This window comes from Populus trichocarpa, chromosome 2 (assembly GCF_000002775.5).
Source record: "Populus trichocarpa isolate Nisqually-1 chromosome 2, P.trichocarpa_v4.1, whole genome shotgun sequence".
Taxonomy (NCBI): Eukaryota; Viridiplantae; Streptophyta; class Magnoliopsida; order Malpighiales; family Salicaceae; genus Populus; species Populus trichocarpa.
In genome coordinates this window covers 5796479-6078169 of record NC_037286.2, presented here as the reverse complement: position 1 = coordinate 6078169, position 281691 = coordinate 5796479, and the positions used below count along the sequence as shown (strand labels likewise).

The 281691-nt window shown below is 33.6% G+C and overlaps 28 protein-coding genes, 3 long non-coding RNA genes and 1 other non-coding gene across 71 annotated transcripts; 14 read left to right on the top strand and 18 right to left on the bottom strand.

Moving 5' to 3' along the window:
* The first annotated feature begins 5944 nt into the window (after positions 1-5944).
* Positions 5945-8471, top strand: LOC7483957 (WAT1-related protein At1g21890). The gene is made up of 7 exons (XM_024594519.2): positions 5945-6286; positions 6378-6440; positions 6551-6667; positions 7195-7435; positions 7547-7705; positions 7798-7949; positions 8106-8471. The coding sequence occupies exons 1-7, from the start codon at positions 6075-6077 to the stop codon at positions 8311-8313; spliced, it is 1152 nt and encodes a 383-aa protein (XP_024450287.1). The 5' UTR covers positions 5945-6074; the 3' UTR covers positions 8314-8471.
* Positions 8472-10606: 2135 nt separating this feature from the next.
* On the bottom strand, positions 10607-14704 carry LOC7463163 (uncharacterized). Its single transcript, XM_024594173.2, has 9 exons — positions 14485-14704; positions 14194-14299; positions 12982-13292; positions 12702-12807; positions 12265-12618; positions 12090-12166; positions 11882-12006; positions 11399-11674; positions 10607-11106 (listed from the first exon to the last, which is right to left on the bottom strand). Exons 1-9 carry the CDS (start codon positions 14613-14615, stop codon positions 11084-11086), a joined length of 1509 nt encoding a protein of 502 aa, XP_024449941.2. The 5' UTR covers positions 14616-14704; the 3' UTR covers positions 10607-11083.
* A 3496-nt stretch (positions 14705-18200) lies between these two features.
* LOC7466475 (uncharacterized) lies at positions 18201-20751 on the top strand. The gene is made up of 6 exons (XM_002302206.4): positions 18201-18740; positions 18904-19021; positions 19110-19321; positions 19413-19440; positions 19881-19989; positions 20461-20751. Exons 1-6 carry the CDS (start codon positions 18471-18473, stop codon positions 20540-20542), a joined length of 819 nt encoding a protein of 272 aa, XP_002302242.4. The 5' UTR covers positions 18201-18470; the 3' UTR covers positions 20543-20751.
* Positions 20752-23652: 2901 nt separating this feature from the next.
* LOC7463162 (lysM domain-containing GPI-anchored protein 1) lies at positions 23653-26837 on the bottom strand. The gene is made up of 5 exons (XM_002300958.4): positions 25633-26837; positions 25152-25269; positions 24863-25024; positions 24714-24745; positions 23653-24201 (listed from the first exon to the last, which is right to left on the bottom strand). Exons 1-5 carry the CDS (start codon positions 26282-26284, stop codon positions 23927-23929), a joined length of 1239 nt encoding a protein of 412 aa, XP_002300994.1. The 5' UTR covers positions 26285-26837; the 3' UTR covers positions 23653-23926.
* Positions 26838-43631: 16794 nt separating this feature from the next.
* LOC7463160 (uncharacterized) lies at positions 43632-51766 on the top strand. 7 transcript variants are annotated; one of them, XM_024595862.2, is made up of 16 exons: positions 43632-43996; positions 44159-44335; positions 44469-44609; positions 44852-45019; positions 45390-45719; positions 45846-45931; positions 46649-46733; positions 46832-47044; positions 47605-47664; positions 47859-47938; positions 48060-48385; positions 48487-48578; positions 48658-49968; positions 50063-50364; positions 50960-51127; positions 51226-51766. In XM_024595862.2, exons 1-16 carry the CDS (start codon positions 43742-43744, stop codon positions 51359-51361), a joined length of 3930 nt encoding a protein of 1309 aa, XP_024451630.2. In that variant the 5' UTR covers positions 43632-43741; the 3' UTR covers positions 51362-51766. The 7 variants fall into 7 exon arrangements, with proteins under 7 accessions (XP_024451630.2, XP_024451632.2, XP_024451629.2 ...); XM_024595861.2 differs by having other exon boundaries at positions 43633-43996; positions 44174-44335; positions 50945-51127; XM_024595863.2 differs by having other exon boundaries at positions 43633-43996; positions 45390-45689; positions 50945-51127.
* A 6279-nt stretch (positions 51767-58045) lies between these two features.
* Positions 58046-60069, top strand: LOC7466474 (uncharacterized). 4 transcript variants are annotated; one of them, XM_024595839.2, is made up of 3 exons: positions 58046-58925; positions 59469-59641; positions 59731-60069. In XM_024595839.2, the coding sequence occupies exons 1-3, from the start codon at positions 58527-58529 to the stop codon at positions 59879-59881; spliced, it is 723 nt and encodes a 240-aa protein (XP_024451607.1). In that variant the 5' UTR covers positions 58046-58526; the 3' UTR covers positions 59882-60069. The 4 variants fall into 4 exon arrangements, with proteins under 4 accessions (XP_024451607.1, XP_024451609.1, XP_024451608.1 ...); XM_024595841.2 differs by having other exon boundaries at positions 58050-58925; positions 59496-59641; XM_024595840.2 differs by having other exon boundaries at positions 58073-58925; positions 59469-59617.
* Positions 60070-60490: 421 nt separating this feature from the next.
* LOC7466473 (UDP-galactose transporter 1) lies at positions 60491-64727 on the bottom strand. Its single transcript, XM_002300957.4, has 5 exons — positions 64228-64727; positions 62619-62868; positions 62303-62510; positions 61136-61367; positions 60491-60909 (listed from the first exon to the last, which is right to left on the bottom strand). Exons 1-5 carry the CDS (start codon positions 64336-64338, stop codon positions 60682-60684), a joined length of 1029 nt encoding a protein of 342 aa, XP_002300993.1. The 5' UTR covers positions 64339-64727; the 3' UTR covers positions 60491-60681.
* Positions 64728-69269: 4542 nt separating this feature from the next.
* Positions 69270-70771, bottom strand: LOC7463159 (uncharacterized). Of its 2 annotated transcripts, none has more exons than XM_024594642.2 (2): positions 70304-70771; positions 69270-69816 (listed from the first exon to the last, which is right to left on the bottom strand). In XM_024594642.2, the coding sequence occupies exons 1-2, from the start codon at positions 70599-70601 to the stop codon at positions 69800-69802; spliced, it is 315 nt and encodes a 104-aa protein (XP_024450410.1). In that variant the 5' UTR covers positions 70602-70771; the 3' UTR covers positions 69270-69799. The 2 variants fall into 2 exon arrangements, with proteins under 2 accessions (XP_024450410.1, XP_002300992.1); XM_002300956.4 differs by having other exon boundaries at positions 69270-69658; positions 70304-70763.
* Positions 70772-72231: 1460 nt separating this feature from the next.
* On the top strand, positions 72232-91265 carry LOC7463158 (sister chromatid cohesion protein PDS5 homolog B). Of its 5 annotated transcripts, XR_002980433.2 has the most exons (30): positions 72232-72545; positions 73082-73309; positions 73507-73688; positions 74341-74461; positions 75000-75221; positions 75476-75692; positions 75772-75917; positions 76009-76166; positions 76251-76400; positions 76471-76519; positions 76847-77035; positions 77825-77998; positions 78676-78815; positions 79956-80082; positions 81205-81345; positions 81493-81561; positions 82530-82666; positions 83379-83496; positions 84126-84260; positions 84366-84562; positions 84646-84793; positions 84884-85024; positions 85102-85188; positions 85277-85744; positions 86687-86767; positions 87565-87614; positions 87932-88041; positions 88356-88434; positions 89817-89890; positions 90737-90879. XR_002980433.2 is itself a non-coding variant. In XM_052450592.1 (29 exons), exons 1-29 carry the CDS (start codon positions 72450-72452, stop codon positions 90767-90769), a joined length of 4182 nt encoding a protein of 1393 aa, XP_052306552.1. In that variant the 5' UTR covers positions 72234-72449; the 3' UTR covers positions 90770-91265. The 5 variants fall into 5 exon arrangements, 4 of the variants coding, with proteins under 4 accessions (XP_052306552.1, XP_052306551.1, XP_024451185.2 ...); XM_052450592.1 differs by lacking the exon at positions 88356-88434 and having other exon boundaries at positions 72234-72545; positions 87568-87614; positions 87935-88041; positions 90737-91265; XM_052450591.1 differs by lacking the exon at positions 88356-88434 and having other exon boundaries at positions 72234-72545; positions 87935-88041; positions 90737-91265.
* A 7445-nt stretch (positions 91266-98710) lies between these two features.
* Positions 98711-105293, top strand: LOC7463156 (long chain acyl-CoA synthetase 9, chloroplastic). Its single transcript, XM_002302200.4, has 12 exons — positions 98711-98980; positions 99342-99813; positions 100064-100144; positions 100349-100618; positions 101231-101362; positions 101485-101658; positions 101813-102042; positions 102650-102767; positions 103291-103422; positions 103531-103665; positions 103735-103941; positions 104941-105293. The coding sequence occupies exons 2-12, from the start codon at positions 99367-99369 to the stop codon at positions 105103-105105; spliced, it is 2091 nt and encodes a 696-aa protein (XP_002302236.2). The 5' UTR covers positions 98711-98980; positions 99342-99366; the 3' UTR covers positions 105106-105293.
* A 5681-nt stretch (positions 105294-110974) lies between these two features.
* LOC7466471 (uncharacterized) lies at positions 110975-113242 on the top strand. 2 transcript variants are annotated; one of them, XM_024594815.2, is made up of 2 exons: positions 110975-111514; positions 112430-113242. In XM_024594815.2, exons 1-2 carry the CDS (start codon positions 111226-111228, stop codon positions 112780-112782), a joined length of 642 nt encoding a protein of 213 aa, XP_024450583.2. In that variant the 5' UTR covers positions 110975-111225; the 3' UTR covers positions 112783-113242. The 2 variants fall into 2 exon arrangements, with proteins under 2 accessions (XP_024450583.2, XP_002302235.3); XM_002302199.4 differs by having other exon boundaries at positions 110991-111514; positions 112439-113242.
* Positions 113243-116555: 3313 nt separating this feature from the next.
* On the bottom strand, positions 116556-126394 carry LOC7466469 (esterase). Of its 3 annotated transcripts, none has more exons than XM_052450286.1 (5): positions 125990-126363; positions 118479-118691; positions 118199-118368; positions 117822-118086; positions 116556-117025 (listed from the first exon to the last, which is right to left on the bottom strand). In XM_052450286.1, the coding sequence occupies exons 1-5, from the start codon at positions 126249-126251 to the stop codon at positions 116766-116768; spliced, it is 1170 nt and encodes a 389-aa protein (XP_052306246.1). In that variant the 5' UTR covers positions 126252-126363; the 3' UTR covers positions 116556-116765. The 3 variants fall into 3 exon arrangements, with proteins under 3 accessions (XP_052306246.1, XP_002300989.3, XP_052306247.1); XM_002300953.4 differs by lacking the exon at positions 125990-126363 and adding an exon at positions 118936-119246; XM_052450287.1 differs by lacking the exons at positions 116556-117025; positions 117822-118086; positions 118199-118368; positions 118479-118691 and adding exons at positions 123557-124077; positions 124877-125141; positions 125254-125423; positions 125534-125746 and having other exon boundaries at positions 125990-126394.
* A 4677-nt stretch (positions 126395-131071) lies between these two features.
* LOC7466468 (uncharacterized protein At4g08330, chloroplastic) lies at positions 131072-133192 on the bottom strand. Its single transcript, XM_002300952.4, has 2 exons — positions 132795-133192; positions 131072-131891 (listed from the first exon to the last, which is right to left on the bottom strand). The coding sequence occupies exons 1-2, from the start codon at positions 132890-132892 to the stop codon at positions 131495-131497; spliced, it is 495 nt and encodes a 164-aa protein (XP_002300988.2). The 5' UTR covers positions 132893-133192; the 3' UTR covers positions 131072-131494.
* A 2487-nt stretch (positions 133193-135679) lies between these two features.
* On the bottom strand, positions 135680-137675 carry LOC7463155 (photosystem II 22 kDa protein, chloroplastic). Its single transcript, XM_002300951.2, has 4 exons — positions 137330-137675; positions 137114-137230; positions 136260-136503; positions 135680-136073 (listed from the first exon to the last, which is right to left on the bottom strand). Exons 1-4 carry the CDS (start codon positions 137540-137542, stop codon positions 135829-135831), a joined length of 819 nt encoding a protein of 272 aa, XP_002300987.1. The 5' UTR covers positions 137543-137675; the 3' UTR covers positions 135680-135828.
* Positions 137676-146083: 8408 nt separating this feature from the next.
* Positions 146084-150508, top strand: LOC7466467 (filament-like plant protein). 12 transcript variants are annotated; one of them, XM_052450780.1, is made up of 6 exons: positions 146087-146502; positions 147191-147368; positions 147920-148115; positions 148417-149765; positions 149919-150075; positions 150175-150508. In XM_052450780.1, the coding sequence occupies exons 2-6, from the start codon at positions 147258-147260 to the stop codon at positions 150321-150323; spliced, it is 1962 nt and encodes a 653-aa protein (XP_052306740.1). In that variant the 5' UTR covers positions 146087-146502; positions 147191-147257; the 3' UTR covers positions 150324-150508. The 12 variants fall into 12 exon arrangements, with proteins under 12 accessions (XP_024452044.1, XP_024452043.1, XP_024452038.1 ...); XM_024596277.2 differs by having other exon boundaries at positions 146088-146502; positions 148417-149798; positions 149916-150075; XM_052450778.1 differs by having other exon boundaries at positions 146091-146502; positions 147923-148115; positions 148417-149798; positions 149916-150075.
* Positions 150509-151878: 1370 nt separating this feature from the next.
* TRNAQ-UUG (transfer RNA glutamine (anticodon UUG)) lies at positions 151879-151950 on the top strand. The gene has a single exon. It is a non-coding gene; the product is annotated as a tRNA-Gln (tRNA).
* Positions 151951-152307: 357 nt separating this feature from the next.
* Positions 152308-154070, bottom strand: LOC7463154 (uncharacterized). The gene is made up of 3 exons (XM_002300950.4): positions 153624-154070; positions 152916-153193; positions 152308-152831 (listed from the first exon to the last, which is right to left on the bottom strand). The coding sequence occupies exons 1-3, from the start codon at positions 153931-153933 to the stop codon at positions 152517-152519; spliced, it is 903 nt and encodes a 300-aa protein (XP_002300986.2). The 5' UTR covers positions 153934-154070; the 3' UTR covers positions 152308-152516.
* A 5932-nt stretch (positions 154071-160002) lies between these two features.
* LOC7466466 (chlorophyllide a oxygenase, chloroplastic) lies at positions 160003-164141 on the top strand. Of its 4 annotated transcripts, none has more exons than XR_002980539.2 (9): positions 160003-160165; positions 160734-160970; positions 161061-161165; positions 161405-161680; positions 161898-162045; positions 162178-162362; positions 162478-162590; positions 162828-163219; positions 163499-163680. XR_002980539.2 is itself a non-coding variant. In XM_002302197.4 (9 exons), the coding sequence occupies exons 1-9, from the start codon at positions 160088-160090 to the stop codon at positions 163667-163669; spliced, it is 1608 nt and encodes a 535-aa protein (XP_002302233.2). In that variant the 5' UTR covers positions 160003-160087; the 3' UTR covers positions 163670-164141. The 4 variants fall into 4 exon arrangements, 2 of the variants coding, with proteins under 2 accessions (XP_002302233.2, XP_024451699.1); XR_002980540.2 differs by having other exon boundaries at positions 162474-162590; positions 162925-163219; XM_002302197.4 differs by having other exon boundaries at positions 162925-163219; positions 163499-164141.
* Positions 164142-164231: 90 nt separating this feature from the next.
* LOC7466465 (uncharacterized) lies at positions 164232-164905 on the bottom strand. Its single transcript, XM_002300949.4, has one exon. It carries the CDS (start codon positions 164680-164682, stop codon positions 164341-164343), a length of 342 nt encoding a protein of 113 aa, XP_002300985.1. The 5' UTR covers positions 164683-164905; the 3' UTR covers positions 164232-164340.
* Positions 164906-165273: 368 nt separating this feature from the next.
* Positions 165274-166213, top strand: LOC127905025 (uncharacterized). The gene is made up of 2 exons (XR_008058634.1): positions 165274-165535; positions 165645-166213. It is a non-coding gene; the product is annotated as an uncharacterized LOC127905025 (long non-coding RNA).
* Positions 166214-168245: 2032 nt separating this feature from the next.
* Positions 168246-169227, bottom strand: LOC112326496 (uncharacterized). Its single transcript, XR_002980100.2, has 2 exons — positions 168969-169227; positions 168246-168844 (listed from the first exon to the last, which is right to left on the bottom strand). It is a non-coding gene; the product is annotated as an uncharacterized LOC112326496 (long non-coding RNA).
* Positions 169228-170366: 1139 nt separating this feature from the next.
* LOC127904947 (uncharacterized) lies at positions 170367-170957 on the bottom strand. The gene is made up of 2 exons (XR_008058380.1): positions 170666-170957; positions 170367-170522 (listed from the first exon to the last, which is right to left on the bottom strand). It is a non-coding gene; the product is annotated as an uncharacterized LOC127904947 (long non-coding RNA).
* Positions 170958-171326: 369 nt separating this feature from the next.
* Positions 171327-178333, bottom strand: LOC18096215 (leucine-rich repeat extensin-like protein 5). 7 transcript variants are annotated; one of them, XR_002980098.2, is made up of 7 exons: positions 177356-178333; positions 176859-176901; positions 175299-175429; positions 174674-174778; positions 174501-174569; positions 174119-174196; positions 171419-171488 (listed from the first exon to the last, which is right to left on the bottom strand). XR_002980098.2 is itself a non-coding variant. In XM_024594516.2 (6 exons), the coding sequence occupies exons 1-6, from the start codon at positions 178010-178012 to the stop codon at positions 171471-171473; spliced, it is 981 nt and encodes a 326-aa protein (XP_024450284.2). In that variant the 5' UTR covers positions 178013-178333; the 3' UTR covers positions 171327-171470. The 7 variants fall into 7 exon arrangements, 3 of the variants coding, with proteins under 3 accessions (XP_024450284.2, XP_052306133.1, XP_052306134.1); XR_008058379.1 differs by lacking the exon at positions 171419-171488 and adding an exon at positions 173123-173176; XR_002980097.2 differs by lacking the exon at positions 171419-171488 and adding an exon at positions 173820-173969.
* Positions 178334-178623: 290 nt separating this feature from the next.
* On the bottom strand, positions 178624-181464 carry LOC7463153 (BTB/POZ domain-containing protein At1g21780). Its single transcript, XM_024594331.2, has 4 exons — positions 181209-181464; positions 180983-181131; positions 179886-180001; positions 178624-179553 (listed from the first exon to the last, which is right to left on the bottom strand). Exons 1-4 carry the CDS (start codon positions 181394-181396, stop codon positions 178948-178950), a joined length of 1059 nt encoding a protein of 352 aa, XP_024450099.1. The 5' UTR covers positions 181397-181464; the 3' UTR covers positions 178624-178947.
* Positions 181465-186980: 5516 nt separating this feature from the next.
* Positions 186981-189244, top strand: LOC7463152 (V-type proton ATPase 16 kDa proteolipid subunit). The gene is made up of 3 exons (XM_002302196.4): positions 186981-187451; positions 187594-187879; positions 188854-189244. Exons 1-3 carry the CDS (start codon positions 187373-187375, stop codon positions 188984-188986), a joined length of 498 nt encoding a protein of 165 aa, XP_002302232.1. The 5' UTR covers positions 186981-187372; the 3' UTR covers positions 188987-189244.
* Positions 189245-191130: 1886 nt separating this feature from the next.
* LOC7463151 (F-box protein 7) lies at positions 191131-194601 on the bottom strand. Its single transcript, XM_024595486.2, has 11 exons — positions 194430-194601; positions 194023-194109; positions 193825-193937; positions 193272-193388; positions 193086-193182; positions 192737-192810; positions 192454-192507; positions 192239-192340; positions 192041-192099; positions 191466-191658; positions 191131-191361 (listed from the first exon to the last, which is right to left on the bottom strand). The coding sequence occupies exons 1-11, from the start codon at positions 194437-194439 to the stop codon at positions 191302-191304; spliced, it is 966 nt and encodes a 321-aa protein (XP_024451254.1). The 5' UTR covers positions 194440-194601; the 3' UTR covers positions 191131-191301.
* Positions 194602-209969: 15368 nt separating this feature from the next.
* LOC7466461 (IAA-amino acid hydrolase ILR1-like 6) lies at positions 209970-215213 on the top strand. 2 transcript variants are annotated; one of them, XM_002302195.4, is made up of 5 exons: positions 209971-210551; positions 211451-211576; positions 213678-213992; positions 214082-214210; positions 214585-215213. In XM_002302195.4, the coding sequence occupies exons 1-5, from the start codon at positions 210054-210056 to the stop codon at positions 214948-214950; spliced, it is 1434 nt and encodes a 477-aa protein (XP_002302231.2). In that variant the 5' UTR covers positions 209971-210053; the 3' UTR covers positions 214951-215213. The 2 variants fall into 2 exon arrangements, with proteins under 2 accessions (XP_024450074.1, XP_002302231.2); XM_024594306.2 differs by lacking the exon at positions 211451-211576 and having other exon boundaries at positions 209970-210551.
* Positions 215214-216345: 1132 nt separating this feature from the next.
* LOC7463150 (delta-aminolevulinic acid dehydratase, chloroplastic) lies at positions 216346-221061 on the bottom strand. Its single transcript, XM_024594307.2, has 13 exons — positions 220894-221061; positions 220373-220680; positions 220033-220144; positions 219839-219912; positions 219393-219461; positions 219209-219292; positions 219026-219095; positions 218363-218418; positions 217948-218069; positions 217419-217490; positions 217240-217321; positions 217073-217150; positions 216346-216727 (listed from the first exon to the last, which is right to left on the bottom strand). Exons 2-13 carry the CDS (start codon positions 220676-220678, stop codon positions 216560-216562), a joined length of 1293 nt encoding a protein of 430 aa, XP_024450075.1. The 5' UTR covers positions 220679-220680; positions 220894-221061; the 3' UTR covers positions 216346-216559.
* A 19789-nt stretch (positions 221062-240850) lies between these two features.
* On the top strand, positions 240851-243572 carry LOC7466460 (two-component response regulator ORR9). Its single transcript, XM_002302194.4, has 5 exons — positions 240851-241318; positions 241512-241624; positions 242637-242714; positions 243014-243081; positions 243175-243572. The coding sequence occupies exons 1-5, from the start codon at positions 241105-241107 to the stop codon at positions 243431-243433; spliced, it is 732 nt and encodes a 243-aa protein (XP_002302230.2). The 5' UTR covers positions 240851-241104; the 3' UTR covers positions 243434-243572.
* A 2006-nt stretch (positions 243573-245578) lies between these two features.
* LOC7466459 (protein disulfide-isomerase) lies at positions 245579-249979 on the bottom strand. Its single transcript, XM_002300944.4, has 10 exons — positions 249716-249979; positions 249315-249345; positions 248935-249222; positions 248660-248848; positions 248426-248551; positions 247754-247891; positions 247546-247665; positions 247239-247356; positions 246201-246313; positions 245579-245932 (listed from the first exon to the last, which is right to left on the bottom strand). The coding sequence occupies exons 1-10, from the start codon at positions 249883-249885 to the stop codon at positions 245708-245710; spliced, it is 1518 nt and encodes a 505-aa protein (XP_002300980.3). The 5' UTR covers positions 249886-249979; the 3' UTR covers positions 245579-245707.
* A 4332-nt stretch (positions 249980-254311) lies between these two features.
* LOC7466458 (nitrate regulatory gene2 protein) lies at positions 254312-260012 on the bottom strand. Of its 2 annotated transcripts, none has more exons than XM_024596243.2 (4): positions 258062-260012; positions 257409-257626; positions 256759-256982; positions 254312-256031 (listed from the first exon to the last, which is right to left on the bottom strand). In XM_024596243.2, exons 1-4 carry the CDS (start codon positions 259512-259514, stop codon positions 255263-255265), a joined length of 2664 nt encoding a protein of 887 aa, XP_024452011.2. In that variant the 5' UTR covers positions 259515-260012; the 3' UTR covers positions 254312-255262. The 2 variants fall into 2 exon arrangements, with proteins under 2 accessions (XP_024452011.2, XP_002300979.3); XM_002300943.4 differs by having other exon boundaries at positions 257427-257626; positions 258062-260010.
* A 14121-nt stretch (positions 260013-274133) lies between these two features.
* LOC7463149 (probable L-ascorbate peroxidase 6, chloroplastic/mitochondrial) lies at positions 274134-278082 on the bottom strand. Its single transcript, XM_002300942.4, has 12 exons — positions 277708-278082; positions 277479-277589; positions 277191-277311; positions 277004-277104; positions 276830-276917; positions 276613-276680; positions 276439-276525; positions 275548-275622; positions 275368-275445; positions 275180-275284; positions 274640-274702; positions 274134-274490 (listed from the first exon to the last, which is right to left on the bottom strand). Exons 1-12 carry the CDS (start codon positions 278017-278019, stop codon positions 274485-274487), a joined length of 1215 nt encoding a protein of 404 aa, XP_002300978.4. The 5' UTR covers positions 278020-278082; the 3' UTR covers positions 274134-274484.
* Positions 278083-281691: the final 3609 nt, after the last annotated feature.

The following is a 281691-nucleotide window of genomic DNA, read 5'->3' as shown; positions in this document are numbered from 1 at the left end:
CTGTATGAATACTCTAATTCATATATATAGTCCTGTAATTGGGTGAACAGTGTAAACAATGTGTTTTTTTTGTTGTATTCTTAATCTCGATTTTAGTTCTTCTTTGGATTTTACACACCTCAGCTAGCAACAAACTAGCATTCGATGATATTTTTCCAGTTTTTTTTTTTTTTGGGGCCCGGTCCTTGCCAGCCTTTTCTCCGACTATCAGCAAGGCAGAATATACATACTTCATTTCCTAATTCGGATCCTGTATATTTTTGTAATCTGTGATCGAGTTCATAATTTGTGAACCATACCATGGCATGCAGGAAGCCACAGCAGACACCAAAAAATGTGGCCATGGTGGGGCTTTTTAACTGTTGTTTCAATAGAAAGCCAATTTCTTGGTGCGTTAGTGACAGCAGGAAGTGTTGCGCGCTCAACTGTAGACCAAGCACTCCAAAAACTATCAATGGTGTTTTGCAATTTCAGCATCATCATTATACAAGTGTCGCACGTTATGATTGGTCTTCTGAAGGGAACTGGACTCGGGCCATAAATAATTAATGGAGAAATTGTTATTTATATATTTTTAATTTCTAAATAATGGTTTTACATTTTTTGTTCTGGAAGGATTTGTTTGTAAAGTGCCCACTATGATTGATCATGTCACATGATGATACATGCATTTCACATGATTTCGTTTGTGTATATATTCTGCGTTTATTATTAACATAGTCTATGAGTGAGGTACTTTACATAAAGTATCCATTATGAGTGATCATGTCACATGATGAGGTAAACCTAATTTTATGTAATAATTTTTTAAAATATTAATCTATTCCTTGCAACATTAATTAGTTGGTTATTATTTCTCTTTCGGATTAATTGTTCATTTCTCCGATTGAAACTGCCTTCAGAAGTTCAGATTAATGACAGTTCGATGGTTTTAATTAAGCCCTTTCGTGATTTTATGCTATCATTCGAAGCCATTTTATTTTGTTTACTTTAATTCGACTTCAATGTAATAAACGCGTGTTTTCGCATTGTGTCACTGCTGGAGTTTCTTTTCTCTCGAATTACAGTGATATGGCCATGCATGTGCAGAGACAATTCGAAGACATATACCAGCTCGATCCGAGCTGAACAGAATATTTCTCAGACTGAAGGAATTATGTTCTTTATTTTTTATAGCATTGCCTAATTATATTCCCTAGAAAATGCAGCTTTCGATGTAATATATATATCACTTGCTGGACATTTACGAGTTTGGCGGGGGGGGAAAAGAAGGGTTTCCGGTTCGACGAAGTCGAATAAAAATGCCATCTCAAATACTATACTTTGTGGACCCGAAGGACATCTAGCGGAGATCAGAATCAAAATGCCAGCCCTGATTGGAAATGAGTGGAAACATGTATGCCAGCATTTCCCTTCATGGGTTTCTGTCAGTTGCAAGAATATGAATATAAATTGGGAGGTGAATATTCGAAGATAATATTTAAGTCTATGATATTATTTTATATGATTTTCAATACATAAACATCTTCCTTTTTTATTTTGAATCCACTGATTAGGCTGAAAGTGATTACTTCATGTTCTTAGTAATCCATTCGAATAGAGTGTGTGTGTGTATTGCATTATCGGTTTTTTTAAATATCACCGAATCAAGTCTTATTAACAATAAAACATCACCGAATAATCTTATGAAGCAAACTAATTAATTGACACCCACATGATTAAATTTTTTTTAAGATCAGATCAACACTTAATTGATTTTTTCTTTTGGTTCACAAAAAATCCCATTAAATATTTTATAAAAAAAGGTCCATTGATTTTACCCAGTTTTAATGAGTCCTTTTATGTCATGCAATGTTTACAGGCCATGATATGATTTGTCTCTCAATTAGTAAAAAATATTTAATTAAGCCCCTCTAGCAATAATATATTATCGCATTGTGTAATAAATTTGTGTTCAATAAAACTCGTCATCCGCTAACGCTTTAGAAATTACCAGTTTTTTTTTTTTTTGATTTACGTGGGTGTCCGGACCAGCTTGCGCGCACCACGACTAATCCCACGGCCCACTGAACACCCTGCAAACCCAGTGGGCATGTAAGGCACCGCGGGGATGACAGGCGTGCACATGAGGGCTCGAAACCAGGAGCAGTGGAAGGAGACAAGCCCCTCCCACCGCCAGGCCAAGACCCTCAGTGCAGAAATTACCAGTTTGATTCGCTGAGATGAAGTATTTTTTTTTTCTCAATATCAAAAAAGAGTGTGGGTGTTGTTAATATTTTTTTTTACCTCAGGTGATGGTAGCATTTTTAAGGAAATAAAAAAAAATTCTAGACTCGGTTCATTAATTAGAATGAGTTTAGTAAACTAAGTTAGTTTAATAATATGATAAAAAAATACACACAACAGTAGATAAACCAAATAAAAAGAATTAGCAACAATTAATTATTAAAGTGAACTGCCTATATATCATGGAAAGGTATTATCCCAATATTCTTTAAAGGGTTTCATGATTTTATTTGATAATAATAATAAAAAATTATATGAGAATTGGATATCTTGGTAAAAAGAAAAACAAAAAAATAATCTTAAGCTCAATTCCAATAAAATCAAATGCTAAATGACAAAAGAAAAATAAATAAAAAAGGATAAAAAATTGACCCGAGTCGACCCCTATTAACCTACCAAATATCTTATTTAGTTATGAAGCTAAAATAACCTTGTACAAAGCGAATTGAATAAAATTCAAAGCGAAAATATCAAACTAACTAATATTAAAAAGCGAAACTTTTTAAAAAATTATTTTTAATAAAAAAACAACTAAAAAAAATAATTCAACTCGGGCTTCAGATTTTTTTACAATTCAACTCGTATCTTGAAACATGATATAGAGATAACTTTATAGAAAAAAAATAAAAAAACTATAAAGCTTAATTGTAAAAACTCAGTTAAAACCTATCCCGAGCAAAAAAAAAAATAGATTTTTTTTAATCTAAAGATAAAATGTGGGTTAGATTAAATAAAACAACTTTAAATATAAGAGAGGGATGAAACTAAAGGAAGGAAAAGGTGTTATGGCATAATAACATAAGAAGGAAAGGTAGTGGTAAAAAGGAAAATGTGACATTACAAGGGGTCAATATGTAATTAATAGACAATAGTTCAAAAGAGAAATTGAGAGCTTTGGTGAATGATTTTGAAGAAAATCTAAAGGTTAGGGTTTTGGAAAGGAAAGGAGAGGGGAATTGAAGGGATTCATGGATTTCCCACAGTGTTTTTATGTTGATTAATGTTTGTATGTATGAAATAAGGTTGGGCAATGACTCAATTCCAAGAATGGAAGGAATAAAAATCCCTCCCTCACTACCCATGGGCTTCGGCCAAGAGGAAAGAAATTTGGAAATTGGGAGTTTTAATGCAATTGAATAGAATTGCAAAGGATTAATGTTATATGAATATAAATAGATGGAAAAAGAGAAGAAAATTACAAAAGAGAGGAGAAAAACCCTCACTTTCTTCTTTTGAAGGGTTTCGGCCAATGCATGTGATAAGAGGGAAGGTTTTAATTTTTGAACTTGTTAATGTGGGAAAGCATGTATGATCGAATTCAAATATTGAGATTGAAATAGTTAAAAATGAATTAGTTGTGAAGAAACAAAAAAAAAAATGAATTGTTTCTCGGCCAAGCATAGGTAAAAATATTGGACCGAGTTAAATTAAATAATACATAAGATGTATTAATTCGAGTTGATTAAAAGTGGAAAGGGATGAAAACGAAATTGTTTCCTTTAATTTTCATTCATTGCAGATCTCCTTGTTGTAATTTTGTTTCTCATCTTGAATATCTTCTATTATGCATATGTATTTATATCTTGAATTAGGTGGTGACTAATAAGTTGTACTATTAATTGTTATAATTATGAAAAAAAATTACAATAATCATTTTATTGAAGGAAAAAATAAAAACAGGAGTTTGAGCTTATGTCAAGTTAGGAAAATCATGATGGGATAAATATTGAGATTGTTGATTGAAGGTTATGAAAAATTATGAAATCGATAACTTGGGATAAAAAAATATAAAAAACATTCTGCTGAACTTTTGATGGAATATATAAAAGTTTAAGTGAGTCGATCTGGAACATGATCAACATGGAAAAACTCAGATAACTCAGTTAAAAATCTGAGTTGATCTAGATTGATTATCTGACTTAATCAAAATCTAACCATTAATTCATTGATTTTTTTTTCAATAAAGAATTCAGGATCAATAATTTTAATCTATAACTATGATCTTGTCTCGAGTCAACTAGGGACTGAGTTTTAAGTTTCAAAACTCTATATATATAACTATGTGTAAATTTCTTTTCTTAAAAAGAATACCAGCACCATTGTGCAATCACCATAAAAGCTACCATCACTTGATATCCACCGATCAAAAAATCATCTATCAATTTCACACCTCTCTATCAGTCAATTTGCTTCCACTTTTCATCTTCCTTTCCATCCTTTTCCGCAAACTGTGTCTGTACGAATTCGACAATGGAAAAACCAATTGCAAGGATCGATAGAAGGTCGGGCCCCCCTCCCAAAAAAAAACATTATAGGAGTGGAGGGACCAATTAATAATGGAAAAAACCAATCTTCAACTATGCAATGCAGTTATTGTAATATTAATCCTCCTCCTTTAAAGAAATTGGCCCCAAGTGGTTTGGATTTGTATCGCATAACCTGACTATGCACCTTCTCATTTGGTCCTTTTCACCCAAGATAAGGTAAGACGTATTCTATATATTATGCCTTTATAGCCATGGATATAAAAAAATAATAAAACGAAATTCACCGTTCATGTACTAGCAGGAGAGATAAGAGAAGAAACTACCCCATCAAAAGAAACTACCCCATCAAAAGAATAAGAAAGGAAACATATTGACCCTTGTTTGTCTTTACATTTTTCCTTGCGGTGGGGGAATCTATAGCCACATATCTTCGGATAGTGCCACAGTAGTCTACAGGAAGAAAATGTTTTCGAAAATGCGCTCCTAACTAATGCCATCGTTTCAGATATGCTCAGATGCACAAATGCTTGACATTTTTCTTCGGTGGGATTTCACCAACCTGTTTTCTTTCTCGTTGGAATCCGAACACGATAGCACCACCATTTATTGATTTCTTTTCTAATGAATTTTCCTAAACCGCAAACTACTCGAGAAGGAAGGAGCCGGAATTAATTATATAATTAGAAAGACATTTTATTATTATTTTTTAAAAAAAGGGGACCCTAATCAACGTGGATATACAGGCCTTGTCAAAACTCAAAGGCGATTTTTGCACGCAGCATCTAAAACTCTCATCGATTGATTTTATTAGTTGAAGTCCGGGGTCCAAATATATGCCTCCAAAACAATAAAGGAATAAGAATAGTTATGGAATCGACCGTCCAGATAACTCATATCATGAAAAAACATGGATATTGTACGTAATATTGCGGGATCATATTATTTGGCACCTCTCCCTACCCCCATTTTCTAACCCCTATACACGTACGTACCTCATACTAGTTAAGCGATTTAATTTCTAGCAGCATAATTAATTAATTTCCACATGCCTTTGGTAAAATTAATCACAAGTGAATCACCCGATGATGGATGATTGATCAATTCAGATCAGACATCTCTTAGAAATGGTGTCCACTCTTCAAAGCACCCATTTTTAACACGGACCACAAACTCTACACACATCATCCTCGAGCACTAAACCTTGATTTCATTCGATGGTCAATGTCGAAAACCCGCACTGCTAATAAATTAACAAATTTGTAAGGCCAATGCGAGGATTAATCTAGTTAATTGCTTGGGATATATGTAATGTTTTTTGCTAATGGATAAAAGAATCTTATAAAAAATGGAGTGAGAGTAAGTGCCCTAGGCGTAGAGTACAAATATTGGCATCGCGTTGCTTTAGCTTTTCTTGTCTATAAGAAGGCCACTTATCATCCCAATCTTTGCATACAAGGAGAGAGTTATATATTGAGGGAGTGAGCTACGTGTGTAGAGAGAGTAAGGAAGTTGCATAGAAAGATGGGAAACCAAACCCCATGTGAGAAGTTGTACCTAGGGCTCAAGAAAGTTAAACCTTACTTGGCTATGGTCTCCCTTCAATTTGGATATGCTGGAATGTACATCATCACCATGGTTTCTTTGAAGCATGGCATGAGTCATTACATACTAGCTGTGTACCGTCATGTAGTTGCTACGATTGTTATCGCACCTTTTGCCTTGGTCCTTGAAAGGTCTATATCTCCCACAAGCCTCCACGACCGACTCACATTTGCAACCTTGCTTAACTCTAATCGTTATTTATTTCCTCTTTTTTTTTGGCAGGAAAATAAGGCCAAAGTTGACGCTCCCAATTTTCCTTAGGATAATGGCGCTTGGTTTTCTTGAGTAAATGCACCTGAAAACTCGATACCTACATCTTTGTGTATATATATACTTCATAAATGTAAATTAAATTGTGTGTATCTAACTATATATATTTAATTGGAAACTACCAGGCCAGTGCTTGATCAGAATTTGTATTATCTGGGAATGAAGTACACCTCAGCTACATTTGCATCTGCTACAGTAAATGCCCTCCCGGCCATAACCTTTATAATGGCACTTATTTTCAGGTGACTGGAACTTTCAAATTGCCTCACCACACATCATTTTGTAGGGAAATCTTGCAAATGAAAAGAATGTATGCGTGGTTACGCTTTATTGGGCATAATCAGGCCACTAATTGTATGCTAGTGCCTGTCACATCATGCCACGTCACGGATTTACTTGTGATCAATATATTTTACAAAGAAATTAATGTCGTAATTATCACATGGTTCATATATATATGTGTGTGTGTGTGTGTGTGTGTCTCGTTAGCCATATAAATTGCATAATTTGAAGTACAGTTCCTTTTGATTTCATATATTTCTAAAAAAAGTCATGTAACTTAAACAACATTCTTTTTTTTTTTTTTTCAACATTCTTGATATTATTAGCGTCATACATGTTTAAACATGACCACAAAAGGACAGTACTATAGCGCACTGAAAAAGATGGCCAGACATAATTCAAGAAAATTCGTGAGAAGCAAACTAATGGATCGAAGAGTTAGCTAAACGACTGTACGTTTTGTTTAAATATGGTATATTATAAACAGGTTGGAGACAGTCAACTTTAAGAAGCTACACAGCGCAGCCAAGGTGGTGGGGACGGTTATCACGGTCACAGGAGCAATGGTTATGACCTTATACAAAGGTCCAATCATCGATTTTATAAGATCGCAAGGAGCAGCTCACCGTGGAACCACAAGCAATGCGTCCGGTAATCAGCATTGGCTTACTGGAACACTAATGCTCCTAGCCAGTTGTTGTGGCTGGGCAAGTTTCTTCATATTGCAAGTGAGTAGTCACTTCTTTTTTTCTCAACATTTGTACAGTTCATAGGTAAAAAGCTTTGAATATTTAAGTTGTTAATAAAACTTGCTGAATAATGCATCAATTTTGGTCCAGTCCTTTACTTTGAAGAAATACCCAGCAGAGCTTTCTCTCACAGCATTGATATGCATGACGGGCATGGTGGAAGGTGCAGCAGTGTCACTTGTTATGGAACGTGACATGAGTGCCTGGAAAATAGGCTTTGACTCTAGGCTTCTAGCTGCTGCTTACTCCGTGAGTATCCTTTTCTTTTTTAATTTATAGTTTCAGATGAATAATAATAATAATGGATAGTACTTTCTTAACACTTTCAATCATGTAATTAGGGAGTGGTTTGTTCTGGAATTGCATATTATGTGCAAGGTGTGGTAATAAGGAAAAAAGGCCCTGTCTTTGTAACTTCTTTTAGCCCTCTTTGCATGATCATCACGGCAGCTCTTGGATCCGTTGTTCTATCGGAGCAAATCCGCCTTGGAAGGTATATAATATCTTCGATTCCTTTCAACACTGTTTACTCTAGGCTTAGACAAGCACATTACAAGATCTCTTTTTATTATCAATTGTAATTGAAGGATGTCCAGGTGAGGATATATTTCAATTAGTAACATTATTTGTTCTTCGTCTTGCGTTGCAGTATAATTGGAGCAGTTCTAATAGTTTTTGGCCTGTACACTGTGGTGTGGGGTAAGAGCAAGGATAGTATAAGCTCATCAACAATGGAGTTGACAAATGAGAAAGGTGGACCCCAAGATCAGCTGCCAATCCAAGATAGTAGCAGGCTATCGTCGTCGACCAGTTTTGCAAATAGCACGCAAGGACCTGACGATGGAATGTCCAAGTAAATTCCACCAAAGATTTACAATCACTAGAAGGACCACCATAGGATTTCTCACTCTCCCCCCCACCTGATCTGTATCCATCTCCTCCGAATAAAGTAGCTAGCACTCTTTACTCGATGTATGCTGAGATGGGGATAAATTAATCGCTTTTCGATCTTTAATTCTGCTTATTGGTTACTCTTTTCTGTTTGATTAAACTTTGTAACAGTGCTTAATTTCCAAGATATCTGGGGAAGAAAATGATGAAGAATCCATGTCTAGCCAGTTTGCTTTAATTGCGTAAACTTAGGAAACAGGTACAAGAAAGAATCAAGTTCCAGGAGGTGTGGATAGAATGTATTGGTGTTTGAAGGTCAGAATCCAAAGGGTAAGATTGCATTTGAAGATAAAGATGGCAAGAGATTCATCTTATTCGAGTTTTCTCTGGCACTTTTTTTATTTTAGTACCTTTATATATCTCGGACACCTGCTTGCCGACCCTACTTGTTAAGAAATGGCCTCTCAGAGTATTCTTCGAGAATCTGAATCTTATACCGTCTTTCTTTTATTATGGGTATCACCCATGGGGTCAGGTGTGAGCAAGTGCCTCGAGGCGAATTTTATTGGCTGTTGAGAATAACAGCATCAGAATCACAGAGCGAACCTCGCCCTAGCAACAAGGTGCCAAGGAAATGAAAGTTTTTTTTTTTTGTTTTTAGCATGGTAAAAAAAATCAAATAATATAGTGTAAAAAATATTTAACTCTCTGTAAAATTATTGGAAATAAAATTCAATAAAAAAAAGAGAGAGGAGAGGAGAGAGAAAAAAAAAAGATAAAGATTATGGAGATACTCTGAAACTCTGATGACGACATCACCAGTATTACTAAAAAGATCTCGACGAGATAAATCCAACAACATAAAAAAAAATCATTAACAGTAATACGAGTGGGTCACATGTGTAACTCAAAGACAAGTGAGCCCCGATATTTTTGGATTACTTATGTAGCCCACTCTGTTTACTGTTTATAATTTTTATTAATATCATTGAATTTATTTTGTCAAGATTTTTTTTTATGATTCCAATAGTGTTATCATCAAAACTTTAATGTAACTTCTAAATATATTTTTTTCTCTCCTATCTATTCAGATGTCACAAGAAGTGAGGATATTTTTTACACTTTATTATTTTATCAAATTCTTTTTTACTAAGCTAGAATCCAAAAAAACTCAATGACTTTCATATTGATTCCTCTACTCCCACAAACGTTCCTTACTTAATTATTGTTAATAGCAAAGGTGTTTGCCCGCGTCATCACGCGAGCGAGGCTGTTTGTTTAGAATTTTTAATAAAACACATTATATTATATTGATAATTATCGAATTGTAAAATGATAGCCTGATGGAAGCAAAGGCATCTCTACCCCATAAATAGCCGAAATATTATTTTTTAGCTATTCTTTATTTGTTTTTATTTCAATACGAGCACAATATAAAATTAAGGGATGGAAGAAATAAGATCAAGAAGGGATAAATTATTTTTATATATTATAAAAATATATAATATAAAATTAAGTGTGTGAAATCAAAAGAAACAAATAATTTAAAGATGTGTTTTCACCACACACACAAAAAAATACAATATTAACTTATTTTAAAGGGAAAAAATTATGCTGGAATAAAAAAAAACAAATACTATTAGAAAAGTAATAAAATAAAATAAAATCTTAATAGAGCCAGCCCCGTTCTATTGGGCTGGGTTTCGCGGGCTCAAATCTGTTAATAATTGAAAACAAAAATAAAGAGAGGATGAGAGCGGGCTGTTTTGGGCATAAAATCCGATTTATTTATTTATTTTGCAGAAACACCTAAATTAAATCAAATGTCACCCATAAACTTATTTAAAGCCTTAAAATCCATTTTTATTCGATTATAAACGACAAAAAAAAAAAAAGTTTCAAAACATGTACTTACAACCGAATCTACTTTATTTGACCGTCTTCGAGCAGGCATGAAGGTTACTTACTAAATGACTCAGAGCAGTTATTTGTAGCTCACTTTCTCAGATAAAAGTTGGTGATGACGTAAGAAGTCATGAACAAGAAGCATAAAAACACACATCTCAAATAAGTGTCGTTAACAATCTGCATAAGATCCATGTATTCCTCAATTAGGAGCAATCATTGTTTGTGGCTCAAGAACATTTCTAATGAAGTGAATTTTAGAGCCTTCTGTCGTGAGTAGAGTTTTGAATTTTTCATCCCTTCGTCATGAACCATCAAGTTGTTGCCAATTTCATATCTTAGGAGGGACTAGCCTGGTCTAAAGGTATAAATTGCCTTGATATGTAAATCATTCAAATCATCCAAAACAATTGCTGCCAATATCACATCGCCTAAACAACGATCATTTTGGATAAACTAGACAAATTATTTACCCATCTAGTTACTATAATCAGAAACTGCATGTCAACAGAGTTGATTCATGGAAGCATGGAGCCTTGATACGGGGGGGGGGATGTACTCGACTTAGAGCTTACAAAAATCCTAGCTTAGAATTTGAGCCCTGTACAAGTCACTAGAGCAGCTGCAATAAACATATCCTAATAGGCAAAGCTGCAAACAAATTTTCCATCAAAGCTATCTATTGCTACAACCAGAAGTAAAAAAATAGAACTAAATATGGTACACATAATACACCCAAGTAATCCAATGGCTGAGCCTTCGAATACACCCACTTACTCTTTATTGTTGAAGCTTCTTTCATCCATGTCAAGTCAGCTTGTACAGGACGACTCAGTGGCTGCCATCATCTTGATCTGCATAGACAATGAGAGAATTATAAAAAGGAAATGATGGTGAAGCTCATAGCATGCGACCAATATAATTCCAGCAACTATGTAGTTGTCTTTCATTTGTGCTCATTTACTTTCCCCGGTACACTATCCACAACAGAAGGTATTGAGGCACCTCAGTTTTTGTGACATTTTTCTGGTTTCAGAGAGATTCCAGTCCACTAGTCACAGGCCTGCATTTCCCTGAACCTCAATGAAATGTATCCAAGTGTCACCCACTAACAAAGGACCCAATCTTGTCTATTTAGTCACTTACCCTCATCAGCCTCTTCAGTTGGGCTATCACCACCCTTGTTGTCATCTCCATCATTATCTCCATCATCTCCATCATTGCCATCCTCCTCCTCGCCATCCTCATCATCCTCTTCTGTATCACCAGTGTCATCACTCTCACTTTCATCTGGCACTTTTGGTTTTGGTGGAGCTACAAAACTGGTGGCAGACCTTCTACGTGAAGTTGTCACAATGTTGCTCAAGTCAATGCCCTCAAGTTCTTTTGCCCTTTCCTTTCTCTTTCTGACTTCCTTGATCTCTGAGAATGCAGTGATTAAAAGGTTGTCAACTTTAATACATATACACATGCTTGTGGGTATAAAGTTGCATTTACATCAAGTATTGTGCCATATGATTAATAACATTAGAATTTGATAATTTTTCTGTGAACAATATTAAGGTCCAGAAAGCAGCATATTTGTTTATTCACAGTTCATATAGCTAGATTTTCAACAGTAAAAACCACCTTTTTCAGAAGGATTTGACGACAATCCTTCTCTAGAAAGAATTTCTTCAAGTTCCTTTATTAGCCGAGCCTCACGTTTGTTCTCAGGCGCTTGCTTCACCTTCTTATAAATCGAAGGAGGCACACTGCAAAAGAAACAACAAATGTTTGGGTGTCAAGCCAAACAAAGCCCTGTTTTGGGTCTATAAATGGCAGGTAAAAGAAATACCTCATCCCACAGGATTTAATGACTGATTTCAGATGCTCCACGCGTTTCCCATATGCTGGAGTAGAAGCTTCCTTTTTCTACAAGAAGATCAAAACATATTTTACCAAACCATAGTTTATAATTTAAACAACCACTTTTTTTTTCGTGCAGGAATGGGTGAGTGTGGGGGCAGCACCTTGACTGGTTTTTCCGCTGATGATGGAGAATTGTTGTCTTCTGAAGCATTTCCACTGACTTCTGAATCGCTGTTGTCCTCTGCTGCTGTTTCCAAAGGCTTGATTCGCTTGTTGGCAGATACTTTGGTTTCCTTTTCAGTTCTCCTCCGCTTTTTAGACCCTTCGGAGTTCTGCATCTTTCGTTCAACACCAATTTTCTTTTTCTTTGGTTTTACCTCTTCATCTTCCTCCTCGCTCTCTTTATCTGAAGAATCTGCGCTCTCTCTACTGCTAACCTTTTTAGATGCTTTACCATGAGAATTGTTCTTAAGAGTTTTCTTCTTAGGTTCAGAAACTTGAGAAGATTTTAATACCTGATAAAGATGATGGTGACTAAATCAGATAGTATATGATATGAACACAGGCTAAAAGGCAACGCTTAAACAAGAATATGCACCTCATCTAATTGCTTGCTAATGAACTTCTTGTAGGGATCGAGCGAAAATTTATCGAGTTTAAGATCTTCCTCTAAGAGTCGACGAAGTCCAGCCATTGTAATTTCCCTGAGATGACAAAAGGTGACATTAACTTTCAAAATCACATGAACCACCAAGAAACAGTGGGTAAGGATTGATTCAACCAAAGCCCACCAGCACGAGAAAAAGAAACACATGAAGCTTAGAAAAGGAGCAGGCTGGCTATCAGAATTGACAGCCAATCCAAAGGAATTGACATACTCGGAATTAGCTTTGATATAAGAAGCCCGTCTCATCATGGCTTTCTTTATGCTGCCTTCACTTGGAACTTCTTTAACCTCATTTGCTTGAGTATCCTTGGCCTTTGATTTTGTTGTTTTTTGTCCTGACAAAAGGCCCATTACAGGAGAGTCTTCCATTTTTTCCTCGTCTTCAGAGCAAGGTTCCTTTATATTGTTTTTCAAATCTCGTCTTTCAGGTGATTCTGTAACTTCTTTTGGAGAATCAACGTGTTTTTCCACTGTATCCCCAGAGTCCTTGGAGGCATTGTCAGTAACAGCACCATCTAAGCACTGGCATAGACAGACACAAGCATAAAATCAGAAGCAAAGGGAGTTCGGAAACCAATTATGACTAGTAATGAGAATCGGACAGCATTAAACTTGTAAGAGGACCCCAACTCCAGAGAGTAGTTTTTCAGATTAACGCACAAAATTCCCAAAAACAATCAAAAGCTAAATTTACATCATGATTCCAATGCATCCTCTACATCTTTAACTTCTTAAGATTTGAAGAGTTAATACAACAGTCCACGACATCATCAAGATCAGTATTAACAAGTGAAAGAGTGAAAACTTAATTCCCACGATAGACATCAATCAACAGTTAAACATTCTGCTAGAATCATTCACAAGCAAATTAGTAAGTAAATCAACCAAAATTAGTACAATTTAATTTAAGCACTTTAGTAAGCTCTAAATGCAAACCAGTGCATCAAATACATGCTCATTGCTTTTGTTTAAGAGCTTCCCTCATTAGCTTGATCACCTTTGTACAACAGTTAGGTCACATTTATGGAAACTTCAAATCCAACTTATTGAAATCGGCACATGCCGTTCTCTAATCCAAAACAACCAATATCATGAACAATTTTAAAATACATCACTACACTAAACCATTTTACTAAAACTGTCAGATTCCAAGATTTCCGAAAACGGTTTTTATCTTTTTGCACAGGCGTTTAACTTAGCCGACTAACCTAAGCAATGCAGACATACAACGATACATAACTAAGTTATCTTTAATAGGAATTATCATTCTAAACCGACATAAAATAGCAACAGAACAAAAGGAATCAGAGGTAATAATTACATTTCAACTGAAGTTAAAACTCAGACGAGTATGGCATATACCGGCATGACCACAAGCAAAATTACAAATGGCAGAGTCTGAAGATTTAAAAATAAACATTACCTCAAATAAACACTGCTTGACAAATCTCTTATGCACATCCAACGCTAATTTTTCCAATCCCAAGTCCTTCTCTAACAGTCTCCGCACCCCCTCAAACGTCAGAGAGCTGCAATTTTATGTTTATTTACAACAAAATCATTCAATTTTCATCAATCCCTTAATCACTAAAACTGCATAAATCATTTCCTTTCTTAATCAACTCCCAGAAAAAATTAAATCACACCAACTTCAACAAAAAAAAAACCTAGAATTGCATAAAATTCTCAGGTGAGAAAGAAAGGGCGTGCTCACTCGGCTTGTTTTTTGAAGTGGCTAACGCGAGAGAGCATTGCTTCCTTGACTTGGGACTCGATATCGAGCGACTCGTCGGGCGTTTCTTTTTTCACCGTCTCGGTGGCTTGCTCTTGCATCTCCTCTGCCATTCTCGGCGCTAGAGAGAGAGAGAATGGAAAAACGAAACGGAGAGGTTTACTTTTTTTCCTTTTCTTTTGTTTTTTAATTTTTCTTCGCGAGCTGTGATTTGGAAAGTTACGCACTATACTAAAAAAAAAAAACAAGGTAACAGTAAAACACTATAATCCTGGACTGATTAGAATCTGGATTAGAATCGACATTATTAATTTCATTGGGGATAAATTTGTATTTGCACATTTTTAATACAATAAAATGATTCAATTATTCTTAAAATCAAAAAATTTTAAACTAGGTTTAGGTTTAAGGGTATTTTAATCTTTTTACGTTTTGCTAACATGATGAAATGATTATATACATGTTTAGAATGTGTTTTAAAAGTGTATTTACCTTGAAAAAACATTAAATTAAAGTTTTTTTTTATTTTTTCTGATTATTTTAATATATTAATATCAAAAATAAAAAATAAAAAAATTAATATATTTTCAAACGAGAAATATTTTTAAGAAATATTATGCACTATAATTCCAAACACACATTATATTACCGTAAAAAAAAAAACAGACATCCAATAACTTTTTCTTAATTTCATCTAGGATTTTAGTTATAAAAAATGTGAATGTGGAACAAATTAGTTTTTTTAAAAAAATATAAAATAATTAATAAAAAGTGGTTGGCGCATATGTTTTTTGAGAGACGCCTCCTGACAGTCGAACATTGCCTTCCACAAAAGGACGTTGAAAGCATCGTATTGTTCTCTTCATGGTGGTCAGGCGCATGTGCATGGTCGGGAAACGATTTGGCTCTAGTAGGTTTTTTTTCTTTCCCTCCTCTGTTTATCTTTCCTCGTCTTGAATTTCATACCAGTCATTTCAGAAATTATATGTGTCCTCTAGTTTGTATTTGTATCAATTTTAATTTTAATTTTTTTTATTGCTATTTGTTTTGATTTTTTAAGTTGATATTTTTTCAATTTCATCCCTAAACATTTTATTTCATTTAATTAATGTATCCAATTTGATCCTCATTCTTTTGATTTCTATTTTTTGTTTTTTATCCTTTTCTTGGTTTATTTTTTTCAGTTTCATCCCTCAACATATTATTTCATCTAATGTTTTTATCTAATTTGGTCCTTATTCTCTTAATTGCTATTTTTTTTTATCATTTTCTTGATTTTTTTATTTTAATCTCTCATTGTTTTCTTTCATTTAGTATTTTATACCATTTTTTGTCTTCGTTGTTTTAATTGTTATTTATTGTGTTTTTAATTTTTTTTATTGTTAGGGGTTTTGTTTCGTGATTTTTTCATGTTTGTCTTCTATAAGATAATTATGTTCTCATGGCTCAAGTCCCTAGTTCTAAAGATTAATCTAATTTACCTTTGATCTTTTTTATATCTTTTTTTTAAATTGTTTTTTTTATCATTGGACATTAGATTACTAGGCCTTGAACTTCATATTTTTTTTTCTGCTTTCCTTTTTTTGGGATTATCTTGATTTTATATCCCAGATCGAGAGTTAGTCGAATTAACTTGAGTTGACTTTGGTTTTTTATGTTTTTTTTTTAATTTATTTTTTTTCAACTTCATCCTTAGTCATTTGTGGCTCGGATTATGAGATCGCGAGAACCTAATAGGAAAAAAATAAAGAAAATCACAAAACTATTTTTTTAAAAAAAAATTATTGTTGGACAGTGAAATCGAAAAAGAAAAAACTCCAGAAAAATAAATAGGACGTTGACATGCATTAACTTTTTATACTCGTGACTTAGATCATTAGACCAGAAGCACCATACATGGAAAAATCACAAAGTCCAATCCCTGACAAATCAAATATCAGGGAATGAAATCAAGAAAAAAAATTCAATTACATAAAAGAATCTAAAATAAAAAAAAAATAGCAATTAAAATTATTGCACATATGCGTCATTGCGACAATCATCCTTTTGGATTAGGTTTTGGGTGGGGAAAGAACAAGTAATTCTTATCTTTATATATTTTAAAAGGTTTGGGGTCGTCATCTAGTAATTTGATCAATAGAAACGCTAACTGATCTTTAAAGTTTAGGTAAGGTGACTGATTGTATATAAGAAAAACAAAATCACCCCTAATACACCATGTTGAGGTTAAAGTATTAAACTACATTGTCTATTTATCTGATTGTTTTTTAAGGTCTCATTGTGTTTTACTATCCATTGGGTTGTCTATTGATTAAAGTGAATCCACCTTAATAAGATGAATCACTGCTTTATAGGTTAAACTTGCAATTATAAAGTCAAATAATATTTTATTATGTTTTTGTTTCTTTTGATACTGAGAACATATGTTATATATAAGTTTATATTTTTAAATATTAAAACAATTATTTTTTTAGTGTTTTTAAAATTCATGCCAAATTCTAATAGATTTTTACAAACTAGTTATAAAATCCATTAATTGATTTTTTAAAAGAAAATGAAGAAAATATTTTTTTATTTTACAAAAATATACATAATTAGACTTTGTCCATATGCAATTTACAACATAAATCTATTTTTTGTTATTTTTATATTTTTAAAAATTGATTTATATAATACCAGGAAAATATCTTACGTATAAGTTCACAATTCTGAATATTAAATATAAAAGGGTAAAAAAGATATAAAAAAAAAGAAGTCCAAAATTAATTACAAAATAGTCATTAAAAATATAAAAATTAATTAAAATTAAATTAAAGTTGTGTTTGGCAAAACACAAAGAAAAACATAAAATAAGGCTATAAGAAAGGTATTAGAGCATGTTTGTCAAACATGCCCTTAGCTAAAAAAAACACAGGCTTAAAAATCACTTTAAGGAAGTGTTTGCAAAAAATACCTTAACAACTCAAAAATGCATTTTTTCTTTAATAAATTTTGATTTTGCCAAACATGGTTTTAAGCATTGAAAGGCTTAACCTGGTCACGTAGGCTGAACTTCCTAGCCTAACTCAAAACCTATAAGTACAACCCACAATCAACATAGAATTTGTAAAAATCAAATAATAGTTCAAGTTTGAATATCCTCAGGAACACGAAGAACACCACATGAACATAATAAACAAATGAAAGTTAGAGATGTGCTTCCAACAACACAATAACACAATGAAAGGACAATTTTGATTACCAGGAAACATCGCACATATAAAAAAAAATCAAATTACCTTTTATTGTTTAGCTTTTTGAATTCAATATTAATTAATCATCCAAAAAAAATCAAATTACCTTTTATTGTTATGGAATCAACAAAAAAATCCTTATGAAAAGACCAAAAGACTCTTGAACAAATAACTTATTTTTTCTTGATTCTAAGAGTAAAGATGATTTTTTACTGTTTTTTCAAAAATAAAAAACAAAAACACTCTTAATCAACAATTTTTAATTTTTTAAGTGTAATTTTGTTATTTTATTGTTTTGAAAACTTTGAAAAAATACGTGTACCTGATAAATTTTTTTTTTCTTTGAAGGTAAAAAAAATATTTTCACTATAATAAAGATTAGTTTTATCGTGTCTGGAATTTTGCGATGCCTTTTAGAGTTTTTGTTAAACTTGAAAAAATATCCTTTTTTAAAAATTTAAAGTCAAACACATAACCAAGACAAACATAGCGTGAAAGTTTGGATCGGCAGAGGGTCCGGAAGAGAATTGAGAAATAGAGGCGCAAATCTGAAAATAACAACATTTACCCACAGCGGTTGAGAAAGAAAAGAAAAGAAAAAATCCCTATCATCCCTCCCCAGGTTAGGACCATCAAAACCAAGCTTGATTCTGGGACACGCAAATCATACAGAAAAACAAGTTTAGCCCTGTCTTTCAACATCAGAAAGAAATCTTTGTCCAACAAAAAGTTCCCATGGGAGGCCACGGCGCTGTAGAGGTAGCGAAGACGGTCATCGAGGTGGCTGACGTGGCATGGAAAGCGATGGAATTCACCCAGCACCACCACCTCCACGAAAATCACCAGCATGAACCGGGCAACGACACCAAAAATAAACCAGTGGATGAAAAACTGGAGTCTTTAAGATCGGAGAATAAGCGTTTGAGGAATTTGCTTGAGCAAAATTTGAAACTACTCCAAAATCTAGCTGAATCGCCTTGCTTATTACACGAGTGCCCTACTCACGTATGTAGTTTCCCTTCTATGCGAGAATCTGGTGCCATTTATCTGGCATCCATTACAAGCATTATTTATAAAAAAAAATTCTTTTTTTTCTTAAATTTAATAACTTTATCATGGAATCTGTGCTAAATTTTATGGGTCTTTGTTGTTTTTCGAAAAATTGCAGCTGTACAGCCATCTAGTAGCTACTGTGGATTCTGAGAATTTCTTGACTAAACTTAAATCCCTCCAGCAGGCTTCAGTTAACGAAACTGGCATTCAGTTCCCTTTTAAAGAGGCCACAGGTTTGTTAATTTCTTACATGGTTGTCGATTTTAGCTTTATAGTATGGTAGTTTCTTTGGTGTTCATTTGGGTTTGATTTTTTTATTAGGGGATGATATGCAATTAGTTGAGGTTCTAATCAGTGTTGATAACCAAGAACCTAGTCGGTGGGTTTGGGTAACAGAAGACATGGTTCCTAGCAATACTGAAGAGCGGAGTGGTATTGATGATGAGAACTATGTGGTTGTTACTGAGGAGAATGTGGTGGACGGGGTTGCTTACTTCATGGCTAAATGCCTTGTAGCAAACCCGAAGGCACAGGTGATTTTTAACTGTGTTTGTTAAGATGGATTGATAATGGTTGATGCTTGATATAATTTATGTAACATGATTTCCTATGTTGTAACTGCAGAAATTGACGCCAGAGGAGCTGCAGAAAAGTAAGTTGTAATGGAACTCGATTGTTTTTGTGCTTCTGATTTTGAAGCCAAAAACCTGATTTTGTGCGTATAGCTATTTTGAGATAACTACTAACCCAGTGTTGCGAAAACTTGACTTCTACTTTTATTTCTCAACAATTCATTCTTTTCCTCGCCTATTGAATAGCTATTTGTGCAAGGACTTCAGTAGAGCCACCTACTTTCTTAATTTATGCTTCAATGAAGTATACTAGTGCTGTGAATCTATGATGTTTCGTGTTTTGTTCTTTGTTATGGTGAAATTCAAATGTGTTTGAAATAGCAAACCATGTTCTGAATCTGATGACTAGCATATCAAATTTTCTTGGATATGTTCCCTTTTCTGCGTAATATATAGTGAAGGAATGTGAGTTTCTTATGAATTAAGTGTTACTCAATTTCACGAGGTTGGCAACTTGCAGTTCTGGCAAAAGCTTTGGGTGGTGTGAGCAAATTGGAAAAGGTGTTTGATATCTGGCATGCTGGGACCATGTTTTATACCCTGGGAACCTGGGGGCTTGCTTTGGCAGGGTGAGTATTTCACAATCTAGTAGTATCATAGTTTGCAATTCTAGGAATACAGATTCCAGGTTGAAGAGAAAAATGTGCTACGTTGTTTGATAGAAGTAGGTCTCAACTTCATTTTTACTTCTAAATAATGAATTTTCAATCTTTTTTTCCTGCTATCATTTCTGGGTTAAGTAAAATATATTCCTTATTCGATTAGTTGAGAAAAATTAGTTTGGGAATTGAAGTGGATGAACCTTTATTATGCCCCTTGGATAGGCTTGAAATGCCTCAGACTGACTGGGGTCTGCATTATAGATGCTAATCCACCTAAATACATGTTGTTTTAACCTAATTAGGAAGAGATTAAAATACTAAGATCTACCAGAAGCTTTGTGGATGGCCTCCCAAATCACATTTGTTTAGAATTAGCAGGGGATTCGAGCTGCTTCTTGTCAAATTTTGTTTTGCTTCTGACACATGTTCTGGATGCAGGTTGTATCGTAGTCGATCTGTATTGAGGCTTGCTGCAAAGGGCATTCACGCCACCAGCAAAGTTGTTCTAAAGGCTCTCTAAAGATGGCCGTTCCAATCTGAATGAACAAAGTGAATTGTAATTGATGTGGATTTTTTGGGACCTTCGAGTGTCTCAGCTGTGTGCAAATTGAAAAACACCATGATTCTTTACTTTTTATCTTCCTTGCTTCTATAACTGTAAATATTTGTAAATAACATTAGCTTTCTGTTCAGTTACAGTGATTGAAGGATCAATTTCTTTTCCTTGCACATACGAGTTCCAATTGTGTGTGTAGGCAATTTGCGGGAAAATAGAACTTTAATTTAGTAGGGGAATAGGATTGTATTGCGGTTTTCATGTGATTTAACTTCGCAGAATTTGCTAGTTGAATTGAATTCATTCGAAAGACTTAGGTTTTGTGATGAGTGGTTTATTCTTTTAACTTTTTATATGGAATTGATGGTTCTAACTATGATATTGTATAAAATTTAATAGTTGAGTTTATATTTTATTTATAATTTTTTAATTTGTAATGAGTGGTTTATTCTTAATTTTACACGCATGTATAAACCATTCTTTCATTTTTTATTTATTTCATGGAAGATTGTTGGTATAAAACCCCGCTAAATTTTTAATTTATTGAGATGGTTTTGGTGGTTGTAATAAAATCTTGGCCAAAATCTTATATGGCGAGAGTAGATTATGTGAGGGGTGAAATTGAATAGGATTAAAAGTTGGAAAAATTTAAGTTAAATGAAGAAAAAAAGGTAAGTGGGGGTTTCTAGAGAGAGAAGTTAGAGACAAGCTAGAGAAAAAACGAAAAGGAGCGTTTTAACATGTAATTATGCTAGCATTAACATGTAATTTTAGAAAGGAATATAATTGTAAATTTTATTTCATTCTTTTTGTTATGCGGTATTTTATTTGAATTGTTAAATTCATGAAATGAAAGAATTAGGATGGATTTAATTTAGTCATTAACATGTTGAATTTAATCTAGTTACATGTATTTTATTTGAGATAATATTAAATTTCTATTATGTCATTTTAATTATTTGGACTAGAAATGAGTTTTATATATGACTGCGTTTTAAAAAAAATTAACTAAATTTTCACATGTATAATTATGGAAAATTCCATAATCTTATAGTTAGTTCTAACAAACTTGGGATATTTGGAAATGGAGTTAAGATCTAGATAGTGTTTGGTATTATAATAACGATTATTTTTTAAAGTAATTTTTACTCGAAAATATATTAAAATAATATTTTATTATTTTTTTAAATTTATTTTTAATATTAACATGTCAAAACGATTAAAAAATATATAAAATGAATTAATTTAAAAAAAAACTTAGAATTTTTTAAAACACACAGTAAACCACGGAAATAAACACATCATTAATAGGTGATGCCATTTCTCAACCAACGTCAATTTAACCAAAAAGAAGAAGAAGAAGTAGACAATATTTTAAATCAATGTATTCTCATTTAACTAGATGGAAACTGAACTGTTTACTCACATATATATATATATATAGTCTAGAATCCAAAATATGCATCAGCTGAAATCCGAAAATTATAGAGGTAGTAGCGAGCAAAACTGGACCTGTGTATGATGCTCAGACTACAGCATGTTAACCGTCTCTTTTTTTGGTGGAATAGGTCTCCTCTATTCTCTAGGCCCCCTTTTTGTACGGTTGGAATTATTTATTTTTATATGATTGAAAAATATTTAGGTGTTTTTAATATTTTTTTTAGTAAAAAAAATTAAATTATGTCAGAATTAATTTGATATAATTTATTTGACTTGATAAGGTCAAAAATAATTTGGATTACCAATAAAAAGATAGCTTGATTTAATATAAATATTCAAGATGTTATTTTTTATATATAAATATCAAGACAAAAATATATTGGATTAATTTGGATTAACCTGTCAATCTGCATATAAGTTAATAACATCATAATAACACATAGAAAGTAAATCAAAATAGATTGTAAATTTTAATTTTCAATAACTTCAATGTTGAATGATGAAATAAAAAAAAAAATATCATGGGTCAACCTGTCAAACCCGCAACTTGATTATGAGACTGAGATAACCTTATAGAAAACAAATTAAAACAAATAATGAAGTTTAATTCTCAATCATCCATGTACTGAAAGGTGAAATTAAAAAAAATATTCAATTAAAAAAAAGATATAAAAAACAATTTGAGTTAATCTGGGTTAACCAGCCAAACTCGTAACTCAATTCATGGAACGAGAATAACCTCATAGAAAAAAACCGAAATAAATCACAAAGCCTAATTTTCAATAAACTCAATATTGAAGGATAAATTTAAGAAAAAAAAAATTAGTAAGAAAAAGAAAAAATTTGATTCAAGTCGTCAAATCAATGGTCCAGATCATGAGACTAGGATAACCGTGAATTGAAAAAAATTATGAAATTTAATCCCTAGTAAATATAATATTGAAGGATATAATTGAAAAAAAAATATAAATTAAAAAAATACAATTATGGTGAATAATATTTTTGTTAATAGAGGTACATTAAAATCCCTTTTTCTTTTAGTTTTTCTACTAACTAGTTTACAAGCCCGGGCTACCCTGTTCCATAATTTTTTTTTAATTGGTTTAATGATTTTTCTTAGTATTGAGGGTGGTAAATCAATATATTCAACAATATTTTGATGCATGAAACAAAGTTGACAATGTCTTCTCTGGAAGTCATTCTGGATTTTTAACTGGTTTCCCTGCCAGCTAGATTTTTAAGTTCTGAAGAGTTTTCAGCAATGTTTTATAATAGATTTATTTATGAATAATGATAATCATCAATAAAATATAATAAATTTTTTTAAAAAAATACACAAATTATTAGACCATTATCTTAAAATAGAATCAATCAGCTTTATAGATCCTGCTAATCCAAAAACTCATGTGCACTTAAAGTTTTTTTTTTTTTTATCATATTTTCTTAATGTTTAACATTATTTTAAATTTATCTATATACTATATGTTTTTTATGAAAAATAAACGTGAACTTTTAGGAGGCTAAAAATACTAAACTTGCTAACCATAAATTTTACAGCAACCAAGCTTGAGAACTCTAAATAAATTTTAAGGGTTTCATTAACAAGATCGAACAGAACTGTGATGTAAAGTGAATAACGAGGGAAATACCATAGAGCTCTGGATAATTTAAGCAAAGAATGAGTCGCAAAAGAACTGCCCATGCCTCGACTTGCAGTACATAATACAGCGAATGAGTAGAAGAAAAATACCAGCCAGGCACAGAGACAGCCCACATTTTCCCGCATCCATAAATCAGTTCATGTGGTAGAAATAAAAATTAACAAGGTTACATACAACATAGAATTGCGATCCTAGACAGGCGAACCACACCAACCGAAGCCATCTAGACAGGCAGTTCATGGCAAAACTACAATGGAATGGAGGTCATGGCAAACAAGAGTAGCACAGCTGCGATCATGAGAGTGGCTGATGGATTGACTGAGAAAGAAAGAGAAATACTTCCAACTGGGCCACTTGCTGGAGGTAATCCAGGAAGCGATCCAGTTGCTGGCACAACTTCGGTCTTGGGTGTGGGTGTTGGTGTACTAGAACCATCTGACTGAGGTGCAGGTGCTGGAGCAAAAGTTGAATCCCTGATCACTGTGGTGGGTGGTACTACCAGGGGAGGAAATTGTTGTGATCCTACAATATTTTTTAACATAAAGCCAAACCAGGTTAAGAGTACCAAAAATGAATAGCAGAATAAAACTTAGTGGATTGATTCAGTTGACAACACAACACAATACAATAGCAAATTTGTTGAATTCCGACTTTTTACATTTCAAGTTTCAAAGTTGTGCTCATCATGTTGGTGGATTAGCGCATCTGGCCAGTAAGCGGAACTGTGCTAAGAGAATTCATCTAGAATTGCTAAGATGTTTTTCCAGGCAAAAAACTAATGATACCTGTATGAAGATCTACTTTTTGACTCGTTAAGATGTATGCTCAATATCAAATCATCAAACACACAGCAATCCCATTTGGATGAAAGGAAAAATAGAGCAGCCAGTTACTTAACACCCAACCAGTCACTTAAAAGAAAAATAACATTTTACCAAAAATATTGAACTTTCCATATTCCAAAAGAATCTCATGCCCCCAAGAGTGAACAATTTCAATTTCCCATAAATGAATATCATTTATCAAACTTTTACCTGGACATCGAGGTTGGAGATATGTTGACAGCCTGCATGGAGATAAAATAGACAACCAAGGGTTCAGCCATCAGGAAGCAATGACACTACGCAAGGAATATGCTTAAGAAACTACTAAAGAATTAGCACGAGTAAGAAGAGTAGCATACGTGGTCATAATAGTGCCATTGACATATCCACCATAGTTGCAAGAAGTTACATTACACCCAGCACTACTCTGCTGCACCGTAACATTCCCAAGCATGAGATTGCTATTCCTACATTGCATGCTCGAACAAGAAACTGCCAAGGAAGCAGGCATGCAGTACAAACTACACCGACACCCACCACAAAGCAAATTAGCACCATACCGTATAAGGTGAAAAGGCCAGTTGCAGTTCAAGAATATCAACAGTAAAGTCAATGAAACGGAAGGCAGTAAGCAAAGTGTTCAATTACTTGAGGTTTCCAGGTCCACAACTGCATTGGACACAGTGACTTGCAGAGATAGCGTAGCTCCCATTTGGCACAATCAAACCAAAATCAGAAGCATATCTTGGAAACTTGGAAGCACAAGCTGCAATGCAAGAAATAAAGTAACACTCCTTATCCATGTCATTGACATGAACAATACTATCACTTATAAAAGAAACTATTATTGAAAACAAATGCAGCTGTGAATTTGGACACAAATTGAAGAGAAAAAAAAAAGCAGTGTCATTATGACATCGCGCATTTTCTTTTACCACAGTAACCAAATGGATTCAAAATATGCTGATGTAACTACATTTTAGAAAATTGAATGAAATCCAACAGAAATATCTACAAGATCACTAGATTAGCTAACACATACAAACAAAATAATCACCTCCGAATAAAACCCACAAAGGAAAGTGACAATAACACATAACTCTATTTACTACGCCCCGGTATATGTTACCTGGCAATGGCACAGCAAGAATATCACCAGCCTTAATTGCAGCACTCCCCATAGCATTAACATTCATCAAATCAGTAAGTGTAGTTTCATACCGCGCAGCAATGGCAGCCAGAGTATCCACCTCCTTGACAACATAAGACAAATAAATAGCAGGCAACGAATTGTCCGTCCCATTAAAACAAGTACAAGGCAAAGGAACAACAAGGCTCTGCCCAACATCAAGCACTGAAGGATCATCAATGGAATTCGCCTCCTTTATCTGGTCCGCAGAAACCAAACCTGCATAGATTGAGTCTGCAATGGAAGATAATGTATCTGAAGGCCTTGTTTTGTAGTGGGTCGAGACGGATTTGCGGATTCCATCAACACATGAGCAAGTGATGGGGATTTTGAGGAAGAGTTGTGAAGGGAGGATGTGGTTTTCGACATCTGGGTAAGAGATGTCGATGGCGTTGGTTGTGAGGAGAGCTATGGGGTCAATTTGGAAGAGGGAGGCCACTTCCGAGACTTTGAGGTCTGTGTAGAGTGTGTAGGCAAGAAGAGCATTGCAGGAATCTGAGTTGGTGCAAGGCTCAATGGTGGATTTGGAGGTCACTAAAGCTACTGCATTGATGAAAATCAAGATAAAGGTTACGGATTTTGAGCTTGGCATCTTGGGGTTCTAGGTGTTTGCTCTGTTTTTCAAAATTTTCACCAAAAGAAGAGGATTGTAGAGCGGAAATGATGAAACGGGCAACAGCAAAGTTTTCTTTTTTAAAGAGAAAAAATCGTATGGTTTATGAAAAAAAGGTTCAGGTGACAAGTTTTTCAGGGTTTTGGGGTTAGAGGTGAAGGGGAGTCTCGAATCACAAAAGGAAGAAGTTTTCTAGCTCTGGATTGGTACCGGAAGAGAATGTGATTTGGTTTGAGGTGACTGGATTGCTCTGCTTACGCTGCTACTCTCTAAAATCTAAGCCCGAAAGGAATTTATGTACATTGAGAGTTGGAGTTAGGATTTGATGCAAAAGACTGAATTTTGGCTCCGTACTGGGAGAATTAGTCGTTGGTTGCAGGGTTTTAGGGTTTGTGTTTCTACTCTACTTTTCTCCGATATCCAAGAACAGAAAATATGCGTGAGAGAGAGAGAGAGTAGAAAAGGAGTGTTTTCTTTTTGAAACAGCAGAGAGAGAACAAAGAGAGGAAGGCATGTGTGTTGGATAGAGGAGCATACAGAAGCAAGATTTCTCGATCCTCGAGTCGCATACGAAGCTCTCATTGGACTAATTTGTCCTTCTCATGACGCTCCATTTCATAATTATATGACCTTTGTCTGATTCGAATTGTGGTTTGATCAGGTAAGGTGAACTTATATATTAGAAAATCAATCTATTTTTTTTATTAAAATAATATTATTTTTATTTAAAAAAAATTCGAGTTAGATCAAGTTTTTATAGGTTATGAATTGACTTACGATGTCTAGATTTTATAAGTATGTTCCATTCTTCTTTGATTATTCTTTTTTTACTGGGTCTGATTGAGAAGGGTTTTTTCATTTTGATAAAAAAAAATTATCAATGTTCTTGTATGATTTAAAATTATTCCCACGTCAAATATTTATTTAATTAATATTTGTTATCAGTTTTTCCCATTTTCCCAATTTCACTCGATTAATAATTTTAATTAGATTTTTTTATATCAAATTATCTATTTGTTTTTAATCCATGTCGTTATTATGGGGAGATAACTGTTGAATGGAAAACTAATTAACTCAAACAGATGGGTAATTTTTTTTCTTTTGTAGCCTGTACTTTTAGCTCCTTTTGGACTGGAGTTGAATGGGGGCTAATCGGTAATTCTGCAGTTTGCTTTTTAGATTTGGAGGCATCCGAGTGAACCCCACTTAAAAAACTATAATTCGGTTTCTTTTCAGACATGTAGGTAAGGAATTTCTGTTAATTTTCTTGCTGGTTTGTACAAGGTATTTTCTTTATGGTTCGCACGCGACCCACCTGCGCGTGTGATTATTATTTCTGGTTGGTTTGGTAAGTAGAAAGGGGGTCAAGGCCCGTTGAACCAACCCGCAGTTTAACGCCATCTATCAAACCAATTCTCAAGTCCTCAGCGATGGATTTAATTAAAAGCCCGTTTAGTATTCCATTCTAGATGAAAGTTAGCAAAATTTGAATTTTTAAAAAATTATTATTATTATTATTATTTTATTTTGATAGCTGATATAAAAAAAATATAAAAAATATAATATTTTAATATTTTTTCAAGTAAAAATATTTTAAAAAATAATTGTTAAACATTTCACTTATTTGCATTTACCAAGTATTATTAGCTACATTTCTAAAATAAAATAAAAAATATTAGCTAAGTTTGGTTCACGATCTAGAGAGTGAAGGGACCTTCGAACTATAATACTATGTAAACTAAGAATATTGAGAAATAGAAAACGTTGTTTCCGATGTTGTAATATTTGGAAACTTGGCATGCAAAATAATGAATAATTATTTAAATTAAAAATCCCAGTTATGTCAAATGCTAAGTATTGCATTTCATGTTTTTTCAAACACTGTCTTTGGACAGTCGTTAACCAAACCTTTTTGGATACATAAACATCCTTGGTTTTTTCTAAGAATTATTTTTAAGTTTATCTCTTAGATTTAGTCAAAAAAGAAAATCATCCATATCAGGCTCGAGGATTTTGTGAGATTTTTTTTTTTAGCTAACTTTGTTCCACTTAAAGGGTTTGTTTGGCAGTGTGGTTGCGGTTGCTTTTCAAATAGCTTTTCATGCTAAAATGCATGCCAATAATGTTTTTTTATTTTTTAAAAATCATTTTTGACATCAGCACATCAAAATGATTTGAAAATACTAAAAACATATTAATTTTAAGTTAATAAAAAAATAAAAAAATTTTAAATAAAATATTTTTCCTCATTGGTTTACTTAGGAAGACTTGACACTTATAAAATATTTTGCAATAAAAAAAATATAAGATGGAAATATGAAAAAACAACTTAGGATTCCCAAAAGATGAAAATGTTTTATAATATTAATCTTATTAATCAATATTGTGATAATGATTATTTTTTAAAATATTTTTTTGTCTATAAATATATTAAAAAAATATTTTTTTAAAAAATATTTTTAAAATTAACACATCAAAACAATCAAAATATATATAAAAAAAACATAAAAAATCATTTTTTTCCAAACAACATTTGGAACTCATTTCTAAACACTACCTTAATGGATTATATACTACACTATTAATGACATTTTTTTTTTCAACATTTATTTTTAACAAGTATACCGAAAATTAATTCCCAAGTGATTTTCATTCAGATAACTAGAAAATAATAAAATAAAATATATATTTTATTAAATCTTTCTTATGCAAACTATTTTTTTCAAAACAAGTTATTTTATACAAAACAAACGACCTAATGATGATTTTAATATATTCTCTCCGGTGGTAGTTGGACGAGCCCAAATGCCCAGAGCAGAAGAGAAACTAAAGATTTACATAAAAGAGTCCCAGCCTATACTACCAAGCCCAGGTCGCTTGAAGGATCCCACAACCCCAGGAGATGTACACGTGTGTGTTTAACTGTGATTGTGATTTAAAAAAAAAGATTTAGAAATAATATTTAACTGTGGTTTAAAAAAGTACGTATTTAATTAAAACACCTGCGAGATTAATTTCTTCATGTAAAAATAAATAAAATGCATTTTATTTTAATTTTTATAAAATTAATATTTAAAATACAATTATAATTATGCACAATATAAAATATAAAAACTATTGGTACAAAGCAAAGCTATTACAACATATTCTAAATGATGTGGGGAATCACTGTTTCTTCACCCACAAAACACTGTGGATTACAACAGTAATCCATAGTGCTTTCCTTTTTTTTTTCAAAATTACTTTTTTTTTCCAACTTCTCTATTTTTTTTTCTTTTGTTTTTTCCAAAATTATTTTTTTATTTTACTTTTTAAATATTGACCTGGTTAAAATTTTTGCTTTGTAATTTTTTTCTTTAAAATACTGTGGATTGCTGCGATGTTTTTCCACATAATTTTTGTATTTTATTTTTTTATTTTTCAAAATTATATTTGTCAATTTTTTACAACATGTTCTAAATGGTGCGGGGGAATCACTGTTCCCCCACACACAAAACACTTAGTGCTTTCCTTTTTTTTTCTTTTTTTTCTAACTTTTCCCTTTTTTCTTTTTATTTTCGTTTTTTTTTCAAAATTATTTTTTTTTCAACTTTCCTATTTTTTATTTTTTTTCTTTTGTTTTTTCCAAAATTATTTTTTTTATTTTAATTTTTAAATATTGACCTGATTAAAATTTTTGCTTTGTAATTTTTTTCTTTAAAATACTGTGGATTGCTGCGATGTTTTTCCACATAATTTTTGTATTTTATTTTTTTATTTTTTAAAATTATATTTATCGATTTTTTTTAATATGAAGCTGATTGAGAATTTAGTTTTGTAATTTTTTTTCTTTTAAACATCGTTGATTGCTACAATGTTTCTCCGCGTGGTTTTTTTTTATAATTTTCTCCAAAATTATCTTTTTTTATTTTATTTTTTAATATTGAGCTGGTTAAAAATTACAGTTACAATATGTGAGGAAAGCACTGTAACTTTCCTTGAAAATTACTGTTGATTGCTACAGTGTTTTTTCCCACGTGGTTTTTTCCAGTTTTTGTTATGTTTTTCCCTAAAATTATCTTTGTCAATTTTATTTTTTTAATATTAAGATGGTTAAGAATTGCAATTACAAGTAAATACAAGTTTTTCCTCACAAAACACTATGGATTGATACAGTTTTTCCTCACATGGTTTTTTTCTAGTTTCTTTTGTGTTTTTTTTTGTAATATTTTTTTTTCAAAATTATCTTTGTCGATTTGATTTTTTTTAATATTGAGTTGGTTAAAATTTTACTTTGTAATAAAGTTTAATCATGTCGGGAAAGCATTGTAGCTTTGCTCATAGAACATTGTGGACTGCTACAGTGTCTCTCCGCATAGTTTTCTTTTATTATAATTTTTTTTAAATTATCTTTTTCAATTTTATTTTTTTAATATTGAGTTATTTGTGAATTACAATTACAAGTCATTACAAATAAGGCTAAATCATGTGGGGAAGCACTGTAGCTTCCATCACAAAACACTATGAATTGTTACAGTGTTTCCAACATGATTTTTTTTTCTTTTTTTGGTGTTTGTTTTGTTATTTTTTTTTCTGAAATTGTCTCTGTTGTTTTTTTTTTTTAATATTGAGCTGATTAAGAATTTAGCTTTGTAATTTTTTTTCTTTAAAACACTGTGAATTGTTGCAGTGTTTTTCCTGTGAATTGTTGCAGTGTTTTTCCATGTGATTTTTTTATGATTTTTTCTAAAATTATATTTGTTGATTTTTTTTAATATTGAGTTGGTTAAGAATTATAATTACAATAAAGCTAAATCATATGAGGAAAACGTTGTAGTTTTTCTCACAAAACACTGTGGATTGCTACAATATTTCTCTAAATTGTTTTTTATTTTATTTTATTGGGAAAAGTGCTATAATTTTCCTCACAAAACATTGTCAATTGCTGCAACGTTTTTTCTCATGGGTTTTTTTCCTTCCAAAATTATCTTTGTTGGTTTTTTTTTTAATATTAAGTTGGTAGATAATTTAGCTTTGTAATTTTTTTTGCTTTTTATTAACTGAAAAGCTAAATCATGTGGTGAAATCACTGTATTTTTCCTCACAAAACACTGTAGATTGCTACAAATCATTTTGTTCATTCTTTAAATTTTTTATCACCAACACAATTTTTTTTCCGTCATGAAATATTTGCTCCATCATATCTTTAATTTTTATTACTTATTTAGTATTGGTTTATAATTATAACACTATCAAGTATATTTATTTTATAAACCCGTGATAGCGCGTGATGATATAATATCGTCAGCGTTAAAAATTTACGAGTGACAATTAGGATTTCGTTGGCAAATAAAAATCTTTTTCCCCACGCAACGAAGGAATATAGGAACGCCTCTCTCTTGGATTGTGGTTTAGTGGAGCAGTTGGGCCCCACAAACACGAGAAATTTCCTCTCCAAACACGCGCACACACGCTCCAAACAATTTCCAAGTTCCTCCTGCAGCCACACGCAGTATGTATACAAGTACCTAAAATCTCGCGCCAAATACGATTGACAAAAACTACTCGTATCCAAGGTCACTAATGGATTGACGTAAACACACCCTGAGTTAAATGGACATGGGTAAATTTTTAGAAATGTTCGTTCAGTTTCTGAATTTTTTGAAAAAATTATTTTAATATCTAAATTTTATTTTCTTTACAAATTATTCTTTATTGTAATTTTTTTTGATTTTCATATATTTATTAATTACAATCCAATCTCTTATTAAAAATATTTTTCAATTATATTTTTTATTTTAAATTATGAAAATGACTAAGATTAATTAAATAATCTAAATATGTTTGAGGACAAGGCAAGTGTTAAACGAGTATAAGTGGATATTTATTTAAAAAATAAATAAATCAATAATAGATAAAATAAGACTTATATCTCTTGTGAAAGTAATTGTTTGGTATTGTATTTTCACTTGTGTTTAAGAGTATTTTAAAAGAGTATATTTAAAAAAAAAATATCAAAATTGATATTTTTAAAGTATTTTTTAATGATTTTAATGTACTTATATATAAAAAATAATTATATATATATATATATATATATATATATATATATATATATATATATATATACACATATATGATTTTAATGTACTTTTTATAAATCACCTTCCATCACAATAACAAATACCATGTGAATTCATACCCACCTATTGGCCACAGGTTTATTTGATTTAAGAACGGCTATTTTCATATAATTTTAGGCGGGAGAGTTTAAATTCCTGAACCTGGAAAAGAAAAGAGAAAGAAAAAACTAATGTAACAGTCTCCAATTGCAGATGGAATCGCTAAATAAGGCAGTAAACAAAGACTCCATACTGGTGGCATACTTGCGCGGCGGCGTCGGATCTCCAATGAAATCACCAGGCGGCGACAGATTCTCTCGCAATTACCAGCGCAGAAGCAGCGGGAGTTCCAGATCGCCGTTATCGCCGCTTGAGAATATGAAGACACCGATGGTGGAGGAAGACGAAGTTTTAGTGATGGATGGAGTTCCGGTTTCGCCGCTAGTCGGAAGTGGATCATCATCCAATTCTTCCTCTTCTTCTTCGGGAAAGAGCGTGTATAAGAAGCAACTTCGCAGAGCTTGGGAGGATCTTGGACACTGCCGCTATGCGGCTATGCCTCCAACCGTCAGGTCTCTTTCTCACGCACTCTCTTTATCAGTTTAATTAGGAAGGACCGCTTGATTTTCAGCGATGGAAGTTTGAAATGAAATAGTCAAGTTTATACTAAAACTCATCTAGCTACTTCTTATAGCATTCTAAATCTGGCTCATGGAAACTTGTACCTGAAAATACACCTCTTCTTTTGGTAAGGAGACGAATTTGCTCATGAACAACGGTATGAAAACAAGAGAAACTAGAGGTTTAAATTATTTTCGGTTGGATCCTGAGAGAGTTTTGCGGAAAAGCTGCTGATTCTAGGTAACTAGGAGATCATTTTTCTTGAGCTTGCATTGTTTCAAGCCCCTGATGGTACTGGTTCTGTTGGAATTCCATTTTGGACTATGTATGCCTCTAGACTTATATATTGGCATTGCGCCACCACTACAGAAGTTCATTTTATTTTCATGCACTACTGAAGAGCTTTTTTATATGATGATTTTCAACTGAGTGAGGTGCATGCAAGCACTCATGATTTGTTTTACACAGTGGCTCTTCATTTATGTTTGGCCTAACTTTACAATTTTTCAACCCTGGTTGGCTAGATTAGTAGAGATTGTACAACTCAAACTGACAGAGAGAAACAAACAATTTGGTGTTGAGTGAATCAGTTACATTGACCTTGTGCCTATAAACATGTGTTTTAAGCCACTTTGGTCACTTGTGTCCCCCTCTTAATCGTTTCTCAAACATTCGATAATTCTTCTCATGTATTGCATTTTCTTATATCAAACTTTTCTTTTTGACACCGATGTCCCAGTCGGAGTGAAAATTCTATACAGCAGTTCAGTCAGTGTTATGTTTGCTTTTGTACAATATTGAGATTCTTAATTATCTAAAAATATGCGGCCTTTGTGTTTGTTCATTCATCTTCTTTGTAAATCTCCAGTATATGCATGCCATCAACAGAAGAGATTCCTCTTCTTTATGCTACTTGGATGAAACTAATGCATGACTTCTAATGTTTATACTCACTTGCAAATGATACTATTTCTGCAGATCATTCTCTGCCATGATAACTTTTAAGAATCAAATTTATTATGTGTGGGTTTCAAAATGTTTAGGTCTTGAGTTGCTAGCTGCTGCTTAGTACCCTTTCAATTGCTAGCTGCTGCTTAGGGAGTCTTAAAATGCCTTCACCTTAAACTGGAATTGCCCGGCTATGACCGGAAAGATTTTTTATTCGGTTTGCCATACCAGTGACTATTTTTTGGCCATGCACTATTAGTCATACGGGAACCCTACACTAGCACTCCCGCGAGATTCTAGATTATTGCTGCTCTCTGTTTGAAATCTAATATGTTGATTGTGTACAATTGTCATTCGCTGTGATGCAAGCACTGCTCTTCTAGTTCTCTGGTCAATTGATAAGAATATTTGTTAAATGCAGTTCGCACATGGAAAAGATGAGTTTCATCCATCTGGTTTCTCAATCAAGAACAAAGAATTGGTAATTATAATGCCTTGAATTTCAGTTATAGATTACCTTCGTACTGAATTTGGAAGAAATCAACGGCTAATACAGCCACTGTGCTTGTTTATTTGGTATTGCACAGGTACAAACTTGCAAGTCACATGCTACTAGTCCTAGATCAAGCCCTTATGTCCCAAAGTGCGGCATTCTTCCTCCTGCTATGACAAATGCAGCAGTTGCAGCAAAACAAACAGCCTTCTCTACCATACCAGAATATACCAGCATCGGCCCCACCATCATCACATCTGAAAAATCCAGCAAGAATAGTACCACCCCATTCTCCACACCTGATGAATTTGGCAGAACCTATATCTCTATCAGGCCAGACCATAGCAACAAAATCCCAAACTGCGAGCATTAAATCTGAAGACTCTAGAATGGATATCACTACCACCGTCAGCTCTGACTACTGGTCACCACAGGATGATGGCATTGATATTGCTTTGCCACATCAGACTAACAAACGCATATCAAGGGAAGAAGTAAATGCCTGTGGTCCAGCTACAAAGAAGAGGTTGCCTGTGTTCAGTGAATTTTGCCCTGGATAGCAGATCTCATTTGCAGAATTGCAGTACAAACGGCTTCCCTTTTCTCATGACACGTCTACGTGTAGGCAAAGAAAATTGCTATCCATACTCTGCAGGTTGTCCAGGATCTACACTTCTATCTTTTGTGGTTTGGCTCTAATTCTTTACTCTTTACTTGATCATGGCTGGTTATTTGGATTAGATTGATACCATCAACTTGCATTGATATTACATTAACTACGTAGGTACAAATACAATACCGTATATATAGATTGTCTGTGCAGCTGGAATTATCATAGATGCTTTATATCACTATATGTCTGCAATGAAAAACATTCCTGGAATTGTATTTTTTCTTGCGATTTCTCTCTTTTTGTGGCTATTTGTGTGACATCTGTGGTTAATTGGTTATTTTGAAGTGACAATCCAGCAGGTTGCAGTTTCATGTTTATAGTGGAAAATTGAGATATAAATTACAATTTATGGAGAAATATATTGGAAGATGATACCCGTGCTGCAAGTGTCCTGATATTCTGACTAGAATGGCCATGGCCAGTGCTGCAGTACATCAAGAGTAATGTTGGCAGATTGATTGAAGATAAACACAAAAGGCATTTAGAACACACTTCTCCTGGTTTATTTGTTGTGTCCGTTGTCTTAATGAATGGCCCCGGGTCCATGGTCGTGGAAGAGTAGAGTTCGATTAATCTTAGAAGCAGCAATACCACCCCTGCTTGTGCACTCCTTTTCTTGTTCTGTTCATCAAGACCATTAACATAGATTTAGACGTCCATGACTCCTATTGTGAAGTATTTTCCACCGTGAATCAAAACTTCAACAATTTTTCTTACCGCAGTCAAGGTTTGTGAAGGTGGCATGGGAGGATTAATCCGGGATGAAGAGGATGTTGGGTATACGACCAAAGTCCCACATTGGCTAGAAATGGGGAGGATCATGGGTATATAAGGATGGACAAATATCTCCATTGGTATAAGGCCTTTTGGGTATAGCCCAAGAGCAAATCCATGAGGGCTTAGGCAATATCAAGCCCTTAGGGAAGCTTAAACACAGAAAAAACACGTTTTTCAGCTCTCTGTTCAAAGTTGCAGAATTTTCAAAGTTCTCAGATCTTGATTTTGACCAGCTGCGGAGATTCCTCTCGACGATACGAGTTCGGAGATATAAAGATCATCGAAATCGGAGTTGAAACGAGCCCTGTAGAGCTCGCCGAAGTTTTGCCGGAAAAACCAGACAGTGCCGGAATTCTCGCCTGAGAAGACAGCCACGTCATCCGACACGTAGGCGCTGAGTCATCATCCACGTCATCAACAGAGGGTCCACATCGCCCTGTCATCAGACACGTCATCAGCCATGTCATCTGACAGTGACAGAATATTCTCTTGACAGAATAAGAATATTCCGTTACCAGTAAGAGAATATTCCCGTGACAGAATATTCTTTATCAGAGACAGAATATTCCTTCCCTGAGTCAACTCGGTCAGATTGGTTTTTTTGGCCAACTCAGTGATTTTTTGACCCGTTTTTGGCCGAGTCAAGTTGGTTCCTAGCATTTTCAACCATTCCGGATGCAACCGTGGTGTCCGTTTTGTTAAACAGCATACCGAAGTTACTGTTTTGGCACTTTTGAGCATAAAAGTGTGGGTTTTTAACAATTTCGGGATTCCATTTGTAATCCAAAGACGTCCTAATGGCTGATATTCCAGAAGAAAAATCAGCGGGGAATGCTAGTATACCTCCACAATACATCCCGGTATCGAATACCAAATTTGAGGTGGAGAAGTTTGATGGGAAAGGTAATTTTGGCATGTGGAAATGTGAAGTCATGGATATGCTTGTCCAAATGAATTTGGATTTCACTTTAGAAGATAAACCGGAGGATTTGGATGATAAAAGCTGGGAAAGGATAAATCGGTTGGCTTGCAGTTCCATCCGACTTTGTCTTGTAAAGGATCAGAAGTACGCCTTTTCAGAACAAAACTCTGCAAAGGAATTATGGCAAGCACTGGAGGACAAGTTTATGAAGAAGAGTATAGAGAATCGTCTCTACTTGAAGAAAAGGATCTTCCGGTTTCAGCACAAGAAAGGTACTTCTATGAATGAGCATCTAAATGATTTCAATAAAATGATAGCTGATTTGAAGAATTTAGATGTGGAAATTGATGATGAAGATAAAGCTCTATTGTTATTGAATTCACTGCCTGACACATATGAACATCTCGTCACCACTTTACTGTATGGTAAAGAAAAGATTAAATTCATTGATGTGTCCAATGCTTTGGTGAATAATGAGTACCGAAAGAAGGACCAGATTGTTCACAAGGAGTCAACGTCAGAAGCATTGACAGTTAGAGGCAGAACAAACCCCAGAAGATTTCGAGGGCGAGGGAGATCTCGCTCAAAATCCAGAGGAGAATCATCAAACAGACGATATCTTGCAAAAGATGAGTGTGCCTTTTGTCACAAAAAAGGGCACTGGAAGAAAGATTGTCCAATCAAGGGCAACAAGGAAAAAGATGAACCAATTGTGAACGTTGCACGAGATGAGGATGAACAAGACTCTGCATTCATGGTCTCATCACCAGAAAACCATTCTGGTGAATGGGTTCTTGATTCTGCATGTTCCTATCACATGTGCCCTAACAAGCACTTATTCTCGAGACTCGAGGAGTTCGATGGAGGAGGTGTGTTGATGGGTAATGATGATGTGAGTGAGATCAAAGGGATTGAGACTATCCATCTGAAGATGCATAATGGGGTTGTCAAGACACTAACAGATGTACGGTATGTACCTGACTTGAAGAAAAATCTCTTCTCACTTGGAGTTCTAGAATCCAGTGGTTATAAGATTATCATGCATGGTGGAGTCCTGAAAGCAATCCGTGGTGCATTAGTTGTCTTAAGAGGCACGAGGATAAGAAACTTATATTTCTTGGATGGATTTACAGTTACTGGTACAGCAGCTGTTTCCAAAAGTATAGAAGATGATGAAGCAGATAATTCCAGACTTTGGCACATGCGCTTAGGGCATGCTGGTGAAAAGGCTTTGCAAGGATTAGTCAAGCAAGGTCTATTAAAAGGCGCCAAGACTGGGAAGCATGGGTTCTGTGAGCATTGTGTTCTTGGAAAACAGACAAGGGTCAAGTTTGGCACTGCGGTACACAACACAAAAGGGATCCTAGATTATGTTCACACAGATGTATGGGGACCTTCAAAGAATGAATCTCTTGGAGGTAATCGTTGGTTTGTTACTTTTATTGATGATTTCTCAAGACGAGTATGGGTGTACATGATGAAACACAAGGATGAGGTCCTTGATATCTTTCTGAAATGGAAGAAAATGGTGGAGACTCAAACTGGAAGGAGGGTTAAGACTCTTCGGTCAGATAATGGTGGTGAGTACACTTCAGATCCTTTCTTTGAAGTTTGTCAGGATGAAGGGATCAAGCGACATTTTACTGTTCGCAAAACACCACAACAGAATGGAGTAGCAGAACGCATGAACCGCACATTGGTGGAGAAAATCCGATGTATGCTATCACATTCAGGACTAAGCAAAGTGTTCTGGGGCGAGGCATTAAGCTATGCTCGTCATATTGTTAACCGGTTACCTTCAGCAGCATTAAATGGAAGAACCCCCTTAGAGGTATGGTCAGGCTCTCCTGCAAATGATTATGACTCTATGCGTATATTTGGTTGCTCAGCATATTATCATGTTACTGAGTCCAAGCTAGATCCTAGAGCCAAGAAAGCTATATTTTTGGGCTTTAGTGGAGGAGTAAAAGGCTACAGACTCTGGTGTTCTGAATCAAAGAAAGTGATCTTGAGTAGAGATGTCACTTTTGATGAGTCTGGCATGTTACAGCAAGAGAAATCACAGGAGAAGGAAAAACAGTCTGGTGATGCACAACAGGTGGAGTTGGAGACTTCAGTCATTCCTATAAAGACTGTTCAGACAATCCCTACTGAAGGAGATTCAGATGAAAGTTCAGATGAAGAGGATGCAACAACTCCAGCAACCACACAACAAGAATCCATTGCAACGAGTAAACCAAAAAGGGCCATCAAGAAACCTGCTCGGTATTGTAACATGGTGGCTTACGCACTTCCGGTGATTGATGATGGAATCCCCTACACCTACAAAGAAGCAGTACAGAGTGTAGAAAGTGCAAAATGGAAAGAGGCAATGGATGAAGAGATGAAATCTCTTCACAAGAATCAGACTTGGGATTTGGTACAACTCCCTAAAGGAAAGAAGACAATTGGTTGCAAGTGGGTATATGCCAAGAAGGAAGGTAATCCTGGAAAAGACAACATCCGTTTCAAAGCAAGATTGGTAGCAAAAGGCTATGCTCAGAAGGAGGGGATAGATTATAATGAGGTATTCTCTCCAGTTGTTAAGCATTCATCAATCCGTATTCTGTTAGCCTTGGTTGCACAGTTTGATTTGGAGTTAGCCCAACTTGATGTGAAAACTGCCTTCCTACATGGAGATTTGGAAGAGGAAATTTACATGTCTCAGCCAGATGGTTTCAAAGTCACTGGGAAAGAGAATTGGGCTTGTAAACTGAAGAAGTCATTGTATGGATTGAAACAATCTCCTCGCCAGTGGTATAAGCGATTTGATAAGTTCATGGCAGAACATGGATACACACGGAGTCAGTTTGATCACTGTGTATATTTTCGCAAACTTCTTGATGGTTCTTTCATCTATTTGCTCTTATATGTGGATGATATGTTGATCGCATCGAAGAGCAAGGTGGAGATTGATAGACTGAAAGCTCAACTGAGAACTGAGTTTGAAATGAAGGACCTTGGAGAAGCTAAGAAGATTCTTGGCATGGAGATTCAGAGAGATAGAAGAAAAGGCACAGTCTGTTTGACACAGACCCAATACTTGAAGAAAATTCTACAGAGATTTGGGGTAGATGGTAAGACCAAGCCTGTAAGCACACCATTAGCTCCTCATTTTAAGCTAAGTGCTTCAATGTCTCCACGCACAGAGGAAGAGCGCAAGCATATGGCTCAAATTCCTTATGCAAATGCAGTTGGTGCATTAATGTATGCAATGGTTTGTACGAGACCAGATATTTCACATGCTGTCAGTATGGTAAGCAGGTATATGCATGATCCGGGAAAGGGTAACTGGCAGGCGGTTAAGTGGATTCTACGGTACATTCATGGCACAACTGATATTGGTTTGAAGTTTGAGAGGGATGATAGACTCGGGCAAAATTTAATTGGTTATGTGGACTCGGACTATGCTGGTGACTTAGACAAGCGTCGTTCAACAACAGGCTATGTGTTTACACTTGCTAAAGGGCCTGTAAGTTGGAGGTCAACGTTACAATCAACAGTAGCTTTGTCAACAACTGAGGCAGAGTACATGGCAGTAACGGAAGCTTTCAAGGAAGCTATTTGGTTACATGGGTTGATTGAAGATTTGGGAATTGATCAAGAGCACATGGATGTCCATTGTGATAGTCAAAGTGTTATTTGTCTTGCAAAGAATCAGGTTCATCATTCCCGCACCAAGGACATCGATGTTCGATTTCATTTTGTTCGAGAAATTATGGATGAAGGGGATATTCTGCTACAGAAGATTGGTACTGCAGATAATCCAGCTGACATGCTCACAAAATGTGTCTCAGGGATCAAGTTCCAACATTGTTTGGACTTGGTCAACATCTCTCGGTGTTGAGCACCTTCAGGGTGCAGCGCCATACGGCGCGTTAGAGGCAGCATTGATTGATCACGAGGATTGCATGGAAAAATCTTGCCAAGGTGGAGATTTGTAGCAAATTGTCAACATTTGCAATTGTCAACATTTTTCTCAACCACTCTCAACCACCTTCAACTACCCTCTCCACCATCAACCACCCTCTCCTTTACAACCACTATATTTATGCTTCCCTTTCTCATGTAAACAGATTCAAGACTGAAGACAAGAACGAGAGAGGAAGAGTGTAGTGTGTGTGCAAGAAGTAAGTGTGCAGAGAAGTGTGGTGAGTGCAACTGTGAGAGTGAGTGCAAATGAAGATTTGAGAGAAAAGAGTGTAAGAGTGAAACACTGGTTTTTTGTGGGTTGTATTGGGTTGAGTTGAGTGTTTGTATCATTCCTCCATTAATATACAATCTGTTACCTCCGTGGACGTACCCGGTTTTGGGGAACCACGTAAATCTGCTTGTTTGTGTTTTATTTGTGTTTGCTTTCGGTCCAGTATGCACAACAAATTGGTATCAGAGCCAGGCCCCAGAGTTAGCCATGATGGATGAATCCTCGGAATGCCGAACAAAAGGTGGTGGGCCCCCAATCACGATGTAATCCATGGATCAGCTCTATTGGATAGGCGGTGTGCTCCAGATGCTTCATGGACATGTCCTGATCCCAACACAGTGAAGAGGAGTTGACCTAGAAAGAGCAAAAACTCTCAAGTCAGGTAGTGCTCTCCGGATGCTTCATGGACGTGTTCTGACCCCAACACGGTGAAGTAGAGAATGAAGAATCCTGGTTGGTAGAGAGTGGACGGATGAATGATCGGTTTGAGGGGAGGCTCGGTGGTCCTTTGTTCGAGGGGAGGATTGTTGGGTATACGACCAAAGTCCCACATTGGCTAGAAATGGGGAGGATCATGGGTATATAAGGATGGACAAATATCTCCATTGGTATGAGGCCTTTTGGATATAGCCCAAGAGCAAATCCATGAGGGCCTAGGCCCAAAGTGGACAATATCATGGTTTGATCGGTCGGAAAACTAATATGGAAGCTGAGCTACAAGCCATTCGTCTTGGTTTGGAATTGACTTGGTCCTTGGATCGCGATCAAGTGACAGTGACGACTGACTCTTTTGAAGCACTTATCTGATTATGGATGTTGACAGTTCTCCTCATTTTTATCATGCTCTTGTCGAGAATTTCATAGTTGCTATTAACTGCAGCTGGAGCTGCAGCCTGACGCGTATGTCAAGAGAAGGAAATCAATGCATCGACTTCCTTGCTGAATGAAAAGCAAATGATTAGGTTCCTTCTCGAGTTTGGTCTAATCTGCCTGATGGTTTAAGTTCTACCACGTTAAGTTAGGTTCCGTCTAGAGTTGCCAGGTCCTAGTGTTTTCTTTTCTTTTCTTTTTCAATCCGTTGCACCAGTTAAAAAAAAAATCCGCGAGGAAAATTTATCTTGAACCAATAAAGTCAACATTTTTCAATCGAAAGAGGTGGCTTGTCCATTATGGGCGAATAACTATGTCTTCCCTTTTCTTCTCTGAATCTAACATCGAGTGTGCGGGGAGAAAGCTTTCGGAAAAAGAGAACGGGCAAAGTTCAAGAGATAAGAAATAATAATAATAATAAATAAAATTAAAATTAATAACAGAACCCAAAGAGTTTTTTTTAAAAAAAAAATTAACGCATGTTAAATAAAATTAACGGTTCAAAAGTAGTTACGTTGTTGTGACAATGCAACCACGTAGAGATTTAATAGGTTACGTATAAAAAAAATATTCTCAATATTTATGTTTTTCCAACCAGTTCTTTTATTCAAAATTCTTAATTTTCAAAATCCTTGTTCTGCATATTTTTTTTTATAATTATTAATTAGCCTATTAAATTAAAAATCTTAATAAAATTTAAGTCGACTACATCTAATTTGCTACTACTGAATTGAAATTTGAATTGACTATCATTAATATAGTTATAATAATTATTAATTAACCAACTAAATTAGAAAATCCAATTAAAATTTAAATTGACTGCAAGTAATTTACAATAAAATCCTATAAAAATTTAAATTTACTATAACTAGTCATTTTTATTAATGAATATCACAAATTATATTAAAATTTAATTTTACTGTAACTAATCAATTTTACTGATAATTGTTATAATTATTGGGGGGAAATCTCAATAAACTAGCTGTTTTAATTTGTAAAGGTAAAAAATTTTAAATTTAAAAAAAATAAAAAAAATAAAATAGTAAATTATATTGTTAACAACTTTTCAACATGACAACTTGAACCCAGCCCACGTGATAGATTAGATTAAGTTGCTAGGTTATTAACCCGGCTTAAAATTAATTATAAAATAATAATTTTTTTAACTTAATTAATTTATTAAATTTATAATTCGATTCATGAAATTAAAATAATTTTATAAAAAATTAATAAAAAAAATATGAGATACCTAGATTAACTTATCAAACTCATAACCAATATCATAAAATTATAATAATCTTTTAAAAAATAAATCAAAATAAATTATGAAATTCAAATTTCAATAACCTCATTATTAAAGATTGAAATTAAAAAAAATATAAAAACTTGATACAATAAAACAACATGAATAAAACACTTGACTCGAGTTATAAAATTAGAATAATCTCACAAAAAAATTCAAATAAATTATAAAGTTTAATTTATAATTAATTTAATATTAAATAATAAAATTTTAAAAAAATATTAATTAAAATAAATTAATTAATTGAGTTAATTTATTAAATTTACAACTCGTCAATTTTATAAAAAATAAATTATAAAATTTAATTTTTAATTAATTCAATAATAAAAAATAAAATTAAGTAAAATTTTAATCAAAAACCCAACCCTCCCTTCTGTTTTTCCTTTCTTTTCCTCTCTGTTAACAAAATCCCCAAATCCTGAAAACCCCCCCCCCTAAATTTGTCGAAATCCTAAAATCGACTCACTAAATCAACATAATTTAACATGGATATATCAGCCGATGACGAAGGACCAGTGGCGGTGGCGCCCGCAGCTGAAGAGATTCCGCAGCCGGAACAGAGTGTTCGCCGGAGACTGGTACAGTCCACGCTGTTCCCTCACAAATCGCCGGAAATCGAATTGAACAGTGAAAAAAATATCGATGAAAACTGCAATGGCGAGGAGTATCGTGGGAGTCAAAATAAGAAGAAGAGAATGCAAAAGGGAAAGACAACTCCACTAACCAGAACTGCTAAAAAGGTAAGATTAAAATCGGCTGTAATTTAGGTACGGCAGACATTGCTTAAAATTCTTGTTAATTCGGCTGGTTAGTGTGAGAATTATTCTAATTTGTGAATTTAGCTTAGTTTTTTTCTATAATTTTGTTACTTGTTTTTTATACCGAGTGCTTTTACCAAACAGTCTATGTTGTTACAGCACAAATTACCGGGAACAGAATCCAACTGTTATCAGAAACGCGAGAAAGAATGTAATGTCGAGGATGGGAAAGGCGAAGGTGAATGTGAGGAGTGCTGTGGGAGTCAGAAGAAACGAACACGGATAGGAAAGGCAACACCACAAAGTAGAACTCCTAAAAAGGTAAAAGTAAAATTATCAATGTGCAAGCATGAATTGGTTCATTTTTTGGCGATTTGACTGGTTTAGTGTGGTTAAGATTTCAGCTTAGTTTGCTGCCAATTTATGTGCTTTATTTATTTGTTTTATTCAACAGTCAAAGGAGAAGTCACCTATGAATGGTACGCCTAAGAAGAATGGCACAGATAATGGGAAAGGCATCTCTAATCTGGTAGAGAACCAGGGTGTATCATCACCAATCCCTAATTTGAGGTTAGAGGCCAAGATGGCAGCTGAGGTTAGTTATTTTGATACCATGAGTTCTAGAAATTTTTTTTGCTCTTTGTGCTTGTTCTCTTTGTGGGCTTAGAAACTGTTAACTGGTGAAACTCCATGCTGCTTATGGAATTTTAATTGAAATCAGACTTTGGTGTGGAAGTTGGAAATTCTTAAACTAAAAGCAATAAGTTAGCTCTTTCCAATACCTTCTGAAGTGAATTGGTGCATAACACAATCAATTTCTATTTTGTGTTTTATCAGGAAAATTCACGAATGTTTGCTGGAAGGCAAATTCATCCCTTTTTCTCATCATGGAAAGTGAGTAAGAGATGTGACGAGACAAATGCAGTGGAAAGTAATCATCACTTGGCCCGGAGAAAAGCTAAAGGCATCAATATTGGTCCTATTCATGTCTTTGAAAGGGGTCAGGTACAAATCATCTTTTGGCTATGCAGCCTTGCAGTTGCAGGGTAGAACCATGGCTTGAATTTTAATTCCAGGGGACAAGTATGAAAACGAAAGATGCATTGGGAGCTATAGCATGCGTGTATCAAAGTTTGGCAGGGTTTGCAATAGTTTATATTTGTCCATGGACATCTATAAATCACCAAAAAGAAAAACATAAAATTGTAATTTTTTCAAAATCACCTCATGCAACGTACCTAGTTCTGACCTTGTGTGAATGACTGGACATTGAAATCAGTTTTCAAATCACTCTTGTTCCATCAATGGTGTTAAAAGCTAGCATTTGCTTTTACTTTAAACTCACATCAACTGAAACTTGAAGATTATTGTGTAGGATGATGCAAGGCCTCTTGATTGGAGTGATTGGATAGTTTGTGAGAAACCATTTATCGATAGCAGTTTTAGCCTAGAAAGCTCCTTCTCATCAAACTTTGAAGGCTTCATTGGATTATTAGACATAAATGATTTCCCCAGCTCATCACATCCTCCTGGTACATCACTTCCTCGAGATAATGCATCTTTGGATCAATGCCTTTGTCAACAAGAATTTGTGTGTGAAGCACCAGCAATAGTCTCTTCCAGATCATCTGATGTGCAGTTGGGATGCTGTCAGCTTGCAGAGGATGCAGAAACTGTATGCATAGCAACACCAGTTAACAATCTTGTATCTTCACCCCCACCCATTTTTTAGTTTCATTTGGGAAGAAATTGTTCTCACCGTAATTCAGATTGTTAAGCAACTCCGCATCTCACATTCCCATTTTTTAGATTATAAATGTGTTACTTGCAGGACTGTGAGGCTGTTGAAGTTCATATCATTTCTGCTTCTGCTAGAAAATCAGATGCTAAACAGCTAAGTGATCTTCTTCAAGAAAGGTTTGGATCATCATTGGAAATCCTACTTGTTTTACTCCCTTAGCCATATGTTGTTTGCATGTGAATTGATGACTTCTGTAACTGTTGCCACAGTTTGTTTAGTGCACACTACTTTTATAAATGCAGTCCTTGAATTGTAGAGTAACGTCTTGTTGATGCTGATGCATGTGGTTGTAGCTTCAAGGGATCAGTTCTCTCATCTGCATCATATGTATAATCACTCCTGTTGCTCATTGATTCAGATTTTGATGGCTGAAAGGAGCAGTGGAAAGGTCCTTAATGAATGGAAAGAATTATACAAATGCTAGCTAGAAATGGAAGTCTGATTGTTTGAATTGCAATAGCCATAAGCAAACTATATTATATGCAAAATACCAACTACCAAGTACCTGAACCTATTTAGCATTCTCTAACAGTGAATATGAAAGCAAATATTCCACTTCTGCCTTCTTATATGATATAATTTCCCATTATCATCAGTGTTCAGGGTTTAAACTGCATGACATGGTGGTCAAGCTGGTTTTTGAATCTAGCAACGATAATCTAATAGCTTCAACTTGCTGCTGACATGGCTTAGCCCAAATGTATTGGTTGTCTTATCATATAGTTTGGAACTTGGTATATGAATGATAGTTTTGCTGCTGCTTTTACCTGACCAATCTCAGATTGTTAGTGTGTGTAGGTAACGTTCTTTTTATTGCTTTGCTGATACTGCAGGACTGTCCCATTGTACATTAGTCGCACTAAACAGATTGAGAATAGATTATGGACAGATAAGTACCAGCCAAAGAATGCCACTGAGGTCAGACTTTGGAATCTACTTCTTTTATCATATTAACAGTCTTTGTTATGTGTAAACTTTTTTCTTACTGTAATAGTTTCTCCCAAAAATTCCTACAGGTTTGTGGAAATGATGAATCAGTGAAACTTTTGAGCAACTGGCTTCATTCTTGGCAACAAAGGGGCCATCAAGTCTGTACGGATACCTACAGCGGTGATGTATGTGATAGACAAGATGCTGATTATTACCGTGTCCAAAGTGAATCTGATTCAGAAAACAATAATGAAGGGGCCAGCCTTAAGAATGTTCTTTTGATCACTGGACCAACTGGGGTATGAATCAATTCCATCTAAATGCTTCATGCACTCCTAATGCTTGTTCTTTTGGGTTGCCTGTGGAAAGAAATTAGCTGTGGAATTCCAAATGAAAGTTCCTCTTGTTTGCAATTCATAAAGGATGAGATTAAATTTTTTTCTGTTTTATTTTGTCTGTTCTCCAAAAAATTGAAGGTTTCTAGGACACTTCTGGCAACTGCTTTTGTCAGCATGCTATACAATTAATAGTTAGCCCCTTATGTTCTTCTCTGAATCATTTTTCTTAGTTTGCTTCAGGTCAGGGAAAGATTTCAGCATGTTCTGTGAAATCATTCTGATAATTCTGTTCATGTTATGAAATCTTTTGTTTTATATTTTACAATTTGGATATGGACTATTCTTGTTCATACTTTAGTTTAGAGGACTGTTTAGAATATTTGATGTAGAGAGTTTCTTTCCAATACTAAATAATGAACTCTGTTGTCAAAAACTGTCCATAAATGCAGTGTGTTTCAGTGTTAATTTAGTGCAAATTTTACTTCCATCCCAGTAGTTAGACATATTCTCTTTTGTTGCAGAGCGGGAAGTCTGCTGCTATCTATGCTTGTGCAAAAGAAGAAGGATTCAAAGTTCTGGAGGTGCTGCTGCTTAAATACTAATTTTCAAACTTGTATTACAGTTTTGGGGGCTTTCTTAGATGTCACGCATAACATTGCATCCTTTTTTTTTCATGGCAACATATAGGTTATTAATCCTTAGAGTGAATAGCATAACATTATTGCAGTAGTCTGTAAAGAGAAAACTAAATGTTTTGCCATATCATCATCCTCAGGTCAATGCATCAGATTATCGAAATGGAGCTTTGGTGAAACAAAGATATGGAGAGGCATTAGAATCCCATTTCCTTCATTGGTTTGTCGATACTTAGCAGCAATGCACAGAGTTCCTTTAATTTGTTTTCCAACGTTATGTGACAGTTAAAAACCTTTGGGAATATAATCCTCTATTCTACAATAAAGTGTATTACTTCCAGGTCACAGAAAACTCATGTGGAACCACAGAGCAACAACATTACAAAATTTTCCTCAGCCCTTCCTGACAGTAAATTGACACAAGATTTCTACAGAAAAATGGTTGAGGTGGTACCAATATCAGATGAGGATAATTCTCTTGGAGCCACTGAGGCCACTGTTAAGTTTGATTCCAATGACAGTACAATTGCCTGTGGTCAAGGGAAACTTAAACACTTGATTCTTTTTGAAGATGTGGATCTTGCTTTTACTGAAGACCGTGGCTTTGTCGCTGCAATACAACAAATAGCTGAAAAGGCAAAAGGGCCTGTGATACTGACCAGCAATTGTAAGAGGCTTGCTAGTTAAAATTGTTTCCTGTTGCTTGACATGTTTGTTCTGGTAGTTTCTTTTTTATCATCGCTAATCTGTGATTGTGGTGGTTACCAGGTGAAAACCCTGATCTTCCTGCCAATTTGGACAGGCTAGAAGTTTGTTTTGTGTTGCCATCAGAGAAGGAGCTTCTTCGGCTTGCAGATATGGTATGTGCTTCTTGTTATGTGCTTTCTCATGGTTTTGATTTTGTATCTAGCTTAAATTGATGTTTTTATTTACTCGTAGGTTTGTTCTGCTGAGAAGGTCAACATTCAAGCTCATCTACTAAAGCAAGTGGTTGAATATTGTCAAGGAGATATCCGAAAAACCATTATGCATCTTCAATTCTGGTTTCAGGGCAGACAAATTAGAAAACTGTCTCCAAGTAGAGAAGCACAAAGACTGTTTGGTCCTCTGATGTTTGATCCTGAGGCTGGGCATCAAGTTTTGCCAAAGATGATGCCATGGGATTTCCCTTGTCAGTTATCTGAGCTAGTTGAAAAGGAGATTGCAACTTCATTGTCTATGATGGTAGAAAATTCTGTCTCATTGGAGGTCATAAAAGAAGATTTTGAAGATAAAGAATTGCAGAATAACATAAAGATTCATAATTATGGCAAAGACAGTGGTACAAAGACCAAGAAGGAAGCAATGTTAAGCCAAAATTGCTTTGATAACGATTGCAATCACTTCAAAATCCCATATGATTCAGTATGTGATGTTTTCAATTCCCCTGGAACCCCGGTGTCATTGACTCCAAGAAAAAATAGAAGGAAGCTCGGTGTAGTAATGCCTTCTGATTCTGAAGATGAGATGGTCAATGATAGAGTTACCTTAACTACAGACAGGGATACTAACTATGAATTAATCCTTGAAGCTGATGGTGGATTTCCCTCTCATTGTTTAAGCATGCAACCATCAACTGACATGCAACTTTGTCCTGGAGCGGAGAAACTAGATGAAAATCATAGTAAATATCCAGATATAGGAATTAATTTACATGTAAAAGAGACATGCATGTCTGTTGATGCATCATGCGTGCCAGAATCAACATTTGTTCCTGAAACTGAAATTAATAATGGAACAGAGGTGTCATTCAGCATGGTGTCCTGCACTCGAGTGGGTGATGCTTTGGAAGAAGTTTCAATGATCATTGAGTCCAAGCAAAACCTGTTGCCTGTTGAAACTGAAAATATTGACAGATATGTGCCTGATATGTTGGGAAGTACTTGTGATGTAATTGCAGAATTATCTCCTGACGTGGTAGAAGATTCTCTAAATGAACATGTGGAAGCTTTAACAAAAGAATATCAAGTGATGGATAAGTATAGCTGCATGGATTTCAATAAGAAATCCAAGCCAGTGGAGAAATTTCGATCCTGTATGATGACTGATTTAGTGCGTGAATCATGGAGAAAACTTTGCAATCGTCACCCAGATCTAAGACATTTTGTCACCTCAGAAGTCATAGATGCTACTGGGATGATGGACCTTGCATATGGAATGAGCAATCTGATTTCAGAAGCTGAACTGTTGCTTTCGAATCACCAGACTTTGGTAAGTATGCATTAACAATTAAAACCCTTTCCTTGTGTGTTATCCTCAGCTAGTTAGTTCATGATGGTGCTTTTTTATTTTTATTTTGTTGCAGGATTCCTTGGAATCATCAGTGGTCCATTCTGAGGTAATGGATGTATCCAGCTGGTCTGATGAGAATTTGAAAATGTCATCAGCAATAACGCAGCAAGGTTTTTGCTTTTATGCCAAAGAAATTGCTAATTTAGGGTTAAAAATGGGTTTGGATTCCAAGGTAGATTTCACCAGGGAGATGCTGTCTACCGCTAGTATGATGGAAGTTGATAACTTGGTTAGACAGAATTTGAGTAGCAAGAGTTCACACTCTAGGTTGAGTACTGAGATGAACCAGCCAGAAAGGGGGACGTCATCAAATAGGTACGGAGCTCAAATCTGTTCTACTCATGCTCATACTGTCACACACATAATTTGTAGACTGACTTGAATATTTCCACGTAGTTGAATTACAGATCAAACCTCACAATTTAATAATAAGTCACGGCCGTGCAATGAATCTTAAAATTCTCTTGGTACTGCATGCATGTTGCAAAGAATTCGTGCTATTGCCATATCCTTTTTAATTTCTGAATTAAAACGGTATTTGTGAAGAGACGAAGCAAAGCTAGGGGGGACTAGATGCCTGTATAACATGCGAAATAATGGCATATAGGCTACTATCAAATGTCTAGTCAAGCAGTGCATATTTATGTCTGTTTATGTATTGATTTTATGAGGATCATTCCTTTATTTTATTTTTCACTTCCGTCGTCTGAGAGCATATCTTATCAGCTCGTTTACAAATTCCCCGTCCCTCGATATTAAATTATTCCTTTGTACAAAAAAATTCCTCAGGGAATTTCATGCCTTGTAACTGCCAATTGCATGCATTTTGCTCTTGCTTTGTGAACTAAATCTCTATATTAACTGCAACGCTCTCTCTCTTAACTCATTAACTTAGGTATTCTGCAAACAGTGAAATGAAGTCTTGTCTTTTTTATATAATCCAGTCACTAGTCCCTTCGCGATCGTACATGACAGTGAAAGGTGAAGCGTTCTATGAATATCTATCTTCTCTGGGCCACATTGCCAGATCAGAAGCTTCTCGATTATCGGCAAGCATTGACAAGATAAAAGGACGGAGGTACATAATTGTGATGCTAGAAGTACCCAACCTTTTTAATGCTAGTAATCTTTATTCCACATTACCTCGAGTTAAATTAATTACAACTTATCATATAGGACACGAGCTTCTCGAAACTACTTGAGCGGTGGTTCACTAATGTTGTCTCCAGAAGAAATTTCATTGCTGGGTCGGTCTAACATCTACCCGAAGATGTTGTCACAATCAATGGACAGCACAGATAAAACTATATAACCTTGTTGCCAAGGACTAACACAGTGTACAGTTTACCTCTTCACTAACTCTGGTATAGCTATTAACTCATTGCAGCTGCTACGAGAATTGAGGACATCATGTAAAGGAGGCGAAGCTTCTTATGACATTCGGGAATCACAGGAGAACAAATAGAGTGGCTGCTAATTTTATTTGTATCGAAGGCATGGCCCAAGATTTGTCAGGCGTCATGCCAATGAGACCTGGGGGCGAGATCTAATTTGTCACCTTGATATGGTTGCACGATTCCATCTTGATTTAAAGCTAGTACTGATTTCTTGTTTATCTCGTATTTGAACAAGGGGACTTCATTTTCGAAAACATTTTGGCTGGATTAGTGGTCTGTAAAAAATAAAATAAGACAATTTATTTTTAAGACGACGAAAATGACTCTCGTGCGGTATGGTTATGTTTTTTCATTAAAATAGTATTTACGTTTATATTATAATTATAAATTATATTAAAAAAAGGGTGTAATTACAGCTTGTACACGTATTTCATGTTATTTATATGTCATTTTTCTACCTAGGTTTTTGCGTATATGAAGATGTCTGAGAATATTTTGATATTAAATGAAAGATTGATTTTATAAAATAAAACTTTAGATCATTGTTAAAAAAATTAAAAAAAGCAAGGATTAAAATTAATATAAATAAAAAACATTGTTTTTATTTTTATTTTTCATTTGCACGTTGAAATTCTCGATTTAGTTTTCAAGTTTTTTTCATATTTGATCTTTATTTTTTAGTATTTTTATTTGAATTCCCAGCTTCATTTTTTATGATTAGAAGATAAATATCCGAGTTTTTAATCAAAAACTTAATTTAAAATTTATCTTCATCTTGAAATACTTAAAAATATCATAACTTTTAATAAATTTATTTTTAATTTCAAACACTCGTTAATCATAACACTAGAAAACCTTTACTTATCCCAGTGTACTTTTTCCACGTGTTCAGATAACATCTCTTTCATTGATTTTTTTCTTTCCGAGATAAGTCTTTTTGTGGCCAAGAAATAGTCGAATATACCCTCTCTTTTTTTATAGTTTTTATTTTATTTTTTATGAGATTTATCTTTATTTCTAAAATAAGAATTGCCTCAAGTTTTTTTTTTCTCATCTTTATTAAATTTAGTTTTTTAAAAATAAATCTTGTTTTTTATTTAAATTAAATTTTTATATTTTATACTCCGATATTTACTTTGGGGGGTGTTGAGTTTTTTAGTTTAACCCAGGTCTACAATTTAATAAGTTGCAAATTTAAGATATTAATATGGGTTTATAAAGTTCAACTGAACTTGCTTATTTTTTTTTCAAGTTTTTTTTTTGTTTTATCCATCAATATTTTATTATTAATTATGGTCGATCCAAGTTTTATTTTGTTTTTTAATTAATTTTTTTTAATTTTTTTATTAAAAATTGAACATTATAATTTGTTTTAATTTGTTTTATATAGGGTTATCACGGTATCATAACCTGAGTCATGAATTTAACAAGTTAATTTGGGTTAACCCAAATCGATCTAATATATTGATGTATCAATATTTAAAAAAAAACATTATTTTAAATTTTTACCAGTTAAGTTATATTTTTAATAATCATCCGGATTGCATTTAAACTCGTTAAGTCAATCGATTTATATCAATCAATCTCTATATAATTATTATTTTTCTACTAACAAAATATACCAACTATCTAGTGTGTATATATATACACACACCAGGATGTAATTGGGGTGAAAATACAATACCCGTTATTATTGCTTGTATTTTTATTTATTTTCTTGTTTGGGCTTCGGCCCCTTTTGGCTTTTATTACCAGAATATTTATAAAGTATATAAAATTGGAAAACTAGTACTAAATCAATTAGAAAAGGGGTGTAGAAAGGGCGATAGAAGTTACTGTACTGGTGTCCCGCATGACACCGTGGTTTAGGTTCCGAAGGAAAGAGAGGAGCAGAAGGACTTTCTTTCCCAAGACCATTTATTGAGGAGCAGGCTTAACCCTGCGGAGGAGAAAGACCAGTGAGGAGCACCTTTAGAACCGTTATATGCCCGGCAAGTCCCAGACTAAACTTTTTTTTAACCTTAAAAAATTTCGAGAGATAGTTATATTTTTAAAGAATTAAAAGAAATTTGATGATGAAGTTAAATCTTAATTAGTTTATAATATAATAAGAAATAAAGCAATATAAACAATAAATAATTTTTTAAAAAAATATTGCATTAGACAAAACTTGGTTAATACTTGAAATCTATGACCTATCACGTAAAATTAAGATATTTCTATAGAAAAATAGTATCATCAAAATTAATTGTTAAAAAGAACTTGAAAAAAAAAATCTAAGCTAACCCGGTTTAATTATTCAAATTCGTGATACAAAAAGCTAACAAAATTCTTATCGATAAAATGATAAAGGATGAAATAAAAAAAAGTTTAAGTGGAAAATAATTAAAAATAAAGTAAATAGTAATCAAATGAATAAAAATTAAATCTGACATAAAATAAAATGAACAAGAATATTAAGGGATGCAAATAAATAAATAATTCAATTAAGAGAATAGTGTAAAATATCAAAAGATGCAATTAAAAAAATATAAATCAATCAAGAGAATATTTTAAAAAATCAAACCAAATATGAAAGTTGAAAAAAACCAAAGAATGATTAAATTGAAAGAAAATCTCAACTATATAGATAATTCAAAATAAAATAAATAGCAATAAAAAACATGAATCAAATCTGAAAGAAAAAATAAATAAAAGGGTTACTTTGAAAATGTGCAGGGGTTGGCTTTGAAACCAGAGGAAGAGAGACGAAAGAAGAAAGGAAAAAAGAAACTCCCACCGGAAAAAAAAAACCGTCATATTTTTGCGACACGTGCTGCCCAATAATGGAAACAATGCCGTGGGGATTAAAAAGTCATCTTGGAAACCAGAGTTTGGTTGTCGAACGGTGTCGTTTGTGCCATCCAAAAACCACGGTAGAACCCATGCGCAATCGCTTAGTCATACTTGATAATTACTAAAAAATAATCAAAATAAAAAGACAAAAACACTTTTTATCCAAGGCAAAGGCAATTCGCATTTAAATGCTTTGTGGTAATTTTACTAAAATAAAATGAAGAAATCAAAGCTAACCCTACCCACCAGTGCATATTTTTTTTTTATTTCGATAATATAATAATTATTTTAATGTTCACCACACAATATTGTTGTAACTCCAAAAGCCATTTGTGTAACCGTGAATGACAAAATTATCATTTAATTGTTACAATCAACAATGCAAATATGTTTCTTTTAATATTTTTAAAATATAAAAACAAACTTGCTATTAGTGTTTTTTTAATTTCATAAAAGGAAGAAAAAATCAGCGAGTTGCCCGGGAGCAATAGTTTGGAGGTCAGATCTCAGTCTCACTGCCACAGCTAACCAGAAAAGGCCCAGTTCACGGGGACCCCAAACTCTGACACTATCCTTTAATTCTTGGCGTTTGCAAAATTTATTCACTGATAATTCATTTTATTTTTTATTGAGAGAGAGAGAGAGAGAGAGAGGAATACATCTCATTATAGGCTGTCTTCTGGTCTGGATTAATTGATCAATGGCTTCTCTGACCACACTGACGTTCTAGCGAGAACGAAAGGAAAGCAACCATCACTTTATGGTCGCTAGTGGCAACCATGAAATTTGACAGTGGGTTTATTTACCATGCTGCCCTTCCCACTCTCAACTTGGATCGAACTGCCGGTTCACTGCCATAAATTGCATTTGAAATGTTGTTAGAGCATCTCCAGTAGGCAAAATTCAGCTAGAAGAAACAAATTATTGATATATCTTTTTTAACAGTATAAATATAATTTTTTTATAGGCATTTCAATGAAAAAAATTATTTTAGCAACTTATTTATATTTTAACACGTTTAATATTAATACTTTTAAAAATATTAAAAAAGATTTAATTGATGAGAAAATTAATCTTTAAATAATCTATTTTAACTTTTAGTTTTTTATATATACATGGGAATGACTTTTATTTGATATAAAATTCATTTTAGTTCTTTATTTAGTTATCATTTTATTGAGGAATAAAAACAAATAAATAGTGTTTTTTTTTCTTTTGATTCTACTATTACAATACTTAATGTTAAAGAATGAAATTAAAACAAAAATTTAATTTTAATAAAAAACTTAAAATAAAAAATAAAAAAATAATATAAAAGTAAAATAACAAGATATTTTTTTAATTTTTAATAGATTAGTGCAAATTCAAATTAAAAAAAAAAAAGAGAAGAGAGTGGATAAGGAAAAAATATTGTTAGTGTCTCATCATTATTTCTCGATCGACACTTGATGCCCCACTTGACAGAACACGATGAATGAGTTCAAATGCAATCATGATTGTTTTTGGTCACTAGAGAAAGTCACTTAATTGTTTTATATTAATATAATCTTATTTTATTTTTATTAATTGAGTACTAAATTTTTTTTTACATTGCAAAAACCTCATATTTACATAAATAAAATAAATTATAAAATCAAATTCTAAATACAAATTAATCTAATGAGTTCCTAATATTAGCAAAAACAAACTTGATATTTATATAGGATTCAAATACCTTAAATTTTTTAAATTAATAAAATTAAATTTTATTTTGTCAAACTGAACATTAACCAAACGACAGAATAATCATCCGACATAATGAGATCCCCACAAGTAGGTATAAAAATTAATTATTAAGACCAGTTATAAATTAATGCAATGAAAGGGCCAAATAAAAAAAAATCAAGGAATCAAAATGAAAAATAAAAAAACAGAGGGACCAAAAAAAAGAAATTATCGTGTGAATAAACAGCACAAGCTACATGGATATGCTATCTCCATTAGATTTTGTTAATAGTTAGAATATGAATATTCAATTTCAAATTTCTCCAACCGTTTATTAAATAATTTTCATCTACCAAAATTATTTTGAAATATAAAAATAAACAAAATGTGAACTTTAGGTCAAATTAAACTTAACTTTAATTTAGATTTTTCATATTTAAGTGATAAAAACTATTTTTTTAAAAAAATAGACTATTCAATCCAATTTTTCATCATTTTTTTTATTTCACATTATATATTTTCACGACAAATATTGCATTTTTAAATAATTATTTGCAATCAAGATTAATGAAGGAATCTGTGTTTCTATTCAAAATACTTAAATAAAAAATTCAAAAAATAAAATTCAAAAACTAATTTGAATTTGATATAAAGTTCAGACTAATTTTGATCATTTAGCCACTGTTTTATCAAACGATTTTGAGACTGGCACTAAAAGTAGTCTTCAAAAACCATCCCTTATCTGGAATCTGCCTGGGAATGCAACCGACTGCGTGGTTGGCTGTATTTCCAATCGAAACCTAAGCATTTGTTTAGCATTGCATAACTCGTTAAAAACTATAATATATTAATTAATCAAGCATTTTTAAAAATAATTAATATAAGTTAATACAATTGTGTTTAAAAATATATTATTTTTAAAAATACAATTGATATTCTTATGTACAAAACTAGCATTTAAAAATACAATTGTGTCTAAACTATATTATTTTTTAAATATTTTTTCAATCTAAGTTATTCTCTTAAATTTTTTAACAAACTGTTTCATTTTTCAAAAAAGAAATTCAGACTTATGTTACAAAATCCTGAAAAACATATAGCTGTGCTTCTCAGATTTCTCTCACGATCATTGCGCTGATAAGGTTTGAGAGCGCTGCTCGTCATCTATCCACGAGTCTGTCAATCAGAGATCTAATCATCGATCATTGATCTCGACATGGTGATGCGAAAGATCACACCTCCTCTGTATTCACAATTCTCGGAACATGCCAGAAGAAATCTGCTGTTTGTAGCCGAGGCTCGTTACTAGAAAATTGGTAGCAGACAATTTGAAAGGCTTGGACTATTTAGGTCGTTCACGTGTGGATAAAGTTAGAAATTTGCATTATGGGTGTCAGCCGAAATAGATGGTGTGCACAGATGGCTCTACAACTTGGAGAAACTACAAGACCAGTCTAGGCGATCCTCTACATCATGTGCTCCTCATGGGGTGAAAAATTTGAATCATCATATGATATGGGTTTCATATTATCATAATAAATGGGTCATGTGAAGGCGATATGAAAAAAAAAAATATTACAAGAGAATCTGATATAGATACATAAGATATTGAAGAAATTCTTTCGAAAATTAGCATTTTCTTTTAAATGGGAAGCATTTTGGTAATAACCGCAATTATCAAGTGCGGCCCTTTAAATTTGAAGAGAAAAAAAAAAAATAAAAAATAATGAATGATATTTTAAAAATATATCAGAATTATGATGATAATAATATCTAGTAAATTAATATTATTAAAAAGATCTCAATAAAACAAATTCAACAACACCACAAAAAATCTTAGATTTTCAGAGAGGCCACATGTGTTGTCCAAAGTGAGTTACTTTTATCATTTTTGATAATTTTTTATCATATCATTGAATTTATTCTATTAAAATCTTTTTAATATTACCATCTTTTTAATATTACCAAGGTGGTACCACCAGAACTTCGGTGTTACTTCGTAATCTCATTCATTATTTTTTCTCTTTTTTTCCGTCTCTTTTAGAATTAGAAAAAAAATGTGGTTTTCACTAAAATGTGATATTTCAAAAAAAAAAATTTCTACTTATACTAGATTCAACAAAGAATCCTCTGGCATCATCAAAATCCTGGCAAACAATTCTTTACTATCTCTCTGATTCACAGGTGTTGTCAGTGATTCTCATGACTTTAACCTGTAAAAAGATAAAACCATGGTTTTACATCATCACCATCGCACGAGAGCTTCCTAGCTTCAACTCCCATCCGTCACTCCTTTTCTTCTTTTTTTTGTACCCTTCTTACCACCATTTTTTGTGTTCTTTTGCTTTTATTAATCCAACTCCACAGTCTCTAACTGCGTTTGCACTCCATTCAATTTTCTCCCTTGCCTGTCTCTTTCTTGTTTCCCTTCTTGAGCCTATGCTACTATAATAGCATTGCTATTCCTGCTGATTTCTACTACTGTACCACTACTATTTGTTTAAGTTTATTTCTCTTTATAAGGTTGCAGAAAAACAAAAAATGCCAAGTTCAGGTTCGTTCCTAAGGCAGATAAGGGGGAGGTCAACATCTTGGAGGTGGAGCACTAGCAACAGTAAGTGTAGCACTGTTGAAGGTGCCTATTACTGCGAGAGAAGTTTGAAGCAAATGGAAGGGCTTTACATGTATGGTAATGACAATGCTGGGCTGGCTACGAGGAAAAGAGTGATGGTAGTGGTGGATCACACTTCACATTCTAAGCATGCAATGATGTGGGCATTGACTCATTTGGCTAACAAGGGTGATTTGCTCACTTTGCTTCACATTATCCCTCCCAGCCACAAAGGCAGCAGTGGAAGGACATCCGGTTCTGGTACTGATTCTTCTTCTCCTTATCTTGCTAGTTCTCTTGGGTCACTTTGCAAGGCTAGCCGACCTGAGGTATGTTGTGTTTATGTTCAAGAAAGGCTATTTTTTGTTCTCTTTCTCTATCATTTCTCGAGTCTAAAATTGGTCTTGAGTTCTCCGCTGCATAAAAAATGCTGTTTCATTTTTGTTTAGTTTCTCTTTCGGGCGCGTTTCGTCTGCATGAGTGATAGATCCCATGTTGTAACTCGTAAGAGAGTATCCTCTAGTTGTGTTTGATAGATCCTGCGTAGTACATCCCACCCTCTCGTTTTCTTTGAATGCTTTCTGTGAGAGGGAATGTCGATAATTTTCACTTGGTTTAATTTATTTTCTCTCGCGTTTTTTTCTATATGATATTCCCTTTTCAGCCTCGAATTGCTCTTTATTTCTCTTTTTTGGAGGGAGAAGGGAACAATTTTTACCAGCTTGGTTTGTCTTTTCTTCTTTTACTTTTACTTTCCAGAAATGCAAAGAGGGATGTGGTGGGTGAATTTTTCAGGCACTTTTTATCTTTTTTTGTCTGTCATTGTTTATGTCACTTATTTTCTTATCTTTTCTTTTCCTTGGGCAAGAAAGAGCTGTTTGATCTGGGGTAATTATCAGGTGGAAGTGGAGGCACTGGTAATTCAAGGACCCAAATTGGCCACTGTGATGAACCAGGTGAAGAAGCTAGAGGTGACTGTGCTAGTCCTGGGTCAGAGAAGGCCCTCCACACTTTTTAGCTGGTCGGTCCAAGACTCTAACCTTTGGTATCTCAAAACAGTGTATTCCTCATCCTTTGATCTCTGAATCTATTGGATCTTTACCTCTAACATTTTGCTGGTTGGGTTTCTTGCAGCCTCTGTGCGACAAGCAACATCGAAGATTTTGCTGAGCAGTGCATCAACAATGCAGAGTGCTGGGCTATTGGTGTAAGGAAGCAGACCGAAGGCATGAGCGGGTACCTCATCACCACTAAAAGGCAGAAGGACTTCTGGCTCCTGGCATAATATCGTTTAATTAGTCAAATTAACACTAGTTAAGTCAGATAAGATGTACTACTAGCACCCAATCTCATGTAATAATTCATTACCAACTGGTTCTTCTCATGTATCACTGTAATGCTATGATAATCTCCACCGCTTAAACTTGATAGCCAAGAGGAATTATGCAATATATGTAAAGATTATTATGGATACCACGCGATGTTGCAATAGTTCATCTAGGCCTGAAAGATTATGTCAATAACGGTCAGTACCAGCAATGCTTTTACGTTGTTGGTCGTGAAGACTGGGGATATATGCGTAGCTTCAAGTGTAAATGTAGCCATTTTAGAGTGCTCTACACAAATCTATGGCTATTGCAGCTTGCGAGAACAGCAATCAACGATTTTTGAGGAGCAAAATATTACAGGTGATGCAGCTTTCATCCTCTGCTATCATTACTCGTGACCGTGCGAGATGGCGACTGAAATAATGTGAAACATTTCAGAGCTTGTCAGAAGCGCGCTATTGCAAGATGAGGCTATTTATTCCTGGCAGAGCCAGCACCTTCAAGCCATGAAATTAGCGGGCAAAAATGTATGTCTGGAGCTGATTTAACTATAAATAAATACCGGATTAATGGCAAAGAACTGAATGTATTTCTATTTCTGAGCTGGAAAAAGAACTTATGTAAAAACTTATGACTGATGTAAATGGATGCACACGCAATAAAGTGAAGTTCTCCTTGTTCTTTCCAATTTACCCCTCCTATAACTCGTATTAACCCTATGCCAACTTCGAAGAGCCTTGATACCACGACTTCTCAATTAGACCTTATCATCTAGTTTATCATTTACAAGGGGAAGTAATTCCATCCTATTCCTTGGAGTCCTGGGTGTTCGCGGAGTTCCTGGTGGTGGGGACTGTTGGGAAAGCATGTGCCTCACATACCCATAGAACGTACATCCCACAAGCGTAATGGCACATCCAACAGCATTCATAGCAGAGATTGGGTTGTGGAATATCAGCCAAGAAACTAAGACAGCAACTGCTACCTGTACACAGTAACACAAACGCATAGTGCACGCAAGTCAATACCATGCTTCCCATAGCAATAGTGTGAGCTCAATGGAAGAGCCAAAAGTTCAAAAGCCAGCCTAAGTCTAAGTGGAAAACGGTGCCGTATAAATTCAAGTGTAGATTAAAGTTGCTAAGCAGGTCTGCAGGTTCAAATCTTGAGACAAGTCATATTACGTTATGGGATGCAAATTTTGGTCTCACCTTAAGATTTCCAGCCACATTAAATGTTACTGCAGTTGTGGAATGAATTACGTAAAAGATGGAAAAGTTGAGACAAAAGGCCATCACTCCAGAGCTGAAAATGATGATGACGGCAGGCCAGACGGACTCGTGGGTGTGAAACCAATTTATAACCCCGTTACCTTCAACCAACATTGCTGGTAATCCCAAGATCATGGTTGCAAAAGGTGCCATGTAGTACACAGTGTTTATGCTAAGAAGAGACGGGAGAAATTGTAAGAAAAGATCAGACTGGATCTTACAGTAATAAATCACGCAAACAATTTCACATGCAATTAAAACCACGCATTGACTATGTTTTCCAAAAAGATTTCAGACTTAAATTTTGCTTCTTTATTAGATAGGAATGGATTGAAACAAAGAAGACAAGCAAATGACAAATCACTGTTACCACCAAAACATCATAGGAGAATTAACAAAATCCTGGAAATGTTTCCTGTAACTCCCACAGCCAATCTAAAAAGATACCTGCTTTGATTCCCCTAACTGTTTTATCCCTTGCAAAAATGTGATGTAGAGATGCAAAGTGACCAATGAGCATGTTTTTCAAAAAATCTTTTTGCATAATAAGAAGAGAAGGCTTCTATTTCAACCTCCCAACAATCTTTAAGTGATTGTTTTAATAAGGATAAAATTTCATATGGTTAACTTCTTGCCTGAATCTGCAAATATCATACATGTCAGAATTTGTATATATACTACAGCAAATTTTGTATAAAAGTCTGTGTGACTTCACCTGTAATAAACACAGCATGCAATATATTTCAGGTAAAATGCATATAAAAGGCTGAATTAAATCAATTTCCAAACAATAGAATTGTACCAGTACCAGATGACATATTGCTATGAATACTGTAACGGTGAGCTTACACTTAAAATAAGGCAATACATGTATAATCCCCAGAGGATAAGCAAATAATTGAATGAGGATGAAATGGAAGGTATTTGGCTGGGAGTTTAAAGAAGAAGAAGAAAAGAAACAAATAGCTGGTCTTTGCAATCCAATCCCTAATAAAGAAATGAACAGGTTGTAACAGACTAGCAGTACTGCAATTTTGACAGATTGGAAAAGAACAATGAAACAAGAAGCAGAAGAAGAGGAAAAGCTGACAGGAACAGATGCACTACCTGTCAAATTTATATCCATGCAGCAGAGATTCTGCAAGAATAGTCTTTGTTGAAGTAGCCAAACATCCAAATAAGGCAGCACAAAATCCAAACATATTAAAACTAAGCTCAGTAACGGATGTTAGGAGTATTCCTCCAACAATCGGTATCAAAGAAGCCCAAATTCGCCAATCAAAATGTTTTCTCCAAACTAGCCACTGCAAAACAACTGTTCAGCCATCGAAGATAAGACAGATTATAGCATGGCAACTAAAAAATACTAAAGATCAGAAAATATAGAAAGTAACTTGTAAACATTAATGATTTCAAGCCCGACCTGTGGTTGCAGGAGTAAATGACTTTATTGTTTGCATAAATGAAACTGGAATGAAACGTAAGCTCACATTCCCCAGCACTATGTTGATGCAAAACACAAACGACATGGGAAATATCCTTCTCCAGCGATCTTCAGGTTCGACCATGATCAATGGTTTGATCTTCAGCACCTTGATTACCACATATGCTCCAATGGATGAGCATATGAAGTGAATGCAAGATACTGTTAACGGGAACTTGAAATCCAATTTCTGTGACAAGGAACCGTTTCAAATTAGAATATCTCTGATGACACCCAAAAACATTAAGCAAACTCCAGTTCCAAAAGACACCCAAAAACATTAAGCAAACTCCAGTTCCAAAAGATAAACATTTGACATAACATTTTTACGAGGGAAAAAAAACTTGCCAATAACCATCAAACCAACTGAAACAGGAATGACAACAGTGGGCTTTGAATAAGAGGGAAGTTTAAAGAAGACTTATCATGAGAAATTATAAGAACGAGGATTATCAGCAAAGTCATCTAATTTTAGAATCAATACACATGAAGAGAGATAAGTTTCCAGGAACTCCCATGATATTCAGGTCTATGTGGAGCATTGATACTTCCGAATATGCTCCATACATCAAATACAAAAACAGAAGGATTTTGCTCAGTCATTTCCATATAGAACTTCATCAGATTTGATAATAGTCACATCAACCAAATGTTCAAACTGAATTCACAAAAACAGTTGCAAAAAAAAAACAGTTGCAAAAAAAAACAGCTCAACCACCCCCTTTACAGAACAAATATGATCACAAGTTAAACAAAGCCCGAAAGAAGCTAATCAGGTTTTCCAATCGATTAGCATAGATTTCCAAAACCCTGATATGAACCATATTTACAAAGTGGATCTGTTGTTTCAGTTCCCCATATAGGTTAAAGCATTTATTCAATCATGAAAAAGTGAAGTCAAATCTCACCAAGGCAAACAGGCTTGAAAAAAGTATGAAAATAATATTAAAAAGACAGAGAAGCTAATAAAACAATGGCCAACTCAATTGTACCCACCAACACGAAAGGCAGTTTGTCAATTTACAAAGATTCCAACAGGGTTAATCCTCTTTTCTCCCATAGTGAACTGTATGTGTCAAACATGCATATCGATCTACAACAGGAATTTTAATAATTTAATTATCCACAATAGTGGCTGTGCATATGGGAATTAAATAATTTAAATTTCTGAAATATCTGGAGAGAAGAAAAAAATTAAACAAAAACCTGAATATATGTATATACATATATATTAATATACACCAGCCAAACTAATAATAAAAGAAATTAAAATAAAATCCTCCACTAATAACATATATAATTACAATTGGATTGATTAAAAAGGGGGAAAACAGAGAAAAGAAACATCAACGTTAAGATTTAAGCCACAAAAAAATAGCATTATTACTAAATTCAGCTTCCCCGTCAAGTAAAATCGTTAAATAACTAGTTAAAACCGCGAAATTGAGCTAACCCAGTTGGATAAATCAGAGAAATTGCATTTAAGGAGAAAATTAAGCTAATCAATCATTGAAAAATGTATAGAAAAAGAAAAACAGAGAAAACGGACCTGGAAGATCCATTTGTTCATGATAATAACAGTGACATTAAAACCCCACCATTGAAGAATAGCAAGCACAGATCTAAACACACTCCACTGAAAAATCACACTCTCCTCCATTTCTCAGCCTCTTTCTTCTCCCAGAAAAAAAATCAGATCACGGCAAATAAAAAAAAAACCCAGAATTCACCTCGATCCAAAGTTTTCCCTTCTCTTCCCTTTTCAAATAGCTGAATTCAGAATAAAAAAAGAAAGAGAGAGAGAGAACAGAGTGTTGAATGGGGGAGCTAGGAAAGGAAATTACAATAGAGATGAAAATAATGAGAAAACCCTAATCAGAGGAAGAAATAATAAGAATGTGAGAGGAGAGGGCGTCACGGAGAAGGCAGCTCTTCTTCCATGTGATATGCCCCCCTCTCTGTTCTGTTTTTGGTTCTTAAAACTTCTTTGTTGAATTTTAAACGTCTCTCTCTCACACACACTCACCTGCTCCCTGTTCGTGTTTATTATATGAACAAACAAACTTTGTCTGTATTTTCTAGTTTCTGCTAGTATTTCTTTTCTTTTTAAAATTATAATAATTTTAATAAAACGTAAATTATATTATGACCCATGTATTTTATGAAAATATGACTTTTGGGCCCTATGATTTAAACATTTTCATTATCAATTTTAGAGTTTTCAAAAAGTTACATGATAACTTCGAGATTGTTTTATAAAACTTTTCCAGTCTTGGAATCCAAAAACAATGTGTGCAATATTTCTCATGTAGGATTACGAAGGAAATGATAAAAGAGTGGACTCTAAAATACCTAATTTTAAGGGGTTGACCTAGCTATAATGAAGATAGCGATAATTCTATTTTATTTTTAGAAAAAAATATACTAAACAAATATCATGATTAAAGTCACTTAAAAATTAAAATATGAATAAAAAATACAGAACAAAATTTATTTTCACTTCGACATTGCATAAGTGCTTTTTATTAAATGATATTAATAATATTTTTTAAGATATATATTAATTGTTTTTTAGAAATATGAATTAAATGATAATGCTAAAATCATCAGGTAGCATCTAAGATGAAATTGATTCGATTATTCCTATCCTGATGATGGCATTTTTTTTTTTTCAATATGGAGCGAAAACAATTTTGTAGTCAACCTTCCAATAAAAATAATGAAAGTGTAAGAAAAGGATGTAAAAGAGAGCATTTTGTTAGTTGTAGTTCATCTGTTTGTTTTTGCGTTTCAGAAATATTTTTTTAAAAAATTAATTTTTTATTTATTTTAAATTAATATTTTTTAATATTTTCAAATTATTTTAATATATTAATATTAAAAATAATTTTTTAAAAATAAAAAAATATATTATTTTAATACATTTCTAAATAAAAAATATTTTAAAAAATAAACATAATTATATTTTCAAACAATTGATACCCGTGAGAAATATCATGGGGTGATACAAAAGATGTTAATCTATGTCAGGGGCTAGAATATATTTTAACATAAATACGATCCTTTACTTTTATTTTATTTATTTATGCTCCCATCAAGTGTGGGTCCCATATAAAGAATTCCTAGATTACGGGGGAGTCTAAAAGGTGGGTCTACCGTTGAACTGAAATCGCAGCCATTCAATGCATTTACTTTTCGGTGGCATTGACTAGGATTTCTACGGTCTGGCTTCCCTAGTATTTCTAGTTTTTTGTTGTTTGGTACATTTGATTTTGTTTATTAGACTTATTGCAGCATGGATAGTCTCTCTCTGTGGGTCGCTTGGTGGTGGTTTGCATGTCGTGAGACGGTTGTAGCATGTGTGATCAAGTGATAGGTTTTGCGGTTGCGGTGGGTATTTTCTTCAGGAGTTTTGTACAGAGAGAAGAAGACTGGAAGTAGCTGTTTGGGTTAGGGGGTCATTATGATCAAGGTTTCTTTCTTTAATGTGCATTTATGTTGGTATTAAAACTGACCTCTGCCGTATTACGTTGGAACTTCACCTCTTTGATGACGGTCTAAATTGTGTTTTTAAAATTTTATTTTTTATATTAAAAATAATTTTTTTATTTTTTTAAATTATTTTAATATGTTAATATTAAAAATAATTTTTAAAACATAAAAATATATATTATTTTAATATGTTTTAAGTAAAAAACACTTTGTACTATCATCGCTATCACAATCTTAAAAAATAATATAGGAAGTGTTTGAGATGTGGTTTTAAAAATTTTAAATTTTTTTGTTTAAAAATAATTTTTAGATTATTTTGATGATAATTTTTTTTTAAAAAAATATTATTTATATGTTTTTTTACGTAAAAACACTTAAAAAAATAAAGGTACTAAAATACAAAACAGGCACTTAGATTTGTGTCCTCGTCATTGAAGGGGCTGTCAGAGTTTTGTTGCGTGTGAGTTACAAGTGTGTTTGTCACGTCCCAGATTCAGGGCATCATTGTGAATATTGATTAATCTAGGGATCGTTTCATGTATAATGTATTCTTTTCTACTTTCTGTTTCTGTTTTTTAATTCTTGAAATGAAAAGCATAATTATTATTTTTTTAATTTATTGTTTGTTTTTATCTTTTGTCCCGAAAAGTAAAATGAAGCTATGAATGTCAACTGTTTTCAAAATCAAACACAAGTGATCCTTAAGAATAGTGTCTGTGGTGGTTAATTCAGTCATTAAATTTAAAAAAGATGAATCAAACAAATTCTGTGTTTCTATCTAAACAAAAACAAAAGAGTTCCTGACAGTTAATAATTGAAATTAATTGATATTAAGATTTAGGACAGGTACAATTCATATCTAAGAACAAGGCTGTCATACACTTTTTTTTTAATATGGCATGGAAAATACAATATAAAAATAGAATAAAAACCATAAAATCACTTTATATACATATATACACACACGATTCACACAAACAATAAGTAATTTCATTAACTAAACAAAAACAAATACTTAATTTTTTTTTATAAAGATTCTAAGGTTAATCTCGATAATTTACTGTGCAATTATATATGAAATGCTAAAAATACCCCAAGTAATAGTAATATATCATATTGCTTCTTAGAATAAAAACATCATTATATTATGCTACAAAATGTGTAAAGAACAACTTGTTCCCAATTAATCTAGCAATGCCAAGTTAACCCCGTGAGAATATGAAATACTTAAAAACAATAATTTTAAGTTTTGTCAAGAAAAGCATAGACGCCATAATAATATTCTGATTGTCAGTGTTATTAGTCTAAAACCACAATATGACTTTTAGTTGTTTTTTTTTTTTTTTTGTAATTTACTCGAAAAATCCCAGGAAGACTAACATCCAAGTGGAAAAAGACCAACCTCTAAAACTCAACGCGACAGCAGGCTGTTCATCTGCCCGGGACGTCCTGTACCATTCTTTCAACCATTTAGGCATGACGAACGAGAACCAGGGCACTCTTCAATTAGCTCAGCTAATTAACTTTTGAATTGCCATTCTCAACCAATGAACTGTGAAAACGTACGTTAAAAAAAAACGATTTTTTCTCTCTCGAAAACATAAGAATCACAGCGTTATATGCAATCGCAGATTCGCGTGGTAAGAAAGAAAGTTGGGGATTGCGTGGAAATGCAACCGTCCCATTACTCGGTTTAGACTATTAAAATGATTATTATAATTTTGATTGTTTTTTGAAATAATTTTTATTTAAAAATATATTAAAATAATATATTTTTTATTTTTTAAAATTTTATTTTTAATATCATTAAATTAAAATGATTTGAAAAAACTAAAAATTATTAATTTAAAATAACATATATATATATATATATATTAAAAAAAAACGTAAAAAAAACTCTAAAGTATTATGCTTTTAAATTTGCAATTTGATAGTACTACAGAAATTGAAAGAAAATCTTAAACAGGATAATGCTATCTATCCATCCAAAAAACTTTTTCAGTTTTTCAAATTTATGCATAATTTAAAAGTTCTCCATAATTTCTCAATACATTTTTTCCATTATTATTCAAATAAAAAACTAAACAATATATTTTTGTATAGACAAATAATTTTTAGCAATGTAAAAGATACAAAATATTTTTTTTACATTTTCATGTATCATAAATGCATTTTTTTATTGCAAATCCAATATAATTTTTTTGAGTTGAAGATAATTTTAATTTGAACAAAAAAAATTAATACTGTTGTCATGACTATTACAGATTCTGGTTTTGATATTTTTTATAAAAAAAATTGTTATAGTTTTGATGTATTTTTACGAGAAAAAATTGTTTCCGACAAACATGTTTTTAATTTTTTTACTAGAAAAGAAAACTGAAGAAAATGAAAAATGGAAAAGAAAAATATCTTTCTATTTCTTAACACACCCTTCAAATATCAACCAGACACGAGAAACGATAGAAAGTAAACTCCTATCTAAATAATTCACTGCAACAAAAGCTCGCATAGTTTTTAAACCAGCTTGATGATGCTTCAAGTCACGGGTTTTAACCGGATTATCTTTGATGGACTCTTATTTTTTTATAAAGTAAAATAATATTATTTTTGTTAAAAATAAATAAATAATCAATAAATTACAACTAGATTTTTATCTAAATTTTACTGAGCCAACTCAGGTTTTTGACCAAATCACCCGGGTTTTTACCTCCTCCGTCTGACCAATCCAGATTTTAGAACTATGGGAGGAAGAATAACATGCAAGTAAAAATAATTGCTTGGTTGATATAGAAAAGGTCTCATGCAGGAGACAAACACTGAACAAGCATGTTTGAACCTCAAAACATCACTGGTCTCGATCCCCCAAACAAACGGATCCTCTTGACTTAGAATAGCTAAAGAGCTGTTCTTTTTAAAGACCCGGACAATCCAGAAACAAATTCGTCTAAATTCATGAATAAAGGCGCTTGAGTTCTGCACATTTCGGTATAACTTAAAAGGAAATATTGCATATTATTTGTTATGTGCTGTGGCGTGTTTCAGCAGTTAATCTACAAATGCAACAACAACGTAACAAAATATAGTTTAATAGGCACCAGATTAAAATCAAGAAACAGTACCAGTACCGGTTATTTATCTCTTGCAATGATGGTTTTAACATAAACGAAAGAAAGAGAGCATAACAAGGCTAGAATGTCCCCAATCAGCACCTTGGCAGCTTCTTTCTTTTTGTCACCGCAAAATTCTCGTTGGTCTCAACTCAAAAATGGAATTCATTCATCATTCTTGCTTACAAGAGAATGCACAGAACCACTCACAGTTCTACCAACATTTTGATCCACGTGCTAGCTAGAGTATGGAATTTATCCCATTGACTCCCATGAGTGCCCCAATGTCCAGCAATATTTGCAACTTTAAGAACTAGGAAAAACAGAGTTAGATTACAAGTTTAGATGCAGATGATTTTGCTTCTTCCTTCACAGCATCTCCTGCCAAAACCAATAAGTAATCAGAGAAGAAATTATCCAACAAACGGAAGACTCCACGTAGGCATAGATAGAGTGCACCTGTCAATTCATCCAAGGAGATGCTATCCTACAACTTGCACACAGTGACACTAAAATTTACTCTCAACACACTGCACTGGCTACAGTAAACAGGGAGATGGTTACATCTAGTGAAAAACTTTGAAAACGCTCTATTGCATAATGCGGATCCCAAATTGATAGGTTCGAGGGAGTTTATCTATGACGAGGGGTTCCTGATGCTATACAGTTTAATTTCACTGAAGCTATCAACATAAGAAACAAAGTTCGAAGGAATCATTAAAACCACGTTTTTGCATTGTATTAGACCCTTAGCAATGATCGTCAGACAATTACGAGATTTCTATTAATCTCTCCATCACCTGTAAATCCCTCTCGGAAGTGATACGAACCCCCAAATTATATTCTCCAACCCTAATTCTACAAAACCCTAAATTACGTACTGTTTACATTGTTGGGATTGTGTCATTATTTGTAAACTTCTCATTTCCACTATTCTTTAAACCCTAAAACACAAAATCAAAATCAACACGAATTAAGCTATGGAGGCACGTGGAAGGATATGCACTGATTTGTAAAAGAAAGTACCAGTTTGTGGCGGTGGTGCCTCGCCGTAGATGGCCCTGAGTCTGGCAACAGTGACCAAATCGGAGTCGGTCTCAGCTTCGGAGAAGAGCTGTTGCTTCCAGTCCCACATGGTCTTTTTCATGGCTTTGTTCGATTTAACTAGCGAGTCCTTCTCGGCCTTTAAAGCTTCTATGTTATTTTGTTGGTTCGCGGATCGCGCAGCTAGCACCAGGAAGGATCCTACAAGGCACACGTTTATCACTGTGTTGTTGTTTGCGGCTTTTGTTGCTGCGGCTACCAGTCTGTTCGCGAACTCCATTCCTGTGAGGAGGTCTGGGCAGAGAGATAGACTGGCAGTTCTGGGTTTTGGGGTTGAAAATGGTGAAAGAGAGGTTACCTAGGTTTGGGTCATCGAAGCCCAAAGTTAGACAGGGGAGGAGGACAAAAGAAACGAGAGCAGCAGGAGAGGAGATGGTAAACAATGAGCTGTGGGCTTTCAGCCCAAATAGATGGTCAACTTGGGCATAAAAATGCAAACCCGGGTTTAAAGGGAAAATAAAAAAAACAAAGAAAGAAAACGCACGCAAGGGAAGCAAATTACAAAAAGGGAAAGGAACGTGGATGAATAGCATGTTTTGCATTGAGGTTAAATTTATTTTTTGTTATTTTTTGTTATTTTAACATAATTTTTTATATACTTTAATCATTTTAATATATTAATATTAAAAATAATTTTTTTTATATATATGTTAACTTGCTTGACAAACACTTTTAAAATATTATATGAATCCCAACAAGTTCATTTCCAATCTTACGACACTCTTTAATCACTAAAATAAAAATTCAATTGAATTTGAAAAACCTGTGAACTCCAATCTATTTTTTTTCTCAATGCATTCAACTAGCAACACTGCCTTCAATGAACACCCTTCACGGAAACAAAATTGATTGACAACCCTTTCTGAGGTTGGGACGTGGCTGACTCTGTCTCCCTCTCTCTTTCTATTCTTTTTCAATGAGTTTTTCTAACATCTTTTAATACCCAAAAAAAAATATTTAAGATAAAAATATAAAATTTTAAAATATCATGGACCAAAAATGCAAAAAGAAAAATTTGATGGAACCAAGTAAAGTTTCTCGCGTCTTTGGAATACTGCAACGAAAAAAATGCTTTGTTTTTCTTTTATATTAATTTTGGTATGTTGTTTTGTTTTTTTAAGAATAGTAATCTAAATTCCCTTTTAAAATCGACCACTTACCTGATGTTAGAATATTCCATGACATTACACCCATGTAATAGCATGTAAATCAATATATATATATATATATATATATATATATATATATAAACACGACAACATAACCTAAGAGACCACATTTAATAGCATGTAAATGCATTCAACGTTAGAATATCTGTTGACATTCAACATGCATAAGAACATGTAAATCAAAATAAATCCCAAAAATAAAACATAAAAAGCATAACTTACAATGACCAAAAAAAAAAAAAAGTTTAATAGCCCAGGAGAAAACAAATAAAAAATCAAGAGATCAGGAAAAAAAAATGCATATTAAACAATGACAATTTTTTTTTTAAAAATCCATAACAAGATGGAGATTTATACACATTTTACTATTTACTTGATAGTGCAATTACCAGTTTACATTTTTTATAATTTCAATGTACTCGGACACGTTCCACTAAAAATAACTTTTGATGCCAGCCGCAGCCGCAACAGCAGCAGCAGCACCAGCAGACCCAAACACCTTCATAAGTGCATGTTAAGCAATGACATAAATTAAAACGACTGAGTATACCAATTCAATAATTTTTACTTAAAAAAAATCTTCAACCTTTTGTTTCTGTTATCGTGTTGCCGACCTGGCACTATCCTAGCCCCCTCCCAAGAATAACCTACAGCCCCTTAACCGTTTGATCTCATGCCCGCCTACTATACGGAAATCTCAACGCGTGAAATCCACGCGACGCATAGGCGGGATCGTACCCGCTTGAAACCTCTCCTTCCATCTCTAGAAACACGCTTTTCGCATTTGGGCAGATGCCAGTCCCAAACCAACAACAACAAAAAAAATTCCCTCCTCTCGCTTTACCCTCACTCTCTTTCCACTAAAAAAATCTTCAAATCCTCTCTTCTCCAGCTATTCAATGGACGAATCTCCGCTTCAACTCGTTTCCGAAATCGGCGACCATCTCGGTCGACACGCTCGGCCCAACAAGGACTTCCTTGTCAAATCGCTCCGTGTATGCGTATTTTTCCTTTATTTTCACGAAAAATAATTCCTCGCAATAACACAAAAACCCTTGGTTTTGTACTGACTCGATTTTGTTCACTGTAGGCGTTTATTCAACTGTTTTTAGTAATTCACTTTAGAGAATTCGGGCTTGCTTCCAGTTTCTCTAAATATTTCGAATTCGCCTTTTCTTCATGTTTTTATTTTTTGAAAAAGTTGAAATAACGTGTGAGTTTTCTCACATATATTATTTATTTACCCGTTAATACTAGTATTGTTACGGAATCGGGATCGATTAATTTATACCTTTTATTTTTTTTCTATTTAATAATCACTAGCTGGTTTCTCCAAGAAAATAATGCTGATATGTAATTATTATTTTTTGTCTATTTTGAAAATTTCCGGTACTGAATCAAATCTGATTTCGATTTTCTTTTTAATTTTTGAAAGTAACGTGTAATATATGAGATTTTCTCTGCACATCATTATATATTTATTTGTCAAGGTTGTTTAGATTTGGTTAATTTTAATAATTTTTATTTGTAGCAAGCTGCAAATGCTTTGTCACAAATTGAACAGCCTTTGGAAACTTTTAAAAAGGCAGAAGCTACAAAGAAGTTAGAAGCTGCTATAAAGCCCCTGAGGAAGTCTATTCTGAAGCACTATCTTATTAAGCATACTGACAAAGAAGTCAAACTTTTGGTGGCAATCTGTGTCAGTGAAGTGTTTCGGGTCTTGGCACCGGAGCCTCCTTTCGAGGACAAATATCTGAGGGTAATGAGACTCTTTCCATGCTCATACTTGTGTTTTTAGCATGTTATCTCAATTTCTGGATGCTCTTCTTTACGTGCATCTGTGTGCTTGTGAATAGAAGTAACATGCATCTGCATGTTTGCAACTGTGCTGACATCTCTTCAGAATATTGATAAATAATGACTGCGACTGACATTGATCCGGTTTTCTTTTCGAAGGATATATTTATACTTTTTCTCAACATGTTCAAGGAGCTCAGTGATACTGCTAGCCCACACTTTCTGAGGAGAGTTAAAGTATTGGAAACTGTGGCACGTTGTAAATGTTGTGTGATCATGCTGGATGTTGACTGCCACGATCTTGTTCTTGAAATGTTCAAAATTTTTTTCTCTTCTGTGAGGTTAGAATGCTCTCTCTTTTCTCTTTTCTCGGTTTTTTTTTCTGTGTATTTGTTAATTCAGTCAACGTAATTGAAAATAGCGTGCTTGATTTATTCTCTATGGTTTTCTTGATGTTTTCTTTTTCCTCTTTTTTTCTCCCATTTGGATCTTAACTATGTGCTGTGAAGCAAACTTGGTTGACTAAAGCTGAAGATGTTGAAACTCTCAATTAAAGTTACATAGTACAGCACCTCTTTGTAATGAATACTTATTGATAGTGTCACCTCAGAGCCTAGACACTTAGCTCCTGCTAATATCATACTCTCCGTGTTTAACTAGATTAAGTATATGAAATCAAATTTTCTTTCCTGCACTGATCTCGTTACCAATATATATACTCACTGTCTTTTTAACCTGGGTCCTTTGCTCATCAACTTCCAGTCAATACTTACGGTATGACCATTTGTGGATATTTTTTCTTTTATTGTAAAAATTTGATCAACCATTGAGTTTTGGAGGGAGATGAAGTCATATAATTGAGGTTACTTGTTGTTTGCATGTAGCTCAGGTACTTTCTTTGGTTTTATGATAATATGTTTCGGCTGTTTGCTGTTTTCCTTGCCTTTATTGCTAATGCAGCACTATTCATGGCACTGTATTCTGCCTTTGTAGGGAACATCACCAGCAGTCTTTGATTGATGAGATTCTGTCTATAATGAAACATGTTTTAAACGAGGAGGCTTCTCAAGCACTTTTGGATGTGATTTTGCTGAATCTTATAAAGGAAGGAAAGGTTAGTATTTGTACAATATCTTGTTTTGGTTCATGCAGCGATTATTTCTCGTGACAAACTTGTTAAATGTCAAATTAGATTTTAGACCAGTGATTTTTGCTTGTACAGTGGACAAATGCATGAAATTTATATGTTAGATCTAACTTGACCAGTTCTTTCTTTTTGGGTTTTGAATGTCTTTGACGGGCATTTCTTGAATGGAGCAAGTAGTCCAACCGTGTAAAAATTCATGCCTGAAATCTTGCCAAGGGTTCGTGATTCATGGCTGAAATATATAAATTACTATGACAGGAAATCTATTTGTTATGCCTTAAGTATGGCTTAAATTCGTGGACCTCTTCTTGCACTAGCTTGAGGCTTTGGGTTGGATGTTTGAACATGCAGTATTTGCTCTCTTGACTAGGCCTATCAGTTACTGGTTTGGTAGTAAACTGTCTAGCTCTAACATTTGGATTCATCTGAAATCCTTTCTGCTTTGGGCCAATTCCTGATGCTTGACTTCATCATCCCCCCTTCCGCTTCTGTTTTTTCCCCACAGGCTGCAACTCCTGCTGCATCTCAGCTTGCTGCATCTGTCATCCAAACTTGTGAAGAAAAGCTTGAACCATTTGTTTGTGGGTTTTTAACATCTTGTTTCTTAGACAGAGATGCTGTTGAGAGTGAGCTTAAGGAATTTTACCACGAAATCCTTTTTAAAGTTTTCCAGTGTGCTCCTCATATGCTTCTTGGTGTCATCCCCAACTTGACTCAAGAGTTACTGGTACGACATCCTCCTCAAACTCATTTATCCTAATCTATCATAGCATTGCATCTTCTTTTTGAAGGTATATGACATCTCACTTTTATCACATGGGCTGAATATTGCGAAGTTTTTCCATGTCTTCTTAAAGGAACATTTGTTGTTTTTCCTATTACCTGCAATGTACCCTTATTTGTTCTGTTTCTTTTCCTCTTTTCTTTTGGAAAGTTATCCTCTGATCTTCATTAAAATAAACTTTGAATTCTATTGTCTAGACAGATCAGGTTGATGTCCGAATAAAAGCTGTTAATTTAATTGGAAAGCTCTTGGCACTACCCGAGCATCATGCTGTACAGAAATATCAGAGTCTTTTTGTAGAGTTCAAAAATAGATTCTCTGATAAATCAGCAGAAGTTAGACTTAGTGTTTTGCAGTGTGCTAAAGCATGCTACATAGCCAATCCCTCTGGGAATGTATCACGTGAAATACTTAGTAAGTGATTCAGCAAGTGAGTTTACTTGTCAATAAATAGGGTCTTTGAAATCTAACCTGTCTCATGTCAATGAATCAGCTGTTCTTGAAGGTCGATTGCTGGACTTTGATGATAGAGTGCGAACACAGGCTGCTGTTGTTGCCTGTGATCTTGCCAGGACTAACCTGAGGTTTTTTCCACCCGAACTAATATCAAAAGTTTCTGAAAGACTTCGGGATAAGAAGGTAATTCTTCTTCAGAAGTTTCTGCTCACTTGAACGAAAGCTGTCTACTTATGTGGGAAAAAATCTGGTCTAACTCATACTTACTGTGCAGATATCTGTCAGAAAGAAGGCTTTGGAGAAGTTGATGGAGGTATATCGAGATTATTGTATCATGTGTTCTGAAGGCCTCATGACAGCAAGTGATCACTTTGAACAGATTCCTTGTAAAGTCTTGATGCTTTCCTATGATAAAGATTGTAAGGATTTCAGGTTTGATCCTTCACTTCTTTTGACTAATTAATCCACCAATCTAAATTATGTTATTGGATGTAATATTTTATCTATATTCTCCAGGCCCCAAAACATGGAGCTTGTTATTGCAGAGGATTTATTTCCTGTCTTTCTTCCTGTCGAGGAAAGGACAAGGCACTGGATCCAATTGTTCTCTCTTTTCACTTCTTCTCACGTGAAGGCACTGATATCTATATTATCTCAGAAGGGAAGGTATTGATAATGAGTGCTACTGTAATTAGGATAGAAATGGCTGTTTTTTACCACGTGTCTTTGTTTTCAGGCTGCAGACTGAAATGCAAATTTATTTGGCACAACGGAAGAAAGAGAAGGTATAAACTAGAGCATTGTGGCTGATACTAAGAAGCTTTTGACAATTTAACTTGCTTGTCCATTTTGATGAAACTTTAGTAGATCAAGTGTCTGAAACTTTCATGCATATCGGATTAACGTGATTGATATAAAGTGCACATATGCATGCAAAAAGTTTTTTTGTACTTCTCACTTTTTGACCTGAGTTTTTTGTATGAATGGCTAGAGTATGACTTTTATTATTTGACTTTTGTTAAATGTCAGAGTGCTCAGTAGCACAGCTTCATGCATTTTTGTTTATTGATTCTTGGCTGTGATAAATGTTTTTTTATAAATACATATTGCAGGACAGCAGTTCAGAAGAAATGGAGAGGAGAATAAAAAATTCATTTGTGAAAATGTCAGCATCCTTTCCAGATCCTTTGAAGGCAGAAGAGTGCTTCCATAAATTGAACCAGATGAAAGATAGCAAGATTTTCATTGCACTGGAGCAATTATTGGATGATCGAACAATTAAAAGTGCCCAGCAAACTAGAGTGTGTAGTTCACTTCTCTTCCTTCTCTGGTGTAATTGAAAGAAAATATCAATCACAATACAACTTATGTCCTGCCTTATTTATTATTACCGTCAACTATCTTTCTGTATTGTTGTCACGTGCTGTAAATGCTTCTATTGATTTGCTAAAACAAAGGATCTTAGTGAGCTGGGTCAATTTTATAGTGGTTGTCTTGAATTCTTTGCATCTTCATCTTAAAATGTTCCATACTATGCGAGAATCAAATTTTGCTTCTTGCTAGAGACTTCGAGGTGAAACTTAGTCAGGTTTCAGGTCAACCGTGTCATGTTATAAACTAGAAAATATTTGCTCCAGTTACAGAAGCCCAATACACTCGATCTTATTCTCAATTTTGCTAAAATAATTTGAAAGGCACTCATTTTTTCTTTAAGCTTCACACCTATCTTATCAGCACTACTGGACCAGACAGGGTGCACTTTACGGATTCTTGCTGCTCTGTACTTTACTTCCTTTGCCGCCATGATTTCCAGTTTTTACATTGTTGTAACTTTCTAGTCCTATTGTATGATGAGCGACTGTTTTTTGTGTGTTTATGTGCTCATCTTACTACTGTTTTCTTCTATGGTTTGAGAGTTCTATGCTAATGGAGGTGAGTGTCTTTAATTTGATGGATGTGTCATTTTCCTTTAATAAGTCCTATTCATGAGCTTACTTCAATCTTTTTTATTTGTGAAAATATATAACGTGCTTCCCTTCCTATTTTAAATATTACCTAATTTATTGTATATTACACGCTCTTTTTCTCAGGATAAATTTCTGAAAATGATAGGAGACAAGCATCCACATTTTGAGTTTCTACAATTACTCTCCTCAAAATGCTCATTTAACATATTCAGCTCAGAGCATGTTCAATGTATTTTAGATCATATCTCCAGCAGTGGTTTTGAACAACATCTCAAGGCCTCTGCTAAATTGCTTCTGGTAAGGGTAATTGCTTTTTAGATATGTATAAAGCTCCCTTTTTCCTCTTTTTTTTTTCAAGTGGTGATGAAATGGCATTAAAATGCTCTGTTGGGATATGAGATCCAAAAATTAGACAAAACTGATGGCAAATTCTTGCCCACTGGACTGTGAACTCTTCCAAAATTTACAATGGTTGGAAATAATCAAGTTTCTTGATGAAAACAAAATTTGTTCTAAATGGTTTTTTCTCAAATTTTATAGGTGGCTGCGCGGGATTGCAAAATGTTTTTCACTCCTTTAGATTAGAACACCTCGACTTTGAGATTTAAATATTTGAATTTTATTTAAGTGGTTGTCAATGTTCAGGCAATCTTCTGAATGATTGTTAAGCTAAGATGATATCACTTCAGGCTACTAGCTTGTCACACACTAGCATTTTAGTCCCTACTTCAACAGAAGCTTCAGAGTTATTTGGTGCATCAATATGCATTTTTCTTTACAGTGGTGGTAGCAGCCTTGGAATAGGATATGATTTGTGGAAGCAGTTGGCATATATTTTAATTTTAGAGCTTCTTTAAGTGTTATAATAGCAATGTAATGATGCTCAAATGAGAGCTTCTTTATCATATAAATTTGCATTTTCCTTTACTGAAAATCCAGTTCAATCAATATAACTGACACATTGCGTAATATAGGCTATTATCAGTGTTTACCCCTCTTTTATGCGGGGTTTGGAAGAGCAGTTTCAATTGCTGTTAGAAGAAAACAATTCAATTAATGATACGCTGGTTGAAGTCTTGGCCAAAGCAGGCCCTCATATTAAAGCCAAATTCAGGTAACTTCACTATGCTTTATGATGATATTGGGACTACATTTCATTTTGTAAGCAAATGTAACTTTCCATCTGTTCAAAATCTGGATCAGATTATATGTGGTCTATGCTGATTATATTCTTCATGCTTAATCCAAGTGAATGTGTTTGAGGGAGGTGTTAGTTATTACTAGTTGGTATAATAGTGAATGACTTAGGTTGTTTCATAATGATTTAAAAATAATATTAATTTGAAGCAAAGAAAAATAAAAAAATTTTAAAATTTTTTCTAAAACATTTTTGAAACACAAAAACTTGAATGTTATTTCATTCAATGTTGTCAATATGCATTGAGGTGCTTGCCTAGGCACTCCAAGCGAGGCAAGGCGAGACCCCAAAGCACAATTTAACTAGGCGTTGCCTAGGCACTTGCCTGGAGTGCAAGCATCGTCGGGCGCTGAAGCAAAACACCTAGTCAAAATATATGTTCCTTCTCCCTTTTTTTAATTGGTATGTGTTTTGATCAATTTGTCTATATTCTTTCTATGCACCACCAAAAATAATTTAAGTGTATATTTGTAAAATTAAAGAGTAGGGTTTAAGAAGAAAAAAAAAGTTGGAGGCACATTTGGCAGCCACGCTTTTCCAAAGAATTAGGTACATCTTTTTGTTTGTTTTTTCTTCATTTATTTTCATTCTTCCTTTTCTTTCGGTCTCTCTCCATTTTATTTCTCCTTTACCTATCTTTTCTCTCACTTTAAATATCCATGGTGTTATGTTGCCAAAAAAATTACTTTTTTTTTAATAAAAGAACATTTTCTCAAATCTCAAGTTCATCACCTATCAAACTTCACAACTGAATTTTTTTTCTTGCCATGTTTACTTTTTCTTAAACTTCAATTTTTTTTAATGAACTTAGTTTATTTCAAACTTCACAGTATTTTGAGTTTCGCTTCGATTTTCTAATCTTAATTTATAACATATATATTTGTGATATATATATATATTATAATTTTTACATATAATTTTTTTAATTTATCGCATATTGCCTTGGTTCATTGGGGCAAGCACCTAGCACCTCAGGCATTTTACAGGCTTGGCGCCTTTTAGAGCCTTTCGCCTTTGACAATACTGATTTCATTTGACTCTTTGTTCTCCATGCAGCGAGTTTTATCCATTGTTGGAGAGAATATGCCTCAAGGGAACTCGTTTTCAGTCGAAGCATGCTGTTTCTGCAATTGCTTCATTGGTTGGTTCTTCTGATGAGTTCATTTTCTCAAAACTTTGCAAGGTGTGGACTCCCAGCTTCTCTTTATTCCTGTTTTTTGTATCCATACTTTAAGCTATTAGCTGTTGTCTCATTGCCTACTTTGAATGCCTTTTAAAAAGAAAAGATGACAAGACAATCTTGTTTGCATGATGCTGTAAGAAGATTATTTCCTTGAGTCTCGATGCCATTCTGGGGCTATTGTAACTCAATACCGAATTAGCCCAGCCCTTGTAATATGACAAGATTTCTCATGAATTATTCAATGGCTCCAGCTACCTTAGGCTAGAACAATACACAACATAAGGCGCTGTATTTTTTTTTTTTTGGGGGGGGGTTGGTTATTTCCTGGTTTCTTAGGACAAGAACTATTTATTTTTCATACAATTTGACACTGACATTCACAAAAAAAATCTTTGAACTTTCCGATGCATATTGGATCAGGTAATGGAGATTATCATATCCTATAATTTGAAATTCTTTTCTCTTATTCTGTTTTGGGACCACTTTCTTTTTTCTATATGGTGAATGCTCATGTTTGATTTCACACACTTGCAATATTGCACATGTTTACCAATTTTTGTTCATATTAGAGGGAATTTTGATTTGATTGTTAGTGTTAGGGGGGAGGGGGAGCTAGGTTTAATACCCCACCATGGAGGGATTAAATCTTAAGCACCAAAGTAGGGGCGGGGTTCTAACTTGGCCACCCTCTTGCATGGGGTGTAAACATGTTCATTTTCAAGCAAACAATAGGAATTGAACTTGTGACCTCTTGATAGAAGCCAAGAGGCCACTACCATTGAGCCAAATTGGTGCCAAGCAGGAATTCAATGTATTCCCATTACAAAGTTTTATGTCGGTGTTGATAGTTTCACTTTATATTTATTTATTGTTTGTCCTTTTAACAGTTTGGTAAGCTTCACTTCCTTAGTGAAACTTGATTGGAAGGAACAGTTTTTTATTTTTTTTCAATTTCCTCGGGGATTGAGCAACTTCAATCCTTTTTTCTTGTACATCACAAATGAATGTCTTTTGTTACAGCATGAATAATTCCTTATTGTTAGTGTTTATCTAAATGTGTAGTATTTTCTAATAAATATGCGCTTGTGTTTTGATTATCATGGCTATTTTCCATCTTCACAGGAACTTGTGGATTCTCTATATAGTGGGCTGAACACCCCAACCATATTGCAGTCCTTGGGCTGTATTGCGCAACATTCTGTTTCAGCATTTGAAGCTCAAAATCAAGAGATTAGATCATACATATTTGGAAGAATTTTTCAAGTAATATAAGCAAGATAAAATTTATCTTCATCTAATATTGTTTATCCAGAATAAAGCAGCAAAAAGAAATTTTGCATAACATCTCATGTACTGTGTGAATTTGTGTGTGGAATGTTGTGGCACTTAATGTGGATTCTTTCTTTGTAGGCGGAATCATCTGAAGATGAACATTCAGCTGACGAGACTTCTGAGTGTTGTGATTCTTGCAAGCTGAAGGTGAGCATTATGGAAGGGAAATTTCCCACAGAATTATCAGTCTAAAGTGCAAATATGACAGTGATTTTCTGTGTGAAGACTGCTTCAAACCACTAAATTTTGAACTTATTCCCTTGAGTCTTAATTGGTTTAACTGACAAACCATTAAAGTGTGAGTATCAAGCAATTTTGGGACAAGGGAGGACTGATTAGATTCCTCTGATCGCTAAACAACTTTAGTGCTAGCATATCTAATATAGATAAGAAAATTAGCGGTTGTACCAGAAGCTAAAGTTGAAATCGGAAAGAGCAACGAGTGTTGAGATGAGATTCCAAATCTTGTAGTTTGTTCAGTTTCTCTGCTCTAATGATATTGCTCCATGTTTCAAGTATTAGTTAATTGGAATTTTTTTTGTTTCATTATTAATGATGTTGGATCTTAAAATAAGTTGCCATGATATGATTGATTTTGCAAAGCTATGAAGAAGTAAAACCTCCAAGATAAATGAGTAGTTTCTTGGACACATTTAACTTGATCACTCTATCAAGTTTTTCCAAATCATTCTTGTACAGTAGTTGTGATTCTTTAACAGTGATCTTGGTCATTCTTTAACAATTATTTGGACTGATGCAGGTGGCCAAGACCATGAGTTTGATTTGCTTATCTATCATCTGCTAAGTTGTGTCTTCCTTGTACAGTAGTTGAGATGATCGTCTTTTAAATGGTTCTGTGCTATTCAAACCATCCCCTGTACAGAACTTGGGATAATCCAAAACCACTAGTTTGTTTTGCATAATTATGAGTTTGATTGGAGATAAATCAAATCATTGGTTCTTCACACCATCCTTGTACTGTAGTTGAGACAATCCAAATCCATTCTCGCGATTTGTTCGGTTGTGAGTGGTGTATCTATACTTCAAGTTTGTGAGACACTTCACAGGCTTTGTAGCATAGCCTAAAAGCTTATTTTTGAGTGTTATCCTTGCAGATTTATGCGCTGAAAGCACTTGTCAAGAGTTTTTTGCCACATCGAGGATCTCATGGCAAGCGGCATATCAATGAATTGCTAGATATTTTGTCAAAGTTGCTTCAAACAGGCTATACTTTTGATGGAATCACCTCATGGTATTCTTTGGAAAAAAATTTCATTTCAGCAATCTCAATATTTGCTATGCACACTAAAATAGATAAATATATGAAGCACATAGGTCATCATTACTCTTCCCAATGATAAACCTGTGTTTAAATGCATCAAATATTTGAGGTGTGATTTGTCATATCTATTGATACCAGTTTCTACTAATATGCATGACCAAAAGATCTATCTATTCTGCAGGCTTGAGTTTGAGATATGCGCGGAATGGACAGATCTTTTTGTCATGCTTGTTAGTATTTATATTGGTATCTATAGATATGACAAATCACACATCAAATATTTGATGCATTTAAAGTGAGGTTTGTCACCAGGAAAAGTAATGATGGCCGAAAAACATAAACATGTTTATGCACATCAGTTTTCCTTGGGTATATAATAGTTATAAATAGGTGAAATTCAGTTCCCTAAGCTTCTCCTTGTGACTGTTAACATTACTCTGAAAAATCATATTTTACTCTGATGAATACATTATAATTATCTTTATTATCAATACATCTCAATCAACACATTGTAGTAGCTTTTTGGAAACAAAATAAGGAAATGGGATCATGATTGTATAAATAAACAAAATATGGACTCTGGATGTAAATAACATACCTGTCAGTTTTCGTCCCTTGATTTATTTTTTTTCCTGATGTAAAACCTGGCTCTTAAAATGTGTTACTGGACTTTTTTGGGCAGCGAAAGCGACAAGCCTCACATCAAATTAGCTGCTGCGAAATCTGTTCTTCTGCTTTCTAGGAGATGGGATTTACATATTTCTCCAGAGATTTTTCGCTTTACAGTTTTGATGGCAAAGGTATGTGAAAGGATGAAGACAAGTTTTTGAAAGCATTTTGTCCTATGGAATTTGGGGAGCTGTTGATGCCTGCTTCATTTGCATAACATTTCCTTTAGGAGACGAAATAACATCTACTTGCACCATTTGTTTCTTTTTACTATATTGCTAAACTATCAGTGGCAAGTGCCAAGTACTTGTTTGGGGAAAGAAACTATTTGGTTTTTATGAAAATGACAAGAAAAAAACAACAGTATCTTCTGGCCTGATGATTCTGATGGGTTGAGAAAAGATCATTATGGAGTAACTTATTCTCGGATTGCTGTCTGTTGGATGTTTGTTTGGGGATATCTAGGCAACTTTTAAAATCCTTTATCAATCACTTATCTTGCAAGGCTGTTGTTGTGATCAGTAATACAGCTAGTAGGCTCAGTGACAATGAATAAACTGATCATTCAGTTCTCTTCCCAAAGCAATCAATATGTATGTGTGTTTACTTCCAAAATTTTAAATTATGAACCACCATGTATCAGGTGGATAAATCACCACAGAGATGGTATTTCTTCTTGGTTGCCCTGCTAGTATGTTTTATAAGTGAATTTGCTATCTTCCCGCAACATTTTCTTTGTTTTACTTTTATCAAACTGCAGGAACCCTGTCCCTTTGTTGGGAGATTATTCCTTGATAAAATGCATAAGCTGTTGAAGGAGCATTCTATACCGAGCAGATATGCTTGTGCTTATGCATTGGCTGCATCTGATCACTGCAAGGATCTGCAAGATGCTGTATGTTTTTGTCCCTTATTTGTGTGATTCTTATATAAATATAATGTCAAATACTATATGTTTAGTCTCACATCAAATAATGTCTGTTGATACTGTTTGCTCCAGTCATTTAAATACATCGAAGAATTTATCAAGGAATATAGCAGAAAAGCTCAAATTCGTCAAACATCTGGAGTGCAAGAAAGCTCACCTATGGATTATCCAGCATACATAGTTGTTTTCCTAATCCATGTTCTTGCACATGATGCTGGCTTCCCACCTGATGGCTGTCAAGATGAGCAAGTATATGCTCAGTTTTGCAGGTGGTTAATCTGAAGCAAACTAAGTACTCATATTCATATAATTTTAGTACCTTGATGTTACTCATAATGCTTCTCTTCTGCAGTCCCCTCTTTTGGGCCCTACAGGCATTGGTAAATGCTAGTATTGTCAATGGTGACACAGGACTTATTAATGAAGCAGCCTTGTATTTGCTCAGTATTTTTCGTGCTATAAAAAAAACTGAGGATGCTGTTGATGCTCATCAAACTCCTGTTAGTATTCTCACTTAGAGAGTGCCTCCTTTGTTCACCTTCTGATTGTTATAGTGCTATATTGATTCCAAAATATTATTATGAATGCAGAAGCTGCTCATTCTGGCAGAGATTGGGATCTCTATAGTAAATGAATTAAATCATAATGTCATTTCCTCATCACTTGCCCCCAAGCAGATTTCGCTGCCATCATCATTATATAGAATTAGTGTTGTTAAGAAGTGTGACGAGGCAGGTTTTCTTTTCTTAAGGATCTACGTTTTCTGGTGAATTAGCTTGTTATCTTCTAATTTTTTCTTGATATGCAGGGTATCTTGAAATGCCTCACTAAATTCAGTGTTGATGAAAGTTTTGTCAAAGGAGTAGTCCACATTCTCAAATCTCAAATATCTGGGGTATATATCTGGAAGGCATCTTTAACCTAATTCCCCTTTTGTTTCATATTTCTTTAATGATTTCATGTTGTATTTTTGTTTATGCTAGACTGCTACCACCACTCTTTCCAAACGTAGGAGAAAGGGTCAAGAGGTTACCATTCAGTCTTCTGATGTTGAACACAACACAAGCAACCCAGCATCACAAAAGGTTGCTAGTTTGTCATTAACGGGTACAAGAGAAAAGCAAAAAACTGCAGCTGAGGAAATTGGTTTGGGATGTAGACAAAAGCGTGCCCTTTCTCCAATTGATTCTGAATCCGTGGTATTGCAGAATGAGCGGTCTGGTATTGTCATGCACAAAGATGATGCAAGTAAAAGTTCTAAATCCAACTTGGAGAAAAAACAGCGCTTGTCATCTCGTGCTTCTGCAACCACAAAACCCTTGAAGCCTGGATCTCATGTTTCGAGTGTAGACAGAATGATTCCTTCTTTGAAAGAAAATGCTGAGGCTAGTAAAAGTATTACTCCCTCCAATTATCCCAGGGCTGAGCTTAAAGAACCTCGCAGTTTGAGGGTAAGTATGTTCTCTATCTGCATGTATGTATGTGGGTGCACATGCTTGTGTTTGTGTGTGTATTTCACTTTTAGAATTTTGGGTAGTATTTCTTCTTTTTGCACTGCTTAATAATTCATTATCAAGAATGAAGCTCACATCAGAAGATACTCAGAATACTATCTCCAGTTAATGAGGACGTCTAGTTGAAGACTTATTCTGGGACATTGTTGAGGCAATATTATATAAACAACTGATTTTTTGTCGTTTCTTGTCAGGTAGAGTGGTCGAATCCTCACAACACTAATCACAGAATAAAAATACAGATTGTGGGTTTATTGTGAAATAAAGGACAAAACAGTGTAAAGTATAAACTACCTGCCCTTATTGTTCACCAAGCAAGTCATGGGTGATCCATCAAGGAACCTGAATACATCAATATATTCCATATAAGTTCTTATACCTCTATACCATTTCAAGAGATAGATGTATTTAGAAGATAGCTAAATCTTATTTGTTGATAGATCCATGTTTATAGGAGCTTATGATCACTTTGATGGAGAGATAAAGAGAGAAAACTGTGTTAACATAAGCAGGAGACTATATATGTGGGGATATCACAAGAAAGAAGCGGTGATATCACAATTCAGAGGTAAAATGTGCAACTAAAATGGACTCCATATCAACTGTTAGATTGAAAGGAAATTAATAATTGGGAAATTGTGTATGCCATTTAGTTTGCTCATGAAAATTGAAAGATGATCCCCTATATTCATATACCCAGGTGTATATCCCCTTCAGATGAACAGTTATTTCACTATTAGTGGAAGATGTGTTTTATTTTATCATCTATGTTATTTAATGAACACTCTGTGGCTCCACTCTATCTGGCACTCTGTCTATCACATTAATTTTTTGCAGGCTATTTTTCTCTTGTAAGTTTGGTTTTCACATTGTTTGCAGATTTCTTATGACAGTGGTGACCTTATATGCTTGGATAGTGAGAGCCATGAGACTATGAGTGATAACTCCCCATTGGAAAAGGTGATAGCTAAACGCTGTGATCCCTAGTTTTGTTAACAAAGCAATTAAAAGACTCTGGCACTTTGTTAGAATTATGTGTTAACTGTATGCTGTGATCCCTAGTTTTGTTAACAAAGCAATTGAAAGACTCTGGCACTTTGTTAGAATTATGTGTTAACTGTAGTGTTGGGATGTTTGCAGTTCCTTGATATTTCAGTTTTGGTTATGAATTTGATTGACTCATGTGTTGGTGACAGCCCTAGGAAACTTGCAGAGCTGATATAAACACAACAATGAACAGAGTTTATGTGCATTCGAAACCTTGAAAACACAAAAGTGTGTTGTTTTTGTAAGCCTACTTTTACCATAAAAGGCATTATGGGTATTTTATTATAGAAGTAACATAAATTAATTGTCAACATGAATCCAAATAATTAGTTATAATTTCCAAATAGCCGGGATTAATTTAAAATTCTATTAAAAAACACAGACTAAATTATAATCTATCTCATTAAATTAGTCCTGCAAGTTTGTAGTGGTCTCATCTTCCCCTTGGAAACTCATTTTCAGGAGGCAAGATGTCAAGATATCATATCCTTTGACAGAATATCTTAAACTTAAATTTAGAGAATTATGCTTTTTGTTTCATATTCTTTTCAATTCTTTGATTCGAGTTGAGGTTTATTGTTCTTATATACCTCTGGCAGGCTACTATGTTTTCATGTTATCTCACACCATGTGTCTATTTTGACAATCAGAGCCATTTTTGATTAGATCTTTCTTTTTCCTTTTCTTTCTTGGTTTATGTTTTGCGTCAGCAGGAGACCTTGCTCACCAAGGTGTCAAACACCTTCCATCCAATTCATTGGTAAGCCATCAATAATTCCTAATGTTTTTAGCAGTGTCCAACCGTATATTTGTAGGCATATCATTCATTCTACTTGCTGAGATGATCCGTTGGTTCTTCAATTGAAAGATGATGCACATGTCTTCTCATTTTGTCATTTATGGACAGCAAAATTGGAAAGAAAATTCAGAATCTTTGATTTTAGCAGTTAATATTCTTGAGATGGTTTCAGTAGAGTTCCAATAAACTGTTTTGCGCTCTCTTAGCTCGTGTTTTCAAAATTCTCCACCCCAATTCTATTGCATTCACACCAATCCTGTTGGGTGCCCTTCTTTCAGCAGTCAAAGAGAAACTTGTAGTGCATTTGGAGATGGTACTGTGAAACCGACCAAAAGCTTAGCAAGCATGGAAAGTGGAAGGTTCTCTGAAAGAGTGACTTCTTTTCCTGGTAAACTTCTGCTATCATTGCATGTTTTTTCCTGGTTTAATGAAACATTTGTTAAAGGAATATTGAATAAATGTTAGCTTACAGCAAGAAGTACTCATAGTTTGCACCGTCTTACTTCCAGTCTTGAACTGTTTCCTTTTTCAGATTTCCTCAAATATCGATTAATATAAGGTTTGGTTGTCTAGTGACGATAATGCACAGATTAAAAATAGTATCAAATATCACAATTTCTATTTCTGAAGCAATAACTTTGTAAATAATAGCCTTTTCATTTGAGTACAATCGCCATTCCTGGCTGCTTCTCTAGGCATTAGTTTCTGTAGATGCTTCTGCAATTGAGAGATGATTCAATGCCTGCTCCCGCTCCCTCATTACATTAATGCAGGTTCAAAGGTGAGAGGAGGCAACAGTACACTGGGAGTATTTCTATAATTCCTTCAAATAATTTGGTTGAGAGGAAATGTTTCTTTGAGTCATGTATTTGAAAGTGTTGTCATCATTCAACAATTAGTAATATGAACTGCTAAAAATTCTGCACCAATTGGTTAGATTATTAGAATATCATAAGCTGCCCTTAATAAAGTTTTATGAACCACGAAGGGAATTCTTATAGAAACAGAATACTCAATCCCTAGATTTGGGGCACTCGTTATGAAACAAAGACTTTTTTGAGAAGTATATGGTGGCTCATGGCTTCTTGAAATGCTGGTTTAGATTAAACTGACTTGGGATTGAACCCTGAACAATATGTTAATGCATCTTTTAGATTTAAAAGATGTTAACAATATTAAAAAAAAGTACATCATTGATTTCCATCATATAACAAGAACTTTGAGAAAATGGAGCTCTTGAAGCTACTGCATTCATCTGTAAGGTTTTATTTGTTTCTAAATAGTGCTTAGCTGAAAATAACAGTTTGAAAGCTATATTCTGCATTTCATAATTCCTTGCATGTAACAAGCATGTAGCAACAGGCCCGTCAAATTGGTGCCTAACTTGGATGCTTGGCGCTTAGGACACAAATTGTAAAACCCCGATCGAAATACTTTAAAAAAAAGAAGGGGGGAGAGAGATAGGTAAGTATAGTTAAGTAAGAAATTAACCAAGGGCTAAACTATAAACATATATGAAAGTGTGGGTCGTTACACAAATCCTCTGTTTGAAAGTTTTTATTTGTTTGGAGTCCTTTTTATGGCCTCTCATAATGTTATTACATGACACATGAAATATGACTTTTGGGTTATGAATCAGAGTTCATTACATTGGGGACTGAAGAGATCTTAATGCATCATGCTTTAATAGTAAGAAATGTTTTCCATGGTTCCCCAATGTCATTTTTGACCTTTTATTTTCAGTTATCCATCAAATAAAGTATTTATATTCATCTTCCCATAATGGAGATGTTGCATCTAATGACGTGATTGGTCTGTTGTTGCAATTGGTGAAATAATTGGTCGGCCCTTTAGAAATTTTAACACTCATGTTTCTGTATTTACCTGATCACCAAATTTAACTTTATGCCCAAGCTCTCAAATAGATGCCGCCACCTCCCATGTCAAGCTGTGTGAAACTTGACATCCCTGTTCAGCTTTGGTGGCATATTAGAACACCTCAAGCGTGCACGATCTGCCTTGCAGACAAACCTGTGTCTGCCTTTGGGTGAAATTTGTTGCTCATTTAAGTTAATGAATTGTCAGAAGCTGCACTACAAGTGTCCTTCACGAAGTTATTCTGGTGCTCTTATGAATGTTAAAAGAACTGTTTTTTTGGTGCAGCTAAGGGAAAGAAAGGACAGAAAGTTCTCTTGGACATATCAGCATCAGAAATCATTGATGAAAATGAAGATTGTGTAAGCCTGACTTGCTTTACCTTCATTTAATATAGCATGTTCTGAAAGTTACCATAAAGTAGGATTTGCAGACTGCTTTCTGATGAAAAACTGAGCATGACTCTCTACAAACCCAGACCATGAAAATGTTTATAGTAATGTTTTATATTTTTGTCTAACCTAAAGTGGACAATATTTTTTTGAATTAAATATCCTAAAATGACACAATCCTTTGTTCTTAAATTATCGAGTGGAGTTTTCTAGTAATATTTTATTTGTGAGTTAGAATAAGGTTAATTTGCTGAGAATAAATTTCTGAATATAAGAATCTCACTATAAGGCATTAACAAACTTACCAGTGAATATAAAAATCAATCCCTTACCCTTATGGTGGCTATATCTCAATTTGGCAAAGTTAACGTCATATCTGTTGTTTTAAATTGAATTCATATTTCATGTTGAGGGATACTGCACCTTGTTCCTTTCTTTCTTTTTAGCAACACTGCATTTCTTAATGGGGGTTGGATCTGCACTTTTTCTGCTTTTAAGCCTGTCACGTTGTTCAAAATCTGGAAAATTGATATGTTGTTCATTCTCTTATTTGTTTGCTTTTTTGCAACAAATAAGTTGTAGTTGATTAGGGCGTGTTTGGCATTGCGGCCAAAACGCTGTTTGTCCAAAATTTGATATTTTTTGTGCTTGAAATTATTATTTTTTGGTGTTTTTAGATCGTTTTAATATGCTAATGTCAAAAATAAATTTTAAAAATAAAAAACATTATTTTAGTGCATTTCCGAGTTAAAATCACTTTAAAACGCAACTTCTTCTACACTCCCAAACAGTCACTTACAGTGTTGCTTCTTTCAGATTGCCAGAAGAACAAGGCGAAAGAAAGTCTAAGTTACAAATGGGCCGTTCGTGTTCAGAATTAGATCTGTAAGTTTAAAACCTATAACAATTTGGATGAATTACCCCGGGACTCTTGATGAATGCCAGTCTTCTCCATATCATCGAGGAAGCGTGCAAGTCATGTCTCATAGTTTTTCTCCCTTCTATTCCTCGTCATTGATCTAGTAATTATAGAATTTGAGATCAGGTCCTACCCTCACTCCCTTTGCCGGAGAATAACCTTGGCAAGGTCCAAAAAAATGCCCGAGAATCAATGCTGTATATAATTTCTAAATGTACTTTTTTATCCATTTCTAACAAATAGGAGTACGAATTAGAGAAAAGTGTCACTGAACATGTTTTTCTCGCCATGGAGGCAGAATCTGTACCAAGGAATTATGATTGGTATACAAATTAAAACTACTTGCTGAGAGAAGGAATGCCTGTTTAAATTCTTGATGTAATTAGTTCATAAAATAATTTGGTTTCTTGAGGGTTCATTTTTTTACGGGTGGTGGCATGATTGGGCTTCGTGTTGGGCGTAATGCTGTCTCGCACAATTTCTTGTTCATTGCTAATAGTCTTAGGGCAAACCTTAAAATGGCTACCAAATATGTAGATATTTTCAATTTTCCTTTCAAAGTTTTGTATCAATCTTATTCCCAAAGTTACCAGAATTCTGAATTACGTCTTTCCCTGCATATTTCATTATTCATCTAAATTGTAGATTTTTTTTTGCAAGAAACTACATCATTGACCCTAATCCAATAGTTGATAGCTTTTTCTGGTTTGCCCTAGCTCTTGCTAGGTCCTAAATTCTCTAAATCAATTTGACTTGGATGTTCGGTGAGCTATTGAAGAGAATGTTTATTCCTTTACTTCACTGCACTATGTTCCATAATATTATTGTCAAAACATTAGCTTGTCAATTTCAGATGGAAACATGCGCTTCCAAGTCCCTTGAAAATTTATCGCCTTATAAGGTTTAGATGGAAAAACATTGATTACTGATCCGAACATATGGCTGGATATGCTTGCAAATCCGTACCTTTTGGGGTTAACATCCTCGGTTTAACCACTTTCTAATTTCAAGCATCATTTTTTTTTTAATGGTTCCTGCAAATTCTTCTCATTGGAAATGGTTCTATTGCCGCTTCTTGAAATGGTTGTAAACAAGTGGATGTCTAGCTGGAATACATGTTTCAGGTTCCCTTTCGAATTAGTTTGTTATAATATTTACATCATGTTTTTTTTTTATTACCTTGAAATATAATAAATATGTTTGGTTAGGCTTAACTTTGACGTAAATAATAAAAATGTTACAAATTTGAGCCAAAATCTTAGTTTAATCACAATCGAAAGTTAAGATTTTCAACTCATTAATTTAAACTTTATAATTATTACCCTGATTTTAAAAAGTTGTGACAGAGCTATCTTTTTTTATCAAACATCTAATTTAACTCTATCATGAGTTATTCCATGAGAGATTTTTTAAAAAAATTTTGATTCAATTCGAAAGTCATTTATTGTAAATCATGTCAAATGGGTCGTCAGTGCTTTTACACGAGTCATTGATGACTATTTTCAAATAAATTATCATCAATATTACTATCTGTTCATACAGAACATCCATTTAATTTCCCTTTCAACAGTTTCTCTGTTTTGTGTTTTTGGCAATGGAGTTGAGGGGGGTGATGGGTGAAAGTAGTAAAGCCAGGGGTACTTGAATTTTAAAAAAAGCTTCTTGAGGAAGGTTTTAAATTCATGGAACTAATACTTTTTTTAGCATTAATTACAGTGATGTTGTTTGTAGAAATCGGTCTCCTTGGCATTACTGGTGACAAACCGAAATGATAATTGAGGATATTTATTTCTTCAGTCGTCCTCTCCGCTGAACTAGCACTCAAGAGTACCTCGAGACTAGATATATATGTGCAATTTTTTGTACCAAATGCGCATGAGCAATTCTATTTTTTCCTTTTTCTGGTATAGAGGACAGTTTACATCAAAACAGAAACTAAGGTCCCAGAGGAACTAAACTGAGAGCATCATTATGGAGATCCTCCAACGAGAATTTGTTTCCACAGGATAAGGAAGCGTAACAAAGTCAAAACCAGCCTTAGTTGTATAGCATCCAGTGTTCCCAAGCTAATGTATCCTCTGTTGAGAAGACTTTAGCAAGAGGAATAGCAAGCAAAGAATCTCCAACATCCACAGGCAAAGGTGCGCGGAGAAAGGATAAATCCCGTGAGACAGCATCAGAGATAATGTCAGCTACCAATAGACTCCTGCCACCAACATCCATAGAAGGCACTAAATAAGCAAGTGGACATGAAGAAGACAACCACCTATCAAGCACGAGCAATTTTAATTCTCTTGTGAAATAAATATTTCGTTCGGCCTTTGTTTCAGTTTGCGTTAAGATATATATATATATATATATATATTTTTTTTTTTGGAGTATAGTCCATGTTTCTAATGTTTTTGGATAGCCCTCCAATTAGCCTTCCAAATATATAGTAAATCTCAATTGAGTCCTTAAAGAATCAATGGAGTTAACAAATGAGCCCTTTTCTCTGAAATTATAATTAATTTTTAATCAAAATGTTAAACTTTCTTCACTGGACCAGCAAAAACACAAATCGGATTGTAGCTGTGGCACGACTCCAGTGGATGCTCCTTCTTCATCTTATGCTAATACTAATACTAATGATGGTGATGGTGTGTGTAATACTCCTTTATTTTTATGCCCTGCTCTTCTAGGGTTTAATTGGAAGGCTTGTTGATTGATTTTGAATGTTGCTTGCATGGAAGGGTTATCTAGAGATGAGCTATATGTGGGCAATTCTTTGCTGCGCTTGAGAAAATGCACTTTTTTAGACAACTCCTGATGGGAACGATGACCCTACGTAGATTGTTTGTGGTTCATCAAAGTAGATTTGAAAATTTACCAGCACTCTAATTGTACGTGGTTCACCTACGTAGAATTTCAAATTTGTTATCTAATGCTTGTTTCTGTGTCTGATTTATTGCATTCTTCGATTGTTTATTATGTGTTATATGATCAGGAAATGGAAAAAAATAGATGCCAGTCATACGACCGCAGCAGTCTAGCTGAGGCATCAAAGTCACAAGGTGCACATGAGCGTTCTCCCTCCATGAAGTGGCGAATATCTTGTAATGCTTTCTCAATATCTCTGATGCAAACCAGTATAAGAAAAACTGTGGTTGTGCTACCAAAAATACACCCTTTAAATGTTTATTTGTTTCTGCCATTTTTAGCAGTTGATAAGGTGCTTAGCACTGTATAAAGGGGGCCATGCTGTGCAAACTATACCCTGATGCAATAGAGTTGTATTCGTGCGCCATTTCACTTTGTGAAAATAATACTGTTTGCTGCTGTAACAGGTCCAGTATTAGTCCTTTGTGTAAAGCTCACAATATCTGAATCTCTCACATAGAAGTTTGTCTTGTGCTTGCATCTATGTTTGAGGACTAATTAAAGTATGCACTCCGTGCAAAATTATTTGGTGCTATGACTGGGCCCTTTATACCGGCATGTATAGATTCACAGACACTAAAGGTTTTCAATCGATTAACATGATTCATGCACGTCAGGGCAGCTGCTTACGTACACTCAGGTTCACCAATATACTGAAGCAATTAGAGATTGTCTTAAATCTTTCGAAATCGACACGGGTTACAGTAAAGCCTACAGTCCCCTTGGATTCGCTTATTATGCACAAGGGAACTACAGGGATGCTATTGATAAAGAATTTAAGAAAGGAGAGTGTAGAGTTACAGTTCGAGTCTTATAAATTTCAGAACTATTAACTTCAGGGTCCGTGAGGTTAGTCAAGGTACGCGCAATCTGGCCTGGACACCCATATTAATAAAAGAAAAGAAAAGGAAAAAAAAGGTGAGTGTAATACTAATTCTAGATCAAAGAGATGCCAATTGTCATGCAACTACGTACTGGCATTCTTGAGCTACGCTTGAACTCTTTGTTTATGCACTTTTTATTCCTTTTTAGTTTATATGGAATGGATTATATAAACATCTACTTTCCCAATTGTTTCATTTTTTACCATCTTGGTTTTGCGTTAATTATTTGATTTTCTTGCATAGTCTGTTTTGCTTGATAATGTGACAAGGATGTGCTGGCTCTTATATTTTATCTTTACAATTGTTTTGTTTCATATGATAGAGGGAGTTATATAGAAGTATCACCATCTGTTACTTGCGCCATGCTAATTGCATTGAGAGATGAACCCAACTTGGTAGAGGTCATCCAGCAGTCAAATTTCCATCCCATGGTATTGGTAATAGTTTTTCAACATAGAATTTTAATCTTTAGTTAATTTTCTTGTGGCATTCAGTTTTCCTTTCTGATAAATGATTTTACCTCTGAAAGTTCAAGCAAAGAGAATACATGAACACACTGTATGCTTTCTTTTGGTTAATATCAACTGAGTTTATTGAGTAGAGTGTTTAATTCATCATTAGTGCATTGGGATGTGTTTTAAAGCATTAGAACATTGTTGGCAATATCATCGACAATTTAATGATTACATTTGTGGAAGCGATGATGTTGAACATTAGTGTGTGTAACCTAAAGACTAGTCCCCAAGAAGTATAGCGTGATAGTAAAGGGTTTAGATCTGCACAACAGGTCTCGAGTTCGAGACAGGACGTGCACCTCTTGTAAGAGCCTGAGACAGCCAGGGTTTTACTCGCTCACCTAGGCCCACAAAGTACTCTTTCCGGGAGGTGGAGTTTCCTCGAATCCTAAAAAAAAAAAAAAAAACCTAAAGACTCATTATTATGGTAAATAATCTAAATTTCCATTTCTGATCTTTTTCTTGTTTAGCCCTACCCCAACAATGAATCCATCAAAGAAAATATTCTCGTTTGTGCCTAATTCATTTTTCTACTCGTCCTCCTTTTATTTTATAGTTGTTGCTTATTGTTTTATTTATTTATTATTTTTTATTAATATAAATATTTGGATTAGCTTGCATGTTTCTCGATTAATTTTATGAATTTTAAAGTTAATGATCATGTAAGTCTCCAGTAATTATCATATTAGCAATTATAAAACTCGAACTTAAAATTATAAAAGAATCAAAACTCTTTATCTCATATTTTTATAACTGGACCACCTATGTTGATTGTTGTTATTGTTGACACAGGTAGCTGAGCAGAAATTGAAAGAACAGCAACGAACAGAATGGGACCAGGTGATTTTACTTTCCTGTTTTCCTCCACCATTTGAGAATTGAATTCCTGGCCCACTATGATATGACAATTATTTAGCAATTTAATTTCATATTTTCATACCACTGTAAATGGATCAGGGTTTCTTGTCATCAAAAGAAATCTAGCTGTTCCTGCAATAGTGTTGCTATTCATAAATTATTTTGTTTTCAAGGAAATAAGTAGGCGATATGAAGCATGATTTTATAGAAGTCTTTACTGTTTGCTTTTCCTAATTTACCATTGATACAACATGCATCAAGTATCAACATGCATTCTCCTCGTTTTCTAGTTCTTCTTCACTTTAAATAGGAAATTTCTGAAAGAGTTCCTTTTCACTTTAAATAGGATTCTATAATATATTGCGGAAATATCTTTAGATAGTGCACTTTTATATGAATATTTCAAGGGCCATGTCCGCATTGTGAATTGTAAGGTGCGACTTGCGAGGGACTTGGCGAGGAAAACAATGGATCGTTACAGCTGAATGAACGTGGGTTGGGCTGGATATTGCTAGATTATTTGCGCATCCAGGTGGCGTCGAAGAGGAAGGCACTGTTTTGTTGGGACCGAAGCCCCAATCCACACTTACCGACATGTTATTTTGTCTCGTTTACTGGTCACCGAATGGTTCGGTGATCGGTATATGATATTACTGGATTCAGGTTATCGGGAGATCTTTCGAAAACATGAATTAATTCCAGAATATAGGCAGTAAATTTGAAATGCATGGAGAAGGCTCTGTAGAATCTGCCAAGGGGAAAAACAAAGTTGCCTTTGGAAAGGAAATAAAGAAGTGGTTGCACCGAAGTTTCTGTTGATTCAGTGGTCCATGGCAAACATTAATAAGTTGTCTCACGTGTGTTCTCGTCGTGAAATTAAAGTTGTACCTTAACCTGGAGTGAAAAGAATTCTTTTCTCGAGCGGAAAAAAAGTTGCCCCCTTCCTCGGAAAATTCCGTAGACTGTGGGAACCGAGTATAGCTTTCGATTTTTTAAATTCTTGCTAGCAGAATTTTTTTAGAAATATAGAAATACTTTGATTTTTTAAAGGTTAGAATTAGAAAAAAAACTGAAGCTTACTATTTAAAAATAATATTGTACAATTAAATCATCATGGATATAGAAATATTAAGATGATTTTTATAAATTTTAATTTTGATTTCCTATGAAAAAAGTTATAAGTATCATCTTTCTTATTTTTATGAGAAAAATCAATTTTGTTTTGGAAAAAGAAATACAATTTTTATTCTTCTATTGATAAAGAAAAACTGAAAAAGCGAAAGAAAACTGAGATTAGAAAAGGAAAATAGTTTTCTATCATTGAATATAACCCAATTGATTTTGTTCTCGGTAACTTGATGTGATATTCTTTTTTGAAAGTGTACCAATTTGTCATGAAACAATTTTTAAAAATATCACATCAAGTTACCGAGAACAAAATCAATTGTGCTTTAAACTATAGCTCATATATCGAACGGACGACTTGATTTTAAATAAAACAAGAGAGTTAAATTGTTAAATGGTTCAAATCCACACGAGAGAGGAGCTGATGACATCAGTGAAGTGAACTGTAAATAATTTTTGAAAGACCTGTTTTTTTTTAAAAATTATTTTTGAAAAATCTGAAATTTTTTAAATTAATATTTTTTAATATTTTCATATGCGCTAATGTTAAAAATAAATTTAATAAATAAAAAATATTATTTTAATATATTTATAAGTACAAAATAACCAAAATTATAATCCTAAACACCCCAAAATCAATAAAAAAAATTTACATTTAAAGATATTTTTTATCCTTGAAACAAATTTATCTCTGGCTAGTTTAAGCTCTACTTAATTAACGCCGAAACGGCAACTAATCTTGCAGGTGGGAAAGAAGAAGAGCTGGATTTAGGAAGGCAAAGTAGGGGGTGGGTGATATTATATGGGCCACACGCACCACATCCATGACTCTCCACTCTTCATCACCCGTTTTTGCACGGTTCTGATCTCACCAAACTCAAACAGTCGATCACCAAACTCAAATAGCCAAATGTATGGCCCATAGGGCAGCCAATTGTGTTCTGAGTTGGTACCGGGTATGATATCACATCACAAAAGAAAAAAAATGAAAAATAAAATAATTTTTTTTTCTAAAAAGTATTTTTTAAAATAATTTTCATAAAAAATAAATTCTTTAAAAGTAAATTATTTTTTAATATTTGATAATATCATAAAAAATAAAATGAAAATTAACTTATTAATATTTTTTTAAAAAATAAAAACTAAATTTGATAAATAAAAAATTTGTAGGAGAATGAAATTGAAAAACAATTTAATTTTATAAATTATTTTAAATAAAATAAATAGTAATAAAAAAATGAAAATCAAATTTGGTAGGTAAAAAAATTAAAATAGATAAAATTAAAAAAAAATAAATTTTATAAATAAAATAAATAACAATAAGAATTAAATCTGATAAATTAAAATTTTTAATTAAGAAAATGATAATAAAAAAGTAAATAATAATAAAAAGAATTAAATTAAATTTTAAAAAATAAAAAAAATTGATATAATTATTAAATAATATAAAATTTTTGATTTTTTGTAATGTTTTAATTTTTTTTAACTTTTCTAAAAATAAATAATCATCGAAAAAGTTTGAAAAGAAAATAACTTTACATGAAGAAATAAGTAGGGCTTAAAAAGAGAAAGAAAGAGAGAAAGGAACAACACTAGAAAACAAAGACGGAAGTTTCAGTAGCTCCGCAGTGCTCCTGAAACTCCAACCTCTATACCCTTGATCTTTCCGCCCGAGCCTTTTTTCTTTCAAGAAAACTTCTCCTACCTACGAAGTTGACTATTGTAAAACGCTTCCGTTTCGATCCTCCCTCCCTCCTTAAATTGCAAATCCTCTTGCCATTGTTAAATCTTGCTTTTCCATTTCCGCAGACACAGTATTCAACGAAGCCAGCCCCGCCCGGTAATAACAATATCACTGTACAACGTTATCAGATTTTTTCTATACTGTCTTTAATAGCATTTGTTTTATCGTATATAGATATCTATGTTGACATCATTCGTATCATCTTCTGTCATTTCATGCATCTCCACCCATGTTGTTATAATCAAAGACAAGTCTTTGTAATGGCGGAGTATTCCTTTGTTTTTCTCCTTCTATCTCAATTTGTCAAGCTGCTGCAACTATTAATTACTACTTTATTTAGTTTCACTGGAAATAGATTGATGGGATTATCATGAACTGATGGCGATGGTGATGTCTCTGGTGGCTATTAGGTAATAACTAAGATAAATAAGAAAAGTGATGTCTTGTTTGTTTTCAGGATTTAGAAAGATTTGAATTGAAAGATGAGTCCATACATAGTAGGTGTCCTAGTTCCTCTTCTAGTCACTCTTCTCTATCAGAATTCCAAGAATACAAAGAAACGTGGGGTGCCTGTTGATGTTGGTGGGGAGCCAGGATATGCCATTCGCAACTCTCGATTTCCAATCCTCTTGGAAACTGCATGGGAAGGTGTCTTTACTCTTGCTCAACTTTTTGAGCTGGCGTGCAAGAAACATGCAGATAAATACTTGCTTGGGACGAGGACATTAATCTCAAAGGACACTCAAGTATCTGCCGATGGAAGGTCTTTTGAGAAGCTTCATTTGGGAGAGTATGAGTGGCTGACCTATGGGGAAGTGTTTGAAAAGGTGTGCAATTTTGCTTCTGGGTTAGCTCACCTTGGGCATAGAAGCGAGGAACGTGTTGCGATATTTGCTGATACAAGAGCAGAGTGGTTTATGGCCTTACAGGTGCTCTTTCTTTTGTGAATATTGTGTGTTTTACTTGATACGATTTCTTTTTCAAGGAGCATGTTATATGAAAAGTGCTGTGAGCGAGCTTGTGTTTTGTGAAGTATATTTCCTTGCAGAAGTCTTTGGCATTCACATTCATCTATGTAGTTGACAATTGATATTTCAGGTGTATTACTTTCAGTGGGCCAAAATCCAGCCTACACGTCACATAATATCCTGAGTAGCTGATGGGTTTATCTTGTATCAGGGTTCTTTTAGGCGCAACATTTCTGTGGTTACCATCTACGCATCTTTGGGAGAGGAGGCACTTTGCTATTCATTAAATGAGGTTACCCCCCTTCTCTCTCTAGTTAACGCTCCAATTTGCTAGATTGGCATTTGCCCCGACACATTTCTGTAATCCTATTTGTTCGAACATGTTATTGGTCGGAAATTGAATGATTGACTGCAGTTAGCATGCTGGTATAATTTTTTTCCCCTGTCCTTTTACTGCATATTGCTCAGTTGTAATTTTGAGTTTTCTTCTCTTCAGACAGAAGTTACAACTGTGATTTGTGGGAACAAAGAACTGAAAAAACTTGTAGAAGTAAGTGGTCAGCTTGACACAGTGAAACGCGTGATATGTATGGATGATGATATTCCATCAAGTGCATCATTGGTGGCGCAAAGCGGTCGCTGGAGAGTTGTCTCAATGGCTGACGTGGAGAAACTTGGACGAGAAAATCCAGTTGATGATGTTTTACCTCTAGCGGCAGATGTTGCAGTTATAATGTACACAAGTGGGAGTACTGGGCTGCCTAAGGTCAGGAGCATCTGTTATATGATATGCATCTTCCGCTTCCTCTTTATCTTGTTCAACTTCACTGTATTACATCTTAGTTGGTTTCTCATTGGTTGGTTGTTAAGGAGTAACTTGGACCTGTATGTGATGTTTGAATTGATTATGTGAGGAATCCTTATTTACCAAGGGTCTAAGCATCCTCCTAACCTCCTCTCTAAACTACTCTACTCCTTGGCTGTTTACATCGATTAGATGTTGGAGCCAACTTAAAGCTTAAAGGCTCCATTAAAGCACACATTCCAGATGTTTGACTTGTGTGTAAAGTAGTGGACTGGCAATGATCTATCAATTTTATGCATCAGATGAGGAAATTTGTTCCCTAGGTGTTCCTAAGCCCATGCTGGTACTTATGTTTCTTGACATGCGTTGTTGGCATGATACAATAATTTATGTCAAAGACGGCACTTAGAAGCTCTTCCATAGAATAGATTTATTTGTTTTTTTACAGTGTTTAGGGTTTTTAGTCAGTATTACCGATCCACATCTATATTCTTGGTGTTTTCAATAATTATATGACCCCATATCAGAATCTAGCAATTAGTTATTTACTTCTATTATGTTCATTCTATACAGGGTGTGATGATGACTCATGGTAATGTCCTAGCCGTAGTTTCTTCTGTCAGGACAATTGTTCCTGGCCTTGAAGGCAATGATGTTTATCTGGCTTACCTGCCATTGGCTCATATCCTTGAAATCGCGGCAGAGGTATTGGGCTTTTATTCAGTTGGTGATTTACATAACCAGAGTAGCCACATGGCTTCTCATATCCCCATGTAAATTCATACACACAACTGTATACATGCTTCACTTCATTGTCTATGTTACAGAATTTAGTTGCAGGTGTTGGAAGTGCTATAGGATATGGAAGCCCGTTGACTCTCACCGATACATCAAACAAGATCAAAAGGGGAACTAAGGGGGATGCAACTGTCTTAAGGCCAACTGTGATGGCAGCTGTTCCAGCAATTCTTGATCGTGTTCGAGAAGGTGTGCGGAAGAAGGTCAGGGAATCATGACAAGTTCTCATCTCTCTCTCTCTCTCTCTCTCTCTCTAGCGCGTTCGCGCGCTTGCACGCACACACACTGCGTGCATGTTTTTGAATGACATCTTGTCTGAAAACAAGTTTGGTTATTAAAACATATTTGACATTTCAGGTTGATGAAAAGGGTGGCATTGCCAAGAAACTATTTGATTTTGCATATGCTCGTCGAATATCTGCAATTAATGGTAGTTGGTTTGGAGCTAGGGGCTTAGAAATGCTTCTGTGGAACTTCCTGGTGTTTAGAAAGGTTCGGGCAATTTTGGGAGGTCGCATCCGCTTTTTGCTTTCTGGAGGTGCTCCTCTTTCTGGTGATACTCAAAGATTTATCAACATTTGCCTTGGGTTAGTATGGCCTTAATAAATTTTTGCGTGTCAATGATCTATTTTAACTATGGAACTGGAGTTCAAATATAATCATGCTAATGTTTGAAAAATTATATTTCTATCCCTGATCGTTGTTTAATTCAATAACATTCAGAAAGAGCTATAATATTATCCAGAAAAGCATCAGAAAATAATTACTGCTTGGCATCATGGTTATGACCCCTCATGGAGTTGCATTTTTCTTTTCCAAATTCATGCAATGTGGCAGCTTGGATTTTGAGCCCCCAAGTCATTTATTTCAATTTTCTTTGAAGACTTCAATATAAAAGATGGGCTTCCAGTTAGAAAAGAGAACTTATCTATTTTCATTAAGACTCAATTTTGATGGTAGTTCACGAGATGCTAACATGCCTTCTTTAAGTTTATGCAAAAATGTTTTAGCTAGTAGATCCATCATCAGATGAATCCATCCTCACCTTTCAGTATGATTACTGCTACAAACATGAATGATCAACCACAACCACATTATCAGGGCTGTCTTTTTTTTACCAAGTCCACACTTTAAATTTTGGTCTAGTGTTTTCCATTTTTCTGCCACTGAGCAACAGTCAACGGATTCATACAGGGCTCCAATAGGCCAAGGCTATGGTCTCACCGAGACTTGTGCTGGTGGGACATTTTCTGAGTTTGACGATACATCTGTTGGTCGAGTTGGTAATCCAGTCCCTTGCTCATATATTAAGGTAAGCTATGATTAAAAATTAATGGTTGATTTTGAAAGCTCATGCTGTTCTGTTCAGAAATTTCGAAGTCATGAACAATGATCTGCTTAGTAGGAAATATTTGTCATGAGCCTCAGCACATGAGATGGGGGTGCTTTTTAGCAAGGGTTTTGTGGGTATGCCACCTGTATTCTCATGTCCTCAGAGATTTTAGCCATCTGGGGCTAGCTCAAGAAATAAGTGGATTTTTGGTTTTGATCTTAGGTTTTCGTTGTTGGCTGATATGCTATGATGATTTCCAACAGTTATTCTGAAATCCTGGTTTTCATATAACTGCAATATATTTTTATATAAAATGCTCTTGTCAATTAATAGATAAATATCCCTTCTTGTTTGCATGAAGCTTTGTCAGGAAACCAATGTTGTCTGCAAGGTTTTTTTTCCCCATTTTTTCTTATGGTTTTGATTTGATCATCTCGTCTCCTTTTTTTAAGTCAGTGAATGAATGAAGTGAATTTTAATCATGTAACTTGTTCTTTTTCAGTTAGTAGATTGGCCTGAAGGCGGGTATTTAATTAGCGATTCACCAATGCCTCGTGGGGAAATAGTTATTGGTGGTCCAAATGTTACTCTGGGATACTTTAAAAATGAAGCAAAATCAAAAGAGGTGTACAAGGTAACAAATCAAAGTTTCATACCAGTATTTATCGTAGAGAACTAACTATATGCCGAAAGAAAAAAGTAGAACATAAGCTTAACTGTGCCAGTTTTTTGTTTTGAAAAGGTTGATGAGAGAGGAATGAGGTGGTTTTATACAGGCGATATTGGACAGTTTCATGCTGATGGTTGCCTTGAAATAATTGACCGTAGAAAGGACATAGTCAAGCTTCAACATGGGGAATATGTATCCTTAGGAAAGGTATCAATATATTATCATAAAATGCTAGTTTCCATCACATTTTTGTCGGGATTAATGTTTTCCTTGCAGGTTGAGGCTGCTCTCATTGTGAGCCCCTATGTTGACAATATGATGCTGCATGCGGATCCATTTCATAGTTACTGTGTAGCCCTTATTGTGGTTGCACAACCTGTTCTAGAAGAATGGGCTTCAAAGAGGGGAATTGCATTTACTAGTTTTGCAGAGTTGTGCGAGAAAGAAGAAGCAATAAAAGAAGTGCAGGCATCACTTGTGAAGGTATGCCCTTTTGATCATAATGTTTTAATTTCCAGATTAGGAAAGGGTGCCAGTGAATGTTTAGCTTATGTCTCCACCCATTTCAATAATTATGGCACAAATTACTCAGAAAATTTTGGAAAGCAACATTTATGCAACGCTCTTGAATTCTCCGATTCAGATAATAAAGCAAGTGGATACAAAAATACACTCATGAAATGCTACAAGCAAGCGTTCGGAGATAAGACATTTGTAGAGCCTTTATTTGAATCTACGAGGCATAAAATGGTCAGGAATAAAAATTCTGTCCAGTATTTTAGTTTCATCCTTTTTGGGTGTTGCCAAAATTGGGTATCCCACCAACATTTACCTTGCTCATAAAGCACTCCTGATCATGCTTTTCGTTTATAAAAACTTTTGCACGAGATAGAAAATTATAGTCTCTATTCTTTCAGATAAACTGGTCTTAGATGGTTGTATCGTCTAGATTGTTGTGCATAATCATTGTTACCTGATGTAGGAGTTTCAAGACGTGCATTGAAATTGTTCTTATGAATCTTGTCTTAATATATGCCTGGTGGAGCACTTGGTCTTGCCTGCTAGCTCAGGATTTTACCACAACACCCCTGTATGAGCAACAAGAGAGGAGCACCCTTGTAGACGCAGCTGGAAAACAAAATATAAATAAACAAAAAATATTCAATTTTTATTCATTAAAATCTCACTTGCTAAAATGCTATTATAGCTCCTTATATATATATATATAAGAAAAAAAATAGAAAATTATTCCTTTAAATAGGAAAACTGGAAAAGCTTAATAGTACTTGATAGGAAAAAAATAAAATTACTAAACTAAAAACAAACAAATAAAAATAACTGAGATTGAAGAAGCTACTGCAACAATCGTTTAGTTATAGAACCTTTTTTTTTTTTTCTAAACAGCTTAACAAAAAGGGTCCAGCTGCTTTTGACTGCATGCCCACTTTTTTCTTTATTTTTAATCATCGTTGCAATTTGCAGGCAGCAAAGGCAGCACGACTGGAGAAGCTCGAGATCCCAGCAAAGATCAAATTGCTTTCTGATCCATGGACTCCTGAAACTGGCTTAGTCACTGCAGCTCTCAAGCTCAAGAGAGAGGCCATCAGGAAGGCTTTCTCTGAAGAACTCTCGAAGTTATATGAATAGTGAGTTAAAAATCCGGGTTTTATTCAGTGATCGTGCACAATTTTTGACGAGTTACTGACTCTAGTTGTAAGATCTTACGCTCTCTCATTTCCGCTCTGTTTCATTTTTTCAAACATGTATCCTGTAATAAATTCTCTTTCTTGATTTTCTTATATAAATACCTGTATTTCTTTTTGGTAAAGACGAAAGCGGTGAGCTTAGAGTCTCAAATGATTGGAGCTCCATGAGGATACTCAATTTGAGCGGGTTGCTACTCCCTATTTTTTTCACCAAAACTGAACTACCATCTTGCTTGATTTTTAAACAGCTGACCGAAGACTGAATACAATGCTATGCCGCCTAAAATTTACATAAATTATTAAAAACCTTATAAGATGTTGTCTCCAAGGATATGCGGGAAAGGAAAAGAGTAGAGAAAATCCTGAAGGGCAGCACGGATTATAGGACAGAAACTAGATATTTAACCTGCCTTTGGGTTAGATATTTTTTTTCTCAACAAAAAAAATTATATATAGACTTTTTTAACATGTTTTTGTATTTAAAAAAATTCTAGTGAAAATAAAAATTTTATATATTATTAATATATATATATATATATATATATATATAAAATCAAATAAATTGAGAATCGTGTGTGTTAATAAATAAAAAAAATCATAAAAAATCATAAACGATGACTAAAATTAAAAATTAAAAAACATGTGTAAATCAAGATATTTAATTTTACAAGACATGATATTTATGCGGTTGTGTTTGCTAAATTTTTTAATTAAAATAATTTTTTCTATTCATGATAATAAAAATAGACATACATATTAAATTGAATGAATAAAATAAAAAGAAAAAAAAATAATATTTAGGGCTCACATATTAGAAATATTATTTAAAAATAATTTTTTTTATTTTCAAAAATAAAGTTCATATATATAAAAGATTAAAAAATAGATTAATCAGAAAAATTTCCTTAAAAATTAAATGCATAATTAAAAAATAATTATAATTTCAAATAGGTTTTCTAAATAACATAAAATAGAAAAGGGATATTAATCTAAATATAAATAAGAATAAGATTAAAATTAATTTTTAAAAAATAAAAATAAAAAAATCATAAACAAAAACAGTTCAAAATGCTTGGTGAATCTTTATGATAATTGTCATCACCTTAATAATTATTAAAATAAAAGTAAATAATTCAAGATCTTCAAAAATCACAAAATCACAATTAAATGAGCACCCCTAAAAGATCAAGACACGTATAACAACACCTATTTTACTCCTAAGCGTCATTGTTACACGTTTTTGCTTCTGTTTTTCTAAAATAGTACTAATTAATGCCCTCGTTGCAGCCTTGCAGGGATGATATAATTTTAGTTATTCAATTACTTATGTATAATCAATTATTTAGCAATTTAACTATAATTATGTATAACAAACGGGCTCTAATGTATTAAAAAATGCTATAGTCTTACTGTATAAATAAATTATACTTATGGTTATGATATGATTATTACATGAACCGGGTTTATCATGTTACTGTGCGTTCACAAACTGATGGGATGGATCTCGCATAATTTAACTGAAGCCTGCTATTTTCTCTAGAGTTGGTTGGACTATTCTTGAAGAACAATAAAGATTTGCAATGATTCGAATTTTCGTTGCACTAGAGAAAGGAAGAAAGAGGATAGAGCAAGCCAACAAGCTGCTGCCACCAGTTTGTAAACACAGCACATAATCATAACCGTCTATATACACACACACACACTGTAACGTCAAGTGCAGCTCTGTCGGAGAAACAGTACTAGTTGTGGTCGGAATTCTGTTCTGTCACTTTGACTCTCGCACAAAAATGTGGACACGAGAGAAACAAAGCTCCCACATTAATTAATATTCTTAATTATTTCTTACCACTCCCTTCGTACAGAGCTGCCGTTTATGTTGGATTGGTGTTTAATCGTGGCCTCACGTGTCCACTAGAACTGTGTTTCTTTAACAAGACAGTGTTGTCTGGATGCCAAATTATTTTGCTGGAAAAGATATATATATATATATATAAAGGTTTTTAAAACTTGCTTGAATGATCATGATGCATCACCGAACTAGCATATATAATAATATAACAATGATATAGAATATGGTACCTAGCTAATTAGTTTAACTTATTATTAGGGGAGAGGTGTGATGAGTTAGAGATAAGACTGTGGCGGATGATATTTTGGTGAGCTAAGTAGGATTAAGAGGGTAAAATTAAAAATATAAATTATCTTATTTTATGTAATTAAAAATCCTCACTAATTTTCATATATTTTTAAATAAAAGGCTACTTATATCATATGAAATATAACAATCATTTTATACATCTTAATAAGTTGCATTATACTTGATTTTAACAATAAAAAAATATTTATTATGTTTTTTTTTTTAAAATTTACCTAAACTGATTTATGATAAAGGACTACAAAATCTAAGGTAACGATTCGGGATCTTGGACTTTATTTTCACTTTTGAAATACTGATGTTGGACTTGCGAGGAAAACAAAAAAATAAATTTGGGCTTTTGTTTGTTCTACTTGATTATATCTTAAATAAACTTGAAGGTCTTTACTTGCATTTAATGGATCGAATGGGGTCATTTTGACCCGACCCATATTCACATGCAGGTAATGTATTCGCACATGAAAAATTCTAAACAAATATTTGGATACACAGATGAAAAAAATATATTTACAAAAAAAAGTCAAAATTAATTTTTAAAAATAAATATTATTAGCTGACCTCGTCAGTAAAATAATAATTTATTGTATGACATAGAACTGAATAAAAAAATTATTGCTAAAGACATCGGTTACCTCACATGTCCAAATTCACCCACACATGTATATACTGAAAACATATTGAATTTTTCAACTTCAACCTGTTTAAGAATCATATTACCAATGGGATTATTCCTTGATTAAAAAAAATAAACAAATTGTCACTCAAAAATAGCTCTACTTATAAGATAATGATTTATTATTTAATAAAAAATTGAGTAAAGTCAATTCACAGATCTAAATTCATATACACACATAAATCAATTTCCAAGAAATAAGACTCGTTTAAGGGTCATGGGTTGATTCTAGAAAAGAAAACATATGACAAAGATATATTCTTATTATATAAAAATAATAAAGTATAACATATGAGTGACAGAACTCATCATTTAATGATCATTTAAGTATCATACTATTATTGAACCGGATAAAAAAAAAACAAGAAATATTTTTATATGTGAAGATAATCCTACCCCTCTTTTAATTTTTTGAAAAAATTGTTGAAAATCATTATTTGAGCATAAATTTCTTTTCGACTATAAATACACATCTTCACATTTATGCATCCGGACATAAATCAAATTCTTTTTTTATGGTATTGATCTCAATCTTATCACATTGAAAAATACTTTCCCAAGCGGTTGTCACGCAACAACTTGAACCTTAACATTTCAAATATTTATTTTACAAAAAAATAATGATATGTTAAAGATTATACAACATGTTTGGGTTTGAAAACGATATTGGAGAGCTGCTGGGCTCACCCGAAAAATGCTAGAATGGAGGGTAGGCTTTGTTGGCACGTGTAAATCACGTGCTGGCGCGTTGACATGTGCTTAGGACTATGACATGTGTGCTTCACGCTCCGGTACTCTCTCTTGTTGTGGTTTGATTTTTTCTAGGGTGTTTTTGGGTTGGATTTTTAGTTTGAATTGGAGGGAGTTGGGTGCTTGGGGTAGTGTTTTTTTGGCTGGACTTGGTGGTTTTGTAGGGGCAGGTTTGGCCGGATTTAGTGGTGGGAATAGGTTTTTTTTTTGGCTGGAGGAGGAGGAGGAGGAGGAGAAAAGGGGAACGATGTGACTGGATGAGAGGGTTGCTGGAAAAAATATGGTGAATTTTTTCTTTAGTTTCTCTCTGGATTCTTATATGTCCATTCCCTTTATCTATTGATAGCTTCTTGTCTGTTTACTTATTCATCTCTTCATATTTATCATCCTCCTCCTCTTTATCTTTCTATTTTATTCTCTCCTGGTCTTTTTATGTTGTTTTGGAAAAGGGTTTAAACTCTCGTGTCTATTATTTGCTCTCTGTATTTTCTATTTTCTCTATTTTTTATGTCGATGAAAAAAAGAGGTAAAAAATAGATTGTGACATGGATTTGAAGGGAGACCTTGAATGTTCAAAGATGTTGACATTTAACGTAAATAATCAGCATACTTTGATTTCGGTCTAACCAACCCATAAGAGCGAGCAGAGTCAACAACCTAAATTCCTAAAGTATTTAATTTGTCTTTTGAAGCCATCGTTAACCAGTAGGCATAAGGGGGCCACAAGGAGTTAATCAAGATAAAGAAGGGGAAACAATGAAAAAGAAGAGATGGACGAGGCAGCTAGAGACCTTTAAAGCTGTGGGAAATGTTTGGTGGGAGAAGAAGGTTACAATTTGCAGTAAGAGTGGACGAGAGGATTACCCTACAACAGGGGTGGCAAGAGGAGACCCACAATCCTGCATCCAAACTTTGGCCCATGATGGGAACTTGACTTGAAGGCCACCAAAATGGAAACAGCCCTCCTTCTCCCCATGTGACCATTAGCTTCTTTGCTTCCATCACTTTTCGAGCCTTTTACGATTTTTTGTTGGGCACTCATCTTCTTCCTTTTCTTGTTAACATTTATTAGATTCCTTCTATCCCTGTACCACCATAATAATACAACAAATGATGTGCCCACGAGAGATTGCAATGCATTTACAATTCTACTACTCCACAGATGAGTGACAACCTTTTGTGGAGCACAACGGACAAGAGAAAGAACAAAAAAAAAAAAAAGAAGAAGAAGAAGAGGAAAAACAAAGACACTACCACGAGGTAACTTAATTACTTGCAAATTCGGAGGAATTATAAAATATGTATCTCGAGGAAAATTGCAACCGCCTCCAATGATTGTTTGGCGTGACGTATAGTAAATTGCAAGGATTATTCTTGAATGCATGACACGTTAAGAAATGTATTGAAGGTGGTTTGATCTTTTTACCTATAGTCGAAAACTATATAAATTATCATGAAAACAAATTAATACAATTTGAAAAGTTCACTTTTGCAAGATTCATGCCACAAAACTCTGACGGGTTCCACGCTCTAACTCACATGCTTTGGTTCATAAAATCATCGTTAGAATCCTAAGGGTCCGGCGACTAGAGGAAAAAAACAAAAGAAAGAAGAAAAGTTCCAGAGTGGACAAGTTCTAAGAAACTAGATGTAGTATTTTAATCAAAGCAACTGACCTCAATTCGAGTGCCCTACTTCCACTACCTTTTTGTAGTTCCAAAATTAAACGCGAGCTGCAAATCTTGACTCGGCCTTCTCCCGCAGACCCATTCCATAATCCAATATCTCCTTAGAGAGCAAGACCTGGTCTATCTGGGAAAAATAACTAGCCATCATGGTCAATTGGACATTTTCTTTCGTGGAAGATTGAAAAAGCTAAGGCCCCTGGATTATTAGTTAATTACTAGTTAATCACCTCAGGACTAGACATTTTATCCCGGGAAGAATGACTTTTATTCTTAATATTATGGATAAAGATGCTTTAGAAAAGTTGAAAAAAGTGAAAAGAAGCTAGGCAAAGAAGGCGAGTTCCAAGGAGAAAAACCCAATTCTTAGGCGAATCTTGTTTTTTTTCTAAAAGGGAAGAGGATTGCCATCCACCATGGCCTCAACGTTGTAAATCTTAACCATGGGCCATAAAAAATTATAAAGTTTACCTAGTGTACAAGAATGTCCATAAAACATTGAGATCCCAAAGACCACTTCTCCTTTGTTATATTTTTCAAACTTAACCGATAGTGATATTTCTTGGTGGACCGTCTTCACTAGTACTATTTTCTTGTGAATGTATTCTTTCTTTAAAAATTAATACATGATAAAGCCCTCTACAAATTAATTTAAATTTCACTCCACCATACATATATACACAGCAATCAAACACACATTCTACTACAGCCTCTCTCTCTCTCTCCCCCACCCCTGCAAGTCCACAGTATTTTGTTCTCTTGCTCTGTCTTCCTCTACATTCTCTTGATCACCGTACCATGAATGCCTGTAGATCAGAAGATAATTCATACTGTTATTTCCATCCCAAAGAGGTTTTTGTTGGGATTTGTCCATTATGCTTGAATGAGAGGCTCCTCATATTGGCAACGAAGCAAGGTAGCCTTTCTGCAGCGAGAGAAACTCATAGGAATGAAGGTACAGCACACAGGAAGCCACCCATCAACCTTACAAAGATTTTTGCTTTTGGTTATTTACTAAATCGGTTTGAATTTCGGCACGGGAAGTCTGATAACTCTGACCAAGACGCTGCCTACACCAGTCAAGAAGGTATTTTTGCTGTTCCTATTGTTGTTGTTTGCTGCTAATGTTTTCTGTTGCTGCTGCTGCTGTTGTGTGCATTGTGATTGCTTGTACTGTGGTTATAAGAGTCCCAGTTCCTTGATGTTCTCGATTCCCTCCAACACAAGGGAAACTAAAGCATTGCTTATTTGTTTGTCTGTATAAGCAAAATTATTGTTTGTGTAGTGACAAATGTATGGTCAAAGCATACATATAATATCCTCACTTAACAGATTGGCTGATGAGATTTAGAATCTTGTTAATTATCATTATTATTTGTTTCATTATGTTCTAATCATTCTGCTACGTCTTACATTTATCCCTAATTTAACAAATTAGCATCACTACTGTAAAGTTGAAAATTAATGGAAAGAGCTTGTGATTCGTGAGCCTGTGCGCGCGCGCTGTGGAAACTAGCTAGCCCACATCATTGGATCAATGAAAAGATGAATTTTGAACAATGAAAATTCAATCATAGATATACAATTATAGATATATAATTTCATTAGTGCATAATTTAGCAGCTGCGTTTACCTTCGATTAATTACATATATCATGTTAATATTCGACACACATATAGATCATGCAAACAAAATCTAACGAGGGACCCCTTTGGATATCATTTCCGGCAAATAATCATGTCCTTATAGCGCTTTTTTTTTTTAAAAAAAAAAATTAGGAACGGGGGCCTAAGCTCAAATGTCCTTAGCGTGTTATGTATGGTTAATATATATTGCGCATGAGTCTCCATTTATTTGTATTTATCTATTACCGATGCAGTTAAAATGTAACAATATGCTTCCAAACAGATTGTATATATACAGAATATATATGCTACTTTTTTCTTAGCTTTTGATCCTTTTTCTCTTTGGAACTCCCCGTCTCACTTTAAATTTTCATAAGCTTTTGCAGACTCCTTTATATCGATTAAGTTTGAAGACAATGGTGCTGCCTTTTGGGAAAAAGGCACAGTTTCTAAGGTCTCTATCGAGCCTTGCAGCAAGTCATGGAATCAAAATCTCAACAAGGAAGCCAAACAAGGCAAAGACACTAAGGAGGCCATGACTGTGATAGAGCATGCAAAACCGCATGCCTCACTAAGGTGGCGAAGGAGGATTGGTCATATGTTCCAGCTAATCAGAAGGAAGAGATCATCCAACAAAGGACATATGTGCCATGTGGGCACCGAGGTGGAGGGAGTCAAGGTGAGGAAGGGCTGGATAAGGACCCTGACAAAGAGAAGAACCAAAGAATAAAGAGAACTCTATAGAAAGGGACACCTGCCTTTTCCACCACACCGTCCTCTTTGTGGGTTGAGGTTCATTCTGGACTGTAAAGTTCTATATTATTGAGATGGTAGAGTCAAAATAGCTCCATCAAGTCTTTAAAAAAGTGCTTGGCTTTGAGATTCGCGGGGTTCTTTATTTTTTCCATGTTTATAAACAGTACAGGCTGTAAGAGATTCGGTGCAATGTGCTTTTGCTTCACGATTTGCGTTGATGATATTGAACATACCTAATAGAGAGAGAGATTTGTAAATTCTTTTCCCATGCTAAAACTAGTTGACCTCACGTTAGGTGCACATACAGAGGGGGAAACATTGGGCCATTCAAGGGCCTCAATGGAGGATAGTGCTAACACTTTGATCCTTCGTTCGTGTAATTCCTTCCTAAAAGAGCACCTAATCAATGAGATTGTAAAGAGCTGTGTATCAAATTCTCTTATGTTTATTTTATGTTTCATGAATTCAGAAATTAAGTTCGTCATTTTGCATGGGCAAAGAGGCCATGAGGCTTGGTGTGTTCATGAGGGGCCCTTCGCTAGGGCATGTCTCCATTAATTATAGGACCATTCCTTCATAGGACCGCGAGAAAAGCCTCACATGGAGCGGGCGAAAATGACAAGGCATTAGTGCTCACCCAACTCCAGCAACAACAACACAGAAGAGGATGGCATGTGGATCCATTAGTTGCGTAGGAAAATAAATGACTGGACCTAAATTCGTTTGTTCCCACGGCACTGTATTATGGCACCTACAACCAATTTCTTTCCAAGAACATATATAGATTGAGTTACACTTAATCAAAGTTTATGCAATAAACACACACAATCTTGAATTAACATTCTTGGTTATACATGACACCCACTTACGTATACAATGGCATAAGCATAGAAGCAAAAGATCAGTATTCGAGTTGCCATAAGGACTCCTTGACTCTTTCACTCACCAAAATTCAAGAACACTGGTCAGAAAAATAAAGGGCAACAGCTTTAGTTTCTTTACTATCCAAGATAAAGGGCTTTCTGTGCAGCTCAAGTCAAACAACTTTTCCCACTTTCACATTGTTTTGTCACAGCTCATAAAGACTAAAGGGAGCTGAAATTTCTATCGACATATATATCCAAAATATTTTTAAATTATGTTGCTTTCTTTTTTACCGATTCTCTTTGGTTCCTCCGTTTCCTCTTCATGGCATTTCAGATTTCACAAGGGGATTAATCCCATACATTCTGATATTATTCTTCTCCCTTGAGTTCTGTAGTCATCTCTTGGGCTTGTATATTCTCAAGTCATTTTCTCCACTCGATCGGTTAGTTGGATATTAATTGCAGTTAAAATTAGGAATAAGCCAGCTAGCGAATTGGCACTTATAATTAAATTAACAACATTATGCTTGCATCTCATCAAGAAGGTTATGCTTTGTTGATAAAATATTCTTGAAAAAGTTTTGCAAAAGAAAAGATCTTTATTTATGGTCGGTCCATGATGTGATGAGAAAAGTCCTCATGCATTATTTACAGGTCTATTGCTACATGAATACATTTCACCTTATTTTCTTAGTAAAGAGTAGAGACAGATAATCAAAGGCACTGAAATAGTGAAAGCACTTCCATGTGGCCACCATAGAAGAGACAATGACTTGGACAAACAGCAACACGGATAAGAACTTGCTTGATTATGTTTCGAATGAATGGAAACACAACCCATCCGCTGTGCTGGCATATGATGAACTCTAGTATTTTTTGGACTATTCAGCCCATTTTCCTTACGATCTATTTTTGGAAAAGAAAAAACTTTCCCATTTGTTTCTTCTTTTTCTTTCTTATCATCACTTCCCCTTTTCTCCACACCAAACTTTATGAGTGCTGGGAATTTTTCCTTATGCCTCGTTGAGCTGGCTTGATAGTAATGGATGTTAGGAAGTATCACATGTTAATCCGAAAACATTGAATGATGTTGTGCTAAGCATGCCATTGAATTCTTAATTATTTCGCTGCAGGCCAGATTAAATTTTCTGAGATATAAAAAAACAATGTTAATATATTTTAAAAAAGAAAAAAGATCTACAACTCGATATTATAAAAATAAAATTGAAAAATATTACAATTGCCAATTCCCAAGAATCCAAACATATAAAGACGAATTTAAAAAAAAAAATCAGTTAACAAAAAGAAGTCTAAAAAAGCAAAATGGCAAAAAAAATCAGGTGAGGTCAACAAAACTCATGAGCGAGAGGTCATGCGAACGAGATAACCCAATTAAAAACAAAATGACGGGTTGACTCGTGATCCAAAGCTTAGGGCGGGTCGGGTTTCAAAAGAAGTTTGGGGATAATTGACTTTATATGAAATAATAAAAAACACAGGTTGACCGTGACCTGGTCAAATAAATTTTTTCTTAATCTAAAGAACTTCATGTTAACTATGAAGGTCTTTAATACTTGCAAAAAAAAAAAAAAAAACAGTTCCAATGTAAAGGATTTAAAGATTCTCTAATAATAAAGTTAATATCTTTATAAGAAAGATATTAAATGACTTAAAGTAATAAATAACTTCAAAGTGCCTTAAATTCCAAGGACAAAGATGTTTATTCTTGAGCTTTAAGTTTGTTAATGCTTTGAAGTCTTTGTATATTTATTTTAGAAAGAAGAGAGGTTGTGTATGTTTTACCTGAATTGTTTAGAAGGTATTTATACACTATAAACCTTGTCGTTTCCATGAAAAAGGAGAAGCCAAAAAGTCCTCTGTTTTCAGCGACATTAATGAGAGGTAAAAACCTCTTACATATCATTAATGAGACAATAAGTATGAGTGGTCTCTTAAGAAACCTTATACACACCTATAAGTATAAAGAAATCATTATCTTAATGCATCCAATTATTCTAGATAAAGATATACGATGATTTATTATGTCTTTAATATTTATATCATAAAGAATTGTTTAAGATCAGGTATAAAATCTTAGAATTAGTAATGTCACACCTTGGACTTGACTTTTCACCAAGTACAACACCTTTAGTCTGGTAAGTTTGTTAGACCTACATTATTTTAGACTTGATTTGCTATCGAGTCCACATATTTTGGACATCGCTGACTGTTAAGTTCAAGTATCTTAAATCGATATATTTATTAAAATTATTTGATTTAAGAAGATATTTATAAATAAAAATCTTAATAAAAAATTGATTCATCACTATTCATTTCAATAGTGATGTGTTCCTAGAGCTAAAGTAATTTACCTTCTAGTTTTAGGTTTTGTTAATGTAAAGGTGGACCCTCTAGTGCAAAATTTGCTCCATGCGTGGAGTTGCCCCCGCGAGAGTTAAGATAAGCACTTAGATTATATGGGAGATTAAAATTCTTTGCTGATACAACACAATATGGGCTCAATGTGTTAATAATCAAAGATCACAAACATTTAACTATATTTCAAAAAGAAAATGATTTTTATTAAAGATTACGTACAAATGATTATGCCCCCACTTGTGAAATACTGTTAAAACTTTGATCGTTCACGCTCGTCTCAATTATAATTATATGAAGGAACAGTTTGGTACTCAGTTCAAACTGTCTTTTCTTCTTCTTTTTTCCGTTCAATGCGTCCTCGTAGTTGACAGGAAATAACAGAGTGCATTTCTTGTTCCAAGTTAATTATTTTTTATTTGGCTTTCGATCACCAAACTAATTGGCTAGGGAATTATAGGCTGAAATATTTTTCTGTCGAGCTTTATTAAAAATACAGAATATATACGTTACATAGATTCCATATATATTGAAAAGTAGGGGAGGAGTTATTATTGGAGCTAGTTTGGCACATCTCATGTTTTTCTCTCCCGAGGAGAGATGATATATGAGATCAACAGTTTCTTATTTCACCCTTCAGATCCAAGGAATGGATCGAGAGGGAGGCATTTTATTGCGATTTATACATTTTAGAATGATATTGAAAGCACAGAAATTATACATTCCTGTGGCATGCCATGTTTAAGGGGATTGGCGGATCAGAAAAGGCTCCTGTCGAAATTCGATCGAAAACAAACTTGTTAGCAGCCTCGGTATAGTGGGCTCCGTCCCAATTTACTCGAACAGAGGGGTTGTCACATGAACCGACAACCATTTTGGTATTATTTACTGTAATTGTTTCTCCACATCCTGCAGCATCACTGTAGTTGTACTTGCCTCCATAGCCACAGCAGGTTATAAGTGGAAGCTCAAATCCTATACACCATTTGTAACGGAAAACAAGATCAATTTGTAATAAAATAAACCACAAAAACTAAATCTTTGCCATGTTTTCTGATTTATCTATTGGTTTTGTTACTTTCGTGTCCTTTTCAAGTTAATTAAAACCAATTGCTTTAGTGCTGTGGGTAAATTATTACACAACAAACTGTGAGGTGTTGTGAAATCATGGAAACTGTCTAGAAGTTTATATAAAAATTCCTTTCTCAACTTAAAATGTCATTAACATTTTAAAATCTTTCTTATATTTAAAATATTAAAGCATTTAAGTTACCAACACAATTTTCTACAATATTTTCTTAAACTTGGAGTGGGTTTTTGAAAATATCCTTTATTATCTAATATAAATAAATTTAATTTTACAATACTTGAAAAGATTTTTTTGCATTTAACGTGCTATTAATTATTAATTATCTATGTAAAAAACCATCTTAATTCAATAACTTAAACGGTTAGGTAAATCATATATTGGGATCTCAACTCAATTGCTTAAGCTTTAGGTGAGGTCCCAATATATAATTTATATTATTCTCTAACACGCCCCCTTCAAATGAAAACCCTTTGAACTTGAAACTTCTACAAACTCATATTACATTATGCTTAATTTTAATAAAATAAATGAGAATATTAAAATTCAAACTCGTGATTACTTGGTTATCAATGCTCTAATACTATGTTAAAGAACTATTTTAACCCAATAACTTAAATTATTAGATAAAATTTTAAAATATAATTTATATTATTACGTAAGAACCTAGAAAGTGTAACTCACCATATTTCTTGGGATCACTGAATAAAGAATATTTCACAGAATACACGTCCACGTATGTGATCGCAGCTGAAGGAAAATCTTTCCTCAATTTAAAAACAGCCTCCTTCAATTTGTAATTAAAATACCGAGCCACTTCATTGTGCTGCTTTGAACAGCCAGCACTGTCCTTCTCTGCTGAAGGGAAGCCGGTCAAGATGTAAGCAAGACAACCAATTGGCCCTGTGCTATGAATCCAAAACGATCTGCCTCCCACTTCGTATATATTCTGCACCGATCAAAACCACTCCAGTAGTTTAAATATATTATTGTAACATAAAATTAATATATGAGTAATAAATCTAAACAGCCTTCTCTAATGGTTCATTATTAAGGATTACCTTAACATATATCGAAAACCTGTTGACAATATCAGGGACAGTTGCTTTCACTTCCTCAATGGACATGTTGCTGAAAATTCCAGCTCCAAGATCATTATGACCAATGTCAAATGTGTATAGTGCTTTTCGGAAATAGTCCTCCTTAGGCATCAACTTGGCAAACTTTCCTCCTGCATACAGATTGAACATCGATGAGAAAATCGTTTCAAATTGCGTCTTCTACGTACAGTTGACTGTCATCTCTGGAGTAGACCCCAAAAAATAGATTTTGATTACGCACCTTGTTTCCTAATGATCTGTGATCTGTCTTTAAATTGCATAAATTGCTGATATTGCACATCAAGGTAGAATGGACTATATCCACCACTAGCAGGTATAATTGGAGACGGAAATCTGATGGTGGCTCTTGCTGAGGCAAAATTCGCCCCATTTGTGTAGCTGGCGCCCAGAGAATTAAGATAAGCACTGAGATATGGTAGATTGAAACTCTTTGCTGATCAAACAAGAGATCATTAAAGAGTAATAAGAGATCCACACATTTTTTTAAAAAATTTAAATGGGAGGCTCAAACTTAAAACCATATCCACACATGCTGACAACGAGATGCAGTAAGAGATCCAGACTCTTATGACGATGGAGGCAAAATGTACGCTTTTACTTTTGAGAGGACCAGTTCATGCAACTTTGAGGAGTTAACATATGCATATGCTATTCGAATTACAAGCATAATAGCTTACCAATGAAATCTATGATCAGCCTTCCATCTGAGAACCTTCCCGCGGGCATGTGAAAGTAAGTGTCTCCATAGGGAGAGTTAAGGGCAGTGAAGGCAGCTGACAGTGTACCAGTATCAGAGTTTGAATCGCCCAAGTTAAATATTGCTGGAAACTCGCAGATTCTCGAAGCAAAGATGGGATTCAAGATGCTGGTGAGAGTTACAAACAACATAAGAAAATAACCCAAAGTGATAAAAGACACTTTAATACTAGTAAACCCCATAGTTTAGAGTTTGTGTGCAAATATACTGTAGGAATCTAGTTTTTGCGACGAGAAACTATAGAGGAAAGTTTGGGTTTATATAGCGTAAATTGGAGCGGGCCCCTCCAAAACGTGGGCGGCTTAGTTTACGGGATCAGAGGCATGAATAATAAAGGTCAAACCTGACTGAAGTACTCAACCTCTAAGGACAGTTTCTATTAGATTCTCAATGTAATAATAGATTTTCAGTTAGATACTCTTCCAATAAAATTATGAAATAGTCATATGCAGTTTACATCATTTTTTGTTTTTTTCATAACAAAATCAATGAATCCTTGATCTTCATTTTGAATCATGTGAACATATTCCAAAACTCTTACATTTCTTTGTATAGTCTATTTCATGTCATCATACGAGAATTTTTATTAAATTCATGATTTTTTTCACAAAATAAATAGAAAAACAAGATTTTCATATAATTTTTAACCATTTTATTGATTTGAATAAATAAAAAGATTAATATATTAAATACCTAATTGAAAAGTTGGAGACATATATATATATATATATATATATATATATATTTATATATATTTCTTTCAATACCTACTTGTATTGGATTTTCAACTGTGCGTTTTAAAAATATATTAAATTAAATTTTTTTAGTATTTTTTGATAAATTTAATTAATTGATATATATTGAAAATATAAAAAAACAATTATTTAAAAAATTAGTATTTTGCCCTGGGATTAACAGGAGGCCAATGGCTTGAACAGGCCACCGTAGAAAATTATAATACTAAATAATAATAATAAAAGGTAGACTTTCATTTCTTTTCTTTTTTTGCTAGTCCCATATTCAAGGTTTATCATATATTCAAGGTTTATCATATCATGCATCTGAAAGAACAAAAAGAAGATAAGGTTATCGTGCTGGTAATTATGTTACGTACACGTAAAAAGCGTCGTGTCGGGTTTTTTTCCCCCCCCTTGTATTATAGAAACCTTTAACCTGGTTTTGTTCTCTTGTCAAGATTATATATACAATTTGAGTTTGAAACGAGAATTATTAAACGGTTGTGTCTCCTTTTTCTACTTTGAGTTTGGACCATACATCTGAACGATGAGATGAAACAACAATTGGCAACAAGGAAACCCTTCCAATTTTGCTTCTCTCGTGATGATTGAGGTTGATTTAATCCATTTTGATGTCTTGCCCCACTTAATTTCTGTGCTTGGAAATTATTTAAGCCGCCCTAATACAGTTTGATTTGTGCTATCAGAATTATTATACAGACTGGGCAAGTTTCAACATGAACTGTTATCTGAGACAACATATTTCAAAGAAAAACTCCAACTAGATTTTGTAATACATACTCCTTACAGGTATTGCTCTGCAGCTGTATTATAATCCGAACAATTAGATTTTGTTTGAAAGTGCTTGAATCACCCGTGCAATAACACTCTCATAAAATGACCTCTTAAGATCTTTTGATGGCATCAAATTGTGGTGTAATAAGAAATCTTAGGTAGTCTTCTTGTTGTTTGCTGTAGTAGATCAGTTTTTTTCTTTTTTCTTTTTTCTTTTTTATATCCCTTGTATTTCTCTTTGGCTATTCGCTTTATGGCCTTCTCAATATACTCTCGACGATTATCAAAAAAAAAAAAAAAACACTCTCAGAAAACAAAGCAATCAACTAATAGTTTATGGCTTGAAGTAAAACAGCCAAAATCTAGGCCTGGTCGTCCAAAGTGGTGGTCAAATGGGTTCGTCATCATGGTTTGAAACCACCTCCGAGCGGTCCTTCTCCACTGTGGAACAAATGGTAAACACTCACTTATAGCGAACGTATATATTACATGTTAATGGATTCAGCACCTCTGGTGTCTTGAATACTGATGATATTTAAGACAGTGATTTAAGAAAGAAAACTTCAATCATGTCAGTTCTGTTGTTGTATACATGTATATATAGCAGGAAATTATGTGCAAGGAAAGACAATCTTGCACATAATTTCTCCAAGAATCTCGCTAGGATTTCATCCTAATAATAACAGAGCATAAAATCATGTCTAATCCAGGTAACAAATAAATTACATTAGGGAATAGTATAATGCTGGAATATCTACAGGATCTCTGTTTCAATAGTTGCAGCTAGAATATCTGCAGGATCTCTGTATCAATAGTTGCAGCATAATCGTATTCATTAATGGCTGTTGTATCTTCTGCAGTATCTTCAATACTCCCCCTAAAGCTGGATCGAGCGGATTGGTAGATCCAAGCTTGCTCAACAACCGGTGAAATTGAGTAGATGATTGACCCTGTGTGAGACAATAAAAAACACGGGTTGATTGTGACCTGGTAAAATAAATTTCTCCTTAATCTAAAGAACTCGATGTTAACTATGAAGGTCTTAAATACTTTCAAAAAAACAGTTACAATCTGGAGGACTTAAAGATAATGATAAAGTCAATATCTTTATGAGAAAGATATTAAATGACTTAAAGTAATAAATAACTTCGAAGAGCCTTAAATTTTAAGGACAGAGATATTTGTTCTTGAGTTTTAAGTTTGTTAATGCTATGAAGTCTTTGTATATTTGTTTTAGAAAGAAGAGAGTTTGTGTACGTTTTACCTGAATTGTTAAAAATGTATTTATACTCTATAAACTTTGTCGTTTCCATGAAAAAGGAGAAGCCAGAAAGTCCTCTGCTTTCAGCGACATTAATGGGAGGCAAAAACCTCTTACATATCATTAATAAGACAATAAGTATGAGTGGTCTCTTAAGAGACCTTATACATACCTATAAGTATAGGAAAATCATTATCTTAATGTGTATAGTTATTCTATATTGAAAGATATAATAATTTATCATGTCTTTAATATTTATATCGTAAAGGTTTAGGATTAGACATAAAGTCTTAGAATTAGTAATGTCGCACCTTGGACTTGACTGTCCACCAAATTTAACACCTTTAGTCTGACAAGTTTGCTATACCTATATAATTTTAAATTTGGTTTACCGTCAAGTCCATATATATCGTACTTGGCTGACTGTTAAGTTTAAGTATCTTGCGTTTAACATATTTACTAAATTCATTTGATTTAAGAAAATATTTAAAAATAAAAATCTTAATAAAAAATTGATTCATCGCTATTAATTTCAATAAATAGTGATGTGTTCCTAGAGCTAAAGTAATTTCCCTTCTAGTTTTAGGTTTTTGTTAATGTAAAGGTGGACCCTGCTATTGCAAAATTTTCTCCATGCGTGGAGTTGCCCCCGTGAGAGTTAAGATAAGCACTTAGATTATACGGGAGATTAAAATTCTTTGCTGATACAACACATTATGGGCTCAACAAGGCCAATTATGTTATGTTTATAAATGTAAAATCATCATTTTACCATTCAAATACATAATGTCAATGACTTTGTGGCTATAATGAACAAGGCTACAGTATAAGTTGGAGCCCTTTTAGTTTCTTTTAATGTGTTAATTAATAGTTAAAGATCGCAAACATTTAACATTTAAGTATATTTCAAAAAAGAAAATGTTTTTTTTTAAGATTACAATAAAATGATTATGCCCCCACTTGTGAAATAGTACACTTGATCGTTCACGCTCGTCTCAATTATAATTATATGAAGGAACAGTTTGGTACTCAGTTCAAACTGTCTTTTCTTTTCTTTTTCCGTATAAAAATATTTTCTAACATTCTCACCAATGAAATCTATCTATAATCAGCCTTCATCAGAGTATCTCCCTTCGGGCATGTGAATGTAAGTCTCTCCACAAGGAAGTTTGGTTGAATGAAGGAAGCAGCCAATCCACCAGTATCCGAATTTGAGTCACCGAAGTTAAAGATTGCTGGGAAATCAATCACAATTTTCCAAAGCAAATATGGGGTTCACAATGGCAACTCAAGTCACGAAAACCATACAAAAAGAAGAGAAACTGATTACAGATATGTTGGTGCTCGGAAACACCATGTTGAAAGCGAAAATAGCTTTCGAGGACTAGAAGGGAGATAATCTTTAAGACTTGTATTGTACTCATCACTTGACAGTGATGCAGACCTTTCCATTATTTCTAGACTTTCTAGGTATAAATAATGAGTGAAGCCAAGGTTAATTTCCAAATATTATGTCGACATCCACATTAATGGTGTGTGTATATTTCAAGAGGATTATATTCATTATTCACGACCTGATCCCATTAGAGAAGATCCTGCCGAAATGTTTCATTATTAAGTTAGACCCCCCTTTTTTTTCTCCTTTCAATGCGTCCTCGTAGTTGACAGGAAATAACAGAGTGCATTTCTTGTTCCAAGTTAATTATTTTTTATTTGGCTTTCGATCACCAAACTAATTGGCTAGGGAATTATAGGCTGAAATATTTTTCTGTCGAGCTTTATTAAAAATACAGAATATATACGTTACATAGATTCCATATATATTGAAAAGTAGGGGAGGAGTTATTATTGGAGCTAGTTTGGCACATCTCATGTTTTTCTCTCCCGAGGAGAGATGATATATGAGATCAACAGTTTCTTATTTCACCCTTCAGATCCAAGGAATGGATCGAGAGGGAGGCATTTTATCGCGATTTATACATTTTAGAATGATATTGAAAGCACAGAAATTATACATTCCTGTGGCATGCCATGTTTAAGGGGATTGGCGGATCAGAAAAGGCTCCTGTCGAAATTCGATCGAAAACAAACTTGTTAGCAGCCTCGGTATAGTGGACTCCGTCCCAATCTACTCGAACAGAGGGGTTGTCACATGAACCGACAACCATTTTGGTATTATTTACTGTAATTGTTTCTCCACATCTTGGAGCATCACTGTAGTTGTACTTGCCTCCATAGCCACAGCAGGCTATAAGTGGAAGCTCAAATCCTATACACCATTTGTAACGGAAAACAAGATCAATTTGTAATAAAATAAACCACAAAAACTAAATCTTGCCATGTTTTCTGATTTATCTATTGGTTTTGTTACTTTCGTGTCCTTTTCAAGTTAAAAACCAATTGCTTTGGAGCTGTGGGTAAATTATTACACAACAAACTGCGAGGTGTTGTGAAATCATGGAAACTGTCTAGAAGTTTATATAAAAATTACTTTCTCAACTTAAAATGTCATTAATATTTTAAACTCTTTCTTATATTTAAGATATTAAAGCATTTAAGGTACCAACACAATTTTCTACAATATTTTCTTAAACTTGGAGTGGGTTTTTGAAAATATCCTTTATTATCTAATATAAATAAATTTAATTTTACAATCCTTGAAAAGATTATTGCATTTAACATGCTATTAATTATTAATTATCTATGTTAAAGAATTATCTCAATTATCTATGTCGAAAAATCATCTCAACCTAATAGTTTAAGTTATTAAGTAAATTATATTTGGGATCTCAACATAATAGTTTAAGTTGTTAAATTTATATTATTCTCTAACACACCCTCTCAAGTGAAAGTCCTTTGAGTTTGAAACTTGTACAGATTCATATTACATTGTATTTAATTTTTATCAAATAAATAAGGATGATGAGATTCGAACTCGTGATTGCTTAGTCATCAAGACTCTAATATCATATCAAAAAATCATCTTAACCTAATAACTTAAACTATTAAATAAAATTTTAATATATAATTTATATTATTCTATATCAACCTAGTTTAGGGTAACTTACCATATTTCTTGGGTTCACTGAATAAAGAATATTTCACAGAATACACGTCCACGTATGTGAATGCAGCTGAAGGAAAATCTTTCCTTAATTGAAAAACAGCCTCCTTCAATTTGTAATTAAAATACCGAGCCACTTCATTGTGCTGCTTTGCACAGCCAGCACTGTCCTTCTCTGCTGAAGGGAAGCCGGTCAAGATGTAAGCAAGACAACCAATTGGCCCTGTGCTATGAATCCAAAATGATCTGCCTCCCACTTCGTATATATTCTGCACCGATCAAAACCACTCCAGTAGTTTAAATATATTATTGTAACATAAAATTAATATATAAGTAATAAATCTAAACAGCCTTCTCTAATGGTTCTTTATTAAGGATTACCTTAACATATATCGAAAACCTGTTGACAATATCAGGGACAGTTGCTTTCACTTCCTCAATGGACATGTTGCTGAAAAATCCAGCTCCAAGATCATTATGACCAATGTCAAATGTGTATAGTGCTTTTCGGAAATAGTCCTCCTTAGGCATCAACTTGGCAAACTTTCCTCCTGCATACAGATTGAACATCGATGAGAAAATCGTTTCAAATTGCGTCTTCTACGTACAGTTGACTGACATCTCTGGAATAGAGCCCAAAAAATAGATTTTGATTACGCACCTTGTTTCCTAATGATCTGTGATCTGTCTTTAAATTGCATAAATTGCTGATATTGCACATCAAGGTAGAATGGACTATATCCACCACTAGCAGGTATAATTGGAGACGGTAATCTGATGGTGGCTCCTGCTGAGGCAAAATTCGCCCCATTTGTGTAGCTGGCGCCCAGAGAATTAAGATAAGCACTGAGATATGGTAGATTGAAACTCTTCGCTGATTACAAGAGATCATTAAAGAGTAATAAGAGATCCACACATTTTTTTAAATTTTTTTAAAAGGGAGGCTCAAACTTAAAACCATATCCACACATGCTGACAACGAAATGCAGTAAGAGATCCAGACTCTTATGACGATGGAGGCAAAATGTACGCTTTTACTTTTGAAAGGACCAGTTCATGCAACTTCGAGGAGTTAACATATGCATATGCTATTCGAAGTACAAGCATTATAACTTACCAATGAAATCTATGATCAGCCTTCCATCTGAGAACCTTCCCGCGGGCATGTGAAAGTAAGTGTCTCCATTGGGAGAGTTAAGGGCAGTGAAGGCAGCTGAGTGTGTACCAGTATCAGAGTTTGAATCGCCCAAGTTAAATATTGCTGGAAACTCGCAGATTCTCGAAGCAAAGATGGGATTCAAGATGCTGGTGAGAGTTACAAACAACATAAGAAAATAACCCAAAGTGATGACAGACACGTTAATACTAGCAAACCCCATAGTTTAGAGTTTGTGAGCAAATATACTGTAGGAATCTAGTTTTTGCGACGAGAAACTATAGAGGAAAGTTTGGGATTATATAGCGTAAAATGGAGCGGGCCTCTCCAAAACGTGGGCGGCTTAGTTTACGGGATCAGAGGCATGAATAATAAAGGTCGAACCTGACTGAAGTACTCAACCTTTGAGGACAGTTTCTATTAGATTCTCAATGTAATAATAGATTTTCAGTTGGATACTTTTCCAATAAAATTATGAAGTTTACATCATTTTTTCTTTTTTCAAAACAAAATCAATGAGATCTTCATTTTGAATCATGTGAACATATTACAAAACCCTTACATTTCTTTGTATAGTCTATATGTCATGATACGAGAATTTTTATTAAATTCATGATTTTTTCACAAAATAAATAGAAAAACAAAATTTTCATATAATTTTTAACCATTTTATTGATTTCAATAAATAAAAAGATTCAATTGAAAATTCATTAATATATTAAATACCTAATTGAAAAGTTGGAGACATATATATATATAACAATTATTTCTTTCAATACCTACTTGTATTGGATTTTTTTAATATTTTTTTATAAATTTAATTTTTTGATATTAAAAATAAAATTAAAAAAACAATTATTTAAAAAATTAGTATTTTGCCCTGGGATTAACAGGATGGCGCCAATGGCTTGAACAGGCCACCGTAGTAAATTATTATAATAATAATAATAATAAAAAAAAAAAAAAGGTAGACTTTCATTTCTTTTCTTTTTTAGCTAGTCCCATATTCAAAGGTTAATTTATCATATCATGCATCTGAAAGAACAAAAAGAAGATAAGGTTATCGTGCTGGTAATTATGTTACGTACACGTAAAAAGCGTCGTGTCGGGTTTTTTTCCCCCCCTTGTATTATAGAAACCTTTAACCTGGTTTTGTTCTCTTGTCAAGATTATATATACAATTTGAGTTTGAAACGAGAATTATTAAACGGTTGTGTCTCCTTTTTCTACTTTGAGTTTGGACCATACATCTGAACGATGAGATGAAACAACAATTGGCAACAAGGAAACCCTTCCAATTTTGCTTCTCTCGTGATGATTGAGGTTGATTTAATCCATTTTGATGTCTTGCCCCACTTAATTTCTGTGCTTGGAAATTATTTAAGCCGCCCTAATACAGTTTGATTTGTGCTATCAGATTTAGTATACTAGACTGGGCAAGTTTCAACATAAACTGTTATCTGATACAACATATTTCAAAGAAAAACTCCAACTAGATTTTGTAATACATGCTCCTTACAGATATTGCTCTACTGCCGTATTATAATCCGAACAATTAGATTTTGTTTGAAAGAGCTTGAATCACCCGTGCAATAACACTCTCAGAAAACAAATCAATCAACTAATAGTTTATGGCTTCAAATAAAACAGCCAAAATCAAGGCCTGGCCATCCAAAGTGGTGGTCAAATGGGTTCGTCATCATGGTTGAAACCACCTCCGAGCGGTCCTTATCCACTGTGGAACAAATGGTAAACACTAACTTATAGCGAACGTATATATGACATGTTAATGGATTCAGCACCTCTTGTGTCTTGAATACATACTAAATTCATCAATTCCCTGTTGATTTGAAATCCATTATTACAGATTAACCGGTGGCTAACTTGCTTTTTTACATTGTAGGGAAAACTCAGCCACCTGATCACGATCTTTTTTATCTCTCGTTACGTAATTTATAGGAAGATTTGTATTTTGGTTCCTTTATAATTAATTTTTTTTTTTCAATTGAGTTTCTGTGTGTTTGAAAATGGAACGATCAAGTAAATTTATTTTGAGAGTACCGTTTTGCTTTCGGGTGTCACGATACTCTGAACAAGGAAGAATTCTTAAAGCACACAGCATTGTAGCAACTGGATAGGGTCCGGGCTTCTTCGTGGACAGGATCAGATTTTTCTTATCGTAATAAAACGATACCTAGGTGATGGATAATGTTTTTAAAGGAGTAAGAAATTTGGGAGTTATTGATTTGAATTAATATTTATCAATATTATAAAAATATATCTTTTAAATATTTTTAAAATATCTTAACAATTTTTATTTGATAACAAAGTATAAAAAAAATTGAATGAGAACATAATAACATCATAAAAAAAATAAAAGAAGTTTGAAGCTCAATTACTAGTAAAGAAAACATTGAAAACCAAAGTGAAGAAAATAATTTAAAAAGGATAAAACAACATAACTCGAATCAACATGCTAAATTCATAGCTTAATTATGAGATCAAGATAACCCCGCACATAAAAAATTAAATTAAATAATAAAGGCCAACTCTCAAACAAATTAAATAATGAAAGGTAAACATGATAAAAAATCAATTTAAAAAAAAACTGGAAAAATAAAAAACTTAGTCAACTCCATATTAATTCGACTAAGATTTTTGAAAAAATTACCCATGTTGATTCTTATTTTTGTAATTTTTGTTTTTTTTAATGTTGTGTTTAGTTAATATTTAATGATAGAAGAAATAAATATAGAAGAGATAGAAAAATATTTAGTTAGAAAAAAATAAAATAAAATTAATAAATTTGTTTATGAAACAATTTTTGAATGAATTTTTATACCTTAAAACATGAAGTACAAAAAAGTAAATTCTTTTCCCGAGATACTAACCAAACGTTACATAAATGATTTTACTAATTATTTTCTTTTGATAAAGGTTTATAATATGTTTATGAACACACATATATGTCAAGGATGTTTTTATAATTAACTCTAATTTTTAATAGATGGTAGTTTTGCTTTGTGAAATAGTAAAATTAGTGAACTTACAATCACAATTATGGTGCAGGTTCGAGTTTTGAGATCAAACATTTTTCTCATGATGATAGCTGGTTCGATAAATGGTATAGAAATGCTAATTACATGTTTTTTTTTTACATGACTTTTTTTTTACTATAGCATATCTAAGCGACACTAATTTTTGGGGGAGCGGAGATGTTACCAAAAATTTGATAAAATGAAAAATTTTGAAAGTAAAGGAGCTATGGAAATTCCAAGCATAAATGAAGAGACATATATATTGCCGTTTCCCTGAGTGTACACTCGCTGAGCAAACCTTGTTTGTTGAGCTTAACCCCATTTCGATTCACTTGCAATGAGGAGTCTCTGCCCAAATCAACCAATATATATATGCTGCTTACTGTAATTGTTTATCCACGTCCAGATACTGGTGCTCAAATGTGGCTGGCTGGGTATGAAGAAAGGAATACAAGTGCGGAAAATTTTCTGTGTCTAAGCGCATATACATTGGTGAATTGGTCTCAAAAAGTCAAAATACGTTAATCCGATGCATAGATGCCAGCTCAAGGGAATTGTATTTCACTAAATAAAGACTACATACATGACATCTAAAATTGACCGTAATGCTAAGAACAACAAGAAAAACCATTAATTTCTCTGTTTGGACAGGAGGTTGAGGGGAGAAAAGACGGGAGCAAAGTCAATTTTGTTGTCCCGTGGCAGCCGAGCCTCTGAAGTCTGAACAGAGAAAACATCCATTATAAATCCTCTTAATTTTATTGTTCAGCGCCTCCTGGACAAAAAAATTGAAGCTCGCTAAGTTTCGATTCTATGGTTGGGATTTGAGTTACAGCCAATAACAATAACCTTGTTGGGTTCTTTTGGCTGCAAATCGACTCTAAATACAGAAAATGAAAATTCGAGTTTCTATCTTGCAAGGGGAATAAAAGGAAGCAAAATCTTTGGTGGCGTATCAATTTTGTTGATTGATCAGGAAGCGGTTTATACATCAGTGAAACTGGCTTTTGAGTACTAGTACTTTCTTTTGTTGTTCACGAACAAGCTTAAGACTGGGTCGATGTAGAGGGCATTTTCTGCTGCTTTTATCAGGAGTGTTGGACATCAAACATAAGTGATTCTAGACCATGATGAGATTCCATCAACAGCCAATTAAACTATAGCTAAATTTGGTTACACAGTGGTAATACTCGAATTAAGTGAGCTTCGGTGCTCTTGATTTTCCTTTGGAAAAGTGAAAACCCCCTAAAAGGCACCTCAATAGAGAAGCCCGTTGTGAACAAAATTCTGTCTTCGGCGCACACTAGCCTGCGTATGATCATACTAATATTGAAATTCTTGCCTTCCAGGATACTAGTCTAGCGGAGCTCCAAAGCCATACAAATCTCGAAAAGAAAGATAGCAATCATGGCATACATAATCTCCTACTCGAGCAAATAGGGCCTTTTTTTGTCGATTCTCCTTCGTAGAGATCCATTTGTTGATCGCTTATCAGAATATGGAATAGAAATTGGAATTTCTGATCAAGTGAGACTGTTGTTTATCTCCTAGCACTGAACCCTTATAGTTTATTTGTGTCTCCACATTATATTTCTCTTTCCACAATTTCTAGTAACGTTACGTTATCTACATTTCATAACATCTTCAAAGGCACCTTTCGGTCTCCCTGTACGTAAAGTTGTCCTGGAAAAGTCCTTTTTCAACATGAAAATGGCTATGATTTACAGTTATATATGGTCAAGGCACAGAAAAAATTGAGATCGATGGGTACTCTACTGTATGGCTCCAGGAGACCCGACCAATACGGCCGTGAATTCGGCATCTCCTTTTAGAATAGACATCATTGCTGCAAAAGTCTAGCTGCTGCATGCAAAGCTCTCTCTCCCCATGATTGCTGCATTGCCATATCAAAGACGTCTTCAGCTCCTAAAGAAAAAACTACACTGTGGCATAAATTGAAAAGATCTTACTCTAATAGCAATATTACACGGAAACCCAATGGAGATTAAAGTGCAAGAACTCTTTCTCATGTTATTCAGCATTTACAAGCCTCAACATTGACATAATATTAAAGACGAGAAAGCCTCACGCAGAGAAGAATATATAAAATTGTAGCATAATGTTAATGTCCCTTCAAAGTTCAAACCCATCCATTCGATATATCATACTACTATTCTCCCGTCAAACCTGGATAGTTGATGGACTTTGGCCCCTTCAACATCCACACTGCTTTCTTTTAATGCTTCTCAACACTGCTCTGTACAAGTCACACTCTAATATATGACAGTAAACACACATACACAGAACAAAATTAAAGGAATCAACCACGTATACATGAAAGTATCTCAGGAAAACTTCTGGTTTAGTTTTTGATGTGTAACCGATACCATTTGATTACATAGATATGAAGAGGCTTGCTCCGGATACATCAGGTGTGAATTGGAGTGCTAAACTGGTCAACAGAAGAAGGCTGCAAGGCACGGATTTTAACATCATATTTTCGATGTTTGGAAACTTCACTGACTGAGGAAGAGTCAGATCCGTCTGCTACAAGTGGATAAGCTGAGGCTTTATCATCATAAGCAATTCCAATATTATTACCACACTTGCGGCAAAGAAGTGCTGTTCTCCGGTGGAACAAACCCCAGGAGTTTCTTGAAAAGAAGGGAATGCATTGGAATTCATCAACCTGGGTAAATCTGCTCTCATCGATGAAGAAGAATGAGATGATCCCTCTCTTTATGGATTTCCCATATTTAGAGCCAATAGATGAGGTGTTCCGATTGGAGGAGCTCAAGTTCAATTCATACCCGCAAATACCGCAGCTGCACCAAAGTTCATTTAATTTTCTACGCTTAAAAAACAAAGCCCATGCAGAAACAACCAAATCCACAACGATCCAATAAAGAATGTATGGGAAGCTCATAAAACAACAATTGATGGATAACGGGAAGCACATAAAACATCCATTGATGGATAATGTCTTATATGTTAATGTAACTAAAAGTAAATGTCAGTTTTGCTTCTCTTGTCATTTTTCCATCAGTTCGTTTGCGATTCAAAACAAGGTGAATAGAGGATCAAAATCTCATCTGACAATCTTATTAAAACCATTTCTGTAATGGCCTCGTTCACAATTACAGTCTAGTAAATAAAGGGTAAAACTAACAGCTGTTATTACGAATGATGGAATGTAAAAAAGAACTCCTTCTCGTAATAGAAAACTTAATTCACCTTTTCCTAAACCAGATGTGTTCAAATAATTTTATTGGCCATAACAATTTTCCTGACACCCATTCCAGAATTATGTTTAAGTTCTGTACCAGTGCTAACTACCCATAACATTGTTCAAAACTTAAAAAAGCACAAGACTTTTAGTTCCCAAGCTTACAAATTGACTTGACATATCAATTAGTCTCTTATTTTACATCCATTTAGAACAATTCTCCCAAGCTCATTAAGAAGCCAAGTTTCCTTTCACCAGGAAAAGAACCTATATATATACTGGACAAGCCAAGAAAATAAATCAGATGTCCTGCACATGCCTCAATTTGATCATGAATTGAATACGGTGAACTTCCAACACAGAACAGAAAACAAAGGACAGTCAACCAATTTGAATCAACAAAAAGAAAAATCCAATAACAAAAAAACTCGATCCTTCATTGGAAACGAAAAGAAAAGAAAGAAAAGAAAAAGGACCCAGTATTTAGTGGGACAGAAAGAACCTGTAGCTGACATGTCTTTGAGAAGCAGAGGAAGAAGAGAAGGAATGATGGGGATTCCCGTTGAGGTAAGCTCCCTTGCCAACCTTAGATTTTTCCATTTCTGCTTCTTGATCAACGGCTGTGATCGTGATTGGGACTCGAACAATGATACAATTGGTGAGTTAATGATGATCAAAGACAGTCTTGCGTGCAATTGGGTTTGTAAGGAAATCCTGCCTGAATCGGGTGACTTAAACTGACCAAGTTCAAGACAAGAGATAGCTTCTAGAGAGAGAGGTGCAAGGGTTTTTGCGGAGAAGTAGAAGAAGAAGAAGCTGGGAGAGGAATCAAAGCAATGAAAAGGTTATTGGATTGGTGTCTCCTAGGCTGTCCTTTTCTTTTTTTGGAGACGAACTTGGTTTAGAACGGAAAAAAAATAATAATAAAAAGGTTTAATTAAGTAATTTGATTAATTAATGCGAGTAATTAAGTGTCATTACGAGGTCCACATACTATTATTAAAGGTGTTTAAATTGCATTATTGTTTCAACAAAAATAAAATTGTAAATTGCATTATTATTCTACGTGGTGATGTTGCTTGGATTACACGTGTATATACTTGAGTTGTTAACTAGAGGTAATTAATAATTATTATAATGGAGGGTGGTTGTTTGTTTGTTCGTCGATCATATGACTTTTAGGAAAGTATTTGGTGATTATGATTTATGATTGCCAATTTGTTGGATAATCCAATTTTAATTTAAGTAATTTATGTGTCTAATCTATTTTCGCGCTAACAATCATGGGCACTATGTCTTGGTGATTTTTCAAAGATGATTAGTGACTTGTGAGTGTTTAGTGAACTTTTGTGTTTTTTTAAGTGTTTTTAAATTATTTTTTATTTAAAAATTATTAAATTAATATTTTTTAAATATATTTTTATAATTTCAACGTATTAATATTAAAATTAAAAAAATATATTTTATTTTAATGTATTTTTATTTGAAAAAAACTTAAAAAAATATAATATACTATAATACACAAGCTATGAATAAGTCAATTATATAAATTTAAATACAAACTATTAACAAGTTGATGATGTAAGGAGTTAACTAGCATTAGTATATGAAAGTTCAAAAAGTTTATTTCTATGCAAAGCAACCACCACTGTAATGGCAAAAATAACTATATTTATTTGGTTTTTTTATGTTATTTTTGTTAAGAGTATGTTAGCATTGCTGTGATTGTATTTTTTTTTAAAAAAATTGTTTTTTAAATGTTTTATCAATTAAAAATAATATTTAAAAAAATATTCCAAAATCATTGCAGAATTAGCTCCATCTAAAAATAAATAAATAAATTATCTTCATTTGCATCAAAGCAGAAGCTAGAACTAAAACAGAGAAAGAAAGTGATTTTAAATTTTCTAAAGAAGTCGGCAATCTATCAAAACAGGAATACCACAATTTCGTTATACGGCGGCAGACAATGTCCAAATCATACCGACAAGGTTTATTTCAATCGTAGGTCCGAGCATGTTTAGACATAGAAACCAAAGCCGTTTGCTTTTTAAAGTAATGGTCCGTTATATATTATGGTGCGGTGTAATTAAAAATACTTTTAGACTTATCATAATTTTAAGAATTACTGGGTTTTTATTATTTAAACTTGTTTTAATTTCAAATTACAGTAAAAACTTGAATTTTTTTTAAAATATGATTTATAATTTTTTTCAAATCTATTTTTGTAAATAAAAATCTCTAGAATACCGAAAACACACCCCTGTACAGTGTATGCATATATAAATTTTCAATGAGAGCTATTTGAGTTCAGCCACCAGCATATTTTTTTTGCTCTCATATTGCGATCGATAGTCGATTGTATAGCCGAGAATTTCCAAAGAGATGGTGCACAAATGGCTATAGTTTTATTTATGAAATGTTTAAAATTCTAAAAAGTCCGGTTGATATTTTTATTTAATTTATATTCTAAAAACATGCATTTGAGATTGCTGGAACCTTTTTATATATATAATGAAAGATTATAATTTGAATGACTCTCTAATGAACAATTAAACAATTAAGAGCAATCATGCAAGGATTTAGATGCAAAGAATTTTTCATTATGGGAATTAAATTGTAATTCTTAAAAAATACAAGAACAAAAAATTCAAATAATGACCAATTTATAATAAAAATAAAATATAGAGATTAAAATATTTTTTCCAAAGTTAGGGACTAAAATAAAACTTTATCAAATCATTCATTACATTACTAAAATTTTGCAACCAAACCAAAAAATATAATGAATCATCTCATTATATTACAATATTTTTTTCATTTCACTAAATAAGGGTTGTTCATATTGTTTGTTTTTTGGTTTATATATATGCCGTAACTATATTTGCTGTAACCATTAATAGTTTTTTTTTTTTTTTCTGGCAAAGGAACACTTTTATCTTTTAACTATCAACTAATTTTCAATTAGGTCCCCCAACAAAACAATTCTTTAATGGTTTCTTTATGTATTGGACATTACCCAATTAACACTTCCCTTAAAATGTCTTATTTTAAAATCATAAAAAATAAAAAATAGAGGCCGGTTAGTCTTAAAACGATGCTGTTTTTTTCATTAATTTCCGTGACGGGATTAATTGGGTAGATGTTTGATAGATGACTAAAAACGAGGGATTCAATTGGAAATTTGTTTTTGTTTGGTTACTCATTTGGAATTCATGTGATTTCTGAGGAGCAAACATGTCAAGACGTTTAACAGAATCCTGAGACTAGAAAAGACTATCTGTTCACCGGAGTTGTAATCTACTCGCACATAATGATGGCCCTTACCTGAAAGAAGAAAAAACAACTCTCCATCTGCCTAAAAACTCTCCTATCATAAAACCTGCATTTGGATGCTACTCATGAGAGCAGAAGAAAATCATGTTTCCAATGAAGAGGGCAAATGTTGTTTGTTCATGCAAGAAACAGAGATAGAGAGACGGCGCTAGTTTCTAAGTAAACATCAACGGAGGATTTTACAAGACATAATAGCTCATCTACTCTTCATCCTCATCGGTCACGAATTTCCCAGTCCCAGGATTCAATGCGGCAATGAAGAAGAAGAGAACGTTGAACAACACAAGTGGTTCAATTTCATTGACTGGAATCCCTGTCTCGATGTTGAGCTGTGCTAGAGCTCCCTTTCCAGTTATGATTTCTCCAATTAAAGAGAAAGCGATGCCCAGCTGAGCCAATCTCCCCACGAAAAGCTCGTTGGATTTTGTAAATCCAAATAGAGGACCTTGCACACAACAAAACAATGAAAAATTCTTTCAGAACACATGTCACGCATCTTTGGATAATGGATATGCCTCATCCGGTGCTTTGAGAACTAGAAACAACATTTACACTGAATAAAAGTGAAAATGAAATGGTACTAAGAAAATTCAAGAGAATAGATGATAATGTGGAATTGCAAATTAACTACCTCCCTCCTTGAGACCCAATGCTGCCCTGAAGCTTTTTCCTGGAGGGATCACAGCTCCTTCAATGCCGGTTGTTGGGTCATCAACGAAGCGGCCACGATCACCCAAAGCTCCAATGGCTCCAAGCAAGGTGAAAAGGATGAAGAAAAGAAGAAGTGGTTCTGCTTCGTAAATGGGAATTCCAGTCTCTAGGTTCAACTGAGATAGAATTCCTTTTCCTGTTATTGCCTCTCCCAACAACGATGCCTGCAAAGATTGCATTAACTTAAATTAACAAAACTTTCTATTATTCTACAAACATTTGTTTGCGACAATATCCAAAAAGCTGGCTTCATTTTCTCTGTTTTCTTCGCCCTCTTTATGAAATGCCTGAAACCAGGACAAGACAACTCCACTATCAGCAGGGGGCGATGAAGCTACTCGAATAGGCAAACCTCTGTGCCAGCCCTTTGAGTTTTCCTCAAACAACTTTTAAGCTAGTAAATCGAGCTTGTTGTTCTAGTCCAAATTCTAGTCATTGGGCAACAAAGTATCAATGCTTGTGTGACCAAACGGTCTCCCTAAAACAAATTGTCTCTGCTCACACTTAACTTACATTTCTCTAAATTTTCATGGGGAAATTCTGAAGCATGGCTAATCGCACTGACATTGCAAGTTGTCATTGATATTGGTTATTAATTTCTTTTGCGAGTTGTAATTGCGATGGTTTACTAACTTTAAAGCATGCTTGTTGGTCTTTTTCTTGATTTAGAGGTACACTTACCTCCTATCAAATTACGGAGAGACAAGAGATCATTGAAATGCGATTGCATGCTAAAGATCTAACCAAATTTTCAAAAGCAGGACATGGACTTACAGCAAATCCAATCATGGCAACACGTCCCACGAAGAGCTCATTCTGCTTAGTGAAACCGATGCCACCAGAGGTACCAAAAATGCCATCTTCAACCTTTGGCTTCGGTGGTGGAGCAGCCTAATAAGCGAGTTAAAGAAAACACACACAATAAAGTCAAATTTTTATTTATTTATTTTTTTAAATCACATAATTGACAGCAATTAAAGAAACGCAAACCTTCTTAGGAACCGCCTTGGTTCTGGGTTTGAAGAGAGCAAGCGTAGTAAAAGCATTGGATGAAGAAGCTTTGCTAGGAAGAGGATTGTAGAGAAGACGAGAGAATGGTGCAGGCCTTAGTCTCTGAACTTGAAACTGAAGTAAAGGGTCTCTCTTCAAATCCACCACTTGCCTCGTAGAGACACCAGACATGAGCACCATGGTTTGAGCCATCGTGTTCTCTCTTGTATATTTTGTTTTTCTGGCTCTTGATGGCTGGAAGGTTTAATGAGCTTGTTTCTTTTATTCTCACTCAATATAATGCTTCATTTTTCAGAACCAAATGCGTGCCTCAGATGTGGATAGTTAATGACAGGCAACAAGAGTGACCACGTCTACAAGTTGCACCTTTGTTTTGGATATATAATGTTTGGAGCTCAAAGCTTAAGAAGTTCGCGAAAAGGACAATTTCTCAACAAGCATTGGAGGTTTGCAAAAGGAGTGTATATCTTGATTCTTGACTCGCAGCTGAGTTTTGGATCAACTCGACCATCAAGTTCAAAAATTCTTATGGTTTTTTGTTCTCGGTTATGAATGGCACTATTAATGGGGTAGCTAGGCTGCTGAAAATTTAAAATTTATTGGTAGTTCGTCTGCTGTGTTTAAGAAAATTGAGACGCATTTCATGACATTTAAAAGGGTATTTGGAATTGCATTTTAAACTGTATTTTTTTTTTTTTACAATAGAATAAAATTATTATTTTAATATATTTAATTTTAAATAAAAAAACATTTTAAAATACAAAAGGAGGGAATTACATTTCTTTCTTTCTTAAAAAATCACGTTGAAGTTTTGCCCAATTGTGTCACCATTAGTTACAAAAACTTATCGGTATTTCCAGGATAAAGAAGCAAAAAAGACACGATCTTTTTTATTTGGAATTTTTTTTAAATCTGTTCTTCTAATATAATACAAGGTATGATCAACTTTAATTTTTTATTAATTGATTAGTGACAGACGGCGATGGACTATAAAATTCAAGATGGTGAAGATTAATAAAAAGTGTTGGAAACACCTAGCTTCACAGTTGAGAAACAAATTTGATCTAAAACCCTAACAAGAGTGACCGTGCGATTTTTTCCTCGCCAACGCATATTTTACTACTTTAGAGTTTCGTTTATGGCATAACCTATACAATTCATGATGCTTTTGTTTTCATGGCAAATGATACAAACACGACAATAATGCCGGAGCCTCCTCCTTCCAAGCAACGAGCCCGGGCCCCAAAAAGGCAAGCAGGGTAGATCAAACTCTAATCTCTGAGATTAGAAAATCTGTGATCAGGAACCAATGGAAGCGCAGACAAAAGACACGTCCTAGATTTTTCTCTCGGACCTCACCCTCAAACAGAGAAACGGCCACCCGGTTGGTGGAGACAGCACCACACAGTGTCACAGTCACCCCAATATACCCTCTGCTCTGGCAAAAAGACAGCCCATACAGAGGAATCTAGAATAAACCCTTGATTTGACACCTTCCATGGATGCACATGCTTCCTTAGAAAAAATGAACCAGCCCACTGTTAACTACTCCATTGGATATATGCCAGGCCGTAGCGTTATTTTTATAGCTGGAATTCAAACAGAGATCATTGACACAACAGCCTACAGGCCAATAACTACGAAGAGAGGGCCGAAGGCCTTATAACATTTCGAGCCAGCGGAACATCCCGAAAACGCCTAAGCCGACACCAAGCTTACCAACTTCATGCAATAAAACTGGCCCTGTTAAGGAAGCATCTAGAATCATTGAGAGGCCCATGATCATGTCACGCAGGAAGGTCGCTCACTCTTGTTACCCTACTATCCTAACAAACTAGGGAGCTTATATAATAAACAGCGAAGCTGTTTTATTTCTTCCTTTTCAATTCAATCCCCCCTTTTTTTTTTCCACTTTCATCTCTCTCTTCTTTCACTTTCATTTTTTTTTTTTTTTTAATTTCATCATGAAATTTTTTTAACAATACTCTTAAGTTCTTTTTAATCAATCAAGTTGTCTAAATCATGTCGAGTCAATTCTCATATAATTTAATTTTAAACCTAATTTGGATAAATAATCAAGTTAAAAAGTTTTCATCTTTTTTTTTTAATTTTGTCTTCAAATTTTTTTCCCTTATTAGTATTATTTCTGCAATGTTTACTTTTAAATTTGAGCTGGAAAAAAAATTGTTTTTGAAACTTTTTATGTTAATTTTATTATTTTATTTAATTTTATTATTTCTTGTGCAAATCAGCTAGTTTATTTTTGAAGCATCTAAATCAACTAAATTATATTAAGTCAACTTCTATATACTTTAATTCTGAATCCGATCTAGATAAAAAGTCAAGCCATTATATTTAAAAATTAATTTATTAAAATTAATTTAATAATAATACCAAATAATTCTTTATAACTTAAATATTTTTTATCATCTTAAAAAAATTTTAATCACGCTCACATCTTAGTGCGTTATTGTAAACTCAGTATCCTTGTCAAGGGGTTTGGAATAATATACAAGTTGGGAACTACAATACATGACAGAAAAAAATAATGTTTAGTTTGTAAGACGGGGAATAAAATTTATGTATTTTTAGGAGACACGTGTAACAAAAGGAAAGAAATAAAATTTTATTTCAGAACTATCCTCGCAAGTTTTACAAAATTCCAAGCAATGCCTCATAATTATCGATACTAGCCATTGATTTTGAATGAGTTATTTTTAACCATTGGATTTGTATAAACAAAAAATGTAAACAGTATAAAAGCAAAAATCACAAAAATAAGAAAAACAAAGGAAATGTTTATAAGTGTTTCTAAGTAAAAAATATGCAAGAAAATAAGTAATAGAGAGGATATTTGAATTTACCATTGAATTTTACCTGATTCCGACACGATTAATTAAAATCCAGCATGCCCAAGATTGAAGACAGTACTGGTAAATGACGCCTTGTTTAACTTTTGGTTTTTTTTTTTTTTTCTTTCAAACTTCCGAGCCTAGAGTCAAGCCTGGCAGGCCTATACCATAGCCAAGATTTGCTTGGGCTCAACTCCTCGCAAAGTTTGTATATATATTCTATTTATTTTTTATTTTATTTTATTGTTCGTAAAATATGCTGTAAATTTTGTATTTTTATGAGCTATTTTTACGTGCATAAAAGTCATGGTTTGTCATTTTTTACTTCAAACCACGATTTTTTTCAGGAAAAAAGGTTTTATCAATATAAAATATACATGATTTAGTGAAATAGATACAAAGAAAATAAAATACAAGGACTCTAATATGTATCTATTTTAATTTAAACTATATTTTTTTACTATTTAGTGAAAGAAATATAACTTTTTAAAGATATATATATATATATATATATAATAAATTATAATAAAAAAGACCTGAATTATATATATACTGAACATAACATGTATAATATTAGGTACAGAGATTGGATTTTTTATTAACATATATCAATAAAAAATTAAGGAAATAATAATAGCACAGCAAAAATGTCTCTAAACCAAATAAAACAGGCACATGAATATGCGGTTCAAAGGTGAATTAAATTTAAATATATTTTGTCTTGTTTTGTTCTTCGTAATCAAAAAGGCATGTACAAAAATTTTATATACTGCACACGAAATCAAATATAAATCAATTTTATCTCGAGTGTCTCCTCTCATCTTGTCTGATCTCTGTTATATATATCATCTTTATTGTTTTACATAGCATTCTAAACCCAGCCTAACTCTACACGGGCTTCATGCCTTCAAGGTGTCATGGATCATTCACAGATCTCCTAAACTTCATATTTCAATATCTGCGATAAGCATCCCGAAGTTTTATTTCTCTACAAAAGGCTATGGCGCTGGCGCTAGAATACAGTTGATGACAACCACTTAGAAAAAAGTTGGAGCAGAAAGAACAATCCCAGCTGCACACATTTTATGAAACAGAAATAAGAAAATTAAACTTTATCTGTGCGCTTAGCATACGACATGTCCGCGTTATGGTATGGGCTCGATCTCTGTCAATAATTTATCTTACTCGCACAACACGGGACAGTGGACAGACACCAACAGCAGAAAGCTGGTGCTTGTGACCTACACCGAGATATGAACGCATCATCTTTTGACTTATGTCATCAATCAATATATAGTACAGACTACTCACGGCCTCATATTAATCATGATCCCATAAATCAACTTATGAAGACCCAACAAACAGCCTGGCATAACATAATTTCAGCCATCGGCGAGAAGAGATGGATGTGTCACAATTTTCTAACTTCTTGACTGATCTGTATAGTTTAGCTTCATTTTTATTTGGCACTTCATTGCACTGAACGTTCGCTGACTGTGTTACTCTAGCTAACAGAGAACAGAAAACACCAGTAGTGACGCATTTTATATCGATGGCTCCAACTGTCATTTGAAAAGAAGAAAAATTCATGTACATGCACGTTATGTGGGGCTGCTTTGAATTTTGATGCCCCCTTTTCTTTCTTTTGGGGGGAGCGGGGGCGGGGTTGCTGCCGTGCTGGTTGGGGTTTCCTCCTCTCTTCCATTTTTGTATCCCTCCGGTACCTTAACCCCAGATAGTTAATTTGCGGTTCTCTCTAGGTTATCATGAGCAGTAAGACCATTGGTTCCGGAAGTTGTCTGCTATAGTGCTATGAGTCGTAGCAACGGGAATAAACTTTTAGAGGGGCAAATTTTGCATATATGGGGCCACCTATTAGGTATTATTACACCTCCATAAGCTTTCTAATCTCTTGTTGATATATATTGCAGACCTTCTCTTTTGTTTGATCATAATCCCCTTGATCTTTAATTTTAACTTTTGCAGCTACCCATTTGTTTAAAATATATGTACCGTAGTAATTATATGAATTTAACCTCCATGCTTGAACCGTAGTAATTATATGAATTTAACCTCCATGCTTGAAGCAAATTGGCGTGGAGATTGACTAGCTGATTAATTAATAACTTTGAACCTTTTTTTAAAAAAAAAAAAAAATCTCGTCTGTTTACAATGACTCCCAGCTCGACCTTGGCGTATTCTGTGTTACAAAAGATGCTTTGCAACTACAAAATCTCGTATGTTCACATTATAAATTTTACTATAGTATTAGTTTTTGTATAAATATTCCAAGGCGAGTAACTTTTTTTTGTTCATATTGTGCTCTTAAAATAACCAGAAAAATAATTAAAACAACAAAAACAGTCATTCAATTATTACATATAAAACTATAATTGTTCTTGTCATGTGAAAATGCGTCCCAGCTTCTTCCCTGATCTTGTCTCATCTATATTGTATATAAACACATACACGAACTTTCACATCATTCATTCTACTTGCTAGCGTATATATAGTTGCTAGATATATAATCCTGGTGGAAACCTAGATAAAAAAAAGCGCACAATTATTCCGGGAAGGGTTAACTTGTTGGGTGGACCCTCGTGAAAAAATATTCGGGCCCTCCCAAATGAGAAGCACATTATATCCGCCATGGCCTCCTCGACTTTGTCTGTCTTCCACGTGAGTGGAAAGTGTTTGGATTTGACTAGCTCCCTCCATGATTGATGTTGTTGTTTATAACGAAGAAATATACACCAGGACTGGAAGAAAGAAGAGAAATTTTCTTCCCTTCTTGCTTTGCATCGGAGGGGAACTGTGAGGATGAAAGTTGATCAGTGAAAGCCCCTTTTCCCTTAAATGGAAACGAATGGAATTATGGAGGTAAGGGAAGTGTTGCTGATAAATCACAATAATGATCATGTTGATGGCAAAAGCTTGTCTTTGAGATTTGAGGAAAATCTACTAATTTATCCATACAGGAATTTCATACTTGAAATAATAATATATTAGCAAGTAAACCAATCTTCGCTAAAGGTATGATAAAAAAAAAAATTGGAATATAGAAAAAATTAATGCTAATCATAGATAGGAAATAGATGAGATTGTAATATCTCATCTTGGTAACATAGCTCTTTATTATTTGTATTTAATTACATGGAAATAATACTTGTTGTAAGATAAATAATAATTTAAATTTCATCAAAACAAACTAATTTAATAGTAGAATCCAACATTTTCTTATCAGTATCTTTTATTCTAGCAAAGAATATATTTTTTTGTTATGTGTAACTCATTTAAAAAATATCAAAAGCAATCATAACACATGCCAAAGAAATTTGAACAATTCAGGATAATGATAAAAAAAAAATCTCTCAGGTTAATTCCAACCCTTTTGTCTAGTGAAGACACATTTATTTTTTGAAAATACAGGTAAAAAAATAGAGGTGAGAGAAAAAAAAACATAATCTTATATAAAACCGAGTAAATATCTAATAATATTTTATTAAATAATATCTAGGACCATTTCTAATCAATTTATTATAATTTAATTAAAATTGATGATCTATTGATCAGAGATTTTAATTTTTTTTTAATCACACTAAATTTAAATTAAAAAAAATATAAAGGGTGGAAAGGACCAAGTAGTGGGTCTGGACGAGCCATCATGCATGTTGCGACAAGACTAGGTCTATATACTCAGCCTTCTATGTGTTTTTGGCTTGGGTCTAGTGGTGGAAGATATCTTTTTTATTAAAAAATAAATAAACAACATATTGTATGCATTTTCATAATCCGCTCACTGAAGTGGTGGTCGAAAAATCCAATCATGAGTTCTTCAATCTAAAAGTCAATTTTCAACCAATTTTTACTTAAAAACATTTGAAAAAAAACTATTAAAACCTCAACAAATTAATTTCTCAATTCATAAATACCCCTAAGATTATATAAAAAAAATGCAAGATTAAACCAATTTTTTTCTTTTTCAACCCCCAACTATTTTTTTCGACAATACAAAGAGTAAAAACCATCTTAATAAAACTTTTATTATCAAATAAAACTCATTAATACAAAGAACAAGTTTTTTTATTGATTGAATTTGGACAACCAATCACCTTCTTTCTTTTCTCCTGTTTTCTTATAATTTTCTCATTTTTCTCTCAAACCTAAAGACCTAAATGCTAATAGAATAAAGTTTTGGATAAAAAACATATAATTGTCAAACTAAAGAGATTAGAATAAAATTTAAGAATAATCTCAAGGAAAATTTCCTCGAAAAAGCGTTGAATGAATAGTGTTTGGTTCAAAGAGATGCTGAATTTTTTTTACTCACTTTCAATTTTGATTTGATATCCTTGTTTCTAATTTCTTGTGGATAGTAAATTATATTTTATTTTTTGTAAAATTAAACATTAATTCAATTCCAGAGCTTTTTTTGTACACAACAATAATCAAATAAAAATAGAAAAAATAAATCATCAAATTCAATTCTTGAAAAGGTGAAACCATGATTTTTTTTTTAATAACTATAAAAAAGGGATAGAAAAAGTATCAGAATCCACATTAATCTCGCTTAAAAGCTACATGGTAATTTTGCCACACCTTTTAGATGTCTGCTAATGTGATAAGAAGACCGTAGGCAAACCATATATTAATTAACCCTAAAAATATTTTTGTAGTGACGGATGAATTGATTTTACTTTGATATTTTTTTTTCCTTATAATTTACTAATCACGTATTTATGAGATTATCATGCATAATAATAAAAAGATTAATGTTGTACTTGGTTAGTGCTCAGAAATATAAAACGATGGATACGTAAATGATAATATGTTTTGTTGAAGAGATAAAAACAAATACGTACATAAAATAAATTTACATTTAAAATAATCTTAAAGTGTATTTATTTACTTTTAGAATAGAAAAATACCAAAAATATGTCTTTCTTGTTTTTATCCCTATACAGTAACTAAACTTGTAATGACAAATTTATGATATTCTTTTTTTTTAACTTAAATTTGATTTTGAGACTTGTAATAAACAGTGAAATCAACTTTAAATTAATTTTTTTAAAACTCAATCTAAGCCGGGAGCCGAGCAGACCAGATCCTGGATTGAGCTGGGAGTCCGGACCGAATTTTAGACGTGAGATTTGGAATATTATTTTTTTACTATGCCGAGAAACGGTAACATTTTCTCCATGATAAAAGAAACCCGTTTTTCGTACACGGAGTTTATTGTCTAATGTCGTGGCTTATACGCATCGTATGATCAGCAAGGTGGTCAAAGTCCAAGTATATTTTATTTCCCACTGAAGAAGTTTTCCGTCCATAGAAAAAGAAACATGAAGAAATTAAAAAATAAAATCGAACTTCGAAAATACATGCGCCGTGCTCTCCGAACCGTCAGATGTAAGGATCGGCACACATCTCGAGAAATGGGATCGCAAATTCACAATATCCTGTCTCTGGCTTCATAGTTTTTTTTTTTAAAAGAGAGATACGAGACCGCAGTAAAGGCCACCACTCCCTCCCCCCGCTAACGCAACGTTATTATTGGATTCCTCCACAACCCCCAAAAATCCAAATACAAACAAATAGACAACTGTTGGCAATTTTTTTTGTTCAAGAAAAAAGCTGAAAACGTACAGAGAGAGCAAAGAAAGCATGAAAATGACTCAAAATTCAAAGACAAAGCGACAGAGAGAGCGTCTCTCCAAACTTTTTTTTTTATAAAAAAAATCGAATAATACAAATATATAATCCATTAATCACTATTTGCTACTCAATGGGCGGGAACGAGGGCTGAGCCCCTAATTTCAAACACATTAAATAAAAAATTAGTTATTAATTTCTTATTGTCTGTACCAGACAAGAAAAGCTGAAAAGCTGTTTTTTTGAGGTCTCACACTCTCAGTCCCACTCTCCCTCTCCCTCTCCAGTCTTTTTCCTCTTTTGCTCACAGCTCCACATTCACAGTCACATGCACTTCTGCTCCCTTTTTTTTTCCTTTCAAATTATTTGAAAAACAAGAGAAATAATTTAAAGCGAGAGAGAAAGAGAAAGTAGAGCTAAAAAACAAGAAATAGAAACCCACTTTTCACCTGCCCAGTTAATGTTGTGTATCTTGATATTTATATCTCCTGACTGACATTCCACAGATTTTTGCAAGAGCTATATTATTGTTTTTTGTTTGTTTTATTAATCCCCGTGTTTCTCAGCAAATCTTAAATCTTGAACCCAATTCCATCTGTTTTGTTTCACATTCATCACTCTGGCTTTTGTTTCCATCTCCGGTCAAAGGTATTTGATCTCTATCTTTCCAACTCTGTTCCTTTCAACTCCACTGTAATTAAATATTATTTTTATGTCTTTGGAATCCTCAACAGTATTTTTGGGTTGTATGCTTTGATGGGTAACCCAAAGTTGGGATCTTTTGAACAGGGTGTACTGGGTTTTTCTTCTTTCTTTTCTCCTTGTGAGTTTTTTTTGTTAACAGTTACTGTTTCATTAATACTCGTTCATGTTTTTGCTTTGAGGGTTTTTTTTTGGAAGATTCAAATGTTCTTTGTCCGGTGGGTTGTTCCCATTTTGTAACAAATAATTGGGTCTCTGGTGATTTCTTTGTTATCTGTTCTTACCAATTCCATTTCTTAACTTCTCCATCCATGGCTGTTGGTCAATTTGTCTCTGTTTCCCGCTGGGGTCCTTAAAGGTGTCATCTTTTGGTGTTGTTGTTGGGGTTGGATGGTTATTGGGTGGATTCAAAGCAAAGCTGATAAAATTAGAAGACAAGTCATCTTTTTGTTTAATGTTTTAGATTGTCAACAGAAGCTGTTCGTTTCTGCATACTAAAAGGGCCTTTTCCTGCCTGCACCTTTTATCCTGCTATCCAATATAATATTTCTTGTGCATCCATTTTTTTGTCTCTGAATTTCTTGCAACTCATGTATTGACGCATAGAAACATTTTTGGTAATTCGGTGCCAAAGATGTACAATTATATGCAGATAAATACTTATTGATGAGATAGCTAGTGTCTGATTGCCATATATTGCGATGGAAAAGAGGAAATGGTTGTGGAAGCGGAAGTCTTCTGAGAGGAGTCCTGGTGAAACAGACAGTTCGGGGTCAATATCTTCACATTCTGAGAGATTCTCTGATGATCAGGTCGGTGGCTGAATAGCCCTCCTCCTGTGAAATTTTAATATGTTCTACTAAAGTCTCTAACTCAATCACCATATATGGTCACAAACACCATTATTCATACCTTGGTTCACAAGAGAGTTGCAATTTATTCATAGCGAATCATTCGACCCTCCCGCAAGGTTTCTGTTTTTAATTCCATGAGGTTGTCAATCTATTTACTGTTTCAATCTAATCTCAGTAATGCAAGTGTTTAACTTGCTCCTGTTTGGAGGCACCTCACATCAGCTAAACACTCCTCCTTTGTAGTTTTGAGAAAGAGAGGATGATGCACTCTTGCTAGGATCGTTGTTCAGATCATTAATTGGACATTTACTATGAGCAGAAAACTCAAAATGTTGCTTCCTCTGTTTTCAAGTATCAAATAAAACACTGTTGAATATTTCACTCCAGTGAGAAAAATGGTTGTCGAGTTGCCTTGCTCTTCCTCCATGAGTTGGCTTTTCTATTTTCTCACAGGCTTCAAATTTTTCTTTTTTGAATAATTGGTTTTGCCCACTTTCTCATTGTTGAAGCAGGACCCCTCAAAGGCATCTCCTACTGATAGTGCTCAATCACCCGAAGTCACATCAAAAACTATAACTACGGATGAAGATGTCAATGATAGGATTAAGAGTTTGACAGACAAGTTATCAGCTGCTCTTGTGAATGTTAGTGCCAAAGATGACTTGGTAAAGCAGCATGTAAAAGTCGCTGAAGAAGCTGTTGCAGGTATTTAGTCAGATACTAATGTACAGACTCAATTTCTACTACTTTCTTGTTATATTTTTAAAACAAACCATGTATGTAATACACCATTTTTATATATTCCCTGATTGTTTTAAGACTCCGCATATCCTGAACTAATTGCAAGATCTGTGGATTATTCTTTGTTCTTTTTATTATAAAGGAGTTCTCTCCAAAATGTCATATATAGGAGTTCATTTAAATTCAAATTTCCGATGACATTTTTTGGAACGAAGCATAGCAGCTCTTGCTTTATCCTCTACTAATGTACTCAATGAATTTATAGGCTGGGAAAAGGCTGAGAATGAAGTAACAGCTCTCAAGAAACAACTTGAAGTTGCAATTCAGCAGAAAGCTGGATTGGAAGATCGGGTGAGCCATCTTGATGGGGCCCTCAAGGAATGTGTTAGGCAGCTGAGGCAAGCAAGAGAAGAGCTGGAAGAAAAGATCCATGAAGCTGTGGTACAGAAAAGTCTCGAGTGGGAATCCATTAAATCTGAACTTGAGAACCAGTTTATTGAGCTCAAGTCAAAAGAAGCTGCTGCCAAGTCTGAATCCCCTGCTCCGATTGTTGATGAACTGTGCCAGAAACTTGAATATTTGGAGCAAGAGAATGCTACCCTGAAACTCGAGCTCCTTTCCCAGTCTGAAGAGTTAGAAATCAGAACAATTGAAAGGGACTTGAGCACTCAAGCAGCTGAAGCAGCCAGCAAACAACATTTGGAGAGCATAAAGAAGGTGGCCAAGCTTGAAGCTGAGTGCCGGAGGCTAAAAGCAGCAGCATGTAAACCATCCTCTGTTAATGATCACAAGACTTCTGCTGCGTCCTCAATTTATGTTGAGTCTCTCCCTGACAGTCAATCAGACAGCGGGGAGAAGCTTAATGCTGTGGAGCTGGATGCTCGTAAAGTTAGTTGCTCGGAGCCATACAAGTCTGAACAAAGTTGCTTAGACTCGTGGGCATCTACATTAATTTCAGAGCTTAATCAATTCAAGAATGAAAAATCTATCAATAGAAATCTCCCAGCCTCTTCTGTCGAAATTGATCTCATGGATGATTTTCTTGAAATGGAACAACTTGCTGCTTTGTCCGAGAATGAAACTGGAACTGATAATTCTAAAGCGGAAGCTGTTATCAAACAATCAGTTGATGCTGAAAGCTCATTGAGAGCTGAGCTTGAAGTCATGGCAAAACGAACTGCTGAATTGGAAGAGAAGTTACAGAAGGTGGAAGGAGAAAAGTTTGAATTGGAAGAGAAGTTACAGAAGGTGGAAGGAGAAAAGTTTGAATTGGAAGAGAAGTTAGAGAGGATTAAAGCAGAGATGGATGAGTTGGAGATGGCTCTAAATGAAAGTCAGGACAGGAATGAAGCATCACAACTTCAGCTGAGCGAGGCCCAGCAGAAGTTGGTGGAGTTGCAAGAGGAGCTATTGTTGACAAATGAATCAAAGCAGCAAATTGAATTTCAACTCGTTAGCATGGAAGCAGAGGCTCGGACCATGTCTGCAAAAGTTAACTCAATACAAGGAGAGATTGAAAAAGAGAGGGTTCTGTCAGCAGAAATCGCACTCAAGTATCACGAACTCGAGGAGGAGCTCTCAAGAAAGAAACAGGAAGAAGAGCTCCAGCAAAATGTAAGCTCAAGTGGTGAACCAAAGATAAAGCAGGTCAATAAGCAATATCATCTGCATTATTTTTTCATTAACCTCTATCATGCAGCTATCTACATTGTAGATAGACTCGTTTTGTGTCCCAAGTATACTAAATGTTAGACTTGTGTGTAGCAGGAGGACTTTGATGTAGCTGCTAATAAACTTGCTGAATGCCAGAAAACAATAGCGTCTCTAGGGAATCAGCTGAAATCTCTGGCAACTCTAAAGGACTTCTTGATTGACACTGCAAGCATACCAGAGTTCTCTGCTGGAGGATCAGCAATTCCTAAAGGTAATGGAGAACCATGGAAGTTACATTCCAATGAAACATTTTCACCTAAGAGAGATTCCGGTTCTTTGAGAATTGACAATGAGAATTCTGGCCCTGCAGTAAAAATAAACGAAGGAGACTCACCCCCATCTGTATCATCGTCAGCTTCATCTGCTGTGTCATCAAATCACGTCAGTTCTGAGAAGAACCGAAATGGTTTTGCCAAATTTTTCTCTCGAAGTAAGAATGGGATACAGCTAGAAATTTAGCTACGGTTCAAGTAGTCGGAAATTATAAAAACAAAAAGGTAGATTGATGATTTGTTATTTGTAAAATGGGGAATTGGTTGAATGCTGATTAAAAGCTGTTTAATCAGCAGTACTAAATTAGATGGATTTCATTACACATGAATGATGTTCTCAGAATATTAAATCCAAGCAAAGTTTTAAATTTAGACTGCTTGGATTTTGTGTTCATACTACTCTGCAGCGAAAATGCTCCTGTCAGTCTAGCTTCAAGATTGGTAATTTGAATTCCTGGCATCAACTCTATTATTGCTAGATGGTTCAACTTCCTAAAGTCATTATAGCCAGAGAAGTTATGCTTTCCAGCATTTGGTTTGGCTATGAAAATGAATAAAGAATTTGACTGAGGAGGGTGTGGGTGTCTGCTCAAACAGCATTGGAAAGGGGTAGGAAAGATGGTCACAACTCACGAAGTGGAGTTTTTATATATATATATATATATATATACACACACATATATATTTCTATGCAAGCCAAGTTATAACAAATTATTTACATGATTTCGAGGATGGTAAAAATTGTTTTTTAAAATAATTTTTATTTAAAAATATATTAAAATAATATTTTATTATTATATTTTAAAATTTATTTTTGATATTATTACATCAAAACAATCCAAAAACATAAAAAATAATTTGAAATTAAAAATATCAAAAATATAATTGAATCAAATGTCAAATAGAATTTAAAAATTGTTAAGGATCGTCAAGCAAAACATCGGAAAAACTTAAAATAAATAAAAAAATATTCAAAAATAATTTAAAACAGTCATTAAAAACTACAACTCTAAAATTAAAAATCAAAATATAATTATGAAACTAAAACAGATTTATTCCGATCGGTGCAAACATTACCCAAACTAACTAGATATAATAAAATTGATCAATTCCTCCTATTCGGTCACCCAATCAATCAAAACTATTAAGCTAACCAATTGACTGGTTGATGAAGATTTCATAATTCTAATCTACTAGTCTTCTAAAATTGCAAATCCTTAAAAATATTCAACCTGTTCCAAAAAACCCCATCACTTTAATCTTCGTACATGCCAATCATTTTAAGCCAAATTAACATTTTATAACATCAATTAAACATCTCAAATCATCCGATAGAATCAAGCATAAAAGCATCAAGATAATACCGTAGAAACCCTTATCTTCAACATTCACTTCTTCTTTCCTTCTCCTCTCTTTCTTTTTCCTTCTTCCTCTGGTTCTCTCTCTCTCAATGAAATCTGATTTTTTTCCTTACTTCATATTTATATTTATAAAAAATATACAAAAAGATCAAAGTACCTCTCATAGATGTCTTTTCCAATCCAATATTTCAACATATTACACTGCCGGTTTGATTTTTTGAATGGAGCTATGAAGTTGAATTCCAATTCCAACTTAAAAGGACCCACAACGACGAACCACTGGCTGGACCCTCAGTATCGGTTTTCTGTGTTGTGATTCTTCATCCCCGTGATAAGAAAATAAATATTAACATATTTTTACTTCGCAAACCGACAGCACCAGGTTCTATGGTGTAGTGGTTAGCACTCTGGACTTTGAATCCAGCGACCTGGGTTCGACTCCCGGTAGGACCTTTTGTTCTCGGATGCCCATAGACATCTTTATAACTGGCGTGTTGCCGAAAACCCAGTCCACAAAATTGTGGATCACTTATGTGGTGGCAATTAAAATCGGAAAGTTCCAGAACGGGGACTCCTTGAGAACACATAGTAGAAATGATCACACGTGTCCCGTCATTATCCAGTCATTCATTGCACTAAGAAAATAGTATCGTTAAAATAGTTTTTTTTTTTAATTTAAAAATATATTAAAATAGTATATTTTAAAAAAAAAATTAATTTAAAATAAAAAAATTTAACTTTTTTCAAAAATAAAATAAATTTAAAACTAAAAAACATACCATAACTAACATAACTATGTTGTTCGACAGATTGTTCGAAACAAATCACATTAGCACGTAAAGGGGATTTACAAGGCTAATTTCTGAAGTAGGTATTATTACAGTGAGCTAACAGCAATTCAATGCAGAAAGATCCATGCCAGGTCAAACAAATTTAAACAGATCAATCTAACAAATTGAAGAAATCTCAAGGAGAACAAAGCACAGCATAAGCATTCCCTTTACCCTCCTTTCTGCCAGTCATTCACCATGATGATGGCTGCTTTTCTGGGGAGTTCTCTCTCTTGTGAAGGCATTGAACAGATCAATGCCAAGACCAGCATTGATTAAATTCATTCCAGCCATCCCAAATAGAGCAAGTGGCAACACCACGCCCTTTTCAAACCTGGGAGCGTCAGCGATCAGCTTGATGGTGATGAGTATGTGAGACAAGGATCTTGCAAAAATGAAAGTAAGCCAATTAAGAACCCATTCCATCCTCACAATAGTGCTCTTAGCATCGCGAACTCCAGCCATCCGCCGCACTTTCCTCACATGAAGAAATATTGAATGCAGCTGTATGAAAAGTGGATTTCATTGATAGCATCATGGAACAACATCTGCATTGAGTTTGCATAAAGGCCTGAAAGGAAAACATACCTCGCAGACCAGAGTGAGAATAAGATAGTTGATTGTGACGTTTCGATACAGAGCTAGAGTAAAGCAGACGAGAAGTATCAGATGGTGAACCAGGATGGAAGGGATTAAACCGCTGTATAATCGGTAATGGAGCATATCCAACTGATCATATGCAAAATAACCACATGAGAAGCACAAAGCAGCATACGCCCACTCCCAAGTACCTCCAACGAGCTGTGAATGTTCAAACATCCCATTGGGACCCTTTTTTAAACGTTGATTTGCCAAAATGAAAACCACTGCGAAGCAAGCAGACAAGTCTAGGAATTAATAATGATAAGATAAGAAGCACATCACAAAGGAATGCAAGCACGTTGCAGCATGAAATTTAGAAGCATCAAAATAGTTGAGCACAAGAAACTTCATTGAATTCAAAATCTACCTTTCTCATCTTTTAAACATCCTTTCCATCAATACACATAATTCTGGTAGTTGGTGATTAACTTATAATCGAAAGGATTGCTTAAAAACTGATGCGCCTGTTACCGACAAAAGCAACAGTGACTATACTGTTGCCTCCCAATATGAACATTTATACAGAAAGACGCACAGCAGGAAAAGAAACCAAGCTATTCTTTCCATAATTATCAGAAACAGCTTCCAATAAGATGTCAGAAACCCAAATGAAAAGAGAGAGAGAGAGAGCAGAATGACAGAAATATTGAGAACCTGACACGGAGATGATGGTGGAGTGGAGGAGAGAAACGGAGGTGTTAACAAAGAGAGGGTCACGAGAGATAAAAGACCGAACGACCCAATTGGCTATCTGGAAAAAAACAGCCCCAGCAACAATCCAAAGTAGCTCCGAGCGCTTGTTGAAAATAATCTCGAACAGAACGGAGACGAACCACAGAATTAGAGTGGCTAGAAAGAAGGTGCCTGCCTTGTTCTTTTCATTCTGACTCTGACTTGTTCTTCTTGCCATAGTATCAATTGTTATTCGGTGTGGATGACGTAGACAGAAAGACAGGGAGAGCATAGATTTTTGAAGGTGCGTGCGGGGGACATATAACCATGGCGCCGAGGTGCGTTATTTGTGTTCGTTGGAAATTGGGAGAGGAGGATATAATAGAAATTGAAGATTGCTTTTATGATCCGCAATCTCTTTTGACCATCGATGCCCACGAGGCCGTGAGACCCGATCATTAAATGAAACCCCTTATGGGCTTGGACCAACGAAAATCACTGTTCCTTTGTTTGTTCATTTATGGGGTGATTTAGTAAAATTAGTGGCAGAGCTAGACAGAAATGCATGACAACAACCACCATAATTCTCCTTGGCCTGTTTATATGCAATATGCTGCTTCTTATTTTCATTAGGCGTGCCTATCCACACACTATATTTTATATATTTTATGGTTAAAATAAAAATGGAAAAACTGACTAAATCAAGAAAATTATAAAAACCAAATTATAAAAATCAAATTATATAAAAAAACTTGATTAAACTGATTAAAAAATCTTTTAAAAAATTGATTCGGTTTAGTTTTGGTTTTCAAAGACTAAAACTGAATTAAGCAGATCGAACCGAATCAGTCTAAAAATTACTAAAAATCGATAGTAATATAAATAAAAAAAATTGCATTCTAACCCTGACAATTAGCAACCAGACACCCCTCCACAATCACAGTCACATTCTCAATCTCTAAATCTAAATTAATATCTTCGTATTTCAATCTCTCTTCTCTAAATCAAAGTTGCTCCTCCAAACTCTATGATTCTCTCAGTCTCTCGGTCTCAAGTTTACTGGTCTTCTCTCTTCATCCTTTTACAGGGAGTGCTAAGGTGGTCTGAGAAACATTGAGTTATATGTGCAACGTACTGTATATCATCATAAAAACTTGAACCGTTGAGTGATCATGACTTTTTTTTTCCATCAAACCCCCTGTGACTTCCAGCCATCTTCTTTTGTTAATTCCTTTTACACTTCTTAATTGACCTTTTTTTTCTTTAATTTATTTGTTTTACTATATTTTTAATAGGATGATCATTTATTGGTAGCTGCATCTGGAAGAGAAACAAAAGCCGATAAAGTTACCCCCATTGTTGAACCCCTTTGTCATTTTGTAGAAGCACCTTTATAATCAGTTTAAACCATTTTTGGTTTGGTTTTAAATCTTAGAGAAAAAAATCCAGGTTAGTTGTTTTTATTAATAAAAAACAGACCGAATGAAAAATGCTTACCTGTACTATATTTGATGCTTGTATGGACATTATACTCACTGGAATAATAACAAGGAACTGTCAAATATTTCAGTAAAGTCTTCCCCAATAGACTTTTAACCATGTCAAATCTGAGTTTGGGAGAGGGGAGTGCGAAAAAACTGTTGAATTCTCTTTCTTAATTTACTATTATTATATTTTTTTGTAATTTTTATTTTATATTGATGTAAAAAAAAAGGTAAAAAAATGAGTGGTAAAAATGACAACAGTAAAAAAAAAAAAAAAAACAAAGAAAAGGTGATAGATACAAATCTACTTCAATGATATTACATCAACAATAACTTGTGTTATCCAAGTGGTCTATCACCATTATTACTATCTCGATTGATAAATAACTCTACCTTTTGATTTTTTGAATTATACTTATTTGGTAATACACTTGTTATTCAAATTATCATTAATAATACCTTTTATGCTTAAAAAAACTATTCTTGCATTACACTTTTATATTTTTGCTCACCTTACATTTTTTGTCATTCAAATTTAGTAATTAGTACTATGTATTAATTGTGGAGCTTATCGGAAATGGTGGAATGTTGTGAGTTTTATTTGATTAATCGTTTGCACTTAAAGATTTATCATTGCATGCTTACAAAAAAAAATTATGTATACTAGTCTTGTTTAATCTTTTAAAAAAATCAAAATTAGTTTTATCTTTACATTTGATTCCACTTGTAAGAATTGAAGTGATCTCATTGCATCTTTATACTAATGTTGTGTATATTTGTGAATAGTCATCTAGTACCCAAATCTTAAGTTTATAACTACCATGGATTCGATCTTGAGTGATATTCTTAGAACCAATAATAAACAATGTTAGTGTACATGTTTTATAACCAATTGATTGATTATATGTAACACTGACCTTGTTAATTTAAAAACATGTTTATTATTAATAAAATCTTTTTTATGTTTAATATTCATTTATGTTTGATTAATAAATCTAAAGTAAATATAAAGTCCTTGTGATAAGAATACTTTAGAGAAAAAAATATAAAGTTGTTATAATTATGAGATTCATATTTCATCAAAATATTGTACCTAAAAGTTCTTAGTTAATGCTCTATTAATACTGAACATTAATTAGAGTCGTTGTGATTGTACATATCATGCTCTTTTATTTATGAAAAGAAATAATTATTCTTATAAGTTGAGGTATAATGAATATCTAAAACTAATATGTAGGTGTTTGTTAAATGACATTTACACTAAATTGACCAGTATGAAAATTTCATATGGAAAGATCACAAATGTCTATGAAAATGTTCATATGACATTTATGTAAGTGATACTTAGACTTGATATCACTAATTTATCATATAATAAGTGTTATGCTTTGATTCTGACTATACGTTGTCTTAATCAAGGGTAATAAATAAAAAAATATTGAGTATAACATGAACTATATGAAGGTATTTGAATGATCAAGAGAGGATTTATCACCCTAGGTGTTTTAAAAAAATATATTTCATTTGTTCTCAAATGGTATTGATTGTGAAATTTTTGTGTAAGGTGAAATGAGATTTAAAAATAATTTCAATTCTTATTCAAATAATCAACGACTATGGTATTGAAAACAAATATAATTTGACACGCTCTATGCTATAATATATAAATTGGGACATTCTTAATTAAGGGATAATAATCATATTGAGAAACTGATTACTAAAATGTTAAGTTATGTCACTTATGACTTTTCTAATATTTGGGGGATTATGACACAATGCTAGACATTATACTTGATTTTCAAATATAAATCAATAAATTTTTTGAATTTATAATAAATTAAAATATTTAATTATTTTATTTATTTAATCCTATCTTGCTTTAGATTATGATTTATATTTAGGTTAATATATTAGAAAACCTAATGAGTCATCCATATAAGAACTATTGATCAGAAATTAAATTGAGATGATTAATAAAGTGTGACTTGATTGTAAATAAGTTTTAGACATTAAAGACTAGAATGTAATTACTATAGGAGATTACAATTATAAACCTATAAAAATCAATTAGGAAATTGATTGAATAAATTTCTAAAATTATCTTGGAATAATACATGTGACATTGTTCAGGGGCAAAGTAATATTTTGTCATTTATGGGTTATCAGATTTTTCTATAAATAAAATATTATGCCTCATATTTTTTGTAAGCTATAAATTATATTACAGAACATACAATACAAAAACACCTAAAAACATAAAAGAAAAGGTTGACACTTAAAGACACAAAAATCCATATCTCTTAAATGGGTTTTGAAAGATTTCTCTCTGGTAATTCATGTGGATAACTATTAGAGCCAGGACACTTGAATGATTTGTGGTTTGCAATAACTAAACCTTGAAAAAGTTGATACAACCCAAAAAAAGTATGATCTTTAGGTAATCTTCGCTATACGCTAAACAATCATAGATTGTCTAACAAGATCTTTAAGACTTTTATTTTTAAAAAAATTATCATTCATATTGCATTTATGTATTTAAAAAAAATCTAAAAAATAAAACATCAAAGAGTTTGTGACAACTAAATTGGGTATAGTTAGATATGCCTTGACACAATATGATGGAACTAAAGATTGGAGAAGGATTATATCAAGTATGGGTGATAAAGGTTGCAAGATTATTATTGATAATAGAAGTTGTATCAATGTAGTATCTTTCAATATTATAGCTTGCTTAGGCATAAATTATGTTCCTCGTTCAAAGTCATATAGTATGTCATGGATTAATAACACCTTTATACCACTTCAAGAGAGATGTATTTTCCCTATCAAACTTCTAAACTACCATGATGAGATTTTGGTGTGATGTGATTCCAATGAATATAGAACATGTTATTTTGGGCAGACCATGGATATATGATATGGACATCATAATTTTTTATCGATCAAATTCATGTTCTTTCAGTTTTAATGGTAGAAAGATCCAACTCATTGATTTACCTCCAAGACCTAATGATAAGAATAAGAAAAGTAAAAACTTGAAAAAAAAATGGACTTAACATAATGAGTCAAAGTGAGTTTAAGAATGAGGTCAAAAAAAAACTTATTGTGTAGGGTTTAATTGTAAAGGAAATTTATCTTGTGGCACTACTTAAAGAGGTTAGTGTGGTTAACAAATAAGTTCAAAAGTGTTTGAAATGGAGGTTTAGGACGAGTTTGTTGCATCTTCCTTAGTTATAGAAGAAGTTTCAGGAGACTTTACAATAAAACTGCCTGAAATAGTAAGTGCGGTATTGGAAGAGTTTCAAGATAATTGTCCTTTTAAGATCCCTAATTCCTCACCCTATATGCTTGATATCTATTATGTCAGAAATCTTGAGCAGCATACTAAGCTCCTTGAATCTTTACCCTTTATTTATGATAAAAAGATAAGGATGCCTATGATTCATGAAGTTGTGTCTGAACTTTATCCACTCGGGATTCAAAAAGTGTTTATTCCACTCCACACCCCTATTCATATGATGTTCATGGTTACAACCCTAAGATGCCTATATGTCTTCTTCATGTGTCTCTTTACACTAGCATATTTAAGCCGGCTAAGTCTTTTACATGCAAGGTTCATGATTTGCATGTTAAGATTATAAAATGAATTCAAGCAAATAATAAATAATACAAATTCCAAGCCAAGTGTCATGATGCATTTAATATTGAATATTATTTCATAATACAAATTAGATCTGAACGACATTCATTTGAAACCAGTAAAAATTTATAGACGAGTAGTATTAAATCATTTAAAGTGTTACAAATGGTTGAGTCAAATATTTATATTATTAACTTACTACTTAATTTTGATATTAGCTCTACTTTTAATATAAAGGACTCAGTTATATATAGATTACAACATCATATCCCTGATGATTCTTTTGAAACCTTTATCTCATTACCCTTATCATCAACATAAAAAGAACTTATTGATGTCATTTTGAATATACAAGTTGTTTATACTAGGGATGATGAAATTTAGCAAATCCTAATTCACGAGTAGAACAACTTAACCGAAACTCTATTGGGATTATTAGAGAGACATCGCCACAACTTAATCTTCATCTTTGAAAGCTTTATTAAAACTGCCTTGAACTACTCTTAATGGAGTCAAATTCTTTTAATCTTAGAAGAGTTGACGAGAACATAAGATCTGTAGTGTATATTATGCATGTGTATGGATAAATTCACAAATGATAGCCCAATCTGTGTGTGTCTTTTTCTAGCACTTGAAACCATACAATGAAATTATTAATAATATTTGAGAACATAGTTTTTATTTTTCATGGTGTAAAATATTTTTTTGAAAGCAAAGAAGAGGGTTTGAGAATATTCCAAATTCTTTCACAACGTTTAATTTTTGCCCACAAAAAAATCCCCATCCCCTCGTTGCATAGCTGAGCCCACCTGAATCCATCAAATCCTTATCACCCTCTCTAATAGCAACATAGTCAAAGATAATTGGAGGATGAGATTTCAATGCACATCACATTTATTTCTTTATTTCAAACAACATCTTGACTAACATAAGATTTTTCAACACAGTCTGGGAATTCAAAAATCCATGAAAAAAAAAGAAAGAAATATAAATAAACAAATAGTAGTGGTCGAAGAAGAAGATTTAAAAAGAAAACACAGAGATAGAGAAAGATATCTAGAGAATCCTAGCTGGCAAGATGTGAAGCAGAAAGCCCCTCGATTGCAAGTACCAAAATATCCTCTTCTCTCAGACAAGAGCAAGCATGTGGTAGAAGGAGTTTCCACGTGTTAGACCACGGAGTCCACGTTTCTCCACGTGGCAAACCATGGGAGGCCAGCGGAGATCGCTCGTAGCGCTAACCTCTTATCAACAGATAAAACTGATTTTCCTTTTTCTCTCTCTCTCTCTCTCTGGGCTTTGTTTGCAAAGTTTCAAACGCCATGACCGCCTTTGCTACTGCTGCAGCTCTCTCTCTACCCAACTCTCTATTCCGATCATCTAAGCTCAACTGTAAGAAGGTAACCTTTTGCCTTTATTTACTTGCTAAGTTTATCTGGGTTCTTGCTAAATTTAGTGGAAGGGATAGCTATAATTGTTGATTCGTAACTTCCTTTTCTTTTAAGTATATATCTCCGCTGAGGGATTGGAAATGGCTTTTAATTCATTAAAATACTATTATGCTATCCGCTTAACTTGATAGAAAAATGATTTGATGCTAAGATATTGGACTTTTTGGTATGTTTATCTGCTGAAGTTACAGGGGCTCTAGTCTACTACATTTAGAGGAAAGTTAATTGAGTTAATTGAATTATCAATGGTGCTGGTGCTTAACCACACAATACGTGTTTTTTCGATATTTTGCTAATCTTGGTATATGGCAATCCGAGGGAAACTTTATTTGACTGGTTTAGTTCCAAGTAAGATAGTGATCATAGTCAACTCTGTACGCTGACATTTGTTGACCGATCCTATTTGTGTTTATTCTATTTATTGGTTTAGTTCTAAGTTAGATAGTGATCATAGTTTCCTGCTAAGGCTATTTTAAACTTTTATGGCTTAAATGGTGATCTGTGTGTGAATTCTCAGGGTGTTAGAGGAGGGTTTGGGGTGTTTGCAGTGTTAGGGGAGGAAGGTGGGTTGTTAGATAAGAAGAGTACATGGGGTCCACTCTTCGACGTGGAGGATCCGAGGTCTAAGATGCCACAGTTTAAAGGGAAGTTCTTGGATTTTTATCAAGCACTTGAAGTGGCGAGATATGATATTCAGTACTGTGATTGGCGAGCTCGGCAAGATCTGCTTACTATCATGATCCTTCATGAAAAGGTCTGTTGAAATTCATTGCATAAATTTACACCGAGATTATTGTTTTAACAAGGCAACTTTCAACTCTCATCTTGAGAAATATGGTCGCAGGTTGTTGAAGTTCTAAATCCCTTAGCTCGTGATTACAAGTGTATTGGTACCATGAAGAAGGAGCTTGCGGAGTTGCAAGATGAGTTAGCCCAAGCTCACAGACAGGTTTGGAAATTATCCTCTATAACTACTGATGGAAAATGCACACCTGTTGAGACACAAATAACCACTCATTGATTACATGCATTCACTAGATCAGGATCCATTATGTAGATCAAGTGAGACACACATTCATCAAAGTGCCATCAAGCAAACTCTTCCACTTTTACCATTAAACTGTTGAGATGCTCTAGAGGTTTACCATTTTCATTAACTTGTTAATGCCTGGCCCATGACTGATACAGGTTCATATATCTGAAGCAAGGGTTGCTACTGCTTTGGATAAACTAGCTTACATGGAAGAATTGGTTAATGATAGGCTGTTACAAGATAGAAACCAAGCAGAGCCTGACCAAGAATCCCCTTCTCCCAGCACTTCGACTCAATCTCTGGATACTGTAAAACGAAAGTCGCCCCGGAAAAACTTGAATGTGTCAGGTCCAGTTCAACCTTACCATCCTCGCCTTAAGAATTTCTGGTATCCTGTTGCTTTCTCCACTGATCTGAAGGATGACACAATGGTAAGCTACTATTTTCAATTGTGATTCACTCTGTACGTGTGAAATACCATCATGGAAAGAAACTCATCAGCCTTTGCACATAAAAAGCATTTTTATTGTTACAGTTCTGCTCACATTTTACTTTGAAAGGGGAGGGAAGGAGCTGCCCCTGTGAAGCATTTGTGATTTCAATGGCTTGTGATTGTCTTCTTATTCCTATGCCACTTCTCTGTTTCAGATTCCAATTGATTGTTTCGAGGAACCATGGGTTCTCTTTCGTGGCAAAGATGGGAAACCAGGATGTGTTCGAAACACCTGTGCACATAGAGCATGTCCTCTCCACCTTGGTTCAGTGAATGAGGGTCGAATCCAATGTCCTTACCACGGTCAGTGAGAAATATAGTAAATCATTTGAATTTCATGTAAATAATGCTTATGAATCATAAAGCATATGATTAAGCTGTGAAAGAAAGAACAGATCACTGATTCTTGAAATTTTGTTGATCAATAAACATCAGGCTGGGAATACTCAACAGATGGAAAATGTGAGAAAATGCCTTCCACAAGATTACTTGATGTGAAGGTAAAATCATTGCCATGTTTTGAGCAAGAAGGCATGATCTGGATTTGGCCTGGTAGTGACCCTCCGGCAGCAAGCCTTCCGTCATTACAACCTCCTCCAGGTTTTCAAGTCCATGCTGAGGTATGATTTCTAGATACTTTAAACTTTTGCAAAAGATGGAAGGTTGGCAAATTATGCTTGTGTGATTTATTAATAAACATGTCATCTCATAAACGTAATGCCTTGCATAAGATAGATTGTGATGGAACTTCCAGTGGAACACGGCCTACTTCTGGACAACCTTTTAGATCTCGCACACGCCCCTTTTACTCACACATCCACCTTTGCCAAGGGGTGGACCGTTCCAAGGTTTGTTCTTTTAACTTTTACTGTTGAACTGGAACAAAATATCCTTCAAGATGTTGAAAAGATTATATCAATTAGAAGAAAAGGTTTATCTGTTTTTCAATGATTTCCACATGGTGAACCCGTTATTTATTTCAAATGATGTGAAAGACAATGTACAATTGAATGCACTACTGTCTGGATTGCAATTTGCAAGTCGTTAATCTGTGATCAATCTGCCTTGTATCTGATTGGTGCTAGGAATCAATTCACTGGTGTTTGTGGTGAAAGCTTTTATGTCAGGGTAAGGAAATGTGACTTGAACTCTCTTTATTTTGTTTGTGATCCAAATCCTCAGCTTGGTGAAATTTTTGACGCCTGCATCTGGCCTCCAAGGGTATTGGGATCCTTATCCCATAGATATGGAATTTCGACCACCTTGCATGGTGTTATCAACCATTGGGATCTCAAAGCCTGGAAAACTAGAGGGTCAAAGCACCAGGGAGTGTGCAACTCACCTTCACCAACTTCATGTTTGCTTGCCTTCCTCAAGACAAAAGACTAGGCTATTATACAGAATGTCACTGGATTTTGCTGGCGTGCTGAAGCACTTTCCTTTCATGCATTACCTATGGAAACATTTTGCTGAACAGGTACAAAATTCCCCTTCTGTTTTGCTTTATATTATGTTTATTTTTACCATCTTATTACTAGTTTTTACTAAAAAAACCACCACCATGGCACCACCTGAAACGCTGCGCGATCAAATAGTTGGGAGTTTGCCACAATCCCACCAGTTTTGATCCTATTAAATCCAAGTGCCACAGTGCCACGGTGGGAATGATTAACAATAATACCAATTAATACCTTTGCCATAACGCTTCTCTCACATTTCCAGCCAATATTCAAAGTTTCAAACTTGTATGAAACAGGTCTTGAACGAGGATCTACGACTAGTCCTCGGCCAGCAAGAGCGGATGATCAACGGTGCCAACGTGTGGAATTGGCCAGTATCTTATGATAAACTAGGAGTAAGATACAGACTATGGAGAGATGCTGTTGAAAGAGGAGCAAAGCAATTACCGTTCAGGAAATCAACGTAAAGAAAAACAAACTCTAGAATGGATTTTACTTCTCTGGTAATCGGCCCCCCCTTCCACCTTAACAATCTCGCATTCGCTTGCAAATGAAGCCAATCACTGTTGAACGGTAGTGTGGTTTAGATTTTGGTCTCTCAAAAGTAGAGTCGCAAGAAACTCAGCGGAAACTGTTAATTGATCCGAGGCAGAGAAGAGATAATGGTGATCTGTACAGCACAAAGCCCTTGTAAAATTAAGAGAAACTGTACACTCCCATTATTAATTTTGTGTACAGCAAAATCTTTTTCTTTTTCTTCTTTTCCTTACTTTCCTTTTGATTCCTCTTCCAGCCAATGAAGACATCATCAAGATTCTTTTTTCCCAATTCTTGAAAAACACTTAAAGTGTTGGATTATCTCTAACCATTGTGAGATGTAAATTTCTGTATCATAATTTATTATCATGTCCCATGGAAGGTGTTTTAACATTTCCTTCATTTCTTTTTCTCAGAAAGCAAACAGCTTCCTTGAACTCCCTTGTGCGAATTACTTCTTTGTTGCTACACAAAGCAAAATCAGACCAACCATTGAAAATCAACTACTTTCAGTAGACGAAACAAAGAAAAACAATAATTTATTATTACATATCAAGAAGCGAAGCCCAATTCCACCCAAGGTCCCAAACCCACGATTTAATTACAGAGAAGACCCACAGAAAGGACAGAACTTAAACTCAGACTCAACAACCCGGTCACAAAAATGACACCGCAGGCTTTCTGTAACCACCGATCGCGGCAGGGAGTAATCTGACTTAGGAGGTGTATGAGAAAAAGATTGGGGGAATATAAGATTGCAGTTGTTACAATGCATAGCAGGTTCTTTACCAGGCCATTTCCAGACAGGAATAAAGAACAGCTTCAGAACTTTCTCGTACTCCACTAGATCAGCTTTAGAGGCGCACCTTATGCATCTGCCCGCACCTGATTTCAGGACTTGACGCACCTGTTGCTCTACTCCTCCTACAAAGAAGAAGAACATCTTCTAATTTATGTTCTGTCTTTGCTTTCGTGTCTGTGTTTTTCTTTTCTGTTTGGGTTCTGGGTATTGCTGAAGAAATAGCGGTGGAGGGCGGCTTCACTTGCTAGTCACAGGAGGCTTCTGGGGTTCTCTTTCCTTTTCTTCTACTGACTGCTATATTGCCTGCTGGGCTACGTGTAAATGCCTCAATGCGCCCATTGAATGGATAGTGAAATTATTATTTTTTCAATTGGTTCCTTTTAAAATCAAAAAGATAATTGTTGATTTTGTTTTTAGAGGTAGTAAATGTACAGGGATGACAAATTTCAACTAGTATCGTCCAACAGGGGTGAGCAAAAAAACCGATAAACCGATTAAACCGAGAAAACCGGAAAAAAAATAACTGAAAAAACCGAACCGAAAAAAAAAACCGAATTAACCGATTAAAAAATCACAAAAAAATTCCGGTTCGGTTCGGTTTCGGTTTCTAAAGCCTGAAACCGATTGAACCGAACCGAACCGAACCGGTTCAACCAGCCACCACTTAAAAAAAAAACAAGTATAAATACAATCTTTTCTAATTTCTAACCCTAGACTAACATTCAGCCGTCACCCCCCCTCCCCCTTTCTCTGCATCTCTCCCTTTACTCTCACTTTCTCCCCTCCCTTGCCCCCCCTTCTTTTCTCTGCATCTTGCTTTACTCTCACTTTCTCCCCTCCCTTTACTCTCTGCTTTGCTTTGATTTTCCTCCCCTTCCTTATGGATTTGGTTCCTTTAGGTTTTCTTCAGATCTTAGTTCTCCTGTCGAGTCTGTGGTTGGCTCTACTGAGACAGAGAGCGATGAAGAAGATTACTGGCACCAAAAAAATTAAGGTATTGCTTCCTTTATGTTTCTTTTTAAAGTAGAACAACCTGCTGGTTTTTGTGATTATGTTTTTTGGGGCTAATGTTCGGCTCTTGGGTTTTTTGCCTGATTTGCAAGGTTGAGTTTTGTTTGGATCGCCTCAATCAACGCTATGTGTAGTTGGACGCAGGTGAGGTTGTAGACAAGGGTCTAGCCGTGGAAACCCGAATGGGTCTTCACCTCCAGTAACTTGGGATCTGCTATACGAGGCTGCAGGAGAAGTAGAGAGGACCATTGGGTTTGAACCGGTTTGGAAGGGAAAAAAACCGAACCGAATCGAACCGAAATTAATCTGTTTGAACTGGTTTTCGGTTCGGTTCGGTTCAAAAATTTTAAAAAAAAATTCGGTTTGGTTGTTTATTTTGGTTCAAAACCGGACCGAACCGAAAATGATCAGCCCTATCGTCCAATGTAATTAGATTGCTTTTTTATACGGTGAGAAAACCACATGCAGGTAAGATTTTATCAGGGTTGTATGTGAAAATAAGTGATGGATTCACCTAACTTTTATCTAATTTGATATTTTTTTTATTAAGATTTTTATTAATATGTGTATAATATTTTTATATGTGTATTTGAATTTGAATTTTATTATGTTTTCTTTTTATTTAAGAATTTTATTCTTTATAAAGTAATTATTTTTAGTATATCTTTTTAAGATTTAGGAAAGTCTATAATAAGATGAGTTTAGCAATATGTCAGATCCAAAATACTTGATTTCAACAATCAACCGATCATAAGGAAACATGGTCTGACAAGATGTCAGACCAAATATATTTGGGTTCGGCCTTTAGCTGAACCTAATAAAACATGAGTTCGATCAGATATCAGACTCAAATATGCTTAAATTAAGTCGTTGATTAAATCTAAAGTACTCAAATATGCTTAAATTAAGTCGTTGATTAAATCTAAGGTATTATGGGCTTGGCGAGATGTCAGGTTCAATATAGTCAGTTAAACTCAAGGTAATATATCAAGTTCTAGATGGACATCTAAACTGAAAATATAACATGTTGGATAAACTGTTATGTCCTTTAATCCAGATCATGTTACATCTCATGTCTTGAGTATCCAAGACTAAGGAATCCTACTTCTATAATAATTATATAAACCATTCATATATAAGGTAATGATCTCTCTTCACTTATAAATGTACAAAAAGTCTCTTAAGAGACCATCACACTTACCATTTTATTAATGATGTATAAGAGACATTTGTCCCTCATTAATGTGACAAAAAAATAAAGGACTTTTCAGTCCTTCCATTCTCTAAAAAAGACAAGGTTTAGGGGGTATAAATACCATTTAAACCATCCAGGTATAGGTTCAAAATCTTTTTATTTTATAAGAGCTTACAAACATCACTTGTTATTTACAAACATCACTTGTTGTTCACAAACATCACTTGTTGTGTACATATTATTTAAGTAGCATGCTTTTGATATAATTGATATGAATTTGCTTGCATCTTGGCTATATTAGAGAATATGTTCATGCACTTTTCATTTTTTTAATTGAAACAATATAGTTGTTACAAACATTAACATTACACACACTAAATTAGCTATTACAAATAATTTTACAATTGTTAAGATAGCTTCTATATTGTGATTTTTTATCCATACTCTACGTAATTCATCTTTCAATTTATTTACTTCATGTATTATTTGGTGAACATCATTAACATCATTAGCACTTCCTTCCCCTCTCGTGGATGATTTAGTTTCATTCATAGGTATGCACTAGTCAAATTAGAAATTCTTGCATGACTTATCATCGCATCTATAAAACAACTTATTTTTACTAGCTTATGTTTCCAATATTCTAACAGTAGCTCTCTTTTCATATTTCATGTACTTTCTATTCTTGAATTATAGTCCATCTAATTTGTACTAACTTTGTATGCTATTAGTATTTAGTACTTGATGAAGATAATGTCATGCTCGTAATAATTTTGTTTTATAGTTGTGTTGATTATGAAATTATGGTGAAAATAAAAAAGGAATTGTTGAGATGTTATTTATGAGTTATGGTAAAAATTGATTGCGTTACTTTTATGGAAAAGAAAATATGGAATTTTGTTAGGTTTGACTGGTTTATTTAATGAAATTTTGGTGAAAATGAAAGAGGATGTGTTGGGGAAAATGATGGAGAGGATGCTAGATTTCTTGCTAGGTAATACATGCTCGAATGCGGCTGGAAATTGTTGTAAATACTATAATTTATGATATTTTTGTAATTAAATAAAAACTACCACCAACTCGTTCTCAGAAAAATAGGCCAACAGCTGTCATCAAAGTGCAAGATGGAAAGTTTAATATTTAAAAACATGGTGGAAAATGAAAAATGAACCAAACCTTGAAATGCTCAATGTAATTTTCCCTTTTACGTATTATTTTTGCTACTAAAAAAACAAATTAAGTTCCTATTAATTGCAAAGATTTATTTTTAACGCACCATAAGCTTCATGGCACACGTAAGCTTCATGGCACACGAGGAAGGGAAAAAAAATGAATTTTATGGCCTAGCGTATAAAAAGCGTTGGTCCATGCGTGATCGGCATGACTACGAGCCAGTACCTCGTCCTCGGGTAATATTTCATTGATTACGGTAAGAGAAGACGACGACTACGCTACTAGGCTGGATTCTCGAAAATGGAATGTATTCAGGAGCGAAGTTGTTGATGGAAAAGAAAATCATAGAATTTTATTAATGACAAAGAATTTACAATGTAGCAGAACCAACAAAAAAGAAAAGAAAATTGCAGTTCGCATCTAACAGCTATCTATCAGAGTACTGAAAATGCAAGAGAAGGGCAAAACAACCCAAAGATCTAACCAAAGAAACACAGCAGAACCAGCAGCAGCATCAGTTGCGGCAACAGGACTGCAACGCCAATATCAGAAGTAGCAATGCAGTAGAAACATAACTGAAACTGGGATCCACCTCAAGTATGGCAGGCACAATGGAATGCAGAATCGCAGTGAAAGGAGCAAAACATTGACTCCTCTGGCCGGGCCCTTGCACCAGAAATGGGACTTCATGACTCGGTAGAAGTGCCAGCAGTACATATTGAGAACAAACCCCCGAGATATGCAGCAACACAAATAAAAATGCTGCTAGTAACCCTGCAGTAACAAAACTAGCAGCATTTCAGCGGATATATATATATATATATATATATATATAGCAGTCCAGCACTGTTGCAATGTTCTCCTTGTTGAAGGCAACCGCAGCCAATATCCATCCAAGAGCAGAATCCAGCTAGGCAGCAACCACTTCAAAGGAGGATGGGTGCATCGTAGTAGCAACATAACCAACGAAGTGAAGAAAAGAATATGAGGCTAGGGCAAGGGACCATCAAAACAACAACAGAGCAATACCGCAGCAGCTGTAGGCTACCTGTTCTTGTTTTGCTGGAGCTAAGGTATTGGATTGTCCAGCCAATCAGCAGACAAGTGCGTTGTTGCTTTATTCTGATATTCAATAAGCCATTGATTTGAAGATTAAAAGTACCTTCAAGAGCTACACACTGACAGCTGAAAGTTGGCCAGCCGAAGCCATCACCGTATCAAACATGTCCATAGGTGATTGTTATATTCAACTTCAATAGCGATCCATCTTCTGTGTAACATCGTGGCTCATTATCACTGGAGATTTTCTGCATGCATTATCAATTTTGTTTAGTTTAAAGAATGTCCTTGGCTGCTTGCTGCATATGATCTATTATTTCTAATATTATGAAACCCCATAACATGGATCACAAAGGGCTTGTAGCAAAGAAGAACTTGCTTCCCTTATTTCTGGTCTACTTACACCCAGTTAAATAGCCCCTTTGTTATAAGCTGTATGTGATCCATATATATCATAAGCAATTCCAACTATAATACTAATCAATTATTGGGAGTCCCATCACCTAAAGGAATTTGCTCAATAGTCTCACATCCGATGGAAATGACATCTGAATTGTTTGTACCATGGCGATCCATTGAACTTATCAAACTTCAAGAAGCCTAGAACCAGGAAATTTGCTGGGCTGGGGTTAGTACCATCCATTACTATTTCATCGAGAAGTCTATACCCTAAGAAATTTGATTAACACTCAGATTTCTGCAGCAGAAATATCTGAATCCTACCATAAAATCTTTATCAAAAACATGAACCCCAGTTGTGTCAGCAGGTGCTATTCTGACAGAAGACACAGCAATAAAGATCCCTAAGGTTATAGACTTCTAACTGTTCCTTGCTTGCCATTTCATTACTCAATCCAATATTGCAATTGCTTAACAAAACACTTCTCAAAACCCAGAGAGTTCCTAAGATATGCCCCCTTGGACCAGATAATGGTCTTAATACTTCCTAGGCCATCTAGTTTCCTAAAATGTTCAATCCTTAATCGACGAGACTATCATCCTCTGAAAAACTGATAATGGACCTCACTTGTCTCCATTATATGCTCTGCTCCTCCAACATAGAGGACAAACATTCTGCACAAATTAGAAAACAAGGGGAGATGGCTGGGTCTCCTTCATGGAGTCCCATTGAGGGGGTCAAGTAGCCCCCACTGAATAAGCTCAAAATGTAACTGAGATAACCCATTTAAGCAAATACATAACATTCAAGTTAACAAAATTTTCATGAACACTGAATGCACAAAGACATGATGCAAGAAATTAAGCAGCAGGACCAAACCCCAAAATCAAGATTTTCAAGATATAAAGAACAAAGTACTAAAATTTTCACAAGCTTGAAACTTTGAATGTAAAGAATGCAAGAATTCCACGACATTCTTTTGCTTGCCTGAATGGTGATTGGTCCTTTCAATAGCGTTTTTGAATCATCTCCGGGAACACATTCCCCATTACAATTTCATTTTCTCCAGCAAAGACATCATTTGCATCAGGGACGAGGCATGTCTTATGGACTTGTTACAAGAAGAATCCACAACAGGGCACTCTGCAATCAACAAATCTTTAGTTGGCTTCATAATAATTGGAGTAATTATACCAGAATCAATCTCCACCATCTAGTTTAATTAGGAATTGAAACAGAAATTGCTAACTACTACATGGCAGCATGTAACAAATAAACCCCCCTACCTCATTTCCTTGTATTCAATTTGACAAATGGCCAGGTGATTCAGTGGGCAAAGCGATTTCTCTAAAGCCACAAGAGTTCCAGCAATCTCCATCATAGACATGCAAACCAAAAGCAAGTAGCTTCCAACCAACAGTCACCAAAAACTTTAACTTTGCTATATCAAAAACTTCCCAAAAAGCCTGACCCGCAATGATTTAGTGGCTGGGACAACCTTGATTGTCCTGATTATCATTGATTCCTTGGTAGCCGCCTCGGTCGTTTTGCGTATATTATATAATGTATCCTCTGGCTTCCCCTGCAATTAAAACAAAACAATTGAATCCTTGTATCAGATACTGAAGACACACACCACAGAGAATAAGTACAACCAATTTTGGGGTTTTCTTTGTTTTTGATATAAAAAAAAGTCAGCAATTCTAGGCACTTCTTTTTAAAAATCGCACATGCAGCAGAAAACCCCAAAATCTATATATATAGAGAGAGAGAGAGAGAGATTTTTACCTTGATCTAAATCATGCAACTCCAAGAAATATCCATTCCAATCCATAACCTTCGATCATCAAGGCATGGCAAACCGGCACAAAGGGCACAAGTGGCTAGTCTCCAGCCACCTAACAATACAATCTCCATGAAAAATATGCCCACAAGGCAAACACACAACCTCGCTACCCATCAAGAATTCCTCCAAGCATACCATGCATTCTTTCATTGAACACGAACCCTCAAGACTCATTCTTTTTAACCCATCAATACATGATTTACTAGCAGGCTTGAATCTTGAAGCTTCTTGCATTAAAGATTCGCTTAAAGCACGATCAATCTCTTCACGTTCATCATAAGGAGTAGTAACATGGATGGCCAAAACCATAGTTAGTACCTCGCTACTACTAGCATTGCATGGATTAGTAACCATGTCTAAAGCAAAAGAGGAGATATCAGGGGCAGCACTCTCAATGAAGTCTGATGAACAACCCATGCTAGAAAGTATTTCTTTAACGATACTCTCACGATTTACATGTGATGAAAAGAGCTGGCGTGGAAATAGGTGGGATTCGTTGGTTGTGTTTAATGGTATTTGTATGGTTTCGGGGTAACATAGTTCAAGAACATGGCTGAATTGTAAGTGGATGATGATTGCATCGGTGGTTGGGGCTGTGGAATTGTTGCTGTCAACGTTGGTGCTGAAATCTTGGCGCATATGGTATTGATAAATGGTTGACGGTGCCATTAGAGAGAGAATGCTTTTTTTTTAAAGCTTTTAATTCACCCGGCTCTTGCTATGATATGGTTTGCTTAGGATATGAGAGAGTGATTTGCCTTTGAGATGGAGTGGTGTGGTTTTATAGGGGATTACTGAGTCGGTTCTGTTGCTTATCTGATAGGGACTGTGTTCCACCGTGGCCGGTTCAAGTCTTTTTTAATATATAAAAAAATAAAGCTAAGATGATGCAATCACTTTTAAAAAAAGAATTCAGACTCCACTTATTATTTACTGTTTAATGAGTTAAACTAAATTAAATTATAAGAATAAAAAAAAATACAACAACAAAAAAATAAAATAAAATAATTAACAATATAGAAACGATAATATTAAAGAGCTATTTTGGACTCTGTTCAATCACATACCCAAACAAACCTGCACGTGTGAGGGCTTACAGCATCATCTTTAGTTTAAAAGCCTAGACTAATGGGTATGTATCCATTCTATGTATTTGTCCTTTAACAATTTATATGTGCAGAAATTGGTATATACATGCCATGAATCTTAAAAAATACTTGCTAAATGTGTTTGTTTCAGAGGTGGAGGTTGAGTTTCGGGTGAGAGACCCACAAAAAAACTAAAAAAAAAAGAAAAATTAACTTTTATAATTGAGTTTTGTGCATAATTGAGTTGTACCCAAACACAACCTGCAACAAAAGCTAAAACAAACACCCGAAAGTGCACTAGAATTGTGACTTCGACAATCATTGAGTGCTTGAGAGCATAGTTTTGAAACCCGGCCCGGCCCGGCAGGTCATCCCGGGGCTAGAACCTGGCCGGGTTGAAGAAAAAACGAGGGAAGAAAAAACCCGGTGTGACCCGACTGACCCGGCGGGTTGACCCAGTGACCCGGTTGCAAACCCGTTGACTTTTATTATTTTTTTATTTTTTTACTAAAACGATGTCGTTTTGATTTTTTTAAAAAACGAACTGACCCGGTCAAAACCCGGAACCCGGACCTTGAGCCGGGCCGGGTCTTAAAACTATGCTTGAGAGTATAAGATTGTTTTTTGAAATATTTTTTATTTAAAAATATATTAAAATAATTTTTTTATATTACCATTAAAAATCAATTTAAAAAATAAAAAAATTTTATAAAAAAATCAATTTAAATGACAAACAGCACTAAACAAGGAGAGTAATTTTAATAATAATAAAAAGACAAAAGGAAGGAGAGAGTCTTTTTCAAACCTACTTGCCTCCTTGGCTTGGTAGATGGGGTGCATCTTTTTCCACGAGCTGTTTTTACCTGTTATTTTAAGTGGTCTGTTAACAAAATCATTTCCAGGGGAAGTAATTTAAAACTTAGTCATTGCGGTTTTAAAAAATCAATTAGTTGGTCTCTAATCTCTATGATTTAAAAAATAAAAAATGTGCATGTTCATTGTTTTCCCACAACAAGTCAAAATACCACGTCATGGATGTAAACTTAACAATTAAAAATAAACCTAGAAGAGAATTGGTTTTATATATATATATATCTTTTAATATTAGATTTATTTTTTTATTGAGTTATCGGATTGCAAATTGACACAGTTTTTTTAAAAAATTTCTAATTAATTTTTTTTTTAATTTTATTTTTTAATATTAAATTAACTAAAAATTAAATTTCATAATTTATTTTGTTTGTTTTTATTAAATTATTTTTACCTCATGACTCAAGAATAGTATTTAACGAGTTAACTTAAGTTGATCTAAGTTATTTTTTATGTTTTTATTTTAATTGAATATTTTTTAAATTTTACCATTTAATATTATATTGATTAAAAATTAAATTTTATAATATGATTTGATTTATTTTTTATTAGATTACACTGAATATATAATATGATTACTGGATTGTAGCTGATAGCTGTGACAACCAAGTGCAATTGTACAGAGGAGAGGCAATAAAACTGTACAAAAAGAATCAAGCACCTTGTTTCAAGAAATAAGCAAATTGGGATTCTAGCACATTTGTTATTTTTTAAATAAGCAAATTGGGAAAAAAATGCTGATCATATTCTTCTTTGGCCATACAGAGTGGTGTAAAGAAGGGCACACTGCAAATAAAGTACATATTTCAATTAAGAAGATAGAAACTAAAACAGAAACTAAGAACTAAAACAAAAGATGCAAGAAGCCAAACATAGCAGAGGGCAATGAGGTTGGAGAATTCTAGCACAGAAGAAACAACAATATCAGCAGGTACCTGAAAGGCACATTCTGAGCCGTCCCGCAACTTGCCATCATGCTTTAGTGTTGCCATTATGGTTTTGACACAGCCAATCTGCAAAACGAAAGGAACTAGTCAGTATTTAAAATAATTTCATAGGAACAGAGTGAAAGGATTTCTTTCTTTAGTCTTCAAAATTACACCCAATAGAAGGCATTTCAAATGTGTTGTCAGGCGATGCAGAAGCTAGAGAAAAAATGGATAAAAAAATGAATATGATGCTCAAATTATCCAACACTTGATCATCGAGCCCAAAAATAATTATGGTACAATCCAAGTCAATATGATGCTTGGTATGGGGATGAAGATCACATCAACCAGCAAGTTTAAGATGAAGTTTTTCAAGAGAAATACAAACCCCAGGTAAGTCAATATCAGTTGGAATGCGTTTGCAGAAGTTTCCCGACTACTCTTGTACTTGAATACCCTATAACATGAAATTTAAAGTTTGCTAACAGTAATAAGGCAATGGTGTATCTAACATCCACGAATTTATAACAGTGAAAACAAAATTTCCTGGCTGCATCTCACACGCATGACAGCCTCAAAACCTTGGGGCCTGGTGACATTCCATCTCAGATCATTGTAAAGCTTGGCAGGGTCAGATAGAGCTGAGAAGGGGTAATGGTAATAAACCTGGAAGGAAAGAAACAGAGCACATTATATACATTAAAAAATAGGAGTCTTAGGCAATAATCAAGGAGCTCCCGGGTGTCAATGGATGATTGGCTGAAAAGCAGGGAAAACAACAGAACACAGTCAATACCACGAAAAAACACCATTTGGTCCCTATAACTTCAGCTTTAATTCATTTCTCGGTTCTTATAATTTTAATTTTTCACCCAACAATTAAATAGCTGAAACCTAACGAAAGTCCCATCTTTTTATCCAAAAATAACAGTATATCATAATGCAATATTGTTTTCAGTCACAGCATCACCAAACACCTCCACTAAACCCAAAGAAAACTTGCTCCTATCATAAAATTTGCAAAGAAATGATATCTGCTAATGGTATCTATTCTTAAAAAATAAATTTTCTGAGAAAAATTTGTTCAGTGTTATCCTTTATGTCATGGGGCAAAACAGATCTGGTTTGGAGAAAGCAGATAGCAAAAACTAAAAAACTAAAAAGCTAAAAAGCTCATTTACTTAACTGACCATGTACTCCTTTGAAGCAACAAATTCCACCGTTCCTCTACACAGTTCAGGCCTTTCATCAGCATCCCTGCGCCTACCATCTGGACCCAGGTTGCACTGATAGTCACGGGAGTCTCTTCAGCAAACCCTGCAAGCAAAGAGGTTCATGTAGTATTACAATCTATAGCTGTTACTTATATGTCAAAGCATGAAATAGACCAGATTCTGTACACCCAAATGAGTGCTAAAAATAATTTGAGGATATAACCACAGAAATAGGACAGTATGACCAATGAAATTTCACAGCAAATGACTAGAATGTTAGACCATTCCTCTACCGGATTTATCATATATTTGGTCTTTTTACTCTTGACATTTTCTTATTGTGGCCCTTCTACACTTTTTGTTTGTTTAGTTGATCAATATCTATCAAGGCAATTGCCATAGAATAAAAATAGTTTCTTGACCTCTTTGCTGAGTCCAGCTTCGGAAGCTTTTTTAGATAATTTGCTAGTGGGTGTTCAAGCAGACTGGAAAGACACACACGTTCAGCCATAAAACATTTAAATTTTGGAGGGCATTCTAGGAACTCTGATCTTTAGCAGTGAGTGAAGAATAAGCACGGGTGATCATCCACCTCAAAATAAAAGGAAAGTTAAAAAAAAAAAAGCAACGGCATATCTCCCTAGCAAAGAAATGTAAGAGTATGTAAGTTCTGGCACAAAAGATGCCTAAATGCAGCACTTCGTTGTATAGTAAATATACAACATATAAACTTGCAAGAAAAAAAATGACCCTTTGGTCCACTCATCTTAATAGACATATAATCTTTTAGTTTCATTCGAAAGCATACAAGGGATCTGTAGTAAAACAATCAAAGAAAAGTACAAAGTTATCACCATTCTAATGGGCCAGGTCCTACACCTTGTAACATAATATAATTCTCCATACTCGAAGATACTAAACACTCGAACATGACCTGATTGATAGTACACCTCATGTATCGTGGACTGCAATTACCAGAGTCTCTGGCTATTTACTCACTTGAAGCAGGCTTCAAAACATCAAATGTAATGAGAAAAAAAAAAAAAAAGAACAATATATAGAACCTGGTTCTACACAAGCAAAGACAGTATACGTGAGATTATTTTTGGCAAAAACAAAAAATGCAGAATTGAAGGGATTTGGTGTTTGTCTTTTTTCTTCTAATGCTTTAGTTTTTTCAAGTTTGCGTGGAATTCTCATCCTCCTGTTCTTTACTTTCCTCCATTTTACTGCATTAACATTTCATTTTTCTACCCAAAAAAATATACAAGGAATAAAAGAAATACAAAGAAAAAATGATCAAATCATAGAATCTACTCTAGCCAGTCTCAAAACAAATCAAGCAATATGCCCCTTCCATAAGAAGTTCAAATGACATGCGGGAGGAGGGTTAGCCTGATTGTTCAGACGTGTTTCATGATGGATTGATTCAGAGGTTAGAGTGGGCCTTGGAACACTCTTGCTATCCATCTTTGGTTGCCCTGCCAGAGAGGCTCCATTTTGGCCCATAGCAGGCGATATAGACATCATACCTTGGTTTGCTAAATGTGGAGGCGTTCCAAACTTTGTAGGTGGCTGCATGAAACCAGGAAAGTGTGGGAGCCAGCAAAAGGGTTAGATATTCAGAGTTAAGGTTGATGTTTAGCAAGAAGATGAAATGCATCTACATTAAACCCACGACATGCAAACAAAAAGAGAGTTCCACTAATATCAAAAGGGTTAATGATTTAGCAAGAAGAAGAAATGCATCTACATTAAATCCAAGACATGCAAACGAAAAGAGAGTTCCACAGATATCAAAAGGGGAACACGGAAGGCATCAAAATAGAACTTTTTCAGAAAGTTGACTACTTTGAAACATTAATAATTCTGAATTCCCTCCCATTTAATCTCTGGAGGAGATCTCAATTCTCGCAACTACATAAATTAGATAGAATAGGGTGAAACATGGTCCATGATATAACAATATAGATAAAATATAGTTCAGTTGTAAAATAAGTAAACAACAGATGTCAAAGAAATTGCTCACCTGCTGAGGTTGCAGTGACCATGTCTGTGCTCCAAAGGGAGGACCTGGGGGTGGCGGTACACCTTGAGATCCCGCTAAAAAAGGGGGCGGCACACCTGGACCTCCAACAGAAAATGGCGGCCGTGATTGCATAGAAGAAACAGGTGGAGCTTGAGGGGGAGCTGGAGCTGAAACAATTGGTGGAGATCCCATAGGTGGTGGTCGGGTACTGCTAACTGGAGGAAATCTAGGCCCACCAAGCATAGAACCAGAAGCAAACGACATCCCATTACTCACTGCTTCATTAGGTGGCACGCTCGATGTGTTAACAACTGGACCAGAACTCAACGGAGAAGACGAAGCAAAAGGACTCGGGCGAACCCCTGGCGGTGGCGGAACAGTAGGACCACTAGGTGAACCAGGAGAAGGGAAGCCACCAGAAGGAGGCACTGCGGGACCACGCATAGAAGAGGGCATTGACCCCGGAGGCGAGGGTCTGGACGCTAAAGGAGGTGGGGGCTGACTAACAGGAGGGCCAGTGGGTCGTCCTGCTGCTACATTGGGCGGTAATAAGGATGGTTGGGATCCTGAGGGCGGCTTTCCAGTTGACCAAAGAGTGGTCCCAGGCAGCGACGCCATTGGGAAACCAGGGGAAGGCCGAGAACCAGAATTGGGCATGGCAAGAGGTTGGTTTAAATTCAAATCTTACCTGAATTTTAACTTTCAAAAGAAAATCAAGGTACTTTTAATGATCTAATTCACTAATAGTGGTGTCTTCGAATCTCAAAATGTCAGAAGTTCTTTTATAAAAAATATTTACAAGTAAAGGAGTTCGTAAAAATCAGCATTTTACTTTTGTTTATGCAGTCAGATTGTTCAGATCATGACGGATGTTATGTTTGACTCTCTCTCCCTCCCTCGCTCTCGCTTTTAATATTAAATAACTAACTAGTAATACACACGAAGTTGGACAAAAAGAAAATCGAAAGAAAAGAAGGTGGGGGGGGGGGGGGGGGGGGGGGGGGGGGGGTGGGGGGGGTGCAAGGATCCATCCATGGATGTCATGAGCAGGTGTCCATTGTTGTAAAAGAAGAAGAAGAAGAAGCAGGTGACCCCAGCCTTGCTGGAACCTCTACAGAGCCAGCCAAAACAAATCAACCAAAAAGAGGAGTTTAACTCTGATGACTATAGTTCGTGAAAAAATTATCCAAACTCCAACCATGTTAGAAAGGTTATTCACGTAGGTGGTCACTGAATCACTTGGCAGATAGACTGGAAAGAAAGAAGGATGTCGAAGCAGGTATAAATTCCATTTTCCAGGCCTATATGGCTCAAGTTCACGGAAGCACGAATAACAGCCCTTTGCCCGTGGCAGCAAGCAGTATTCTAGTTCAGTCACTATACACCCGTACAGCAATCTTATCTTTTGGAGTGAGCAACAAGATTTAAATTTTAAGGTAATCAGTCCACTCCAGACAAGCACGCAACAGGGTTTTACATGCTCTCAGAGCTGAACGCGTGACATTTTTGCAAGGCTTCATAGTTACACACAACTATCTAAAATTGTAAACAGTGAGGACTTTCAAAAGCAAGTACCTCACAAAATTAACTAATTATACAGGTTTCCAAACCGTAAGCACCTCTTCAAACATTTCTACCATCAATTCCTTGTCGGCATGCCTGAAAAACTTACCGATTTCATCTCTAACATCATATATTTTTCCAAAGTCAAACAAGTAAGCCAAGCATCCTTTCTTCAGCTTGTTCAACTGGTAAAGCCAAGCCTCTTGCATCCTCTCAAGGACATTCATGGTATTGATGTCTTCCAGGAGGCTTTCCTCGCAAGCATCCTTGAGGGCTGCAATGTCATATTTGTTCGCCGCCCCCAGCAGTGACACACGGTGCTTCCAAAAATCCTCTTGCTTGATGGTTCCATACAAGTAACTCAAGAGAGTCATGCAAGATTCCAGTGTCATATCTTCTATGTCGATTGTGGAGGACTCCTTTTCCTTGAGGCCGTGGTCGAACATGCTCTCGAAAACAGGTGAACTTGCAGAAAGAATTGCCTTGTGTGCACTCAGGGTGCCATCAGCAGTATGAATGGTAACGTCAGCATGGATGGCCTCATCCAGCATGCGAGAGAGACAGCGAAGTGTGCCTTGAGTTGAAACAGACGGCATCATTCCATCACCTGGCCATATAGAACTCGCTTCCCCACCCTGAGTTGTTGACAGGAAAAAAAATTGGATTTTTAAACCTTGAGTAAAAGAAAAATGACAGCAGCTCAACAATAACCAGACAAATACGAAATATTCACATGCAAGATCACATTCCCATCTTATGTGCTGTGAAATGTATTTTCGTCTAAAGATTCATCTCAGATTGTGCCAGTTGAAGAGGAAATGAATCATGACTATTGTCCACCAAAGTTCAGCTTAGGGCTCAGAATGAAAAATCAAACCATCCACCATTATTAGTTATAAACTAAAAGCATCATTCAGCAATTAACACCATGGCTTCTCCAAAAAATACATAGTCTAAAGGTGCTCACATTCAGAGGGCAGATTTTGAGGTCTAGAAACTCAACATCAATGATGAGGCGACCATGAAACGAAGAATCAACAGGCCAGACAAAGTCCTCACTTGTCCGGAGCGATCTCTCATGAACTGCAGCATGAAACAATTCAGTGTCACAGGAATCCTTTTATAATAACCATTACACTCATTTCAACAACTAGGTTCTTTCCAAGAACAATAAACATTTACTAATCTGTCAGAATTTACTTTCACAATATTGCTCAGAGAAGGAGCAACAAACTCATTTATTACAGGACAGTTTTCTTCAGATTCAGAAAGCACCAAAAATCTGCCTGACATAATCTCTAACAAACCCACATTCCATGTTGTTAAAGGAATTGGAATCCAAACCACATAAATTGTTATGTTAACAAGCACTATACGGTGATGAGCTCACAGTCATCGCTTTCTAATTCTGATTTCAATTTTGATAGTGTTCAGTTAGACCTCCCTTGATGAGATGGTTGGGACTCGGACAGATAAGTTTATCATTACCCGCGTCACTAGATCAGTGAGGAGATTCCTACTTCCTCAGTATATAGCGACTGGAACATACAAGCAAGACTTCTGGTAACGAACTCATGGTGCTAAAACTAATAATAATTAGAGGAAAAAATCAAACAGCCAATACTTGTGCGATTTCTAATGATAAAGGCAGAAAGTAAGCACAAGGAAAGCAGAAAGAAAGAAACACCAGACTATTCGACGAAAAGAACAGCTTGCATCCTTGTTTGGAAAAAGCAAAACTTTATAAAGCAAGCATAGACCCAACTGAAACAACAAGACCTACCTTGAATACACTTCGCAGTAAAGAAAGCCCCGGCAAAAGGCCTCCTTTGCTAAGGAATCAAAGCCATTTAAAAAAATAAAAAATGCAAACAGTTCCGTATCTGGATACCGATTTTACATATCTCTGGTGCGTTCTAGATAACCCAAGAGATGCCCATGTTTTTCTTTGATAACATCTTTAAGCTTGCACGGTTACACAGACTCCATTGAAAATCCCGTTTACAAACATGTAATAAGATAAAGAAAAGAAAAGGATAGACAGAGAGAGCGATGGAAGCATGCCTGGAGAGATATAAGGCCTGCGATTATTAGCACCAGCATTTGAGACACGAAGAACAAATCTAGCGATAGGAGGCTGTTCTTTGGAAGCTCGAGACGGCTCTGGAAATAAACGAATGTACAAGTACCGATTCTTCTCTATAGACAAGTGCCTAACAAAACAAAAACAAATAAATCAACTACAACCATAAAATCTGGGTTTGTAGATACTATAAATTACTAAACTTACCAGTTCCAGATTCCGACCTTGAAAGGATCGGATTTTTTGTAAGAGAAAGAGCCAAAGTTCTCGATCCTCCACTGGGCTAGTCGGGAGATGGTATCTACCTTTGAATCTGCCATTTCACTCTTTATCGTTCTTCCGTTGTCTGTGGAGAGGTGGAAGGAAGGGGAAATTCTGATTTGAAAGCGAGACATTAGACTGGACGAGTGGTAGACTTGAGGTTTAATTTAAGCCCTTTTAAAAACATTTTAGAAACACTTGTACCATTCAGGGGCGTCTGTCCAAGTGTATAAAGCGGTATTTGGTTATGAAATTACTAAAAAGCTCATCCATTTTAATAGAAGAACACTTTGTATGTCAATTTTTATAAATTATATTGTTCGGTCAATGATAAAAAAAAAAAAGATGAAATTGTTCCTATATTTATTAATAACCCATTAAAAAAACAAATATGAAAATTTTCAAATCTCGAAAAGGCAGACCACGTCGTTGTTTCTCTGCCTTTGTTGAATCCATTTTCAAGAGAGATAAAGAAATTTAGAGAGGGTCTCCTTGAGGTAAAAAGAAGAGAGAAAATAGAGTTGATTAACTTTTTATTATTCTTTTAATTTTATCCTTCTTCTTCCTTCTCCTCTCCATCGCCAAATCACCATGGTTGTCACCACTCCTTAACCCACGAACCACCCATCAAAAACCTCCACTCCCTACCTCATCCAGGAACGACAACAAAAATCTAATTTTGAAACATTATATATGATGGTGTTTTAAAATCTAATATATCTAGGAATAAAGTTTTTTAATGTTTGGATAGTAGATAATTATATATTTACACTAATATTATATTTTTCATAACTCGAATAAGTGAATAATTAGTGGTGGAAGACTTTACACCTGCACAATAATTTTTTTTTATGGGGTTTAGAATCATTAAATGATAAAATTAATAACTTTTAAGAGAATAATTATTATAAATGAAAAAATAAGTTATAAGTTCCAAGATCAAGAGTGTTAGTTTTGCTATGGTATGATGAATGCTATTGGATTTAAAAGTATTATTGTCTAGAGAATATAAATCGCGAATCATTTATCTAAGTGGTTCGGGAAATATTTATAATCCTTAAATCTTATTTTTTTTGGAGTGGAGGGTCTAAAAAATTATTTTCTTCTATCATCATTAATGAGATACAAATATTTTTTACGAAACATTAATAAGGAACAAGTACCCCTTGCACAATATTAATAAGATGAAAATAGGGTATGCTCTTTGGATATTTTTTATACACCTATAAGTGTAAATATATGAAAATCTCATACATTAACATTTTATATTAGAAGTCATGAGAATAAACAAACAAAGTCTTATGACCCAACATATAATTTATAATGATCTCCATGCATTTAGCTCTTTATGCTAAGCACATTGTTAAGCACATTGTTAAGCTCGTAGTTAATGGGTACAGCAGCGAGTCAAACTCATGCTCAAGGTTGATGGGTCAATAGGATCATCAGACCTATACTCATTTTGGCTCGGCAAGTAGATGAACCCAATGACTTTAGATATGACAACTCACTAGACTCGTATTTACTTGGGTTCGGTATATAACATACCCCTAGGATATTGGGTTTAACAACTCATCAAACTTGTACCTGCTCAGGTTTAGCACATAGCTTGACTCAGGAATATTGGGTCTAGTAGTTCATCAAATCCATAACTACTCAGACTTAAGGATGTTAGGTGTGACAGCTTGTCAAACATGTGTTTACTCAGGTTCAGTATGTAACTAAATCCAAGGATGTTGGGTCCAATTAAAATTTAAACGATAACGAAGTGATACTATTTTAGATTAACACGAGTTAATCCATCAAATCTATAACCTGGATCATGATCTTGATTAAGTTTAGTAAATTTGCTTTCTGGAACTCATTCCTGATTTAATTAAATAATTATAAAAATAAATATTTGCAAGAGAGACTATGAGCAAATTTATAGAGGAAGAATGAATTTTTTTTATTAAAATTATATTTTATAATTCATGTATTTTTTTTTGTATTGTTAACAAAATTGTTTTTTATTATCAACACCATTCATTTAATAGAAAGCAATTTTTTTTCCAGGAAAAACTCAAAAAAACCAGGATGATTTGAAAAGGAAAGAAAAGGAAATAGCATATTTTCAAGAAAAAAATACTACAAAACACTTTTCTATGAGAAGCATTATTTTGCAAGCAAAATTCATTATGATAATGAAAGTAAACTTCAATTAAAAATTTAAAATATTATAAGTCCATAATTCATCTGCAGCTATATGAAAAAAAAATAAGTATAATAAATTTGAAAAATTACATAAAAATCCACAATTAAAATATCAAAGAGACAAATATTTTATTTTCATTCAATATTAATTAATAAAATATTTTAGAAATTCTACAATTAAAATATCAACAAATCATTTGATATTATCACTATAAAAAAGTCTCAATATTCTTAAAAATAATAGCATAATTGTTTTTAATCATAAGCACTTTTTTAATTATAATTTAATTCTATTTTATAAAATCAAGATTAACATAATATTAAAATGTTTTTTTTACATCCCAAGAACCCTACGGACAACTAATCAAAATAAATCACCAGAGCCATTTCTCAATCAACGGAACGTGGAGAGATAAAAGTGAAAAAAAAGTTTGATAATCAGGATTAAAAAAAGTTAAAGAGGACTCAAAAAGAGGGAGCACACGGTCGCAATTCAGTGTTTCATGAGTGGGCGTGCAGTGTTTCCCCCCTTCTCTTTTAGATTTATTCTTTTGCTAAGCATGTCAACACACTGTCCTATGTTTTTAATTATTATTATTTTTTAATCTAACGGATCGACAGGCCGTACCAACCCTTGATTCCTTGCCAGTTTCGTGGAAGGGCAAAAGTGGTATATTCATTTTATATATAACTGCAATGCATTCCAATTTGATTTTTTTTTTAATATGAAAATTGAATTTTCAGCGTAATTCAACTAATTCTATATGCTTTAAAGTTATCGTATGAACCCTTGAATTTTTTGCCAGTTTCGTGGAAGGGCAAAAGGGGCATATTCATTTTATATATAAATGCAATGCATTTCAATATGATTTTTTTTTATTAAAATAAATATTCAAGACAATTTTTATATACTTTGATTAATTTTATAGGCTGTAAAATTAATAATCATGTAAATCTTCAATAACTCCGAGATTTATGAAACTAGAACTAGTAATTTTTATAAAGCAAACTTAAAGTCTAATCAATTAAATTATTATCCTCGTAATTATTTCAATTTGATTTTGATCTGCTCTTCTCTTGCTCGCTCGCCCACCATCTTCCATCGTCGCCTGGTTCGATTTTGCCGAATCATCAGAATTAAATTTGTTCTGGCTACTGCTATATTCCTGTTCTTTACGGGTTTTTTTTGAAGGGAAACATACATTATTTCCAGATCATTTATAAACCATCCTGATCATCGTCCCACGATTCTTTTCTTTCGTTTTGTTTTAAACGATGAAGTTTGAAAGGAATGATTTGACATTGCAATTATTAATTTTTAATATACTTTTTCAAAAATAATTTTAGAGGTTGTTTGGAAATGTATTTTAAATAATTTCTTTTAAAAAGATAATTCTTAAATAGTTTTGATGTTAAAAAAATTAAAAATTAAAAAAATTATTTTAATATATTTCTAAATAAAAATTATTTTTAAAAAATAATTAAGACACCTTCTAGTTACCATATCAACTTCATTAAAAAAAAATAAAAAAGTATGATGTGATGTTTGTAGGAAAAATAGCAATTTGAAAATATATTTTCATCTGCGTCACCAAACATGCACTAATTAGTTGTTTATTTATATTCACTTTTTCATGACGGTATTATTTTTTCCCCAGAAAATATCACAATCACTCCCCTTCTCTCTACAGTGCCGAGATCTTAGTCCTTAAGAAACATATGGGTATAATGATACCATGTACAATCCAAAAAGATTGGCTGAATGCTTAACGTATCTATACACTTTGATTTCGTATCTATGTACTCTCTATTTTTTAAAAAAAAATTGAATCTTAAAGCCACTATATACGAAAATTTATTTCCTTGTACAGGTGCAAGGGTGCATTACTATGATATTTGAAAACACCGTTAAAATTGTATTTTTAAAAATAAAATTTTAAAAAAATAATATTTTTATGTTTTTTATCATTTTAATATACTAATATAAAAAATAATTTTATAAAAATAAAAAAATATTATTTTAATATATTTTAAAATAAAAAATACTATAAAAAATAATTATTACTACACTCTCAAATATTATTTTAACAAATATAAAAGTCAATCCACATCTACATTTAATTCTAAAAAATAAAATAAAAATGATAGCATGTATCATAGAACTAGAGAAAGGCAATTCAAACATCTATGACACGTATATTTTTAATTTTTTTGTTAATGTGGGTATTCGGGCTAACTTGTGTGAATCTCGACTAATCTCACGAGCCCTGAAGTTAACGACCATGTAAACCTCTAGTAGTCATCATATTAGCAACCACATGACTCGAACCTGAAACCACTGGAGAGCAAATCATTTAGTTCCAAACTCTTATCACTAAAGTATTTACTAAATGGTTTGACACGTATATTTTTAATTAGCTGGTCTCGTTATGCATTTTCTAACCAATTTTTATATATCTAGATTAAGTTCACTAAAGAAAATCTCAGGCAATTGTCTATATTCAAACCAGTGTATCCACGAAAACAATAAAAAATAAAAAATTCAGCCAGTCTTTTCTTAAACTAGAATTCGAGATAACGGTAGAAAAAAGAAGGGTCAACGGGACAAGGTCTGTAATTACTTAAAGTTGTAGCAGTCACAATGCCTTCAAGTTGTAGATTGTTCAATATTATTATTTACTGTATCACGATATTATACCTTATCATCCAGTAACATATGATCAATTATCTATTATAAAACCAATTTCAAAGTGATTAGAAATCAACTAGGTGTTAATTTGCACCATGTCACGGGGCTAAATTATATTTTTATTAGAATAAAAAAAGCCCAACAAATGATAAATTATCCAACCACTAAGGACACACTCCACCTCCAAAGAAAAATGACACTAGCCTTTTCTTTTAATATTTATTAAAATATTAAATTTCTCCTCAACTAATCTAATAACAATAAAAAAATTATTTATAAAAATATAAAAAAATCCTTGAAATCAGTTTAATTTTCTAGCTTTCAAAATAATTTTTTTCTGCATAAATGTTACGAGTTATTATTATTTTTGCTCATATTTTTTTTTATTTTTTTATATGGTAAAATATCAAATTATTCCTCATCTAATCTAATAATTATAAAAATACTCTTCGTGAAAATCCAAAAAAACCCACTAAAGCCAACTTTGATTTTATTAATTCTAATGATATTTTAGTTATTTTATTATGTTATTGAAATAAAAAAAGATTTATTTATTCATAACCAATTTATAATAACTAATAACCATTGTGAAAAGATATAAATACATCTAATATTCAGTTTTAAGTTTTCTAATAAGAATGACAAAAGCGTAAAAACACCAGTCCTCCAATGAATAATGTTTCTCTCCCAAGCTATAATGAAAATTCCTGATGTTTTCACTTTTTTTTTAGTATATTTATTTTCATTTATTATATTCGAAAACTCTTAATTTTATCTTATTATTTAGTATTTCTTGAAGGCAAGCCACTGATAATGCCCTGGACAACTTTAACCAACCACAACAAGCACCCGTGACCGTCCGTTTAGGTCCCCTGAAAGTCCACCTCCCAACATAGCGTCATACGCCCTCTCTCTCTCTCAACGAAGCCCAATTCAAAATACAAAACCATCCAGATTCCAGCCCAAACCAGCTTCATCACTATACAGTTGATCGAGCTGTCAATCAGGGTATTCTCGTCAAACCATCCTTCCAGTCTTCCTTCTCGACACACGTGCAACCATAATCAATCATCGTCACCATCCCGATCCGATCCTCTTACTCCACCTTCCCTCTCAAAACCAGTGAGAAATTAAAACAAGGGAATAACAGAAAACAAGCACAGAGCTCCATCTAATCCAAGGATCAGCATAATCCATCCTCGTCGCGAAACAAGGAAACAAAAGAACGATGTCTTCGACTTTCAGCGGCGATGAGACTGCTCCTTTCTTCGGCTTCCTCGGGGCCGCTGCTGCCCTCGTCTTCTCATGTAAGCAAAATAATTCTAAATCCTTTTATTTAGATAATCCTGTTTCATTACTGATTAATGATTAATTGGTAGCAGTGCTTTTATTTATTTATCTCATCATTTCGTGGAAATTATCATTAGTTAAAAAGTGGTTGTTTTACAGGCATGGGTGCTGCCTATGGGACAGCAAAGAGTGGCGTGGGTGTGGCTTCAATGGGAGTCATGAGACCCGAACTCGTTATGAAGTCAATTGTCCCAGTTGTCATGGCTGGAGTGTTGGGAATTTATGGGTTAATTATAGCTGTTATTATTAGTACTGGAATCAATCCAAAGGCTAAATCTTATTATCTTTTCGATGGATATGCACACTTGTCTTCTGGTCTTTCTTGTGGGCTTGCTGGTTTATCTGCTGGAATGGCTATTGGTATTGTTGGCGATGCTGGTGTCCGGTAAACCTTTTCGACTCCGCTTTCTTTTTTGTTTGTGTGTTTGTTTACTGAGATTTATGATTCATAAGCTTTTTATTTGACTTCAATTTAATCCAGTTAGTGGTTTTAGTAGGGATTTACTGGACTTGCGTTTGAATTTCACTTATGGATAAGCATCCCTGTGAACCATCATGGAACTAGTTTGTTGAAAGATAAGTTCACTGTAGATTTTGTTCCATAGAGAAACAACTCAGCTTTTAAAGTCATTTTCCGAAGAAGTTTAATTCCACATGTAGTCGAGGCTAGACTAGATATCTCCCCTCTTTAGGAAGGAGCCAGTGCAGGTAAATGTGATAGGCACACCCTTTTTTCTTGAAGAGGATTGGTTTTGTTCCATGCTTTGGTTAATTTATTATAATCACCCTGGAATCTGGCTGGATTTTTGTTTGGATCTTGTCAAAGAAATAAGCTTTATATGGTGGCTTGCTGCCATTAGCTTATTTGTTAAGTTCTTTTTTCCTGGTTATCTACATAACTATATGATTAGATGGATAATGTCACAGTAGCCATGAATTGGCTGTTTCTGTTTTGTCTTTGGGTTTATGAGATGTAGCTTTGTTGGACATAATATTTTAGTTTATAGATGTGTTTAAATAATAAACTTGTTACCTGTTGGGTCCACCTGCATTTCAAAATATATCCCAAGTTTCAGGTTATTGGATGTCATGCATGGGAATTTCATTTGTATAACGGAGATTTTATTGCTCCGCTTGTAATCTTTAATTTTTTTCCTTTTTTCCTGGGTTAAAATTTTGGGGTTCTTTTATATTTTTCAAGCTTGGGTGCATGTTTTCCAAGGATATATTGCAATTGCTGTTCTTTTTCCTCCATAGGTTTTATTGTGGAAATATAGAGTTAATTTAAGTTATATGCACCCGCGAGGTGAGATGATAATTTTGTTTATCTCTGTTTTTTCCATTAAAAAACAATTTCAGAGCTAATGCACAGCAGCCGAAGCTGTTCGTGGGCATGATTCTCATTCTCATCTTTGCTGAAGCACTTGCTCTCTATGGTCTCATCGTGGGGATCATTCTATCATCCCGGGCTGGTCAGTCTCGTGCAGAATGAAGAGTGCCAAAGCTTATGGTTTCTTGATGTCCTTTATCGTGGTTTATAGAATGGGAACTGAGACTATGTTTACATTGTTCGATTCAATTTGCTTTAATTGCCAAACTCTTGTATACGTGGGATTCTCAGCATCCCTGTAATATTACTATATGATAAACCTCCCTTCTTGCGCTCAATTTATGAGTTCAGAACAATTCCCATCTATCGTTGATGCCTTTAGAACGATCCTGTTTATAAAGCAAGGTTGATTTTCTAACACATCATGCTTATTCAAATTTTATTTTCCCTGTGAATGAGCATGCATAGGATTTCAACTTATCAAAAGAACTTATCAACTTATTCAAATTGATGGTTGGCATGATGCTGATTATAATCCAGTGGCCGTGAACCATAGACCATTTCTGCCGGTAAAAAGAGGAGGGAAAAAAAACAGTAGGTCTGTCATTTAGAAATGCAGGCAGATGTCATGGGTTCATTTGGTGTTCACCTTCTATTTGCTCTTATTTGAATCAAGGTCATCTCCACATGCTGGGTTTTGACATGACCAGATGGATGGTTTAAGCATAATGACAAGTGACCGGAATTATATTTTTGCAATTTGGCTACTTGTCTTGTGAGGACTGACCTGCTTAATTAAAGCCTTAAAATTTACCCAGATGATGATGGACGATTCCAATTGATTGGGTAAAAAGGTATCATTCCAGCCGAGTGTCGCCGTTCAGAATCAATAAACCCCACAGGCCACAGAAGACTTGACCAGAATTGCCCATAAGTACAGGCGCATAAACATAAGCAGACACGGATAAAGAAGAGAGAGATGGCAGTAGCATCGGCAACAAAAGCAGAAGCAAAGTGGAGGAACCCAAGATTGTGTGGAACGAGAACCAACGCAGGTTTGAAATCGAAGACAAGGAAGCATACATGAGATGTCCTCGTATATGATGGGAAAGTGATCGACACTTTGCATTCCTATGTGCCACGTTCCAAGAGGGGATTGGGCATGGCTTCTCATCTCTGCGTTGCAGCCTTCAATCATGCCAAGTCCACTCCATGTTTATCATCCCCACTTGCCCTTATGTATCCTGTAAGTGCAATCACCCCCCCTATGTTCTTAGCATCCCTTTCTGGGCCTTCTTTTTTCTGCAGTCTTGGATACTTAAAGTTTTTCCCCTCTTATTGCCTTGGTGTTTTTAATTGATAAATGCAGGAAAACATGGATAATTAGGGTGTTTTTGGGATAAAGATAGTGGTGAGTAGTTTTTATTATTATTATTATTGGGATCCTTACAAAAAGCAAGAAAAAACAAGAATTTTTAATTGCAGTTTTTGTGCATTAAAAGAAAGTGGTGAGTTTACTGAGATGAGATGAACTGCTGTGTGCCCTCTGAATTGAAGGCATGTCAATTTCTGCGATTTTCAATCCATTTCGACAAGGATTCAACTTCACCGTTTTTATTGACAACTGATTTGCGTCATGCTGGCCTGATTTGCTACTATGTTATTAGAACCAAAAATTAAAAGAAAAAAAAAAGCTCCTTTGTTTTGTGGAGGCGTCCCACTGATGCTGCTTTGTTTCTTGGCAGGACACTTCACGGAACCGATCTTGGAATCCTCGTGTACTCTGAAGATCTCAAACCTAGCATGTAACCTGGAGCAACATTTTTTCATCTTTTTTAGAATTTTGAAGAGCGATTAACTTAATCGCATAAATTATGAATAGCAATAGCATTGGAGTTTGGGACACCCGGGATTTATTTTGTATCTGTTTAGGGTCCAATCAATGGTTTGGGAAATGCATACCTAGAACGTCACAAGCAGCTACTGCAGCACAGGAGCAGGCTGCTTCACTTGTCATTTTCATTGATGAGGAAATTAAAAAAATCCTTCAAGCCATCTGGGCTCCTGGACAAGGCAATTGGCATCAGCGATAATTACGATAGTTCATGAATCTTTGCAAACTTTCCTGAAGAGGAATTACAGCAACCTATTTGTTTTTCTTGATACGCCCGCGTACCATTTTCCCACACTTTTCACCATTTCCCCCCTTGTAAAGAAAAGAAGCTGAGAATTTAATTGTCAAATGTTCGCCCGCTGCATCTGATCAGGAATCCGTGATGAAAGCAAATAACAACAGTTGGTACACAACACAACACAACATTTCAGCTGATAAATACAAATTTAGTACAACGAACACAAAAGGCAAAAAACAATATAATTCACCATGTGATACAACATACTTCTTCGGTATAACTACATATGATACAACATACTTCTTCGGTATAACTACATATTTACAAATGATAAGGATCCAGATACTAGCCAGGTAAATAATAATCCATCTTTTCCACGGGCAGGTTCAAAACTGATGTTTCCACCTATACAGTACACAAGGTCAGATGTTTTAAAAAACAGTCCAAACATAAAACTAGGAAAGAACTCGGTAACTTCTAATGCTCCATACATTAGGCTCGGTACATACCTCTTCAAATGGAACAAATGCGAAAGGAGCTAGACCCCTCTGGTGTGATATCCGTGAAATCACACTCTCTTGCAACTCAACTGGTCCAAGAATGTCCTCCCCCGGCTCAATTATCCCATCACTGTTCACTTTACTTGTAGAAAGTGAGAGTAAATCCATCCTATTGTTGGCCCCTAAAGTTGTCCCCCTCAACCTGCAACAAAGTAATAAACAAAATGGCATAAAATAGAGAAAGGAGCTCCCCCAATTTATTACATAAATTGACTCTTGAACAATTTGATTTGTTGTGATATCTTCATTTTGGTCCTTGTACACCAGGTCCGCATAAATTTCTGTTTTTCATATAGCATGACATGAAGTTGAACTTATTTGTCAGTGACTGTACCCACACATCACCCACCATCTGTGAGCGTCCTTAAAGTCTAAGATATCAAAAATCAAAGGAGAAAAAAAAAGCTATTCTATCACCCATAAGCCATATAGAACCCACGCAAGAACATATGCTTCTCTTTTCCATTCATTCAACGAGCACAAAATGTGAATGTATAACTTATCAAGGCTAGAATGTCCAGTACCTCAAGCAGGCTCTCCACATGGTGGGACACAAGCCAGGGTACATGAAAGTGGCTTCAACCTGCAACGAACCAGGTTCTTTATGAGAAGGGATGCCATTGCAGATTGTATATCTATGTAAAATCTGAGTAATGAAAACTAAATGCACAAACAGAATATGACAGGGACAAAATTGTTTGCAATCTCAAAAACGACCGTACCTTGTCATCTGTCAATGTGTAGCGGCCACTGAAAACACCATCTGTTTTAGAAGCACGAAAACTCATGCATTTCACAACTTCCTTTACTGTTTGACCAGAAGTCTTGACAATAAAAAATAACAGTCAAATGATTATTATCAGACACAGAAAAGCAATAGGCCCACATGATATATGCACGGAAATAAATGCACTTAAATTAATTGCAGGATTGCTACCTTGTAAAGGAACCTGCCAGAAGGAAAAATTCTCATGTAACGGTAATAGCAAACCTACAAAAGGAGAGCAAAAAAGTTAAAACAGCAGTGATTAAGAGAAGAAGGAAAAAAAATGTGCACAAGCATCTTTCATTTCCCTTTTCAAAGTATTCCTCTCAGCACCACTGCTTAAATCTTTTCCATGCAGTTATACATGCAACCAAAGTTTCATGAATTGGAACTGTAATCATACACTGAATCAAATCAACTAGAAGTGTCTTATCCAAACATGACACAAGCATACCAAGTGAACTGGATTGGTGACGGTCCACTCTCGCACACCTGCGCGAATATAGGTATTCCTACTGACATAGAGACCTGACATGTAAAAGAAAATTACATTTGAAGGTTATTTTGCAAGCCCCCAAAGTAAATAAGTTGAGATAAAAACAGAAGTTTGGATAAGTTTTTCCTTTTCAAAATAAGAATTTCTCTACTTCTCATCATACACGAAATCCATCTTTTTTTAACCTTGTCCAAAAAAGTTCATCGAGCAAAGTATGAATTATTGAACTTTCAAATTTTGCAGAAACTAAAATAAGATGCATGTTATTCTAAAACTTAGAACAAGAAAGCTAACAATCAACTCGTACCATCAATACGGATCCTTGGCCTCAAAAGCCACATTTTCCTCCACGAGCTCTCATACTTTGATTGCAAAATTTTATAGTTCTCAACCATTCCAGACAGCTACAACAGGATGAAGGAGAAGTACACATTTAAGCTTGGATACAATAACACGAGAGATTCAAAATAAATTTTATAAATGTCTAACTTACCTGCCAAGCCTTTAGGCAAGCATTGCGCCAGAATATGGGGTTACGAAGAGTGTATCTCCATTTTCGACAAACACAAGCTGCCCTTCCCAAATCATATGGAGCCATTCGTGAAAATACCTGTGCAAGAAAATAAATTTGTCTCAGTTACAGCATCCCCTAATTTAAAATGCATGCAAACACAGGTGCTTCTTGATAATGGCATTAGCTAGGGCGGTGAATGAATGGAAATTAGACCAGGTAATATTTCCTCGATCATGTTTCATTTTCAAGAAGAACTTAATCATCACCTCTAAATGTTGTGGGCCATGGCAGATTATCAAATTCTACCAAGTACCATGTCCAATACTATTCATTGAAGTCACACTGAGCATACCTGTCAATCAAGCAAATAAACCCGATGCAAACATGATTTAAAACGCACACCAACCAAATCCAAATCGTTTTGGATGGCAAAGATGGGACGAAACTACGGATGTTATCTCTTTATTTAACACATGTAATCCAGAAGAAAACTTGTCAACCATATTAATTGTTAATTTTTGATGCGCAATACCTCAAAGAGCAGCTCATCAGGCAAGCATCTGTGTATCAACGCTGGATCAACATTTACCCTTCTGCTAGCACTTCCGTATGGTGCAACAGGTCGAACATTAACCCCATAGAGATCTGCAACACAAACCTTCAAAAGAATCCACACAAAACAGATTTTTTTTTAAAAAAAACAATGGAAACGTTGGGAACTGGGCATTACCGAGCCACGGTCTCTTTGTAACCAAGTACTGCACAGTCTTCAACTGCAGAGCTGTCTCGAGCTCAGCAGGAATTTGTAATGCAAAATCTGCCAAAAGCCCAAAACACAAAACTTAATTGTATTCTAATTATCTAAAAAAATGGAATAAAATATTAATGACTTTCTTTTATTATTATTATTTTGCCTGATCAGAAGATGTAAACGAAGAATAATAATGTGGGACCTGAAACAGTAAAAATCCACCCAGAGATTTAAACTTTTGATCTTTTCTTTCTCCTTCATACAAAATCCGATACTCGAATTACACAAACCGACTTACTTTTGCAATTTCCATTACAATAGAACCATCGATTGGCGATCGGTCAAGTCATGAAACTGGAATGGCAAAATTGAAATTAAGAGATTACCTGAAGTCATGTGGATTGAGACATGGGGATCTCTTCTTCTTTTCTTGCTATGAATATGGATAGAGCCCCTTTTCTCTTTCTGTTCCTGGTTTTTTCTCGGGAAAACGAAGAACGACGAAGGAGAGAGAAAGAATAGTGGTAGGAAATGTTGTGGTGTGTTGCTATATAAAACAAGTTACCAAACGCTGACTGTGAGATCTTGTTCAAATTGATGTCCGATTGTATGCTCGTGGACCCCACGATTTTTACCATGATATTGGATCGGTACGATCTTCATGCATATAGTTGTTTCGAATTTAAGCACATAATTTTATATATATATATATATATATATATATATATATTTAACATTTGATATTTTATATATTGTAAATCTCATCCATTTAATCTTTTCTTACCCAAATGGGTTAAATATATAGGGTTGTGCTGATTTTTTTTAGATATTATAAATATTTATAACTTTAATTTATATAGTTAATTTTCATGTGTTGAGAGTAATAAACATTAAAATTTAATAAATTAGCTAAAAATATGTAATAAATAATTCAGGCTTAATACATCAACTAAATTAATTAACTACAATAAAAGAATTAAAATTTAAAACCACAAAACTTAACATTCAATAACTAATTGTCAAATAATAAACTTAACACAATATGATTTTTAAGATAATATGATTGGTATTAGAAAATTAAATGTAAGTTTTTGAATGGTAAAACATATATTAAATTGAAAAAAATACAAGAAAGTGAAAATTTAATTCTATACTTAAAAACATTCTTATAATTTTTAAGATAATAAGAAATTAAATTAAAAGAATTAAAAAAAACTAGATAATAATATTTATTCAATATCGTTAAATTTAAAATTTGTTTTTCCTTTTTTTAAAATAAATCTTTTTTTTTTAATTTATGCAGTTGCGAATTCGCAGGAGATAATAAAATCAGGCTCCTTTTTTAACAAATGGATCTTGACGTCCTCGATTCAAGAACCGAAGCCCAGCACTCAAGCATCGAGGCAGTTTTAGGCCCACAACAAGAAGCCTGCAATTTCTTTTTCTTTTTTTGAACACCAGCGCCTGAAAAACGAAACACTCAAGACTCAATTCACAAGACCAGAGGACTACAGAATTATCCGATACTCCGCTCTCTAGAAATATCTACCAGTTTTTTGGATGACCATGTTAAAAACTTGCACTGTTCATTTTCGTTTTCAGAGTTGCGATTTCCTCATCAAATGTCTGCGTCGCAAAGAGGGGTGGAGCTTGTAGGAAACTAGGTTGCATATAGTTCTGTTTGCCAACCAGAACTGCGTGGTCTCTGTTTTTCAAGGACCCTTGCCGTCCACACCCCGGCAAAAGGAAACAAATCTTGCGCCGTTGAGGCCCAATACACTACGTGCTCCTTCAAGTTTCAAGCCGTAGAGCAAAGTGAAAAAGAAAACGGTGAAAGATCTTGGTCCAACCCATCCCGAGATCCTGCCGGCCTTTTAAAGTTAAAAGTCATTGCTTTGAAGTTTAAAAGAAGCCATCAATCGAACTAAAATGAACGAAGCGACCCGGTGCGTTTCCAATAATTTGATTTTTTTTAATCAAATCCTGAGAATGGTTAAGATTTTTTCTTGAACGGTTGGCTGAATCTCTGATGCTGCAATTTAAAGAGAAATCTTATGTAAATCTTGGAATCTTATTTTTTAGATTTATTTTATTAAAAAAATAAATATAAATAGAAGAAATAAATCATGTGTGAAGATATTTTATTATTTTTAGCAAGTTATAGGTTTTATTTTTTTCTATTTCCCGTTTATTTTTCAAGATAGACTCTGAGCATCGTAGAATTTTTTTCAATTTAAAAAACCAATAAAAAAATTGACAAAAAATGATTCGGTTTTATTTTAAAAAAAAATCAAAATTTTCATATAGCACTATAATTATCTCAATAGAAAGATAAAAACAAAAAAACAAAAACCAAAAAACCATGTCCAAATTTCATTGTAGTATATTGTAAACAATACATGTTATTGCATTTTTTTCTATTTTTTAATAGATTAGGATATTTTTTGTTTTTGCAGTAAGAAATATTTAAAAAAAACAATTTTTTTATTTTAAATGAATTTTTTATATATTATTTTAAATTAATTTGATGTGATAATATCTAAAATAAATTTTAAAAAATAAAAAATATAATATAATATTTTTATAAATAAAAAAAATAAAATTTTTTAATATAATATTAAATAAAAAAACATTTCAAATTTACCATGAAAACATGAATAAAAGCATTAGTTTGAAATTAGTATTAGAAAATAATATAAATCATATAAAGAATTCTCGCCTAACAGTTTAAGCTATTGACTTAAGATAATTTTTTAACATGTTATCAGAATTTTAATAACAAAAGAATCACATATTCAAATCTTATTATTTTTATGTTTTTAATAAAAATTAAACATATAAACTTGTATAAGTGTCAATTTTATTTTTTTTTCAATTAGCAATAGCAGTGTCCTTACTCTCTTTTTTTCCGTCGGTGGAGAAGGATGACGTGAGCCAAAGCCATCAAGCACAACTTTTTAGAAAAACGAAGAAAGAAAGGAAAATGGAAAACATATAAAATCATAGGAGAGAATAGACAAGTGCGTTTTTGAAGTTTGGACGACTCGAAGGTGCTCTTTGATTATTATGAATGGAATGTTGGAAATTACATGAAGAAATTGAAGTGACATTTTAATTTGAATATTATGTGTGAAATAATTATAAATAAATAGTAATTCGTCAAATGATTTCATTAATAATAATTATAATAAAAGTAATAATAATAATTTTAATGATGGTGAAAGAAAAGAAGGAGTAAGAATAAATGATAGGAAAATAATAATAATTTAAAAGAAATAAAGTCATTATAATATAAATGATGGTAGTATTGAGAAAGAAAAGCGATAAAAATAGTAAAATAGTGGCAATGCAATAATAATAATTTATGTATTTTAAAAAATAATAATATTGTTATTTTGTTTTTGATTAACGTAGATATCACAAAGAGAGTAAACCTCTTAGTCTCAAACTTTTACCACCGAGCCACCTACTAAATAGTTATAATAATATCATTATTATTAATAATGGTGATAGCAGTAGTTATGATAATGATAAAAATAATTAATATACAATAAATAAAAATGATATATTATTTATTTATAAAAAAATCATTTTCATTTTTTATTCACACCCCTTCACATAAAAATGAAATTATGTATTTTTATTCTTCATTTTTACTTTAATTTTAACCGAAATAAAACTTTTACTTTTATTCTCTTTTCATTTCATTTTTTAATTACCAAACATTTCCACGCACGTACCTTTCGCCAGTTGGATGCCAGAGAGTACGAAATCCATTGCTGTGGCCATGGAGGAGAAATTATTGACGTTTACGAAGCGGACATCCAATCCCTGGAGCAGAGGGTTTGTCTTATCGAGATCTGTACAGATATTTTGTGAAAAAATCGTACAGCTAGAAGAACTTTGATTACCTGCCAACACGTTGCATGAATCACCAATAATACTCGGCTGCTTTTACTTCACGGTTATTTAGTGTTCTTAAATGGTTTTTTAATGTATTTATATTAAAAATAATTTTTAAAAATAAAAAAAATATTATTTTAATTTATTTTCAAACAAAAAATACTTTAAAAAATAACTATTATTATAATTTCAAACACTCCTACAATGAATATGAATCCTACACTGACATGTAATTTTTCAATACAACATCTTTCAAATTTCATGCTTTGCACTTATGTTATAACTCTATTGCTTTGTCTTTCTTAACCATTTATCTATATTGTTATATCGATTTGTTTACTTTTATTTCAGAGGTTTATTTTAATTTATTCTTAGTTTCCGCTTACTTTTCTTGACCAAAAAAAAAACTAACATCTTTTTGCGGTTTCCTTGCTTAGAGACCTTTAATCTTTTTTTTCTTATGATTTCATTATAATGTAACGCATATTTTAATTAATAACGTGTTTGAGAGTATGGTTGTGGTTGTTTTTTAAAGTATTTTTCACAATGTATTAAAATAATATTTTTTTATTTTTAAAAAAATTATTTTTGACATTAGTAAATTAAAATGATTTAAAAACACTGAAAAATATTAATTTAAAATTAAAAAATTAAAAAAAATATTTTTAAAATACAAATACAAATCGTGAGTAGTATGTCACCTTTCCACGTATCAAAACTTCAAAGTACTATTTTAAACAGCTTAAATGATAACCTATTGACAACAGATATTGTGATTCTTTCTCAAAGAACCAGGCATAGTTCGACGCGGCAATTGATTGTAAAATAAGCCATCAATTCATAGACTTCAGCTATTTGCAATAATAGCTTCGTAATGAATACAAATTTAACGGATCAAAAAATCCTAAAAGACTCAAATTTAATGGGTCCAAGATCCTTCACTACAGCATCTTTTAAAATATTCCCTCAAATAATTTTTTAGCTCATTCTCTGTATAAAAAAAAAATCACTCATTAAGTATAAATATATCATAAAGTTACAAGTTTAAGATTTATAATATTTTCATTCTTATTATTTTTAGTATATATATTTTCAGAGTTTATTTTTTTAAAATATCATTATATTTTTTCTTTCTATAAAATTATTGATCTAAGCATCCGAATGTCTCTATATCCATTAAATAAGATATTTTATAGATACTAGCTATAAATCACTCTATCTTTCCGGGCATTAAATACCACCGAGTTATTTTAGCTTACCACTGAGATTTTCTACCTAGAAAAATATGTTTACCAACCTAATTAATTTAAAGCTGCTTAGAAGTTCGGTATCACATTTTTTAAGCTATAGGTGTAAGTAGAACCCATGACACTATCTTCAAACTCCCTAGGCAGTCCGTAGGCCCAGATGGTCTCATCCCGTGCATGAGGGACTCTTTCAACTTTCAAGCATGTTGATCTTTCAAAACGCAGCAACATTTCGGGCAATTCTTGTCACAACTTGACGGCCAATTAAAGGCTTTCGGTCCATCATTTCGTTGGTTCTCGAAAGCGGGCGACATGTTGCTGAGGCGATCAAGGCATCATTAAGACGGGCCCTCCAAATACATGGCGTGTAAGGGTCTGACTGTCTGAGTATGAGCACAAGCGTCGTTTTCTGGTGAAAAAGAAAAACAACACAGAACGGGTGCCCTACCCTTTCATCACTTCCTTGTACAAATTGATTTCAACAACCTCAATGATAATCTATCAGCCATGTCACCCATGAAAATTGTTACCATATCGCATGATGCCACATGGATTAAGTCCTGTCCAATACTATTATTCCGGGTGCCATGCCAGTACATAATATTTGGTACATACTATTGGTAGACTTGTCATTATGTTTAGCTTTGTTAGGTCGCTGTTAAAGCCCATTTTATATTGTCCTAGAAGTGGTTTTTTTAGAAATTCATTGAAATATATATATTGTTTTATTTTTAAAAATTTATTTTAAATATCAAAATGATCTGAAAACATAAAAAAAATTAAAACAAAAATAAATAAAAGATTTTCAATATTCTTAAAAAAACATTTTTAAAATACAAAAACAAAGAGACTTTTTGTTATTATTCTCGTCGATAGACACGACTAGTTTTTTTTTTTCCTATCAAAGAAAAATAGAAGTTTAATATGTCACCTCCAGTGAATTTTCTGGTAAAATATTGGTGAAATTCTGCTCAAGGGATGGCATATGATAAGTGAAAAACCATATAATGAAGTGCTCTCTACCATAAGTTCAAGTGATGAGTAACTTAACTTTATTTTTGTCAAAGGAATTAGGGAGCAAAACACTTTTGTCAACACAAATTAGTCATAGAAAATGAGTTAATTATTATTTAAATAATGGTAATCTCAAAATCATGTAATGAAAGGCTGCCATATATATCTAAGTTAAGCTGAGAGCTAACAAATGAGACCTGGCACTCGCTATAGTTTGAACGCATTGATTGTACGAGAATTAAATCATCATAATAGATAACAGGGCACCATCACACGAACGCATTCACGTATTTTTGAGTTGTCGGTTGCTGCGGTTATTTTTAAAGTATTTATGTTTTAAAAATATATTAAAATAATAATTTTTTAAAAAATTATTTTTAATACTAACATATCAAAATAATTTTAAAACAAAAAAAATATTAATTTAAAGTAAAAAATATAAAAATTAATTTTTAAAAGATATTTTTAAAACAGAAAAGAATATTATAATGATCAGGAAGAAAAGTATTAAGTGCCTGTTTTCTTATTTCTCTTCATTGGTGAATCGTGTCCTAACTCAATTGATGGCCTCGTTGATATTCGGTGCTGCCCAACCCACTCGCGGGCTTCTTTATTGTATTTGCAGGGATAAAGACAATAAACTTGTCTTGAAAGAATGAACCATGAATAATGTATCAAAGAATTATAAATTTTAAAATATGATTTCTAACACATTTTTTAAAAAAAGTTTTGAGCTTGAAACTTGTACAAGTTCATATTATCTTGTGATTGATTTTTATTAAATAAATAGAGATGGTAATATTCAAACTCGTGATTACTTGATCATTAAAATTCTGATATCATGTCAAAAAATTAATTCAATCTAATAATTTAAATTATTAAATAAAATTTTAAAATATAATTTATATTATTTTCTGATACGATACGTCAATAGAATGTAATGGTGTGATAGAATCTAAGGGAAACAGCAAGAAATAATGAAACCAGACCCTGGGTTTTTTTTTTCCTGGGATGGTTAATCTCCTAGGACAAACAATTAAGACCTAGCTGTTCGCAGATAGTGAAAGATGATATAGCCTGTTCGCAAAAGATCAAAATGTTAGTTAAACAACTTATTCAATGACTGAAGGCCCGCAGCTTCCTTTTCTTTTCACATCTGTGAGTTCATATCAAGTGCTCATGGACTTGGGTGATTCAAGGAGGTGGGGAAGGAGATAAATTCTATTATTTGTTTTTGCGGGCATATATATATATATATATATATATATATATATATATGCTGGCATATTTGTTTTGGATAAATGTAAAAGATACTTGTATTTTTTAAAAATATGACCACACATATTATCATGGATTAAAATCAATACATAAAATGAATTCTACAGTAAATCTAACTTTATAATTTTAAAGTGTAACCAATATGTGAGCGATAAATAATAAATAAAGTTAATTTTTTTTAAAAAAATTGTCAAATAGTTTTTAATCACAATAGAAAATATAATGATGATTGTATAGAATATGATTATTTTTCTTGATGAGAAATCTATATAGAGCATACCGTATTTCGAGGATCCACGGTAGCTTGAAAAAATGCATAGAACTTTTCTTTAGAATCAATCAATTTAAACATCGATATACATTTAATGTGACAAACCAATATTACCAACCAAACCTCTTAATCATAAAGCTTCTCTTGATGCCTCTGTCAATGTCATATACTTAGCCTTTATTATAGACAATGCAACATGGGACTATAAAAATTACTTTCCAACTAATGACACACCATGACACACCCTAAGAAAGTGATAAATATAACCTATTAGTGATCTTTTCTTATATAATTATCAGCGTAATCTGAATCTACAAAGCATTTAACACTACCAGTGTCATATATCAAACCAATATATGTAGTATCTCTAAGACAACAAGATATCAATTTCACAATTTGTTAATGAACTTTACTAGGATTTTTCATAAACTTGTCAACCACGTTAATAACATGTGAAATATTTGGACAAGTACAGACCATAACATATATAATGCTTCTAACTATACTAGTATATGGAACACCTGACATGTGCTCATTCTTCTCCTTATTTTTTGGTGACAGAGCTATATATAACTTAAAATAGATTGCAAGTAAAGTATATATTGGCTTGTATTTTTTTATATACCAAAATGCTCAAGTATCATTTTAGGATACTTTATATTGGATAAGTATAATTAGTTAGCGCTTTGATCGCTACACATCTCCATACCTAATTTTTTTTTTGCTACGCCCAAATCTTTCATCTCAAAATCACCACTAAATCGATCCTTTAAGTTGTTGATCTCAGACATGTTATTGGAGGTATTCAACATGTCAATAACATACAATAATAAGCACATAAATAAACCATTTGAGAGCTTCCTAAAAAATCATAATCACTCCTAAAGTAATCACGTTCAAGTATAAAAGTATCAAACCTTTTATACTACTGCCTCGATGACTGCTTCAAACCATATAATGACTTCTTTAATAAGCACACATGGGTTTTTTTTTTTTTTTTATCTTGAGCAATGTAACCTCTAGCTAATGCATATAGATCATCCTATCCTCCAACTTACCATATAGAAAAAGCTATATTGATATTTAGGTACTCAAGCTTTAAGTAAAACAAAGCAACCATAACAAGTAATACATAGATAGAACTATGCTTGATTTTAATATGCGATGACCCTTTTGTGTTTTGTGGTTGGAGTATGCCATCAAACTCGTAGTTTGTCAGAAGATGGCGTGTCTAGTTAACAAGCACATGAGGGCCGAGTCATCCAGAAGCCACACCACCGTGTTCGCAAGCTAGCTTAACCTGCAAGAAAATGTAAATGAAAACGAGTACAGTCATATGATGAAAAGTTTCAATTTAAGACTCCAAAATCCAACCATAAGCAAAGAGGGGAGTTTCGTTCTTTTATTTACTATTCGATTGCTTATCATCGGCATCCTCATTTACGTCATGATGTGCACCTGACTCAGGGCTGTCCATCCCTGTGGTTCAGCCCTGGTGTAGTAATTCTTAATCCGAGTGCTGGGTAGGGGCTTAAGCAGATATGCCGTAAACTGACGACCCTTTAGCCGTCAATTACAGACTTCGACACTAAGCTCACTGCTCTGGGTAAAGAAAGCTATCCGAAGCAAGAACATAGATGGACTATGGTTTTTTAAAAAATATTTTTTAATTTTTTTCATGTTTATTTAGTATTACAAAAAGTTACTCAATATAAAATACTTTTTTAAAAAATATTTTTCTTTTATTTTAGACGAACTACACTCTTTGAAAGTTATAAAAAATTAAAAAATATTATATTATTTATTTATCATATCAAATTTGATCTTCAATCTTTTGATTGCTATGTATTTATTTTAATTTTTTTCTTTCAATTTTATCTTCTAGAATTTGATTTAATTTGATCTTTATATCAACTCATTTTCTATGATTTTGCCTAATATCAAAAAATAATCCACTTCTCAAGAATTTACTTTTCATAAAAATAATTTTTCAAAAAAATATTTTTAATAAACTTGAAAAAAATTAAAGCACTAACAAGTTATTTTACAACTTATTTTTCATGGCATAATAAATTATTAAAAAGTATTTTCCAACTCGTTTTTCATGAAATTACCAAACATAATATATATATATAAGAATTTACTTTTTATAAAAATTATTTTTTAAAAAAAATTACTCTGACAAAGTTTTTTTTTATAAAAACAACTTATTTAGTAAGCGGTCTCTTGCAAGATCTCTCTATCTTCTTGCAACTTATTTAGTAAGCGGATCTCTTAATTTGAAAATTAATTCCAAGCTTAATAATATTAGGTGCGTCGATTATTTGGATTCGTTTAGCGTTCCTTGTCCTATATGTCCTTCTTGATATTTCATAGTAATTTATTGACCAGTCGAAGTTTTTGAAAATGAACGAGGAACCGCCCCCCATTGAATTGTTACCTGGAACCAAGGGGGAAAAAAAAGCGAAAGAAGAAGAAAGCTGGACCAGATCGGCATAGCACGTGAAAAATAAGTTGCGGAGTCCTTTTCAGAACCCACGCGACCGTCACCGCTGCCTCCTCTGCCGGTTCCATTTGGTATGTTTGTATATATCTTTTCCTTTTCTCGTCTTGATTTCGGACCACAATTATGTCACGTTTTTTACACTGTTGTTTGACCATAGCCATTAGTCAAGCTTAAAATAGCTTCACAACAAAATAACTGAGTATTTCTATAGCAGAAAGCAGTTCATGTTGCCACAAAAAGCAGTGGTCCAGGGAGGTGGCTTGCATCTTACCGAGTCATTAGTTTGAATTTTTTATGTCACTTCCAGGTTCCAGCACACAAAATTTGCGATGCATGTTTGGTATAAACTGGGTTATTAGCATAATAAATTAAAAAAAATAGATAGAATGATCTACGTGACTATTAAGAATCATCAATATCATATTAATAATAATCTTTTAAGATTTTGATTGAAGTTTATTTTTGAATTAATAAGTTAGGCAAAAATATATATTTTGACTCATAAAATATATTTAGAAAAAAAATTCATAAAATTATAATTTTTATGTGAAACGATCAACTGAATAATACAATTAAATCTAATCAATCAACCGATTTAGATAGAAGATTAGAATTTGACCACGCCACGCTTTTAAAATACAATATTTATTAAATGTTGTTATTTTGAAGCGCGATAACTATATTATTGTACTTAAGAATAATAATTTTAAATAAAAATTATGTTTTTTTAAATGTGAGATAGATAGTGATATTTTATCAAAAAAAAAAAAAACAAATTACCTTTATCAATTCATTAATTTTTTGTATTTTACTATGCTAATTTTTTTATAAAAAATGATACATATGCGATGTTGGAATTTTCCAAACAAATTTTTTTCTCAAAAACATCATCATTGAATTTAAGACTTACACATAGATGAGTTGTCAAGTCTTATCACCAAACCATCTTTTAAGATGCAGACAAATAACATGATGGGCTTTTTTGTTTTAGGCAAGTTGCGAGGAGTAAGAAAAATAAAATTTATTTTAAATAAATTTTTTTATATTTTAAATTATTTTGATATTCAAATGTTATAAATAAATTAAAAAAATATTTCGATATATTTCTAAATAAAAATAAATTTTTTAAAATAACCACTACCCTAAATCACATACATATTTTATCAATTTTGATGAGGGAGTTAAATTGATTTTGCTTAAGTTGTAGAACTGAATTGAATTTATTACACAGACCTAACCAATAAATACTCTCGCAATTAAATTATCTCTCTAACATGAGTCTCTTTCAGAGTTTGTTGTGTGTTGTTGCCACTTGCCAGTGTTGTGCCGGTGATAATGTCTTTTCTTCTTCAATAAATACCAGATCTAGTATATTTCCACTGCATATGATGTTTTTCTTACAGTATTTGTCTAGTTTAGGTAATATTTTTGGTAAAAAATATTCCAGTTCTCAGATCTTCTGGTAAAAAATGCTTATCAAGTGAAAGATCAAGGTTACGCAGAGCTATTGGTGGGTTGCTGTAAGGAAAAAAAATAAACATCAGCTGTCCATCCACTTGTAGAACAACATTATTTTATAGATTAGAATTTTAGATTTTTAGTTTTTAATTTTCACTGTATGTTTTGGATGGATGTCCTTACAGTAGTGTGTTGGCTTGGAATTCTCTGTACTGATAGTTCTATATTATCTAAGTTGGTCACAGCTCTAGATTGCCCCATCTTATTCAATTTCAATTTAATAAAATATCTATCTTAAAAGAGAGAGGGAACATGGTCTTGCTATGCAAATTAAAGAATTCCTTATTTAGCACAAATAAAGAAATTCAGGAATAAAGAAAAATAAAAAACCTCATAAAAGGGGATAAGGGTCATCTTAGGTTTTTTTTTCTTCTTCATAAAGAAGCCCTAGCTTAGATCACTGTTTCTTTACAAATAAATAGAGTGCTGTAACCAATTAAAATTACAAAAAAATAATAATTTAAAAGAGAGTGTTTATTTATAGTCTCTCTCACAATTCACCGTGGACAGTGAATTTACTGAATTGTCCTTTAAAGAAAGAAAGAAAAAAGTTGGCTTTAAGGATATTTTTTTTACTTTTCTACCGGATATATTTGGTATTGTAGAATTGATGAGGGGTATGTATGTTTCCCCCTCTTGGTTGCACAGTGTAAAGTCTGAAATACCCTTAAAAGTATAAGGGCTTTTCTAGTTTTTATTTTATTTTTAGCACTGTGAGATTACCAAAATATACCTGGATTTTATGATTTTGTCTTTAGGGGTATTTGTATCTTTTGCACTCTGGTTTTTTTTGTAAATTTTGTGTGGGGTCAGGACTGTTTTGATATTTATAAAAAAATAAAAAGCTGATGGTGCGTGCTGGTCACGAGCCAGCGTGTGGAGGTTGTATGCGCATAACACCTCTTCCAATCTTTGAAAATACCCAACCACCTTTTCAAGCGAAGCGTCTCGGGGTGGCGCTTCTTCCTGACCGGCTCGTGTTGTCAGCATCTCCACCGCTAGGTGATGATTGAATTATTTTTTCTCCACCCTCTTTTCTCTCTCCTTCACCCACCAAGAGTTACAAAATGTCATAACCTTTTGTATCATTTCAATTGTGGTTTTTTTTCATTGCTTTGTATTTGCTTTTAAATTCCTTTTATGATTTATTTATTTTTTCAATTTTATCTTTTATCATTTTATTTTTATGACAGATTTGATCATTTTTCTTTTAATTGATATTTATTTTGTTTTCCACCCTTCTTTTAATTGATTTTTTTTCAATTTCATACATGATTTTTGTTTTTTTTAAACTTGGTCCCCGTTCTTTTCATTATAAGTTCTTTTAGTTTCATTTATTTTTTAATTAATTTTTTTTAGATTCATCCCTCATTGTTTGATTTTATTTGATTTCCATGCCAAATTTGATTCTTATTTTTTCAATCATGGTTTTTAAACCCGACCCATAGGTCGATCCCGAGCAAATCCTGGGTGATAAATTAAGTGGGTTGGCCAAGGTTACCCAGATCAACTTAGCCTGAAAAAAATATTCAACGAGTTTTAAAATTTTTTCATGAAGTTGTGTCCTTATTTTTTTAATCATGGTTTTTAAACCCGACCCGGAGGTCGACCCCCGGGTAAGTCCCGGGTCACAAGCTGGTTGGGTTGGCCAGAATACCCGGGCAACTAAATTTTTTATTTTACAAATTGTTAATTCCCCCTTTTCAACTTTCTTCTCTTTTTAAGAATAAAAAAATGTGAATTTCAATTCCATTTTCCTCTCAGATCCGGTAGAAAACTTTTGAAACAAATAAGCAATGGGCAATAGATGATGGATGGGGATGGATCTAGTGATGAAGCTTGAGATGGGTGGTATTTTGGGACGAATTTGGTGGTGAAGCTTAAGATAGGTGGTGGTTTTGGGGATTGATATTGCGAGATTTTATTGTGAACCAGAGGTAAAGTAAAAAAAAAAAGAGGGATAAGAGGAATAAGAATAAGAATTATCACAATCTAACCATCTAGGTGGTGGATCAGTGGTAAAAGTTTAGGACCAAGAGATTTGCTTTCTTTGTGGTCTCAGATTCGAGCCCTGTGTTTGCTCATATAATGGCCACTGGAGGTTTACATGGTGGTTAACTTCAGGACCCATGAGATTAGTCGAGGTACACGCAAGCTGGCCCGGACATCCATGTTAAACTAAAAAAAAAAATATTCAATCTAGAGAGATTGACATTGTTAAGAAAAAGAATTGACCAGTTTTTCCTTTTTAGGAAAAGCAAAAGCAAAAGCTTTTTCCTTTTTAGGAAAAGCAAAAGCAAAAGCATTGGGACCTTTTCCAATATGGTGACCACTGACCACTATTCTCTAAAAAATTGTCAGGTTTTTCCTTTTGTCATTCTAACACATATTAATAAAAGCTTTGTGAAAATAACTTGTTTAAAAAATACTAGGAAAGTTATACAGTTTGCGACATAATTGCTATTAAAAATAACAATTGTTTCAAAATTTATATTCCCTTCAAATTAATTAACATATATAAAAGTTAACTTAAAATTTTATAAATATCCAATAAGCATGAGATTTAATAGCTCGAGAGAGAAGCTGATGTGGCATGAGAAAAAAAAGAAAAAAAAAAGTCATTAGAAACATATCAAGACTTTGTTTTTTATATATCTGGTACTGTTAAAAAGATCTTGTCGAGACGAGACGATTCTAATCATGCTTAGAAGACAACCAAACAGAATCTTAATTGATGAAGAGTTTTGTTCGGAGTTTATTTAAAGTTAAGCACGATCTCATTTTGTGGCCTTTTAATATATGATTAGAATCCTAAATAGTGAGATATTTTAGTGTGTATGTGTTTCGCAAGGGTTACTTGTTCAAGCAAGATAATTTATGGGTTTTGCATGGTTTAATTATTAATTTGAGTTTATGCAGTGCATGTGCAATTTGTTTTGTAGTTAGTAATATTTATTGTTTAAGTGGTGTTTGAGAATATGGTAACGGTTGTTTTTCAAAATATTTTTTGTTCAAGAATGTTTATTTTTTAAAAATTTATTTTTAATCTCAGTACATTAAAACATTTTAAAAATATTAAAAAATAATTTTAAATAAAAAAATTAAATTTTAACCAAGGCTGCAGTCTCTTGTTATCTCCTGCTTCACGTGTTTATGAAAATCATTTAGCAGTCATTCTTTCACTTGTTATTGTTTTTATATTTGGATATAATTGTTATTGACATACCATGTTTATTTATTATTATTATTAATATTTTAAAGGGCTTAGGCATTGAAAGGACAACCTAGGTGTTAAAAAAAGTCATCCTCCATGATCATTGACGAACTTATAATAATTTAGATTTTTCAGTCTAACTTTGGTAAATAAAATTAAAATATAGGTTGTTTAGTAAAATGATATAGTGAATTAAGAATGATAAGCTGTAGCATATAAAAAAGTGAGGTGTAAATTGGTATTGTGTTTTTTTTTAATATATTTTCACGCAATAACATGCTATGAAGAACAATATTTTTTTCCCTGTAATTGTACATGATATATTTCTCTGTGGAATGATAGATTTAATTATCTATGGGAGATCTCATTCCATAACCCAAGGCGCACTTCCCCCCAAAAGGAGCAAATTGCAACTATATATTAAAAAGTAACTAAAATATATAATTATCAAAATTCATTTTGGAGACTTAATTTAGAAAAAGTCATGATCATTGAGTTCAGTCAGATAAATTACCTTAGTCAAATAATATCATTTCATTTATTTTTATTTTTTTTAGACTAGCTCGACCAATTTTATAAGAATTTTAAATAATTAATTAAATTATTAAAAATCTAATCGAGTTAATAAAGCTGTACAAAACTAATAATATCTTTTTAGTTCTAACTCGAAACCTAATCATATTCGTGGTCATAAACTTTTTAAGTCAACCTCTAAAAGGCTTAATAATTATATTAAACTATAAGAAATTTAATTAATAATTAACTACTCCATACAAGAGATGAGATGAGAGTATAAAAAATACTAAGGATAAAAACAACCCGTCCTTTTCCAACTCATGAAGTGGTGGGACCCGACTGCACGATTCGACGCCATTCATCGACCTCTTCTTCTTTACATATTCTCTCACGTGTAGTATTTCCTCATTCCTTTATTCCCACGTGCTTTAATACCCTTAAAAACATTCCTCTCTCCATTTCCCCTCCCTCGAGTCTTGACTCCAATTCCCCGCCTGCAACTTCCTCTCTCTCTCTCTCTCTCTCTCTCCTCTCAAGAAAAAAATGAATTCCCTAAAAAATCTCTCAGTATTCTTTCTCTTACTTTTAATCTTTACTAACCCTATCGTCTTATCATCTTCTTCTTCAACAACAAGAAGCACAAGCACAAATAACATTGACTATTCATTTTCGTTTTTGGATAGTACCATTGGTAATTCCTTGAATTCCAGGCCAAAAAACCAATCAAAATCCACGGCGGAAAAAGTACCGTCGTCAACCGGCTGTGAGGTGTGGACCAAAGCCTGCTCAGAGGCTGTTTTGGCACTGGCACGGCGGCCAGATACGGTTACTTGGTTGAAGAGCGTGAGGAGGAAGATTCACGAGAATCCAGAGCTTGCTTTTGAAGAAGTCAAAACAAGTGAGCTAGTAAGATATGAGTTGGATAAGATGGGGATTGAATATAGGTATCCTTTAGCTAAAACGGGTATTCGGGCTTGGATCGGCACCGGTGGGCCTCCTTTTGTGGCTGTTCGAGCTGATATGGATGCCCTCCCAATTCAGGTAGCTAGCTAGTACCGAATTTTTTTTTTTGTGCGTATTTGTATGTATGCACGTGTATTGTTCAGGACGATCGATGGTGTATTGTACTTGATAATTAAAGGATGACTTTGAACTTAGAGGCTCCAAAGAAAATCAGCTTTTTGCGAGGTTCCTTTTTTATATTTTTGTTTTTCAAAAAATAGAAATTAAAACTGGAAATTAGTTATCGTAATCTGTTTTCTTCTTTTGTATTTTAGACTTGAATTAGCAGCATAAAAATGTCTGATTTAAATAATTTTTTGTGGTTGAGATTTGTAGCTTGCTGCTTGTTTTTATCACGCCCATGATCTAAACTAATTCTTTTTCCTTAATAAAACTAGGGAGGAAAAGAAGAAAAATAATGTGAAATGAGAATTTGTGCATGAATATTATTTATTTATTTGTACTGACATAGAAGATAACCTCATTATGAATATATTAACATTTATTAACACGTGTCAAATTAAAATAAGAACTAGTGTGATTATTTGAGCCTGTCTTGTAAGTGTCAGATTAATATCGGTGACAAGACAAACTATACAAATATTCAAATTTTAATGTAAAAGTTATCAGAGTATACTGACAAAATACTTGAGATGTTTTGCATAGGGGCACTTATTAATATTAATGTCTCTATGGGATAGGGAGTCACTTCAGAGGGTGTTTGGGTGGGAGGAAAAAAACAACCACACCTCTTACTAAAAACGCATGTACTTTTTGCTTTTAAAAAGTGTGGTGTGTGCTTTAATAAAATGATACCTTAAAAAAAAACCTACCACACCTCCCACCCAAACACAGGCAAAATCCGGTGTCACATGGTAATAAATTGGCTAGCCTAGCTTCACAAAGAACTACCTAAATCTTGGGGTTGCTTGTTCTAGGAAGCTGTAGAGTGGGAGCATAAAAGCAAGGTAGCCGGCAAAATGCATGCTTGTGGGCATGATGCTCATGTCGCCATGCTGGTGGGTGCTGCCAAGATTTTGAAGAGCCGCGAACATCTCTTGCAGGTTTGTTTTTTTTATATTATAGAAGTCGTAATAGGCATGGTTCTAGTTACCGTTGTCAATTTCAATAAGAAATTGCCGGGAATCATGAATTTAAAGAGAATGTTGGGTTTCTGGAGAGAGCAATCCTTGTTGTGTACAAGGAGCAGAGCATGATGATGCTATGGAAACAGGCAAAAAGAGTAGAATGCCATGGATCCGTGAACAATTTCTGTTGGACCTCATTTTGAGCGTATAGCATTGAATTGGTCTCTACCAAAAAGTATGGGCAGGGGAGGATGGTGTTGGGTCACTTTCTCTTAGCCATTAAAGGCCGAATAGCTTTTTTTATTTTATCACTTTCTCCTTGCTATTTTCATCAACTGCTGTTGTCTTTTTACCTGTCTCCACTCTTCAGTTTTTGGGCACGATGAATTTGTGGTCTATTCCATCGCACTCTAAGCATCATCTGAAATCTTTAAGTACCCTTTCCCGTATCCGTATCGTTGATTACAGGCACGAAATTCTCAAACCCACCGCGCAGTTACGTATTTGTTAAGAGTAATGCTACACACATACAGGGATCATTATTTTTGGCACGATACTTAATCATTTATAATTTATAATATCCACGTATTATCATTAGTTTATACATCAGTTTGTACGTGAATTTAGTATTTTTTTAAAAATCATTTTTCATATAAAAAAATGGAAAATAATTTACAGACAGAATCTTCTCACTAAATTTACACACAATCTCATATATCATCGTGTGAGTGTTAAAATATGAATTTTTTAGACTCTAAATGATTAGATTACATGAAAAGCGTAGTTGCTAGATGTATTTGTTTTGAAAATTTGCTTGTACATCAAACTCTTTATTGAAAATTGATGGCTGTACAGAAGACAAAATCACCACAACTCCCTCTCAAGTCTCAAGTGAGTGAGTCAGAGGTAGTTTAAATTTCTGGGCATCTCGTGTAATCAAACGTGTGTTTTCTTTTCTTTTCTAGGATTCCTCGCTCATGCTTTTGTCTTAATCAGTTTGACATGTGAGGAAAGCAACTGCCCGTAATGTGAAAGTCATGCATCCTGAGTGTTCAAATCATACATGGGCGCATTACTTTCTTCTGCTCTCATTTGCCTTTTCTAAGTATGGGTTATTCGGTTGGAATTTGGAAGCCGAAAGCATTTTACCACTTTTTAGTGGGATGTCACATTCTGTGGACAATATTTGTTTAGAAGAAGCGCTGGTGATGACTTTTGAGATCTTTACTATGTTAGATTTTATCCTTATAAACACGTATTGTTACTTGATTTGTTACCTGCATGGACAAGACACCTGAGATTTTGATATGCATAGTAGCTTAGCAAAGTTGTTGCTGCACAGTAAATCTCTTCATTTTCAAAAGAAAAAAAATTATTTTTTTTGTTGGGGTTAATGTTGCAAATTTATTTCTTACTGTGTCCTACATGGGAGCGGATTTGAAGCCCAGAATCTTTAGCTTAAAGAAATGAATTAGCCAGGAAGCTAGTTTTCCACAATGGCATTGTTAAATGGCTAAAGTATATGGAAAGATAGCGTTAAAGAAAGAGTGTTTCGAAGAAACAAACTTCTGTCCATTGTCACTCTTTCTGTAAGAAAGAAACCATATAATCCAAGCGAAATGCTTGAAGATTTGACCCCTTGAAGAGAGTTTTATTGTCTAGACTATTCAATAGTGAAATGAAATTAGGTTTATGATACTTCCTTAGTTTTAAATGAAGTGATTAGTTTGGGTTAATTTCAAACACTTATGATTTTTGTACTCCGAAGTAACTTAATTGGATATTTGATGTTCCTAAAGGACTAGTGGTTTTATAAAACCAGGTCATAATTAAACAAAAAAAATCAACAGGTTGACATAGACGTGTAAGCTAATTCTGCTTTTATCACCTCGAGTCGCGTAATGAAATCAACGGAAAATGATGATCATCTTCCATGCCCGGGACACTATCTTGATGGGAACTCTATAGTGTATACAGCTTTCTCTAAATTATACTTTAAAACAGAAGATCTTTATTCATGTTTTGATGATACCACGGTGGATATCTAAACTTGCTAGTTTCGCTGCTGCAATTACAGGGAACTGTAATACTGCTCTTTCAGCCAGCAGAGGAAGCTGGGAATGGAGCAAAACGGATGATAGCAGATGGGGCTCTCGATGACGTGGAAGCTATATTTGCAGTTCATGTATCCCATGAACATCCCACTGCTATCATCGGTTCAAGGCCTGGTGCTTTGCTTGCTGGATGTGGCTTCTTCAGAGCAGTGATTAGTGGCAAAAAGGGCCGTGCTGGTAGCCCTCACCACTCTGTTGATCCCATTTTGGCTGCCTCTGCAGCTGTAATCAGCTTACAGGGCATTGTGTCTCGTGAAACAAATCCCTTGGACTCTCAGGTATCCATGCTCAAAAAAAGCTTAGCTTTCCAAAACTGTTTGCCTTCTTCAAAATTGTAATTTCTATAACTCGGAATTTCTCAATGCAGGTAGTGTCTGTCACCACAATGGACGGAGGCAATAATCTGGACATGATTCCAGAAACCGTTGTACTCGGTGGCACTTTCAGGGCATACTCCAACACAAGTTTTTACCAGCTTCTTCAAAGAATCAAAGAGGTTTGTTCTGATTCCCATTTTATAATTCGATTCATGTATTAAATTGAATTAATATATACTTTAGGCTATCATGACTTAAATCATCGCATTATTGCTGGCCTGCTGGCTAGCTATCGATCCGGGCCTGAATGACCTTCTGTTTAGGTAATTAATAACCCATCTTCCATATTCTCCTACCTTTCTAGTCGAAGCCTGAAAAGGAAACACCTTGTTCTGTGGCTTACGACTTACAAGTGGGGACCATAAAGGCATGTCTCCAGCCACACCAGCCTCAAGGAGGCTTGATACTTTAGAGTTATAGGCCACTCTTTGCTGAGTACCTGTCAAATGTGAATAATTGATCATCTAACAGTTTTTGAGTCTGTATGAAACAGGTGATTGTTGAACAGGCTTCTGTTTTCAGATGCTCAGCAACAGTAGACTTCTTTGAAAAGGAGTCCACGATCTATCCCCCAACGGTGAATGATGATCATATGTACGAGCATGTGAGAAAGGTGGCCACTGATTTGTTGGGTCCAACAAACTTCAGGGTGGTGCCCCCGATGATGGGTGCCGAGGACTTCTCGTTCTACACACAAGTGGTCCCTGCAGCTTTCTATTACATAGGCGTGAGGAACGAGACATTGGGTTCAATACACACAGGCCATTCACCATATTTCATGATAGATGAAGATGTTCTCCCCATAGGTGCTGCAACACATGCAGCTATTGCTGAAAGATATCTCATTGAGCATGGTTGAAGTGAAGTAATAAGCCCTAGCTTATGCAGCTAGGCAAGAATTGAATCTCTCAGAGCAAGATAATGCGGGAACTTGCCATGCGATTCCTGCTTTCTTATTTGTGGCATACATGGGGTAGGGGAGGGGGGGCGATAGAGGGGATTGATTTCCCTTCGCCGGTGTAAAGGATCAAGGGAGAATCCATACTCATGGATGAGGTTGTAAGCAGTATATCTGCTTGAACGCTTTCAAGCTATAGTAATTCGCTTTTAGTTCTGTTCAAAGCATTGGTATTACAGGTATCATTTTTCGCGTACAAAGAATTATTATATAATTTAAGCAGAAAATTATTCATAATTTGATTGCAGGGTCCTGCCGATAAGAGTAAATATCCCTAACTCTGTGATCTAATCTATGTATTAGAAACTTGTAATGTCTAATGCTTTGAATTCGAAAAGTACAACTTGAGGGTTTTGGTAAGTTTAAAATTCCATTAAGATGGGATGAGAAGTTTTATAAGATCGAAGGGATGTTTTTCCCAGCCCAGTTCTTGACCCGTGGAAATCATTTAAATAAAAAAAAGAGGGAAGGCATTTTTTTTCAAAAAAAAAAACCTAAAAGAGACGTGGAGAAAATAGTGTTCACCTAGCCACGGACGAGAAAAGTGTTTTTTCCTTCTTCACTTTAAAAAAACACAGCTCTTTGTCATGTATTTAAGAGTAAAAGAGCATGTCTTGAGATAATTTTGATGTTCTAAAATTGATCGGAGGCGGGACATGTATTTTGTGTTTGGATTGTATATTGAATTTCTTGTGTGCTAAAATTTCTCTGACCAGCCCGTGGAGCAGCACGGGTCACCAATGTAACATCATAAATCCCATTCCCCCAATGGCCCCTCCCCTTTGCCTACTTGTTCGACCCAGCGGTTCAAATTAATCCCACCTTAGTCCAACTCGTTCAGAAGCTGACCATCGGCAACCCGGTCAGGTCTAACTATACGACGTGACAATATGTAAGTATATATAACTTCAACGATACCATGCCAAGATTCTAAAAACATGCCACAAGATTTAGACAAAAGTTTTAGTAAAAATCTTTTAACAAGTACAAGGAGCCAGAGTGACTGGGCAAAGGAGGAGGGATATCCAGTCAGATCAAACCCCCGTTGCATTTACGCATATAGACCAGACCAAGTCAAATCAGTAGAGAACAAAACTCAGCCAATAAAATCACATAAAAAACACACATTAGTTAGTTGTCAATACCCAGGGCCTCCTGGAGCATGTCACTCCATAAACACATAAATAAGTTCATCAATAAGCCCCATATGTGGATTTGACATGTTCTTTGACGATGCGCAGTTCCCCTGAAGCACTGAAAATGCTGTGCATTACAATCCTACATTTCTGCTGTGTATTATTCACATAGAAAGGCATACATTTTATTTAAACATACCAGAACATGTTCCAGCTTCTTGACGAGGACAACAGCAGGGTAAAAAGATGGTGTGCTAAGCACATCCATTCAGATTCCAACCTTATGCTAATGCCACATAATTACAGAAAAAGTACAAGAAAGTTCACTCTAAAGGTTTTCCGCAACTAACAATGCCTAATTTGTAGGATAAGTCTCACCTCTTCTCACCACACAAACATCTTGCAGCTTGTAGAGCGAAATACGTTAGGATAATGTCAGCCCCAGCCCGTCGAAGACACATCAAGGACTCCATCATAACTCTTTCTTCATCAATCATTTTGAGAACCCCACCAGCCTTAATCATTGAGTATTCACCAGAAACCTGCACTCATAAATTAAGAGAAAAAAATCAACATGAAGAACATGTAAAAAGTTCAGAGGGGGCATGGAGGGGCACTAAAGCAAAGTTATGGTTGAGGGACAACCAGCAATATGGGAATCTGGCCACATTGGCAACACTACAATTCTACCGTTAACCAATAAATATATTTTTGATGAAGGGTAGTGGCATGAACATCCAGCTGCTGATCAAAATTTTAGTTTTTACAGGTATGCAGGGGCAGATAGTATCATGGGCTTCGTCATATAGGTTAGAGGGAAATATTTTCAGTCAAAACTGAAAATATCTTGTGCAAGACCATAATATCCAAATAGTTACGGACCATACCTGATAAGCAGCAATTGGCAGAGGAGATTTATCTCTGAGAAGCCTTATAATATCCAAATAAGGTAGACCAGGTTTCACCTGTGAAACAAGCAGAAGCAGCTTCAGCATGACAGAATGTTCCCCATTAATAGAATCCATTTCAAAGTTCCAAAGAAAGCAATGCCAACCAGAAGGATATCAGCTCCTTCAGACTCGTCTTCATGGGCCTCAACCAGAGCCTCTCTGTAATTTGCTGGGTTCATCTGATAACTTTCATTCACCATGCCAAACAATATCCAAAAGTCAGCACCAAAACTGCATGTTTATAAAATTTGCCACATTTCAAAAAAAAAAAAAACCCATATACGTCTTTTTGTCTCCAAAGCGTGGCTTTGACTCCAGTGCCTCTCGAAATGGTCCATAAAATGAACTGGCATATCTGTTTAGAAATATGTGGGATTAGAACATAACAAACACTAACCATTTGCATTATATCATACAGTTGGTATGAAACAGGCCAGAATTAGACATAGATCACAGGATAAAGCAACAGGAAGTGTCAACATGTGGCTTGTGAAGAAAGTACATAGTTGCATAACATAGGAGGTTTTAAGCATTTGGAAATTGGAAAGTGAGAAGGGGGAAGTTCCCTCCATTTATTCCTTTTTCTATATAAATCATAAAAGCTTTCTGAACAAGATTGCAAACTCATGGTTGGTCTCTAGTTTAAAAGCTTGCATTAGTAATTGGTGAGTTATAGCTATATATCTCCACACTTATACACGAGTTATATAGAAAAATGAAATTTCACCCATAGCACAAGGAAAAGAGGTAATGTGTGTGTGTAAAAATAAACAAACAAATTAATTAAAAGAGAAATCAACCCGTCGAATTACTTTGCTGTATAGGACATGATTGAAACATGCTGAAATCCTTCTGCATCAAGAGCTTTCCTTATTGCTCCTACACGGCCGTCCATCATGTCACTTGGACTAACAACATCTGCTCCAGCCCGGGCCTGTTGGTAAAGTGACATCATAAACAGTATAAATGGCTCAATTCATAAAGAGCTCAAAGCACCATTTACTCCAGCTTGATATAAGTCTTAAAATCAGAGTTCATATGTTTTTGTGAGGACTGAAATCATCAATCTCAGGATTGAAAAAGATATGCATCAGGGAATAAGGGGGAAGGGGACCAAATGAGTTTTCTGAAACCTCGGGATTGGCCCTCACGTCTTCAAAAACTCAAATAGAAGTACTTCATATTGATCCAAATGGTGAATTGAGCAACACATCCATTCAGAATTACCTGAGAAACAGCTTGTTTACATAATTGATACACTGTCTCATCATTCATTATGACTCCTGCAGAGTATCAAGACAGATCAGTAATTCATGCGTAGCTACTTCTTTCAAGTAGTGCTCATCATCAACCCAACTTTCATGCTCGTGCACAGTAATGTTCCAAATAGAAAAATCACGACAAGACAAATATTTGGATAAAAAATAATTTTTTTTCTTAATCAAACTGGCTGTGTAATTCAATAACAAAGGAAGTCCTGTAAAATATGCCAAAGGCTTGTCTAATTTTAATACCAATCCTTGCATTGTGCTAATTGAAATTTTTTTAGGATATATCTGATTTTCTGTTTAACGTCCAAAAAATATAGCTTCTTCATTGCTAAAGTAGAGCTCATCTAAGGAAGCTGACCCTATAAAGAACAACTTAAATACCAACTAGATATTGGCTAAAGGTAAATATATTTAATGGTTTGAAATAAAAAGAATCTTAATGCATTTGATTCCAAGCTTGGATTATTGGCCATTCATGAATATTTAAGCAAATATCATATCTTGCAATTTGGCAGGTGTCTTAAGTCATCATAGTCATCTTGTATTAAAGTGATCTTAGTAGTTACAGTTTTCTTCTGAATATAACTGCAACAGTTGAGATATCAAATGCGTCTCTTACCATCTTCTCTAACGATGCCATCATGCCCATCAGAGGAATATGGATCCAGAGCAACATCAGTGTAGATAACCTACAGAAACAGAAAAGAGTGAGAGAGGTTAGCATGCTCAAAGCACAATTTCTTTAACTTGAAGAAGCATCCTAAAATATGTAAAAACTAAGAGACTAGTTACTTTGACTTACAAGGTCAGGATATTTGTCCTTGAGCAGCTGTATTGCTCTAGGAACTAGACCATTATCATTGTATGCTTCATCTCCTGTGGAAGACTGGCATGCAAAAATCGATTATCTAATACTTATCTAAACAGAAGAGAAAATCTAGAATTTTTTCAATAAAGAAATGAGAAACCAGAGGAAAAACATAAACCTTCAAAGCATCTGGAACTTTCGGAAAGAGAACAATACTATTTACACCAACATCTCGAGCCTTAGCTACCTGCACCAGACTGCTTATGTTAGAAGTGCACCATAGTTGGGTATAAACTATAAAGATTAATCTTGTAATGCAAGAACAAAAAATACCAACAGAAAATCTTGAGCATGGGTGTTCTGTTGAAGGAATTAATGCAGAATCTTTGATTTTTCCACATTATTTTAAACTTCTTGCCAGTAAATTTTTAATTGGTTTGAGTAAAATTCATTAACTTTCAATAGAACCCATTTTAGTGGATTTCCTCAGCAGTTAAAGGAAATTCAAGTCAGTGCAATGCAATGGATATGAAACATATAAAAAAATGTGGGTTTAAATAACTACAAATATCATTTCTGTCAAGAATAGATAATGAAGTGGAGTATTAGGCAGGGCCAAACGACCTCTTCCACGAGTCCATGTCTCCATCCAAGCCTATAACATCCAGGCATTGCTCCAATAGGTGTGTCTTCCTCACCTGCAAATCTCAAAAACACATGATGCAAACTGAGAAAGATAAAGTTCCCTAAGAAAAGGAGGAGATTATAAATTAAACTAGAAAAGGAAGAACATAATCATCACCTGCAAAAATACCAACCTTCATGAATAAAAAGAGGATAGACAAAATTGGCAGGCGATATGCTAGTTTCTTGGAATGATGCTCTCATGACAGGTGACTTGCGATTACGACGTGGACGACGACTAAGTGGCTGACAAAAACCAGCATCAACAATCAATCAGATTTGGGAATAAAACGTGTACATTGAGTAGTACCACATAGTTGACGCGCATTATTACACAAATAATCAGAAGTAATTTCCTTAAAAAAAATCTAAATATTTGACATTATAAACAACTAAAACAACCAGTTGAAAAAAGCAATTACTCACAAAATGTCAAATGATTCAATTCAATTCGAATCAAGTTGAGGAACTTACAAGAGAAGGGACGACAGGAGTCCCAGCGGGTGCGGCAGGCCTAGGCGGCACAGGAGGGGCCTCGGGCACATTCCCTGCCACAACAGCAGCTTCACATTCCGCGTCACTTAACCCCAACTTCTTTATTGGACCATCCTTCTTTTCACTGGCTCTCACAGTAAAAACACGCTTTGGACATCCTATAATTGAGGTTTTCTTGCCAACATTGAACCTCAAGTCATTATTGACAGCAGGTTTCAGACCAAAATAGTTTTTGCCTTTCACTGCAGGAACCGTACAGGGAGCATTGAAGATTGACGAAGCCATGACTGTCTCAGAAACACCAACAAAAAACCACAAAAAATCAATGGTGGTAATGAACTGGCAAGTGTAAATTTGCAAAGGACAGAGGGTAATTAAAGAAAATAATGAGCCCTTCAGCGATGTTTGGCAAATCGATTTATTTATAGCATAGCAACCAAACAGAGGAAATAACAAAGCGAAATGGAAACGTAAAATTGGCGAGAACGAGGAGATCGTACCTTGAAAGCGAAGAAGCCGTGGAATTGGAGAGAGAATGGGAGGAGAGGGCTTATCTGTTGACGGGGAAAGGAAATAGAGGGGAGCCAATAGAGAGGGAAGTTGGTGGGGACGTTGACAGAGTATAGTAAAACTTTGACAAATGACAAGGAACAGGCTGGCTGGTTCTTAAGGTGGATGGCTGTTGTTGCGTGGGCTTGTTGAGTCTACTTCGATTTATTTTGCACTCGCTTTTTCGGCCACTAACATTTTATTTTGGGCCTAGGCTTTCAACAGGGCCTTATTAAGTATGGGCTTGGGTCTGAATAATTAGTCATCTGGATAATTCTACTGCTAATCCCACTAACATGAGAGAGCATCTCATTATCTTTTAGGCACGACGGGGCAATGATATGGCATCCGAATCAAACGACAGGAGCTGGGGTAACATAAATTAGCTCTCAGACAAAATATACATTCTACTTAAACATTTTAATCATAAGGTTAGAGCTTTTAATCATACTAGACAAGCACACAAGTGATTTTTTTTCCTCTTCTTTTCTTAGTGTTTCGATATATATCTTATTTATCTCTTCGATTTTGTTATAAAAACAATAGAGAAGTTAAAAGACGACGAGTCTTTTCTTTACAAAAAAAAAAAAAAAAAGGGTTCGAATTTAATATATTTTCTTAAAAGGAAAGACATTTTAATAATACCCATTTAACTACAACTCGGTTGCAAAAGGATAATCATAATAAAAACCAGGTATTTTCAGAATACAGAATTGTGATGTGGTCTACTTAAGATTCCTACGAGATGCCCGTTTGAACCTCAAGCAACCGCATGCATATGGATATGGTCTGGCTAATTAATAAGATCGCAACCTAACCATAAGTCAATTGTGGTTTGTAAAAGGTGTGCTTGTTTGCATGTGTTTTGCGGGGTTTTTTTTAAAATTATATATATATATATATATTATTTTAATATATTTTTAAATAAAAAAACACAAAAATCCTTCAACGGATCTAGCGTGATATACACGGGACATTTCACTGCATGTCATCCAATTGAAAATATTCTCATGTTGGAAAAATGAGTTGACAAGAGAAGAAGAAAAGAAAGAGGAATATTTATAGCTGGACAAAATGACCAAAGCCAAATCCTTGATATAAATTCGAGTGCTTAGCCAAAAGAAGAAGATGTACAATTGAAGAGACTACTCATAGCTAGAAACATGGCCTGATTCCATGTTAGCCTTACCAGCGCATTAGATGAGAAAAAAGGGACCTAAAAATTCATGTGCGGGATTTGATTCTGGTTGTACACCACAGCAAAGCAAGATTTTCTAAAAGGAGTGGATTTTCACGCATGAAATTACTTATAATCATGACAATCATGTATAGACTGTTAGATGAAAGCAAGCTAACAACAATTGAGCAAAGAATGTTACTTTTCTTGCCTTTTCTTTTCCATTACAAGCCCTAAACATACCGTGGGATACTGAGATCACTATCATGAGGTCCCACGAAAGATATAGGATTGGAAAGGGAATATTTATAAAAAAAGTTCACCGATTTGCAAGCTCTTCCTGCTTATATAGCAGTGCTAGCTAGAAAGACTGTGACCACTTGCATGTACAATTGAGCAAGAGCAGGATTAATAGCCTGAAAGAATATATATGAAGCATGGAGGAAAATTAATGGTGATTGAGAGAGATCGAGGGAGATCTGTACGTGAAGGAAACACCCCTTGTCTTTTCTCGCCCATGAAATGCAAAATGATTTTCGAGTTAACCGCGCGCATTGTCAAGGCTAGCACGGTTTACAGACATATTATTGGCAATATGACTCATCAACTTTTACATTATCTTCAACTTTTATTATTATTATTATTATTATTAATGTGGGTATTCGGGTCAACTTGTGTGCACCTTGATTAATCCCATGAACTCTGAAGTTAACGATTATATAAGCCTCCAATAATCCTGAAATTTATAAAACTCGAATCAATAACCTTTAGAAAGCAAATACATGGTATGCAAATACTAATCCATAGAAATAAAGATTTCATAACTAAGAAACTTCAAAATTAATTATAAAGAATACAGATTCCAAATCATGAAATTATTTTTTCTTTGTAAAGAATACCAAACTAGTAATACGCAATCAAGATAGGGTGGAAAGAACCTAAAGCAAATTCTAGCAAAAACAAAATCTTGAAAAATCAAAGCAAGGTCGGGATCCTCGCAATCAATTTGCTAGTTGGTCTTGTAATTTCTTCCTTTCTTTTTTTTTTTGTTTTTGTTTTTGTTTTTTTTTTCTGTTCTCTATTTTTATAGTTATTAAATCTATTCCGGGTTGACCCCAACTTAGAGATTAGGTTTTAAATCATATGGATTGACCTAGGTGAATCCGAGAAAATAAAAAAAATACATAGAAAAGTTTTAAAACAATATAGATGAATGTAGGCTATAAAAAATATAAAATATAGTATAGTTATTTCTTATTACAAAATTAAGAAACAATTCATATTAATGTATATTAAATGTGAAGTGTAGTATACTTATCATACATCGAAAACTTAAAAAATAATTCATTTGGATGCAGGTTATATATAGTTATCTCACATTAAAAAGTTAAGAAACAATTCATGTGAATATAAGTTATATATAGTTATCTCACATCGAAAAGTTAAAAAACAATTCATATGAATGTAAACTATAAAAAAGATATGTGAAGCTAAGTATTCATAAATTAATTTTATATTTTTTAGATTTATTAAAAAAAATATATAAAAAAAATTGAATCTCATCCGGGTTATGTCAGGTCACCCGAATTGCAGGTTGACCTAATATATCATCCTGATTTGATCAGGTCAATTACAAGTCTGATTTTTTATAATTTAAAACCCGTCTAAAATCTTAAATTATCTAAGTATCAGGTAAACCCTTCTGATCATACTAAGTTTTATGACTACGATTTTCTTATTGTTCCCAAGGATGACTCTTGAAGTAGCTAATTTAAGTTTGTTTTATAACGACGGGGTGGTCACTGTTTCAAACTAGGAAATTGATCTCTTCACATGCAGGAGAGATGTGCTGTGCTCATGTCTTTGTTTGAAACTTTATAGTGGTAGATCTAGGTTTCATGGGCTGGGATGCCCTCTCGGTTTCTCCAAACAAGCTAGCATTTATTAAGAATCCAGTGTATAATTCAGACTTCGACAGAAGAGGGAAAAGGAAATGTTAATCTTCTATCATATATTTTAATTTGAAGAGGGTCGATAAGATGTAGAAAAAAAATCCAGATACGGTACAAGAAAACAAATTTACACATGTTAAGATATAAGTTGAAAATGTCCTTTCTTGTAATAAAATTTTTCGTGTCTTAATATTCCAATTTCCCGATTAATTTTATTCTCGGCATGTAAGATTTATCAATTTAGTTTTAGTAATGTCATCCAAGATTAGATGGCACATGCAAATTAATTAAAGCCATGTATTATTATAGTTGATTAGTCAACCATAGATCGATATCATAATTTTTCGAAGTATGTTTATAACGATCGAGAAAAGATTGCATGAAAAAGTGGTTGGAACATTTATATTAAAGTATTTCTACATTAGGAATCTGTTACATTGATCTTGTAATTACTCCTAGAAATCCAGTATACATACATACATACATACATATATATATATGCCTTTTGACTCGGAGAAGAGATATATCCATAGACGGAGGCATGGCAAAGGCTTGGGTGGGTTTTAGCCCAGGTCAGGATTTTATTAATATTTTTTGACTAGTTTTATATAAAAAATAATTTGTATTTCTTAATTAAATTATCAAGAAAATTCTGAAAATTTACGTGGAGCCTTCTAATATGATGTTCTAGCTTGAGTTAAAATTTCAGAATTTTTGAAGAAATTTAGAAATTTGATGAAAAATCACAATTTGACTAGTTTTACGTTATTGGACGTAATTTTCAATCCGACCATCAGATCGAGCTGAAATTTTACGAGGGATCTTAAAATATATTGAATAAAATCTGGTTAAAGTTTTAGGATGAAGGGAGCTTGGTAGTGCTAACAAAAAAAAAAAGAACCGTCAAATAAAAGCAAAACGACTCATTAAGAGTAAAATGATTATTTGCCATTAAAAAATAAAACAAATCAGCACTTCCTTCCTTTTATATGTTGCCGACTGGGCAGAAATAGAATAGAAAAAGAAAAGGCGAGAGAGAAATAGAAAAAAGTAAGGGAAAAACATTAAAAAAAATCCAAGAAAAAAAATAAGAAGAGTGAGAGAATAACCTTGTAAACTTACAAAGTCCAACTTATAAAACACTAATCTAGGAAAGAATCAAGTGAAGGAAGGAGGAATTGAAAGAGAGGAAAAATTTAATTACTTTGTTTTCTAGTTGACATGAGATTGTTATTTTATCCCGGTTGAGGGGTTGTTACAATATCGATTCAGATTCGATTATAGATGAATTATATTCCACAAAACATCGAAGGATGTAACTTTAATAGTGAGTTAATTTTTACTTTCACTTTAATTTTATGTACTTTCAAATTTATTTTTTAATATTTTGAGTAGTGTATTTGAATTAAAACTTTACTGTTAATTTTAAAAATTCATGTACATGAATTAATAATCGATCTTAAAATATATTTATATATTTATTTAATAGCCTAGGATAAAAAAAATTCATGTCTCCGCCCTTGGATATATCAAAGATTTATTCACATCAAAGCTCTTTTTAAATGGTATCGGAGCTACACGATTAACCCTAAAGAAATATGTGGTAATCAACCGAATATTATTCTAAAGTTCGTATTTTGAATATCACCAATGTAAATGTGTTGTGAGTCTGATAGCCATCACTTCAGACAAATCAACCGAACCAATTCCAACACAGATCACTGTCGACCAAGACAACTTTGCGTTTACTGCTGGTAATTACACTGGATAAGACCAATCACTCATATGGTCTCAAATCATGAACATGTGTGTTAAGAGAAATTATTTAAGATGTAAACAACTAAAGAGTTTGCTTTAAATTTATTCTATATTGAAACAATACCTTTATAATATAATTAAGTTCTCTAAACCTTGAAAAATTGAAAATAGAGAACAAGAGAAAAAAATATGTTTGTGTTTCATTTTTTTTTCTTTTCTGTGTAGTAACTAGTTTTATTAGACTTAAAAATATTATAATGAAATATTATGTCTTTTAATATTATGATTGTTAATGAAACTAAATAACTATCAAGAAAACAATTATATTTTAAATTAAACTGAATGGATGTTATTCAATTTTATCCTTACAGTCACAAATATCAAAATTAATTATGAAAATAAAAGAAATTAATTCAAAAAGAAATTAATTCCAACAGTCACAAGTGTCAAGTATTATCTTTTGATATTTTAAATATTCATATAATAGCATTAGGAAGCCCACTAGAAGAACTCATCTACCACGGCTTTCACTCAATTTACTACACAATAAAATCCCATATTTATAAACACTTAGAAGGGATTTTTTTTTTCTGATGTGGGATAGACATCTTTTCCTTCTTTATTCATTTACAAACTACACCACCAATGTGCATTGGCTCAAGTAACAAAGTTGGATACCTCACCTGAGAAGCAAAAAATACAACACCTGGAGATCCTATTCTTGAAACATGGATTAAAAACAACAAAGTAAAAAGTTGGTTTGTTGACTCAATGAGTCTGTCGCTGATGCAATGATTTATTCATCTCCCCATAACTAAGGAAATATGGGAGATTGTATCATAAACCTTCTATGATGGATCAAGATAAAGCTTTTAATTTTTTTAATAGGATTAGAGCTCTTACAATACCATGCAAAATATGGTTGACCATTATCAACATATTATAATGAACTTGTTACTATTTTTCAAGAAATTAATCGTAAAGTTGTCTCTTAGGATGGAATAGTTGAAACGGTGGTCTAGTTGCATTCCACAATGGCTAGGCTTTGAGTTCATATTTTTTTCTAAATGTATTTGACTTTAAATTTGATTAGGTTTGTAGAGAAATCTTATGAAAAAAAACCCAAAACGTAATTTAGAGAGTATATGTACATGTGTTGTAAGAGAATAACAACAAAAACAAACAATGAGAGGTTCTTGTCTAATCTCAGAAAGCTTGACTATATTGGCTAATCAAACTAGCAAGGACCACTATTGGGCTCTATACAAAGTTGTAATAATCAACCAACCAGCAAGTCTAGCAGACTGAAATGTTCTCTTTGTGGTGAAACATGTCATTCAAAACAGTGATATTATGAACTAATTGGCAATCCCATGTGATGGGACTTCATGAAAAAACCTCAAAAAAAGATTGCAGGAAAAATTATAGTGACCTTTATAGAGGAAAACCAATCACTAACTACAACAAATATTGCTCACTCAAAAGTTGTTAGTAAGGCTTATATTCTCTTTAACTTCCAAGAATAAACTTGGCTATTGATATAGTTGCATTTGATCACGTGATCAGGGACTCCATCGAATTAAAATCCCTTTTCCCTTCTCTATAATTTATTATTTCCACAACTAATGGTAGCACATGTCCAATTATTGGAGAGGGATATATCATCTTATCCAATGCTCTCACTTTAAATATGGTCCTTATTGTTCTATCCCTTTAATAAAATATATTGTTTGTTAACTAAATTACCTTCACTCTTGCTTGCATTGTAACCTTTTATTTTTTTTTATGTTTTCCAAGAAATTTTAACTCAAAATATTCTTGGTTATGTTGTAATATGGGGTTAAACTTTACTGCTTGGAGTTGACATAAAATAAAAGACCAAAATTTTGTCATAAAAATCAAGCTAATAGCATGGATATGGCTCGAGCAATTATATCATTATGGTACCATATACTAGGATATCTTTCTTTTGGTTATTTTTGAAAGATAAAACCATATTTTTTTTTTCAATTACGATTGATTTAGATTTCTATTATGACATTTGTGAATTGGCTAAGAGCCATTGTATTATATATTTACCAAGTTTGAATAGGAGTTTAGTATCTTTTAAGGTTATTAACTTTGATCCTTAAGATCCTATAAAAATCCTTTTTATTTCTACAGCATATTACTTTATTACATTTATTGGTGAGTGTATAAGAATGATTTGGGTGTCGTTTTTATGTTTTTCAAAACATTTTAACTCGAAAAATTCTTGGTTATAATGTTAGATGGAGGGGAACTCTATTACCTGGAGTTGACATAAAATAAAGGACTGAAATTCAGTCAAAAAAATCAAGCTAGTAGCACGAACATGGCTCGAGCAAATATATCATTATGGCATAATATACTAGGATATCTTTCTTTTGGTTATCTTAGAAAGATAAAACCATATTTTTTTTTCAATTATGATTGATTTAGATTTCTATTGTGACACTTATGAATGGGCTAAGAGCCATTATATTCTATATTTACCAAGTCTGAATAAGAGTTAAATACCTTTTGAGGTTATTCACTTCGATGCTCAGGATCCTATAAAAATCCTTTTTATTTCTAAAGTCTGTTACTTTATTACATTTATTGATGAATATATAAGAATGATTTGGGTGTTATTTCTTAACAAAAAAATGGGGCATATACATAGCATTTTAAGAATTTTATAATATGGTTAACACCTGGTACTAAAAACATATTTGTGTTCTGCAATTCGATAATGATACTAAATATGTAGATGCATCTTTCAGTAAGTTTTTAAGTAATCTTGGGATTCTTCATCAAACCTCATATACTTACACTCCACAACAAAATGGATTGGTGAAAAGAAAGAGTATATAATTATTGGTGGTGGTTCATGTCTTTCTCTTTAGCATGAGCATACCTTGATTTTATTATGGAGAGGCTGTGAAATTGATTGCTTACCTCATTAATCAAACAACTTTTTGAGTGATATACTTTTAAACCTCTTAGCAAAAAACATAATGCTTACTTCCAATTCCTCACCTTCCAAATCTTGAACCACAAGTCTTTAGTTGTACTGTATATGTTCACATCCCAAAAAATTCATGAAGAAAACTTGATCCTAATGTAAAATGATGTGTCTTTCTTAGCTACTCTAAGTTTCAAAAAGGATATAGGTGATATGACACTTAAACTTGAAAACTAAATGTGACTTTAGATGCCTCTTTTTGTGAATCAGAACCTTGTTACTCATGAGGGGTTTATAGACCTTCTCTTCAAGGAATGAACTATAATAAAAAGAATGTACTATAAATAGATAGATGAAAAGATTGGTAGAGAAAGTTAAAAGAAATGAATGAACAATTTGGTAAATTTGTCAACAAGAATGTGTAATATTCCTCAACTTGAGAGTGAGTTGATAGTATAACCAGAAAATACCTCAAATATGACTTTAGATTTACCTATATCTGTACCATTAATTGAAGAATCAATCTAGAATGTTCTACTTCAAGTAATTTTGAATCTCATTATTGATGATTCTAACAAAATATATGTTAATGAAAAAAATATAACTCCCAAGTATTCACAGAGATCAAATAAAAAGGTTACAAAGAAACAATATGACCTTGATTTAAAAGTCAAGGTCAAGTATCCAATTAGCAACCATATGTCCTCTCATAGATTGTCTAAATCATATGCATTACTATTAATCAATTATCTACTATATTTATTCCTTGTGGTTTTCAAGATGCATTAACCAATCTAAAGTGGACAAAGGTCATGAGCAAAGAGATAAAGGCCCTGCAAAAGAATGCCACTTGAGAGCTTATCCATTTACCTAAAATAGAGAAGAAAATTAGGTGTAGATGGGTTTTTATGGTGAAACTTAAAGAAGATGACAATATTGATAGGTATAAAGCAAGGTTAGTTGTAAAAGGGTATATATAAAGGTTTTGTTTGTATTATCAAATGACTTTTGCAATGGTAGCCAAGATCAATACAACATGCATTCTTATATTTATAGCAACAAATTGAGATTGGCTTTACAATAATTTGATGTAAAAAATACATTTCTCAATGAAGATTTATAGGAGGAAATCTACATGAAGTTTCCACCTAGAGTTAAACTTAATTCTTCATGTTGAAACAAAGTTTATAAGTTGAAGAAGTCATTGTACGTACTGATTCTCCTCTATAATGAAGTCCTTCGATTATAAGCAAAGTAATTCAGACTATACTTTGTTTATAAAAAAAGTAACAACCTTAAAGCATTACAGGAGTATTTGGCTACTAAATTCAAAATGAAAGATCTTGGATAACTTAATTATTTTTTGGGAATTTAGGTTGTTAGATCGAGACACGAGATTTTCATTTCAAAATAGAAATATGTGTTAGATCTTTTAACTAAAAGTGGAATGCTAACTTGCAAACTAATAGAAACACCCATAAAAATGAATCATAAGCTTAGACTTTATTTTAGATAAGGCTCCAATATACAAAAATCATTACCAACAGTTAGTTGAGAGACTAATTTATTTGTCACACACGAGACCAAATATAGCCTATATAGTAATTATGGTAAGCCAAATCACACACGCACCAAGTGAAGAACATATGTATGAAGTATATTGAATCTTAAGATACTAGAAGAGTGCTTCAAGAAAAGGATTATAGTTCTAAAAAACAATGATGTTTCCAACATTAAAGGATACATAGATTCTAATTAGGCAGGGGATCAAATTGACAGATGATTCATATCTGGATATTTACACTTATGAAAGGTAATCTTGTCACCTGGAGGAGCAATAAGCAGAAAGGTGTGGCAAGATCAAGTGCAAAAGTTGCATCCTAAGGTATGGATCATGGTATATGTGAATTATTATGAATTAGAAGTGCATTAAAAGATCTAGGATTTGGATATGAAAAACCAATAAGTCTTCATTATGATAATAAAGCATCCATTGAGATTGCATAGAATCTTGTACAAAATGATTGCACCAAACATGTTGAGGTTGATCATCATTTTATAAAGGAGAACCTTGATCCCAAGATTATACAGTTTATGTCTGTTCATTTTGAAAGTCAGCTAAGCTAATATGCTCATAAAAGCAATTTCAGGAAAGGTGTTTCATGGTATAATCGATAAGTTAGGCTTGATGTATATTTATACTCCAACTTGAGGGGGAGGGTCTGCATAAGCTTTTTTTCTCCCCAAGTAATCTGTTGGATTGATTTTGTAATTACTCTTGGAAATCTAGTTAGGTGACCAATCTTGTATTTAAATGTTTGAAAATTTAGCTTACCTTAAAGTAGAGTGTTTTCCTTTACTGGAAGATATAATTGTATTTATGTATTGTCTCGTGACATAGAAAAGAGATATATTGTAGATATTTATTCACAATAACACTTTGTTTAACAAAGTGCGAGATCTAATGAACTATAAACATAGATGAATAAGCAAATACATGCCCTTTAAACCCTTAAATATATCGTTCTAGCAATTCCAACACAAGATGATAGATCAGGACTCTCAAAATTGATTGCAAAGGGACCGTGCATGCAATGAAACCGATGCCTTGTGATGGACTGAAAAGACTTCATTGATGTATTATATTGGTAGTGTTTGTTTGTGCAATTGGACCGTGTTTTTCAAATGTTTTGAATTTTTTAGCTCTAAACTATTAATTTTTAGTGTTTTTGGATTATTTTGATGTGTCTGTATAAAAAAATTATTATTTTAATATATTTTTAAATAAAATCACTATAAAAAATACCATCTCACACCATCCAAATCACGTTCACAACAAAAAACAATTTTGTACCAGAAAGAGATAGTGATGAGATAGGGAGGTGGCCCAGTGCTCGAATAACATGTGAGCTCTATTGCATGCAGCACAAAAAGCAAAGAACTAAATCCCAGCCAAACCAGCAGTTTTAATTCACGTTGTCTAGCATTCTTTGGAGGGATTTGTAGGAGCTAGCACGTGAAATGCTAACAAGTTGAATCTCGCATCATAACCAAGAGGGCATGTTTCGCAACAAACACCGACAGTAGCAGCTCCGAACAATAAAAAATGTTTGGATGAAGTTTCTTGTTTGGTAAAAAAGCGAGAGGCCCCAATCCAATTGAATCCCGGTGCGTCAACTTGGATGAGATTTAACTATGATATGTCCCTCGAATACTGCTGAATTTGTCACTGTCATGAAAAAGTCTAAAGATCAGTCGATAATCAATCTCCATTGAATAATGAATGTCTTCAATGTGAAGTCAATCAATTCTTTTAATTGACGAAGAAAGCAAGGGGTGCGCGGGCCACCCCTTAGGAAATTTCTGCCAAACCAGTAGAAAGGCATCGAATTCCATAGCGACGACGCTCACAATTGGAGTGGGGCCGGTAGCTAGATCTAATGAAATCTCTCGTTTGATTTTTGGAGACCCGATTAAGGTAAGATCGGTCAAGAAGATCCTGAATTTAGAGAGAGGGAAAGGCCCCATCTTGCTTGTCAAGTCAAAGTAACCAAAAACTGTAGCCCTTTTCTCGCAGTGGATCTGTGCAAAATCTAGGAAAAAAGAAGAAAATAACCACCAAACACGCTTTGCTTTTGGACCAGAGAGAAAGATAAATGGGATTTGATGAGATGATTTCTTCAGTTGCACGAGTCTGTACATGTAATTACCCGTGTACTCACGATGCCAATATGTTTTGGGACATTGTTGTTGCTTTTTACGACTGGCGTGGCCAAAATCCTCTTCAAACTTTTTTCACTCGCTAGGATTTGCAGGCTGTCAGTCAACCAGATCCTTCCTAGACTGCCCTGTATTTTCTTAAAATAATGTCATTAAGCAAGCAAGAATACCCACAGTCTTCTTGGATCTTAACTTTTAGGTTTTCATCGCCCTTGGGTTATTATTGTCAATTGCCAAGTGTCCACTGTCTTGGATTTTACACCTTAATATTATTATGGAATGTTCCCATTGTGTTTTAAAAATGGTTTTTAAAAAAATTAAATATTTTTTTATTTTAAATTAATATTTTTTATATTTTTAGATTATTTTGATATGCTGATGTTAAAAATAATTTTTTTAAAAAAATATTATTTTGATGTGTTTTCAAATAAAAAATACTTTGAATATCATAACTTGTTTGTAATTTGATCCGTTTCATATTCTTTTTTAGTTTATTTTGTTTTTTCTTGAGATAGAAAAAGGAAAAAAGAAATAGATAATATGAGAGAATTAATGAGAAAAGAAGATGTTTGAACAAAGAGATGTTAAATTAAGCAAGGCCAAAATTGGTCGAGGGATTAATCAATTGTTTTTAAGCTATAAAGACTATCTAACTCATTTTTAAAACCTAGAGGGTCTGGTTTATAATTTACTCAAAAGTTCTTTATTTCTTAGAGAGTTCTACCAATTTATTGGTTGATATTGGGAGATGATTTTTATTTATTTCTCTGTTAAATATCAGCCAATTCCTACATTTACACCCAAAAAAAAAAAAAAAAAACTAACAAGTTTCGACCATTATCTGAATATATTTATCACTTATTGTTGAATTATGTTTGAAAAGGAATAATAATCAACTAGTCAGGTAAAAATCAATTATATTAGTTAAAAATATTTAAAAAATACTTATTTTATATGGTCATGTCTTTAAGTGTTTCGCAGTAAATTTTAAAATAAAATATATTACTATTCACTTGCTCGCGATTTATTTTCACACAATCCCAATTCACCGCTCATTTTCATCTATAACCAGGTTATTGTGCTTTTTAATATTTTCTGTTCAATCCCGTACTTTATTTCTTGTATATTTAAATTCTGTTTATTTTTGTATTTTAAAAATATTTTTAAAAAAATTTAATTTTTTTTATTTTTTTCCTTACTTCAAATTAATATTTTTTAATATTTTCAAATTATTTTGATATGCTGATATCAAAAATAATTTTTAAAAAATAAAAAAATATTATTTTGATACATTTTCGAGTAAAATTATTTTGAAAAGTAACCACAACCACTAATTTTGATGTCATTTTAATTGTATATAAAAGGAGACTTAGGAGAGTTTATTTATAATTGCTATTATTAGTGTACAGGAAAAAGAAAATATAAATGGATAATTTATTTTAATTTGGTATTTTAAGTTGTTGTGGTGATGGTTTTTTAAATTAAAATAATTTTTGAAAAGTTTTTCATGGTGATTTTAAGGTGTTTAAAGTAAAAAGAAAAAAAAATTAGAGTTTCTAGTATTGAGTGTGTGTTTAATATTGTAATGTAAAGTACTTTTTAATATAGTGTTTTGCTTATAAGTAAATTAAAATAATTTTTAGAAGTTATAAAATTAACATATATAAAAACATTAAAAAAAAATCAAACACACTTTAAAAAAAAAAAACAATTTCAAAGGTAATGTCAGACTCTCTATATAAAACTGACAGCCCCCGCTTTTCAACGACGATTGTAGGAATCGCCAAAACAGTTGTAGAGGGCGACGTGCCCGGAAGGAAGTGGCAATGCATCGCTCGTGCTTTCCCCTTTCTGAGAAAAAAGATAAATGTGTAAAGTAGCCACGGCCAGGCTTCCCTAGCCTAGGCCTCCCATTTTTTGTGCCTGATGCAACTTGTCCCAATTTTTCTTGCTCCTTTTTTTTTTATTTATTTAATATTTTTTACTTTTTTATTATTTATTTATCAGTCATCCGAAATTGTCCTGTTTTTACAACACTCAGAATATTCCTTTTTATATTTTAAATTATGTGCATCCTTATAATTATTTGTGATTCTTAAATATTTGTGATATTAAAAATTAAAAGGTGATACAACACAAAAATTTATTTAATAAAGAAGATCGCACTTGGAATATTATGACTATAAGTTTTTTCTTCATAAATGAAACATTTTTCTATAATTAAGAAGCTTGGATTTTATCAGAAGATTATTATAAAAAATAAAAAACAAATGTTGAAGTGAATATTGGATTGAAAGAGGCGTGATTAAAGTTTGCAGTATTTTCTTGATTCTATCAAATCAAATGTATCTTTTGCATAAAAAAAATTAAATTGAAATTTAAAGCCTAAATAAATAGTATACCTATTATGTAGGGCCATCATTTTTTATACAATTTAGTTTTTATAAAAAAGAAATAACTAAAATCATTTAAAAAACCAAAAATCAGTTCAAACTGACCGATTTCAGTTCGGTTAAATTATTTTAGGGAAAAAACCGATTCAAACCGACCGGCTTGGTTTTTTCTGGTTTCTTCAGTTTTTTCGGTTTGGGTTCAGTTCGGTTTTTTCAGTTTCAGACTTATAAAACTGAAACCGAACCGAACCGAACCGGTGGATTTTTTAAAAATTCTAATCGGTTCACTCGGTTTTTATCACAGTTCGGTTTTTTCAATTATTTTTTTTCAGTTTTTTTATTTTTTTACTCACTCATCTTCTATAATGTTTTACTTTATTTAGAAAAAAATCAATTTCTCAATGCCCAACAAAAAAAAATTATTTTATTACTTTTGAACAAGTATTTGGTCTTGGAAACTAAAGCATTTTTATCATTAAAATGAGATTATAACCATTTCTTAATTCAATATTTTTTTGCTCCGGTATATTTTTATTAAAAGTTAATAGAATATTCTACACAAATTGAGATGTCAAAATCTCATCCAATGTTTTCTAAGTTACTGGCAATAACTTTAAAAATACAAATATGAAACTTTTTAATGTAATAATTTATAGTAGAGGATATATATATATATATACACACACACGCTCAATTTTTCACTGATACTTATATTAATAGTTCAACTAAATTAAAAATATTTTAAAAAGAAAATCGGTGGCATTGCTTGTTCGTAATGAGCAAAATAACTGAAAAATTAAAAAAAAAATGGCATACATTTAATAATAATAAAAAAAACGAAGCAAGATATCAAATTAAAAGAATCTATTAGAAAATTAAAAAAAAATTTGCTTGATTGGAGAGTTTTAGATTTGATAAAATCAAATAAATTGAATAGTTTTTTTAAAAACAAAACCCACCCAGTCCATTATTTCAAAACCTTTTAAAAAATTATAATTAAAAGACTCGATAATTTTTTTTCAATAGGAGAATAGACCGAATCATTTCGTTCGAATTGATTTTTTTATTTTTAAATAAATCAACTTGTCGAAATTTGTTTTATCCAAACTTACTGAGTGTACGTGGCCTGACGTGATCTGACGATTCCAGGTTCCCCACCAAGCTCCACTGTACTCTGTTTTAACATATACAGAGCGTGCGACACGTGGCAGACATTAATAGGGCCCCACAGTACTCAAGTATGAAAAAACCGAGTAATTAAAAACTTTCTACTTTGGACACCCTCGACGGGGACAGATTCGAAATTTGGGGAAGATTTAGAGCAGGGGGAACTGGGACCCGCAAAAGATTATATTTGCTAGGGCCCACCAAAGATTTTCATATTTTTTTGCTCTTTGTGGGCCCATTTCTGTGGCCCCTTTTTTTGTTTCATGTCCCCATCACTATTATTACAAGAAATTGATTGATTCTGTGCTCTTTGGCTAAGATTGATAGACATTCCATGCATATTGTGGTCCCAATTTTATCCTCTCAAATTTCTAATAATTATGTTGGCTTTGCGTTTGCAAGAATCCATTTCTATTTGAAATTTGCGTAGAAATTTCTTTGTTTTCCTCTTTTAATTGATGTTTACTCGAGAATAAACTAGTTGTTAGTTGCCTCCTTTTTTTTTTTTCTTCTTCTCGGTGGCTGAATTATTATAAAATTTAATTTCTCTAATTTTATTTTATTTTTGTTTGAATTTAATAGCCATGTTTTTGAAACAATGACGATTTTTTTCTCTATCAATGATGATGATGATTAAGGTGTATTTCATTTCGTCAATTATAGTGCATCACTAGGCATATGCCTGCACCTTGTCGCAAGTTTGTATTTTATTCTTATAAAAAATAATATTTAATTATGTTTTAAAAAATAAAAGAAATTAAATTTAATAAGTTGATTTAGTTTTAATTAAATAATAAAAGAATAGACAATAATAGCAAACAAATATTTTTTTCTAAAAAAAATAGATGAAACAATGGAAAAAAAATCATGGAGGCACAAAATTGGATAGAAAATAGAAAGAAAAAAACGTATGGGTTAACTTGCGATAGATGATCTAGGTAATAAGGGATAAGTCAACCCATAGTAACTCGCAAAACTTATGGCTCAAGTTATAAGATCAGGATAACCCGATGGGAAAAAATCAAAGAAAACCACTGAGCTAATTCTTAATTAAAAAAAATTAATGTTGAACAATGAAATCAAAAAAGAAAATGATAAAAAAAATAGAATGTCGACATGCATCAACTTATCAAACTCATGACTTTGGTCATTAAGCCGGAACCTTCGTAGATGAAAAAATAGTGAAGCGTAGTCCCTGACAAATTAAACATCGAAGAATGAAACAGAGGGAAAATTAATGACACAAAATGATTTAAAATAGAAAAAATAATAATTAAAAGAATAAGGAGCAAATAACTTAAATAGATTGAATCTATCTGTACATAACCCAAGACGCATGTTCCTTGATTTCACTAAAAACTAAGGATGCATCCTATTAAAATGTTTCATTCTTTACCATCGGAAAAGTACATTGTAACTCGATCCACCGTATCATGTGAATGATGCCATGTGCTCAATAGTTTTTTTGTGGCATGAATAACCATTATAGTCTATGTGTAATTGAGAAGTATTGAGTTTTCTACTTGTGACAAGAGTCCTTCCCCTGCCAATTCTGGGTTTATAACGAGCATATCCACATATTCTATACTCGGTCAACTCTATATTTTCAAGGTAATACAACATGTAGAAGCTTGGACACATGTCAATTTTCTGGTATCCTAGGTTGAGGGGTTTCATCATGGATTTAGCCATAAAAGCTCTCTTTCAGCCTATTCCATTCAGGTAAAATGTTTTTCACCCATTTAATAATTTTATCATAACCGACCTCACTCAACCCATGATCCGACTTGATAGTGAACACCTATGTAACAACCGATAATTTATTGTGATTTGTGCACCCATCCTATAACGGTTCGTTAGAGTTTTTCAAAATATCAAAAAACATGATCGCATCTACATTAGGTTCTTCATCTACTATTGGACATTGACTGGCATAACCTTGATTCATTCTCATCGCTTCCACAACCATATTCTTATAAAAGGTTGTTATTGTCATTTACAACTCCATGCACATTGCTAGAACTAGAAGTTGACCCAATCATATTTTCTATCATGGTCTCGTAAGGAACATGTGGTTCTTCGTATGCAAACCAATACATATATCTCTCCATGAACTCTTTTTGTAAAAGATGCATTATTACAACATATGGATTGAGAAACTTTTTATTTTTATACCTCTTACATGGACATCTAATACCGTCTTCACTAGTATTTCTCAAATTAGATAATGCATAAATAATAAAACACTGAATCCCATTACAATAATCCATCATATGTAACCCTTCGGGGAAATCTTGATACGTCCATAAACAATCATCTATTACTTATGTCAAACCTATATAAAATATTGATGACAACATGTTTTAATTAATTATATAAACTAAATAAATAACAGAACATTGGTTTAACTCAAACGTATTCAATCTATTTTAATAGTACAACTAATTCATTATCAATTATTTACATGAATTTAAATTTCTATACATTTACCAAAATTTTAAACTCAACAATAAAATTGATAAAATATAAAATAGACCCTTTAAATAAGTCATTATTGATTTCATCACAAAACACATAAGTCTCAAATTCAAATTAAATTTCATTAATTTACAAACAAATATAATTTTACAAAATCTCAAACAAACATTAACATGTACAAATCATACATTCATACAACACATTTCTATGGGAAAAAAATATAAAATAAGTAAACACCCAAAAGAAATACATATACTACAAAAATATGCAATAAAAATTAACATTTAAAATTGAGTTCAAATAAAAAAATTGGTATTTTTGCTTACTTGAAGTAGGGAATCCTCAATAAAATTTGAATCGAAATAAGGATGTTGACAAGCTAAGTATTATGGTAGCCAAATTTATAGTGAGAGGTTGATTTGCGATGAAATGAGGGGTGTGTTGTTTGTTACAAAGAAAAATAGAGGAAGAAAAAGAAATGGGGGGAGATGAGGGTTGTCTGTCAGGTTATAAATTAAATATTATACATGGATTTACCGGTGGATTTAAATCCATTAGTAATTTTGTTTGTAAAAATGACACGCCATCGTGTTTCTTGGCTTCTTTTTTTTTTCATTCTTTCCTTTTCCCATTGTAATTCTCTAGGTATATACCAAAATGATATTTTCATCGGTGTTTACCGATAAATATTGCGAGAGTATATTCAGTCGGAAAAATTCACCGTAATCTATTGACATAAATATTATGTTGGTATGTCCGTTTGTATTTGTTAATTTTTTGGTAGTGTTTACATGATAAAAAAATAAAAAAGTCGGTCCATAATAAATCAAATAATGAATAAAAAAATTCAATAAAATAACCCAGCATTAAAATATGAAATAAAAAAATAGAAAAAAATTCCTAAAAAAACCGAAAAAGCCACTAAAAGAGTCATGGGTCTGATACGTGGGCCAAAGACAAGGCTGCAAGCCTGAGTCTATATTTTTTTTACTTTTGATAATGAGCTCTTTTTAAAAAGAAAAAGAAGAAAATAATATAGATTCTCAATCTCATGATATATATTACACACAAGTAAGAATGTGTTTGTTTTTATGTAATTTCTGTCTTTAAGACTATTTAAATCAAATCAATCGCGGTTTAAAATAATTTCTCAAAATCTATTTTTTTAAAATCTCAACCACAAAAACTAATAAAAAAAAAACCCCTCTAGATATTGAGCTCTACCACGAACTTGAAATTGTTAATCAAATGATTAAAAAGATATAAAAACATGGTTATATAAACACAGTTAAACTGGTTTCACATCTTTTTGCTGTATTTTTAATTTTTAATTAGTATGTCAATATCTTAGATTTTTTTATTGGAATAGTTCTGAATAATATTTTATGTTTTAGTCAATGCTAACATAGGCGGAGGATTGGATGTCTGACGATTGTTCCACACACCTTAACAATGATGAGTTATGGCGTCACGGATACCGTTATATGATATGGCTCTCGTCTCGAATAGTTCACCATGGTTTTTTCCTCCTCCTTTTTTTTCCTTGCAATTTTCAATTAGTCAAATAAAATAATATTATTTATTTTTAAAATTTTATTTTTAACATAATACATCAAAATAATATAAAAATATATAAAAAAATTATTTTAAAACAAAAATAAATTAATTTTTTTTTAAAAAAATACTTTTCATCCACACACAAGAATGGTAAAGTCACATGCAAATAATGTTGATTAGTTGGAACAGAATACACCCATCAATCAAATTATCCAATCAAGAGCAGCATGCAAAGCAAGATTAATTTTCAATCAACTACAAGAAAAAGACAAAAGATTATGATATTTTGATATGTTTTTACTTGCTATATTTTAATAATATATTTTTTATTTTTTAAAATTTATTTTTAATATTTATATGTCAAAATATATGGAAATACACAAAAAAAAATATTTTTAAATAAAAATTTAATTTTTTAAAAAATACTCTTAAAATACAAAAACAAAATATCTCCCGGTAGTTAGTTAAACCGCATTTTTCATACAATCCAACTAAAATAAAACCTCCTTTTACACTTTAGCGTGGCCAACTGGGAACAAATTAAGATCTTGTGGATTTTCTTTAGCATTCAAACAAAATCCAAAGCAAGAAAAAAAGGAAGAGAGAGAGAGAGAGAGATGAGTGGTTGTACCAGCATTGTGTGGAGAAAGAATCCAGAGAGAGATAATAGCAGAAAATCACACACATTAAAACACAAAAAAAAAAAAAAAAAAATTACTATGACATCTGTCCATTAAATATTCCTTCCCCTGCAAAAACATATACACTTGCTCCCTTACCTACTCAAGAAAACCTACGGCACACAAACTCCTCACTTTCACCGCCAACTCCTCTACCTCTCATATCTCTCTCCCTCAATCTCGCTCTCTCTACACAGCTACTAGCTATATAAAAAGGGCTCATACACGTATATGATGATGCGAAGACTAGCCCCCAACAACTGAAAACTAGAACGGTATAGGCAGTGGTCCAATATTCTTTCATTTTGACCATAAATGGAGATCATGGAATCAGGTGTTGTTGATACACAACATCAGGAAGAAGAGAAACATCAGCAACAAAAGGAAGAAGAAGGAGAAGAGAAACATAAGCAACAAAGGGATCAGGAGGGGGAAGAAGAAGAGAAACATTTTCATGTCCTGGCAGTGGATGATAGTTTTATTGACAGGAAGCTTTTAGAAAGGCTGCTTAAAGTATCTTCATACCAAGGTATCATGGAATTAATAAACCTTCTCTCCCACGCTTCCGGGCGAGAGACTGAGTGAGCTTGTTGCATAATTTATAGTACCATTGATATAAGTTTTTGTGCTTTTAACCCAACTTCTAATTGAATATTTGGTCTATCAGTTTCATCTTGAAGATATTGTGGATCCATGTTCATATTCTTTTGTACTCGTTGCAGTGACATTTGTGGACTCTGGGGATAAGGCTTTGGAATATTTAGGTCTCCTTGATAGCATAGACAATGTCAATGCAACCTCTTCTTCTTCGTCGTCCCAATCACCACAACAAGAGGTGAGGTTGTCTTAGCTATTCAAGCTCCTCCCCACCCTGATCTTTCCCCCTCTCTTTCTGATTCCAAGTGATCTGATTCCTCGAGGGGAGTAAAGATCAACTTAATATGCATTTTAGCCAACCTGTATGATCACATATATTGAGCGGAGTATATGCTGAAATATGACCAGGACTTGGTACTAATATATTTATAGTAGCATTTATTTCGTTGGAACCAGTGCTACAATTCATCCTTTGAATGAAAACCTGAGCTGTCATGCATGGATACCTTTCTGAGACTTTTTTAAGTTTGTGGTTCACAATCTTTTCATAAGCGTTTCTCCATCATTTGTCAGAATGTTAATTCAGATGATCGTTTCATCTTTTCGAGGTGAAGTGTTTGTGAAATTCTGATAGTTTTAATTAATGCCATCAGTTTGTGGTAGTGAATTCATCACTAGTACACCTGGAGAGATTTTCAGATATCCAGGAACTAGCTTAACTAGGTTTTGGATGCTAGCTGTGGAAGAAATATATATATATGATTAAAGAAATGCACATTTTGTACGTTAACCATGATTTTAAGCTTTAATACTACAAATTTCATGTAAGGAAAGCTCAAATGGGCCACGCATTCAAGAGTTCAGCTAGAGCTCTATTCAATGCACTTGATAACCCGTGACAAACACATAGAAAGAAGTGGAGCTTCGGTTGTGCTTAACTTAGATGTATACTATCGCGCGCGTGTGAAAAGCTGATATGGGTACTCTTTACAAGTTGAAATTAGCTAGCTTCTAAAGTTTCCTGGTCCTTTTTTCCCATCTTTTCACTGCTCTTTTATTTTTCCTTTCTTCCTTCAATGCCTCTTTTTTTATCTTTGAGCCATGCACTGAAACTTGATCTAGAAGTTGGGAATCGTTGAAACTTACCGATTCCTTATGTTATATTCTTTCTGATTCCTCTTTTGGTCCCTGTGGACAATAAATGTTCATACAGTGTTAATTTATTTTTTAATCTTTTCTGTCAAATCCAGGGGATGAAAGTAAATTTGATCATGACTGATTACTGCATGCCTGGAATGAGCGGTTATGATTTACTCAAACGAGTCAAGGTAATATCACCGTATAATCACTAAACTCGCCGCCATCTCTTCTCCTGGGTGTCTTTATTATAATTCGAAGCATATATATGCATGGAAAATGAATGATGCTATTAATTAATCAACAGCATTGCATCCTTAATTACCATGGCTTGAAATATCAATAGCAATCTGGACACAGACTCATAAGGTGTAGAGCTAGCATCTACCAGTAATGTTCTGGCACAGAATCTTACTGACCACATAAAAGGGTATAGCCGAGTGTGTATTTTAATCAAATAGTAATTTACCCTTTTTGCTTACATCTGCAGGGATCTTATTGGAAAGATGTTCCAGTGGTGGTTATGTCCTCAGAGAATATACCTTCCAGAATTAGAATGTAATCGTAACTTTCTTATAATCCCTTTATTTTTCCATTTCTTATCGACTAGAAGGAAAAAATGTTAAGCATCTCGAATATCTTTCCTTGTAGGTGCTTGGAAGAAGGAGCAGAGGAGTTCTTATTGAAGCCACTTCAATTATCAGATGTTGAAAAACTTCAGACTCACCTTCTAAAGTCGCTTGACAAGTACTCTTCCAAAAGGATTGATGACAACAGTTTTAATACTGACAGCAGCAACATTACTGTTAGCAACAAGAGCAACAGCAACAATATTGTTAGCAAGAGGAAGGCATTGTCTCCAGAGATTGAGGACAGAAGACCTAAAATGAAAGGATTGGCTGTTGTATAGGACAATGGATTAATAATATTAACAGATATATGACCTATTTTTTGATAAATGGGTTGCTTATATATCTAGCGTGTGGCATGTATCATTACTCGGTGTTTTATCGGATAATATGAACAACAAGTTATTATACTGCTGATCACATCCACGTGCAATTCATAAATTATGAAACGAGCAGGATGTTTCGTTCCCAGATTTTGTCTTTCAAACCCAGTTTAAACTATCCATTTTCAGGTGCAAGTGCTTGCGCTGCAATGGAAACTCCAAAGCCATTGCCCTCTGGACTGCTGAAAGTAAAACAAAAAACAAAAAAAAAGAACAACAAAAGTGACCCTCACAGTCCATTAATTCTTTTCTTTTTTACACTTACAGGTATATTTATTAAATCCGGCCGGGTTTCATTCTATCAAAAAATTAAATTTCAAATTACACGGGTTGATCTAAATTAATTTAAAAAATATTTAAGATTTTAATATAAAATTTTTTATCATACATGTTATCTTATTTTTTTAAGTTAAAATATTTAAATAAAAAAATTTCTTATTTATATTAAAAAACACTTTTTTTATATATAAATAATAGCCTTAAACTGTAAAGTTTTATGTGAACTCATTTTGCTTTTAGAATCTTTGATTGTAAAAACAAATAAAAAATAAATAAATGTTGGAAACATAAATCTCTTGGAAAAGGAGCTAGAATACTTTTGAGAAAGTAAATCACTAATGAATAGCCAAAATCACAAAGAATGTTAAATTATAAGTTGGAATGGTTACAATCTTATCAGTATTATTGACAAATTCACACCTAAAACTAAATATGATAAATTTATTTTAAATAAATATCAAAAACCTTCTTAATTTTTTTTTTTTAGATACACTCAAAAAATTGAATATCCTTTAATAATAAGGGTTTGGTAGCGTGTCAAGCTCAACTATACAAATACTTAATAGTATAATAAGCTCCAAACATGATAACCCTGGCACTAGTCAAACCCAAACATATTCGGGTTTAATAGTATAAAATAAAAATAATAATTTTTTTTAATCCTGTTAAAATTAAATCTCACATATCCGAAAAGGTAGATGTCATAATAATAATTGCTTGCTGAAATTACCTCACAAAATTTGACATGAGTAGCAAATTACAATAAGAACTAACTCGCAAGATCATCCCCTTCAGATGGAGATCTTTGATCATAATCATATGCGGTGCACGTCGAAGAAGGTGAAGCAATGTTAAGCAGCCGCTTTTAAACTAAAAAATACATCTCCGATGATGTATTTAGGTTAGAAACCAATTTCCGACTAAAACCCATGAATTAAATTGTGAAATCAAGAACATGGAATTCCATGAAAAGCAGATGCACAATATAGTAACACTATTTTACCACTACCAAAGTCGACATGTTATTGTGAAGAATTATGGGTTGCATTTCATAACATCTATTCAACGAGCTCGCATTTATAGCTCCAGAAGGCTACCAAAAGCCATAAGAATTCCACCAACAGGAGGGCAAGCATGAAAAAGGAGATAATCCTTCGTAACTTCTGGATCTAACTTTGATTCTTTCAACTCTCACATCCAACCGTCACCGAAGATTCACCACCAAAACAAGTCACTACCCAAATCTAGCCCAATACATCTTGCTTAAAGGGGAAGGGAATGGGGGAAAAGTATTTATTGTCCTATGACAAACTATAATTTTGTAAGATATAATGGATAAATGTAAAATAAACCAAACTACTAGGGGTAATTTTCCCTATAAAATATCAAGCAAATCAATTTTAAGTTTATATAAATAAACAAATTAGCTAGAGAATTAAATGAAACTTGTATAATCAATCCTCAAACTCGCTCCATCTTGTACAGTTTGACACGAGTAGGGTGATAGGGTCTTGATCACCATTTCTTTAGGCTAACCATCGATATGATTCAACAGCAATCAGTATTCATATATAGGTAAACTCCCCTGCCATAATCACGCCTCAAATCCCTCATGCGAGAGGGTCGACTTTACTAGCTATTCCAGTTTGGAAAGCGCATGAAGCATGAAAATTCGGTTTTTGGTATGGTGCGATGCAAAGAATAATGACGGCGGAGTGAAAATTCTACAGCTTGGCAAAAAACAAAAAACAGGCCAAAAAAGAGTATAGAAACCAGTTCTCCCTTTGCTTATAACCGTTCTTTTTCCCTAACAACGAAGGATCAGAGCACATAGTGATTATTCAGGACTAACTATGCCCAAAATTGATACATAACTAAATAGATATGTTTTTCTCAAAGTTCATCTTTAGCTGGCTCTTGTTCTTTAGCTGGCTCTTCTTCTTTTGCAGGTTCTTGTTGGCCAATTTTATCCCTGTTCTTCTCAATGAAATCAATGATGTCTTGCTTGGTCCTATCTCCTTCATACTGCACCAACTTTCCAGTAGCTGACCTAAAGAAAATTGTGGGGAATCCTTTGACGTCGTAAGTATCACTTGGGATATCATTTGCAGTTGCGTCCTACAGGTGCCACAAAAAATTAGTGAAAACCGTAGTCTAAATATCAAGGAAAACTGATACGCCAGAGGACCAGTGGATGTCTGAAGGGTTTGGCTAGAAGTAATTTTCTTTGAGCAAACAAGTAGAAAAATCAAATGAAAAAAAAAACAAAACAGTGAGCAGCTAATCATTGTAATGACCCATACGTATCTGTAATTATAATACCTAGTAAAAACTTTAACGAAATAACACGCATGACTTCTTCAGACAGGAGATGAACAAAACTTACAAGCTTGGCAATAACAACATCAGCATCGCTTTGAAATGAGATAGCAACTTCCTCCAAGATTGGCGCCAATTTTTGGCAGTGACCACACCAAGGGGCATAAAACTCCAAAAAGACTGCAAAGGAGGACAAGCCGCCAAGTTATATGGAAGTCAAGTATCACCGCAGGTTATAGAGAAGAACTAAAACTATAGAAGACAGGAGAGGAAACATCCATTTAAAACATCATAAATATCACTTAAACAAGGAAGGAGAGAAGGGGTAGTTTGGGTGTGTGGCCCATGTGGGGAGGGAAGACCCATTTCATCTGATATGCATGAGACAAAAGGAGATAACAATAAAAGGAAGAACAAAGGTGATTTTGTGTACCAGGAAATATGATCTCCCCTCTGACCAGGGGATAGAACCCAAATTCTTTTGTAAAACTGCCATATAGTTACAAAACAAGAGGGAAGAATATGGAAAGGAAAATGACCACAATGACCAGTAACCATGCACTAAGTTTCACCTCTGTTGCCAAAACAATCGAATTGAGAAAAACTAAGGGCCACCACAAATTACTTAGTTACTCAAACATGTGTTATAATGGATGCCATAAAAACTGTTAAGATAGAACACAACCCAGAATACAAAATGAGGTACAAAGAACAGATGAGGTTCTCCTCTAATATCTCAGAGATTGAGTGCAAATAACCTAACTAATAATTTTGTGAACAACTTGTAGAACCTGGCAAAGAGGAAAAAGGTACACAGAAAGCACTTGCGCATCACTAAAATAAACAGCAATGATGCCATCCAATGGAACCATCAGGAAAGCACCAATGAATCCTAATCTAGGAATATAGCGTGGAAAGAATTAATGAACTCTAGAATCTAGCAAAGAAATTAAAAGCATACACTAGGCACCTGCACATCATTAAAATAAACAAAGATAAATTAAATGAAACCATCAGGAAAGCACAGATTGCAGTGCATACCAATCTAACAATGTAGTGGAAAAAAAGAACTGATGAACCCTACAAAACTGCAGATTATTCATACCATTTTTTCCAGATTTGGTAACCAATTCATCAAGGCTGTCAGCAACAACAACTTTCACTGGCTCATCATTAACTTCAGGGATAGGTTCAGATTTCTTAAATGGTGGTACCTTGCCTTCCTGCACAGTATTTCAGCAAGTTTTTTACATTTCACGAAGGTTTTGCTAATTAATGACAATTGAACACAGAGACCGAATCCATTGGCCTATTGCCCTTCGACTGAAAATTAAGTACCATCATCAAGCAACTTGAAACAGAGCAAATCGTACTGAAATATTTCCTTATGAATATTAAAACACCAACATCACCTTGTATTCCTTCAACCAAGGAGCAATTTGATCAGACACCAAGTTTGCCTTCAAGTATTTCTGTCCATCGGTAGTCTGTATGACGATAAGAGGCACTTGGTCCTCTTTGAGTCCAAAATACTGTTCATCCATGCAAATCTTTCAAAGATTAAAAACATTTCGAGTAAAAAATAGCACAAGTGTACCATGTAAAAGAAGCCTTACTAACCTGCAGGGCACCTTGACTAGCCTCAACATCTCCCAGCAAAAAGACTAATCCATCTCCTTTGTGTAGCCCAGCAACTTCTTGATACTTAGTTCTAATGGAATCGCCATTTTCACTGCTGAAGTTCATAAACAACATAGCCTGCAATTGTCAATCAGGTTCTTAGAAGATCCATAATATATGGTATAAAAGAAGACATGAATGAAAGTCACCAACAATTCATGTGATAAACCCACCAATATTTTTCAAAAAGGAGTTTAAGTGAAATATTAATGCAAGGAATAAAAAGGAAAAGACCTTATTGTATCTGTTGGACATGGCATGACACACTGTAATTTCATGAAGGAATGCAGAGAAAAATCTGGAATTAAGCACGTTTTGAAGGAATGAACAGAAATGATTTGGAACCTTCTTAGAAAAGTTTTTTTTTCTTGCAAGTTAATGTTCGACGCAGAAAAAGGAAAATCAGGAATTCAACATTATGGTTCAAGCTATCCGTTTCCCTTTCTAACCTTCCAGGCTGTAAAGGCGAATGGAATGTAGTGGAAGGGGACTACCAAACCCAATCATCCTAAGAGTATCAATGTTTAAAGCATTGCATAATTTAGTAATTTTTAAACATGCACTTTGTAAATTATCAACACATGCCAACACTAAGAGTTCATGTTTTTATACCTTAGCAAGGGGGCTGTCAAAATATTTGACAACAAAAGGGTGATTGCTTGGGTCTTTATTGAAGAGAGTCACAATGGGAATGCTGGACTCTTCAACAAACTTCTCAAGAGCATCCACATTGAAGTCCTGCAAGCATGTGGCTTTGTTAGAAGAAACCAGTGATTCACAACATAGTTGAAGATCTGGAAAAGGATAGACAATTTTACATCAAACCCACTGTAAATAAAGCAATACCTTAGAATCAACAAACAGTTCATCAAATGGCTTGAACAATCTAACTAGGGGTCCAGAAACTGATGATTCCCCGCGTGGAAGGTACTTAGCATCCAAAGTATGGCCGAATTCATAGTCAGAACGCAATTTCTCTGCTACAGCCAAAAAGTTCTCAAACTCCTCCCCAGAGAACTTTGGGAACACCCCAACCTGCAAAACCATAATAATAACTGTTCACATGCAAAATTCAGTAACAGATAAAAAAAAGAGTAAAAGGCATCAGAAGATGAACTTACAATTACTACTTTCTTGTCACCAATGAAACCAGTAGCATCATCATCTGATTTTAATTCAGCAGAAGCAGGACCACTTTGTTTCTTCAGATACTCAACAATTCCATCTGCCTCACGAGGGCCTTTGTATTCTTGAACAGACTTCCCTCCCTTTCTCAAAATTACAATAGTGGGGAATCCCTTGACGTCATATTGACTAGCGATCTCTTTATTAGCATCCTCATTCGCATCAACTTTGGCAAGAACAACTTGAGGATCATTGCTGCTCAGTATAGAAGCAGCTTTCTCATACTACAAAAGAGTATAACAATAATCCCAATTATATAACCATGATCCCAATCTTAATCAAGGCAATCAGACAATTATAAAGAAAAGTTGTTTACCTCTGGAGCTAGCTTCTTACAGTGTCCACACCTGTTAGTAAAACACAAAAGATTTTAAACTCTAACCCAAAATCAATTCCAAAAGGATTTTTCAAATTTTGATATAAAATACATCAATAGATTAAAAAAATATTAAAAAAAATTGATAACTTCATCATCAAAATTTATACAAGACGAAAAGGTCACTTTGCAGTTACAAGATCTAAATTCAATCCCATTGCTAAAACCGTAATTTAAAAAATAAAACCAACAAATTACTAGATCTAACATTAGATCAAGAATCACATGATAAAGCATAAAAAAACGAGATCCATAAGAACAAACACGATTAACCATATTTAAAAAAAAATAGTGAAAGAACCAAGAGAAAAGGGCAGACAGAATTGAATTGTAGTGTGTACCAGGGAGCGTAGAATTCGACGACGATGAAATCGTGCTTGCTAACGGTCTCATTGAAATTGGAGTGATCTAGAGTCAACACGTACTCCTTTGATTCATCCTCTCCAGCAGAGAGCGCTACAATTAGAGAGAGGAGGAATATACAAGACCAGAACGAAACCGTAGAAGCCATTGTTGGGTGGTTGAGAGGGAGTTTCGACTTTCTTCTTGTTGAAGTGGGTACAGGGTTTTATGGAGGCTTGTGAGTAGCAAGAGAACGAGACAAGCATGGAAGGAGCACGTGACATCTTTTGCAGATATTTTTATATATTTAGCTTCTCGAGTTTTTTTTTTTTTCCTGCCTACTCGCTTTGTCTGTGGTGGCCTATCCAGGTGGATGGTTTTTATTGGTTTAGTCGCGTCATGCGTAGATATTCGGTAAGTTGAATATATTAAGGTAAGTATATATCTGGTATTCTTGATTTTTCCCTAGGGGAGTAGTATGGGCTAGACTGGTATTGTCTCGGTGGTGCCGCGCGTATAGATAGGGAAAGTTTCAACCAATTGAATAAGAAAACGTCAGAGTTGCAGCATTCTAAAATTGTTGAAACTTAAATCAGTGGTCCACGTGATTTGTTGCTGAGGATCTGCTACTTACAGTGTAAACGTATGGGATTGGGCCTCTTTGTTTTTTTAGCTTTGATTCTCCTTTATTTCTCTGTAAAAGTCTCTCTTTGTAAACGGCTCTTCCATCTTTTTTCAAGGAATTTTGCTTTATTCCGATTATTAGATACTAATGACTGGGTTAATTACAACGTTCGGATGCCATTTTTCACCCTTTTCGCGGTCAACTATATGAATTTTATTTTATTATAATTTCTTGCTCTGATACACCAATTTTTTAGATGTCCTAGATAGTAAGTGCATTTTGTAAAAAAACTTCTTCTAATTTTTTATTTTTTAGCGTGGAACTTTTTTTTTTTTTGGAAGAATTTCCTTCAAGATAATATTATATTAAATAAAAATTAATTTAATTTAAAATAAAAGATGTTAACAAAGATTGCGGTAGGAAAAAAAAAGGTTAAGGCTTCACTATCCATAACTTGCACTGACAAAATTAATAATAATAATAATAATAAACAAGGTCACATTATCTTGATACATGTTCTTTTAACTTGCATCGAAAAAAATGATTTTTTTTTTTAAAAAAAAGTGATTATGGTTAAAAAAATATTATTTCACTTAAATAGTTGAGAGATATATTAATAAGAAAATTAAATTTAGATTTGAAAAACACATGTTTCCTACCTATTTCAAATAGCTTAAATTTTTAACTAAAATTTATTTTAATTTTTGTTCCCTTTTAGTATCAATATGTGCCCCTAATTAAAAAAAATCAATATTGTTGTTTTTCAAAATATTAATAATTTTTTTATGATTATATTATCAAATTCTTTATGGATAATTATAATTTGACACAATGTACGAAATTTCAATAATAATTTTCTCATTGATATTGAATGAAAAATATATATATTTACTCGTATTCTTTTCATATTTGTTTTTTTATCAATTTAAGAATTCATGACAAAAAAAATTTAGAATTTTCCTTGATGGAGTTTAAATTATTTGTTTTCTAACATAAAGCAATATTGTTATGTATAATTAATTATTTTTTTTTAAAATAAAGAGCTTCACATAACATGAGATCATATATCCTTATTTACATCTTTATTAAGCTTTTCAACTCAATTATTAATTAAAATAAATGGAGCTATTATCGTTTATTGATACATATAATTTTTAATTTAGTTTTTAAAATACATGTATTAATTTTTTAATTTGTAGTTATATTTTTTTTAATGAAAAAAAAAGGTTAACAACATCCATACATATTTTTTTTTTTGTTGAAAACAAAATCTCTCCATCTCGCATAGAATAGTTATCCCAAATTTGATTCTCTGTTCAGATAAATGACAAGCCATCTACATCATCGAATTTGAGAACTATTATATAATAATAAATAAATTACTGGTAAAATTAAAATATTACTGCTCTAATCAAGTAAACTTTTATCATGTGATTCTACAGTGTTTGACCGGTGGTTTTGAAGAAAAAAAAAGTGTACTCAAATAAATAAAATTAAAGCTTGTGTACTTGAGTGAGATAAGGTTAAAATTAGTGTACCGATATCTTGACTGTCCAGATAATTACTGGTGACATTCGTGTGTGTATGGACGGTTTGAAAGCGAAGATGAAATTGATTTGCTTTTTTATGTGGACGGTTGATGCTGATGAACTCGATCCCATCCAACGGTCAACGAGGATGAGTAAATAACGAAGTGTAAAAGACCTGCAAGGCCTCTCTCGTATCAATACCGGGATTTTTTATTTTTTATTTTTTATTTTCATCTTCCAAAGAATAAAACAGCTTCTTCGAATTCAAAGAGTTGCGACTTTGCGACACTCACACCGAACTGTTGAGGACTGTGCACTGCCAAGCCCAATCCAGTCAATGCCAGTGCAAAGGAGGAGATCTTAAAATGTCTTCGGAAAAAATCCTCAAGTGAGCCCTGCCGAATTATTTCGGTGCACTAGGTGAATACGTTAGTACATTACTGTAGCGCAATACACGACGACGCCGTTTCTTGAACAATTCGGTTTTTTTATTATCAACCTTTTAGAAATAATTTCATCCTCACAGGTTATATATTATGCTAGTAGTTTTTTTAACTGAGATTTGCTTCGCTTTGCATGATCTCAGTACAAATTATCTGGAAAAAATTATGACTTTTAATTAAAGATAAATCTTATAAAATTAAATTCAAGATTATAATTAAAAAAATAAAAGAACAAGAACTAAAATAATAAAAAAATAGAGCCCACTATTTAAAAGACATGAAAAACTTTAATTTAGTAGTAAAATTTTCAATTTATGCATTATTTGATTCCTAGAGTTTTATAATTTTATTTTTCAACTCTTGACTTCCTTATTTTTATGTTGTTTTAGCTCCTAAGTGTTGGAACAATAAATAGAAAATCATTGAAAATAGAAAGAGAGGAATAAGTTGTTGGTCGACCACGTTCCGACCATGAGAAAAACTAATCTTGGAGTTCATGGGTTCATGAGAAATTTTATAGAAGTAGTTTGATTTTTTCATGGAAAAAATAGATCTGCTGTCGAGAGGGTTTATTTATTCAAATTAATTTTAGTTTTTATATCAGATTAAAGATGTTTTAAGGGTTATAAATAAATTTAATGAAGTTCATATAATATGTTTACATGTGAAAACAAGTTAAAAATGTGTTTTATGGGGTATTAAAATTCAGACCCTAACTTTTCAACTATTTGGGGTGATTAAAATCTAAACATATGTTGTTTGTATTTTTTTTTAAAAAAAAAACAAACATATGCACCAGCTTGACCTTGCAAACTCATGCACGTCCAAGGCTTTTTTAAAAAAAAAAAAATTTTGGACGAGAAACACTAACTCGTCGCTCAAACATAGACATTTGGCATCTTTTTACATTGCCATTCAATTTTTTTTATTTTTTATTGATATTAAATAAAATTTATGTAAATAAAATAATTTAAATATATTTATAATATTATCCAATTCCATCATGGTTTCCAAAAAAATTATATTTTTTAATGATAATATTAATAATTATTTTATGAATTATTATAAATGAACACGGTATGCAAAATTAAAAAACAATGCTCATAAATATTCAATAGTAATGAAATATATTTTTTATTGTATTTTTTTTCATAATTTTCTAGGATTAATTATTTTTTTCCTTGCATCTCATGTGAATTACTGATTGTTGATTTTCATGTCTTTTTAATGAAAATTACTTTTCAAATCATGACAAGTTTTTATATAAAAACAATATATTTTTATATAGAAAAGATATTTTTATCAAAATAAAAAATGGAAAGAAATATATGAATAAATGGAATTTTGACTCAAGATATACATTTTTTTCATCTTTAATTAATGTGATTGAAGTTTTTACAAATATTTATTTTAACCACCTTTAGTTCTCATTAAAAAAAATGTTGCTTATAAAAAAAACATGTTTTATCATAACAAAGAAATATATAAACAAAAAAGGAATAAATTGCATGAAAAATATATTTGTTCTCAATAATTTGTTAATTTTTATGAGCATTTTATTTTAATTGCTGCCTAATAAAATATAAATAGATTATTAAAGCTACTCAGTAATATATTGTCAAGAACATCTAGTATTATTAAAATTATAAAAAAAACTAGTTCGTGTGGTAGTTTTATTGTAGCGTGTTGTTTGCGGTATCTTTTATTCTTTTTGTATATCTTTTAGAATAAAAGGATTTGTTTAGATTTAGAACTTGATTAGACACCAATTTAATAAGATATAGTTCGGATCTGTCGCATGAATACATGATTAAAAGGAAAAAAAAAACAGATTAAAAGCCAAAAAGCAACAACATAGCTTTCCTTAAATTCTAATGAAAAATTGCATTTTTAATCCTAATTTTTAATTGTTCAATTTATTCTAATTGATATAAAGAACATATCTTAAAAAAAACTATATTTTGTTATTAAAAATTAAATTGATAAGAAAACAAGAAATTATACTAAAAAAATTATTTTATTTCAATAAAATTTATATATGTACAACACCACCAGTGATACTGGGATACAGACACGTTCTAACTTTTAACATAAGCAGGAGGAAGGCCTCCAAGACACCACGTGTCTTCGTCCTCCTAAATTTGCAAGAACATGCACGCAGAAATTTGCGTCCTTTAAACATGTACCCACCTATTACCCGCAGCAGTTCCAGAAGACGATGAATTTTGTAGAGTGAGAACTCCGGCAGCCTTCAACAGCCATTCTATTAACCACTTGAGGATGGAAATCCAACAGAAACTGGACGTCAAGCATCCTGTTCTACAGATGATTATTAAACAAAATAGCACTGGAACGCTATGCCCTCCATGCACATGCATCACTGAATCCTTGTAAACAGAAAATCACACAGATCATTAATTCAGGTGCAATCAACAACTCACATGGCAGTCAAAAACGGCTCCTCAATTTCATTACCAAGTACTTCATTCAAAAAAAAATTTAATAAAAATTCTACATCGAAGAGCCTGCGTACACCATCTGAATCATCCTCCATCCCATCAGTTCAGTTACACCAAATACATCCACCAACAACCAATCAACCAATAAATGAATTTCTGTACAAAATTCCTACATATCATCTACTCAGGGGTTAGGGCAGAACCAGTTGAAACGGAAACAACGGTTTGACTTGCCTCTCACACATATTTCTTCCCCAGAAACCTCCAGCTTCTCTACGCAATTCTATATTGCACTTCCGTTATCTTATCCAAGTAGTTTTACCCGTTGTGCCAAACCCTTCCTGGTATATTTGCTTTATTCATCTTCCTTTACTTTCCTTACGAATCTAACCTTTTTCCAATTTTTACTTGATCCAGGTAAAGCAGGGTAACTTTCCCTGAAGGACCTTCAACATAGCTGCTGAAGCATTTCCTATGGGCCTCCAGCATCTCAAAGCCTAACTTCTTCATGAGCTTTCAGAACTTCGGAAGTGAATTTGCCCAGAGCCTGAAAAATTGGGACCAAACCTGCTTGTAAACTACTGGAAGCTGCATCATGGACTGATTTGGCTGTTTCCTTGTGCCTTGCCCTCTCTTCTTCCAATTTCTTCCTCATTGAATCCAAATCCACCTTCAGATCATCTAGTGGTGAGATTCCACTCTCTGAAGAAACCTTTGACATGGTTTTATCTAGAGGTGAGATTCCACGCTCCTGCTCAATCCTTCCCTTCTCCATTCGCAAGGTTTTAAGCTGTTTCTCAAAATCCCCTGTAAGGTACTCTGCTTTGATCCTCTGTCGCTGCTCCTCATCTTGCCGTTCCCACAACTGATGCAAGCTTGAAGTAAAACCAAGCATGGCATTTTCAACCCCCTCCTGCTCAGAAATCCTAACAATTCCTTGGTACCAATCATTGCAAATTACAAAAATAGGTGGAGCACCAATTCTGCTTGGGGAGAAGGGCACAATCCCATCAGCGGTTACTTCAGGTTCCTGGTGAAGGCACCTTAACAGCCACCCATTTAACGACTCCACATAGGATTTTTGGGTGTTAATCCAATTGTTAAAACAGGTGCACCAATTAATAAGCTCTACTTCAAGTTCAACTGTGGCTTTCAAACCAGAATCTCTCTGTGCTTTTAGAGAGCGAACTTTGCTATCCATAATAGCTTGGAACTGCTTCTGGTGACATCTGAGCATGGACTTCCACATTCTGATCAACCTGCAAAAAGAAGTCCATTATCATATGAAAATGGAAGAATCCAAAACACTAGTGATCAAATAATTGACAGCACAAAAAAGATATGCACATGCACTGGTCTTTTCTTCCATCTTCCAATCATACTTCGCCCACACTAAACAGGCATGCCTACAGCACATGCAGGACTAGGAATCAGAAAGTCTCCTAACCTTTACAATTTCTGCTAGAGCCACAAAAAAGTGTGCAAGGGTTATCAAAACTTGGGATGAAATACTTCACAAATCCGTAAAAAAGTAGAAGATGATATCCGAATCAAGTAGCAGCTAGAAATGAAGAGTATTAATAGGTCTAAAACACAGAAATGCCCTCTACTTGTGCACGTAACCAGTATGCTTCAGTGAACAAGGAGAAAGCAAGATTCAATAACCAGTTTATTGAATGGATTATCATAAAGACTGACAATAAAGGTCATTTTACCAACTCAGGTATCTCGACACAGCATAAGAATTAAGAGGCATAGATGGTGAGTGAGATCACCATAGTTCTCTGTCAGCATACCGGCCCTGGTTTGAGTAACCTAGCAGACACCATATCCTTGCATGGACAAATGGCAAGTGACAGTCCCCAAGGACTAACCATTCACACATTTGCCCCAAAAACCTCAGGTATATTTCGTGTAAGACATGCAAGTTGTGAACCCCAAATTGCTTAGCATTGAAAAGACCAAGGAGCACAGCAGTAAACTTACCCATGAATCAATTCAGTGATCTGAGGCTGCAATTCTTCATCCCTCAACCTGTGTATCTTACTGGATATGGCATCAACAGCTCGGATACACACATTGATTTTTGTCAGCAATTTCCTTATCGAAGCCTGAGTAGCATCAATTTTACTAGACTCTGCTCCACGGTCATCCAACATTTTTAACCTTTTGCACTCCTTTTCATAGATGACCCGTAGCCGTTCTTCATCCTAAACATCCACAGAAATACTTCACTTGATAAGAAAGAAAGATCCAACAGCAACTAAAGTAGCAGCACAACTATTAATACTCAGACATCTTCCATCATATAAAGACAAATTAATTCTTGAAAATTTTCAATTTTGTTTTCCCAAAGCATAATTTTCTTTTCTCGAAATCATTAGCAAGCACGTTTAAATTGTACTATACATCAAAGACTGTGATCAAACCAAACACTGAACAATATCTAATGTATGGAAGAATGCAAAATACGTTGATATTTCCATGTCAAACAAGCTATTTTGTTGGTGGCACAAGAAAAAATTTCCTCGTACAAGTTTATGAACCGGATGCCTTTTAACAGGCATTCAACTCAAACTTAATTATTAGGTGAATATTAGAAAAATAAAATCATGGCAACCAAAGAAGAAACCCACAACATCATTGCCCCATACCCTCACTTCCTTGTATAGTTTCTTCTCCCAAGCGTAAATTTCCTGTAGAGTAGATGATAGGTTTCTCCGCCTCATGTCAAAGTCATTTCCAGATTCCAAGGGGTAAGACTTTGCCATTTTCATTGTCCTAGAAGAAATGCGTACCGATGGCCTTGCAGGAGGGTGGGAAGACACCAAATACAGGATCCTGGAAAGAATCACTGCACCAAGGCATGTCAGTTTTACTTGAGTGGCAAGATTATTGTATTTGATAGAGATAATACTTAAATTCAACAAAACAACGGAAATGAGGTGCTTTAACAGCAAGCATTCTCCAGCAGAACCCATCAAAAGTACGAGGAAAAGACATGGCACTAAAATTAACATTCAAGTTAATATCATGTCGAATATTTGGGGTCAAAGAGCAAATCTCCTATGAGTGTTCTTCAAGGAAATATAACCATTCAGTGGATAATTTTCTTTCACTCTAAACCTTCACCTTGACTGTAATGGTGCGTGCAAGTATGATAGACAATTCACAAAAAATAATCAGAACAAAAAGAACCCAAACGGAAATTTTAGCACATGCCTAAGAAACAAACTAGAAAACCACTGAAACAAACATAACAAAAATAAATGAAATAAAAGAATCCAACCTTTAAATAGGGAGCTTCTTTGCTGGCATTGGTAAGGCAACTTGCTCACCTCAAGCATTAATGCAACCTCATTCCCATAACCAGAAGCGGTCTCAAACTCGTCCCTTATTTCCTTCACCACCTCTTGAAGATCCCTTGTACCATGAGCCGACAATTTAGTAGTAGGAACACTACTAGGCTTTGAAGACTCAATTTCCACTGTTACATTAGATGCATCTTCAACCTCAAAACTAACCTCCTTTTTCCTAACAGACCCCTCTTCAGGGCTCTTCGAAACAATACTATCAGGACTCTGAACCGTGTTCGGACTCATACTGTTCTTGATTCCTTTACCTTTAACAGACTCTAAACTCTCACTACTGCTTTCTATATGCACTGATTTTGAAGTACCTTCTCCGTAATTCCTCATCATTTCCTCATTAAACTTCATTTTTCCATTCAAATCCATTTCTTCACTCGCTTTCTTCTTCTCTTTATGAACCTCTTTTATTACTTCATGCTCCGTTTCATCTTCCAAATCAGGAATCCCTTCTCTCTCCCTCACCTCTTTCGAATCTGGACTACTTGTACTCGACCCATATCCGTATCTCGCGTACGGATGATAAGCTGGATACCCACCACTACCACCATTGTCGTATGCATCGAACACATTGAAATAATCCCATGTTGACACTCTTGGTGGTGATGGGGGCACCGGCGGTGGCTTCTCAGGACTTGGCTTCCTTGCTGGTGAACTCATCATCGGGTACCCAAAATACCCACCTCCGTAATAACCCGACCCGCCATCAGAATACCCATTTACTGACGGATCCTCATACACCACCGTTTTAGCCGGAGTAGCAGATCTCTTCATATAATACGTATTAGCATACGAATTCTCATACGAGTATGGATACGGATACGGGTTAGGATACGGATTATCTCCTGAGTAATTAGGAAAACCCCAATTTCCTTGAGGTTGGGGATAATCATTAAAATTATTATTGTAAGAAGTAGAAGGTATCTCTCTTACAGCTCCTTCTTCTTCTTCTTCTTCAGGGGTATCATGAATGTGGATGTGACCTGAACCTGAACCTGAGTCCGAATCCAAATCCGACCCGGAAGACAAGCGCAAATGCGAATCTTCAATCTCCTCGTCTTTGCTTTTGGTGTCTATAGAGTGCGAAAGTGAGGTTGAAGTAGAGGAGTTCTTCGATATGTGCCTGGATTTCCCTTCGCGAGATGGTAATGTTAGTACAGGAGAGGCAGGAGCGGTTGAGGAAGAGGCGATCACGAGCCCTTCATCGACAAACCGGCGAATCGCGTCGCCAACGTCTCTCAGCGAATGAAAATAAGCCACGTGTGCAGCAGCGAGAGCGTAGCGGTGGTCGGAGGCAGCTTTGATGACTTCCTTGCGCTCTCTACAGAGAACTACTAGTGGTAAATCGTCCACTTTAGAACCTCCACAGCCCATAGCAATGAGAAAGGAAAGTAATTCTTGAAAGAGAGATGAAACGGTGTAGCTTTCATGGTGACTGTGCAAGAATTCTAGAAGGAGAGAGCATTGTTTTAGAGATGAGTGATCTTTTTCGGTGCACGGAGCAAGTGATGGCTACTAATAGATTGATAGAAAAGGGAATAGTTGGAAACCATAGTAGTGGTAGTAAATAGAAAGAAATAGCGAGGATCTGAATCAGACGGTTGATATTGGAGTAATTGGATCAGGAAAGGAGTTTAGATTTGGAGTTATTTAATGTTTTCTTCATCTTGGGTTGACGGATGATGGAACTGGGGATGCTGAATTAGATGAATTAAAAAGGAGAAATTGATGTATAGAGATGTGTGATTACTGTTAGGGATGTGTCAGAGAGGGAAGCAGAAGAGGGGTCCATGTCCTCTTCTTCTGTGCAGGGTTTTGCAGAGAAATGGAGGGAGAATTGAGAAGTGAAGAACACTCGTGGAACCCGCCAGCCAATGCAAACGGACCTTTGTCATTATTACTGCTACCATTTTCAGGGTGTTTTTTTTTTTTTTGGCTGTTGTTGGCAGTAATAATAAAGTGGTGAGAGAATACGCCTGCTTTTAACAGAAGAAAAACAAAAGGCGGGAAAAACAAGGTTCCGTGTTCGCGCTAGAGATTACTTTTTAAATTTATTTACTTGTAAGTATATTAAATTAATATTTTATCATTTCTTAAAATTTATATTTAACCTCACCATATTAAAAATAAATAAATAACAAGATAATGATTCCCCGTTTAAATGTTTTTTGCTATTACTTGTTTAAATTATCAGAGCAGGTCATTTAAACGTCTTGTTTTCACTAATATATTGAGATCTGAGAAAGGTGAGTTTCGTTTGCTTTCTTCTATACATAGTTACATACAGACTCCGTGGAGCATTCATTTCCAAGAGACACAGAAATACACGTCGTTCATGTATCACCCCCAAGAATCCGTGCCTCGTGCAAATATTAATAAATTGGGACTGCAGATTTCAACGATGCCAGAACCTAGAGGTGTTCATTGCTGTCAGGCATGCATTCATTGGAATCTGACCAGATGTTTTCATTTTACGATTTTTTTTATTTAAAAATATAACGAAATGTTTTTTTTTATTTTTAAGCACAATTTAAGAACAAAAAAAAAACATTAATTTAAAATATTGGTTTTAATTTTAGCAAGAACACAGCGCCGTGCGTAAACAATCAGTGTAGTTCCTTTTTATCCCTCTAATTATTAAATTTATTTTTAGTTTCTCTTAGAAACTCATGCTTATCATTTCCAAATTCCAACACCAGCGTGCATTTTATAAATTTTATTGTTTAATTCAACTGCTTCGAGTCGTAACGCAGAACTTGACTGGTACGTTTTTTTCGGCCTGTAATTATTATAAATTAACTATATATCCTAGAAAGACTAAAATCGTGGGCATCCCATGCTTTGTTCCCGCGCTTTTTTCAACTTGATTATTAGCCCCTTCATGATTACTGCTTTTTAAAAATAATTTTTTTTTCTTAAAATTTATTTTTAATTTAATATATTAAAAATATTTAAAAAAAACAATTTAAAACAAAAAAAAAATTTAATTTTTTTCCCATAAACGTTAAGGATATACCGTGGGGGCAATAACTTTTGTTCGTTTGTAAACTATTTATTAGGCAGGATGAAGGGTGTGATGGTTTGCACCGCCAATACAAGACGCTTGATTCGGACACTCGTTTAGTCAAACTCCAGCACGTGATGCTCTGATTGAGTGGTATTTTTTTTTTTTTTTTTTTGCAATCTCGGTTAAACAAATCTCAAATCAGAATGTAATATTTAATGACTAATTGATTATATTTAATGACTAATTGATTGTTGTTAAACTGCGATGTCATTAACTAGTGAAAGCTACGAGCTAGTTCAGCTATTATTTTCACGTCTGACCACGGCTTTTGACGCATCAAGTTTTTGGCGTAGTTGCTTGATTTACAACAACGACAGAGGGATTGCTGCTGCGCTGCGGTCGTCGTTGATGAGCAGAAAAGTTTGATGGGAGCACTTCACGTTATTAGATGGCCAAATACGGGGAGTATTTTTCTAACTAATGGGAAAACAAAGTCAGCTCAGTATTTTTATTAAAATTATTTTATTTTATTTTATTTAAAAAAATGGTGCAAACCCGCCCCGTATTTTCCAGTTCAATATCTTATTAAACTTGACCTGTAACGTTTTTCAGATTTAAAATTTTCAGGAAAAAATGGTACGTATTACCAGCACTTCGGAGGACGGGGCATTTGCCTTGTGCCTCAAACAATGAAGATACTGGCTTATGTGGTCGGAAGGTTATTGGTATTCAATATAAAGTATTCGTTTTGAACCTCGTAATTGCTTTCTTATATAGCTAAAAGGCAGTATAATCATGTTGATTAACTTCACCGATGAAGGCACGAAGAGTCTCTTTTAGAGAGACCTTGTATGTATGATTAAATCTCATTAAATATCCTAATATTCAATCGCAAAATATGAATGCATTAGAGGTTTTTCAAAACACAGACTCTGTTTGTTTTTGTGTTTTAAAAATACTTTTAAAAAATTTAAAAAAAATTAATTTTTTATTTACTTCAAATTAATATTTTTTGTGTTTTTAATTCATTTTAATATGATAATGCAGAAATAATTTTTAAAAAATTAAAAAATATTATTTTAAAATATTTTTAAACAAAAAACAATTATTACTATATTTTTAAATAGTTTTATAAATAAGGGCATAACTATACATAGTCACGCCCCTGCTTACAAGTATCGCGATAATACACTCTAAATATAGATTAATCCATGTACAGTGCAAGCATTTAAAAAAAAAAAAAACATGAATATGCGTGCTCTTCATCAAGATTATTAATTTTGACGTTACAGTTTAAATAACATACCGTGATTAGAATGTATCACGACAACACACCTAATTAAAACATGCAAATTATACGATATATGTGTTACACGTGTACCTTGCATGGAACTTATTATATCAATGAACTTCTGGAATCGCAGTAAATCATGACAACACACAATTCAAACATACAGATTATAACCATCTCCGGCACTTATTTGTTGATTTGTATAGATTGTAGTAATTACTTTTCAGATTACCCCTTGATAAAGGATAGCACTTCAACAATGAATTATTATTTTTTAATTTGCTCAACTGATAAATTATAGATTTTTTTTTTTAAATTACTAATTCGAGTCTTTTAAATCTTAGAGCTATTAAAAACTTATATAGTTGTTAATTTTAGGGTTCATAGTATTAGTTGAGGTACGCGCAAACTACACCAACCTCTATTATAATTAATATATATATATATATATAATTTCATTAAATTTTTAAACATTTGAATCTGAATTTTAATTTTTAAAGGACTGGTCTATGATTTGATCGGAAGGCTCTGTTAAGAAACATATGCGTGGCTAGTGTTTAAAATTTTAATTTTTTTTCATTTAAAAACGCGAATACAACCATCATCGAGTAGGAAAGGAACTCAAGCGGGCAAAATGCTGCCCTGGTACTGGGAAGCGGGTAAGACCTAGATTGTGTTTATTTATTTTTGTTTTAAATTTATTTTTATATTGTTTTTCTTGATGTTAAAAAATATAAAATATTATTTTTATATATTTTAAAATAAAAGTCACTTTCTAAAGCCATCGCTATCATAATTTTAATTATCAAATTACCCCCTCTAGGCATGTACGTGACTGCAATGATTTCGAGGGGACCCACTCTGACTTTGATGCCCATGCCTCGCGTCTTCATGCAGCAAGATATCATGGGCTAACCGGGATGAAATGCCATTTCATTAATGAAGATATTAAAATAATATTTTTTATTTTTTTAAAATTATTTTTTATATTAATATATTAAAATATTTGAAAATAAATATATGTATTAATTTAAAATTAAAAAAAATTAATTTTTTTTAAAATATTTTTAAAACATAAAAACAAATAATTACGTCCGGTCATGTAAGCCTCTGTTGGTGTTTTACTATTTTTTTTATATTTTTTTTTATTTATGAAGTATTTTTTAGTGTTTTTAGATTATTTTGATGTGCTAATTTTAAAATTATTTTTTAAAAAATAAAAAAATATTATTTTAATAATATTTTAATAAAAAGCAATTACAACCGAATAAACGATTTGCAAAAGTGTTTTCACTTTTGGCATGTTGCCTTCCTCTAGCGACAGGGCTAAGAATTTAACATAAGAGGCTAAAATTTCTTAATAAAAAAATGAAGGAAAGATATATAAATAAAATGAGTTTTTTAAGATATCAACAAACTTTGCAAGTAGCATTTTCTAAATTATAGAGGTGGTTATAATTTTCTATTACAAGAAATTAAAAGGTCAAAGGTAATATTTAATTATATTAGATTAATATAAAAAGTTACATGACATTTTAAATTAAAACTCTATTAAGTCATGAAACCTACTATTTGGTAAAAATGATTATTTAACCATGTGATGAAAAAAATTATGCAAAGAAAAAAAAGGGAGCCATGGGTATAAAAAAACGAAAGTGTTATTTTTGTGGGTACAGTTAGACTGCCCTTGTATGTCACATACATCAGTGGTCGTTTTCTTTAAAAAATAATTATATGTTAATTGCTAAATTAAATAAAAAAATCAATTAAATGTGCAATTTCTCATGTAAAATAACTAAAAAATTATCCTTTTCAGTTAACGGTTACTTTTAACTTTTAAAAATTTTAATTTAAAATTTTAACCAACTATATAATTCAAAAAATATATTATAAAAAATTGATAAAAAATCTAGATTATTTATCAAAAATAACTAATATGGAGATGGACCTTTAGATTAAGCAATTCCTATAATAACATTTGATTTTTTTAATCCGTTTGTTATGTTTGGAGGCATTGATTGTTTTTATGTTTTTAAAAAATTTTGATTTTTTTATTTGTTTTTAATTAATATATATTTTAATATTTTTAGATTATTTTCATGCGTGACGTGAAAAATAATTTTAAAAACATAAAAATATATAATTTTAATATATTTTAAAATAAAAAATATTTTACAAAACAATAGCAATAATATTTTTATATAATATTTTCATATTAAATTTAATTTAAATACTTAATCAAAAAAATATTGAAAATCTACACTCTCAAGTAAAAAAATTGCACGCATCACCAACTGAAAACGACGTAGAATTTCTATGGTCAATCAGGTCAGACTTCGTGGAATGGTCTAAACATGACAAAAATCGACAAAATTATTTCCACGCAGGTTCGTTGTCGGTGGGAGGCAAGGACTAGGGGTACAATAGGGTTTTCCCAAAGGACCTCCAATCGTCGTCACTTCCTAATGATGGAAGAAAAGACACGTTGGATCCACCACAGAGGTTAAAGAAGGAATACTTTTATCGAAAAGGCTGGTAAAGCAAAGTTCAAAAGGCAAAAAGAAAATAAAAGAAAAAACATTAATCAGAGTTCAAAAGGTCTTCATGTGGCTGTAAAGAATGGCTAGGAGCTATGATTGCCCGCTTTCCTTATTCACCCGCGGTTCATGCATGTGAAAAAAGTTTAATTGCTCTTTACCCGCTTCGAGACCTCAAGGCAGGGCAACCCTGCGAGTTAGAATTTGGATACAGATGGTTGAAAAAGTTATATATTAAGAATAATTAATTAAAAGAATAACACATGATAAAATAACATATAAAAAATTATAAAAAAGTTTATATTATCTCTGATACGTGTCATTGTTGAATTTATATACTTAGAATAATTATATATATACTTTAATTAATACTGAATTGAAGGCTTTGCTGCGGACGGATCAATTTCTTTACGGCTAAAAAAAACAATGTCAAAGCATTATTATTGCATTTAAAGAGTGAATAAAAATCAATGACTCAACATAATATAAAAGAAATTAAAAATATAATAACCGTCAAACTCCATGAATCAAATTGTAGAATGATGAAATTAGGGGAAAAATCATAAAAAAATATTAAAAAAACAAAGCACTAATAAAACTGAGAAAGGTGGTCAAAACACGCAAGTAGTATCATGCCAAAACTTAAATATAAAAAAATATTGAATTGAAGTACATAACCGAAAAGAAAAATCAAATTCACAAAAGAATCCAAAACATAAAAAAAAAACAAAGAAAATCAATTTTCAACACACTCAATGACGATGAATAAAATTTTTAAAAATAATTAAGAATGACTAAAGCGAACCTAGTCCAACCTTGAAAATTTATGACACAAATTATGATGGCGGATCAAAACGTAAAAGACAAACTAAAAAAATAACAAAGTAAAATTCTAAACCAACCAAAATAATTAGGGACAAGCATGAAAAAACAAATTTAAAAAATGTAGATTTGAAAAGAAAGAGAACCAAATTTGAAAAAAATCATAAGGGATGAAATTGAAAAACAATTTCAATTAAGAAAAGGATAATAACAACTAAAAATAATAATCAAAAGAATGAGGAACATATTTGATATAAAAAAAATGTCAAGGAATGAAATTCAAAGACAAATTAATTCAATAAATGATTTAAGACAAAAAAAACATCATAATTAAAAGAATAAGGGGCAAATCTAATATAAAAACAAAGTGTAAAGGGATGCAATTGAAAAAATAATTAACTTAATAAATGATTTAATACCAAATAATTATAATTAAAAGAATGAGGACCAAATCTGATATAAATAAAGTATTAATAGATGAAATTGAAAAAACAAATTAACTCCATCACTGATTCAAGACCAAATACATTAAAAGAATGAAATCCAAAGACAAATTAATTCAATAGATGATTTAAGACAAAAAAAAATCATAATTAAAAGAATAAGAACCAAATCTAATATAAAAACAAAGTGTAAATGGAAGCAATTGAAAAATTAATTAACTTAATAAATGATTCAAGACCAAATACATTGTAATTAAAAGAATGAGGATCAAATCTGATATAAATAAAGTATTAATAGATGAAATTGAAAAAAACAAATTAACTCTATCACTGATTCAAGACCAAATACATTGCAATCAAAAGAATAAAAAACTAATTTAACTTAACAAACAAATAGGCAGACTTTGTTTTTTTTGCAATGACCAACACATTTTTCTAAGTGGAGAGAAGGAAAAGAGGGAGGAAGGGAAGAAGGAAAAGAGGGAGGAAGGGAAGAAGTCTTTGTCGACGCTCCTTTGCGTGCCGTCGGTTAACACGCGCCTCACCATCATGACGAGGGTGGCAAGGTGCCTCGATTGCCATCTTGGACGGAGGCATCTGGCGTTGTGTGGGCACCGTACACGCCACCCGAAGTGCACGGGCAATGCCTACTTCTAACAACTTTTTAAATTTAAAGTTAATTTCTATATATATTAAACTACCAAATCACTCGTAACCTTACACGAGAATTACAAAAAAAAACATAGCAAAAAACCTAAAATGACCTTATATCCATAATAGAGAAACTTTATTTTTTAGGGACATTTAAATAATTGATAAGCACAAAAAAAAAACCCTGAAAAGCTCCTGAACCAAAGGGAATGTTTTTTAAGGGTTATTTGGTAATTATACCGTAGAAAAAAAATGTGAAATTACTAATTAACACCCCTCTGTAATGTAATTACTGATAAGCCCCGAGAAAAAGACTCATATACCCTTAAAGTTAACCTTGCCCGCTAAAGGCAAAATCAATATTTCACTATGAATTCGCATAATAAAAGGCTGATGTCTTTTAGTATATAGTATAATTAAGTGTTAAAATTATTAATAACACGATAACTATTTTTAACATTAAATGCCTTTATTAACATAAACTAAGCCTTGTGTGAAAAATACTGTGGCATTTTCACTATCCAGTATCTCATAAATCATTGTGGACTGGAACGATCAATTTTTTCTAAATTTTTAACTTGATTCTCAAACCTTGTTTTTACACAATTGAGTTATTTTAAGGTAAAATTAGCACTTCAATTGCATATGTTTTTGGAATAAATGATTGAATTGAAAGATAGAGGACTAAAGTACAATGAGTGGGTAAAGTAAATGGTTTATTGGAATTTTGTTTTGAATAGTTCATTTTAGTCCCTTATTTTTTTAGCTATCAGGCAATTGATCCCTTTAGTTTTATGAAATTCAATTTCAATACCAAACTCTATTTCCCCTCATTTTCAGTCTATTTTTTTATGAAATGAGAGAGAGAAGGGCTTGTTGAATTCCAGTGTAGGAAGAGAAATTTATCATTGCCGACGATTTCAACCATAAAAATGGTTAATTTTTATGCCAATAGGTTCCATTTCACGAGCAGAGTTTGACTTGGGTGTATTATTCATTTCCTTGTTCGAGGAGGTAGATTTGACCACATGAATAATCTTAACTTCGAGTTAATTTTGTTTCTTTAAGCCTTTTTTAGGTTTTTATGGTGATGAATATGTTTATCAAGGTGTTTTACAAGTGTTTCGAGTAAAAACATTGGTTGAAAAATAAGTTTTTAATAGAAAGAAACCGAACCTTTGATTTTTCGGCGACTCCTGGTCGCTGAATTCTATAAAAAAAAGATGACATGTTGTCTGCTGTCTTTTTTTTTTAAAAAAAAAGAAATAAGGCAACACCTTTTTAAGAAAAAAGAAGAAGATAGGTCTAGGCACGCAGGTTGGGCTGGAAGGGCCACTTGTCCGAGCTATTTTTTTTAAAGCACAAGCCCACTCGGTTGTGATCTTTTTTATATATATATTTTTTTTATCTTATATTTGGTTCGAGTAACTGATAAAACAAATATTGAACTCATTTGAAGTCCATTGTTTAGGCAACAAGTATAACGGGACAATATCTAGGTTATTATTACATTTTTTAATGTTTTTTATCCCTTAATTTTTTTAAAAATACAAGTTTATTATTTGTTATTAATGATTTATTTTTTTATTTAACTCAAATCTAAAAGAATACAATTCCGTCATTTGTTGTTGATGATTTACCTTAGCTATCTCGGCGTCATGTGCCTATCATTTTATTTTTTTTTTTTACTTTTTAAAATATATTGTTTCATACAAAAAAAAATATCATGCGATTTATGGTCCTATAATTAAATAAAAAATAATCTTTGAGTTAAAAATTTTATTGAATTCGATGACATACATGATTTTTGTCGTGATTTTGCTTGATTAACTTAAGTTCATTTTGGTTTTTTAATCAAATGCTGTTTTTTTATTGATATTATCTTTCAATTTTGAGTTAATTTAGGATCAAGCATTTTAATTTTTTTTTTCAAGATTATCTCCACAATTTTCACAAACCAACCTAAGTTAATCCAAGTTAATTAAGTGTTTTTCCATCCCAATATCAAAATATCATTCAATTTATAATTAAAATCTATTTTTATTTTAGAAGACAGTTACCAGTGTCTATATATTTTCCTTTTGTTCTCAAAAAAGTTTTCCTACGACGAGACTTGGCATAGTGCGGGCCAGTCAATGAGATAGTTAAATATATTTATATATCTAGAAGAAAAGGTCGAAAATTGAACTGGCTTAGGAATTAACAGTGCTGGAATTACAATCTACACTAAATTTTACTACTTTTTAGCATTATCGCAATCATCAACTAGGCTTTAACATATAAAGCCAGACATGAAATGGTAAGCAATGTCGTTAGGTTCCACGAGGAGAGACATATACATGGATGAAAAAATGCAAGCAACCCCACATGAGTCCCAAATCTGTAGCAGCTTATTAGGCTTCTGATTTTCCAGTATATGGCAAAACCCTAGAAGTTGTCGAATAACGATAAATATGCAGTTCTATACAATAATCCATTCACAACAACGATCGATGCATACAGATAAAATATTCAACAAGTTTTCTTTTATTTTTACGAGAAGGCAGGGTGTGGTGTGTGAGGTCACTGCCGGAGCAGGTTCAACCTTTCCTGAACATTGACAGCACCATTCCACCTATTATTCCATGTACAGGGATGACCTTAATTATACGTAGTCATGAACAAACAGAAATGATCAATGGGGTCTTCTAATATTTCAAAACCACAGCAGACAAAATACTATCTTGCTTGGCAAAATGTTGAAGCATCCTGACTTGTTCGTTCTTTTCAGTTTCTTTGTTTTCTTAAGAGTTCTCTCTTTCTGGTCGTGTATAATCACTCCTAAGCATGTGCTCAGTCCATGGCAGGACCGAGTATGAGAAAATGCATGAACTGTGTTCATAGGTCTGCTTTGTTTAATTTTGGATAATGGAAGAATTTCGTTTAAAACAGATAATTTACCTGGAACAACTTTGGATGAATTGGCCTGGATAATATATCAAGATGGGTTTAGAGAATTCAAATAAGGAATCACGAACCCCCAAATTACAACCCAGGACTTTAATTTCAAACAAGTAACCCTAAATGATGGAAGAAAAAACCCTAGTTAGGAAAAAAAAAACGAAGAACAAAACACGTAGCAAAACGTTTTTTCTTTACCTTTTAATCGTTTCTGTCTCTGTAATTGCAAAGGAAACATGTCCAGGCCTTTTTTTTTTGGACTCGACAAACAAAACTTTGATTTGGACTTTGGGTGTTACAGCATTCTCTAAGTTCGAACAGAGATAGATCTCAACAAATCTGTTCACTTGTGATCTGCATTTTCTTTCTTTCCTGGGTCATGTCATGATCCGCTGGTTTGGAACTTGGGTTTCACTCTTCTGCTGAAATTCTTGTAGGCCCATACTGTCATGGACCCCCCCCCCAAATTTTTATATGTATAATAATTTTTTGGGTTTTTTATATGAAAATTTGGGTTTTTATTAGTATAAGAAAGGAGTTTTGAACGTTGTTTTTTAAATATTTCTATGTTGATCGGAAAACAGTTGGTTTATAGTTTTCATTAATTTGCTTTTGTTAGTACAGTTTTATTCTAATACTAAGTTATTTTTTATCAACGGTAAAGCTCCAATCGAAGATTTATAACCTTCCGTTGAGTGGATGGAGATTCAGCGCCAAAAACACCCGGTTGGATATTTAGTTTTTAAATCCCGTGATTACCTTGAAAGTAAATTTTTTAAAATAAAAAAGATATTATTTTAATATATTTTTAAATAAAAATTAATGAATTTAAATTTAAAAATCCAAAACCCCTCTCAAAAAGCCTCCCTTGAGTTCAGCTAGGAAAATAACCCATCTTCTTTGGATAAAATTACATTTTGGATTCTACTTTCTTTGTACCCATTAGATATATAAAAGTCTTTTAAAGATCCATCATATTTTCATCGATATTAATACTGTGTTAGAGATCATGTGTAAATATTTTTTAAGGACCCATCATATTTTCATCAATATTAATATATATGTCAAGGATATTTTTTTTCATTGATATATATGTCAGTGATATTTTCTCTTTTTAATGCTATCAATACAATATTACTCTTTAGTCTCTTCTTTTTATAAAAAGACTCATGAGTTATAAATAGATTACGAATTCTTTAAATAAAATATTTGGAATTTTTATTTTTTATTACATATTTATTTCTAGATTATCTCTCTGTAATATTATTGCATTTTCTTTTAAAAAGTTATTGATTTAACCATCGGAGAGTTCCTAAATTCACTAATGGAGACCTTTTTACATGTATCAAGCATTAACAATCTAAAAGAAAGACTGAATAAGATTTTTAAAACTAAAAAATTAATCAATTATCTAAGATATAAATCTTACCCTCAAGCTACTTGAATTTTTTAAGATATTTTTAAAAATTTATCTGAAAAATAACTTCTACCACTCACCATGATAAGGAGGTAGATATCCTAAACAAAGCACACCCACTAATCCAAATGGTTCGAGACCGGCGTCATTAAACAAATTTAGAACATGCATGCACTAGTCTTCTATTAAAAAAAAGACATGCCGAGTGCAAGACATTGTTTATGCTCAAGGCCCGAGGGTCTAATCTAATCCAAGAGGTTGAATTCCTATATGAAATTCAATTTAATGAACTCTGGTTTTTCTTGAATCCAAGACCAATCGCCATATCATAATGGATGGAGGACATAAATTACTAATTTATTATCTCTCGGAACAGCTGGTTGAATTCCTCTCTTTCATGTTCCTAATTTAAGAACACAAAACTGAATTTCTGGTTCTGTAATGGTTGCTTCCAGATACTAAGAAAGGCTTCCGCAGGGAGAACAAAAACAGTAATTGACCAGTGATGATGGAAAGATTTGTTGTTGGCCTCAACGGGTTATCCAAAAAAGAAGAAGAAAGTCTTAATGTGATACCGATCAAAATAATCGAGACTTGTGCATGTAGATATAGCAGTGAAAATTTCCAGGCTGTGATTGTAATTTTTTTCAATCAACCATGCTAATAGATCGATTCTCTTTAAATAAACTGGTTATTGATGATAGGGCAGGGGCGTGTAATTGCTTTCAAAACAAAGGATAAAATCTCTCTCCCTCTTTCAGTTTAGTTCATAAAAACTGTCGATGATGGAATCAGGCCATAAAAAGTTTGGTAAATTGTGTTTTTGCTCCCATGGTTTCCAAATTGTACATAAAATCACCCGACTTTAAAACACCGACAGCACCGATTACCGTGCAATGGAAATGCACTAGTATATATCCACTCCTCTCCCATAACAAAGAGATCGCGGCAAATTGTTTGGTGTTTCCAAGACGCGTACTGTTGAGGATCTGGACATTTTGGCACCCCAGGAAATCCACATCTTTTATCTATCTGCCTTTGTTAAGTTTTCATCTGGTCTAAATTACCTCTTCATTATTTTTCATCAGTTTCTCTTGCTTGCCTCCTAACCCTGGAGCAGATCGTGATGAGAGTCTACTTGTTCCGTGTTGGGTTGCCTGTGTGGTAATGAGTGCGAATGAGACAGGACTCCTTTAGAATTCAAATTTGGTTAATTGGAACGGAGCATTCAGGTGTGAACTATACGTCCATCACTTTGCCATCATTTACAAGGACATAATCTATTTATGCCTCCTTGCCATCTGTTTCAAACTTGTTGATGATACAAGCAATCCATATGACACACAAAAATGAAACAAAAAACTGAGCCTGTGCGACAAGCTACAATACAAACCTTTTCTTTCTCTTAATGTAATCCGATATAAGCCTTGATTCTTAGGAAAAATTCAAACAGAAACTATGCTAGGAATTTCGACGAAAACACCAGATTCCTTTTCAAGAACAGGAGGTGCCGCCCATCACTATTCGACGAAAACACCAGATTCCTTTTCAAGAACAAGAGGTGCCCACCACTATTTAACTTATGCCAACACCCTTCCCAAAGGGAAAAACGATTTTAAGAGCTAAGTCATTAGTCCAGTGAATAAAGACTACAATTGTGAAAACTTACTAAAATTCAATCACGTATCAGTAGTGCTCAGTTGTGAGAGCATGCAAAACTTTGAAATGGACCTGTCTGTAGTAGACTGGGTCTCTCTAAATTCTGTTCCTCACTCCAAAAACATGGTTGAGCAATATGCACATAGTGACTTGGAAAAAAATATGAACACTTGCTTATTCTCATGGGCAAATGGTTGCTACTTCTGCTTCGTTGACCTTGAGCCATTTGGGCCACAACAGTAGAGTTCATATATAAATGCATTTAATTGAGAAAGGCTTTTGGCATCTTTCCTTTCTGCCAATTGATTCAACGACTATATGATTTCTATCATGCCTTGATAATTTTTTCACATCCTATTCTCAAACTCCCCTCATTTAATTGAGAAAGGCTTTGGCATCTTTCCTTCCTTCCAATTGATTCAACGACTATATGATTTCTATCATGGTTTGATAATTTTTTTCACATCCTATTCTCAAACTCCCCTCTGTGTTGGTAACTGATGGTTTTGTTCATAAATTTTTTGATGGGATTTTAGATATGTTTGGCATGAAGGATGTTGTAAACTTCAAGGACAGAAATCAATACGTCCAGATTGAAAGGATTTAAAAACGAACTCAGGAGTTAATGAAGGAGTGGAATCTGAAATTAGAGCAGATGATGCCCCAAGAGGAGATGGAGGAGAGTTAATGGTGAAGGGGGATGATGCAATTTCTGATGGTGTCTCCATGGAAACATTAACTGCTAGGGGTAGCAGAGGAGCAGAGGAAAGAGAGGAGTAGGCAATTTGGACTAACTATACATGAGAGGATGCTGGAGACTCTGCCATGGCATGCCCCAATAGAAAAGCCATTTGCGACAACACGGCACTTGAAATGGGTTGGGGGGGTGTGAGTTCTTCAAGAAATCACATTTGCCAACGGTTAGCCCCTCTCAACCAATTTAATAGTGCAATTCTCTTATGACTACTTAAGCCAAACAGGTCATCCATTTATGACTGCAAGTCTAGAAAAATTATAATGGGTGGGTTTTGATAGGAAAATGTGTTTTGAGTACTTTTTGCCACCCTTATTGACGATGCACCTGCAGTACATAGTGATCTACCACTACCACAATCACAACCTTTCTAGTTTCAGATCGTTAGATCATTCATTAGCTCACAATATTATGGTTTTTGATGCAGCAGAACTCTTTATTTACCTCAGGAAACACCGCAATTAAAGCCAAGTGGGTAGAAACAACACTATTTTATAACAATCCTCAAAAACAAACATAATTTCCAAGAAGATATGTTAAGAATGCAAGAACAGCAATCGTGATCATGATATTTAGAAAATAGTTAAGACTGGAGAGGCTTATCTGGGCTTCCACCAATTGCTTTATACTCTGCTCGTATCTTCTGTTTCATAGCCTCTGATAACTCTCTCTGTAATTCAAATAGCATCACTAATTGAATTTTATTCCTTTCTTCTTCATTTCGACTTCCAAGTTTTATATGTGATCTCACAGAAATTGCAAATACATTCATCCTGTCTGTATTATTATAAGAAACGGCAGTAGAAAACAAGATACTTGTTTTTTAATCCTGCAGTGAATCATGAAAAGTGAAAAAATGAACATTTTGCATATGTATATTTCTGCCATATAAACCATCCATGCAGCCCTAAAAAGCAGGGAGTTTTGACAATTAATAATTAAAAGAATGTTTTGAAACAAGATGCTAGTAATTACAACCTTCCCGGAAGAGTACTTGGCTGCCATGAACTTCTCTCCAGCAACACCATCTAGCACAATTCCCTGATCACCAAAACATCAGTTAGTTTTTCAAGTTAACAACTTTCTCATAACAATTGTACTTTACAATTGAATCTAATCATGGGAGTTTCAATAAATTAGACATGGAAAAGAAATTAAAAAATTGGTGTTTGAGTGAGTAAGCATCCATAGACAAGTCAAGAACGGGTAGTTAGATCTAACCCCTAGAGTACAAGGAAAGAATGCGTGCGTGTGCACTTGAGTGTGAATGCACATTCATGTGATATGTCATCAATCAGGGATTATCTTAGAGGGCTTGGAAATCATAAACATCAGTCATAAGCAGCTCTCACGTATTTATTATCTGAAAAAAAAGAAAAAAGAGCTGCGTGCATAAGATGAACATTTTTCCAAGACCTTTCAAATATTTTCAGGGGGGCTTACAGATAAAGTAGATAAAGTAGGCCTAAGACAAAAGGCATGCATTGAACATCTAGGGACGACACTTGGCTAACAAACCTCTTGAGGATCAAATTTTGCCCCAAGATTGCTTAGCTTGGCATGGGCTTCCGCATAATCCTTGAAGAATGCCTCCTGATCTTCAGCGTATTTCTCTGCATACACCTGCAGTTTATGCAAAACTATGCTAATTAAAAAGATTGTTATGTGCTTCTTGACCATCTTACTCAAACTTCAATCCATTTTACCTTGAATGAAGGATCTTCAAAAAGAGCAGCATCAGTTGGCAATACAAGCAGATCATCATCCTTTCTTTGTTTAATATCCTGTGCAGGTAAATCATATTCAGCAAACAAGCATTGTTACACCCCCACCCCTAAATTTTTATATCTGTTTATGGCATAAGTACCACATTCTGATTGTCAAACCTTGAAGTAGGAATTGTCAAACTTCAGCCATTCTGCTGTCCAGGACTGCCCTCCTGGTGCTCCAGGCCCATTTTTCTGTAACGCAGCAGATAAATTGTAAATATCTAAATGTTATTGATGCTTTCTATAGCTAATACTGTTTCTATTATTACCATCCATACAAAGCTGCAAGATGAGACAAAAGATAGTGATATTAAAGAAAAAACTTCAATTACATATATTTGTCAACTGGAAACCATGCAATAAATCCCATGTCAAAATCATCAACTGCACATTTTATCAAGGAAAACAATAGTTGTTAATAGGAACCTGGAATTGAGATCTAACATCTCCAACTGCATGTTTTGGCTTTAAAAATTGCCTGGCAGATAATATCACTAGTTGTTGTGCACCAGAAAAAAGGGAGCATAGAGAGAAAGAGGGAATGATTTGACTGATAGTCACTTTATAGCATCTCACTTGCACAACTATTAGCCCGTGACCTAAAGATATGCACATCTCCCATTTCACAGTGATGTCAAATGAGAGAAAGATGTATCGAAATCAAAGTTATTGGTTTAGCAATTAGGATTACAGGGTATTGAGGATTAGATAATCGTTCAAGGTAACTCTGAATATGAGGTTGGGCAATCTCTAGGAACCATCATCTAAAGTTCCTAGCTAGTGTAATATACTTAAAGCTATATCCAAGATCGCAAAAGGAATCAATTGATTACTAGTAAATTAAACTGCTAAATGAGATACAAAAGTCTATAAAATCTTTTTATTTCGCAGGTTACATTTCCTAGAGGACACGTTAATAACAGTCATAAATGATGATTGCCAGGTCTACAATTAAGCAGCTCTAGAAAAAACATATATTCTAAAAATCAGAAGATGCTGCTTAAATACCGTATACTTCGTCTCTGGTTTGCCCCAACCACTGCGTTCTGGTCTAGACCTTCCTAGTGTGTGTGCACCAGACAATGCAACTATTTCCTGCAGTTTAAAGAGTTAAACAGCAAACAAAATAAAAAAGCACATTGAGGAATCATCGAGTAAAGCATAATATGAAATTAAAGTTACCTTGTCATTTAATCCCATTCTGTAGAAAACTTCTCGTAAATGATCCGCAGGTTTAGGGGGGCCAGCAGCTACACACCAATTAGGATTTTAAAAATCAATACTAAACTGTGGTTACTTTATAACAAGCGTTAAGCTTCTCTAAAAGAAAATAAAAGGTTATGGCAACAAAACCAAACTAATCGAAATGGTTGATAAGGATCCAAATGAAAATACTAACCAGGAAGCCTCCCCTCTTCTGGGCATTCCTCAGGAGCTGAGACATCCACCCTGCCATACTTCATAGGAATTTTCGGGCCACCAGCTTCCTGCAAAAGCAACACATTTATCAGTAAAATGTTAAGATAGTGATTTCAAACAAATCACATAAAATCCACGAAAGAGCAACCGTGACCTCTATTGCAGTTGCGCTGGCCAATTGGAACAAATCCGCATATGTCACACCAGAATACTTGTCTTTGATAGGCTTAATCAGTTTCAATGCATTAACGAGCCCTAATATTCCAAGTTGGTTAGGCAAAGAATATTTACAAAAACCAAGCTAATTGTTAGTTACAGTAATTACAATGTGAAGCAATTACCTGCGTTGGCTGCATGCTTAAGTTCAATATCAAATCTAAGACTTCCATTGGCTCCACCCCTTCTTGGCCACTCCTCTATGTTCTTGTTGTATGTGCCAGAGTCATGCCACCCCAGCCGAACCTATAAAAATTATAATAATAAATAATAACATTAAATCAGCATAGAAACTAGAAAGCGATAATTTTATTTGGCAAGCAAATTATTAAGAGTTAATATTTGAATTTAAAGAGAGAAAATTGTTATATCAAGTAAATTAACAGAATAATAATACTGTAAAATCGTATTACCAGAATAGGATGGCAAGATTTAGATTTAAGGAGTTCTTTAATATCCTCTCTCGCGCTCTTCAACTGAGCAGGATCAGACGCCGCAGCAACAGTGCTCATTGACGATCGGTTCTTCACTCAAAAAGAAATAAAAACAAAACAAATCACAAAAATGAAAAAACAAACAGCCTGAGCAACGTATAATTTAAATATGTAAATAGAGTGAGAGAGTGAGAGAGGGAAGTGAGACCTGATCTTTAAAAATGTGAGGTGCGAGAGGAGAGAATTGGAGGCATTTGAGAGAGGAAGGAGAGTAAGAGGAAGAGGAGGAAATAGACAATGAGGAGGACGCTGAAGAGAGAGAGAGACGGACGCGAGAGGCGGAGTGAAGGAGGCGGACAGTGGCGGCGGAACCCCTGAGAGAAGCCATTGGTTGCGATTTTGGTGGTGACAGTGTTAAAGAGGAGGGATACTGTGCCATCTGGGATTGTGCCACTGTTTTTATGTGCTGGTGAGGCGGGTTGGCTGGCTTTTTAAGTGCCTGTGGTGCGCACACGCGCATTTATAGGTGGTGTTTGGCAGTGGATTTGCATCTACTTGTTTATAATTGTGCCTCTATACCGTCTTGGAAGGGCGCTCAAGAGTCAAAAGTCCAAAAAGCGAAGTGTTTCTTTTTTATTATTATTATAAAAAATATCAAAAGAAATCTATGATGTACTGTGTCACGTGAGGTGATTGGAATAGCATAGTTAATTGATTTTTTTACCCTTCTTTGTATAAAACAATTGCCTAACATATGAGTGTAAAATCGTTTTTTTCTAGAAGATCTAAAGGTCATTTGTGAACTTGTAGACAATTTAGTCGATTTATTCTTTTGTTTTTTCACGGTAAAATCACATCGTTGTCCTTGCAAACAAGAAAATTTGGCTTTTTGTTCATGGTCTTTTTCGTTTTTTCCGTTCTGTCTGCACGGTCAAATAACACCACTGTTCCTTAGAGTTAAAAAATATCCCCTCAGTGCACTAAAGATAGTTAGTACCTGTAAAATTAATTGAAATATTAACTTGATAAGATAGATTTTTTAGTTTTTTTATATTTTTTTAAAATAAAATGATAAATTTAATTTTGTAATAAGAAAATATAAGGCTGGCTTGAAAGGTGTTTTCATCTTTGCAATAATTTTTTTTTTAATATTTTGATGTCTATGTTTAGTAATTTAAATTATTAAAATATTAATAAACAATAAAAAAAAAAAGATTGATGTGCCCCGTGCCATCCAGAGGCGCGTAGAAAGTCTTTCAATGGCTAAAAACTGCCGACTCGACCGTCATGTCTTTCAATGTGTGCTGTGGTGGTGAAGCTAATGACATGGCGCGTGGTGTCATATTCGCAGTGGTTCAATGGGAATAAAGTTTTTTTTTTTTATCCTCTCTCTCTCTCTTCTCTTTCTTGATACCTGGTATTCACATCAAGTGTTTAAATATCCAATTGGATTTTTTAATTTGTATTTATGTATTTTTTATTCTTTTAATTTCTAATTATTTTATTTTTAATATTTTATTTTTTTTATTTCATCTCTTATCATTCTATTTCATTTTTTTTAATTTATTTTGGTCCTCATTCATTTAGTTGATATTTTTTTATCATTTGCTTTATTATTATTTTTTAATTTTATCTTTGTTTTATTGCTCTCTTTTAATCCTTTTATTTAGTTATTTTGTTTTTCAATTTGTCCTTAATTATTTCTTTACAAGATTTAATCCTTTTTTTTATTTTTAATTTTTCATGATTAAGAATTTTGCTTCATTATTTTTTCTTGTTTGTTTTTTATGGAGTAATTTCAATCTCATGATTCGATCTACCAATTTTGATTTAACCTAGTTTAAGTTCAGTGTTTTTTTAAGTTCTTTTTAAAAATTAGCTTTCTTATAGTTTTTATTAATTAATATTGAGTTATCGAGCCTTAAGCTTTATGATTTACTATGAATTCCTTTTTTGTGGTGCTATTATTATTTTATATATTAAGTTGTAAGCTAGTCGAGTTAATCCAAGTTGATTTAATCTTCTTTTTTAAATTGATTTTTTTAAAATTTCATTTGGCATTAAATTATTAGCCATTAAGTTTTATGAAGTTTTCCACTTTCTTTATGCAGGGTTGTCTCAGGTTCAGGCTAGTAATGTTAACACGTGTTGTCTTATTTTTTTATATAGTTTTTTTATATTTTTAACTTTGGCTTTTTTTAAAAGGTAATTTTTTAAGAAAAATAATTTTTTTAAAAATAAAAATTCGTTGTTTGGTACAGAAAAAAGTCTAATGCAATTGCTGGTGTATAATCAAATGAAAAATAATCATGGGAATAAAAAGTTGTTAAATCCGTGCATAATACTTTATTTTTAAAATGAAAAAAATAGTAAACAAAGGAGGAGGAGGGAATGATAATAATATAACAATAAAATTCAATGTACCACCATAAAAGATGATCATGAAGGGAGTGTGGATGAAACAAAAATAATAATGATACTGGCAGTGAAAAGTGATGATAGTATATATCTATATATTTGAAAAAATATATATATCATTACTGTCAATAACGACATTTATCAATGACCAAGGCAATGATAATAGCACAAAAAATTAATATACAAATAATACAATTTAAAAAATATTCTCATTTATTGATTTTATTTCCATCTCCCTTGGAGATAAAACTGTATATAGTTTTATTTTCCACTCTTTATTTCTGTTCTCATTTCGTTTATTTCAGTAAAATAATTATAAACTAGGAATAAAATTTACATTTCAACTCCCACGACTCCATCCCTTATCACCAACAACACCTTTGAGTTCTAGAAATGCTATACATACAACAATTTTTTGTATAATAGGATTAGGTGAATAAAACATCTTTAAAAAAAAAACATCCCAAGAAAGTTTTTTTTTTTTCCAACCTGTTTTCAGGTGGGTTGCGAGGAGAATTAGCATAAGAAAAATCCCACGTGATGGTTCAAGTTGTAAAACTCAATCGATTAAACATTATAATAAAATAAAAACAACCACACCAATTAAATGGTGACAAAAATAGTTATGCTGCCACATTCCTTGCTTGATTCGACAAATAAACTCATATTCTCATCGTATAATTAGTAGATTTTCCAAGTTCCGACTCAGCTGTAACGAATTAGCAGATCATGGTTAATAAAGAAACTCCGGCGTTAGACTAGTGGCGGCTCACCAAACACCACAAAGCCGGCACTCTTCCGCGGACTGTTAATCTCAAATGAATGGAGGTTGGCGCTGGTATTTTTATCAACTCCGGAAAAGTGTTAGGAAACGTAAGTAATGTTAAAAAAAATTATATTTATTTTTGTGTTTTAAAAATATTTTAAAAAAGTTTAAGTTTTTTTAATTTTTAATAATTTTTTTTATTTTCAAATTATTTTGACTTGTAAATTTTAAAATATAAAATAAATTATTATTTCAATATATTGCAAAATAAAAAATATTTTAAAAAATAAAAACATTCTGTAAAAGGATAACAAATTTCTTTTGAGGCAAGCAAGACTGCAGCCCGTTAATTGATTATTGATGGCCTCACCTGTACTGATCTAGACCAGCCCAACTTAATTGCCTCGAAATTAATAATCCAAATTCGAATTATCAGGAGTTCAGCAGCCCATCCAAAGAGAATAGGGCCTCATATTGATCTCCGGATACAAAGCTTTACAGTGGGCCTACAAGGTATTTTTGCCCGAGGCCTGCCTTCATTTAGTGCATCTTGGCGGTGGGCTCGGGCTTATTTTATTACGAGAAGCTTTAAAGTTTGTAAAGCGTTCTTGATTCCTCTCCCTCGCCAAGAAAATTAAATAAAAATTAATTAGAGTCTCAAAGGTCATATTTAGTTAGTGATTTGTCTAAATATATATAAAAAAATTTAATTGAAGATAAAAATCATAAATATAAAATAAATGCATTAATAAAAACAATTTTAAAATTTTCAAAACAAAAAAACAAAATAATATCATAATTCTGGTATCACATGCTACACTTCTAAATACACCATAAATTATGTGACTAAATTTTTGTCCTAACACTAGATGAGTTTTTGCTAATACATGACCACGAGCAATGATAGAAAGCAGAAGCATTATAATAGGGTCTGTATTGAAGTTTTTTTTTTTATATAATTAACTTGAGTTAACTCAAGCGTATTAAAATTAATAATTTTTAAAAATA

Excerpts from the sequence above, each read along its gene's own strand:
- LOC7466466 (XM_002302197.4), top strand. The coding sequence starts at position 160,088 with ATGACCGCCTTTGCTACTGCTGCAGCTCTCTCTCTACCCAACTCTCTA. Across the intron at positions 160,166-160,733 it reads CTAAGCTCAACTGTAAGAAG|GGTGTTAGAGGAGGGTTTGG; the intron begins GTAACCTTTTGC and ends GTGAATTCTCAG. Across the intron at positions 160,971-161,060 it reads TCATGATCCTTCATGAAAAG|GTTGTTGAAGTTCTAAATCC; the intron begins GTCTGTTGAAAT and ends ATATGGTCGCAG.
- LOC7483957 (XM_024594519.2), top strand. The coding sequence starts at position 6,075 with ATGGGAAACCAAACCCCATGTGAGAAGTTGTACCTAGGGCTCAAGAAA. Across the intron at positions 7,436-7,546 it reads CAAGTTTCTTCATATTGCAA|TCCTTTACTTTGAAGAAATA; the intron begins GTGAGTAGTCAC and ends ATTTTGGTCCAG. Across the intron at positions 7,950-8,105 it reads GAGCAAATCCGCCTTGGAAG|TATAATTGGAGCAGTTCTAA; the intron begins GTATATAATATC and ends CTTGCGTTGCAG.
- LOC7463162 (XM_002300958.4), bottom strand. The coding sequence starts at position 26,284 with ATGCCAAGCTCAAAATCCGTAACCTTTATCTTGATTTTCATCAATGCA. Across the intron at positions 25,025-25,151 it reads TGTGGACCTGGAAACCTCAA|TTTGTACTGCATGCCTGCTT; the intron begins GTAATTGAACAC and ends GTGTCGGTGTAG. Across the intron at positions 24,746-24,862 it reads AATGGCACTATTATGACCAC|GCTGTCAACATATCTCCAAC; the intron begins GTATGCTACTCT and ends ATCTCCATGCAG.
- LOC7463155 (XM_002300951.2), bottom strand. The coding sequence starts at position 137,542 with ATGGCTCAAACCATGGTGCTCATGTCTGGTGTCTCTACGAGGCAAGTG. Across the intron at positions 137,231-137,329 it reads CCAAGGCGGTTCCTAAGAAG|GCTGCTCCACCACCGAAGCC; the intron begins GTTTGCGTTTCT and ends CTCGCTTATTAG. Across the intron at positions 136,074-136,259 it reads ATTGGGTCTCAAGGAGGGAG|GTCCTCTATTTGGATTTACA; the intron begins GTAGTTAATTTG and ends GTTGTGTGCAAG.
- LOC7466467 (XM_024596270.2), top strand. The coding sequence starts at position 147,258 with ATGGAAAAGAGGAAATGGTTGTGGAAGCGGAAGTCTTCTGAGAGGAGT. Across the intron at positions 147,369-147,919 it reads AGAGATTCTCTGATGATCAG|CAGGACCCCTCAAAGGCATC; the intron begins GTCGGTGGCTGA and ends TCATTGTTGAAG. Across the intron at positions 148,116-148,416 it reads CGCTGAAGAAGCTGTTGCAG|GCTGGGAAAAGGCTGAGAAT; the intron begins GTATTTAGTCAG and ends ATGAATTTATAG.
- LOC7466459 (XM_002300944.4), bottom strand. The coding sequence starts at position 249,885 with ATGGCTTCTACGGTTTCGTTCTGGTCTTGTATATTCCTCCTCTCTCTA. Across the intron at positions 248,849-248,934 it reads GTGACAAGAAAGTAGTAATT|GTTGGGGTGTTCCCAAAGTT; the intron begins GTAAGTTCATCT and ends ATGGTTTTGCAG. Across the intron at positions 247,357-247,545 it reads CTTGGTTGAAGGAATACAAG|GAAGGCAAGGTACCACCATT; the intron begins GTGATGTTGGTG and ends AATACTGTGCAG.
- LOC7463163 (XM_024594173.2), bottom strand. The coding sequence starts at position 14,615 with ATGGCAGAGGAGATGCAAGAGCAAGCCACCGAGACGGTGAAAAAAGAA. Across the intron at positions 12,619-12,701 it reads TTAGCAAGCAATTAGATGAG|GTATTAAAATCTTCTCAAGT; the intron begins GTGCATATTCTT and ends CATCTTTATCAG. Across the intron at positions 11,107-11,398 it reads AACTGAAGAGGCTGATGAGG|ATCAAGATGATGGCAGCCAC; the intron begins GTAAGTGACTAA and ends TTGTCTATGCAG.
- LOC18096215 (XM_024594516.2), bottom strand. The coding sequence starts at position 178,012 with ATGCCCAATTCTGGTTCTCGGCCTTCCCCTGGTTTCCCAATGGCGTCG. Across the intron at positions 176,902-177,355 it reads GGTCACTGCAACCTCAGCAG|CCACCTACAAAGTTTGGAAC; the intron begins GTGAGCAATTTC and ends GGTTTCATGCAG. Across the intron at positions 175,430-176,858 it reads TCCACATTTAGCAAACCAAG|GGTTTGCTGAAGAGACTCCC; the intron begins GTATGATGTCTA and ends CTTTGCTTGCAG.
- LOC7466469 (XM_052450287.1), bottom strand. The coding sequence starts at position 126,251 with ATGGGGTTTGCTAGTATTAACGTGTCTGTCATCACTTTGGGTTATTTT. Across the intron at positions 125,424-125,533 it reads ACAGATCATTAGGAAACAAG|GAGGAAAGTTTGCCAAGTTG; the intron begins GTGCGTAATCAA and ends ATCTGTATGCAG. Across the intron at positions 125,142-125,253 it reads GGTTTTCGATATATGTTAAG|AATATATACGAAGTGGGAGG; the intron begins GTAATCCTTAAT and ends TGATCGGTGCAG.
- LOC7466460 (XM_002302194.4), top strand. The coding sequence starts at position 241,105 with ATGGAGATCATGGAATCAGGTGTTGTTGATACACAACATCAGGAAGAA. Across the intron at positions 241,625-242,636 it reads CCCAATCACCACAACAAGAG|GGGATGAAAGTAAATTTGAT; the intron begins GTGAGGTTGTCT and ends TGTCAAATCCAG. Across the intron at positions 242,715-243,013 it reads ATTTACTCAAACGAGTCAAG|GGATCTTATTGGAAAGATGT; the intron begins GTAATATCACCG and ends TTACATCTGCAG.
- LOC7466461 (XM_002302195.4), top strand. The coding sequence starts at position 210,054 with ATGAATTCCCTAAAAAATCTCTCAGTATTCTTTCTCTTACTTTTAATC. Across the intron at positions 213,993-214,081 it reads CAAATCCCTTGGACTCTCAG|GTAGTGTCTGTCACCACAAT; the intron begins GTATCCATGCTC and ends TTCTCAATGCAG. Across the intron at positions 214,211-214,584 it reads TTCTTCAAAGAATCAAAGAG|GTGATTGTTGAACAGGCTTC; the intron begins GTTTGTTCTGAT and ends TGTATGAAACAG.
- LOC7463151 (XM_024595486.2), bottom strand. Across the intron at positions 193,183-193,271 it reads CTTGCCTAAAGGCTTGGCAG|CTGTCTGGAATGGTTGAGAA; the intron begins GTAAGTTAGACA and ends ATCCTGTTGTAG. Across the intron at positions 191,659-192,040 it reads ATGTGGAGAGCCTGCTTGAG|GTTGAGGGGGACAACTTTAG; the intron begins GTACTGGACATT and ends ACTTTGTTGCAG.
- LOC7466473 (XM_002300957.4), bottom strand. The coding sequence starts at position 64,338 with ATGGAGGAGAGTGTGATTTTTCAGTGGAGTGTGTTTAGATCTGTGCTT. Across the intron at positions 62,869-64,227 it reads TGAACAAATGGATCTTCCAG|AAATTGGATTTCAAGTTCCC; the intron begins GTCCGTTTTCTC and ends TCCTTGTCACAG. Across the intron at positions 61,368-62,302 it reads CATGGATATAAATTTGACAG|CATAAACACTGTGTACTACA; the intron begins GTAGTGCATCTG and ends GTCTCTTCTTAG.
- LOC7466471 (XM_024594815.2), top strand. The coding sequence starts at position 111,226 with ATGAATGCCTGTAGATCAGAAGATAATTCATACTGTTATTTCCATCCC. Across the intron at positions 111,515-112,429 it reads TGCCTACACCAGTCAAGAAG|CTTTTGCAGACTCCTTTATA; the intron begins GTATTTTTGCTG and ends AATTTTCATAAG.
- LOC7466458 (XM_024596243.2), bottom strand. The coding sequence starts at position 259,514 with ATGGGCTGTGGAGGTTCTAAAGTGGACGATTTACCACTAGTAGTTCTC. Across the intron at positions 257,627-258,061 it reads AAGAAGCTCCCTATTTAAAG|TGATTCTTTCCAGGATCCTG; the intron begins GTTGGATTCTTT and ends GCCTTGGTGCAG. Across the intron at positions 256,983-257,408 it reads GGGTATGGGGCAATGATGTT|GATGAAGAACGGCTACGGGT; the intron begins GTGGGTTTCTTC and ends GTGGATGTTTAG.
- LOC7463154 (XM_002300950.4), bottom strand. The coding sequence starts at position 153,933 with ATGCTCTCCCTGTCTTTCTGTCTACGTCATCCACACCGAATAACAATT. Across the intron at positions 153,194-153,623 it reads CACCATCATCTCCGTGTCAG|TGGTTTTCATTTTGGCAAAT; the intron begins GTTCTCAATATT and ends CTTGCTTCGCAG. Across the intron at positions 152,832-152,915 it reads TTCTCACTCTGGTCTGCGAG|CTGCATTCAATATTTCTTCA; the intron begins GTATGTTTTCCT and ends CTTTTCATACAG.
- LOC7463159 (XM_002300956.4), bottom strand. The coding sequence starts at position 70,601 with ATGGAGTTCGCGAACAGACTGGTAGCCGCAGCAACAAAAGCCGCAAAC. Across the intron at positions 69,659-70,303 it reads GGCACCACCGCCACAAACTG|GAGATGCTGTGAAGGAAGAA; the intron begins GTACTTTCTTTT and ends TGGTTTTGGCAG.
- LOC7466475 (XM_002302206.4), top strand. The coding sequence starts at position 18,471 with ATGGGAGGCCACGGCGCTGTAGAGGTAGCGAAGACGGTCATCGAGGTG. Across the intron at positions 18,741-18,903 it reads TACACGAGTGCCCTACTCAC|CTGTACAGCCATCTAGTAGC; the intron begins GTATGTAGTTTC and ends GAAAAATTGCAG. Across the intron at positions 19,441-19,880 it reads GCCAGAGGAGCTGCAGAAAA|TTCTGGCAAAAGCTTTGGGT; the intron begins GTAAGTTGTAAT and ends GGCAACTTGCAG.
- LOC7463152 (XM_002302196.4), top strand. The coding sequence starts at position 187,373 with ATGTCTTCGACTTTCAGCGGCGATGAGACTGCTCCTTTCTTCGGCTTC. Across the intron at positions 187,452-187,593 it reads TGCTGCCCTCGTCTTCTCAT|GCATGGGTGCTGCCTATGGG; the intron begins GTAAGCAAAATA and ends GTTGTTTTACAG. Across the intron at positions 187,880-188,853 it reads GTTGGCGATGCTGGTGTCCG|AGCTAATGCACAGCAGCCGA; the intron begins GTAAACCTTTTC and ends AAACAATTTCAG.
- LOC7466465 (XM_002300949.4), bottom strand. The coding sequence starts at position 164,682 with ATGTTCTTCTTCTTTGTAGGAGGAGTAGAGCAACAGGTGCGTCAAGTC.
- LOC7463150 (XM_024594307.2), bottom strand. The coding sequence starts at position 220,678 with ATGGCTTCGTCAATCTTCAATGCTCCCTGTACGGTTCCTGCAGTGAAA. Across the intron at positions 219,913-220,032 it reads TCCTCTTTTTATTCATGAAG|GTGAGGAAGACACACCTATT; the intron begins GTTGGTATTTTT and ends TGAGATTTGCAG. Across the intron at positions 219,293-219,392 it reads AAGTTCCAGATGCTTTGAAG|TCTTCCACAGGAGATGAAGC; the intron begins GTTTATGTTTTT and ends TTTGCATGCCAG.
- LOC7463153 (XM_024594331.2), bottom strand. The coding sequence starts at position 181,396 with ATGTCTCGCTTTCAAATCAGAATTTCCCCTTCCTTCCACCTCTCCACA. Across the intron at positions 181,132-181,208 it reads AAGGTCGGAATCTGGAACTG|GCACTTGTCTATAGAGAAGA; the intron begins GTAAGTTTAGTA and ends TTGTTTTGTTAG. Across the intron at positions 179,554-179,885 it reads TCAAAATCTGCCCTCTGAAT|GGTGGGGAAGCGAGTTCTAT; the intron begins GTGAGCACCTTT and ends TCAACAACTCAG.
- LOC7466474 (XM_024595839.2), top strand. The coding sequence starts at position 58,527 with ATGCCAAGTTCAGGTTCGTTCCTAAGGCAGATAAGGGGGAGGTCAACA. Across the intron at positions 58,926-59,468 it reads GCAAGGCTAGCCGACCTGAG|AGCTGTTTGATCTGGGGTAA; the intron begins GTATGTTGTGTT and ends TGGGCAAGAAAG. Across the intron at positions 59,642-59,730 it reads GTCCAAGACTCTAACCTTTG|CCTCTGTGCGACAAGCAACA; the intron begins GTATCTCAAAAC and ends GGTTTCTTGCAG.
- LOC7463160 (XM_024595859.2), top strand. The coding sequence starts at position 43,742 with ATGGATATATCAGCCGATGACGAAGGACCAGTGGCGGTGGCGCCCGCA. Across the intron at positions 45,720-45,845 it reads CAACACCAGTTAACAATCTT|GACTGTGAGGCTGTTGAAGT; the intron begins GTATCTTCACCC and ends TGTTACTTGCAG. Across the intron at positions 48,579-48,657 it reads TTCTTCGGCTTGCAGATATG|GTTTGTTCTGCTGAGAAGGT; the intron begins GTATGTGCTTCT and ends ATTTACTCGTAG.
- LOC7463149 (XM_002300942.4), bottom strand. The coding sequence starts at position 278,019 with ATGCGCGTGTGCGCACCACAGGCACTTAAAAAGCCAGCCAACCCGCCT. Across the intron at positions 277,590-277,707 it reads CTCACATTTTTAAAGATCAG|AACCGATCGTCAATGAGCAC; the intron begins GTCTCACTTCCC and ends TTTTGAGTGAAG. Across the intron at positions 277,312-277,478 it reads AATCTTGCCATCCTATTCTG|GTTCGGCTGGGGTGGCATGA; the intron begins GTAATACGATTT and ends TAATTTTTATAG.
- LOC7466468 (XM_002300952.4), bottom strand. The coding sequence starts at position 132,892 with ATGGAAAAATCTAAGGTTGGCAAGGGAGCTTACCTCAACGGGAATCCC. Across the intron at positions 131,892-132,794 it reads CAAAGACATGTCAGCTACAG|CTGCGGTATTTGCGGGTATG; the intron begins GTTCTTTCTGTC and ends ACTTTGGTGCAG.
- LOC7463158 (XM_024595417.2), top strand. The coding sequence starts at position 72,450 with ATGGACGAATCTCCGCTTCAACTCGTTTCCGAAATCGGCGACCATCTC. Across the intron at positions 76,520-76,846 it reads CACAACGGAAGAAAGAGAAG|GACAGCAGTTCAGAAGAAAT; the intron begins GTATAAACTAGA and ends TACATATTGCAG. Across the intron at positions 81,346-81,492 it reads TATTTGGAAGAATTTTTCAA|GCGGAATCATCTGAAGATGA; the intron begins GTAATATAAGCA and ends CTTTCTTTGTAG.
- LOC7463156 (XM_002302200.4), top strand. The coding sequence starts at position 99,367 with ATGAGTCCATACATAGTAGGTGTCCTAGTTCCTCTTCTAGTCACTCTT. Across the intron at positions 102,043-102,649 it reads TTTATCAACATTTGCCTTGG|GGCTCCAATAGGCCAAGGCT; the intron begins GTTAGTATGGCC and ends GGATTCATACAG. Across the intron at positions 102,768-103,290 it reads TCCCTTGCTCATATATTAAG|TTAGTAGATTGGCCTGAAGG; the intron begins GTAAGCTATGAT and ends GTTCTTTTTCAG.